We start from the raw sequence: 245,947 nt of genomic DNA, 5'->3' as shown, positions 1-245,947 counted from the left end.
TTAATTAATTAATATTAGCTTTTACTAGAAATAACAGGGTACTTCTTAGTTATCTATATATATTCTAGATATGGAAATTTATTATTGCGTATATTATAATGTTCCGTCATGGTGTGGGAATAGTGAAAGGGTGATATAGCCTCTTGAATGATTTTCTTATGATTTTTTCTAAAAAAATTTGTTGACTCTAATACTCCTTTCTATTACTCCTCCTACTTTTTACTGAACCAAATAACCATTTGAGAAAAAGATTAATAAAACAGAGTGGGCAAGTTCTACAAAATATGAGTTTTAATTACAAAGAGTTAAGTGCCTTCCTGAATATTTTCTAGTACTCATAATCGATTTTTTAATTACTTCTTATCGAATTAAATTATTATTTAAAGATATAAAACAATTATATTGATATTGCAAAGAAATGTGAAGCATCGGTGTTTGGATGATGAAGTGTTTTTAGCTCCATGGACTGTTTTCTTTTTACAGTTGCTTTCTTTCAAATTTGAAACGTAAATTATAATATGAAAAGAAGCATCGCACGGTAGACATCAAATTTTGCAAAGAAATGTGAAGCATTGGTGTTTGGATGATGTAGTGTTTTTAGCTCCATGGACTGTTTTCTTTTTAGTTGCTTTGTCACGCCCCGATCTTCGAGCGCGCGCATCCCTCGGTAGTCGATCAAATTGCGACATTCCCAGGACGCGTCGCTGACCCGTTCATTTATTGGACATGCGGAAGCAAATTAAACAAACTGCAGACACAAACAAGCATGGGATACAAAAGCAAGACAATCAAATTTACACAAAACACACTTTAAAAACAACTCAAGTTTATATATAGTCAGGTCAACCTACAGTTTATATACAGGAGGTCTCTACTCAAAAAGGCTACTAAGCTAACCCTACTCCGGACCCTTTGACTTGGGATCCGGGTCCACTACAACACCGTCAGGTATGTCAAGGTCTAAAGGATCAGCTACCTCCTCTACTTCGGGCTCAACAGCCTCAGGCAATTGGTTTGCCGCGATATCACTCAAAATATCGGCGTCCATGACAGGGTCAAGTACCACCTCACCCTCACCCTTAAAGGTAGGTCTATCGAAACCATCCAAGGGGCCCACCTAAACCCCGTCAGGCCCGTGACGAAACCACGCTTTGAATCGATAAGGTACCAACTGAGGTTGGCCCTCATCGACCTAGATTGTGGTCACAACGAGCTCATGGGTCCAAGGATTTCCGGGGACAGGGAAGATGGTACACTCAATATCAGCCTCTCACGGCCACCCAAAACGAACTAGGCACACGTCCATCTAGGGACCTATAAAATTTAAACTACGACTAGGTGAGACAATGTATCGGCGAGTCTACATCCTAAACCCCGATTAGGAAAATAATACACCTAGAGGCGGCCTAAACACACATCATATAAGATTTACCTCACCACAGCACCTCCCTACAGATTAGTATAGTTCATATAACATAGGTCTACAGTAAACATATTTAATAACTAGAACGTTGTACATCAATCATCAAATATCCACAAGGGTCCCGATTATAAGGCTAAATCGTTATGACATGTCACATTCCATGCCACACAATTTCGTCCCACAATCAAGCGCGGTTATCTCACTCATTCAAGCGTCTCAATTAATTACGACCCAACGGCCATGGCCAACTCAACAGCCGGTGATCATCCGGCATAATCGGACGTCATCTCGCTTCATTGAGCACAACAATGTCTACCTCTTGACGGCATTCCCGAAAGAGCATTGGCCTAGCCTCCATTACGACCGGCATTCGTTGACAGGGGGCATTCCCAAAGGAGCATTGTCCGGTGTAAATGCTCATGATGGGTTCTCATAACGATCACACGCACATCTAATCTCAACCAAGGACATTGTGCTTTGCACTTAAATGCCTCAATTTAAATAATGTACTTAACCTATTTTCTTCATATTAAAAACACCCGGTAAAATATTTGTGCATGGGCACATGATCAGATTGAACCATAAAATGCAATATTCTCTCTTTTAAAAATTCCACGATTTTATATAGTACTTAAAATATTTTTGACATCAAAACCCGACACCCGATATTTTTCTAATTAAATACCAAAAATTCATATTTTTGAAATAATAAATCAAAAATCATCAATCATCATTCAATTGCATAAATTAGCACTCAATTGCACAAACCGATACAACCATGGCGATCAACACGAAATTCTGACAACCAGCTATCCTAGTATAATTTACACTAATTAATAAATAATTAAATAAATTACATTTAATTAAATATATTGTAAAATAATTAAATTAAACTACTAATTAAGCTACATGCACTAATCTAACCACCTAATTGAGCTTAATTAAACCAATCCACCTAGGCTAGCTACACATAACCTACTAAACTAACTAATTAAATTAACTAGCCGCCTAATTGACCTAACTAATTAATCTAATTAACTGAATAAGCTAACTAAATTACACTCATCTCACTTAGCCTAATCTAACCCAACTAAGCATAATTAACCCCTTAATTAAGGTTTAGGAGGTTAACTCACCGGTTTAGCGCAAAAACCGGTTCACGGTGACGGCAGCGTGACGACGACCACAACTCAGGTCTATGGAAACTCCAAGGGAGGCTAGGAAGGGCCTAAAAATGGCCCACAAAGCTTACAGCTCAAGCGGTGAGTTTGGCTCTGTTTTGAGCTGGTCCAAAGGCTATGGTGGCTGGAACGAGCTGAGCTTGGGCTAACTAGTCTGGCGGAGGGAGCTGGAGACGGCGGATAGGCGGCCTAGTCGGGATGGCAGTCGAGTAGGGGCCGACAATGGGCGGTCAAGCCCCCGTGACTAGGGACACGATCGGCTCAAGCAAACGACAAGGCTAAAGCTGTGTCGAGGACAGCCTCGCGGGATCGAGCAACGCAAGGAGCAGGGACAGGTGTGAGGTGGACGGCGACGAGAGGGCTAGCGGCTTCAAAGAGGGGTTGTGCTAGTTGCTTGCTCTGGAAATGGAGGTTTCAATTAGTGAACAAGAATAAGAAGTTGCTGTTGGGAAGGAGGGGACAAGAAACCTTCGAAGTCAAGCTTAAATATCCCAATTACTCAAGTGCAAGGCCCCACAAGCTTCAGCCATATCCACTAGCCATTTTCCCCTCCCAATCTTCCCAAACAAGCCAAGAATGAAGGCCAAATGTTGCAACCCCCACAGCCATACGAATTTCACCCATCACCCTTCAATTTCTTCACAATTCTTCACCAATTCAATCAAATTTAGTGGTCAAAGTGCCATTGTAGCAGCCCACACAATTTTCTTGCATTCCCTTCACCAATTAGCTCACTTAGGAGGCCAAAAATCCACTCAATTTTGCCCCTCCAAATTTCTTGAATTTAAATTGCCCAATTTTGAATTTTCGCCAAAAATCGAGCTCCCCAAAAATTTTCAAAGGATGAGTCAACGTCCTAAAAATAAATTGTGACATGCTAGAACTTTCGTTTCCTGAAACCGAGTTCAATTTCGTGGTTAATTTCGATCGAACGTGATTTAAGCGTAACCTAACCTATCAGGTAGCTTTTAGGAATTTTATCGCATTTGACCCATGGTTGATAAATTTCAATCCACGTTTGTGCATCTCTAACTCATAGATGACTCTTGGTTGTCGTAAAAATCTCAAGATTTCAATTACGGGTATAGAGTACAAAATTGACAGAAAAAATCGATTTAGTGCCGTTCGACGCGAATTTTTGCAATTTGGTGGAATCACCCACACTTTAATTACGTGCCTTTGTCGAATCAACCTATTTCCAACCTCTAATCAATTTTAACGGTGCCATATTGACCCTTGCAGATTAGCACGATCGAGCAGTCGATTTTTTATCGAATTCTCAAGTCTATCGTGTTTATATTCCTTAACGGCTTTATCAGATAGATTAGTTATCTTATGAGTGACCAACTCAGAGAAAAATGACCATAGGTGCGTTGATGAAAAGCCCATTTCATAAAATCGAGTCAGGGTCGAAAATTAGGATGTCACATGCTTTCTTTCAAATTTGAAATGTAAATTATAATATGAAAAGAAGCATCACATAGTAGACATCAAATTTTAAATTTTCTAAAAGACATAACAATGAGGATGATAGATAAATAGATAGATAGATAGATGGACAAATAATCCATGAAGGTAGTGTTGGAAAAATATGGTTTCGAATCAATAGAACAATTAAGTCAGATTTTGAGGTGTGATATCACTTTCTTTAAAGATTTATTTGTCCCACAAAGTTGCTAATAGTCATGAGCAAATATCCTCCAAGATACAACAAAGTCTCAAAATGAAAATACTAGATAGCAATTCTAGAATTTCTCAAAAGTCTCTCTAGGAAACTATTGAAAAGATGGTTGTAGTTTTGGAAAGAAGACTCGAAAAAAATGATCTCATTTCATTTATCTAGAAACTAACATATATATATATAATATATATATATATATATGAATCGGTCTTAAAAAACATAGGTAACTCTTTGTGAAAGATTGTAAGATGAATAAATGTATCCTTTCAAAAAAAGTTGCCCATATGAACAAAGGTGTCCATTCAGAAGAAGTTGAAAAATGAATAAAAGCAACCCTTCAAGAAAGGTTACAAACTGAACGAGTATCATTTCCAAAAGTTGTCTTGAAAAGACACAAATAAAAAATTCGGAATAATAATAAAAATATTATTTTTTAATAAATAAAATTTCGAATTTTCATAATTTCCTAAAATTCTCAATAAACAAAAACAACCTTTGAACTAATTAAAGTTAATAAGATAACCATACGGAATAAAGTAAAAAAAAAAAAAAAAAAACAAAGGGGTTAGTGCTAATTAAACCGCAAGCGCGCTAAGTGCTCCTAATAATTACGCACCGTACACAATTATGGTGAGGTTTTGCCCATACCCAATCTTTTTGAAAGATTGCAAAGTGAACGAATGTATCCTTTTGAAGGAAGTTGCCCAAATGAACAAAGATATCCATTCATAAGAAGTTGAAAAATGAAAAAAAGCAACCCTCCGAGAAATGTTGCAAACCGAACGAGTATCATTTTCAAAAATTGTCTTGAAAAGACACAAATAAAATATTATTTTTTTTAATAAATAAAATTTAGAATTTTAATAATTTCTGAAAATTCTCAATAAATAAAACAAACATTTGAACTAATTAAAGTTAATAAGATAACCGTACAGATTAAAGTAAAAATAAAATAAAGAAATTAGTGCTAATTAAATTGCAAGCGCGCTAACTGTGCCTAATAATGACGCACCTGCATGCAAGTATAGTGAGATCTAGCTCACACCTAACTTTTTCTTTAAATATACTATAGAAGCCCTATACTTATTAATAGGCCCACTTCCTCTAACTTTTTCTATGTGGAACAATGAAACATACACTTAATTTATTTTATAAACAAACTTCCAACAGGTAGAGTTATGATGACAATTGAAAGTGAAAATCTAGGCGATTTGTCATCTTTTACTCAATATTTAATATACTTGTCACGATTTCCCTTTTGCAAATTATTATACTACTTTTATGTATCCGAATCGAGCATATTATCCTAGTAGAAGTGATAACGAGTCGGGTAGTTCACCGAGCCCAAGTTCGCTTATGTAAGGTCAACTAGAAGGGCGCAATGGGTTAGTTTGGACAAGTAATTCTCTATACACATCTTATTCTAACATGCTTAGTTCACACTAAACTGAAATTGCATCCTTTTGTTCTCTATATACAACAATTAATAAGACAATGAACCTCGTTTCGATTATGGTGTAGAGCACTCAGTCATAAAATGGCAAAAGAACGCTTCAAGTACCATAACTTTGGCCCAATGGACACTTAAGTGCCATAACTTATGAAAGGTACACTTAAGTGCCACTTTCAAGAAAAACGGATCACTTGAGTGCCAATCCGGCGAGAATCCGGCCAAAATGTCGACGTGGCACTTTTCCGGCGAACTGAGCTCAAAACGACGCCGTTTTGCACGCTGACGTGACCAAAACGACATTGTTTTGGCTGATGTGGCAAAAAATAAAAAAAAATTAATTAAATTAAATTTATTTAAAATATTTAAAAATAAAATTTTAAAATTAAATTTAGTTAAAATATTTTAAATTAATAATTTTGAAATTAAATTTAGTTGAAATATTAAAAAAAAAAAAAAAAAGAGGAAAGGAGGGAGGCGGCTAAGTCATTAGCCCTCGGCCCGCCGCCGCCCCGCCCCGCCGCCGCCGGGAAGGGCCGGCGACGGCGGGGGGGGTCGGTCGAGGTGCGGGCCTGGCCAAGGGCGCTACCCCGGCCGACCGGCGGCGAGGGCTCACGAGCCCTCGCCCCAAATCGGGCGAGGGCAACCCTCGCATCTGCGAGGGTCGACGGCCCTCGCCCGGCCGAGCCAAGGGCCGCGAGCCCTCGCCACAGATCTAGGGAGGGTCGCGGCCCTCGCCCGGATCCCGACGAGGGCTCGCGAGCCCTCGCCGACCCTCCCCGCCGTCGCCGCCCTTCCCGGCGGCGGCGGGGTAGCGGCGGCGAGGGCTAATCCCTCGGCCCGCCTCCCCCTTTCCTTTTTTTTTTAATTTTTTTAAATTTTTAAATTTTTAATTATTAATTTAAAATATTTTTACTAAATTTAATTTTAAAATTATTATTTTTAAATATTTTTAATAAATTTAATTTAATTAATTATTTTATTTTATTTTATTTTTTTGCCACATCAGCTAAAACAACGCCGTTTTTGCCACATCAACGTGCAAAACGGCGTCGTTTTGAGCTCAGTTCGCCGGAAAAGTGCCACATCAACATTTTGGCCGGATTTTCGCCGGATTGGCACTCAAGTGATCCGTTTTTCTTGAAAGTGGCACTTAAGTGTACCTTTCATAAGTTATGGCACTTAAGTGTCCTTTGGCCAAAGTTATGGCACTCCAAGTCCGCGCGTCGTCATAAAATCTAAAACACAACTAGGCATGACAAATATAAGACCAACGGCCTTTCTCTTTTTATACTCATAATGTTTCAAGGATATATTGTAATATGTCGCGTTGAGAAAGAAAAAAGAGAAAGTGAAAAGGAGTAATTAGCCAAAATTGAATATATAAAGCATGGTTTCATCTACGTGGTTGGACACGTGCTCACTGGCTATGTTGTCATGTAGGAACACCTCTTTCTCTCTCTCCATAGAAAGTTCCTTTTCGATATTTTGCCTAAAAAACTCCAACCGTTGGAAATCTACAGCAAAAATGTGTTCCAAAAGCTTTATTTCCTTATAATTTATCATTTTGGAGATCACAACACCCTTGGTCAAGTGAAATCAAAGAACGAATATTTGTCAAATAAAATTCCCTTTACTTCAAAGAAAATTCATTTTCAAACTTCAAAGAAAATTCATTTTCGATATTTTGCCTAAAAAACTCCGACTGTTGGAAATCTGTCTTGAAAAATGGGTTCCAAAAGCTTTTTAAAATTTTTTATTCAATTTAGCCAAAAAAGAGTATCTTACAATTATAATAATAGTTCAATTCCATATTATAATTTTGATTAGCTCAAATTATGGACTTTTAAATTTAATGGGTCGAACTCGTGGGGTAAAAAAATCTAGTGGGTTTGAGAACTAAAAGTCAATGAAGTAAAAACTATGTGTTGACACCTAAATGTTGGCAATCCGTTTAGTCATTTACTGCATTGAAAATTAGGGATTAATTTTTAACCCCTAAAATAAAAAATATATATATATATATATATATAATTAAGTTGCATAGCATATAGTTTTAGGAGCATTTTTATTATTATTATTATTATTTGCATTGGACCGGCGACAGATGGGTTCGACATTGATGGTTCGGAGCTTTAATTTCACGAGTTGGAATAAGCCCACGAAGAGAGGAAATTGACCCAAGCCCGGTATTCTCGATCACCAAAAATTTGCTCAAAAGAAATCACGATTTGATATTTTAAAAATATTCATATATTTGGTAAATCTTCTAAATCTTTTATATATATATATATATATATATATATATATATATATTGATATAGTTCGCGGGGGATCGAAAGATTTAGGGTGAAATATCAAGAAGAAGACAGCTCGTTGAATAAGGGATATAGATTGAGTGAATATATGAAAAATCTTATCCAAGTAACAGAATATATAAACGATATCGAAGGAATATCGTTTACTTCATCCTGTCACATGCCTATATAAAAGGGGTCTTTCTTTTTCTTTCAGGGGGCCACACAATTGAAACACATGGCCACAATTCGTGAAAAAAGAGAGGAGCATGAGAGAAATCATGAAAAAATAAAGGGTGGTTCTATTTTCATTCTTTAGGGGTTTTCCTTGGCTTTTGAGTCAAAATCAACACAAAAGGGAGATTTTGAAGTTCTAAAAGTGTGCAAAGTAGGGGTGAGTGGTTCCCGGTTCTGGTTCAGTTCCATTTGGAACTTGGAACTTACCCTCAGGTATAAGTTCCTCAATTTTTGGAATTTGGAACCTATCCATCAGAATTAAGAACCTAGAACTGTCACAGGTTTCGAGGTCAGTTCCAGGTTCCAATAGATTTTTTCTTTTTTTTAGTTTCATTTTCAGATTTGAACTATAATGAAGAAGAAAAGAGATAAACCAAAGCTTCTATATCAGCTCAAGCTAAGATCAGAAAAAGGATGGCAACTTAGGGTGCGTTTGTTTGCGTTTCTGTTTAAAAATTGTTCCAAGGAACAGAAATAGAAAAAATGTTTATGTTCCAGGAACAATTTTTGAACAAAAAAACGCGTTTGGTAAACTTGTTCCGGGAATAAAAATAAACAGAAACACGTTTGGTAAATTTGTATAATTTTTTTATTTCTTTTATTTTTTCTATTTTTTTCTATTTTTTTCCTTTTTTTTTTTTTTTCTTTTCCTTTTTCTTTTTCTTCTTTTGGCTGGTCGCGGCCTCGGCCATGGCCGGCGACCGGCCGGCGAGGGCCAACGGCCTCGCCCAACCACGGCGAGGCTCGCCGGCCCCGGCAAGGATCGGCCTCTCCTTGATCCGACAAGGCTGAGCTCGCCCAGATCCGGCGAGGCCGACGCCGCCGGCCGCCGGGCGAGCTCGGCCTCGCCAGATCCGGGCGAGATCGAGCTCGCCGGGCCGGCGCGAGGTCGGCCTCGCTGGATCTCGGGCGAGCTCGAGCTCGCCTAGCCAAGGCGAGGCCGCCGCCCTCATCGGCCGGTCGCCGGCCATGGCCGAGGCCGGCGACCGGCCAAAAGAAAAAGAAGAAGAAAATAAGAGAAAAAAAAAGAAAAAAAAAAAAGGAAAGTGTTTCTCAAATGTGTTTCAGAAATAAGAAACACAAATTTTGTGTTTCTTATTTTGTTTCTTTTTGTTTCACAGGGAACAAAAGAACAAAAAGGAACAAACGCGTCCAAACGCATTTCTGTTCCTTTTTGTTCCCAGAACAAAAAAAAAAAAAAGTGTTTAGAAAAAAAAAAGAAACACAAACAAACGGGGCCTTAGCAACTTTAGTTGTGACAAACACAAGAAAATCACTAATGCAAGCAACAAACTTCGACCAAGCATGAGTGGTTTATATTTTAATTTGTTCTAGTTGTGAGCTCTCATACTAGTGTACCTTATGTTGCCGATACTTTATACGTATAGCACTTAGTGGGCATTCTTTTGCATTCGATTGTAGGTCTTGCAATGCAGATACCGTAGTCTTCAGGTTAGATGCCTTATAAGATGTGTAGAATTCCAAAATTGGATTCTGCAAAAAGTAAAAGGTAAGTTAATACCCAGATAATCAAATTGTAAGCTTGTGGCGATGAAAGAAATGCAAGATAGAGAATAGACCCAAGGTGGTGTGAGTCATCCAGCGTCCATCTAGCAAGAAATATGGCTAATGCAACAACTAGAGAAGGAAGAAAACTTAAGAACTCATACTCGACCAACGTCAACTTCGCAAGGTAATCCGCCAAGTACTCCAATTCAAGACTAGGGCTCTAGAGATTTTACAAGCAATTGATGGACAAATGGTTAAATTTCTTAAGATCAACAAACGTGGTATTTTCCTAAGCTCAAGCTAGCATGGAGTAGATCAATGGCCCTTACTACATACATTGCCTGTGCTGCTCAAATAAATCTCCCGAGAAACGAAATATTCGATTCATTTAGAATGCAAATAACTCCAATGAAAGTAAAGCAAATGGGAGTTTAGTAAGTCGCAAAACCTAAGGAAAGTTTTCGTAGTGGGCACGAATATCCGGAAGCCGAAATAATTCAATAGTTGGCCTCCATTTTCAGTACCTACCAATACACAGCAATGTGAATCTTTTTACATCCGAATGGACAACTAAATTCATAGTTTTCTAGAGAAAACATTGTCTAATGTATAATTTGGTGATTCCTTATGATTAATGTGTTTCATAATAATAACTATGGTTGCATAATAATAAAGGTTGAGCAATTGTCAATGTTGCTCATCTTAGTTAGGCAAAGAAGCAATCTGTCACTTGAGCAAAAATGAGGAAAAGCTATTATGGAAACTGAAAAGAGCAAAAATGCGGAGGAAAACCTACCGTCTTGTCGCCGATCAGCCAGTAGGCCCCCGAGGGAGTCTCTAAGGGCATCCCGTGTCACCCCCCAATCAGATAGGCCGAAGGAGAGAGAGAGAGTGGGGGTGCAAAGTGGAGGCGGAGGCGAAAGGGTGTGGAGTTAAGGCTGATTGGGTGGCTGGGCGAGCGAGCAACCTCCACCAAGTGGACAAGTGGCGTCGACGGCATGCAGTTGAGCAGCAAGGCGAGCGAGGGGTGACAACATCCAACGGCGATGTCGAGGGAGGTCCGGTGACGGCGAGCACACGGCAATGAAGACACGAGTCTCACGACACCAACGGCAGCACGGACAGCGAGGCGAAGACGATGGTAATCGCAACTCAACCCATGGCCAAGGGGGTAAGAGCTCGATTATGGCGGAGGTGGTGGCGGTTTGGAGCAACAACGGCCCGGACGGCCGAGCAAGCGGCGGAAAGAGGTGGTGACGGTGGCTTAGGACGGCGGCGATGGCTCACGATGGCGAGGGCATGGGGTGGGCGGTGGCGGTTCAGTGGCCAAGACATGATGGTGAGTAGGGCATGGGGCGGCGGTGTGGTGGTGGGTGAAGCAAAGAACAAGAAGGAAGGAAGGAAGGAAGGAAGGAAGGAAGAAGAAGAAGAAGAAGGGGGTTTCGGCCGAGAGAGGGGGAAGGGGAAATCACATGGGAGGAAGTGACATGCTAGGTTTTTTTTTTTTTTGAACTCTGACAGGTTCCCATTCAAGTTACAGGAACGCCGATTCCCAGAAAAAGGGAACTGGGAACCGTGCTCGCCCCTAGTGCAAAGGGTGGGTAAAACAACGAGAAGTGACGTGAGAAAGAAAAAAAAGAGAGAGAAAGGAGTTCTTCTTCACCTTCACTGCTTTTGCCCAACCTCTCCTGATGTAAGCGAGCTCCTCAGCCACTTCTACATAACGCCACCACACCAACCATCGTGCCCGCACAACCACCATGCCCACCTCTCCACCCGAGCTGCGAAGCCGTTGCAACCCGTGCCGCCGCATGCTGACCTGCAAGTTGCCTGCGACCCAACGCCCAACGCCGCCCCTGCCTTCACCGGTGGTCCACCTCTGCTCAGCCCAGCGCCTAACGCTTTCGCCGCTCGTCGCTCCGCCAGCCACCGCCGCGCCACCTCTACTCCACTCACGGTGACCCAATGCCTCCGCCCGATAGCTCATCTTCATCGCCATCACCCTTGTCATAGCGCTTATGCACGTCACTGCACCAATCGCTAGTAGCCGAAGCCCACCACACCTGCACCAGCCATTGCGCCCGACGCCTTTGGCCGCTCATCCCCCATGAAGCCACTGCTCCCTCGCTGGTCACCATCAATCCGTCCTCGATGACCCGAAGCCTCCTCCCATTGCTCGTCCCCCCTACGACGCCACTGCTGCCCCTTGCTCTATCCACGATCCGCCCAACGCAGCGCTCGACGTCTACACTGCGCCTCCGCCTATAGTCTCTCGTGCCGACTAACGCTATTCCTGCTCCACCGCACCCCGCCTTGCCAGCCACTAGCAACGACTACAACTCTAAATCACTATTCCCCCCTCCAAATGACAGCACCACAGTAGCTCACTAAACGTTGTCCCTTGCTGCCGTGTCCTCCTCCGCCCGCCGCCAGTCCCCTCGCCGGAGCTCCGAACGACGGTGCCACAGTAGCTCACTGAACGCCGTCCTTTGCTGCCATGTCCTCCTCCGCCTACTACCGGTCCCCTCGCCAGAGCTCCAAACGATGGCACCACAGTAGCTCACTGAACGCCGTCCCTTGCCACCGTGTCCTCCTTCGCCAGCCGCCAGTCCCCTCACCGAAGCTCCGAACGATGACCCACTACCCTTGGCTGCCCGCCGCCACAACAACCCGTCCTCGAGCCACGCCGAGCCTCGCGGCGATTCATGAGTCGTCCTTGGCTAAGCTTGATTAGGAAGCCAAAATTCAAATTAGGTAGATTTTTTTATTTTATTTTATTTCTTTATTTGAAATATTTCTCAATGCACGATTGAAATTCCCGATGTACCACCTAATTCGCAACCACACACGAATTTTTTATTCCATCTATAAGACTTTAGATGGAATAATTAATTACACAGGAATAAAATTGATATCTTGATCTTTAAGACTTAAGATCAATTTGTCAATTTTATTAGCGAAATAATCAAGTTTGATTAGATATCGCTTCCAAATTCGAATGATGGATAATATATTTGATGACCGTGAATGATTTGGTGCTTATCTTTTAATTGCTTTATTTATCCCAAAAATATAAAAAATTGCATTTGCATTTCAGGTAGATTAGAATTGATTTTCCTAGATAAAATTGCATGATAGAATAGTTAGATTTTTTAAAGTGCGTGTTTAGATGGTATCTAGGTTAGATAATATCTTTTGAATTAAATTGCATGACGAGATAATTTTCTAAGTTAAGATAGGATTCAAATTAGTCTATTCCTAACTTAAAATAAATAATATCTCACTCTAGTTAGATTATTCATATTTTAGCAATTTTAATTATGAATTTTTATAATAAAAAAATACAAAAAAAAATCATGCACATGTCATATAGAACTAGGTTCATGAAATGCATATCATTTAGTGATTGTTGCTAGGTCCATTTAATTAGAAATTTTCCATCATTAGAATTAGGTCATTTGGTTAAATTGTATTGCACATAGATTAGATTTCTTTAAACAAGAAAAAAAATCCAAAAGAAGATTGAGTGATTGCGAATCGCATCTAGGGCTTTTGAGGTGAATTTTGAGCTAACATTGCAGATGCTTTCGTTGCTATGAGATAAGTCTTACAATTTATTTATTGCTTTATTTGAGTGTTAAATTGGTGGTTTGTGCACTTGCATGATCACCTCACATGTTAGTGAAGTGAGTTAAAATTATTTCGGTTGCAAAACATTTTTTCGAAATAAAAAAAAAAAAAAAAAGATATTGAAAGGGCATTAAAAAAGTATAACGTAACCAAGTCTCTATACCCAAAGTTTATAGTTCGTAAAAGTAAAATAGTTGTCCCATTATTTTACATAAATGTTTAATCGATCTACCGTAAACTGATTAGTGGCGACTCCCAACTAATAATCTTTTACATGCTAAATATTTGAACCTAAGTCGCGAATTGATATGAGATTGGAAGAGCCCGATCTAAGTTTAGACTTAGTAGTCCATTAACTTAATCATAGGTGGTGCACCTGAAATTTAAGTCACGACACTATGTTTAGTACGTCTATATAAAATGATATTTTGAATTTCAATTTAAGACCACTTCTACAAGAAAAGTATGTGTTCGATTTTGTCAAATAGAAGCGTCTGTTCTCCACCGCATATATTCTATTCTTTTGTGAGGAGAATACCTGGCTTCTGTGTCGGATCAAGCGAATTGCAAGTGCAATTTCTTCGCTGTTTCTCCGAAGCAACCGTTGTTTAATTGTCGCCAGTTGTCTTTGATTTATATTCCTTGCGTCATCCGTCGACGAACATTAATGTAATCAATCAATGTCAATCCTCTTTGGCTAAGACGTATAAATCCCCCTTCGCCATTTTCAGATATCCCCATTCCGTGATTCACGTTTTCAGCTGACCTCTCTCTCTCTCTCTCTCTCTCTCTCCTCTCTCTCTCTCTCTCTCTCGCCCACATACATGATCATCTGTCTCTCTTCGAGGTTGAGATCCAGGTTTCCGATCCTCATAAGATCGACGACGCCCAGTTCCCTTCCATTTTTGATACATAAAATAATGTGATGTAGCCGAATTATTCGCTTTGCTATTATTCCACGAAGGTTATGAAGGTTTGTCGCTCCAGTTTCATGTCTGTCAATGCGGAAATCTGTCTCAAGCGACTATACTGTGGCAGTTATAATGCCGATTTCTTAAAAATCGAGATGAAATTGACGCTCGAAGACACAGAAATTAAGAGAAATATCTATGCTTGTATCTTTGCACTTCTTCAACTGAATATGATGTTGTGTATATCTGGTAATAGGATCAAACTCACATGATAAGAGCCATGGCGCATCGGGTACAGGAGCTACTAGTCCAAGTGGTCTTGGCCATCTTTCATAAAGCAACATTCGGCAAGCCGAGCTGCCAATTCCAATTGAGGGCGAGCAACGTGCCAGCAGAGGCAGAAGGTGGCAATGGTTTCTGGTTGAGCTGGAGGCTTGCAGTGGAGGCGAACAACATGAGCGCATGGCGCACAGTCCCACCCCAGTGCCAGCGGCATGTCGAGTCCTACATGACCGGGGGCAGTATGAGCAGGACCTCAAACTGATCGTCGACCAGGTCACAGCTTATGCCAATGGAATTACTGTGTCCAACGACGGCATGGACGCTTGGATCTTGGACATTGATGACACAATCATTTCCAATATGCTTTACTACAAGGGAAAGAGATATGGGTATGCATATATACGGTCATTTGTCTTGAAGCCTGTTTTAGGGTTAATGCGATATACCCTTTTTATTCTAGATGTGACCCGTTCGATGCGGCGGGGTTTAAGGCGTGGGCGGCACGAGGAGAGTGCCCAGCGATACCGGCGGTGCTGGGGCTGTTCAAGAAGCTGGTAGATGATGGATTCAAGGTCATCTTGCTCACGGGCAGAGACCCAGAGACGCTTGGACCTGCCACTTTTAACAATTTGCGTAATCAGGGATTTCATGGCTATGAACGGCTGATTATGAAGTAATTGACCCATCTCTCTCTCTCTCTCTCTCTCTCTCTCTCTCTCTCTCTCTCTCTCTCTCTGCGCACCTCTTTGCTAGGAAGCTGCAACGACATTGAATAGCAATGAATATAGTCGTCTTTGTAGAATACATACATAATTAAGGTAGCATGCGCTTAATGGTCTTTCGAGTCAGCCCGTCGTCGGGCAATTGGGATTTAGTTAGATAATAGAGAACAATCGCCATAGCAATTTAATAATTAGTAGCTATTACATCATATGATATAATTTTTCTTTTATGTTATCTTATGGCATGGTTTCATACTTGATAGAATTGGAAGAAAGGTGTTTCTTTGCTTCTGGTTTTGGAGCACAAAGCTATTTCGGTTAATAGCCTTATCGGGTCTTCTTTGTTCTTTGCAACTTAAGGTGCTCTGCTCTTGTTTTCATTATTTATCTTTTAAATTGCATTTTTTTTTTTTTGGTGAGATAGGAAAAAGAATTTGCAAAATCACATTTCTTAGGTTTCTTAATAGGAAGAATCTTGCTTGACAAAGCAATGACAAGTGGTGGGCCACATATTTGATATGTTCATCTATTTTCTATAGTTTCAATCCATGATTCTGATTTTAATAATTAGATTTTTTTAATCGAAAAGATAATGACTGACGTGCTAACGCGATACCCTTTTTAAATAAGACATTTGTGTGCATGTTTATCCTCAAAATATATAATTTAATAACAGCAATTGATCAGTTAGTGGCACGTTATGGATACCTCTTGTGGCTTAAATAATAGATATGCAGGCTCTCTTTTTGTCAATTTCAAAGCAATTTGATATCCTGAAATTTGGAGGCTTTAAATAATTAGAACTCGTTAGAATTTTTTGTGATCTCTTTAGAGTGTCACGTTGCCCCTCCACCCAATCAATCACATAGTATGAAATATTATCAAGATTAGTTTCTTCAAAGAATTAAAATAGTGAAATTTAGTGCTTCGTTTTTTGCCGATTGGATAAACTACACGGTACTTTGAAAGCACCTATAAATCTCTTTGAAATCAACTTATATTATAATTAAGGACAATGTCTGTACGATATTCAATCGATAACACGCCATAATCTAGGAAAAAACCTAGTTTGATTTGCATTTTATCAAGCCACTCCAAAATCAAGAACGACGTCATCCTTCAAAATCATATTACGTCCTGAAATTGAAGAAATATGGGGCGTGCATCCACAATAAGTCGATCAATTATTGTACCAATTATATCATAAATTCGTATAGTCAATAAACGGTGACCATAATGAGTCTCCTCCCATCTTTCTCACATGAATTGGCTATTATGTTATATTTGATTTCCAACCCAGGTCCATGAGGAACATCTCCAAGTGGGAGACGTGTTAATCCACGTTGTCCGATATGAAATTATTATATGGATAGTTGAGTGTATTATATGTGGAAATGCTCTATATAACTAGTGCACGCTTCACTTACGGACACTAAATGTGGTGGACAATATTATTTTTGTGACGTGGACTACCCGTAGATTCTTACATTATAAATAAGGGATTCACGTTACACTTATGTGGCAAATGCATGACATCTTTAGATTTATAAACTAGTATCATATTGGCTATATCCTGCATGACTTAGGTCCAGTGCAAATTTTATTTATTTATTTATTTATTCAAATATTTATTTATTTATTTATTTACTGTGAGCTAACTTATTGCTTATTCCACATCATGCCTCCCTCTATTAAAATCAAAATATAATGATCCTGATAATTTTTATGATGGATCTTTTTTTCTTTTCTTTTTTAATACAGGACACAGGCTTATAAAGGGCAAAGGGCGATAACATATAAATCAGACATAAGGAGGCAATTGGTGGAAGAAGGGTACAGAATCTGGGGGAACGTTGGGGATCAATGGAGTGATCTTCAGGGTCAATTCGTGGGCAAGCGAACTTTTAAGATTCCTAATCCCATGTACTTCGTTCGTTGAGAACATTTTTATTTTTTGGTCGGAACCTGAGAACATTACAAACCGATTATTCCCATAATTTTCTGTACTTTAATAATGAAAAAAAAATAGTAAATCGACCAATTGTGTTTTTGAATGACAATGAGAAAAAAAAATGGGAGAGGGAAATAAGATTATGGAAAGTGGTGTATCCTGTTGTGCCTAGTTCATCATCATCATCATCATCATCATCATCATCATCATCATCATCATCATTTTATGACTTAAGTGGTTTATTTTGCTACTCGGATCTCCTCCTTGTTAAAATAACCTCAATTCTTAGCTGAAAGGTTTTAAAAATAAAGAGAAAATATTTAAGAAGGATGAATTTTTAGTAAATATTTTTATTAAATAGAAATTTGAACTCTTCGTATTCTCGTCATTCCTCGACTCGGCGTGATAATTGTCCAAAGAATCATAAACTTATTATATGACAGTCCATTCAATTTTAAATTTTTCAATTTGATCAATTTAATCCTAAACCTTATAGCAGTTTACCATTATAGTTTATTTGGCCAAAAATCACTAACGTGGCCGTCAACCATTCTATATGGTACGATTGGCACTAATGTCAAGAAATTTTACAATCTTTTTAAAATATTTTAATTTTTTCCTTGTCTTTCCATTTTGTTTGTTTTCCTTATTTCACTCCGCTACCCATAGGTGAGGGTTGCCCCGTTAGCCTTTGGCAAGGGGTCGCAACCTCACTTGTGGCTCACGACAACAGAAGGAGGGAGATAGAGGAAAAAGAAAAAAAAAATCAAAAAATCAAAAGAAAAAGGAAAAAAATTAAAAAAGTGCAAAAATCATTCATGTTAGTATCAACTAATGCCGAATGTGCCATGTAGAATGATTGACATTGACTGGATTGCTATATTAGCAATTTTCGGCAAAATTGATCAAAATGACTTAATTGACAAATTGTTTAAAGATTTAGGATTAATCTGGCCAATTTTTTTTTAAATAAAGAAATTTTCAAATAAGGTCTCAAAGTATCATCATTGTCTCAAACTAGAGCCTAGAGTGAATCTTGTTTCAAATAAAAGCTTAAAGTGCTATCATATTCTCAAATAAAAACCTAAAGTTGATATGATATTAAATAAGGATTTGAAATGACTATGTTGGTCTCAAAGAAAGGCCTAATCTTGCTAGTCATCAAGGGCATTTTCTTCTTTTAAATTTTTAGATTTTTTTCCTTTTCTCTTTCCTTTTTTCTTTTTTCTTTTTTTTTAATCTTTCCAAAAAAAATCAAAAAAGAAAGAAAAAGGATAAAACTTAATAAATAAATAAATAAATAAGAACTGCACAAGCCCTCCACTTGTGGCTGATGACCCTCTCCCAAATATGGGTGAGGGTCATTGGCCCTTGCCCAGGTTTGGGGGAGGGTTGTCAAACCGAGGTGAGCGCCGACAAACTTCTTTGAGACTCGAGCGACCTCGCTAGCCATTATCACCACCCCACCGGTGGTAGCCATAGGTGGGAGGGACCAGCCCTCCCTCTATTTTTTCTTTCCTTTAAAAAAAAAAAAAAGCTTTTATCTTTTCTAATTTTTAATTTAATTTAACCAAAATTTAGGTTAAAATTGTTTTTGGACATAAATGCTCTTGATCGGCCAGAATATTTAGCCAATGAGGTGCCCTTATTTGAGATAGCCATAGCCACTTCAGGTCCTTACTTGAAATTGATATAGTCACTTCATGCATTTATTTGAAATATGGTCCATTTTAAGTATTCATTTGAGAAAATAATGGCATTTTAGGTCCTTATTTAGAATTTTCCTATAAAAAAATTATAAATGAATTGGTTGTTGTATAATAGATTTATGACTATTAGAACAATTTTTCTTTCAACTATTTCTTAGAATATTGGTAGTTGGGATATAAATAGATTATCTAGATTAAGCAATTATTGGTTGCATAATTTTAGGGCTTGTTAATATTTCTGACGTGGCTTATTTATGGGGTCTATATACTCTTTATGTGTGTGTGTGTTTATATATATATATATATATATATATATGATTTTCCTTTACTTATCAACTTAAGCTTTTAGGTTAGATTTTCTAACATGCTATAAGAGTTTGGTTCTCTCCCAGTGTAGTTTGCATGTGCGACTACATGTAATAGGGGTTTTGAAGTATCCCTCATTGCTTGTCTATGTAATTTATGTACTCTTTATATACATATGGTCTTATTCTACTTATTGATTTAAATACAACATTATATTTTTTTAAAAGAAAATAATAATGCTCATCAATACTCATGTTCTCTTAGATTATTAGATTTTTCTACTCAATCTATATTCTCCTAATAACAAATTTTTTTTGTATATCAATATGGTGTCTTTAGCTCTTTGAGCACCTAACTAATTCCTCCTGTGTGTGAATCTTTCCATCCCATACTACAATGCATTGATATCCATTATTGTCAAAATCTACTTATGAAAAAGCTTTTTTACTTTCGCCAATAATAGAGATGACAACTCCTCAATTGTTAGATAACAGTAGAGCAAGTGAGAGAAGAACATAAAAGGAGACTAAAATGCATGGCAAATGGGTAATTCAAATAACGCAACATGAATGAAGTAAACTTGACTTGAACTCGATGTAAAAGTGTCTTAGTCTTGTCCATCTTAGCTAGGTATGGCTATCCACTTTCAAAAGCATATCAATTGTTAGTGATTAGTGATGCACCTAAATTTAAAATTATATACTATGCCCATTTTTTCCCTAATATTTTGCATTTGTTGGAATATTGAAGTACATCCACTGAGATGGTTGTTTTGTGTTAGGGGCACAAAACACAAATCACTGTTCTCTTGTGCTACTTCTGCTACTTTTGCTGTTATTGCCCTCCTTTCTTCTTTCTGGTTTTCAATGGATTCAAAGTTGAAGAACGTGAATGGTTTATGCAAAGCCACATGATGGTGAGGTGTTGAAGTTGGTGGAGATGATGCCCTCCTTTCAACCAACAAGGAGGCATTATGATTCTCTGTTGTTTGCCTCTTCAGCCTCTTCCATTTGTCCTTTGATGGAAGGTCCATGCTTGCAATGGGGCAACACTTTTATAAATAATTTTTTTAGGTTTATCTCAAAGGGGTAAAAAGCCGGTTAAAGCCATTAATATAGTGAATTCATTTGATCAAGTATAGACCTGATCAAGGAGCAGTTGGTAGGAGAAGTAAAGTGGTCATTTGACCAAAAAAATTGAGTAATAATAGAGTCTAAAAGGTTCTAATAATTTAGAAAAACATTATTCGAGCGTTGGATATAGTATTGATGACTTTTGGTGTATTATAAAAAAATAAAAATAAAAAGGAATAACTCAAGAATGGTGTATTATAAGAAAAAGAATAACTCAAGAATAAGGACTTGTTTGATAAAAAATTTATAAAAAAAAAAAAAAAAAAAAAAAAAGTGCTTACAATATAAGCAATCTTTACTATTAAAAAAACTTGCTCGATAATCATTAGAAAAATTATGATATATAATCCTATCGAGTATTATGATTATTATTGGTGAGTCTTAACAATACATTTGGTAAGATTTTGATTGCCATTAATTTTTTTTTTTTTGTACTTAACGAATTAAGTAAGCTGTTACTAGCTTACACAAATTAAGTGAATTTTCTACTTAATTGAGTTTTTCACATCAATACTAATTACTAATTTCATTAGGTGCTAAATATTTATTTTTCAGGCACCAATCCAAAAACTTCTAGATATCTTAAAAGAAAATTTTGATTAGTTAAGTGTATCTAATTCTTTTAAGTGTGGAACGACACGAGTTAGGCGTATTCATGGGATCCAAACGAAACCACTTTTTTATTGCTTTCTTTTTGCCTATTCCTTTTTAATTGCTTTAGAATCATATACTATTGAATTAATTAATTAATATTAGCTTTTACAAGAAATAACAGGGTACTTCTTAGTTATCTATTTTTATATATATTCCAGATATGGAAATTTATTATTGCGTATATTATAATGTTCCGTCATGGTGTGGGAATAGTGAAAGGGTGATATTGAGAAAAAGATTAATAGAACAAAGTGGGCAAGTTCTACACAAAATGAGTTTTAATTACAAAGAGTTCCGTGCCTTCCTGAATATTTTCTAGTACTCATAATTGATTTGTTAATTACTTCTTATCGAACTAAAATTATTATTTAAAGATATAAAACAATTATATTGATATTGCAAAGAAATGTGAAGCATCGGTGTTTGGATGATGAAGTGCTTTTAGCTCCATGGACTGTTTTCTTTTACAGTTGCTTTTTTCAAATTTGAAACGTAAATTATAATATGAAAAGAAAAGACATCAAAGCAAAGAAATCACGGTGTTTGGATGATGTAGTATTTTTAGCATCAAATTTTAAATTTTCTTTCAAATTTGAAAGTAAATTATAATATGAAAAGAAGCATCAAATAACAAATTTTAAATAAAAGAGGATGATAGATAAATAGATAGGTGGATGGATGGACGGATAATCTATGAAGGTAGTGTAGGAAAACTATGGTTTCGAATCAATAGAGCAATAAAGTCGGACTTTGAGGCGTAATATTACTTTTTTTTTAAGGATTTATTTGCCCCACAAAGTTGTTGATAGTCAAGCAAATATCATCCAGGATACAATAAAATCTCAAAATAAGAATACTATATAGCAATTCTAATATTTTTCTAGAATCTCTTTAGGAAATTATTGAAAAAATTACTGTAGTTTTGGAAAGAAGACTCGAAAAAAATGATCTCATTTCGTTTCTATGGAAAATTGACATATATAAATAAATCGATCCTAAAAAACATAAGCAACTCTTTGTGAAAGATTGCAAAATGAACGAATGTATCCTTTCGAAAGAAATTGAAATTGTCCATTTGGAAAAAGTTGAAAAATGAACAAAAGCAACATTTCGGGAAAGGTTGCAAACTGAACGAGCATCATTTCCAAAAGTTGTTTTGAAAAGACATAAATAAAAAATTTAGAATAATAAAAAAATATTCTTATTTTTTAATAAATAAAACTTAAATTTTCATAATTTCCGAAAATTCTCAATAAACAAAAACAACCTTTGAACTAACTAAAGTTAATAAAAATCCAGAGGTTAATCATACTCTGGCAACTTTACGTAAGGCAGAGTTTGGATAAAATAAAATAAAATAACAAATGGGTTAGTGTTAATTAAACTACGAGCGCATTAAGTGCTAAGTGCACCTAATAATTGCGCAATTATTCACGCACCCACACACGGGTATGGTGGGGTCTAGCCCACACCCAATATTTTCTTTTAATACATTATAGAAGCCCTACACTTATTAACTGGCCTACCTCCTCCTAATTTTCCTTTGTGAGACAAAAAAACATACATTTAGTTTATTTTACAAACAAACTTTCACCAGATAGAGTCATGATGACAATTGAAAGTGAAAATCTAGGTGATATGTCATCTTTTTCTCAATATTTAATATAATTGTTACGATTTCCCTTTTGTATTTGGTAATGACAATCAAATTATTATACTACTTTTATGTATTCAAATCGATGCATCGCACGCGTATTATCCCAGTAGAAGTGATAATGAGTCGGGCGGTTCACCGAGCCCAAGTTTGCTTATGTAAGGTCGACTAGAAGGGCGAAATTGGTTAGTTTGGACAAGTAATTCATTTCTTGGACGCGGGGTCGCCAAACTAGATCGGTTCAAGCCTATCCAAAGCCGGTCAATTCCGCATAGAAAATGTAATTTTATTTTCCATTATTGATGGGCTTGAACAAGAAATGTCTAACGGCATATTTGGTCCGCTCATTGATCCGGTCTAATTCGAAAGTTCATAGAGAGGGAGAAAGAGTAAGAAGCGTATCTGGATCCGTTCAACGCTCACGTACGTTGTCCAAACCGGAGCAAACATCGGAAGGAATTTCGCGGTGCAAACAGAACAACGACAACGACTGAAACTGCAAATGTCACCTTCTTCTTCATCTTCTTATTCTTTAAACTTTCGGAACTCTTCCTTCCTCATTCGACTTGCCATCGTAACATCGAACCAAACATTGTCGCAGTACGTAGCATTTCTGAAAGCAGAGTTTAGAGGGACAAAGAAACGAAGGAGAAGCAAAAATGAATGATGGAGATGTGTCGAAGCAGATTCAGCAGATGATCAGATTCATCCGCCAGGAAGCAGAGGAGAAAGCCAATGAGATCTCCATCTCCGCCGAGGAGGTTCCTTCGTCACCTGAACTATGCTACGAAAATGGTGTCTTTTTTGATAATTATGTGCATCGTGGCCATCAAAACATGCCCTTTCTCCATTTGAAACTGCATTCGATTCGCAAAGAATTTGTCATATCGATCTACAATATGGGGCGATTTGAGAGTTCAATTCAATTTTGAAGTGGATCCAAGAGGAGACAACCAATAAGTGGATGCATGATCATCCTATGAATTTTTGCTTTTGTTTTTGTTTTGTTCGACGAAAGAGTTTCATTGGAATGCTTTGATCCAGGAATTCAATATAGAGAAAATGCAGCTGGTTGAAGCCGAGAAGAAGAAGTTGCGCCAAGAGTACGAACGGAAGGCAAAGCAAGTCGACGTCAAAAAGAAAATGTGAGGTTTCAATAGTAGCAATTATTCAAGTTTTGCTGCTAAATTCTGCAATTTTGACTCACCCTACTAAAGGAGTGATCTGCAGAGAGTACTCGACGCAACTGAACGCGTCTCGCATAAAGTTCCTTCAAGCGCAGGACGACGTTGTGAACTCCATGAAAGAATCCGCCAGCAAAGAGCTCCTGCGCGTGTCGAGCAATAACAAGGCCTACAAGAAGCTTCTCAAAGACTTAATTATCCAGGTAGTCATTTGTGCTCCCACTTTCTTGAGCTTTTCAAGATGCAACTTTTTCGACCCAAAAGAAAAAAAAAAAGATGCAACTTTCTTTACCATTTAAAGACTGTCTAGGATAACAACATTTGCGGTATTGCCTATGATACTGCCATTTGCTGCGACAGTGCTTACTGCGTCTTCAAGAGCCGGCCGTGTTGCTCAGGTGCAGAGCGGTCGACCAGAAGCTGGTTCAATCGGTCTTGGACGAGGCTAAAAGAGCGTATGCCGAGAAAGCTGGAGTCACGCCTCCGGCCATCACACTTGACAACCGGGAGTTTCTCCCGCCGCCTCCCAAGGGCGCGGATTCTCACGAGCTTTCTTGGTAAACCAGGCCTCCCTTCACTCGCAAAGTTTCTTTCTTTTTCTAAATGTGGCGAGCGTTGATTGAATAGCTTAATTTGTTGGTTTAGAAGTGGGGACATCTGATCTGCTGTAATTTAGCTCACATTTGCTCATAATTCCACAAGCTTCAAGAAGACTTAATGGATTTGTTTGATGAGTTATCTTCTTCTCATCCAGGCGTTGGCATTGCTCTGATTCAAAAGAATTGCGATAAGAATTTTGATACTGTTTTTCCAACTTATACACAAGTTATTTTGAGAAAAATGTCTGACGAATCTTTTTGGCCAATGTTTGGAAGCTCGGGCGGAGTGGTTGCAGCTTCACAAGATGGCAAGATAGTCTTCGAGAACACTCTTGATGCCCGTCTGGATGTAATTTTCAGACAGAAACTCCCTGAGGTATGTATCTGAATATTGATTAGTCTTATTCTCTGGATGCCTGTGGCAACATAAAAGCATTGAGAGATCAGTAGCGATACGCCTGCTGAATGTGTTTCCTTTTTCCGGTAAATGCAGATCCGAAAGCGTCTTCTCAGGAATATGCAGACATGATTGAACAAAAACCAGAGAAGTTTAGTCAAGGCCTTCGTTCGACATTTTGGATCCCTTATGTGAATCTTTAAATCATCTGTTAAATGATTCTTACCGTATTTTTCTGTTCTTTGAACTTCAAAACATGATTGCACTGTTTTTTTTTTTTGTTTTGGTTTCGATGTATGAGCGAATAACATCCGTGTTTCAATTTTGCAATAGTTTATTTGCGAGGTTATTCCGGAAAATTTCGGTAGTTGCAAGACAAAAAGCAAGAAATGAAACCTTGAATTGACCCTATAATGTTGTCCGAAAAAGGTTGCTATTTCATGCATAACTTTATCAGCTAGAAGCAGAATATCTCCTACTTCTACCGGTTTTCCCTTCCAACCCTCTGGATTTTCTACCCGATTTCTGTTTCTTTCCTCCGGCCTGACCGTTGGACATCCCAATCCTCCCGAATCCTCTCGAGATCGATGTGAACAACGTCCTCGTGATTCCAGATTTATGCATCATCCCCTCCTTCATAAACATCTGCTCCTTCTCCAGCTCGCTGAGCCGCACTCTCATTCTTGAGATTTCAGACTTAAGCTCTCGATTCTCCCTCCTTAGAGAAGCGTAATTATCTCGCGGGGACATTGGTGCACTTGGGATGCCACTGCTTATCTTCTGTGAGAAAAAGGCATCTCCTGAACTGCCGGACACTGCATTCTTGAGACGGAGCTGCTCACAGTAGAGGACCCGGACTGTCATCTGCAAAGGAAGCCGGTCGTTCTGCGTAGCATGATTGCCGGCTTCTTGCGAGAGTTTCTGGCAGTCTATGAACTTGCATAGCTTCTTACTTTCATGTTCAGTTAGCATTGGGTGTGCCTAGCAAAATAGAAAGGAATTAAGATTTAGAGGACAGATCAGCTTTGATTGATAGAAACTGGGAATATATTGGAACAGCAGGTGTAAATGTGTCGCGATTCTTTACCTTCAAATATATGTCGATCGCCCTATATAGTCCGTCGTCAATAACACGAGAATCATCCGGCAGTATCTCAATCATAGCACTGAATTTCTGCAGACTCAAATACGGGTCGGGGGCGATTTCAGCGAGATAGGACTCGATCAGGCGTCCCACTTTCAGTAAGGAACTGTGGCATGGAGAACCGAGGACGTCGGACTCATACCCACACGCTTCATTTTCTTCTTCCTCCCGCTGAAGAAAATTCACCAGTATCCGATGAACTGTATCAACATCGAACAAAGAATCGCCTACCTGGAGAGACGGTATCAACAGGTCATCGAGTGATACCATCTCAAGCCGAAAAGATATCCACCGCTCTAGCTCTAACCGACAAGCGATTGCGGCATCTACCATCGCCGCTATCCTCAGCATCCCGAACAAGAAACTAAGCGGGATCGAAGAGCATTTCTCTGCCGGGAAAAGGCCTACGAGAGTTTCCAAAACCAACCTCTGATCGTTTTCTCGAGTCCCAGGACTCGGTTTTGTTTTTGCTGAACTCCAAAGCTGAGATTTCTCAATGCCCTTTAGTGATGATTGAGCATAATGCATTAGAGACATGGTAATACTGTGGGGCCGAACGCCCGCCCTTCCCATGGAACGGATCACTCTGTCATAAAAGTCAATTCGTAGTACCGATAAATCATCGATCCACCAGTCGAGGCAGCCGCTTTTAAGTTCGGTTGAGCGGTCTTCACACTCTAACCTCGACAAGCCAGAAACCAACTGCTCCTTAGAAGCATTCATCGCTATAGCCTCCACACATCTATCAACAAGACCGACATCCTCGGCCATTGGAATTAAGGACTCACAAGCAGTTAGTACCTCCACTGAATGTTCAAGACTTTGAAGAACCACGTCATCCAAGTACAACTCCGTCCGCGCGATCAGGTTGTCTTCTCTGTAGTCCTCAGTCATCTCGAGGAACTCTGCCATGCAGCGAAGTTGAGCGATATTGGCCGTTGTGATCTGGAAGTTCATTCCGTAGCAGAATTTCATTGCGAGCTCAAAGGTTTGGGGTCCAGCCGGAATGTTGACAAGCTCCAACTTGGATAAATCTGAATCTTTCGCTTCCGCGACCAGTTTTCGGATCTTCCCACTCCGTTGAACCAGCGGAAACTAAACAGAGGAACCAAGTGTTAGAAACAAATTATGTCTGAACTTAGTACGAAGATGAGGCTCAAGCTCTCATGTGGCGTTGCTGAGCTGCAACAAGAAATTAAAGATTGCTTTATAATGAAAATGCAGGCGCAAGACATTGGCATCAACTTTTTACTGCAGAAGTTTTTTCGATTTTTTGCTTTTTAAGGTGTTGCTGCTGACATCGTACTGCTCGCAAGAATTGCACATAATCATCATGAAGATTGTACAATCACTTGCTAATTTGACAACCTTAGGCAATGGTATATTACCTTGTGAAGCAGAAAAGGCTCTCCATCGACGACTATTGTGATATCCCCAGCGACATCCGAGAAGATACTGTATTCAAATAAAACTTTCCATGACCAACAAATTTTGCATGAGAAACTCAAACATGCTATCAATTGATCCAAACGCCATAATCAGATACGATGAAAAGTGGCTAAATGCACAAGGCAAAATGAAAAGAACTTCATCAAAAGCAGGACGCCTGAACAGAATTTTGGAAGCGCAAACTCAAAGCTCTGTCAAGATACATTACTCGAAAACGACTGAACACAAAATGAATAATTCACACTTAAGACTAGTGTTCTTCCAGTGCACTCAAGTCCTAGAAGTCATCCGAATAAGCAACCAAAACGAAATTTAATCATCTTACTACCAGTTAAAGAGTTTTTCCAGACATCCCAAAAGCAATAGCAACTGCAATTGAGCTGCAAGTGAGCTTGCTCGCTAGTCGTTCCCACATTGGCAGTAACAGAAAGTACGAAACATCGTTAGCGGGCAAACATGTTTCTTCCTATCTTAGGTGGTAGGCGGGCAGGCGGGCATATTCACTTAGGTTGCTGGGAGCCCTGATCTCCTCCGCCCGATCTTTTCGAGCCAGATTGGTTTTCTTTCGAACGCAGTCTCAGGGTTTAAAAGCGAATCACAACAGAGGGCCCGTTGCACAATTCGAAAAGAACAACAAAAGAAGCAGAGGGAACCAAACCAAAAGGCCAACCTTGTTGATGATGGCATCGAATCACAGTTTAAGTACAGTCAGGTCGAGTCCCCCACAAAGGCTACTTCCATACGGGCCATAAATTTCTACAAACTAAATCAAACCCAAAAATGAGAACAGAGCATTACAACCGAGAAACTCGGTCAAGCATTAGACCCATCAGCCTCACCCTCACATCTCTACACTAAAAATTCGTTTCTTGAAAGAACTTTAGAAACTGAATCAGCACCAGAACTCAAAGATAACACTCCAACAGAGAGAGATATAGAGAGAGAGAGAGAGAGTACCGAGTGGCGAAAGTGTGGTGGTGGTCCGAGGAGACCATGTTCATCGTCACCGGGGATCAAAGGAGGAGCAAGACGAGCATAGCAAGAGAATACACCAAAAAACTAGAGAGAGAAAAGAGATGATTGAAAAGGGTGTATTCATGCAGGGTCTAATCTGCCGTTTGGTCCAATGCGAAGAAAGGCGCTTCTCCACATCCTCATTCCTCCTCTGACTCCTCCCCTTTATCTGTTTTCCATAAAACGACGCGACAGACTAGCCAGCCAGCTTTCGCTTTTTCCCCGAATTATATAAGTCTGTCTTTGTCTCGTAGCGCTTTAACTCCCTACACTTCACATTCCACTCCATCTTTTTCTTTGTTATTTCAACGAAAGTGATTTGCAAAATGAATACATGTCTTTGTTATTTAGAGTATGCTATTCTATCTTGTAGCTGATCGACTCTATCGATTCCTCTGTAGGACCAGGCTTGTCTCGTCATGTCCATTGTGAATGCTTAGTGTATAGAGTGTCATACGATGACTGACGAAATATAAATTATGAAATGATTACATATATCGAAATGAGTAATTTGAATAAAGGTATTTTCAAGTATGAGATATTCGAGACACTTTTAACTCTCACTCGATAAGTTGATCTTGCATATCAATTTTTGATCTTTCGATAGGGCAAAGCTTAAGTAGGGATCGGAATTTGTTCGATTCAGGGCTTACTTTTTATTTACTTTTTTTGTGTTTTTACAGTTTGATTTTTATGTAATGCAAGAATCTAAAGATCTATCTAATAGAATACAATTGCAAGTATATTTTCATGGGTTTAAAAGAAACATATATACATATATATTTATATATCTGTATGTGTTTTTTGCTTTCGATTTTCTTTTTGCCGAAAAGAAAAGAAAAAGAAAGCAAGGTCGAACTTCCGGTCAACAATACCAGAGAGCACGTAGAGAAAGCAGACTGGAGAAGGCGTATCGGAGCATGGGGATGGGCTCGGAACTCAATAAAGACGCCATTATTGGAGAGATGTTGACCTCCTCCTCTTTTGCAGGGAACTGGGGGAATGTGTCCTCTTTCCTCTTTTTCTTGTGTGGTTGCAGTAAAGCGAAAAATAAATAATTTTAAAAATAATTTCCTAAAAATAATTAAGAAAAATAACTAATTTTTGTTATTGTTCACGAAAATATTTAGATGTACCAATAAAAATAACTAATTTTTTTATTGACACTATGTGAAGTATGTGGATACCAATAAAATTTCTATTAACTATTTATTTCAAGTGGTACAAGCAATTATATATAGAAAAATATTTTTTAAATTTTTCGTAAAATAAACTGAGCCTACATGTATTCATATCATGTTAAATTAATAGTTTTTTTAAGATAAAAGCTCATATGCGTTTATTTAGACTTGTAAAGGATATGAATATGTCCTAAAATTGATTCATATGAATTCTAGGATATAAAATTCTGAGATATTATTACGGGCAATGGAAGAAAAACTTTTTCTCCAATTGAGGGATGGGATGTGTGGGTAATAATGAATGCATCCAAGCTGGATGTCGGATTATCGGAATACACTGAAAGCCTTTGTTGGAAACTTTCATCCTGCTGATTATACACATACTTCACATAGTGTCAAGAACCGCCACATCTAATCAATACCCCCTAATTCTAGACATTGTGCGATATGGTGTGTACAATTGTATTTACCCTGAAATGCATCTAAACACGGGCCTAATTCCTTAAAGAGGAACAATTTAGTCAAATCTAAATTTTGAACCAAACTTTTTCTTATCTCTTAAAAGTCACCAAAATTTCACTTCATACTCAAATTTAACCTCCGTCAACTTTTTGTTAAATATTGTCATTAATAATCTATGTGAGTTCCACATTATTATTATTTTTCAAATCAGAATTATATACAACTTTTCCTCTCTTTTTTTAACCTTCGTTCTTCATTCTTTTATTCTTTCTACTTTCAACGGTTGTCTACCCTTGGCCACCTCATCCCACCCGGTCATCCTACTATCTTCGTTCTCGCAGTGCCACGGTATATTCAGTAGTTGCCATCGACCACATCGTAGGCAGCAGCCAAAAATTGGAGCCCCTTCATGTAGATCTTCTGTCGGGAATCCCGTACCTGATATGCACTCATTTCCTTATACTCTTCACCCGAATGAACTATATTTGTATTACAAGAGAAAATATATAATAGTTAGTGATTATCATGTCATCAAATCACGTGACGTACATGAATCTAGCCAACTCTACTCAAAAGATGACACATGTCATTTGACGTGGACTGGCTAAAAAAAAAAAAACTAAAACGAAATTGGAAGCTTTCATTTTTCTTTCCTTTGACTGAAAAAAAGATTAAATATAAGCAACAATTAATGCTCACATTTAAACTTCAACTTAAAACACGCACACTCTCTCTCTTCAATTTTCAAGGGCTTTTTACATTCTCTTGGAGAAAAACAACGAAGTAACATTCCCTCTTTCTTTCTCCAGCATCTCAGTCCCTCCATCTCTCTCTCAATTTTCAAGGGCTTTTTACATTCTCTTGGAGAAAAACAACGAAGTTGCATTCCCTCTTTGTTTCCACATCCCATCTCCTCCACCTCCCCAAAGCCCCTACCCATCGTGGCTGCTGTTTAAATCTGCCTCTAGCATGTCCCCTCCCCAAAAGCCCCATCGATTGCAGCTGCTAGGTCCTAAGCCCCCTCCACCCTATTGGTGACTACAATTCATAAGTTGACTCTCTCTCTCTCATGATTACGTCAACACGGTATGAATGGGGTAAAATCCCTGGTTGTTTCCGACCCGGCGCTTGTCTACACTTGTGTTGGTCTCTCGTCGGGGACCCTAAAACATCTACTATGGCCGCACCATCTCTCCTAGCCTTGGCAACTTCTATCTATCCATCTCATTGCATCTCTCCGACGAGCACGTCATCACCCCTCACTCCGTCCATGATCTCATTCACTTTAATTTTCTCGACCATCTGGCAAGGTTTTGCCCGCAAGAGGAACTATATGCATATGTTGTATTTTGTCTCTTCTGAATTGATAGCAAATGGTGTTCTCAAGGAGAGAGAAAAGAAAGCTCCCGGTTTTAATTTATTTTATTTTATTTTATTTTCCGACCAGTCCATGTCAGAGGATACATGTCGCCCTTTGAGTGAAATTAACAATTTTAGTGGAACTGACTAAGTTCAACTGAATATTTGCTATTATGTCAGAACCCATTTCCAACTTTTTCCTTCAGCCTCTTGAAGGCAAAATGACTTGTCGGGATCTTATTCAGAACAAAAAAGATGGAAACTTTCTAATGATTCACTCACTTTAAACCAAGAAACATGTACAAGACTCGTAGCGAACAGCGTTTCAGTACTAGAACGGCCATGGACGGACGGCTATCGACCTCCAAATATCTAACTATTGTCACAACCTTGCTCGGCATTGGTTAACACAAATCCGAGGTCAAGCTAATCCCCAGATCTTGAACCTAGGTTCACTTGAGTTTTGTTTTTGGTAGGACTATTGTCAACTATTCTAACAATTTAAGCCATTAGATAAATGTCTTGTTTATTATTTAATTACTCTAATACTCCCTTTCACTCGTAAGTTGGACTTTGACTTAAGCCTAAAGTGTTGAAATATATAATTGATGAGGCAAAGAGAAACTGGAAAAATTTGAATTTAGAACCTCTTACTCTAATATTATGTGAGATTTTGTGGTTTAATTTTTAATTTTCTAACAAACTTAGATCCAAAATTTGAGGCTCGAGAGCACTAACTGAGGTCGAGCTTCAGCTCGACAATAGCAGGGAAGAATCACAATTAGGCTAGTGGACATCAAAAGCTCATCGATCAAGAATAGAGGCGTTAGTGGCGATGATTTGTGGCAAGGGGTTGAGGAAAACTAAGGGAAGACGACATTAGAAGTGCCACAACTGTGTCCACTGTCCACTTTAGTGTCAAATTGAAGAAAAAATGACTTGGTACCTTCGATCACTAATTCCAGCCAAAAGTTTTACGTGATTATTTTTTATTAAATGTTTAACGTGGCTTTTTTAATTAATTATATATAGTTCCGTGGCTCTATGATGAAAAAGGAAAAGCCAACTCAGAAATTCCGGCCACTCTCTCATCTTTTTAACCAAACCACGTCCTCCCGCTGAGCGAACCTTCGGAGGTGGATGCTCTATGTGAAGGCGGGGGCAAACAGACATGTTGGCGACTCATTCAGTGAATGATAGTCTCCGCTGCTCACGGTTTGCTTCCCATCTTTTTCTCTTTCCTAATTCGGGATTTCCTCTTTTCTCTTTTCAAACTCTCAAATCATTCATTTTAAGTTAGTCTTCACATTAGGAACTGTGAAGCTCGTGGTTGCTGTTCATCTGGTACGCAGTCTGCTCTTCTATTTGGTTATTTTACGTTCAAGCTTGAAGAGTGCACTCAAATACTCGCAGCACTTGTGGGTTGGGGACCGTCACCGAGCAAGCATTGCCACCCTTGCATGCCCCGCAAGGATCGCTGGCCCTCATTGGCAAAGTGGGGACAGCGACGCCACCCTATAGTCCAAACCTCTCTCCCAATCAACTTGTACGCCCCCGTTTTTGTAGCCAAGAATCTCAGTAAGTGATTAAATCCACCTCAGAGCTCAGTTGGTGCTTGATTGTAGTAGCCAACGAACATCGAAGTTCCTATAAGCGTCTTCATCATAGTCGTGGCCTCGATTCCGGACGCCATAGCTGAAGAGCGCTCCGGAGGTTACAAAACAGTGTGCATCGAGGGAGACTAAGACGAGGAGCAAAACTCTCTCGGTTCAAAGTTTTCTTCATCGTGGGTTTTCTTCATTTTCCTCAAGTCGCTAGAAAACTGCCACCGCCACTGCTTTCCATCGCACCCATAGCCGTGCCAAGCCGACCTCTGTTTGCCGTTGTTTTGGGACGACATCACTTGAAGGGCTCATGCTGCGGCCGCCACTGCTTCACCTGTTAAATTGAATCCTCGAAGTTGTTTTCGTGACTGTCTTGTTCATGTTCTATCCTTGATTGCTCTGGGCAGTTTTTCTATACTCGGTCAATCGTATTGGGTTTCACTAAGTCTCTGTAATAGGGTTTGAAAATTTGGGTAATGTCTTAATTTGTCCAAATTTGGGGTTATATTTGGGGCAAATATGTAAAGGACATTGTTTGAAACTATTAATACTAGGGGTGTCAATTGGTCGGTTTGTGCCGGGTTTTCACAATACCTGACTTGACTCAACCCGAGACTGGAACATCATATAACCCAAGAGAACGGATCGGATTGGGTTAGGTTGGGTTGGTGTCAATTAGCTAGGCTCAAACCCAGATTTTCATCCTCATTGCACATGCAAAGAGAGAGAGAGAGTGAGAGAAAGAGAGATTCGGCCGTGATCTAGGGTGTCAAAGGGCTTGACCCGACCCAACCCGACCCTAACTCTAACAATACCAACATCTAAAAATCCTTACTTGAAAAAGACTGAGGCCTGGCCCCAAAATACTTGAATTTTAGAGTTGGGTTAGGCCGATGCAAACTTTTTTCCCACCCTAATTAATGCTAATGGGACAAGCCAAAAATAAAAAAGGGTAAGGACTCACGGTTGGGTGCTACCACCGCTACTCATTGCCGAAGGGACTAACAAAAATTGTTGAGCCTAGTTGAGGGGGTCCTTGCTGGCCTAGGCAAGGACTGTGAGGCTTTGCTCAATCTGGGTTGAAGGCGCCTAGATCTAGGTGACAACAACCCAAGGCGAGGGTACCCTCGTTAGGCCTAGGTGAGACCATGTCGGTCCTCACTTGGGGCTAGCGTGACTTGCCAGATTTCGGCAACATTGGCCCTTGCTCGTGGTCTGCCAAAGGCAAGGGCCAATGGCCACCCTCACCCAAGTTGCTAGCCCTTCAAGTGATGGTTGGTGGCGTCGGCAGCTGTGCCCACCAACAAGTCCCTGCCCTCTTTTTTTCCAATTTTGATTTCTTAAATTGTTTTAAACTTTTTTATCTAAATAAGATTTAAAAGAAAAGCAATAAAAAATTTTCATAGGAGAGAGAAATTAATTTTAAAATGCCATGTTAGCAATCTTTTTTATAGACAAATTGATAATTTTGACAGAATGACTTGATTACATCAATTTTATAAGTTTTATGACTTAATTATACTTTTGAAATATTTTATGATTCAATTGTATTTTCATGACAAGTTAGAGAACTTATAATGCACATATCCGCCAAGTTAGAATTGATACTTTACCTAAAGTTCGTACTTTTTTTTAGAGAATTAGGCCTTTAAATGTGCCATATTTAACACTAATATTATGTTAGCTCGTGTAACTAAAGTTTTGTAAGTACATCAAAGACAGGTTAAAAGAGCGACGTTGCATGGATTATTTTCTGAGCATGAACAAATTGATCAAGATGGATATTTCAAGTAGTATCGAGATGTGACCGACATTAACTCTTTAGAAACTTGTTGAGTAACAATTGAACCAATTCTGATGTGCCTTTTTCAGATGCTTTCTTATCGGGTCAAGAAAGTAATGCTCAAACATGAAGTAAAGAAAATTAAACAAGGCTAATCTAATGCATGCTTTTTGGAAAATGCTTGAAAAATGATCTTTTTTTTTTTTGGAAATTTTTGGATGAGGAAGCATGAAGAAGCCCAGTTCTCGGAATTCTCCTTGGATGATATTTTCTTTTCATTGTTGGATATCGTCAAGAGCTATACCCCATCATGTCCTCAAAACAAAACTTGTAATTCTATTGATATTCATCAATCAAATTACATTTATTGGAATGTGACGAGGAAGAAATTGAAATCAATCCCTAAAAAGCAATAAGAATTTCCATGCGGGGAAGGTGCATGCCCCTAATTAAATGAGGAAATGGAACAACTTAGGATCATGAATCATGTGTACTTGAATTCTTCACCCTTCTTGATCTTGTGAGGGCGAATGGCATCAAATTTGGCTACCTCGGGAAAATCATACGGTTCAAAAAGTCTTCTTGGCTCTCTCCTTAGAGTTGATTTCTCATCGAAGATAGATCAACACTTTGCTTGATGAGATTAGCTCTTTTGATTCGTCATTTTAGCTCTCGATCATGAACAAATGGGTGAGCGGGATCGTTCCATAATCACTAATTCAAATGAACGGGAACATGTAAGCATGAGGATAAATAAAAATCGATCCATGACAATGATCTAATCGATTTTTCCATTTTTTTTTCATTTATTCATGAAAAGTTCTTACAAGAAGGGCATTTCCCTAAAAATGGACTAGGAAAATAAAGATGACACCCTAACAAGACCAAATTTCCTAAACATGAATTGAAAACAAATTCTCCAAAACTTCTTTTTGGCAAATGATTCATTGCATAGCAATTTCCTCATTTCACAAATTTGCCAAACAAAAATTCTTTCAAAAAGAAAAAAAAAAAATGGCCTAAGTCCACTAAGAAGAGTTTTAATTCAAGTTTCTGTCGCGACCTAATTTTTTCGGGTTTGACAAACACTTGAAAGCATCCGCAATGTTAAATTAAAATCTACATCAACAACCTAGATATGGTTTCTAATTAACCGCAATTTTGTTTTTGTTTTCACTTAATTAATGAGAATCATGCTTTATGCAATGCATGCCACTAATTTAACATGAAATGATATTTTATATGACCTAAACAATATGACATAACTAAGCATGTAGTCTATCATAAAAGCATGAGATGATTTATTCTAAATAATTTTTTTGTATTTTCTATGAGATTCGAAATTAAGAAATGCAACATTTAAATATGCAATCTAAATTAATCTAATGACCTAATTCTAATGACAGGCAATTTCTAATTAAATGCATCTAACAAAATCACTAAATGAGCGTGCATTGTATGAAACTACGTGCACATGATTTTTATTTTCTCCGTATATACGACACAAATCTGTTTTTATGCTTGACAATTGTACCTCTAATGGATAATGTCAACAATTGTTAGCTCTAGCTCTGCTGTGAATACTTCAGAGAGTTTAAATTAAAATTCCTTCCTTTTCTTTCCCTCGTGATGGGTCACCACCTCTTGCTACGGAGCGTGGCATGGCCCTTGACAAGTGTGGTGGCGAGTCGACGTCGAACGTGCATTGACGTTGCCCGCCCTCCTCTCTCTATAATCGACGAGAAAAGGCGGTGAAGGGTGTAGTCCGAGCATCCGAGCATGACAAGAGTCGCCAATCCATTGGCTTAGCCCAACGAGGACTCGACGACCATTGCCGACAATTGGATAGTGCCCCACTTGGCCCCTCTCTGGCTCTTTCCCTTGCCATCTCTTTCTCATCTTTGATTTATTTTTTGGTATAAATACATTAAAAGTCCTAAAACTTATTATAAAAGTGTGATTTAGTCAAACCTTTAAAAAAATGTAAATAAGCCTATAACTTGTAATGAAAGAATAATTAAGTTCTAAAAATTTTTAAAAAATAATCAATTGCCAAAATTTATCAAATTTGTTTAATCAAATCCTTCTATTAATACTTGATTGCACTTTTGCTACAAGTCTTAAAAATTGATTGCACTTTTTAAGAATTTTAGAGTACGATTGTACTTTCATGATAAATTTTAGGACATAATTATATTTTTTGAAAATTTTAGAATTTGATTGCATTTTGAGAACTTCAAATACACTAATCACCTTCTTTCTTGGTTTCTTCCTGCTTTTTTATTTCCTCGTCTCTATTGTAAGATTTCACATTTCTTCCCATGCCCTCCTGATTCTAACAATCTCCATCTTGTGAGGCCTTCATATTCAAGCGATTCTAAATTATAATTAAGGGATATGTGTATTACAATTCCTAAAATTTGTTACGAAAGTGCAATTAAGTCATAAAATTATCAAAAAATATAATCAATTCCTAAAACTTGTCAAATTGATGTAATCGAGTTCTTTCATTGATACTGTTAATTTTTCTAACAAAAAAAATACTATTGTGGCGTTAAAATTAATTTCTCTCTCTTACGTGACATTTTTCTTAAATTTTTTATTTAAATAATATTTAAAGAGCTAAAATATTGAAAAAAAATGGAAAAAAAGGGCAGGGACTCATTGGTGGGCCCATTGTCAGAGGGGGCTGGCAACCTTCGCCGACCCTAGGCAAGGGTAGCTGGCGAGCCTTGCTAGCCCTAGATGGGGCTTGCCTAGATATAGGCGATGGCCACCCTTGCTTGGGTCTCGTGAGGGTTGTCAACTCTTGTCTGAGGCTGGCGAGGCTTGTTGGCCACAAGCGAGGGCCAACAACAACACCCACCAGATCTGGGTGACGCCTTGCTTGCCTTAAATTTGGGTGAGCCTCATTGGTTGTAGGCGAAGGTCAGTCATGCCTGAGGTTGGCGAGGCTTGATGGTTGGCGTTGCTTAGATTTGAGCACCCTCAAACCAGTTTAAGCTAGCCTCGCTTGCCCCCCTAAGGGCCACTAAGGTTGTAAGCCCCTTTGGCGATGAGTGGTAGCTGTAGCAGTAACCAATATGTCCCTGCCTTTTTTTTTTTTTCCTAGTTTCGTTTTTAAAATTATTTTAGCTTTTTTTTTAGTTTTAAATATTATTTAAATAAGATCTAAAGGAAAAATTAATTAAAAAATGCCAAGTATGATAGAGAAATCCATTTAAAGTTACCACATCAACATTTTCTGTTAGATAAATTGATAGCATTAATTGAATGATTCGATTGCACTAATTTGACAAGTTTAAGACTTAATTGCACCTTTCGAATTTTTGAAAATAAATTGCATTTTCATAATAAGTTTTAGGACTGGGAGTGCACATATCCTCATAATTAAAGTTATAATTTATACTTTCTCAAAATTAGGGTGAAATTGCCCTTCCATTTTAGGATTTTCACCCCAAGAAAAAGGCGAACTTGGGCACAAGTTGGGCTCCAACAAATAGTTATTTCCAAAACACTACTTTTTCATTATCATTTCTGCCGTAATTTTGTCTTTGAGAAACAAAGCTTTTGTCATCAGTGAGTGTTGAATTTTCTAATTTTACCAATAAAATTAGCGATCTAAATATTGTTTGAATTTGAATGGGTTATACTATACAGTTACCATGTACTCGGCAAGACGAATCTATGAGGACATCAATTGGATAGATATAAGAAACAATTATGTTAACTCAGGATTTAGAGGCCATTTGTTACATTTATATAAATAGATTTTTTTTTTCATTTTTAAAAGCAACAGAACATTTCTCATGGAATCAATAATTTTGAAGGAAAAAAAAAACAACATGATTTATTATTTTGAAGTATAAAATTACGGTTTTTAATGATAAGATTAATAATATAGAAAACCTCAAACTATGCTCACTATGACATAAATGCATTAACCTTTTTTTTTTTGGTAAAGAATGTATTAACCTTTTTTGTATCACTAAAAAATCTAAACTTGCTCATGACACAATTACCTCCAAACTTTTTTTTTTGTATCAATAGTGGGCATAGTTTGAAGCTTTTGGTAGCATTTGCCCTAATAAATAAAACTCCTAAATTTGCCCATTTCAACGCAATCTCCAAACTTTTTTTTTTTAATTGCGTTTGGTAGTGGTCATAGCTAGGGGGTCTCTTAGAGCTGGGATCCTTTCCCTGCTCTTGTATTGTTGTAAGGGTTGCCTTTATGCTATTTTTTTCCTTTTTAGCAGCCTTTTTGGGTGCTTTTGCCGCTGTTTTGGCTTTGCCTTCAGTCTTTTTATCTTGGCATCCTTCCACTCGCTATGACTTTTGTCTTCGAGAGTGTAAGTTTTTGGTGTCGAGTTCTTGTTGTGTAGCTATATATAGCTCTTTGGTTTAAAGTTAATATAATCTCTTTGGTTTAAAGTTAATATAATCTTACATTTTACCCAAAAAAAAAAAAATAGCTAGGGGGTCTCTTGTGGCATTTGCCCTAATAAATAAAAACCCTAAACTTGCCTATTATTACACAAATACTAAAATTTCTTTTGTTTCAAGGACTTTTCTTGACGCAAAAAATTTTGAAGTATTTTTGTCACAATGGACAAGTTTAGGGGTTTTAGCAACACAACAAACTTCATGGTATTTATGTTAGAGTAGGCATAATTTGGAATTTTTCTATGACATTTACCCTAATAAATAAAAAAAAAGTGATTCTATCTATAAATATTTGGTGCCAGAACACAACAAATCTCTTCTATTTAGCATGTGCATTCTATTCTTCGTGAAAATGAAATTCATGGATATTCTTTAAAGTTATATTAAAGTTCTCTTCAATTTCACTTATAAGAAAAAAGTTGTCTTGATATTGCGGTTTTATTTTTAATTTTAAGCCCATCTCGTAAGTGATGATAACATGGAATTACCAATATATGAGTTCGTTTAAGTTCTAACATGCATTGCACCAAAATTAACATGCTTATACTACGTACTTCCCTAGATTTCCTCTTTTTTATGTTGTCCTTTAAAAATGTGCATGGTGAACAATGTATTGGATAAATTGCACCTTTTTTTAATTGGAAATTCATCTTGTTTATTTCAGTTAGTTCATATTTATTTTAACTATATAGTTTTTGAGTGAAAAGTATTAAGAAGCTATAATATAAAGAAAAACATAACTGACGGTTAAATGTGAAAAATGTTGTTTGGTGACATGTTGTTAAATGGACATTAGGCATAATCACATGTTTCTTTTAATTAAGAAACATCTAATCGAACTAAAGCAAGTCAAATTATTTTATCGGTTATAAATGAAAACAAAAGAAAATGTATACAAAGGGCATCTTAGCTTCTCAAAGAAAAAAATCACTATCAATGATGATATCGTTGTCATACTTATGCGTATATACATATGTAATGAGTAAGCCCTAAGTTGAAAGTCATCCCTGTTTTCGAGGATTTTCCAGTCAATTTTATAATCATTGATAGTTTTTTTTTTTGGCCCAAATCATTGATAGTTTAGTAGTAGTGTTTTAATTCCAATTTTGCATTCGGCTCTAGTTCCAACTTCTATGTAATTTTCTCATACTTGCTGGGCATATTCTTCATTTTAAATGTCATTTTGACATAGAAGTTTATCAGATGTTTGTATCAGACATTGATATATCATACTTTTATTCAAAATTTTCAACTATTAGTATTCATTGAAAGATTTTTTTTTTTCATTTTGGATTGAGAAAATTATTTAGGATACAATATTATTGAAAGAAATTTTTTTCCCACTTTCTAAAAAATGCACAAAAAATTTAAAAGAAGCATAATAAAGTATGATTTGACTTGTTAGGAAACGAATTTTTTTTGGTCGGCAAAAAAAAATCACTTCTCTATAATTAAATCTCAAACTAATGTTATTGTAATTCTACATGGGATCATAACAACAAATACATACTACAATGAGATTATTTAAATGTCGTATTTATTAATTAAAATTTATTACTAATTCACACTATTTAATGAAAAATCACAAGAATAGTACACATCTACTGATATGAATGTGAAATAGAAATTGTATATTTTGGCCCTATAAATAATTATTGACGTGTTATATTATTAATCGATAAAAAGAAGATATAAAATAAATTTAAAATAGGAAAGTGAAATACATGTAAAATAGGAAAGTAAGATAAATATAATATAGGAAAGTACTTTTACTCGAGTATTATAAATAATAATAATACGGTATCTAATTTATACGAGTATAATTAAGGTTTTTCTTGCCTTACCCCTAAAACCCCTCTAAAACCCCCATCGACCGACGACGCCCCATTCCGCCGCCCCATTCCGCCGACGCCGCCGCCACCGCCGCTCAGCCGCGCCTTCACCACACCCCAGCGGCGCCGCCACAGCTCCCCGACCTCATCGCACGCCCTCTCGCACCTGCTGGGGTGGTCGCCGCCGTCTCGTTCCGGTGAGCCGGCGATTTTCGTAGCTTATGGAAGACCTCCGCAACAGAAGGTACTTTTTATCGATTCCGAATCGAAATTCTTGATCACGAGCGTCATCGGTAGAGATGGTTAATGCCTCGGCGATTTGAAGTTTTGAAAATGGTCTTTGTTTCTTCTTGGTGATGCCAGTCACGCGGATGTCGACTATCGAAAGTTAGCCGCCCCGATAAAATCAGCTGTCGACAAATTCCAGCTCGTGCCCGAGTTCTTGAAGGTAATCGTCATTTGTGTCGATGTTCTTATGTCTAGGAACTATTTAGGAAACGGGAGGTGCAGTTTTGCCGATGGTCATTGATCTCTTGTGATTTCAGGTGCGAGGGCTAGTCAAGCAACACTTGGATTCTTTTAATTATTTCGCAAACACGGAAATAAAGAAGATCGTCCGTGCTAATGATAAGATCGTGTCGAGCGTTGATCCCAACCTTTATGTCAGGTACATACTCCTTCGTTTTTCCATGTTGGCTCTCTCTTTGTTACGTCAAGATAATTTTCTAACACTCAATTTTCTACATACCCCCATCAATCCGTTTCTCCCTCAGCCATCAAAAGGGCATTCGATGCTCTTGTCCGTAATATTGCAGGATGTTCTTGCTTTTGTCTGCTCGCTATTGACCATTACCACTCTGTAGCAATTTTAATTCAAATTCCGTGTTAGTTGGTAACAAAAGTGCATTCTGTTCTCCATGACAGATCTTCTAATGTATGTCTTTCCAAGTTCATTGTCTCTTTATTTTAGAGGGAATCTGATGTGGTGTTTCTTGCCATCCGTAGGTTCAAAGATGTCAGAATTGGCAACCCAACTGAAGCTCTGGAAGGCATTGTTGAGGATCTCTCTCCTCAAAAGTGCCGTTTGACTGATAAGACGTATGTAGTGCATCTTTGAGTTTTAATGGTGCATCTTGTTCAGCTATATACTGTGTTTGCACGCGATAAATGCCGAATATGCTTCTTGGTCATTGGTCTTAAGTGTATAGCTTTTTCTTATCGGAAGAATGTGGAGAAATTTAGAATTGGATGCTATAGATTGCTCAATGGTACTTTTCATATTAGCGTTGAATATTTGGCGTCATACTCGGACATGGTGGCTATTGAGGATGAGAATGGAAGATAGGTTCTGATTTGGTCGTGGACTTGCAAGAGTGGGTGTTGAATTATTATCTGATGGTAGAAGAGCAATAAGAAGAGAATTGCTTTGGCATTCAGATGGTGTTAATGGCAGAGGTGAAGATGAGTTGGGACTAGTTGAGTTACTCTTGGTTTAATAGTTGAATTATATTTGGATGTATTTGACATCGTTGTGTCATCAGACATTTGTGAGCTGTACTAAGACTATGAAAGATCAGCCCATTTTAGTTGACTCTATATGATGTTCTTTTGGATAATTATTAATATTTGTTTTTTGTTTTTTTTTTTTTGGTTGCTATTGGTATAGTTACAGCAAACTGTTATCTTGTTCTAAATGTTGTTGACAATTTGAGTTTCTTCTTGGCCCTGACATCACCTTACAACTAGCATCTGGATGCCCTAAGCATGATTGTTTGAATTTCTTCAGCAACTTTGAATTGTTGTGTTGACTAAGAAGTCAGATTTCTCCTGCGCTGCCCTGCCACATCAAAAATAAGAATTATAATTGTATACAATTAGGTATGCTGCTCCAGTTTTGGTTGATGTGGAGTACACCAAAGGAAGTCACGGAGGATATAGCTTGTTAGAAAAGGTAATTGTGGTCTCTTTGATTGTTTTATTTGACTTTTTGATTATTCTCATGGGCATTCTGTAATCTCGATACCAATGAGGAATTATTTTGTAGAATGATGTTACAATTGCAAGAATGCCTATCATGCTTCGCAGTTGTTGCTGTATTCTATTCAGGAAAGATGAAGATGAACTTGCAAGACTCGGTTTGTGTGCTAAATTCAAAATCTTCTTCTCTTAGCTTCTTTTAACTCTTCACCGATGAGTTTCTGTTATCAGGTGAGTGCCCCCTTGATCCTGGAGGGTATTTTGTAATAAAAGGGACAGAAAAGGTATGGTACCAGATTGTAGTGTCGTCTATCTTTGATGCGCATGCTTCAAAGGATATAATTTAATAGGAAGCTATATGCATTTTAGCAAAACGTGCTGCGATCGGTTCAGCTTTCTGGGTAGCACCTCAATATAACATTATTTGTGATGGTCCTTTTGTCTAAATGGCCTTAATTAAGTTGAAGGGTCCTTGGCTCTATTCAATCAACAAATGACCTTTAGGAGGCACCAATGGTGACAAACCCTTTTAAGAAACGATTATTTCCTGACTAATTGCTGCAAGAATAGAAACTATGAAACAAAAGCACTCTGTTGTAGAGTACAGACAGAAGCACTCTGCAATCCACTGTTCTAGCCCTGTTGATTGTTCTTTGCGTTCTCATTTCTAAACCATGTTTGTTTCACCCTTATTCTGTAAAGTACTCCACAGGTTTGGTTTTCAGATGTCTTTTGATTATGTTATGCCACGCCTTCACTTGCTGATGTCAGGAAGTCTAATTATGTATGTAGTAGTAGAATGTATGAATTAACTGAGTTCACATGCACGTTGATACTTTTAAAATGCCTTCCTTCTAAAGGGAGTTTGTTTCTGCGCAAGAAGTGCAGTTAATATAGCTATTAGTGAACAAACTGGGATCGATACCTACACTACATCTTCTGTAATTCTTGTTGATCCAGAGATTCACCTCCTGAGCTAACAAGTTTCTGTAATGTGCATTCACTCTTTCAAGTTTGTGTATATCCATTGTGATGAGATGGCTGTTAATTGTGTATTTAATATTAATCAAATATGGTATTTGCATTATTGATGCCTAGTATCGGATATATTAGGTGAGTCGTATGAAGTACTTTGAGAGACTGAGATCTGCATATATCTTTTTGTGTGTCTCATTGTTTTTTCAGCAAAACTCTCTCTTCTCCCTTGCCATTTTAGCTGAATCGTCTGTTTTTGCATATTTGCTGTGGCATATATCTTATGGAATTATTATGGTAACTGTATTGTTTGCAGGTGATACTAATACAAGAACAACTATCAAAGAACAGGATAATTATTGATACTGACAAGAAGGGGAAGTGAGTTTTCTTTACTGTCAGAATTTTTCTGTTATTTTTACTTAATATAAAACCTCGTGGATTGTTCATCATTGCCCCCCCAAAAAAAAAAAAAAAAAAAAAAAAAAAAAAACCAAGTTTGTACTACTATGCGATTAAATTGCTTATTCTTATCTCATTTGAAGTAGCATTTTATTATAGGAAACATTGGTACTCTTTTGCAAATGTCTAGTTCCACGTATATCTGATTCTGCACAACTCCAAGCCATGTTAGAACTGTTGTGATATTCTGTCTGGACTGTAATGTTCTTTATGGCCATGTTTGACTTGTTGCAGCATTAATGCATCTGTAACTAGTAGCACAGAGGCAACAAAGAGCAAAACAGTTGTGGTGATGGAGAAAGGGAAGATGTACTTACAACTCAATCAATTTGCAAAGGTGGTTTTGTATGTTTTAGTTTCTTTCACATGCTTAAAAGGAACGTCCCTGATTTTTTGTGTTGAGATTTCTGCAGAATATTCCAATTATGATAGTCATGAAGGCAATGGGAATGGAAAGTGATCAAGAGGTTGTCCAGATGATTGGCAGAGACCCTAGATATAGTGCCCTACTTCTTCAATCGATTGAGGTATGTGTTTGGTCAAGGAAATTTTTTATGCTTGTTAGGATCAATCATTTTTCATCTGACAATTCTGTATGCACTAGAGTGAATCTTTTAGCAACTGATTTTCTCTAATGCTTGTGATTATGCGCATGTAATATCTTATCTTGTTTTATGATCTTCCGAAGAATTAATTTTCTCATGCTATCATGGCGTGTTTAATTGCCAATGATAATCATCTTCCTGGAAAATGGAATTATGAAAACCTTTATAGTCCTGGGTAAATTTAGTGAAGTCATCATGGAAGCGGATAAGCTTAATCCAGTTTACTTATTAATATCATGTAGGAAGGATATGAAATTGTATCTGGTTACATGTTTCTGATTTTGTGTATCTTCTCTAGGTTATGGCTTTTCTGTCTCACAAGTTGCTTTAATCTCAGGAATGTGCAAGCCTCAGTATATTTACACAACAACAAGCTCTTGAGTTCCTCGAGGGAAAGGTTTGAAAAGCTTTGCAACTTCAAGCTCTTGAGTTTCCTATTGCATTTCTGTTCTGCAAGAGTTCAACAAGTTCCTTCAGCTTGTAATATAGTCCCCATTGGCTCTGCGCTTTAAACAGAAAAGAAGGACCACTCCATTATCAAATACACCATGCCAATTGTTTGTTTATGCACTCTGGGACCTATGATTTTTGTCCAAGAGTTCAACAACTCAGGTTGCCTTGCATTTGAGCCATTGCCAGAATTTTAGCCACCGGGTACAAGGTTCTATGTGGACTCTTTAAAAGATATCTGAAATCAACGTGATCAAGGCGACTTTTATTTAGGACCCATAACCCACTATGCCCTGTGGGCAGCTGTTAATAATCTTCTCAACTCTTTCTTGTGCTCAGCCTCATTGGTATTCTAATAGAATTAAAGTTATCTGGAATATCTCCCAATCCTTTTTGCATGATAGTGTTAGTAATTGCAAATTGTTGGTAACTAATCTACTGTATTTCAGTCCAGTAAGTTACAGTAATTATGTTAGATGACATTGAAAAAGTTAGATACAGCTAATTTCTATTGTCTCTTGTATGTTAGGTAGATGGGAGATTTAGTTGCTTTTTTGACTGTGTGTATAGTTGGCTTGCTTCCTGGTGATGGCATAGTGTTTCTCATCTTCTCACGCATTGATTTCTGCTGCAGCTGAAGAAGTTGCCATATGCAAATATGTCAACTGGAAAGGTTGTCCCATGCTCAAGGACGTGCTACAGCCAATTATTGAGTTTGTCCTACTACTGAGTAGTTATTAGCACTTGCTGAGTGGCACTTACCTTTTTTGTATGACTTGTTCAGGAAGGCAGAGCTATGTCTATTCTTCGAGATGTATTTCTTGCTAACGTGCGGGTAATTTTTGCTTCATTGTCTTTCTCTTATACATCATTAACATAAGCCGACTCTTATTTATTTATTTTGTATATTTTTTCATTTATTCATCTATTTGCGATTGTCATGCATAAGGTGATCAAGAATAACTTCCGCCCAAAGTGCATATATGTTGCTGTGATGTTACGGCGCATGATGGAAGCAATTTTGAATAAGGATGCGATGGATGATAAGGTGAATGAGCTGAACCCTATCATGAAGAACTTCTTTCTTTTGTGGCAATAACTAGGTGTTTGAACAGGAGCAAATTACATTGAAAAGAAGTGTTACTTGATTCATCCTGTATAACAATGCTTTAGTAGTATGGCCAAGGACAAATTTTAAGAGGATAGGAAAACTATTCTGCTGCTTGATTGCCGGTGTTAAATAACTTCTGTCGAAGTAATAATTCGTACCATTAACATCTAGCCAGTAGGTATTATTAAATTAGACAATTAGGATTTTGCAGTGTCTCTCAATGCTCTATAAATAGAGCTTTCATCTAGTGTTTCTGTAAGTCTGTTGAGTAAAGATGTAGCCCTTTGAGTAATCTCTCTCCATCTTTCTTGGTATTCTAAAATAGTTACAACTTCCCTATGGGTATGATATACTCTATATAGGTGGAAAATGAGAATTATATTGGAATTCATGATTTTTGCAATGTCTCACAAATGTTTTTCTTGCATATGGTAAATCTTATATTCATAAATGACATCTCCATAGAGCAATAACAGGCATTTAACAAGCGAGACTCGGCAATCCCATTGGGTGATCTGCAATATGGTTCAAAAGTCTTAACCTGCTTCAGCCAATATGGTGTCTATGTTTGACAGTTGAAGGATGCTAAAGTATTGTTTTATCAGTTTGATGCACATCCTCTTAGCAAATGACTTTATGATTGTGTGGAATTACAAAATGATGGCCTTACAGGTCCTGAGACTTCCTTGTGTCTGTAGATTATTCATCCTTCCCATATTGTGCACCCAATAAGGTTCTGAGACTGGACCAAGAGGAATATTTATATGGGGTTTTATTGAAACCACTGAATCCTGAGTTACTCCATTTCATATACTCTTCTACTTTCAAGCAATGCTGGCCATGGTAGTGATTTCACCCTTTTTAACCATATCGTGCTAAGTATCAAAGCTTGCGAATATACATTTAAAAATTCAGTGGCTTGTTTGCCCCCCCCAAAAAAAAAAAAAAAAGGATGATGAAATAAAATGCGTAAACACTGCTTCTCTTTATTAGGACTACGTGGGGAACAAGCGGTTGGAGCTATCTGGCCAGTTAATTTCTCTGCTTTTTGAGGTATGTGCTCAAGTATTTCTTTTCATGATTACACAATAGAAAAAGTATTATTGCTTTAAGGATGTGTATACCTCTTCATTTACCTTCTTATTTGGCAACTTGCTGCAGGACTTGTTTAAGACTATGATTAGCGAGGTCCAAAAGCAGGCGGATAATGTTTTATCAAAGCGCAGCAGATCAAGCCAGCTTGACTTATCTATGGTAAGCACTTCTTTTCCTACAGAAACCACTTAATATTTTCCTCGCAACATCATAGTTCGAGATGCACGTGCTTGGGATACCTCACACTTTCCATCTGACCAACATCTTGACTTGTTTAGGAAATGTGTTGGAAGAATCTGCTACTCTTGATGTTAGTTTCTATCGTCATTTCAATATCATGAATTATTCACTTGGTTCATACATGTCGTGAATATTGGCATGCTAACTTTTTACGATGGCCTAAAATGTCTACTTCAATAGATGGAGGTAGTCAAAATCGCTTTCTAATGTAAGATCACATGGTGCTTGTAGAACCAGATTGTTAAAATTTGATGATTTTATAAACTATGTGAAATAAATTCAAACTATTGTATGCTCATAACGCTCATAAAAATGTGCTAAGCTGTATGATGCTTAATCAACCAATAAAGAGAGTCTGTTTACTCCCATAAATACAATTTACTAAATATTGGATGAAAGAAATTTCTAATGATCCCATTAACTGGTAAAAGAAACATATTAAAGATATATAAAAGCAAGAAAATACATAGTTATTTAAGCAACATGTTTGAAAGTTAATCATAAAAATGCTAGCTCGAAAAGAAGAAAGGCTATTTACCTTGATTCCTGACTTCCCCACGGGGAGGTTGAAGAAGAGGTTGTCCTCTCAAAGCTGCGTACATTACTGCACTTCCACTTGGCACCAAACAATTCTACTTGGATTTACCTTTTCTGCTTCCTAAAGTCGATCTGTGGCAAGGGGACTCACTGGAATAGTCCTGGAAAATTCTGGGCTAGACATTGCTCTCCATCCTCATCAAAATGTGCTAAAACCCGTGTTATGTTTACTTAAGCAATAAAGAGAGGTTACTTGACCAAATATTGGATAGAAGAAATTTCTAACATTCCCATTTACTTGTAAAAGAAATGCATTAAAGATATATAAAAGCAAGAAAATACAGAGTTATTTGAGCAACATGTTTGAAAGTTAATCATAACAATAAAGATTAAATATCCAGATTCTTTATATTTGGCTCCAAAAAGGTAATAACAAGTTTCTTCAGTTGAAGATGCCTGACTATTTAGTCCCATTGAGAGAGAGAGAGAGAGAGCCCACTTTTTTTTTTTTTTTTTTTTTCTTCTTTTTTTTTTGGGGGGGTGATGGGGAGAGTTGATGGACATGCCACTTGGCTGTCAAAATTATGGGTACGTTGAGACTCCATTCGCGACAAATGCAAGTTCATCCATTGTTGTTGGTGTTTCAGGTCACTTCTCTCAATGAGCTTCCTTTTTCTCTTTCCAAGAGTATTCATGAGAAATTTGAAAAGTACAGTCTTCTTCAATGTTCAGGATGAGATCTGTTTATTATGTGTTTCTTTATTCTTTCTTTTTTCCCCTGAAAATTGGTGGTAGCCTTACATCCCCAAGGAAACAAACCATTTCATTTGAGTCTATTGGGCCTATCTTTTTAATACTCATGACTCTTCAAATCAGCCCAAAGATATTAACAGTCGAGTTTATAAAAAAAGGCAGGAGCAGAACTTGCTAATTGACTCACAATTTCATTGTTTTCACCAAGTCAAATTGTGATCGTGCATTGTTCCCACTGGTCTGTTTTCAGTGCAAGTTAGCTTGATTTCATTGTTCAATTCAAAACACATTTGTAACTACTCTGAGATGGAGAACTAATAATTGCAATTTTAAGGATGGATTATTTCCTTCTTTTTTGCCCATGAGAAACTCGAAGGTTCTAATGTGGGCCAGAATGAATTTGTACTATCTATCCGTAGCACCTTTTTTTGGTAAAAATAAATATGAAGGTGCACTAGTTAGTTGTCAACCCCTAGGCTTACACATACTAAAGAGTGCATCAAGCAATTAAGATGATGTAGTAGATGAATAATCCACAATACTAAGATTAGCTGTTTACTGTTTCCAACAATGTGCAACATTTCTCTTAACAGTTATTAGTCAAGGATATTATAACTCAGGGCTTAGAAAGGGCCCTTTCAACGGGAAATTGGGATGTCAAACGTTTCAGGATGCACAGGAAGGGCATGACACAGGTTTGTCCCTTCTCCTTGTATACTTTTGTTTCTTTAATTCTGTTTGGTGTTAATTAGTAACTTTTATGTTTGAAGGTGCTGGCTCGGCTTTCCTTTATAGGGACATTGGGCCATGTGACCCGAATCTCACCTCAGTTTGAGAAGTCAAGGAAAGTTAGTGGACCGAGGGCTTTGCAGCCAAGCCAGGTGCTCGAAATGTTTGATTTCCTGGATAACTTCCAAATTGTGATCTTGTGTAGTTCTTAGCTATTTAGTTTGCACTGCTCATAATAGCTATTTAAATGCCTTCTAGTCAATCCTTAAATTCCTCTCTTTGGTTGTAGTGGGGAATGCTCTGCCCATGTGACACGCCAGAGGGCGAGGCTTGCGGTCTAGTAAAGAATTTGGCTTTGATGACTCATGTTACCACTGATCAAGAGGAGGGTCCACTAATAGCTTTGGTAATACCAGAGACACTATTTTTTCTCATTTAATTTTCTTGCGTATAGCGTGTTAATGCACTATGATAAATTCTACACTCTGAAATATTGTGATTTCAGTCTGTTTCTCTTTTTATGCTGACGTAGCAGTTGCTGTCTAAAACAGTGGATTTATGATTTAAAGAGATGATAAGGCTCCTGGATATTAAAGCTTTATTCTGTGGGTACATATTCTTTAATGGACGTAGATTCACTATTGACCAGTGTTTCATTCTTATGCACCCGTTTGATAAAAATAGAGGCAGTAATGATTGCATGTCTGCCACCACATCATCAAGATTGTGGTGGGTATCTCATAAGTATTTTGGATGTATGGCTGGGATAGGTCATTTGTATTGCACATATTTATGGCTTTGTTGAGTCAATAGAGGTCTCTTAACGTCGGTGTATAGCCATGGATTGTTGACCCTTTTAATCCATAAGTCACGTTTGATATGTACATGGCAAATTTGTGATGTATAGTTGTGTTAAGGAATATGCCTATCATATATGTGAGATTTGTTATCAATTCCTTTACCATTGATTATGCCCTTTTGCCTTGTTTAAACTATCACAAAAATGGTCAATTAACATGGTGACCATTCTGAGGTCAAGTGTTAAAATCTTGGCACTTGTCTTATGTGAATTTTGCTCTTGTTTTTGCTGGTATTGTGCACCTGCTCCTCAACATCGTTATTCCAGTTTCTATTTGCATAGAGGACCCTGCTTACATACTACTGTAGTATTATGACCTCCAAATATATTCTCTACTTGTTAATGGTACCTTCTCTAATTGCTTGAGCTCTCGGAAAGAAAGATCTGTGTGCAAATTGTTTGGCCTAGATTTAGTGAAGAATAGAATGTCTGGTAAGTATGTGAATCCTACTCTTTGGATTTCCATTTCCAACAAGGGCACTGCACCTATGGGATAGAGCTTGGTGTTTAAGAAAAGGCAAGATACATGCTAGATGATTTCTCTTAAACAGAAAACTTAAAAAGTGGTTCTGTTTGTAAACACTATAAGTTGATTTAACCAGCCAGATATGAACTAATGAGGTTGCCTCCATTTGGCCCCGAGATTCTCTTTTTATCTTCATTTACATAGCTAGCTTGGTGGCATTTTAGTGTTCTTTAGACAATAATATTGACATTCTTGATGTCTCTGTAGTGCTACTGTTTGGGTGTCGAAGACTTGGAACTACTATCTGGTGAAGAGCTGCATACACCCAATTCATTTTTGATTACTTTTAATGGGCTCATTCTGGGCAAGCATAGGAGACCACAGGTACCCCATGGTTTCCTCACTCTAAAAGTGTTGTAGTTTGTGAACATAAATGTATGTGACACAACCTTTTGGTTTGCGATTTTTTTTCAGAGATTTGCAAACACTATGAGAAAGTTACGAAGAATTGGCCGAATAGGCGAGTTTGTTAGTGTCTTTGTCAATGAAAAGCAGGTAAATGTTTCTTTCTCCTTTCCCCTATACTTAAGCGAGTTTTATCTAGGTAGCAATATTATCGGTCCAGATAAAAAGACTTAGCCTTTCTATTGGTTATAGGGCTAGCAATTTTTTACACGATTGGTATACACAACTGGTGGTTTAACGTGCATGAGTTGAGCTGAAACATTCTCTTATCATAACCGAGTCAACTTGTCTATTTACAAATAATATGTATTTTGTTTGTATATAGACAAGTTGACTTGGTTATTATGTTGTTTGTAGGTTGGCCTTTTCAACCCATTCATTTCATGCATGGACACATTTGATGGACAGGTTTATCTGTCACTCGGGTCAATATGACACGTTTAGATATGTATAGACACGGCGAGACATGTTTAAACACATTTTCGTGCATTTGTATGAGGGATTATATCTTTAATGTGTTAAACTTATTGTGTAACCCGTTTGGTAAATGGTCATGCTTGGGTTTTAAGAAAATGATGCGTTTAATAAACTTATTGTGTTTGGGTTAGACCTGAAATTTGACACAATACGGCTATGACACAACACAATATGACCCAAAAACACGAATTGCTAGGCCTAATGGGTTGCATCTGGACTTATACTCGATGATCATTCTTGGGCATGCTACCGTTCCCTACTTCTTAACCCCCGACAACCTCCCCTCAGCAATATAAAGTTCCTTTGTATATCCTAATGAGGATTTATTTGTCATGAAATCCTTCCCAAAAGGGATGGATGAAGAACGGTGAGAATATTTTCCCTTTGCGCAAACATGATATTCCTCCAAGGCCATTGTTGATCTATTTGGGCAGTTGCAACTGGAAAAAAAATATCTGACTTCTAAGTTTTTCCTTATTGGTGCAAATGGAACATTCATTAAACGGAGAATTGCCATGCCATTTGAATTGAATAAAACGAAAATTGATTTCCAGCAGTTCCTTAATTAATTTCACGGTACAAAGTAAGCGTACAGTCTCGAGAAGCTTCCCAGACGAATTAAGCAACCTGAGGTGGACCTTTTGCTTTCCTAGTTGCATTCTGATGAAAAGCTATTGTACTGACTACCAGAATCATTAAACTCCTCTATCATTCCGAAGAATGATCTTACAGAAGATTTTCTACATCTGAGACCACTCTTTTTGTTTAAAACCTTTAAGACACCTTCCACACCTACACATCATCAGAGTTAGGAATGATGTTAGAATCATACAACAATTTGGGAAAGTCAGCAAAATTTCCAACTTCCAGTTTGGGGCTCATCTAGAAAAACTAATCAATTAGGAGGGTTTTGCTCAGTTGGATCAACTGTTTGACCCATAAATCAGAACCCTACTGGTTCTTTGGCCTGTCTGAGTTTCGATACATCAACTAAGATTGGCTGAGATATTATTAACCTGTAAATGAAGGGAATTCTTGAGAGATGAGTTTAAAATCACGAGCATGACAAAGCGAGCTTATCTCTCTTTGTTTAGCTATAAGAATGTGTACTGTTTCTTTTTTTGTTCATTTGGCCCCTCCAAAAGAAAGTCTTGAACATGGCAGGAATGGTATTTTATGAAAGAACTAAAAGATATTGCAGAGACTGAGTGACTTCCGTGTGGTATTGCAAGGTGAATTTAATCACTGTATGCTTGTATATGCATTTAGTTTGCATCTTAGACATGAAACCATCTGGAGCAAATGATTTGCTTCATAGCCTAAATGACAATATGTTTCAAGCTTGACTGCGTAGGGACAAATAAAAGTATAGTCTATCATCACCTTATGGATGTCCAATATACTTGGTACCTTATGTGGGATCAGTGGCAGTCACCACGATGGCAGAACAATTATTGCCAATTTTGATGAGTGTTGCCAACGTTATTAATAAATAGTTCTCCAGCTATTAGCGTGGCATCTGACTGTTGAAGAAAATTTATCAGTGTTGTGTTTACATTGCTTCCGATGGTGGCCGGGTTTGTCGTCCACTTGTTATAGCTGACAAAGGCATATCAAGGATCAAAGAGCATCATATGAAGGGATTATTGGTACACACATTTTATGTCCTCTGACTGAACTATACTTTTTTTCCCCTTAATGTCCTTATAACACATGCCCTTGCCTTTTTCTGGCTTCACTTTTCAGGATGGAGCACGCACTTTTGATGATTTTCTGCGAGAAGGATTGGTTGAATATCTGGACGTCAATGAGGAGAATAATGCTTTGGTTTGGTTCTATTTGATTAGCCCATTGTATGTTTGGAGTTATTTTTACTGCTACGATAGTGATTAAGTGAGCATATATGTGTAGATAGCTTTGTATGAACAAGATGCTACTCCAGAGACAACTCATATTGAGATAGAGCCATTCACCATCTTAGGTGTTTGTGCTGGGCTGATTCCTTTTCCTCATCATAACCAGTCACCTCGAAATACATACCAGGTTTGTTGGAAGTTCTTGATGGACTCCTTTGACAGATGATAATCTTGCTGTGATTTGTGGAACATTCAAACTTCATCTCACTCTAGCACTTCTGATGTTTAATAGTGTGCAATGGGGAAGCAGGCGATGGGGAATATTTCATATAATCAGGCAACTCTCTTGCTTTACTTTAAATTTGTCGGCCTTTATTTTGCCATTTGGCCTTATGCCATTCAAATTTGATGGTATTGGTTCCTATATTGTTTTTTCTTGCTCTGAATATCTTTATCTCCTCCCAAACTTTGAATTTGAACTTTTGCATTTTATTAGATCAATTAAATGGTTGTACTTTTAATGAATTTTGGTTCATTTCCTCAAAATGAAGCCTAACAAAATATGATTAGTTTATACCTATATTTACAAATAAAGTATACATGGGAAAAGTATATTCAAAGTGCCAAAACTTAATACGCTGCTTAGTTTAATGTCCCAACTGTGGGATCTCTCCTTTAATGCTCAAGGAATTTGATCATTTGAGTTACATTGATTACTTGGCCCACTGAAAAAGCTCACTTGGCATTATTTCAACAATAAATAATACTATGTGGCTTGCTGTAGAAATCATTCTTTAATACACGAACCAATTGATGCTGTTTAACAATACAAATTGCCGCAAATTGAGGAATTAGGTTTAAATTGCTCCCCCAGCCAACCCGTAGCCCGAAATGTTCATTTCAATGGATTGTTTGGCAATGGGGTAGCCTGACACCCAGTCAACACCTGGTGGCTTGGGCATTGGCAATGCCAAATTTGAAGAGTCTTGTCTTGAGGTTAGTTGTGGAGGGACATATGGGCGGCACATGGCAATAGTGACATCGTGAAGGATGGTGAATATGAGGAGGGGAGAGAGGAAGTGGAAGAGGAAAAATAATATGTGGAGGTGGGTGATCTTGCTGTGAACGGAGTCGATTTGTGTGTCTCTGAGGGAGATCCGAGAGAGAGGATGTGTTCTTCCTTAATTTGTTGCTTGAGGAGGAGCTTGTGGGTTGGGGTCTCCGCGATTTTGTGGAGCGGTGTGGCTTAATTCCATTATTGACTTGTTTAATGCTTGATTGGCCATGGGACTGTTGGTTGAGTCAAGGGCATTGCGTCGAGGAAGGTTATGTGTGGCGAAGTGGAAGTGTCTAGAGGTGGTGGCAGCATTTTGTGACTTGGACTTTGTCATGCAATGGCAAAATTTGGGAGGATGTTTCCAGGGTTTGGTCAAATTTGCCCTCCTATTTCGCGAATGGGATCTATGATCAATTAAAAAGGCCATATAGAAACACGTCAATTATTAAAAAAAATTGCCAAGTCATTGGATTAACTTAAGTAGTTGACTCTTAGAAGTTTGGATCTAAAATGAGCATTCGAAATGTTTTGGGACATAACTAAGCACTGTACCAAAATTATGACACTTCTAGTGTACTTTTTCCTAGTATAGACTTGTATTCTCAGATGTGTATGCATCTACTGTATTCCTCTTCCTATTACTTGTATTTCTTGAGTAAATGGATTGTTGTCTTTCACAATTTTTCTTTTGATTGTATGTTGAATCATGTCATTACTGACCATCGCTTATCCTAGCACTCTCCACCTGTTTCATCAGTCAATTAGAGGATAACTTTTTATCTCTCTCCTGATGCTGTGTAGTGGTTGACACAGAGAAATCTTGATGTGTGCATGCAGAAGTGGATCCTTTATTTGGCTCTGCTTCAACTCTGCTTGTTCTTAGGAATATTATTCATTAATATTTTGGAACTAAAGTATTTAAAGATCAATAACAAGACACCTAATAAAAATACCTGCATTTTTTAAATGTTTCCTTTCCCTTTTCCTTTAGCACTGTGTGATTTTTTTTTTTTGGTATATATATATATAATATATTTTTTTTTTTTGGAGGGGGGCGTTGTTGGGGGTTGCGGAGTTATGGAAATTGATTTTCTTCTAGGTAGTAGAAGACGTAAAATTACAACCTGTCATTTTATCTGACAGTATAGGGCCTACACTCATGCACTAATGTGCACTTTGTTTTCACTAAGACCTTCTGGACCACTTCTTGATTTATTTTGTAATGCCTATTTCTCAGTCTTTCTAGTTAAAGTTGTGCGGCAAACATCTTCTTTGAAAGTTTATTTGTTAAGCAATGGTTCAGTTTTCATTTTATACGCACTTCATGCAGAGGCTAGTATGATGAAGGAGGTCTTAACCATGCGAAACTCAATTTGTGGGAGTGCAAGAATTGTTGATGCCCATTGCTTTCAATATGGGACAACTTTAACACCCGTTTCACATGCAAACTAGACTAAGACTGACGCAAGGAATTGACCAACAGGAAGCCACATACGCGGCTGAACCTGGCTCTAATGCCATATTACCCAAAAGCTTAAGCCATTAAGTGAAGGATTATTATATGTATATGAGACCAACTAAAACCCCATCATGTATAATTGGGGGAAACCCACAAATTGGTGAAAGGGGAGTACGACATATCAAATATGGATCTCCGACTCTAATACCATTTTCAAGTGGAGTGCGCAATGATCTTCCCTTACTTTATGCTATCGAAGAACAATGCAGTTGATGGTGTATATAAATGCGTCTTTTCTCCAGGGATTTTGCATAATAGCATGAGCTCTTAGCATGAGCTGTTGTTTTCCTTGAGATGGTTCTGTTTTAATCTAAAGGTTGTTGCACTGTCTTGATTCTCCAGTTACTGCGGATGGACACACTACTGTATCTGTTGGTCTACCCTCAACGTCCTTTGTTGACAACAAGAACAATTGAACTGGTGAGTAAGGTCAGAGTTATGTTAGTAAAAAGTAAACAAGGAATTGTGCGATTTGATCTCTGGTTTTAGACTGGATACGACAAGCTTGGAGCTGGGCAGAATGCGACTGTTGCAGTGATGAGTTACAGTGGCTATGATATAGAGGATGCAATTGTCATGAATAAATCATCTTTGGATCGTGGATTTGGTCGTTGTATAGTGATGAAAAAGTATGCAACTCCTCCCTCGGCAAGGATGCTGTTCAATTCTTCTGGTCTCTCATTTCGCTTCTTGAATTTCTTGATGTGGTTGGTGTGGTAATTGCCAGGTATAGTGCCGTCAATCAGAAGTATGAAAATGGGACATCAGACAGAATACTCAGGCCACCTAGGAAAGATGACAGAAACAAGAAAGGTGAAAATCCAGACTGGGAAAGGATGCAGGCAAGCTGTACTTATTTTGTCTTATACTTTTAACTTTTCATGTAAAAATCTCATCATTCCAGATTCTCTCAGGACCTTTGGCATTTCAAGAATTATAGAATGGTGATGCATTATTATTTGTTATTCTGCTCTTTATCATGAATCAGATCTCCCCAAAATCTTAGTATCCAGTAATTTGTTGAGGAAATAAAGCTTTCTATATAATCCTTCTAGATTATAATTGACTTAGTTTGTTTAACTTTGTTGTATCAATGAGATTTTGTGTTCTATAGATTTTAAAGTTCTAACCTTTGGACGTGTTTGAATGTACAAGAAGTTAGAACTGTGAGGTTATGTTCATTTTCCGAACCTTTCTGTTTGTTGCAGTTTCTTTATGATTCTGTAAAAAGTTCTAATCAAATGTATCTTCTTGATGCAGCATGCCCACAAATTATGACTTATCATATGATTATCTTATGGAAGAACCTTAGTCATTATGAGTGAAGTGGCATGATATCTGCTGATCTTTTTTGTTGCTTCATTTATCTGGCTTGTTTAGATATTGGACAACGATGGCATCGCTGCACCTGGGGAAATTATTAGGCCAAATGATGTTTACATTAACAAGGAATCTCCTATCATAACAAAGGGAAATCCAAAATTGGGTGGGCTGAAAGATAGGTGAGTTTTAGTATATGGGGAAAGTATGAAGTAGTTGTGTCTTCCATTTACTTATGACTCCTCTTTTTCATGTATTGTCCAGCGACTATAAGCCTAGCCGACAAACATTTAAAGGAGCTGAAGGGGAGTCCTGCGTGGTGGATAGAGTGACTCTTAGTTCAGATAAGAACTACAATTTATCAATTAAATTCATGATTCGGCACACTCGTCGACCTGAGGTGGGCATAATAAATGCTGTTTGACTGTAAAAATTCTTGATTTGCAATTTACTTCTCTGAATGGATGCTTAGGTTGGAGACAAATTTAGCAGCAGACATGGGCAGAAAGGAGTTTGTGGTACCATTGTTCAGCAAGAAGACTTTCCGTTTTCTGAACGTGGGATTTGCCCTGATTTGATTATGAATCCTCATGGTTTTCCAAGGTAAACTCCTTGGTTCCACCTTGCATCGCTAGCATTGCATGGCATGATATCAGCCTGATGAAATTCTTAACTTAGTAGGGAAGTTACAGCTTTATGAATGAAAGCTTGTTATAAAGCGTTTTAAGTTGAATTGCTTTTTTTTTTTTTTTCAAGTGAGTCGCTTATGTTGATAAATGGCATGAACATGCAGAAAAAAGGTGTGAACGTGCCTTTTGAGAATGGCTTTCAGTGACAATAATGGGAATTCTTCTCATCTTTCCTTATAGGAGCCTTTTCATGCCTGCAGGGCCACCTCCTTCCTTGCATGGTGGATTATGAGCTTACATGACAGTTCTTTGCTGCATTACTGCAGTACTTGTTTCATCATATGCATATATCCTAGCTTTTCCATGCTTGGTCACGCTAACCCATCAACTGCACACAATTCTTGATATTCTCAACATATTGGTACAAATTTAATCTTTTTTTCTGATTTAATCTTGCTTGCTGTTGTTTAAATGAGGCAGTTATAGTGCTTTAGCAGTATGGCCTATTATCCATGGTACTTAGTTTGTACCATGTTAACCATGCTCCAAATAATGGACTTAAATGGATTGTGAATTGTCATTGAAAGTTATAGACAAATTTAAAAACCTCTTGTTCTATGGTACAGTTATAAGTGATAAATGGGAGTTTCCCTTTGGGTAGAACAGCGGAAAGGGAAGTAGACATGAACTAGCATAATTTTCATTTTTGAGACTGAAATGAGAATGATCTTTCCGCCCCACCTCACTCCAAAGGATTTTTTTATTTTTTTTTGGTGGGAAAGGAGCATGTTGTTTTGATGTTTCTTGAGACGGATAATGTTCTTTTTTTAGTGAAACTAAATTGTCTGATCGTAGTCTATCTTCATCATCCTGATCTTTTTTCTTTTTTTTCTTTTTAGGTTTGCATTGTCACTCTTTCAGTCTTTTGTTAAAACTCATTGACTTTATGCTTCTTTTTGATAGTCGTATGACGGTAGGTAAAATGATTGAGCTTCTTGGTGGTAAAGCTGGAGTTTCATGTGGAAGGTTTCATTATGGTAGTGCTTTTGGTGAACCCAGTGGTCATGCAGACAGGGTTGAGGCTATAAGGTTTTCTCTCTCTACTAGAGCATTTCTCCTTTCTAGCAAACTTAAATAGGATTACATACTTACTTATGCTTTAAATAGTGAAACCCTGGTCAAGCATGGCTTCAGCTACAATGGAAAGGATTTTCTCTATTCAGGTAATTCGTCAATTGCTGTTAAGCTTTTCTCACTGAACTTCGATGCATCAATGTCTCTATATTTTTGCTCGGTTCTTTCTCTTTGTCCTAGTACAAGTTTTTTGTGCTTCTCTCTGATGTTACGAAACTATTATATTCTTTTTATTAGAATGAAACTATTATGTTAGTTAAGCAGTTATGCTTGAATAATTAGAACAAAGCATTTCATATACGTATTAGATAGTTGAATAGAATTTACCATATTATGTGCAAGGATCAATTTGCAAATTGATTGATTGTCAAAAGATCCCAGTCGGCATCTGCACAGAAGATTTTTTTGGACACCAAGGGGAAATCTGTTGAAAGCAGAAGTGATCGGTAGGAATTATAAAAAAATTAGTGCAAGATAAATGATCTACAATATCCAGGACAGCAGTAAGCATTTTAAAGGCTGTCCTCTATATATGGAGGTGAAATGCAGGACTGAACTGTCCACGCATACAAAAAGATCTCTTGGGAAGAAGAGTTTGGTATTCAGCTGTAAAGAGAAAATTGGATTGTATTATTCAATAAGTCTATATATACATTAAGTAACCACGAATAAAATAAGTCCTAAAGCCCTAAAGATCACTTTGCCCTTTTATACCTCTATCCTTTTATACCTCTAACACTCTCCCTCAAGCTGGAGCTTAGATATTAATCGTGCCCAGCTTGTTACAAATATATTTAATCCACCCATTACCCAGAGGTTTAGTAAAGATGTGCAAGTTGTTCACCGATCCTAATATGATTGGGAAGAATCACTCCACTATGCATCTTCTCTCAAATAAAATGACAGTCAACCTTGATGTGATTTGTTCTCTCATGAAACATAGGGCTGGAAGCTATATATATTGCTGCCTTATTATCACACCTTAGAGACATAGGAATTGAAGCTTTAAAGCCTAACTCTGTCGATAGCTATTGAATCCATACTAATTCACATGTCACTTGTGCTATGGTTCTGTATTCTGACCTAGCACTTGAATGGGCAACAACACTGTTTCTCACTTTTCCATGACACTAGATTTCATCCAACCAAGGTATAGTAGCCAGTAATTAATCTCCTATCATTTGGAGATCCTGCCCAATCAGCATAAGATTATCCTTCAACTCCGCTGTGACCGTGGTTCCGGAAAATGAATTCATTTTCCTCAGTCTTCTTCAAGTACTTCAAAATTCGAATAACTACATCTTGGTGAGATGCGAGGGGAAGATAGATTTGAGCTTACCACACTAGCTAGAAAGGCAATTTCAGGCCGAGTAACCATGAGATAATTCATTTTACCTACCGGCCTTCTAAATCTCAAGAATCTCTCCTCCCTTAGCAACCAATCTCAACTCTTGTTCTATAGGTGAAAGGCTTTGATTTCAACATGCCTGGCTCAGTGAGCAAAATCAGGACATATTTTTGCTGCGATAGAATAATGCCTTAATGTGAGTGTGCTACGTCAATTCCTAGGAAATACTTCCCAAGTCCGTCAATTCCTAGAAATACTTCCCAAGTCCTTTGTCCGAAACTCTTGAACATTTCCACATTTAGATGAAGAGAGCACGGCCTCAGAAAATCTTCCAAACCATGCATAGACTTTTTCAACTTGCAAACCAATCCCCAAGACTCCCCTCAAGTAACAAACCCTCGAGGTTGCTCCACATACACCTCCTCATGAAAAGTATCATGCAAGAAAGCATTCTTGACATTAAGTTTAAATAAGGGCTAGTTATATGTGACAGTAAGAGAGATCAAAATACGAATAGATGTAAGCTTGGCAATAGGAGCAATAGTGTCTAGATAATCAACACCATATACCTGAACTTACCCTTTTGCAACAAGTCTTGCTTCTAAGTGAGCAAGAAAACCATCGAGATTGACTTTCAAAGCATACACCAATTGACAACTAGTAGCAGGTTTGCTTGAAGGAAGAGGTACCAAGTCCCAAGTTTGATTAGCCTATAAGGCCTTTAATTTTTCTTCCATAGTTCTCCTCTAGCCACAGCTTTGTAATGCCTCAGCTATTGACTTGGGTAGAGGATATTGGTCCATAGTGGATAAAAAGGACCGAAATATAGGAGATACATAAGACTATGAAAAAAAGTTTGCAATAGAATGCTGGGTATGGGCATGTGTGCCTTTGTGAAAAGCAATAGGAAAATCAAGATCAGACACAAGAAAAGGGTCAACTAATGGTGGATCTAAAGCTGAAGATGACATAGTAGTGACGGGAGAAAGAAGGGAGCAGTAGCTACTTGAGGACGCTGAGCATAGACCTTGAGAGGAGGTAGTTCCTGTGCAGATAGCTGGAGTAGTTGATTGAATAGTGGTCACATGTAAGTCTTCATCCACCTCAGATCAGTGATCGGAACATCATGATAAGGGATAGATTCAAATAATGAAACATTAGCAGTTATAATGTACTTCTTCAATGATGGAGAATAACAACGGTATCCCTTTTGAGCATGGGAATAAGCTAGAAACACGCACTTGATGGCTCTAGGATCAAATTTTGATACTCTAGGTCAATGATCACAAACAAAACAAATGCAACAAAAAATATGGGGTGGCAAGACAAAAGATGACTGATTGGGAAACAAAGTAGAAAATGGAATACCACCTCACAAAACAAAAGAAGGCATGCGATTGATGAGACATCATGTAGTCAAGACAATGAGACAAAAGGTTCTAGGGACCATCATCTCAAACAACATGGACCTGGTGACTTCCAATAAATGCCTATTATTCATTTTGATTATGCCATTTTGTTGTGGTGTATTAGAACATGAAGATTCATAGATTATGCCATGTTGAGTCATAAAGTTAGAAAAATATGCAGAAAAAAAACTCCTTAGCATTACCAGAATGCACAACTTCCACATACACACCAAATAGAATGCAAAACTTCAATATGCACACCGAACTAAGTATGAATTTCAGAAATAAAGGCACAAAATATAGGAAACAATTTTGATCGATTTTTCATTAGGTAAAGCTAGGTGACTCTGGAATAGTCATCAATAAAAGTAACAATATATCTAAAACCCCAATTGGAAACAATATGATGAGGATCCCAAATATCATAATGAAGTAATGAAAAAGGAGACACCACTCATTTAATGACTCGAGGTGGGTAACTAACACGATGTAATTTGCTAGTTGACATGACTTACACTCACACTCCAAACTAGAAAGAGATTGAAAATTAGAATCTAACTTGTGAAGACCGTGGCGAAGGATGACCAAGTCTACAAAGGATCTATGTCTGGTGTCACAAAGTTGATTAGAGAAGCCCGTAGCAAATAGTAAGAGAGAAAGAAAAAGAGAAGGAATATAGAAGAGGCGGAGAAGGAGAATGTAAAAGATAAAAACAAAGAGGGGCTGTAGACTTCTGTAGTTATAGGAACCCTACATCCATTGTGTTTATATTAAATATAAATTGTATATGACCATAATACCCTTATGTAAGTAAAAAAGAAATAAAAGTCTGAAAATAAAAGAATAACTTAATTAAAATAACTTAACACTCCCTCTCAGGCTGGAGCATATAGGTCACCCATGCCCAGCTTGGAACTACCAGCAACCAAAGTAGGATGAAATAATGCTTTGGTAAACATATCAGCAAACTGATCTCTAGAGACAACGTAAGGAGTAGCAACCAATTTCTATTTCACAACATCACGAACAAAGTGACAGTCAATTTCTATATGCTTAGTTCGCTCTTGAAAAATAGGATCCCTAGTAATATAAATAGTTGCTTGATTATCACACATCATATCAATAGGTTGATTAACAGAAAATCTAAGCTCCTGGAGAAGAGATTTCAACCACAATAATTCGGCCACAGTATGTGCCATAGCGCGATATTCAGCCTCTGCACTAGACTTGGCAATGGTAGTCTATTTCTTGCTTCTCCAAGTAGCTAAATTACCACCAATAAAGGTACAATACCCAGTAGACCGTCGATCATATGTTGACCTAGCCCAATCAACATTAGAATAGCCAACCAGAGTGGAAGAACCATTAGATTTATAAATTAGTCCCTTAGTATGAGAGCTTTTAAGATATCGAAAAATACGACATACAACATCCCAATGAGCCTTCTTAGGTGACTATATAAACTGACTCACCACACCAACATCAAAAGAAATATCGGGATGTGTAATAGTAAAATAAATTAGTTTCCCAACTCGACATCGATATTGATACTTGTCTTCAATTTCATTTCCATCATCAACTCCAAACTTTTGATTTGGATCCATAGGAGTATCAATTGGCTTGGAAGCTAGTGTAATGCTTTTTACTAAGTAGAACTTCATATCACAAGTCCGGAGACAATTATATCATCCACATATACCACAAGAATTACCATCCCCCCAAGAATGACCATGGCGATTCTTTCTTGCGAACAAAAATAAAATGATTAGATAACATTGGTGGAAACTACATCGGAAATCACTGAATTGAATTTTTCAAACCATGCTCTTGGAGACTGTTTCAACCCATAAATGGCTTTATGTAGCCGACATACTCTTTACCCTCAGTAGAATAGTATGGTGTGTTTTCGAAAAAAGTAACAGTAGCACTAATATATTGGGTATAAGTTGTAGGATCATAACACCGATATCTCTTCTGTATACGTGAATAATCGAGAAAAATACATTTAGTAGCACGAGGAAATAGTTTATCAGAACCTGAACGTATGTTATGAACAAAACAGACACCCAAAGATGCGCAGGGTAAAGAGAGAATAATGGTCCGTTAGGAAATACAACACTGATTGGTGACTGATGATTGAGAACGGTAGAAGGCATACGATTTATGAGGTAACATGCGGTAAGGACAGCATCACTCCAAAATGATTTTGACACATTCATATGAAATAAGAGTGAACGAGCAACTTCTAGAAGGTGATGGTACTTTCTCTCAGCCACACTATTCTGCTGAGGGGTATAAGTACAATTTGTTTGATGTATAATGCCAAGATTAGAACAAAACAAAGAAATTGATTTCTGTATATATTCTAGAGCATTATTTGTTTGCAAAATTTTAAGGGATGTATTAAATTGATTAGTAACCTCACGATGAAATAATTGAAAAAACATGTAAAAATTCAGAGCGGTCATGAAGCATATAGAGCCATGTTAAATGAAAATAATCATCCACAAAAGTAACAAAGTACTTAAAACCATTTCTACTAGCAATACGGGAAGGTCCCCAGATGTCCGAATGAACAAGTTCAAGTAAATTATAGATGCACGAGAATCATTACGACTAGAAAAAGATCTACGATGATGTTTCCTAAGTTCACAAGCCTCACACTCAAGAGTAGAAATTGATTTACACTTGGGAATTATTTGTTGCAACTTAAATAAAGATAAATGCCCTAAACGAGAATGCCATAATAGGGGGTAATAGAACTAGCAGCTAGACCATTGGCGTCAGCAGTAAAGACACCATTTAGATATTAAAGTCCATCACGTTTATGCCCTCCACCAATCATCTTCTTTATCTGAAGGTTCTGAAAAACGCAATGAGATGGGTAAAATGTAACCGAACAACTAAGAGCTGTAGTTAATTGACTAACAGATAACAAATTTAGAAGAAGTTGAGGAACATGTAAAACAGAGGGCAAAGATAAGGAAGTTGTAAGTGAAATAGTCCTTGATCCAACCACTTGAGTCGATGAACCAATAGCTAAAATAACTTCGGACGAAGGACTAGAGTTAGTGTGGGAAGAAAATAGTTCTTGTTTACCCGTCATATGACTAGAAGCTCCCGAGTCAATGACCCAAGAGGTGTTAGGAGACAAAGTAGAGAAAGAGGCCATGTTACCTATACGTGCAAGAGTGGCAGCGGATGAGAAATTGGAAGCCTCTAGTTGTTGGACACGCTTGATGAGTTGTGCAACCATATCATCTCGAGCCATAAACTTAGAAGAACTACCCTAGATGGGATAGATGGGTTCATGTTGTTGTGAGACATTCCAAGCGCTCCCTTCAGACATAGCAGTATTTGCAATAATTAATCGTTGAGCCCACTTAGGCTTGCCATGCTTGACCCAAAAAGTGTCAACAATATTACCGGATTTGCCGCAGTATATACAGTGACGGCTATCTCAATCAGAACTTTGTCCACTACGTCCACCACCACGACTACAACCTCTCTCGAAACCACGACCTTTATTGGAAAATCCACCATGACCATGACCACCACTACCAGCCACAAATGTTGAATTGTCTTTAGATGATGTAGAAGACGGAGGGACAATGCGCTAAATTCGACGAAGTGCTTCATTCATAGAAGGAACTCTCTCTAGCAAGAAGCTGATTCTTCACAGGTTGTAAGTCAGCATTCAAGCCAAATAAAAACTTGGTCACTTGAAATTCAGCTCGTTGTGTCTTAAGTCTCTCAAGATCAGTAGTGATGGACTGATAAAGATTGAGTTCTTCCCACATACCTTTCAAAGCACTATAATACTTTCCAAGAGACTTGTCTCCCTGTTTAAAATTAAAGATCTTCTCATATGGTTCATATTCTCATATAGTTCATAAACTCTGGACATATAACTCTTCATAAGATCATCCCATAATCTCTTAGCAGTTGTGTGGAACATAACATTAGCAGTGATGGATGGTTTCATGCTATTCCATAACCATACCAGAAGTGTACCATTCTCTCTCATCCAATCATTATAGTCTCTAGAATTTTCAGCAAGAGTGTCTGTGATAAGATAATGAAGTTTCCCTTTGGCATTAATATAGACCTTCACAGTTTGGGCCCATAATAAGTAATTGAAGGATCCACTTAATTTAATAGTGGTAATTTGAACATTGACACTATTGGTAGGAGCCTTAGTATCACTCATGATGATAATCTCAATATAAATATATCTACCGCTAATCAAGAAGGCTGAAACTTTAGTGCAAGAAACAGAACAACAATACTAATATATAATCAGATGTAATTGGCTTCATCAATTAACCAAAGGGATGTTGAAAACTCATAAATAGAGACTACTATATAGAAGAAAATATCTGATCAGAAATCTCGATTCAAATAATTATATGTTTGACGGAAAACCAGCAAGGCCAGTCAACCATAATCAATAGAGTACTCCGATTCTTGAATCCGCTGATCAATAAGTATTATAATCTATGTTCACAAACCGAACTTGATGAATATGATATCTTTTGATCTCACATGTATCAAGACTTGAAGAGAAAACAGAAAAAAAATACAGCTTTAGGTGGCTATGCACTAGAGAAGTAGGGTTACTGAGGGACTCTTAAACTAGCAATAGGATCAAGTAATTAGGTAGTTAGATCTGCTCTGATACCATGTCACAAAGCTGATTAGAGAACTTGTAGCAAATAGTAAGAGAGAAAGAAGAAGAGAGAAGGGATAGAGAAGAGGAGAAGAAGGAGAATGTAAAAGAAAGAAACAAAGAGGGGCTGTAGATTTCTATAGTCACTAGAAATCCTGCACCCATTATGTTTATATTAAATATAAATTGTATATGACCATAATGCCCTTATGTAAGTAAAAAATAAATAAAACTCTGAAAATAAAAGAATAACTTAATTAAAATAACTTAACATCTGGAAATAGTACTAGCATGCAATGGATGGAAAATCTTCAAGCATATATAGCTTCCCTATCTCACGTCCCCTACCAATCATCCTTTTTGTAGCTGGATCTTGGAAAATACAAGAATTGGGGTAGAATGTCGTCAAAGACCGAAAGTTTTTGGTTAATTTACTAACAAACATGAGGTTAAACGGAAATTGTGGGAGATAAAACATTGAGGACAATGCCAATGAAAGAGTTGGATGAACTGTACTAACCCCCTTAACCTCTGTAGATGAACCATTAGCTTAGGTAACAGTGGGTGATGATGGAGTAAGAGAGGAAAATAAACTTGAAAGACCTGACATGTGATCGGAGGCTCCTGAATCAATGATCCAAGGGCAAGAAGCAGCTAAAAGGCATATAGCAACATTACTAGTCTGTACCAAAGTAACGGTGGAAGAAGCAGGCTGTGGAATTTAAAACTGGTTGTACTAGGCAAATTTCTCATCAAACAAAACCAGTACCTTGCCCTTTAGAAGACTATGGCAGAGAAGAAGAATCGGTACCAAATGTAGCATTTGCTAACTGTTGTTGCTACCCTGATTTCCTATGTAACTTGTAGCAAAATTTCTGACTAGGTTTGCCACAATAATGACAAGTCCGAATAATCCCTGAGCTATCAATAGAAATGTGGGCCTGTCCATAATGCTGTTCCTATGCCTCAGTCTCTCCCTATTCTTGTGCCTTGGCCATCACTGTGGCCATCACAGCCATTATGTCATTCATGGTTTCCTCCATCACTCCTACCACCATCACCAGTTCTACCACCATCACCAGTTCAAGACTGGGACACAAAAGCTAAACTATCTATCACAAACGTGTTGTCTTGAGAAGATTCACAAGATTTCCGAAGAATTTGAGCAACTGTATCCATGAGTGATGCAATAGGCTCTCACCTAAGAATCTAAGACCTAACGGTTTCATAGTTTGAAATTGATACCTCCGAAGAATTGTTTTCTTTGATGCTGCATTTGCTGGAAATTGGCTAAAATAAAGAGGAGCATTCAACTCCTCATACATCCTCTTAAAATATTTAAAGTACTCTGTAATGGAACAGCCATTCCTCTCAGATCGGTAAATCTTATGTGATAGCTCTTAAATCGTGAAAAGTTAATTTGGCCAGAAGATAATACACTCAAACACTCCCCCAGTCCTTTGACTGTGTCAATGTGAGTTACTAGATCAATTATATTGATAGGCAGAAAATCTTATGTGATAGCTCTTATATGCTGATTTCTGCCTATCAAAGTCGCCTTCACAATTTTCTTCCATTGTTGAAAGTTAGCACTAAAAAGAGGAAAGCACCTTAGTCATTGCAGTATTACTCTTTTAGGATCAACCATTCTCCAATAATAATAAGAAAACTACCACAATATTTTCCTTCAAGCAACTCAATAGTTCTATAGTCCACCACAATAAAAAAATACTACATCAATAAACTGCTTCATACTCATAGCCAAACAAGGTTGTCACAATACTAGCAACCAATCGAACCAACAATCCAGGCATAGGAACAGAGCATTGGACAACATCCTTTGCTATCCCAAAATTTTCCTAGGGGACTGAGGAGCTCAATCGGTGTCAGATCTTGGCTGGGTGACACTGGACAACACCGGATCTTGGCGGATGATGCTCGTTGGCATTGGATTCAGAATCGCAATGATAGATCAAGCATGAGATTCTGACAAGATCTGTCAACTTTGGCTGTGTAAGTTGACTGCTTTGGCGACCAGTTGACAGCAGCGAGTGGCTTTGGCCACTAGGGTTTTTCTTGGCTTTGATACCATGTAGAAGGAAAATTGTATTGTATTATTCAATAAAGGTCTATATATATATTAAGTAATCACCAATAAGATAAGCCCTAAAGCCCTAAAGGCCGCTTTGCCCTTTTATACTTTTGACATACCACTTTACCCTTTTATACCTTAAAAGCAGCATTCAAGTTACCAATTTGTGGTAAAAATAAGAAAAGGTGGATTTTATCACTGAAGATTTTTCTTTAATCTAAATGACTAATTGAAGTCTAAAATGTAACAGTATCTAATTGGTCTTTGTAGTTCTCATGTATGTGGAAAGTATCCCTTTGCCGATCCTTGTAGTCTAGACAGTTCGCATTTATTTAATGTATGGTTTGTTCTGTTTCGTACTTTCTCACTGTAAAGTTTGTATTAGAAATGATATTTGTGGGATGGATGTAAATCTAAACAAATTGCTTCTCCTCCAAGAACAGAGAACTATGTCAGTTTTAAGAGATGTGAATCTGCCTGTACAACGGATTTTTTAAGCATTGGAGTTTAATTATGGCATGAAACCACTCGAAGCATTGTGAAGTTACAGGAGATATGATAGACATGATTATGCATGGCCCAATCATATTGTGTGCAGCAGTTTCGACCTGTGTATATGTTCAAGAGACAGCATAAAAGCCTGCTTGTATTATCGTGTTCATATATATGCTTATTTGTGTCAACTAGTATGTTAATTGTTGCTGTGGTTTTATAGGTATAACTGGTTGCCCACTGCAGGCATATATTTTCATGGGGCCAATTTATTACCAGAAGTTGAAACACATGGTGAGTTTTTAGTCCATTGGTATATGCTGCCACCTCTGTCCATTTCTTTGATGAATTGATCTAGTGGGTTCTGGGAACATATAACCTATCAAATGGTAATTTTTCTCAGAGGATTAATTAGTTATTGTTACTCAGACACGATAAGGAGAAAAGGCTGCAATTTGCTGGCAACAAAGAAGCTATGATCACTTATTATTTGGGAAGTCTTACTGTCGTCTATTATTACTACTGGAAAGACGTCACTCAGATGCATTTGGACAAAATAATGATTATCTGGTTCAATTAAACATATGTTGCAACCTTTCTTATTTCAAAAAGAACTGTTAGTAGCACATCCTCTCTTGTGAAACACTTGACATAGCAAATTTTCCAGATTTCACTTGATGATTTAGCCTCCATTTCTTTTGTCTTTTCAAATAGGATGATCTTTTATATCTTTCTTGAAATGAATTCAAAGTTGATGCCAATTTTTGGTAGGAAATTAGATGTTCAATCTTTTTTCTCATTGTTTAGTTTTTGGTACCTGTCATTCATTTATGTACTTTAATTTCCATAGCTGTGAAGTATCTAATGTCTTCTCTCTGACTCCGAAAATATTTTGTAGGCATAGTTGCTTTATTACCTTAAGAATACTTGGATATTGGTCATCTTTCAGCCTCAATTTTTCGTTCAGCATTTTACCTGGTCATAGACATTGCTAAAATCCTAAGGTAACTAAATTTAAACCATATACTGGCAGCCAGATAACTGGCAAATTGATAATCTTCCCTGCCTTCTTGTACAACTTACTTTTGTGCAGGACAGTGAAATTGGAAACATTGAAATAATAAACCATTAACAAAATTATCCCTTCCACTTTTACTAATTTTAGAAGAAATTCACAATGGACCATCCATTAAAAAGGGAGTATTTTTCCTCCAAATCCTCAATCCACACTTCCACATGCACCAACAAGTGAGGAGTAGTAAGAGAGAGCAACTCTCGAGATTTATTTTTCTGAGACTATCTCCTTTGCCTTCCAAGCCCAGTAATCACTTTACTTTTAGAGAAAAAAGTGCTAGATGTTTAGGGAACATTTATACGTGAAATCTTCCTTTCTACCATGTATTGTTAGCAGTCTATCATCCTTTGTGAGGAGCAACTTTTGTACTGCAAGGTCTGTGAAAACGCATAACTATGAGCATTAGTCTGGTCAGATTATATGGACTCTGCTGATTGTCAATGAAGATTGCCCATCTATATTGATCTTAGCAACTAGTGATTCTGAACTTGAATTGTCTAGGTCTTGGATAAAATGCATGCCCGGGGCAGTGGTCCACGTGTGATGCTAACCAGACAACCAACTGAAGGAAGAGCGAGGAATGGAGGTCTCTACATTATCTGTTTATTTGATTATGTGCATGAACAAATATCCTTAATTTATAATAATTTTGAACTTCATCCAGGGTTAAGAGTTGGAGAGATGGAACGTGATTGTTTAATAGCTTATGGTGCAAGTATGCTTATCTATGAGCGCCTGATGTTATCCAGTGATCCATTCGAGGTTCAGGTATCAATTAAATCACATTTCTGTTCCCCAGTGAAGATTAGTTTCAGTGTGGCAAGAATTAGCCCGAGGAATCGTATAACATTATTAGTTTCAGTGTGGCAAGAATTAGCCCGAGGAAAAGATGCTACAAAAGTCATTCTAAATTACTATCCAGTGGAAACTAGACCTCCAATCCTCTCAAAATTAGCCTTACTTTCAAACTCGCTGCATTGGTTTGGTGAATTATGCACCTAGGATTTTTCCTCTATTTGGTTGAAAGGATGTTGCAACATGTTCCCATTCAAATTATTGAAAACATTTATCATCTTTTATTGACACGCAGATTAATGAATTATTGCTGAAAGCGATCATCGACATTTCGAGTTTTCGTTCCTTGGCAGGTCTGCAGAGCTTGTGGTTTGTTAGGATATTACAATTATAAGCTTAAAACAGGAATATGTTCTTCATGTAAGAATGGGGACAACATTTCAACTATGAAATTGCCATATGCTTGCAAGCTTTTAATCCAGGTATGAATTCTTCCCACCCAAAACTACTGCACTTGCAGCTGAAATTTCATCGTTCCTTCCTTGGGCTTTGGTTCCATTCTGTACATGGTTGAAGTGAATTTATATTTGACAGTGTTTTCGCAATTTTTATATCTTCCTGCTTGTCGGTGACGTGCAATTTATTGTCAGGAGTTGCAATCGATGAATATCGTTCCGCGGTTGAGACTAGCAGACTCATGATGGGACTTTCTTATGGTCTAGACCTTGAAAACTGGACTGGATTTACTGCGTGGTTTTTTCGAAGCTCTTTGATTAAATGCCGGGGCACATCATTACCGTGGAGCACCAATCGCATTTTCTGTGGTACATCTGGGTCCATTTATTCCAGCAATATTTTATATATCGGGTCCCATTCTTCTTTTATGCAACGACGACAAGTATGGCCAGTTGCTGCGGAACAACCACCGAGGTTTTGTCATTGATGAGTCCTCAAGCAATTCCTAATCCCGAGGAATGGACTACAGAGGGTGGCTAAACTTTAACGGGTCTGTCAATGAGGAGTTTGTGGTTTGTTTCTACATGTAATTCGTGTATTCTCAGGGTCGCCTACGCGATTCGTGTTCGGTCCACGATGATATCGAAGTGGTTTTAACCTATGGGAGCATGTTTCTCCTTTGGCCACCATCCTCTGGGCCGTGGCAACTTGCTTTCGTCTTGAAAAAAGTTAGTATCACAGGAAGTTCTCTAATGGGCAAAGTGTAAGGTATGTTCGATAAAAAAGAAGAAGTGCAGTACAAAACTTGAATCCGCTCGTCCTTTTATTTTTATTTTCTTTTGGAGAGATTTGAATGAGCCAGTATTTTGTGCATGATTGATTATTTCCGTCTCTTTTTGGGCACCAAAGGGCATGAATTCGATCCAATTTCCAACATTAGCAATTTAAAGGAATCTTGTCGGTCAGGAGAGAGTGCTGGGTATGGTCGAGGACATTGTATGACAAATCCTATTCCAGAGTATGCCAAACCCGAACTGCACTCAAATGGTGCGCTTGTGATTTCAGGCAAGGCGAGCACAGGCCCACTTCGAGTTGGGAAAAGAATAATGCCATACAAGTAACACATCTATTCTTGGGTTAATATTATGAAAAATCCTATATTGGTATATGCGATAAATTTATCTCAAATTATTTTTTTGACTATAAAAAATTGCAAATTGGTATGCTTTTGATAAATTTATCCAAACTTTCCACAAAAACCTCAAAGCGATATATTCATGATCAATTTATCACAAATTAATTTGTTTGATTGTCAAAAATTTCAAACTAGTACATTTGTGATAAATATAATTTCTGTTAAATTGAATTAATACTATAAAACTATTACACTGTAACAAATAGAGAATAAAATGTTAAACTACTATACCAATAAATTGTGAGTATTTTAGACAAAAATATTGTTACATATCATCAAACTCATCAATTTAATAGTAAAATTAAACTGAAACTAAGAAATGATAATTTTATCATAAGTGTATTAATTTACGATAAATTGTAAAAAAAAAAAAATTGGTGAGTTTCGTCAAGCTATGCCGTGTCCACTCCAAGTAGTTACTTCAAAGAAGATGCGTGCGTTGAAGTGGCTGGTAGTTGAGGCACTTTGAATTAATAGACAGGAATATTTGTGGCAAGCTGGTGACTCAGATTATTATATTACATATCTGGGTTATTTGCTCTTCTTCCTACATGGCATATAAGAGTGAAATTATTTGCAATGCTTCTTGCTAACTAAGCAACATGGCAGCAAGTGTATGAAAACTACTTGCAGTATCTTTTCCTTAGCACTGTGAGGGATTTTCAGAAAAGCCTCTGCTGATGGGTGAACAGAAATGCCGTTGGCAGACATTCCCAAATGCCAAACCACGTAGATGTCCTGAGCGACACCAACCAACTTTGTCACAGTCAGGCCCAAATGATGTAACTTTCTATTGTCATTTCTACTGCATCAGTTGGTTTACTTTCCAGATCAATAGGGTTGCCTCTCAACGGAGGCACATTTCTTGCCCTTTTATCTGTTCAATTATTGATTCGGGAACGCATTTTTCTGTTGTTTTTGCGCATTTAACTTAAGGCAGCAGGATTGCCTGGAGAGCCTGCCTCTTGTCACGCTTTCTACTCTTTGTTTTCTCACATAATCATAGTAGCGTGGAAGCGTTTTGGAGACTGTTCTTTAAGCTAAGCTCACGTGTGGATATTATGGCTGATATGATCGATTGAACTCGGAAAAAGGAACCTGTGCAGCAAAAGGATTGACTCAAAGTTCTGCATATGTAACAAGAGGATTAACTCAGCTGTCTCTATTGTCCATTTCCTTGTCTGCAAAAGCAGGTCCACGGGCTTAGCCACTGTAGCAAAGCCACTTTAACGATGATGGTTCTCATTTCAATTTTTGACACTGTTACTAAAACCGCGTGCAAGTGCAGAAGGCTTCACTTTCAAAAGAAGCTTTATGATTTTTTCGCTGGAAATCCAGTAAGTTTTTGTCGTGAGCATGGTGTATCCAGCTACTAGATCGAGATGAGTATGAGCATTCTTTGCCCTGAGTTGTAAATTACATTGACTCTTCTCATATCAATCCTTGTCCTATTTATATATCAATATCAAGTAAAAGGCCTTGATATCTTCAACCTTTGCAAGAATTCATAGTGCAATCTTTAAGAGCACATCATTTACAAAATAGCTTTAGGCTCTAGGCCATCAACAAAGGAATAAAACAAACATGAGAACATTATTGTGAGGGCACAGCCAAACGGCTCACGCTACGGAGTTACAAACACAATGAATTGCTCAATGCAAGCAAGAAATGCATACGAGTGTTCTCTTCCCAAGTGAAAGTGCCTTGCATGAGAGGATAGCAGTTATCACTGTGGCTGTGGCTGCAAGACGCAACGACCGTTGGCAAAGTCGGCGTTGGCCTTCACTAGGTCATGATGCCACAGGTCAATCCGGTTTAGGTTCGAGTCCTCTCCGGACTCGAGGAGGTTAGTCTCGACGTGGTGCGGGATTAGTCAAAGCCATGGTTGATTTGGTGAGCTGTGTGTGCCCATGTGAGATTCAAGTCGCATTAGACGTGTACCCGTTTGTGCTAGATTAACTTTGCATGGTTTTGACTGGTGTTTTGTTTGTCAGAAATTCTTGGATGATTCAATGAAACTCAGGATAGTGCGGATTTGGACAGGTTTGGTGGTTGTAGGCTTAGGCTCATTGAGAGGAGGACAAGGAGAGAACTTTTTTTCCTAAAGGAGTTGATGGTCGGTCTAGATATGCTTAGATGATTTCAAATGGAATTATTAAATTGTTGCACCATGGATGCCGTCGATCCTCATGACGACAATGCCCTAGGTGTCGGGATGCCTGAGGTGGTGTAACGCGATATCCTCTGAATGCCTTGGGGATGTAATAAGGTCCCTTGGAGGTCCTCACGATACCAGGTTGGGTGCGAGATGCCTGGAAGGGTGTAACACGGTACCCTCCGGATGTCCAAGGGATGTAACAAGGGCCCCAGAGGTCCTTGCGATGTCAGTTGGCATGCGAGATGCTTGGAAGGGTGTAACACGGTTCCCTTCGAAAGATGGTGGTAGCTGAACCTAGATAAAATATAGTTATTGAAGTTCTCAAATTTTCATTTACTTCCCGGTATACCGTTTCTGTGAATTTCTTTTAGAACCGCTAATACATTAAGTTGAGAAAAGTTCACAGGCAAGTTGAATTATTTTGATATCGTATATTTTATATCTAGGATTCCATTGAATGGGTAATGGTAGATTCACGTGGTATAGTCTAGCAGGCTTTTGCTTGTTGAGTGTTGTACTCGCCCTTGGTGGATTATCATTTTTTTAGACTAATGCTACCTATGTCCTCCATGATCCTCTAGGGTGTCCCGATAGATCTCACGTGGAATCAGACAGAGCATAACAACCCTGACTTTCCCGAGGTCACTTTCATTTGGATCATCGCCATCCTGATAGTCAATGTTGGTCCCCCATCGGACCCAGTCTTGATAGGGTTTGTTGCCATCTATGCTAGGATCAGTGGGAGTGCGGTGGGGCCACTCACAACCCTGGACGGCGATGATGATGGAGACATTGGGGTCGAGTAGGATGAGGGCCCGGAGGATGACGGTGGCATTTTAGGCGAGACCAGCACTTGTTATGTTGGCAGCCGTGTAGAGAGACAGTAGGGTGGTTGGAGTAGTATTTTGGATGGAATTTTGGATATAGCTTGGAGAAGGAACGTTTTGATCCCCAGTGTATTGACCTAGGTCGCCTATAATATATAAATAAAGAAATGAAAGTGCTTGGAAAAAAAGTTCTCTCCTTGTCTTGCCCTCAATGAGCCTAAGCCTACAACTACCAAACCTGTCCAAATCCACACTATCCTGAATCGACTTGGTTTCACTGAATCATCCAAGGAATGCTGATGCATAAAACACTAGTCAAAACATGCAAAGTTAATCTAGCACAAACGGTACACATCTAATGCGACTTGAAACTCACATGGCCACACACAGCTCATCAAATCGACCATGGCTTTGACTAATCCCGTATCACGTCAAGATTGACCTCCTCGAGTCCGGAGAGGACTCGCACCTAAACCGGATTGACTTGTGACATCATGACCTAGTGAAGGCCGACGCCGACTTTGCTGATGGTCGTTTCGGCTCGCAGCCTCACAAATCAAAACCAATGCCTATTGTGCCAATGGTCGTCAAGGTACATGACTATACTAGCCAAGATCGAACTTAACTTAAGCGACATGAACTAAGCCATGACAACAACAACAACTCCACGGATGCAACCCCAATTTTGATGATTCGTATAACGAAAATCCAAGGAATGGCAACCCCACGTAATATAGAAGAATAGGTCGTCAAGGTACATGACTATACTAGCCAAGATCAAACTTAACTTAAGCGACATGAACTAAGCCATGACAACAACAACAACTCCACGGATGCAACCCCAATTTTGATGATTCGTATAACGAAAATCCAAGGAATGGCAGCCCCACGTAATATAGAAGAATAGGACTTCTACTTGCCTCAATGCTCGTCGACAGCTGCTAAGATGGTGGGACGGCGAATGACACGAGCTGTATGATGTCAAGCTGGCAGAATGAGGGCTGTTCGTGGTCGTGGCGCAACGAAATGAGAGGCTATGATGCTCTGGTTGGGGAACGAAGAAGAAGAAAATTGGTGAGGGTTTTGCTCCAGCTCCAACAAAATGGGTGAAGGGCTGGTTTTATACCCACTTTCTGCCGCCTTTGGAAGTCTCCCTTGGTCAACATTCCTTACCGTGATTGCCTAAGGAGGAGGCACGTGGACTTAGGTGGAAATCCGCATGCATCTTGACAGCTTGCCAAAATTGCAAGTACATGGCTTGCTTTGGCTTAACCTTCTTTGGTTAATTGCAAGTACGCCTTCTGGCTTGCTTTGTCCTTGTTTTGACTAGCGGACGGACCGAGTCTTAATCAAAAGCATTTTAGCTAGTGCTGCTGCCTTCCTCCCCTGCCTTGGAGAGATGATGATGACCATCATCATCGTTCGTAAAGCAACCTGCATCCGTGATGGAGAAATCTCTTGATTCAATCATCGCGGTTTGGTTCGCCGGATAAGGATTGAAGTGGTGGAGTGATGATTCCAGTAAGGAAAATTGTCCAAAGAGCGTTGAATACGATTGCCAATTCAATTCTCGACATTTTGATTTTACTAATAGAGTATGGACCTTTTCACGTTTTGCCAATTGAGTCAATTTAATCAATTTTGGTAAAAAATTACTAAAATGGACTCTAATCGTATTACATAGCATGCCCGGCATAGACGTGGACAATTATTTTATAATATTTAAACATATTTCGATTTTTATTTTCTCTTTTTATTCTTTTTATTCTTTTCATTTTTTTTTTTGGTAAGGATCTTCTTTTCATTTTCTTCTTTCTTTTTCCCCTCTTCCCTCCACTAACCAACACTGAGCCTTAAGTGAGAGCCACTCAAGCCAAGGTTGGGAGGGTCACCCTTGCTTGGGCGAACGTGGACTGCCCTCATGCCCAAGCCTAGGCTGGTGAGGGTCGTCCCTTCTTGGGCAGGCATAAGCCACCCTTGCCTGATTCGGCAAGAGTGGCTTGAGCGTCCCTCGTGCGAGGATGGCGGGCAACCCTTGCTTGAGACTAGCAACCTCCATCGGCCATTGACGAGGCCTTGTGGAGGGAAAAAGGAAAAAAAAAGAAGGAAAAGAGGAGAAAAATTAAAAAAATTAAAAATTAATTTTAAAAATTGTCAACGTCGAATGACCAATGTTCATTTTAGCCAGCAACCTCCATCGGCCATTGACGAGGCATCCCTTATTTCACGTTTGGCGTGATCACATCATCAACGAATACAGGCGTCCCGATGAGAGAAGCCATTCTTGGAACAAAAAGAAAATAAATAATGAGAGCAACCATGATCGGCAATCCTTGCCCTGGGGGAAGGAGTGGACATTACTTTCCTTCCAAAAGACCCCATGTTTGATTTCCTTTTTTCTTTTTGTCGGAAACTTCCTTTCAAGCGTTCTTTCTTTTTTTTTGGTTTTGTCTCTCGTACTTCTTTTCGGGGGTACATTTGGCAGTTGACTTCAACCCGTTTTGAATTCCCACATTGTTTATTTTTCTTATCAGAATAGAACATAAGATTAAAAATATCAATTTCATTAACTATAATGGCTTGCTCAAATGATTTAGGACACAAGATTAGAATTCAAATCATCCCACTTGCACATTTTTTTGAATTTACTTCTGAGACTATAGACTTGTGTGTCGTGGTAAATACCCGGTGCGTGTGGAACAATGAATTGTCATATCCCGTAGGGATAAGTTAGGTACTCAATAATATCAAACGTTCTATTGACATTCATTCCGTTTTCATTTCCTTTGTGTTCTTTCCCAAATGTGTCATACTAAGGATGGGGAGGGGGGCACACTCCCCATCGATCGGTCTAAGCTTATCGATAAGATCTGTTTAGATCCCCTTTAAGTGTCAATGGATCTATGCAAGTCCTTAAAATGCTTCATCCTAGTTCAATTTGGACCTTGAGACTTAAAAAATGTAAATCACCTAGAAGGTAATCCCTTCTTTTGAAGAAGACAAACGTGCAGAAGGGAACTTGGCGAGAGTTGGACAAGTAGGCACCAGCACGTTAAAATAAGGAATACAATTTTATCAACCCATTTGGATTACCAGGCAAGCAGGGTGGCCTCAACCAGGAGCTTTTAGGCTCTTGCTGCTCGGTGAGATTATCGTGTAACCTGACACAAAGGACACAAGTAATACCCTTGGTTTTGGAACATTTCATTGACATCCAAGGAAGAGAAATACCAATTATTTTTCTTTCTATTTTCAATTCATTTGTGTTTTTTCCCAAATATGTTGTACTAAGGATGGGGGAGGGGTGTGGCCATCCAACCAACAGGGCACATTCCCAATCAATCGGTCCAAGGGTATCGATGAATCTGTTTAGATCCTCTTCAAGGGTCATTATAATTGCCAATAAGAAAAAAAAAATCCGCAAAAAGGGCCCAAAATTTAAGATAGGCTATGAAGGTGCAGCCTCGTGTAAAAAGCCCATAGCCAGCAACGCCCGTGTTGGATGTCTTCTTTGTGGTGCAGAAAACAAAGCCGAGGATAGCGAGACCCGCTTCTATAGGACAGCTCACGGAGAAGGTTGATAGTCGCAGGTTGTGGTTGAGAGCCGTGGACTGGATCGGCAGCGATAGAGAACCGTGATGGATGGCAAGGCCATTTGGGGAGGATGCGAAGGGGAGAGCATGGGGCGGCGAGGCTGCTCTCAAGGTAATGGTAGAAGGAGCCGACGGCGGGCCGTTGCAAAGGGATGAGATGGCAAATATGGCATAGGAGAGAAGACACCCATTAGGAACAAAGGTGGAGATTTGACGGTACATGCATCACGTGCCAGAGAAGAGATGATCAAGGAAAACATTTGCTTGGCCCTTTTCAATATTGACTTGAATTCACGAAGTTTATCGGGAGCTATATAAGGAATTTCAGTTCATATCTGATGCAAATTAAAAGTTAGTGCATATCTTTCATAGATTTTGGATCAATCAAGTGAGAATGATCAACCGAGATTTTGTAGGATGATTTATAAAGGACATTAAAATTACTCAGTTGCTCTAGGGAGAGAATGAACACAATAGCATGTGATTCATACCGCATGTGCCATTTTGACTTAAAGACTAGTGTGAATTATATATGTTAAATTCAAACATAATGTGATCCTTTGTCGAAGACCTTTGGGAGATATTAATGCCTCATATAATATCCTTAGGACTTTCTACTACATTTCAAAATCTTGATCCAGTTATCTATACATTTTATATGATAAATTTAAGATTTTCTACTACATTTCAAAATTCCGATCCAATGACCAAAACATCTGAAAATCTCATATGATATCTGCATAGGCTTATTTAATATATAAGACTTATTTATACTTTCTAATTTAATGGGTTAATCATGGATCGAAAATAAAATCTGCTATTTGATCAATCTTAGGGTCCATTTGTTTTGCGGCAAAATCACGTTTTGGAAATTATTTTCTTGAATATGATCACTTGTATTGCATAAAAAAATATAGGAATGAAAAATATTTTTATTGTTCACAATGAAGTTTAAGCATAAATTATTATAGATAATCAAATCATTATTTGTTGTCTAATTATTTCAAGTGATATAACCAATCATTTTTAGGAAAATGTTTTCCAAATTGTTTATTTTCAACAAACAAATCCTTGGTTTTAAAGAAATTGACTTTATGTCTTTCTCAAAAAAAAAAGTATATTCAAGATAATAGTGATGTTTTGATGATCATAATTGTTATGTGTTAAAAAGTCAATGAAAAATGTGAGAAGCGATTTCTCTCTTTTTCCTCTCTTTTTCCTTTCTGCTATAGGTGCCAGCTACTTTATTTGATTACTTTACCGTACATGTTAAAAAATGGCAAATGGAAAGCATAGGTATTGGCTAATAGGATTATTCTTGGATTGTGACAATGACACTATTAGCCCCTAAATTTTTGTTCAATATACAATGTCGATGTCTTTCCAGAATTTTTAATTAGTGCAATTAGGTTTTCCAACTTTGTCTATCGTGGGAAGTTATCCGTCAACTTTAAGTCGATTCAAATAATTATTTAAAGTATCTTTTTAATGTCAATGTGATCCTTGTTATGAAGAAAAGCTTCCGAATTTAGTAAAGAACCACTCATTCAATACGTCATCTTCTCTCTTACACTTTCAATAAGATCACGTTGAGAATGAAAGGTCAAATTAAAGCATCCATGGTTTCTATTAATGGTTTTCATTAGCCTTCTTGTCTTTTGCAAGACGACTTAAATCACTATCGAAAATATTTGAGTGAATGAGAATGTCTTTTTAAAGTGATTGTGCAAATAAAAAGTTGCGTGTTCTTAATAAATTGTGTAAAGGAAGGCAAATTGATATTTTCAATTTCAAATGTGAATTTCAAGTATGCAATGCCAACGTGTTTATACTTCCATCCCGACATTTGAAAGGTCTAGAATAACTACTATGAATTTCTCCTGTGGTTTTCATTTTGAAGCTTCACTTTTTTCTCCAAGGGAAAGCCCTTCTCAAAGCATCTTAGGGCTGGGTTCGGGAAATGAGGAGGCACAGGTAGCCCCCACGTGAGTGGGCTACTGCAGGGTGGCCGGCCGGATGGCGGCCCGGCCCGGCCGGCCAAGTAGACTTCAATTGTCAAAAGAACATTTCTTCTCTTTGCAATTGTAATTTAGGTGTGGAAAGTTTTTTCTCTTTTGCTAACGATTTTTTGGGGGTTCGCCGGTTAAAAGGTCTTACGGTTGTTGATTGTGATTGTTGTTACCCTTCTAGCTTATACATTGTGTAGGGCACCATTGACTGTGACTCACAGTCTGTCCAACATGGCTTTGGATACCCATTAATCGGCCGTAGCTGGGAAATTGCTCTTTCATCCTTCCTCTCTCGGATGATCCTAAGAGTGCTAAAAAACTCGCATCGATTCAGTATAGTTCTTTTTCTTCTTGCTGCGGATACTAAAGCCTTCCTTGCAAGCAAACCGACTTTATGTGGTTAGGGTCCCTCTTTAGAGATGCTTTGAGAAATACTATAGTTATTGATGGACAATTGTATGCATGCTCATACGTACTTATAGAGCAGGTTGAGAATTCTGCAATATCCCAAATTTTGGAGGGATGTCATGATTTTTCCACCTTCCATCACTCACTCGATGCCAACCGCCCCTTCTCTCTCTCGCTCCCCAATTCTACAAGCAGGTGAATAATATATATCTATCTTCATGGCAATACTTCTGGACCTTTAAAACGTCAGAACATGAGTATAATCCAATAGTGATTTTGGTGTCCACGTCAGCAAATCTAATTAACGCTTATTAATGCAAGAATACTGTTAAATGTTTTAATATAATACAAGCACTTAACTAATCCAATGAAAAGTGCAAACATGACATTGCATTTAATGTAAAGGGTTAATATTAGGGGTGAGTATAGTTCTAGGGTAGAACCTGAAATTAAAAAATTAGACCTTTGGGAACATTATGTTCTAGTTCCAAGGTATGCGGAATAAGTTCTAAAGTATACAGAGTAGGTTCCAAATTTCGAAAATTGAGAAATCTATTTCGATATATAGATTCCAAGTTCCAGATGGTTGGTACATAGAACTTGGAATTTGGAACTTGGAAACAAGTTTTTGTGTTTTTCTTGATCTCTGTCTGTCTTCATGTAATTCTACGGTATTCCATGGTGTCCATGATTGTATAATTTGAAACCACTAATTTGATCTTCCATTTTATAACCGAGACTTTTACTTCGTTAATATCTCATATTCTTCGTATGCTTAAATATAAGTCGTAGTTAGTGAATTATAACAACAAGTAATGATTTTTAAATATAATTATTCATTGCAAATGTTCAATCAATAGTACAAGTGGAACTTGGGTTGAATTTAGAACTGACCGTGAAATCCGTGTTAGGATAGGTTTCGGGTTTCAAGATATGCAGAATAGGTTCCATTAGGAAGGAATTTGCAATGGAGGTAAATTATGGAGGAACTGCTCATTCTTAGTCAATATCACAAAAAATCACAAATTGTTATACTTATGATAAATTTATTTTAAATTAATTTTTTTATCACAAAAAACTTCATATTTGTACATTTATGATAAATAAACCTCTCGTTAGTTTTCGTTAAATATGATTAATATCAAGAAAAATCACTTATGATGTCAAGTCCTTATTTAAAACTATCATAATTATTTCAGATTCATCATAAGTCGCTGTGGTGCTTTCATTTTCCTTCTTCTTCGTGCTCCACCTGGGATCCCGTCGAGAGGTTTTGCTCGATCCAGCGAGTCGTCTTCTTCGTGCTTCAGCTGACGATGAAGCCGACGAGTCTCCTTCGCCCTGCTTCTTCCATCTTCCTCCTTCTTCATGCGCCCACTGCTTCTTCCATCTCCGGCCAGCCACCATCCCCTTCCATCCTCCCTCTCTCCTCTCGCCTTCGCCTTCGTCGTCGTCGTCGTTGGTTTTCCTCGACCCCTCCTAACCTTAATTTAGATGACCCATGCGAGGTCTTGAGTCACGTCAGGAAAATTTGCAGGAATGGTGGTGTGTTTTCGAGCGTCGGCGATGCCCAGCGTTGCTTCGGCGCGATGATGAAGACGGACCCTTTGCCTTCCCCCAGGGATTTCAGTCTTCTGTTGGGTGCTGTAGCGAGGATGAAGCACTACTCGATTGCCATCCGCTTGATTGAGCAGCTGCATTCGTTAGGAGTTGAAGATAATCATTTTTGGCTGAATATTTCGTTGAATTGCTTCTGTCGGTTAAAGCGGATCGATTTGGGTTTGTCTATCCTGGGCAGAATCTTGAAGCTTGGCTTTCCCATCGATGTGGTGGCATCGAGTACCTTAATCGATGGTCTCTTTGTTCAGGGCAAAACTGATCAAGCGTTGAGGTTCCTCGATGATATGGGACGAAATGGCCCCGAACCTAATGAGACTACGTATGCCATAATCGCAAAGGGGTTATGCAGGGCTGGTAACACCAGATTGGCGATTGAATTGCTGAGGGACTGGGAAGAGAGAGGCTGCAGCATCAATTCCTTCACATACAACATAGTGATTGATGGTCTTTGCAAAGAGGGATTGATCACCGAGGCCTTGAGACTCCATGAAAGTTTGAGTAGGAACGGCGTCAAACCAGATGTTGTTACTTATACCTCCTTGATCCACAGTATGTGCGATGTAGGCCAGATGGAAGATGCTCTTGTATTGTTGAAAGAGATGATAAGGGGAGGCATCCAACCCAACATATTCACTTATAGCTCCTTGGTTCATTGCTTATGCAACCGAGGCCAATGGAAAGATGCTATGGTCTTGTTGGAGAAGATGATGAAGGCAGGAATCGAACCGAACGTCGTTACTTATAACTCTGTCATTCAAGGAGTTTGCAATTCCGGCCATTTGGAAGAGGCTCGAAGACTGCTGAGTCATATGGTGCAAATCAGAGTCATGCCTAACGTTGTAACCTTCAGTATCCTGGTGGATACACATTGTAAAGAGGGGTTGCTTGTAGAGGCAGAGGCCATAGTTGACCAGATGATTCAATTAGGTAAAATGCCTAATAGTGTCACTTATAATGCATTGTTGAATGGTTATTGTTTGCAAAATAGGATGAAAGATGCAATGGAAGTGCTTAATTTGATGGTTGAAAGAGGCTGCTCACCTACAGTTGTTACTTATAGCACATTGATTAACGGATACTGCAAAGCGAAAAGAATGGACAAGTCAAAGATGCTTTTCCAAGAAATGCTTCAAAGGGGCCTCATTCCTGATGTCATCACATACAGCACTCTCGTGGACGGATTTTGCAAGGTTGGGAACCTTGAAGCTGCAGAGGAGTTAATTAAAGAGATGCAGTCTCGCGATCTCTCTCTAGATCATTATATCTTGAGTTCTTTCCTGGATGGCTTATGTAAAATGCAGCAGATTGACAAGGCCATGATATTACTTCGAAAGATGGAAGATTCCAAATTTGTCCTAGACATTGTGACTTACAATATCCTAATAAATGGCATGTGTGATGCCGGAAAGCTCGATGATGCAATAGGGCTGTTTGATTGTTTGCATGCTCGAGGGTTGCAACCTAACGTGTGGACGTATAGTATTGTCATGAGTGGATTGTGCAAAGGAGGACGCACGGAGGAAGCATATCGGCTGCTAAAGGAGATGCAAGGAAATGGATGCCTTCCAAATGGTGTCACTTATAACACAATCATCCAAGGACTACTAAGAGATAACGAAAATAGGAGAGCAGCGCAACTTGTTGGTGAAATGGTCGAAATGGGTTTTTCTGCAAATGTAGGGACGATGGAGTTGTGGGTTAAATATCTCGTGACAACTAGAACTTCTTCCTCTTCTGGTCGATCTCTCAATTGTGTTTGAGATCTGTCCACTTTTTCATCTGAAATGTGATAAATAGTAAACCAGATAAATGGCAAGTTTTCTTTGTCACATCATCCCATGGAGTCGCATGTGCCATTTATCAAGTTGTTTTTAAGTCCGGGGGATTATTTCTCTTGCTTCATTATAAGGCTTCTGGAGGGGTGTAAGGTAGACTCTGTTTGTCGTATAGCTGGGTAATGTGGGGAATTGCTGTATTTAAGTGGCACACGTACTCGTCAGTTAGTGCTCTGTTGCCTAATTTTTATCAAACAGCTGAAATTCATGCCAATGATCAAGCGGTGCGAGGATGCTTTTGCATTAAATAGATGTTAATAGCAGTAACTTTTCAATGTACTTAAGTGGTGCAGTTCAGATGTTAATAGCAACCACTTTACCGTGTGCTAAAGTTATGCAATTTGGACATTATGCACAAATATCATGGACCTCTTCCTCACAATGGAACTAAAGAACAAATTTTATATTTTCCTGGTTGTTATGTGTGTGCGTTCTGAGAGGTACTGGTTTTCTGTTACTCTTTCGTGGAAGTGGATGGTATTTGATCATGGTGCTTCTGTTACTCTTTTGTGGAAGTGGATGGTATTTGATCATGGTGATGGGCACTTTGAATCACTAGAGGAGAATATTTGTGGCCTGCGGAGCATGCAGGTTGGCATCTCTGGTCAATTACAGATTACATATCTGGGTTATCTGCTCTGCTTCATAATAGCCAAGTTTGAGGGACTGCTTGCTGGGTAAGGGACATGGCTGCAACCTGCGAGTGTATGAAAAATACTTGCAGTGTCTTTTTTGTTTGCAGTGCAATGAATTTTCTGAAAAGCATTTGATTTATGGGTGAACATCATATCAAATGGTATGACGTTACAATTTGCATCTTGATTGCCGGTACTGCGTTTTGCTCAGTTCATCAACTAGCTCTTAATACAATATTCAGAAAGAAAGATGATCTGAGAATGTTAGTCAGGCCTCTCTTTTTGCTATTCCTTCAAATGCTACATCATTATTAATGGTGTACTTTAGCAAATACACTTGGCTTAACCTCATTTCCTCATATTCATTACCAACAAATTTTGCAAAATATAGTGCATAAGATATTGTGAATTGCAATGCAAACAGATTTTCGAGCTTTGTATAAACTCCTTTTGAGGCTGGGTTAAATAGTAAAGATTTTCTCAATTCTTTCCAAGTCAAGTTCGTTAGCTCGTGCTCGAAATCTTCAACTTAATTAGCCCACACAATACATTCAGTAGTGTTGGAAACGTGCATATAGCATCATCATTCAAATTTTGACTTTCAAATTTAACTCCCAATCAGACTAAAATTTCCTTTTGATATTTCAGTCAAGTCAGGTCAGCTAATGATCAAGCTCAAGAGACCACTTATCAAATCGAACTTGAGATGAGTATAATGGACCTCTTCCTAAAAATGGAACTAAAGAAAAAAAAAATTCTCTTTTCCAGGGTGTTATGTATGTGCTTTGAGAGAGAGGGATACTGTTTTTATTTTATTTTCTTTTCCTAACATGATCTGATCCCTTCAATATCTTATTTACCATAATTCTTCAAAGAAGATGTACAGGTTGAAGTGGATGGTATATGATCATGGTGATGGGCACTTTGAATCCATAGTGGTGAATATGTGTACTCAGATTACCATGGCAGATCAATTACATATCTGGGTTATTTTCTCTGCTTCTTACAGCAAAGTTTGAGGGACAGCTTGCTGACTAAGGAACATGGCTGCCCAGTGTATGAAACAAATTGCAGTATCTTTTCCTTCGCACTGCGACGGATTTTCCAAAAAGCATCTGTTGACGCGTGAACATGAATGCCGCTGACACATTGGCAATGCCAAACCACATTGACGTCTTGAGTGGCACCAATCAACTTCATTAGAAACAGGCCAATAGGATGTAACTTTCCTTCGTTCTCTGTAGAGGTACATTCTTTGCCAACTTTCTGTTTTAATAACTGCAGAACACATGTTTCGGTTTGTTTTTGCATGTTGTAAATCCTGATTAGCTTGTTGCGTATATGCTTGGAGAGAGATACTAGTTTTCTTTGATACTCTTTTGCTAACACAATCTGATCCCTTCAGTCTGTGATAGTTAGTCTCCAACTTCTAAACTTCTAAACTTTTTCCTATCCCACGGCCAAGGACGCTCGAGCGTCTTTTGAGTCTCAGCCAATGCCGTTCCAACTTTTAGGCTTTTTCAAGCTCGGGAACATGGTCATATGAGCTTTGCCGAGCTCGACCGTGACGCAAGCTTCTTCAAACCCGCAGCCACTTTGAGATTTTGTCGAGCTTGGCCATGACCGCTGCAGCTTCAAGGCTTCTTTTAACTCACAGCCATGGGCGCTTGAGCTTCGTCAAACCTGGCCATGGTCGCTTGTGAGTTACTTTGTGATTGCGGCCATCGTCGCTCTAGCTTCCAAAGCTTGTTCAAGTTTGCAGCGATGGCCAATCGTGTTTTGTGGAATTTGGCCATGGTTGCTCTCGCTTCTTCGAATGTGCGGCCCGGCCGGTTGAGCTCTTTTTGCTGGGATTTGAACTTGTTTCCAGAATCAGAGACCAAAAAAGAAAATGGAAGAAGAGAAACATTCTTGAAGCTGCTTCTTGCTGTTCTCATTCTGCATTGGGCTCCAACAGAGTCAAACCCCAAGATAGAAAAAGGAAAACTCGGTACTTACTTTTTGCTGTTTTCATCAAATTTTCCTTTTATCCTTTTTTAGTTTTAAAACTTCAAGTATTTTTATGTGATGCTTGAAGAGCGCCACATCGATGCCCTGTGTTCTAAGAAAATACTAAAAATATATCACATCAATATTTAATAAAATACTTATAAAATATCACATCAATATTTTTATGAACCTAACACAAGAGAATTTACTTTGTTTTAAAGTAAAAAACACCAATTTTACTTAAATTTAATTACACTTTTTTTTTCCAAGTTTTGATCTTTGATAATAAGTTTTACGAATTCTAATGCAATTATCCCCAAGATTAAAATATAAGGACAAAGGATATTGCCATTTACTCAGCCCAGCTCGACGAGGACCTGATGATGACCAAAATTTACCTTTACATTATATACCAGATCAGCATTTTGGCAAGTATATGTGAATAAAGAGTACACAAGAAGTAGAAAGAAGCAATGTCCCCAGCAACATCTGCCTTTATATGTATCGGCAACCAGTTCTTTATCTTAAAAAGCACCAAAAGAGGCTAACTCTGCATACCAGTGCAAACTAGGAACTGAAGAACTAGATTAAGGTAAAACATGAAAACTGGCAACAGGAAAAGAGGACAATCAAAACTGTGGTAACTGATGAGAATACATTATGACTTAAAAAGGAACGTTCACCCCTACAATTGGCGGCGTCACTTCATTCCCATCACTAAAAGCCAAACTTCTCAGTATCTTTTGCCCAATGCCTAGAGCGAGACAATTCTCATTAGGTACAAAAGGAACGAGTATTAAATAAACAAGTAGGGATCACCAATAATCTCCACAAGAGCATTTGCCATCCTTAAAGTGATGGAATCTCTTGTTGTCTCTAACAATCAGTTCCTACCCACAATCTTGGACATGATCTTTATCGCATTATGACAGTCACCACAGATCCGGAGGTTCTTAATGATTCTGAGAGGCGTCCTTGCAGGAGTGCTGATAAGTCCGTAAGCTATTGCGAGTCGCTCGCTGTGATAGAGCAAGGCTTGCTCCTTCGCCTCTTGATCAATGTCATGAAGCACATATCTAGTGTCCGGTACATAACCCCCTTCCTTCCCACTCTTATATTTCTCGTCGTCCTTGTAAAGAGTGGGATTTTGAACTCGCTAATTCTGTTTTCCCCTCGAGCATGTTGATCACAGAGCGCCTCTTGGGTGATGGTGTAGGAATTTTATTAGCAGTAGCGATTGAAGGATCAATAGCCATCATCAACTCCTCAACATGGTCTTCAAGATCAAGATCACCATGGATCCGTGCATAACTCTTCAGTGCCTCCCAAACCTCCAATGTGGGCTCAAATGGTAGCTTTTCAACATACTCCACGGCTTCTGCAAGATGCCCAGGTTGACAGAGAACATCAATAACCCCTAAATAATGCTCAACCCCAGCCTTAATCCCATAATCATTCTGCATCGACTCAAAATGTATAAAACCTTCTTCTATGGCTCCTATGCTGGCACATGCTGACAAAACTGCAAGGAAAGTCTGTTCATTTGGCTTCAAACCCAAGTTCCTGATGTGCTCGTATAACTCCAACCCATCATCCCCTAACCCATTGTACGCATACCCATTTATCATCAAATGCCATGAGTCAATACTCTTATCAAGCATGTGATCGAAAACTCTCCGAGCATCGATCATACTGCCACACTTCCCATACGTTTCAAGCACCTTGTTCTTCATCTGAAGATCACCTCTACACGTCGACTGCAAAAAGTAATCATGCACCTTCTTCGCATTCTCAAGAGACTTGGACTTCCCACACGAATCGAACAACCAACTGAAGCAGTCGGCATCGGCTTTAACCCCCTCATTCATCAACTCTATAGCTTCTTTAACTTTCCCTCCCTGGCACAACTGTCTCAGATCAGCAATCGAAGGCCCCGGAGCAGGAGCTTCCGCCGCCCGATTCTCCGTCCCTCGCACTACAGTTGCTTGCTGATGGTTCCACTGATTAGCACTCGGGTTCTGCGGGGCCCACTGGTTGCGATTATCTGGTTGCGGATACCCTTGATTTTGGTTGTTCCACTGATTAGGGCTTCTAGGCTGTTGCTGATAGTTCTGGTTCGGGGTGTTCACCCCAGCTAGGCTCTGATACTGACTCTAGCTCTGGTTATGGGTATTCCAGTGACCAGGATTCTGCTGCCGAGGATAACCCTGCCCCGGAACTTGGTTATTCCACTGTTCAGGGCTTTACTGCTGCGAATAAACGGGGGCAGGATCAGAGTATCCGCGGCCCGGATAATTCTGACCCTGCATTGGGATAACTCTGGCCCTGGCCCTGGTTCTGGTAACCAAACCCATTGTTCCCTTGTGGCGGTGGCAGAAACAGCGGCGACGGTGAGCTCCACTGACCAGCATTGATGTCTCTGTTCTCAGGGCAAAAGTATTGATTTTGTTGCCCTGAGCGTTTCCTACATGTAATTCGTGTATTCTTAGGATCGCCTACGTGATTCGTGTTCGGTCCATGATGATATCGAAGTGGTTTTAACTTATGGGAGCATGTTTCTCCTTTAGCCACTATCCTCTGGGCCGTGGCAACTTGCTGTTGTCTTGAAAAAAGTTAGTATCGCAGGAAGTTCTCTAGAGGGCAAAGTAAGGTATGTTCAATAAAAAGAAGAAGTGTGGTACAAAACTTGAATTCGCTCGTCCTTTTATTTTTATCTTCTTTTCGAGAGATTTGAATGAGCCAGTATTTTGTGCATGATTGATTATTTCCGTCTCTTTTTGGGCGCCAAAGGGTATGAATTCGATCCAATTTCCAACATCAGCAATTTGAATGAATCTTTTCGGTCAGGAGAGAGTGCTGCGTATGGTCGAGGCCCATGTATGACAAAACCTGTTCCAGAGTATGCCAAACCCGAACTGCACTCAAATGGTGCACATGTGATTTCAGGCAAGGCGAGCATATGCCCACTTCGAGTGGGGGAAAGAATAATGCCATACAAGTAACACGTGTATTCTTTGGTTAATATTACGAAAAACCTAAATCGGTATGTATGAGATAAATATATTTCAAATTAATTTTTTGACCACCAAAAATTGCAACTTGGTATGCTTTTGATAAATTTATCCAAAATTACCTCAAAAAACCTCAAAGCAATATATTCATGATAGATTTATCACAAATTAATTTATTTAACAGTCAAAAATTCCAAACTAGTACATTTGTGATAAATATAATTTCTGTTAAATTGAATTAATACTATAAAACCGATACACTATATCAAATAGAGAGTAAAATGTTAAACTACTATACCAATAAATTGTCGAGTATTTTAGACAAAAAAAAATTGTTGCATATCATTAAACTCATCAATTTAATAGTAAAATTAAACTGAAACTAACAGATGATAATTTTATCATAAGTGTATTAATTTAAGATAAATTGTAAAAAAAAAACTTGGCGAGTTTCGTCAAGCTGTGCCGTGTAACTCCAAGTAGTTACTTCAAAGAAGATGCATGCGTGGAAGTGGCTGGTACTTGAGGCACTTTGAATTAATAGCCAGGAATATTGGTGGCTATCATCGCAGGTATATTACATATCTGGGTTATTTGCTCTTCTTCCTACATGGCATATAATAGTGAAATTATTTGCATTGCTTCTTGCTAACTAAGCAACATGGCAGAAAGTGCATGAAAACTACTTGCAGTAACTTTTCCTTAGCACTGTGAGGGATTTTCAGAAAAGCCTCTGCTGATGGGTGCACAGGAATGCCGTTGACAGACATTCCCAATGCCAAACCACGTACATGTCTTGAGCGACACCAACCAACTTCGTCACAGTCGGGCCCAAATGATGTAACTTTCTGTTGTCATTTCTACTGCATCAGTTGGTTTACTTTCCAGACCAATAGGGTTGCCTCTCAACGGAGGCACATTTCTTGCCCTTTTTATCTGTTCAATTACTGATTTGGGAACGCATTTTTCTGTTGTTTTTGCGTGTTTAACTTAAGGCAGCAGGATTGCCTGGAGAGCCTGCCTCTTGTCACGCTCTCTACTTTTTGTTTTCTCACATAATCGTAGTAGCGTGGAAGCGTTTTGGAGACTGTTCTCTGAGCTAAGCTCACGTGTGGATATCATGGCTGATATGATCGATTGAACTCGGATAAAGGAACCTGTACAGCAAAAGGATTGACTCGAAGTTCAGCTCTCTATTGTCCATTTCCTTGTCTGCAAAAGCAGGTCCACGGGCTTAGCCATTGTAGCAAAGCCACTTTAACGATGATGGTTTTCATTTCAATTTTTGACACTCCTCTGTGACTAAAACCACGTGCAAGTGCAAAAGCCTTCACTTTCAAAAGAAGCTTTATGATTTTTTCGCTAGAAATCCAGTAAGTTTTTGTCGTGAGCATGGTGTATCCAGCTACTAGATCGAGATGAGTATGAGCATTCTTTGACCTGAGTTGTAAATTACATTGACTCTTCTCATATCAATCCTTGTCCTAGTTAGATATCAATATCAAGTAAAAGGCCTTGATACCTTCAACCTTTGCAAGAATTCATAGTGCAATCTTTAAGAGCACATCATTTACAAAATAGCTTTAGGCTCTAGGCCATCAACAAAGGAATAAAACAAACATGAAGACATTATTGTGAGGGCATAGCCAAACAGCTCACGTTACGGAGTTACAAACTCAATGAATTGCTCAATGCAAGCAAACAATGCATACGAGTGTTCTCTTCCCAAGTGAAAGTGCCTTGCATGAGAGGATAGTAGTTATCGTAGAGCAACATGCATGTGCGAGGAATGTTTTACCATATAATTGCATTAACCGAATTTCACAATTTGAGGCAATCGATACTAATGTGACATCCGGATCCTCATTTAGTAAAACCAAGCACTCTTACGATACTAGGCCATCGTCGCCGTATCACGACACCGTTGTACCAATCCACCACATCACCTAGCCGCCACCGTCGTGACACCACTACAGCGCACGCCGAATACCTTCGAACCTTAGCCGCTTTTTCTTGAAATTTGCCAAAGTGGATCTAGTTGAGCCCAAGAGGGAATTATGCCCATGAAGAGGTAAAAGGCCAAATTGACCAGGCCAAAACCAGCTGCTCAATTGTTGAGCTGTTGACTTGGTGAATTGAAATTCACCACCATCAACCACGTTAAACCTCGAAGTCGCTAGCCGCCTCTCATACAAAACTTCGCAATTAACCAAAGAAGGTTAAGCCAAAGCAAGCCACGTACTTGCAATTTTGGCAAGCTGTCAAGAAGATGCATGAGGATTTCCACCTAAAGTCCACGTTCAACCCCACGTGCCACCTCCCTAGGCAGTCAGGGTAAGGAATGTTGACCAAGGGAGACTTCCAAAGGCAGTAGAAAGTGGGTATAAAACCAGCCTTTCACCCATTTCGTTGGAGTTAGAGCAAAACCCTCACCAATTTTCTTCTTCTTCGTTCCCCTACTAGAGCATCATAGGCCCTCATTTCGTTGCGCCACGACCACGAACAGCCCTCATTCTGCTAGCTTGACATCATACAGCTCGTGTCATTCGCCAGCTTGAAGATGGTGGTAGCTGAACCTAGATAAAATATAGTTATTGAAGTTCTCAAATTTCCATTTACTTCTCGGTATACCGTTTCCGTGAATTTCTTGTAGAACCAATAATACATTAAGTTGAGAAAAGTTCCCAGGCAAGTTGAATTATTTTGATATTGTATATTTTATATCTAGGATTCTGTCAAATGGGTAATGGTAGATTCGCATGGTATAGTCTAGCAAGCTTTGGCTTGTTGAGTGTTGTGCTCACCTTTAGTGGATTATCATTTTTTTAGATCAGTAGATATGCCTCTGCTACCTATGTCCTCCATGATCCTCTAGGGTGTCCCGATAGATCTCACGTGGAATTAGACAGAGCATAACGACCCCGACTTCCTCGAGGTTGCTTTCATTTAGATCATCGCAATCCTGACAGTCAATGCTAGTCCCCCATCGGACCCAATGTTGATAGGGTTTGTTGCCATCTACGCCAGGATCAGTGGGAATGCGGTGGGGCCACTCACAATCCCGGATGGCGATGACGATGGAGACAACGAGGTCGAGTAGGATGAGGGCCCGGAGGATGAGGGTGGCATTTTTGGCAAGACCAGCACTTGTTATGTTGGCGGCCGTGTAGAGAGACAATAGGGTGGTCTGAGTAGTATTTTGGACGAAATTTTGGATATAACCTTGAGAAGGAAAGTTTTGATCCCTAGTGTACCGACCTAGGTTGCCTACAATATATAAATAAAGAATTGAAGGTGTCTGGTTCTATATTTCCATGTGCGTTGGTTGAAATTATGGTATATTGATTTGTCGTTACACATTTTTGTATGCTTACAAATGAAAAGAATTGGATAGTCACACTAGTCATGACGTGTTGAAGTACGAGGGTAGCATTTTTGGTGAGACCTAGACTTGTTATGTTGGTAGCCGTGTCGAGAGATAGTAGGGTGATTGGAGTAGTATTTTGGATGGAATTTTGGATATAGCCTGGAGAAGGAATGTTTTGATCCCTAGTGTATCGACCTAGGTCACCTATAATATATAAATAAAGAAATGAAAGTGCTTGGAAAAAAAGTTCTCTCCTTGTCCTACCCTCAATGAGCCTAAGCCTACAACTACCAAACCCATCCAAATCCACAATATCCTGAATCGACTTGGTTTCATGGAATCATCCAAGGAATGCTGATGCACAAAACACTAGTCAAAACATGCAAAGTTAATCTAGCACAAATGGTACACATCTAATGCGACTTGAAACTCACATGGCCACACACAGCTCATCAAATTGACCATGACTTTGACTAATCCTGTATCACGTCGAGATTGACCTCCTTGAGTACGGAGAGGACTCGCACCTAAACCAGACTGACTTGTGACATCATGACCTAGCGAAGGCCGATGGTTGTTGCGGCTCGCAGCCTCACAAACCAAAACCAATGCCTATTGTGCCAATGGTCGTCGTGGTACATGACTATACTAGCCAAGATCGAACTTAACTTAAGCGACATGAACTAAACCTTGACAACAACAGCAACTCCACAGATGCAAGCCCAATTTTGTTGATTTGTATAACGAAAATCCAAGGAATGGCAGTCCCACGTAATATAGAAGAATAGGACTTCTACTTCCTCAATGCTCGTCGACAGCAGCTAAGATGGCGGGACGGCGAATGACACGAGCTGTATGATGTCAAGCTGGCAGAATGAGGGCTGTTCGTGGTCGTGGCGCAATGAAATGAGAGGCTATGATGCTCTAGTTGGGGAACGAAGAAGAAGAAAATTGGTGAGGTTTTGCTCCAGCTCCAACAAAATGGGTGAAGGGCTGGTTTTATACCCACTTTCTGCCGCCTTTGGAAGTCTCCCTTGGTCAACATTCCTTACCGTGACTGCCTAAGGAGGAGGCTCGTGGACTTTAGGTGGAAATCCGCATGCATCTTGACAGCTTTGCCAAAATTGCAAGTACATGGCTTGCTTTGGCTTAACCTTCTTTGGTTAATTGCAAGTACGCCTGCTGGCTTGCTTTGTCCTTGTTTTGACTAGCGGACGGACCGAGTCTTAATCAAAAGCATTTTAGCTGGTGCTGCTGCCTTCCTCCCCTGCCTTGGAGAGATGATGATGACCATCATCATCGTTCGTAAAGCAACCGGCATCCGTGATGGAGAAATCTCTTGATTCAATCATAGCGGTTTGGTTTGCCGGATAAGGATTGAAGTGGTGGAGTGATGATTCCGGTAAGGAAAATAGTCCAAAGAGTGTTGAATACGCTCTACTTTTTGCCAATTCAATTCTCAACATTTTGATTTTACTAATAGAGTCGTAGACCTTTTCATGTTTTGCCAATTGAGTCAATTTAATCAATTTTGGCTGAAAATTACTAAAATGGACTCCGATCATAGTACACAGCATGTCTAGCATAGACGTGGACAATTATTTTATAATATGTAAATATATTTCGATTTTTATTTTCTCTTTTTATTCTTCTTCTTCTTTTCATTTTCTTCTTTCTTTTCCCCTTTTCCCTTTGCTAACCAACATCGAGCCTTAAGCGAGCTGCTCGTGCCAAGGCTAGGAGGGTCACCTTTGCTTGGGCGAACATGGACTGCCCTCATGCCCAAGCCTGGGCTGGTGAGCGTCGTCCTTTCTTGGGTGGGCATGGGCCACCCCTGCCTGATTCGGCAAGGGTGGCTTGAGCGTCAATCGTGCAAGGATGGCGAGGGCAACCCTTGCTTGGGACTAGCAACCTCTATCGGCCATTGACGAGGCCTTGTAGAGGAAAAAGGAAAAGAAAATAAGGAAAAAAGAGGAAAAAAGTAAAGAAAAATTAAAAATTATTATTAAAAATTGTTAACGTCGAATGACCAATGTTCATCTTAGTGATTTCCAACTAAAATTGACTAGATGGAGTCATTTAGCAAATATAAAAAAATATTTATGACTCAATTGATAAAATTAAAAAGTTTAGAATTGAATTGATAAAAATGAAATATATTCAAGATTTTTTGTCAGCATCCCTTATTTCACGTTCGGCGCGATCACATCATCAGAGAATACAGGCGTCCCGATGAGAGAAGCCATTCTTGGAACAAAAAGAAAATAAATAACGACAGCAACCATGATTGGCAATCCTTGCCGTGGGGAAGGAGTGGACATTACTTTCCTTCCAAAAGACCCCATGTTTGATTTCTTTTTTTCTTTTTGTCGGAAATTTCCTTTCAAGTGTTCTTTCTTTTTTTGGTTTTGTCTCTCATACTTCTTTTCGGGGGCACATTTGGCGGTTGACTTCAATCCGTTTTGAACTCCCACATTGTTTTTTTTTTTTTCTTAAGATTAAAAATATCAATTCCATTAACTATAATGGCTTGCTCAAATGATTCAGGACACAAGATTAGGATTCAAATCATCCCACTTGCACATTTTTTTTGGATTTACTTCTGAGACTATAGACTTGTGTGTGGTGGTAAATACCCGGTGTGTGTGGAACAAGGAATTGTCATATCCCGTAGGGATAAGTCAGGTACTCAATAATATCAAACATTCTATTGACATCCATTCCGTTTTCATTTCCTTTGTGTTCTTTCCCAAATGTGTCATACTAAGGATGGGGAGGGGGGCACACTCCCCATCGATCGGTCCGAGCTTATCGATAAGATCTGTTTAGATCCCCTTTAAGGGTCATTGGATTTATGCAAGTCCTTAAAATGCTTCATCCTAGTTCACTTGAGACTTAAAAAATGTAAAGCACCTAGAAGGTAATCCCTTCTTCTGAAGAAGACAAACGTGCAAAGGGGAACTTGGCGAGAGTTGGACAAGTAGGCACCATCACATTAAAATAAGGAATACAATCTTATCAACCCATCTGAATTACTAGGCAAGTAGGGTGGCCCCAACTAGGAGCTTTTAGGCTCCTGCAGCTCGGTGAGATTATCGTGTAACCTGACACAAAGGACACAAAGGATACAAGTAATACCCTTGGTTTTGGAACATTTCATTGACATCCAGAAAGAGAAATACCATTTATTTTTCATTCTATTTTCATTTTCCTTTGTGTTCTTTCCGAAATATGTTGTACTAAGGATGGGGGAGGGGTGTGGCCATCCAACCAACAGGGCACATTCCCAATCAATCGGTCCAAGGGTATCGATGAAATCTGTTTAGATCCTCTTCAAGGGTCATTATAATTGCCAATAAGATTAAAAAAAAAATCCGCAAAAAGGGCCCAAAATTTAAGATAGGCTATGAAGGTGGAGCCTCGTGTAAAAATCCCATAGCCAGCAACGCCCGTGTTGGATGTCTTCTTTGTGGTGCAGAAAACAAAGCCGAGGATAGCGAGACCCGCTTCTATAGGACAGCTCACGGAGAAGGCTGATGGTCGCAGGTTGTGGTTGAGAGCCGTGGACTGGATCGGCAGCGATAGAGAACCGTGATGGATGGCAAGACCATTTGGGGAGGATGCGAAGGGGAGAGCATGGGGCGGCGAGGCTGCTCTCAAGGTAATGGTAGAAGGAGCCGACGGCGGGCCGTTGCAAAGGGATGAGATGGCAAATATGGCATAGGAGAGAAGACACCCATTAGGAACAAAGGTGGAGATTCGACGGTACAAGCATCACGTGCCAGAGAAGAGATGATGAAGGAAAACATTTGCTTGGCCCTTTTCAATATTGACCTGAATTCAGGAAGTTTATCGGGAGCTATATAAGGAATTTCAGTTCATATCTAATGCAAATTAAAAGTTAGTGCATATCTTTCATAGATTCCGGATCAATCAAGTAAGAATGATCAACCAAGATTTTGTAGGATGATTTATAGAGGACATGAAAATTGCTCAGTCGCTCTAGGGAGAGAATGAACACAATAGCATGTGATTCATACCGCATGTGCCGTTTTGACTTAAAGACTAGTGTGAATTATATATGTTAAATTCAAACATAATGTGATCCTTTGTTGAAGACCTTTGGGAGATATTAATGCCTCATATAATATCCTTAGGACTTTCTACTACATTTCAAAATCTTGATCCAGTGATCTATACATTTTATATGATAAATTTATAACTTTCTACTACATTTCAAAATTTCGATCCAATGACCAAAACATTTGAAAATCTCATATGATATCTACATAGGCTTATTTAATATATAAGACTTATTTGTACGTTCCAATTTAATGGGTTAATCATGGATCGAAAATAAAATCTGCTATTTGATCAATCTTAGGGTCCATCTGTTTTGCGGCAAAATCACGTTTTGGAAAGTATTTTCTTGAATATGATCACTTGTATTGCATAAAAAATATAGGAATGAAAAATATTTTTATTGTTCACAATGAAGTTTAAGCATAAATTATTATAGATAATCAAATCATTATTTGTTGTCTAATTATTTCAAGTGATATAACCAATCATTTTTTAGGAAAATGTTTTCCAAATTGTTTATTTTCAACAAACAAATCCTTGGTTTTAAAGAAATTGACTTTATGTCTTTCTCAAAAAAAGTATATTCAAGATAATAGTGATGTTTTGATGATCAAAATTGTTTTGTGCTAAAAAGTCAATGAAAAAGGTGAGAAGCGATTTCTCTCTTTTTTATTTCTGCTATAGGTGCCAGCTACTTTATTTGATTACTTTACCGTACATGTTAAAAAATGGCAAATGGAAAGCATATTTATTGGCTAGGGGTATGCATGGTCCGGATGGGCGGTTCCTGACCTACCCGCTAAGAACCGGTTTCGAAAAATTGAAACCGAGAACCACCTGCTAGTTGCATGGATCCACCCGGGAACCGGACCGCCAGTCCGGTCCTGTTCTCGGGTGGATCCATAGAACCGGTCCAACCTCCGCATTTTCCCCTTTTCGTCCTCCCCACATCTACTTATTCTGGCTCTCCCGACCGTAGTAGCTTTATTCTCCTCAAGTACTAGCGCCATGACGGCGGTGGTCGCAACCCTCACTCCGCTTTCGTCCCAACCACCACCACCATCTTCGCCACCGCCTCCGCCGTCTCCCGCTCCTCCCTCAACACTAACAATGAGGAGGACAATGGGGACGATGAGCCATTCTTAGAATTGGAGTTCACCCTTGTCCCCAAAAATGAGGACAATGGGGGGAGGCTTGAGAAGGGAGAGGAGGAAGAGGGGAGGTAGAAGTGGGATGAGCCCAACAACGAAGAGGATGATAGTGACGGTGAATGCGGAGGTGGTGACAAGGATGGCGACGACGTGGAGAGAGTTCAAGTTCGAGGAAGAAAAAGAGAATCAACTCACTGTTTTGCCGAGTTCGGACTAGGACTCGAAAGGAGATGAGTAGATCCGGAGGTGAATTGGAGAGGAAGAAGGAGCTCAGGGAGATTTTGAACTAAGAGAGACAAGATGGAGTAGGAGAGTAGTAAATTGAGACAAGATGGTGATTGGAGTCCTAAATTTTAGAGTTGCTAATTTTATTTTTTTAATATTAAAAATAATATATTATTATAATATAACCGGTCCGGTCCAGGTGGGCGGATCCGCCCATGAAACCGGGAACTGGACCAGTACCTACCGGTTCCCTTAAGAATCACCAGTTCCGGGCGGTCCAGGCGGGTCCCCGTTCTTTTGCACACCCCTAGTATTGGCTAATAGGATTATTCTTAGATTGTGACAATGACACTATTAGCCCCTAAATTTTTGTTCAATATACAATGTCGATGTCTTTCCAGAATTTTTAATTAGCGTAATTAGGTTTTCCAACTTTGTCCGTGTAGGAAGTTATCCATCAACTTTAAGTCGATTCAAATAATTATTTAAAGTATTTTTTTTTAATGTCAATGTGATCCTTGTTACGAAGAAAAGCTTCCGAATTTAGTAAAGAACCACTCATTCAATACGTCATCTTCTCTCTTACACTTTCAATAAGATCACATTAAGTTGAGAATGAAAGGTCAAATTAAAGCATCCATGCTTTCTATTAATGGTTTTCATTAGTCCTCTTGTCTTTTGCGAGACGACTTAAATTGCTATAACAAAGATTTGAGTGAATGAGAATGTCTTTTTAAAGTGATTGTGCAAAGAAAAAGTTGTGTGTTCTTAATAAATTGTGTAAAGGAACGCAAATTGATATTTTCAATTTCAAATGTGAATTTCAAGTATGCAATGCCAACGTGTTTGTACTTATTTCCCGACATTTGAAAGGTCTAGAACAACTACTATGAATTTCTCGTGTGGTTTTCATTTTGAAGCTTCACTTTTTTCTCCAAGGAAAAGTAGATTTCAATTGCCAAAAAGAACATTTCTTCTCTTTGCAATTGTAATTTAGGTGTGGAAAGCTTTTTCTCTTTCACTAACGATTTTTTGGGGGTTCGCCGGTTAAAAGGTCTTACGTTTGCTGATTGTGATTTTTGTTACCCTTCCAGCTTATACTTTGTGTAGGGCACCATTGACCATGACTCACAGTCTGTCCAACATGGCTTTGGATACCCATTAATCGGCTGTAGCCGGGAAATTGCTCTTTCATCCTTCCTCTCTCGGATGATCCTAAGAGTGCTAAAAAACTCTCATCGGTTCAGTATAGTTCTTTTTCTTCTTGCTGCGGATACTAAAGCCTTCCTCGCAAGCAAACCGACTTTATGTAGTCGGGTCACTCTTTAGAGATGCTTTGATAAAATTTTTGGTTGGGCTACAATTTGAGAAATACTATAGTTATTGATGGACAATTGTATGCATGCTCATACGTACTTATAGAGCAGGTAGAGAATTCTACAATATTCCAAATTTGGGTGGGATGTCACGATTTTTCCACCTTCCATCGCTCACCCAATGCCAACTGGCCCTTCTCTCTCTCGCTCCCCAATTCTACAAGCAGGTGGATACATATGTATCTATCTTCTCGGCAGTTGTTCTGGACCTTTAAAACATCATAACACAAGTATAATCCAATAGTGATTTTGGTGTCCACATCAACAAATCTAATTAATGCTTATTAATGCGAGAATACTGTTGAATGATTTAATATAATTCAAGCACTTAACTAATCCAATGAAAAGTGCAAACATGACACTGTTGAATGTTTTAATATAATTCAAGAACTTAACTAATCCAATGAAAAGTGCAAACATGACATTGCATATAATGTAAAGGGTTAATATTAGGGGTGAGTATAGTTCCGGGGTAGAACCTGAAATTGAAAAATTAGACCTCTAGGAACATCATGTTCTAGTTCCAAAGTATGCAGAGTAAGTTCTAAAGTATATAGAGTAGGTTCCAAATTTCGAAAATTGAGGAATCTATATCGATATATAGATTCCAAGTTCCAGATGGTTGGTACATAGAACTTGGAATTTGGAATTCGGAACTCGGAAACAAGTTTTTGTGTTTTTCTTGATCTCTGTCTTCGTGTAATTCTGCGGTATTTCGTGGTGTCCATGATTGTATAATTTGGAACTACTAATTTGATCTTCCATTTTATAACCGAGACTTTTACTTCGTTAACGTCTCATATTCTTCGTATGCTTAAATATAAGTCTTAGTTAGTGAATTATAGCAACAAGTAATGATTTTTAAATATAATTATTCATTGCAATTGTTCAATCAATAATACAGGTGGAACTTGGGTTGAATTTAGAATCGACCGTGAAATCCGTGTTAGGATAGGTTTCGGGTTTCAAGATATGCAGGATAAGTTCCGTATTCTAAAAAATAAAGAATATGTTCCAATAGGAAGGAATTTGCAATGGAGGTAAATTATGGAAGAACTGCTCAATATCACAAAAAATCACAAATCGATATACTGTGATAAATTTACTTAAAATTAATTTTTTTATCACAAAAAAACTTCAAATTTGTAAATTATGATAAATAAACCTCTCGTTAGTTTCCGTTAAATATGATTAATATCAAGAAAAACCATTAACTGGTATACTTGTCAACTGTTACAAGTTATCCAACTCAGTAATGTGACGATAAAATTTAACAGAAACTAATGGAAAGTAACTTTATCACAGGTATACTAGATTGTGATTTTTTATGATTAAATAATTAATTTGTAGAAAATTTGTCATATATGTAGTAATTCGAGGGCTTTTCATGGTATTTACCTAACGTTTCAATATAGTCAAGCACTTAAATGAACCAATAAAAAGTGACTTAATTACTGTCACCTTGGAAGAGAGGAAAATTCCAAATAAGGGTATAAAGTGCCATTATTTTTTCAAATAAAGGTATAAAGTGAACTTTATAAGTCAAAAGCGACCATGTTAGTCTCAAAGAATGACTTAACTTACTGATAGATAAGAGCACTTTCATTCTTTATTTTTTTGAGTTTTTATTTTTTATTTTTTGTTAGATAAAAAATAATTTTGAAAAAATGCGAAGGGAAGGGAAAACAACTAGGGCTTTGTAGTTCGTTGTTGGTGTCACCCCACCATAGCCAAGAACGGCCGACAATGATAGGGGATGGCTAGGGCCAAGGGTCGGCGAGGGTTGCCAAGGCTCGTAGGCCATCACCCAAATCTAATTGAGGGTTGTCACTAATACGAACCCTGCTGGTGACGACTCTTGGCTAGATCTGAGAGAGGATTGGTGACTCTCTCTATCTAGGCGAGGGTTGTCAAGTCCTTATTCAAAACTGTCATAATTATTTCGGATTTTTATTTAAAATTTTTATGGCCATTTTTATCTTCATTTAAAATAAAATTGACTTCAGATTCTTATTTAAAAAAATAAAAGCACTTTGTGCCCATGATTAAAAATTTTCACTGGGCAGAGAGTAGCGTGCCGAGAGTGAGCCCTAAGCAAAAAGCTCTCCAGTTTTGAGATTCATGATCAGCTGATGAGGGGAACGGGTCTCTGTGGTGCTTTCATTTTCCTTCTTCTTCGTGCTCCACCTGGGATCGCCCTCATCCTTAACCCTCGTTTAGACGATGAAGCCGACGAGTCTCCTTCGCCCTGCTTCTTCCATCTTCCTCCTTCTTCATGCGCCGACGACTGCGATCTCCAGCCATCCATCATCCCATTCCATCCTCCCTCTCTCGTCTCGTCCTCGTCGTCGTCGGTTTTCCTCGACCCCTAATCTTAATTTAGATGACCCCAGCGAGGTCTTGAGTCACGTGAGGAAAATTTGCAGGAATGGTGGCGTGTTTTCGAGCGTCGGCGATGCCCAGCGTTGCTTCGGTGCAATGATGAAGACGGACCCTTTGCCTTCCCCCCGGGATTTCAGTCTTCTGTTGGGTGCTGTAGCGAGGATGAAGCACTACTCCACCGCCATCCGCTTGATTGAGCAGCTGCATTCGTTAGGAGTTGAAGATAATCATTTTTGGCTGAATATTTCGTTGAATTGCTTCTGTCGGTTAAAGCGGGTCGATTTGGGTTTGTCTATCCTGGGCAGAATCTTGAAGCTTGGCTTTCCCATCGATGTGGTGGCTTCGAGTACCTTAATTGACGGTCTCTTTATTCAGGGCAAAACTGATCAAGCGTTGAGGTTCCTCGATGATATGGGACGAAATGGCCCCGAGCCTAATGAGACCACGTATGCGATAGTCGCCAAGGGGTTATGCAGGGCTGGTAACACCAGATTGGCAATTGAATTGCTGAGGGACTGGGAAGAGAGAGGCTGCAGCATCAATTCCTTCACATACAACATAGTGATTGATGGTCTTTGCAAGGAGGGATTGATCACCGAGGCCTTGAGACTCCACGAAAATTTGAGTAGAAAAGGCGTCGAACCAGATGTTGTTACTTATACCTCCTTGATCCACAGTATATGCGATGTAGGCCAGATGGAAGATGCTTTCGTATTGTTGAAACAGATGACGAGCAGAGGCATCCAACCTGACAGATTCACTTATAGCTCCTTGGTTCATTGCTTATGCAACCGAGGCCAATGGAAAGATGCTATGGTCTTGTCGGAGAAGATGATGAAGGCAGGAATCAAACCGGACGTCGTTACTTATACCTCTGTCATTCAAGGAGTTTGCAATTCTGGCCATCTGGAAGAGGCTCGAAGACTGCTGAGTCATATGGTGCAAAGCAGAGTCATGCCTAACGTTCTAACCTTCAGCATCCTGGTGGATGCACATTGTAAAGAGGGATTGCTTGTAGAGGCAGAAGCCATAGTTGACCAGATGATTCAATTAGGTAAAATGCCTGATAGTGTCACTTATAATGCATTGTTGAATGGTTATTGCTTGCAAAATAGGATGAAAGATGCAATGGAAGTGCTTAATTTGATGGTTGAAAAAGGCTGCTCACCTGATGTTGTTACTTATAACACATTGATTAATGGATACTGCAAAGCGAAAAGAATGGCCAAGTCAAAGATGCTTTTCCAAGAAATGCTTCAAAGGGGCCTGATTCCTGATGTCATAACATACAGCACTCTTGTGGACGGATTTTGCAAGGTTGGGAACCTTGAAGCCGCAGAGGAGTTAATTAACGAGATGCAGTCTCACGATCTATCTCCAAATCATTATACCTTGAGTGCTTTACTTGATGGCTTGTGTAAAATGCAGCAGATTGACAAGGCCATGATATTACTTCGAAAGATGGAAGATTCCAAATTCGTCCGTAACATCGTGACTTACAGTATCCTAATAAATGGCATGTGTAATGCTGGAAAGCTCAATGATGCAATAGGGCTGTTTGATTGTTTGCATGCTCGAGGGTTGCAACCTAACGTGTGGACGTATAGTATTGTCATGCGTGGATTGTGCAAAGGAGGACGCACGGAGGAAGCATATCAGCTGCTAAAGGAGATGGAAGGAAATGGATGCTTTCCAAATGGTGTCACTTATAACACAATAATCCAAGGGCTTCTAAGAAGTAAAGAAAACACAAGAGCGGCGCAACTTGTCGGTGAAATGGTCGAAAGGGGTTTTTCTGCAAATGTAGGGACGATGGAGTTGTGGGTTAAATATCTCGTGACAACTAGAACTTCTTCCTCTTCTGGTTGATCTCTCAATTGTGTTTGAGATCTGTCCACTTTTTCATCTGAAATGTGATAGATTGTAAAACAGATAAACGGCAAGTTTTCTTTGTCACATCATTCCATGGAGTCGCATGTGCCATTTATCAAGTTGTTTTTAAGTCCGGGGGATTATTTCTCTTGCTTCATTATAAGGCTTTTGGAGGGGTGTAAGGTAGATGTTGTTTGTCATATAGCTGGGTAGTGTGGGGAATTGCTGTATTTAAGTGGCACACGTACTTGTCAGTTAGTGCTCTGTTGCCTAATATTTATCAAACAGCTGAAATTCTTGCCAATGATCAAGCGGTGCGAGGATGCTTTTGCATTAAATAGATGTTAATAGCAGTAACTTTTCAATGTACTAAAGTGGTGCAGTTCAGATGTTAATAGCAACCACTTTACCATGTACTAAATTTATGCAATTTGGACATTATGCACAAATATCATGGACCTCTTCCTCACAATGGAACTAAAGAACAAATTTTATATTTTCCTGGTTGTTATGTGTGTGCGCTCTCAGAGATACTGGTTTTCTGTTACTTTTTCATGGAAGTGGATGGTATTTGATCATGGTGCTTCTGTTACTCTTTTGTGGAAGTGGATGGTATTTGATCATGGTGATGGGCACTTTCAATCGCTACCAGAGAATATTTGTGGCCTGCGGAGCACGCAGATTGGCATCTCTGGTCAATTACAGATTACATATCTGGGTTATCTGCTCTGCTTCATAATAGCCAAGTTTGAGGGACTGCTTGCTGGGTAAGGGACATGGCTGCAACCTGCGAGTGTATGAAAATACTTGCAGTGTCTTTTTGTTTGCAGTGCAATGAATTTTCTGAAAAGCATTTGATTTATGGGTGAACATCATATCAAATGGTATGACGTTACAATTTGCATCTTGATTGCCGGTACTGCATTTTGCTCAGTTCATCAACTAGCTCTTAATACAATATTCAGAAAGAAAGATGATCTGAGAATGTTAGTCAGGCCTCTCTTTTGCTATTCCTTCAAATGCTACATCATTATTAATAGTGTACTTTAGCAAATACACTTGGCTTAACCTCATTTCCTCATATTCATTACCAACAAATTTTGCAAAATATAGTGCATAAGATATCGTGAACTGCAATGCAAACAGATTTTCGAGCTTTGTATAAACTCCTTTTGAGGCTGGCTTAAATAGTTAAGATTTTCTCAATTCTTTCCAAGTCAAGTTCGTTAGCTCGTGCTCGAAATCTTCAACTTAATTAGCTCACACAATACATTCAGTAGTGTTGGAAACGTGCATATAGCATCATCATTCAAATTTTGACTTTCAAATTTAACTCCCAATCAGACTAAAATTTCTTTTTGATATTTGAGTCAAGTCAATTCAGCTAAAGATCAAGCTCAAGAGACCACTTATCAAATCGAACTTGAGATGAGTATAATGGACCTCTTCCTAAAAATGGAACTAAAGAAAAAAAAAATTCTCTTTTCCAGGGTGTTATGTATGTGCTTTGAGAGAGAGGGATACTGTTTTTATTTTATTTTCTTTTCCTAACATGATCTGATCCCTTCAATATCTTATTTACCATAATTCTTCAAAGAAGATGTACAGGTTGAAGTGGATGGTATATGATCATGGTGATGGGCACTTTGAATCCATAGTGGTGAATATGTGTACTCAGATTACCATGGCAGATCAATTACATATCTGGGTTATTTTCTCTGCTTCTTACAGCAAAGTTTGAGGGACAGCTTGCTGACTAAGGAACATGGCTGCCCAGTGTATGAAACAAATTGCAGTATCTCTTCCTTCGCACTGCGACGGATTTTCCAAAAGCATCTGTTGACGCGTGAACATGAATGCCGCTGACACATTGGCAATGCCAAACCACATTGACGTCTTGAGTGGCACCAATCAACTTCATTAGAAACAGGCCAATAGGATGTAACTTTCCTTCGTTCTCTGTAGAGGTACATTCTTTGCCAACTTTCTGTTTTAATAACTGCGGAACACATGTTTCGGTTTGTTTTTGCATGTTTCACTCACGACTGCAGAATTTGCCAGGACAATCTTGTTACGCCCTCTACTCTTTGTTTTTTGACACAAATATAATCATAGTAGCATGCAAGCAAACGATTGTTTAGTGCGGTGTCTGGATGTTTGAGTTAAGTGGATGTTAATGGTAATAAATTTATTTTTGTACCACAGATCTGCAATGCAGACCAATATCACGGACCTAAAGAAAACAAAAGGACTTTATATTTTTGTTGGGTGGAAGAAGGGGGGGGTTCAAAAAATTATGTTATAAATCCTGATTAGTTTGTTGCGTATATGCTTGAGAGAGATACTAGTTTTCTTTGATACTTTTAGGTTTGATCCCTTCAGTTTAGTCTCCAACTTCTAAACTTCTAAACTTTTTCCTATCCCACGGCCAAGGACGCTCGAGCTTCTTTTGAGTCTCAGCCAATGCCGTTCCAACTTTTAGGCTTTTTCAAGCTCGGGAACATGGTCATATGAGCTTTGCCGAGCTTGACCGTGACCGCAAGCTTCTTCAAACCCGCAGCCACTTTGAGTTTTGTCGAGCTTGGCCATGACCGCTGCAGCTTCAAGGCTTCTTTTAACTCACAGCCATGGCCACTTGAGCTTCGTCAAACCTGGCCATGGTCGCTTGTGAGTTACTTTGTGATTGCGGCCATCGTCGCTCTAGCTTCCAAAGCTTGTTCAAGTTTGCGGTGATGGCCAATCGTGTTTTGTGGAATTTGGCCATGGTTGCTCTTGCTTCTTCAAATGTGCGGCCCGGCCGGTTGAGCTCTTTTTGCTGGGATTTGAACTTGTTTCCAGAATCAGAGACGTTAGATATGAAAAAGAAAATGGAAGACAGAGAAACATTCTTGAAGCTGCTTCTTGCTGTTCTTATTCTGCATTGGGCTCCAACATAGTCAAACCCCAAGATAGAAAAAGGAAAACGCGGTACTTACTTTTTGCTGTTTTCATCAAATTTTCCTTTTATCCTTTTTTAGTTTTAAAATTTCAAGTATTTTTATGTGATGCTTGACGAGCGCCACATCGATGCCCTGTGTTCTAAGAAAATACTAAAAATATATCACATCAATATTTAATAAAATACTTATAAAATATCACATCAATATTTTTATGAACCTAACACAAGAGAATTTACTTTTTTTTTTTTTTTAAAGTAAAAAACACCAATTTTACTTAAATTTAATTACACTTTTTTTTTCCAAGTTTTGATCTTTGATAATAAGTTCTAGGAATTCTAATGCAATTATCCCCAAGATTAAAATATAAGGACAAAGGATATTGCCATTTACTCAGCCCAGCTCGACGAGGACCTGATGATGACCAAAATTACCTTTACATTATATACCAGATCAGCATTTTGGCAAGTATATGTGAATAAAGAGTACAATCCAAGCACACAAGACGTAGAAAGAAGCAAAGTCCCCGGCAACATCTGCCTTTATATGTATCGGCAACCAGTTCTTTATCTTAAAAAGCGCCAAAAGAGGCTAACTATGCATACCAGTGCAAACTAGGAACTGAAGAACTAGATTAAGGTAAAACATGAAAACTGGCAACAGGAAAAGAGGACAATCAAAACTGTGGTGACTGATGAGAATACATTATGACTTAAAAGGAACGTTCACCCCTACAATTGGCGGCGTCACTTCATTCCCATCACTAAAAGCCAAACTTCTCAGTATCTTTTGCCCAATGCCTAGAGCGAGACAATTCTCATTAGGTACAAAAGGAACGAGTATTAAATAAACAAGTAGGGATCACCAATAATCTCCACAAGAGCATTTGCCATCCTTAAAGTGATGGAATCTCTTGTTGTCTCTAACAATCAGTTCCCTACCCACAATCTTGGACATGATCTTTATCGCGTTATGACAGTCACCACAGATCCGGAGGTTCTTAATGATTCTGAGAGGCGTCCTTGCAGGAGTGCTGATAAGTCCGTAAGCTATTGCGAGTCGCTCGCTGTGATAGAGCAAGGCTTGCTCCTTCGCCTCTTGATCAATGTCATGAAGCACATATCTAGTGTCCGGTACATAACCCCCTTCCTTCCCACTCTTATATTTCTCGTCGTCCTTGTAAAGAGTGGGATTTTTGAACTCGCTGATTCTGTTTTTCCCCTCGAGCATGTTGATCACAGAGCGCCTCTTGGGTGATGGTGTAGGAATTTTATTAGCAGTAGCGATTGAAGGATCAATAGCCATCATCAACTCCTCAACATGGTCTTCAAGATCAAGATCACCATGGATCCGTGCATAACTCTTCAGTGCCTCCCAAACCTCCAATGTGGGCTCAAATGGTAGCTTTTCAATATACTCCACGGCTTCTGCAAGATGCCCAGGTTGACAGAGAACATCAATAACCCCTAAATAATGCTCAACCCCAGGCTTAATCCCATAATCATTCTGCATCGACTCAAAATGTATAAAACCTTCTTCTATGGCTCCTATACTGGCACATGCTGACAGAACTGCAAGGAAAGTCTGTTCATTTGGCTTCAAACCCAAGTTCCTGATGTGCTCGTATAACTCCAACCCATCATCCCCTAACCCATTGTACGCATACCCATTTATCATCAAATGCCACGAGTCAATATTCTTATCAAGCATGTGATCGAAAACTCTCCGAGCATCGATCATACTGTCACACTTCCCATACATTTCAAGCACCTTATTCTTCATCTGAAGATCACCTCTACATGTCGACTGCAAAAAGTAATCATGCACCTTCTTCGCATTCTCAAGAGACTTAGACTTCCCACATGAATCGAACAACCAACTGAAGCAGTCGGCATCGGCTTTAACCCCCTCATTCATCAACTCTATAGCTTCTTTAACTTTCCCTCCCTGGCACAACTGTCTCAGATCAGCAATCGAAGGCCCCGGAGCAGGAGCTTCCACCACCCGATTCTCCGTCGCATGCACTACAGCTGCTTGCTGATGGTTCCACTGATTAGCACTCGGGTTCTGTGGGACCCACTGGTTGCGATTATCTGGTTGCGGATACCCTTGATTTTGGTTGTTCCATTGATTAGGGCTTCTAGGCTGTTGCTGATAGTTCTGGTTCGGGTTGTTCACCCCAGCTGGGCTCTGATACTGACCATAGCTCTGGTTCTGGGTATTCCACTGACCAGGATTCTGCTGCCGAGGATAACCCTGCCCCGGAACTTGCTTATTCCACTGTTCAGGGCTCTGCTGCTGCGAATAAACGGGAGCAGGATCAGAGTATCCGCGGCCCGGATAACTCTGACCCTGACTAGGGTATCCTGCATTGGGATAACTCTGGCTCTGGCCCTGGTTCTGGTAACCAAACCCAGGGTTCCCTTGCGGCGGCGGCGGCGGTGACGGCGAGCTCCATTGACCAGCGTTGGTGTCTCTGTTCTGAGGGCGAAAGTACTGATTTTGCTGCACCCCTTCATCTGGGTTCCGGTCGAAACCCCTGAAATCAGACGGCGGCGGAGGCGATTGCTGCGGAGCAGGAGGAGGAGGAGGAGGATACTCATTCCACACCGCGTGCGCGCTCAGGGCTCTCGACAGGCTTAGGGTTTGGCGGCGGCCGGCGGCCAACAAATGGGCGGCGGTGGCGGCGGAACCGTTCCGAGACAGCAGCGGCCTCAAGGAGACGAGAGAGGAGACCCCCGGGCGCCGCCTCACGAGGGAAGACGCCATGCTCGCCGTCTGTCAAAGCGAAAGCAACGAGAGGACGACGGGTCTCGTCAGAATGCCCCCCGCAGAAGAAAGCTGACGCCGACCCAGTAATCTCTGACGAAACAGACGCAAGATAGAGAGAAAGAAGAGATAGAGAGAGAGAGAGAGAGAGGGGAACCTTCGATCCTGGAAGAGGCCAAGCGAGATGGTGGCTAGAAGGCTTGGAAGCGTCTCGAGTTTTGAAGACGATGGAGCAGAGTTGCAGGAGGAGTCGACGAGGACGAGGACGAGGAGAAGAAACGCGAGACTGAGGGTTTCTCAAGCTCTATTTTCTGGCCTATCATCTGTTTGCTCGACAAAAAATTATTATATATATTTTTTAACATTTCCCCCCTTTCAATGAATATTTCCATTTGTCATTTAGGTTATAAATTTTGCGTTCTTTCATTTGTAAGATTGGACTTTCATTAATTTGGCTTCCTCTAATTTTTAATTATTGTTTGTGGATTTGCATTTTTATTTTGGGGGTGGCACTGTATCTACTCCGGCTCGATTAAATCCATCCATTTTTCACCAAAGAGACACTATCATCTTAACTAATTAGTTGCTATCTAAAGTTGTGGCCGTTTTCTATTCTAATTGCTGTAACCGACAATTTCACATTTGTGTATTTATGGATTGTGGGCACTATGTTTGCTTTTTTAATGTTGGATTTAATTACTTTTGTTGAAAAGAATAAAACATAATTCTATTCTACATTGGCGAACAAATTTATGGATCGATTGTCAAGTTAAATGTAGAAAAATTTTGACACAAACGATTTTTTAATACAATTACTTGTTTATAAACTTACACTTTCTTTGTGCTTATTAGGGGTGGTTCCACTTAGAACCTGAAAACTACCTGCTAGAGCATGTTCCTTATTTTTTGGAACCTGAAACTTATCTAGCATGCCTCGAAACCTAAAACCTACTCTATCACAAGTTTTGGGAGATGTTCTAGTTTTACCCAAATTCTCATATATAATTAAATGAATAATTATAATGAATCATCACTTTTAATGACCATCACTTGTTACTATAATTCATTGATCACAACATAATTGTTAGCAAAGTAAAAGTCTCAATCATTTGAAAGTTCAAACTAATGGTTCCAAATTATATACTAATCATTTGAAGAATACCGCAGGATTACACAAAAACATAAATCAATAGTGGTTTGTTTTGTTGGGCGAGTGTTTGCTATTCATATAAGTCCCAAGAGAGTGGCATTGATGATTGCAGAATGTAAGGAAGTGAAAGAATAGCTAGCCTCCAGTGAGGACGTTGTGGAAATTGGGTGAGGGAGAATGTCACCATCCAATTTTCTCATATACTAATGTGGGCTGAAATGTGGGGCTTTGTGAGTAGCTCGGGACATTTGTGCTATGAATTTAGGAATGGAATGATCATCATCTTATAGGATATTTAAAGGCAAATTTAGCCCCTCCTGAACAAATGGTTCCAGAGTTGATATCACTCTCCTAATGATGGCCATCGCAAATCAAAACCAGTCATTGCATTGAAAGTGATAGGTATGTCTCATTCAAGGAATTAGATGCTTGAGTTAAATTGCGGTGTAATACAATCGATGATTATGAAGACGCCCTTTGATATATCATCTTTGGGAACATTCTACTGAGAAAAGGTTGGCTGAGTGTTCCTACTCACTAGGCCCCACACAGACTTGTCTTCGGCCGAAAAGCTTTAGGCCCATGACACTAGACGTGTGGTAGAGATCTAGTTCCATTTCATTTAACTTTCTTTTCATTTCTTTTTATTTTTCCACTAGTACTTACATGTATCCAATTGCGATCGGTCCACTTTTGAATATCAAAATTATTATCTTCTCACTCCATAAATAGATTGAAAAAAAGCCTTTGCTACCATAACAATATTTAGGTTACTATGAGAATATTGGTTTGTTATAAGTCATAAATTCTTAAAAGAGTGGATCTCATAATAATTTATAATTATTTATTATTTAGTTTTTGATCTAGAATAAATTGTTATTTTCACAGAAAATTAAAAATTGCCACCTATCATTTCTCATTGAAAAAAATCTAAAATATGACTAATTACAGAGTTAGCAACTTTGCCATTATCAAAGACTAAAGAGAGGGATGTCATATTTGGGTGGATAGTGGTACATTGTATGGACATGGTTTAGTATGGATTTAAATATGGAAAAAGAAAAATCTGTAGTTAGATTCTTTTTATCAAAACTATGAAAAATACCATGAGGCGAAATTAAACAAATTTGCAAAATATAAATGCCATTTGGACTCCACCTTCATTGAAAGAAAAAGAATAGGAGATTGCTTTCCTTTTTGCACGATGAAATTATCATTATATTCCTTGAAGCTTGCAGTTAATCAAATATTCAGATCTCCTTCATATTTTTTGCTTTCTTCAAGCAAATCAACTTTACCTTTAAGGAAATTTTTTTATGCTAAATTTTCGGCTTTGAAAAAAAAATTGACATAATATTGAGGGAAATTTCAAACGAGGGCTCAAAGTACTCTTAATTTCTCATAAGAGCCTAAAGTAAACCTTATCTCAAATAGGAGTCTCAAATTCCTTCATTTTTTCAAAAGAGGATTCAAAGCGAACATTGTTTTAAATAAGAGCCTAAAGTAGTTATGTTAATTTCAAATCAAGACCTAACCTCATTGGCTGGTCAATGGCATTAACATCCTTTTGTAGTTTCTTGTTTTCTTCCCCTTTTTTCTTTCTTTTTTGCTCTTTTTTAATTAAAAAACCAAACTAAAAAAAAAGACAAAAAATATTAAAATTTAAAAAAAATAAAAGAAAACACAAATTAAAAAAAAAAAAAAAAAAACTCAGGTGGAGGGCTAGGGCAAGCCCTCTGGCTTGTATTACTCTTTTTCTTTTTCTAGTTTTTATCATTTTTTTTTCTTGTTTAAGTTTTTTTAAAAGAAAAAAAAATAGAGAAAGGATAAATGAAAGAAAATAAGCAAAAATAAAAGATGAAGATACCCTTGACTAGCCAGTGAGGTTAGGTCATTTTTAAGGCTGACATGGCCACTTTAAACCCTTATTAAAAATAAAGTCTACTTCAAGCCCTAATTTGAGAAATGAATGCACTTTAGGTTCTTATTTGAGATAATATTCACTTTAAATCTTTATTTGATAAATTAAGAGCACTTTGTGCCCTTATTTGGAATTTTCTATAATGACGAGTATCCAAACTTTTAAATTTTGAGACGTGAGTAATTAATAACTCAATTAAATAGCGCTAAGGAGTGCAACATGCACCAACAAATAATAGGATAATTTGTACTTTTTCTCCTACACTTTCACTATTTTTCTAAAGCGGCCAATATATCTTAATTTGTTTAATCAAAATCTTCTACTTTTACAATTCAATCTCCCAATATAGAATTTGGCCACGGGATCGCCAAATGACACCAAAGTATTATACAAATAAACTATGCGAATGTGCACGAGGGTGCAAAAATTTAGCCAATATAGACAGCACCTAAGTATGACATGAATAAAATTTTGCCAAGATGGATGCCAACTCAGATGTTGTCATGAGAAATTTTTTTATCAATGTCAAACTACAATGCAGGGGTAAGCAAAAAGACAGAGCCTAAAAGACTGGATTGGTCTGCCCTTTTGGGCCCAAATAGGCTTGGGCTGAGATTTTGGGCTGCCTTTTTTTTTTATTCGAGCTGGTCAGAGACATAGGCCTGAATTGCGTGTATCGGTTTAGACTAATCTTTAGAAATCAAATACATATTATATATATATATATATATATATATATAAAAAGTGAAATTATAAATAATAGAATATGCTGTTCATGCTCGAGACACTTTAATAAAGTTATAAATGAATTAAAAAATACAAACACATAAAAAAATTGAATTATAAGGCCAAAGTTATAACAACTAATCTATTTTTTATTTCAAAAAAGATATCCGGGCTAGGCCTGAACGGCCCAATTTAGTTCGCTCTAGGCTTTTTATCGTCATTTGTGCCGGGCCTAGAAAAAAAATAGGCCTGGTCTCTTCAGGCAGGGCAAAAGGAAAAAAAAGAAGAAAAAGAAGCCTTGACTGTGATGTGAGTTGGATTTAGTCAGATTTTGTGTCGGAAGGTATTGATTAGAAAATTTAGAAAAAAAAATAACTTAATTTGACAAATCAAAGATAGATGGCCTTGATTAGCGAAAGCATGAAAATATAGGGTCGAAATGTACGATCTTGCCTAAATGATATGATTACTTTTTAAATTAAAGGTATTTAGAATGACAAGCAGAAATCTTGTAGTCAATTGAGTTTGAATTGATGCTAAAATCCGCAAGTTGGCTGCGTACTGACGATGTCCCAAGATGGTGATAAAAGTCACATATAATCAAATATGATAAAATGCATTATTATATGTATTATGTTGTTGAGCATGCCTAATGCCGATTCCATGCATTGTCGAAGAAGTCAGTGATCTGAAAATCTTTTATCAATTACTTAACAAGTGTCCCGAAGACACTTGTCAATAAAATTTTTCCAATATATATGAAGTTGTGAACGCATGCAAGCATCCACATATTTCCGACTTGGAGTTCGGTCAATCCATACGAATAGAGTCTAAACTTATTCCTTTTTTATTGGCCCTGAGTCTAAACCTTTGTTTATGAAGACGTTCTTATACTTTATTTTGTACCCGGAAAGGGCTGCTGTCCGATGAGTACACGAAAGCGACTGAATTAGTTAGACAAGCACTTGATATAGCAAGAGGTAAGAGATCAATTCATGCTCGTTGGTTGAATAGATGAAATATAGTTACAATCCCTTTTTTAAATGTCTAATTGACTCCGGGATAATAGAGTTTAAGAATGTTATGGATTAGCATTTGACTTGGCTGGTTAGTGCCTTATATACTTTGAATCTCAAAGTGCAAAGAATGAGTCCAACGATTGGGATTAAAGATGTTGAAATTTAAGAGTTGAGGCTTCTCTATAGTTTATGCCCACAATTATTTTTTTAATTTCATTTTGTAAGATCAATTAGTATTCTAAGTCGATGTCTCTATCTAAAGTGCCACAAGTTGAGGAAATTAAGGGAGGTACCTGAATTGGTCAATTATAAATTAAAGTGTTTCCATCTTGACTTCTTCTACAATTTTCACCGGAATATTTCTTTAAGTGTAGCTCAGGGAATAAAATACCGAACTAGGAAAAGCGTGCTTGGTTGAAATTATTACTAGGGATGAGCATGGTTCTAGGGTGAACCTGAAACTTGAGAATTGGACCGATGTGAACTTGTAGATCTTAGGTTCCAAGATATGCAAAATAGGTTACAGGTTTCAAAAATTAAGAAACTTGTTTTGACGAATAGGTTCCGGGTTCTTAGTTAGAAGAACTGGAAACATGGAACTTATAACTTGTAATCTAAACTTGGAACAAGTTTTAATATTTTTCTTGGTTCATGTCTTTACGTGATCTTGCAATATTTCATGCCATTCAATGATGAATGTATAATCTCAAAGTACTAATCTGAGTTTCCATTTTATGATTAAGATTTTTATTTTATTAATGTTCATATTTTTCATATGTTTTTATGGTTAGTGAATTGTAACGACAAGTGGTAATCATTAAAAGTTTTCATTTACTGTAATTATTTAATTAATAATATAGGTAGAACTTGAATAGACCCGGAACCAATCCTAAAAACTGTAACAAGGTAGGTTCCAAGTTCTATGGTATATAGGGTAGGTTATAGGTTTCAAAAAAATGAGAAACTTATTCCGATGGATAGGTTTCAGGCTCCAAATGGAATTTATACGAAATCTAGAACCACTCACTCTTAATTATTACTATCGCTTGAAAATACTTGTTCTCTCTTTCATTGGCATGTCATTCTTTTGTTTAAATGGGGACAATAACCAAAAAAAAATTCCAAGTCCATTACATTTGTGTCGATTTAATTCTAAAACTTTTAATTATGCCAATTTAGTCTAAAATACTTTTACATTTTGCCAATTTGGTCAATCGGGTCAATTTTGGACGGAAATTGTTAACATAAATGTTAAATGTCCTATGTGACATAATTGGGGAAATTTTTTCAATAATATTTTGATTTTTTAATATTTTTTGTTCTATTTTCTTTTCTTCTCTTTATTATTATTTTTTTTGGCTAAGGGCCGGCAAGGGTTGATTGGGATGCACGGCCTCTAACCTAGGTTTGGTGAGGGTTGTCAAGTGAGGGCACTATGACCCTCATCGAGTCTAGGTGATGGTGGTGATGCCCTTACTTGTGGTTGGCGAGAGTTAGCTGGTGATCTTTGTTGGCCCTCAACCTAAAAAAGAGTAAAGAGAAAAAAAGAAAAAAAAAAAAAAAAGGAAAAAAAAAAAAAAAAAAAAAATTATTAAAATGTTATTATAAAATGTCTTTGTTAGCACTAGCCATGCTACGTCGAATTAGCATTCACGTCAATGATTTCCTACCAAAATTAGCCGGATTGAGTTAATTGACAAAATATAAAAATGTTTAAAACTAAATTGATACAAACGCAATAAATTTAAGATTTTTTTGATAATTTCCTTATTTAAATATAAAGTGTTAGTCTGATTGGCACAAAAGCTGAGTAAGACCCTTGTGGATATAAAGTGCCATAAGTTGAGGAAATTAAGGGAGGTACCTGAATTGGTGAATTATCAATTAAAGTGTTTCCATCTTGACTTCTTCAACAATTTTCACAGGAATATTTTTTAATGTAACTTGGGGAATAATTTTTTTATTATTAAAATATCGAATTAGGAAAAGCGTGCTTGGTGGAACTTATTACCATCCCTGAAAATTCTTTTCGTCCCTTTCATCCGCATGTCATTCTTTTGTTTAAATGGGGACAATAACAAAAAAAACTTTAAGTCTATTGTAGTTGTGTCGATTTAGTTTTGAAACTTTTAATTGTGTCAATTTAATCTTATATATTTTCACATTTTATCAATTGAGTCTATCTTGCTAATTTTAGCTAGAAATCGCTAACATAAATGTTAATTGTCCTACATGATACGATCGGCGTTGACATGAAATTTTTTAAATAATATTTTTATTTTTATATATTTTTTTTTATTTTTTCTTTTCTTCTTTCTTTTTTTTTTTTTGGTGAGAAATGGCCAACCTCAAGCAAGGGCGTGTGACCTCTAACCCAAGTCTAGCGAGGGTGGCTAGGCAAGGACATTGTGCCTTTTTAGGTCTTGGCGACAGTGGCGATGCCCTTGCTTGTGGTTGTCGAGGGCCTCAACTTAAAAAAAAAAAGGGTAAAGAGAAGAAAAGAAAAAAAGAACAAAAAGTATGAAAAATTATTAAAATGTTATTAAAACATGTACATGTTAGGATTGACCACGTCATATAGGATGCTTGGTGTTCTTGTTAGTGATTTCCTATAAAAAATGACTAGATTGAGTCAATTGACAAAATATGTAAATTTTTAAGACTAAATTGCCATAATTAAAATGTTTATGATTATATTGATACAAATGCAATAGGTTTAATATTTTTTTGACAATTTTCCTATTTAAATGTAAAGTGTTAGTTTGATTGGCACAAAAGCCAAGTAAGACCCTTGTTAATATTTAAGCGTATGGATAGATGTTTACTGTTTACTCTCATACACTTTGAACTTATTCTTAACTCGGAACTTTTACAATATGCAATATATATATATAAATTAGATGTCAGTTTTAAATTTATAATAAGTCAAAGAAGAGAAAGAAAAAAGAGAAAAAAGGATTTTTTTTTCTTAACAATAATCTTTTCGATCAAGCCTGAAAGTTTAGAAATTAAATAATAATAACAAAGTTCATATACGGCATGGGACATAGCCCGGGATCACCGTTGTCATGGTCGTTTTTTTTATTTAATTTACATACTCAGATTTCATGATGACGGCTGAGGGGAGTCCTCCAATTTGAAAGCAGACCGAGCCTTTCGCGCCACACAAGGTTTCACACGCACCCTCCAGAGGAAGATGAAGAGCAAGTCCCCAAGTTTCTCTGCATAAAATAACCAGGAACTCGATCACAAGTCACAATCCGAGACAATGCACTTCCACCGAACCCATCCTCTGACCAGGCCCGACCGTCCTCACGTCATCGCCGCCATGGCGTCTACAAAGACGGCATTTCCCACCCCTCCCCGCTCGCTTGACCTCACCCACCTCCAGCTCCCTTCCGGTCTCGGCGTCAGGTCAGAGCTTCGTTACCCGCTTCGACTCGAGCGATTTGTTTCTGGAGGGGTGGATGATGAGCAAAGAGTCTGAATGATGTGAACTCTGAGAAGTGAGTGGGGTTCTACTCTGTTTTGAACGTGCTTTGCTTTTGTGCTGCAGAGATGGCGAGGGAACGGCGTCTGTTGCTTGGAGTGGCTGTTGCTTTATCGGCATGTTGGTTCGGTTTGCTCGCTTCGGCACAGCTCATTCACCCGGCTGAATGTCAGTTTATTTGCTTTTTCTGTTTGTCGTATGGGTCTTAGGATATATATGATCGGTCTATGAGGCTATGATCTTCCTTGAGAACTACATGGCGAGAAAAAGATGATCTTCAAACAAGATGATGTTTTCAATAGACGGTTCTTCTTATTCTTGCTATGACTAGGTGGATTTTAATGCCTTGTAGTAAATGCGCTGAAAGCAATCCGGAAGTCTCTTGGCGATCCATTCAAAAATCTCCGCGACTGGAATAAGAACGATCCCTGCACTTCCAACTGGACTGGGGTCATCTGCTCGCAGCAAAATGATGGCTACCAGCACGTTCAAGAACTGTAAGTTCACTTTTTTTGTTTACCTAAGTTCAAGAACTGTATTTTCATTTCTTTATATCTGTTTAGAGAAATAAACATTTCTCTCTCTCATTTTGAAGTTCCGATTGACCTGTTCTACCTCACAAATATATGATAAATCTTACTTCAGATACCATATTGCTTATCTAGTGAGAAACAGATTTCTAATTAGTTTTATGTTTTTGTGGGTGTTTCATCTGATATTTTATTTTAGCGTTTTTATAGCTACAAATCTTTTAATATCTCTGCTAGCATGGATTCTGGTTCAATGATACTCTTCTTTGTTGTTAGATGGAAGAACTTTTGAATATGTGGAGTCAAACTGTCCATTCATGTACAGGAATCAATCTTGAAATCCCGAAGCAAATCTTGATTTAAAACATGTAAATGCTATCAATAGATATGTGGTGATAGTCTGTTCTCATGTGCTTCCTCTCATGTGCAGGCGGCTGCTAAATAAGAATCTGACAGGGACATTAGCTCCGGAGCTTGGTGTACTCACCTATGTGATTTACTTGTATGCCGCTGGTCTAACCATGTCATACTTTCCTTTTTGTGAAGTATCATGCTTGTGCCTGTGTAAACTCGCACTTCTTTCATTTTGAAATTGAAGTTGCCATTGCTCTCTCTCTCTCTCTCTCTCTCTCTCTCTCTCTCTCAAAAACATTTCTTGGCAGGGATTTTATGTGGAACAACATAAGTGGCAGCATACCAAAGGAGATCGGCAACATGACTTCTTTGCACCTCCTGTATGTGAGAACTTAATTTGTACTAGGTCCAGTGCATATGCTATGATGCTATAAAATTTTACACAGATGAGCGTATTTGCAGCATTTTGTTTTTCATTGATAGTTATGGGCACTTCATTTCAGTTTGATAAATTTCTCCTTTGTCTGTTACAGAGTACTGAATTATGCATTATGATGGATGAATCCATAAAAGCAAGGGTGATTAACTAGGTAGCTGGGAGTGCTGTCTATTGTAGACAAACTGCTTTCATCATATCCATTTATATAGTCAGACAAACTGACGTCCAATTGTCGAGTTTCATGGTTCATGTTTTGGGCTTGATGTTGATTAGGTTTATCACTGCATAGACTCAACGTCTCTCTTTTTTTAGAGATACATCATATCTATGCGAGATAATTTCTTGTTATATCATGCCAGTTAACACTCTTAATGGAACAGTGGACCGAGATCTTCAGTATTAAGTTTTTGCTTTGACTTGACATGATGGTAATGTTCAAAAATTTCTTGGAGAAGAATGCTGTGCACTTGCTCATAGAAGCTTTAATAGTATATTTTTTGTGGGCAACTAACAATTAGGAAATACTTTCTGTATCAGATGAAACTTGATAATAATATGCAAAAGCAACTTACGGAGGCAATATTTAATGCAGGCTTCTAAGTGGAAACAATATATCAGGTCCTCTACCAGATGAGCTTGGATTCCTCCCCAATATAACAAAATTTCAGCTGGACCGTAACCAAGTATCAGGACCACTGCCCAGATCATTTGCAAATTTGCTAAAAGTTCAGCACTTGTAAGCTTTACAGAAAATAAGTTCTAATATTTGGTTCTCAGTGGCAAGGTAACCAGATTAGTTACTTTTGAGTCATCGGATGCTGTGTCTTGCAGTCACATGAACAACAATTCTATCAGTGGTCAGATTCCTCCTGAGCTCTCTAAACTACCGATGCTTAAACACTTGTGAGTATGTCATTACCATTATCTCGATCTTTTCCTTCTTTATTTTAACAGTCTAATGGAATGCTTGCAGCCTTTTGGATAACAACAACTTGTCCGGTTATCTCCCACAAGAGCTCGCTATGATGCCAAATCTGACGATTCTGTATGTTTCTTTTGATGAAGCCTTATTTTGATACACACGCTTTTTTCTCCATGCTATCCAAGCAAATGATTTTTGAGGCTGAAATTCCAGCAAATGAATTTTGAGGCTGAAATGACCACATAGTCATTGTTGCTTATAACTGAAATGACTCAGATAAGCATTACTTGTTTAATCAGTGCAGAAGCAAAAATGATAAACAAGTATGACTACTTTGGTCTTGAAAAAAGTAAAACAGCTTCTGGGAATTCCTATGTTGTGGAACCTTAATATGTATAGGTTCATTTAAGGGAACTTTAAATTGGTAAATCTAGTTAAAATTTGAGCAGGAGCTCAGTTTTGCTTGAGGTCGTTTGTCTTGTTCTTTGCATCTAATCCTTGTATACAAAGCTTCATACATACAACTAAAGTTTGAAATTTTGATCACCTATTACTAGAAACTAGCAACAATTTTAACTATGTTATTTCATTGCAGCCAACTGGACAACAACAACTTTGAGGGGAATGGTATCCCAAGTAATTATTCAAACATGCCTAAACTCGTGAAATTGTAAGGTTCATCTATCTCTCTATAACCTGAATGCATATACACGACACATGCGTGCATACAGCATACAACCAACGCCAGTATTGGGCTACCTTCTTTGGTTTCTTTTGTTTGAAGAGAAAACAGACAACCATGCATGCTGATTGATGTCGCATTGCTTATAATTCATGTTATCAATAATGCATTTACATGAAAATGATTTCCAGAGAACTTAGCGCCACATGGAGGCTAATTTCAATCATATTTCGGTATTTGGAAGTTTTACCCCTTGCAATCTTTGCTTTTCATCATTATGGATCTTCGACTCTTCTGCCAGGGCTAGCCACAAGCTGCATATTTCTTCTTCATATCTTCTCACAAAAAGGACAGTTGTCTACTTTCTAAACTTGATTCTTTTAATATTCACAGGAGTTTGAGAAACTGCAATTTGACAGGCGTTATCCCTGATTTCAGCACCATCCCAAGTCTTCTTTACTTGTAAGTTTCAATCTTTAATTCTTTAATTGATGATCGTCAGTTAGCATTGATTGTGTTACCAATTGTGCGCTGTTTCTTGGCTTTAGCTGTGTAAATGGAATGAGGAGAATTATGAGAAGTATCAAGTTAAGAAAAAGACTCAAATAATCTGGGCATGCTGTCTGACCAAAACTGTTGTTCAATTTGCAGGGATCTTAGCTCAAATAACCTAACTGGAAGCATACCCACGAATAAGCTTTCTCCAAATATCACTACTATGTAGGTGCTCCATGAGATTTTAATTATGAATGTTGCTCTCTCTCTCTCTCTCTCACACACACACACACACACACACACACACACACACACACACACACACACACACACATTCACATGCTGTAACAAAGAAATAATAAGCAAGAAAGGCACTTAAATACAAATATTATGACACCTGGAACTGAATACTGGTCAGAGGTACGTCTGTAATGGTAATCCTTTATCCATATTTAATTGATTTGCTTCACATCTTGCAGTGATCTCTCCAATAATCAGCTTAATGGGACTATTCCCTCAAACTTTTCTAGTTTTGTCAAGCTTCAAAAACTGTAAGAATCATCTGGACTTTGACTACATATTCTTGTTTTCTGTCAAAATCATGGTGATATCCTAGTTTGAAGCTTGAAGCAGCTATTCACTTCATGTCATCAAATGATGGTGCTGTATCATTTTTCTACAGACGGAAATAATTACATAATGGACTTACATAGGAATGATAACTGGTTTTGTATTTGCAGATCTCTTCACAACAATTACTTGTCCGGTGATGTTCCAACCAATATATGGCAGAATATCAATTTCAATGCAACATCAACACTTAAATTGTGAGCCAATTGCAGAAAGACAAAATCATGGGTTCATTCTTAGCCGTTTCTTAGTAATACTATGAGCATTTTATTGTGTGGTTCAATGACTTATGGTATGACTGCCTTAAAATTGCGATGTATGTGCATGTTGTCTCATTCCAGGAATTTGTATGGTTCATATTTATATGAACTGACAAATATTGAACGTGCGCTCACACACACATGCACTCTCTCTCTCTACCGAACCCCAATTACAGCCTTTTCATTTGAACCAGATAAGATCAAACTTTACATTAAGCACAACTGTTGGCTTACCAGAAATCTTTACAGGGTTACCTCCGACTTGTTTGAAGAACTTTCATATGTACCTGATTCCTTTGTCCTCTTATCCTTGTATATGAATCTTTACTTGCAGGGAGTTCCAAAACAATGCACTTAGTAATGTTGTGGGCAGTCTCAATCCTCCTCCAAATGTCACAATTTGGTATGCTCTCTGCTAATCAAGATCTAGGCATGTTATACATAGTTTCCATCACTCCCTTTGTTTCAATTTATTCACTGTGGTCTGGATCAGTTGATAGCTGTTTTCCTCTCTCTCTCTCTCTCTCTCTTTTATGGGTTTAGTTATCATTTTGAACTTTTGATTCTAGAGCCGCCTAATATTACTAATTTTACATAAACTTGATTAAGCACCTATCATCTTTCGCTTGTATCTAGTAGCTCGATCACGGTTGGGATCATTTTGACGACTTACTAATTTATCTGTGCATAGGCTTCAAGGGAATCCAGTTTGCAGAAGACAAAACGAACTTAATATTGTCAACTACTGTGCATCTGAAGGCAGCAGCGCTGATGCTCCTGCCAATTCTACGTACTCGAACAGCAGCAGCTGCCCATATCAACATTGCCCTGAGTTGTACGAACATCTGCCTGACTCCCCAGATCCATGCTACTGTGCTGCACCGCTTGGTGTTGGAGTGCGTTTACGCAGTCCTAGTATATTTGATTTCCGCCCGTATGCTGACCAGTTCATATCTTACGTGACCTCCGGTCTTGACTTGCAACCGTATCAGCTCGTTGTTGACTCCTTCATATGGCGGAAAGGTCCCAGGCTCGAAATGTTTCTAAAGTTTTATCCTGTGATTGGCAACTATTCTGGTATATTCAATGCAAGCGAGGTCCTACGGCTTATGGACGATATCGCAAGATTTACAATTCCTGGGAATGATGTTTTCGGGCCCTATGATCTGCTAAATTTTACTCTTGGACTTTATCAGTCTGGTAAGTTCCGAGTGGGGGTTGAGATCACGCGAGGTCGAGCCATGAGGCGCACTCCCGTGAGATCTTTGCTCGGCAATTCAATTTTCATGGTCGCTTTAGAAATATGAGAAATTCTTAAGTGAGAATCTTGAATTTTACAAAAAAAAATTATACAATGCAAGATGAATATTTGCGCATATTTCAGAAATATAAGTTTAAAAATATCTCTCTGTAGCTGTTGATTCAAGGACTACGATAAGTTTCCAGGTGAGAATTCCTAATCATCACAAAAAGTTAATAAAAACAAGGTTTAGAATTTTTAATTAATTGCACATAACTGATTGTAAATTCATTGAATAATTGTTAGATCCATGCATAGTGTATAAAGATACTTACGTCTTCATCATTGGATGAGTGATATGTGTGTTTGGTATTAGTCCTGTGACTAAATTGTTCTATATATTTCGATAATCCAATAGTGAATGTCTAAATATTTTAAAACTTATAGTGGACCCGATAAAAGTCCAAATATATATTACTTTGTGAGGGTACAGTCATAAAGATATTAGGAAAATTCATCACATTTATAGCATCAACAATGCAATATAGATACTTAACAAAAGATCAAATATAAGATTTCATTTGTAGGTTTAATATACATAATGGCAGGTATAACCATATGCTAATTGAATAAATCTCATCAGTTTGGCATTGATAAGAGCAAATATATTCAGATTAACTTATACTTTCCCTAAAATCTCGAATTTTTATGGATTAATTGAACTTTTGAAGGATGAATATTCCTATTGATTTTTGAAAAGACCAAAAAACATACTAATAGATCTCTGGTGATAAAATATACTCCTCCTCCTCTACTGCTGATCACATGTCATTCTATAGTCTTTTTTTTTTTTTTTTTTTATCTTATCAGAAGTTATTGATTACATAAATGAATTGGTACCATTTGTACATATATAGATTTGACTAGACATTATAGGGTATCCAGACAAACCATCGTTAGATTTAATAGATGTCGATAGCTTTTCTAATATCATGCAATGCATCTCGAGCATGTCTGAACTAGCGAGCCATCTATTTTGGAGTATCATTTCTTCTCTTGTTCTCAAAACTCTTCCAAATGGTCATTTGAAAGGGAAGCTCTGCAATTGTTTGAATCAAAGGCTTCTTCTGAAACAGATAAAGCTGTCCTTCACAGTTAAACTGGTGCTTAGAGAACAGTAATCTTCTCATGTGCAGATGTTAGTCTGCCGACAAGCTCGGGCATGAGCAAGGGTGTTCTCGCTGCAATTGTGCTTGGATCCATCTCTGCTGCAGGTGTCATATGCCTGGCCATTGCGTTTCTGTTCTACATAAGGCACCCTAGGAACCGGGATCAAGGTTCAAGGACAAAGTCAGGTGTGTGATTTCCGCCACATTATTTTCACCTTAAAAAGCCTCATCCTCTAGAGTGAACTCTTTTATTTATTTATTTTTCCTCTTCGCGTAGCTTCGAAAGTTCCCATGAAAGTTGAAGGACTCAAAGCAATTTCCTTTGCTGATCTTGAGAAGGCAACTGGTAACTTCGATATGACTGCTCAGATAGGACGAGGAGGCTACGGAAAAGTTTATAAAGGTGTCCTAGGGGATAGCACAGTGGTGGCAATCAAACGTGCAGAGCAAAGATCGCTGCAGGGCCAACAAGAGTTCTTTACTGAAATAGAATTCTTGTCACGGCTACACCATCGCAACCTTGTTTCCTTAGTTGGGTACTGCGATGAAGAAAATGAGCAGGTAGAATCTTCTTGATTCTGGCAGCGCTGATGTGCTCATTAAAGCAACGTTTTAAAGAAGTGTCATATTGCCTTTCCTGTTCGCTAATAGTATGAAGCTCCTTATAAAGATGTTTTCTCACATAATAAAACCCTTTAAAATGTAAGTGATGCTATACTCCGGCTACGTGGTCTCCAAAAGTGTGTAGATAGCCTCCGTCATTATAGTTGAAGTTAGATATTATGGTTTGAATTATGACATGTAGAATTCCACTTTAGAAGAAAATCCTGGTAGGGTTACAAAATTAAGGTAATCAATAGGTGCCCCCTGAGGATTCAGCTATGATGTTTATACAGAACAAACTTACAGTGCAGCCAAGATGGAGTGCATGCTGATAAATCTCGTAATTATGTGACCTCAAATGCAAGAAAATAAACTCTATAACAAGTCCTCAATTTTCTAACCGTTAAGGTTGGAACCTATGAAATGACGAAGGTGCTCTTGACCTATTTATGATTCATGCCACATCATCTAGAATGGTGAGAACCACGATGTGGACATTGAATAGATCATCTAGTACAGCAAGGCCTCTGATATAGAGTATACTTTCAATGCAATACCATCTTTACCACTATAAGTCTTGAATATTGTTGGGAGGACTTTAATGCACGCATCTGCATGCAAGCACAGAGGACCACAATGAACTGGTGGATAACCTACTATCAAGAGTCTGACCGCCGAGATTTGGATTTTCTTGTACGAGCTTGCAGAAAAGTTTTCATTTGTTCAGAATATGGAAAGAAATGCATTCATATATGGACATTGCCTGTTATTATTATATGCTACGATAGAAGTGCAGTATTAGTTCTGCAACTGATGTTTCCATTTGAGAATATGCAAGCACATCACATTCGATTTGGTCTTTCCATCGTGATCTTTTGAAATCTGTCTTACATGGACTTTGGGTACTTTTATACTTGGTAAATAATTTGTCTCCAAGAGTTGAATTGGTTACATTATAAAGAAGTCCTTAGTAATCGAGAATCTAAGTCACACCTTTATTAGATATCCTGATGGGACAGATTTCATGTTGTAATGAGTCCTTGTAAGTCTATCTGACAAATTGGAAAATTATTAGGTCCTAAACTCTTAGGTCATTGGTAAAGATTTTGTCAATAACAAGGGACTATACATTGTTCTTGTGCCTATACTGTTCTTGTCCAGCTGTGGTAATACTCCCGTTTCACTATTTTTAGTAGGATCAAACTGTTTTGCTGCAATTCAATAATGACAATGACTCTAAATAATAAGTTTTATATGCTTTTTTTGTCCTAGCAGATGTTGGTATATGAATTCATGCCAAATGGTTCCCTTCACAGTGCCTTATCAGGTAAGAAATCATGCTGTTTCATAAGCTATATCCGTGATTGTTCATCATGCTCTGTAAGGCTCATCCGTCTAATATGTTCATCTCTCGGAACCGTTTGGTCTCTTGACTATCCACATGCACCACCTGTCGTTTTCATTTTATAATTGAGTGAAATATATTGTCGTATGGTTATATAGGAACAATTTTTTCCATTATGCCCCCTCTTTTTCAAGTGCAAACTTTTGTGCACGTGTCGTATAATCTGTTCCTTGCTCTCGGCAGAAGGCAGGATGATTCAAAATCTATGACATTCTCAAGCTGGTCCCCAGCTGACTTGGCTTAAAATTTCCTCACAATCTTTGATTGCTTACTTTCTCATGTTGACAGTATGAAAAGCAGGATTTCTGAATCCCATGTTGCAGTGTCTCTGGCCATTTTTTACCTTAAAATGAAAGGAGACATGGCAAAGATATTACAATGCCAAAATTGCCCTTCATATATAGAAATATCCACAAAAGTGGTCTTGTTCTGATAGCCGTGAGCTTAAATATAGCTTCTCTATCTTGATATTTATTAATTGGCAGGTCCATATAGAAGCCCGTTGAGTTTTGCAGTCAGATTGAGCATTGCCTTGGGTTCAGCTAAGGGCATTCTCTACCTTCATACAGAAGCTGACCCTCCCATCATACACCGCGATATCAAAGCCAATAATATATTATTAGACAGCAGACTCAATGCAAAAGTCGCAGACTTTGGAATCTCGAGACTTGCACCATCACCAAATACTGATGGTTTTGTAACCGCTCACATATCCACAAACGTAAAGGGAACACCTGTAAGTAACTTTGCTTGTCATAGGTGGAGATTTTATCATAAGTAACTTTGCTTGTCATAGTTGGAGATTTTATCATACTAAATGAAGAACGAAGAGTGTCTGACTGATGTAGAGCAAAAGAAGAATTTTGTGGACTGTTTCTGTGGGAGAATGACCATCTGTCACCAGCCATAGATCTTGATGACTATTCCCTGTCTGGCCAGCCTTCCTATTTAGTCGTAGACGTGCAGATCTGCTTTTCTCATTCATCTGATTCTCAATGGCTAGTCTCAAACAAACTAGAGAATGACAAACCAGTTGGGATTCTCTCGAGTTTTCTGTTATTTCACCAGTGGATTAATATGGTATCAGACGAGAAAATTTTGGCATTATTGGTGTTTTCGGATCTGACATTGTTTCATATACAAGTGGCATTAAATGAGTAGAGATCCAGCTTTAAGGTCATCTCGTGTACTTTGTGCTGCTTCACTATTTTAAGGGTTGACCTTAATAATTCTCAATATCCTTTTTCCCTTTGCAGGGCTACCTTGACCCAGAGTACTTCTTGACACACAAGTTAACCGAAAAGAGTGATGTTTACAGCCTTGGGATTGTATTTTTGGAGCTGTTGACAAGGATGCCGCCCATATCTCATGGCAGAAACATTGTCAGGGAGGTACTTGTTCTTTCGCTTTCCCTCATATCCTAGTGGAATGGTCATATAAACCCCGCCGGATAATACTTCCTATATTCTCCTGACTTATGTATACAGCAATCCAGGGCAGTGTCAGCATGATTATCTTTCCAACCCACCGAAGTGCTGAATTCTATGCCAACAGAACATAGAATGCTATCACTAGTTTTCCATCACTCAGAGAGTGGCCTCAAATTCGATTCCATTGCATTTCTTGGCATAATATCAGAATTTTCAGATGAAGCGTAACTTTTGCATCATGATGTTGTCCCACCGTTGGCATTCTCTCACTGTGAATTTTTATGTTGTTGATTGCATTGGCAGGTGCTACAAGCTTGTCAATCTGGATCGATGTTCTCTATCATAGATCGAAGCATGGGCCCGTATCCTTCTGAATGTATCAAGAAGTTTATGGCATTGGCCCTCAAGTGTTGCGATGATCAGACCAAGGCGCGACCAACAATGTTGGAGGTGGTACGAGAATTGGAGAATATATCTTTCATGCTACCGGAAACTGACGCTATCACCACGGAATCAGAACCTTCCAGTTCAGGAATCGAGGATTCTGCTCCTCAGCCTCTTTACCCCAGGAGAAGTCCATATACATCCCTCGACTTGGTGGGAAGTGACCTTGTAAGTGGGGTGATACCCACAATCACGCCACGTTAATGCACCGCTTCGCTTCAATTAGGATCAGTCGCATCATGTAATGTCTTTCGGGGCTCCCAAGAGAGTTTTTCGATGCATGAAGAAACTCAGTGAATCGACCGTGTAACGTGTGGCGTCTTTCCTTTCGGGTTCTGTGGTTAGGCCTCAAGTTGGATCCAAGAACTTCGACATGTCAGACATTTCTCAAAATTTCTAACAACTCATGGATGGTACAAATCCAAGAGCCAGACTCTACGATATCTTTTCGCTTGCGAATGCTCTGAGATCGTACCCAGAAGATGGTTCAGGCATAAGCATATATGCAAGGAGCTGTCGCATACATCATGAACTTTTCATAGATTGGCTATGTTCGTGAGAAATTTGCTCAGCTTAATCTTGAATGCTTGTTGGTTGTCACTAGAGGTGTCAAAACTTTTTTTTTGTCAAAGAGGTGTCAAAACTTTGAATCCATTTACAATGGGATAACCCATGTATGGATTAATTAAGTTTTAATAAATAGGTTGTTAGGGAAATCCCTTATAATGTTTTGAAGATGACAAAATAAATCAAAGGCTATTAACGTGTTTAATGGTTAAGTAATAGACCATGCAGATGATAGAACATATAAATGATATTGCCAAAGTCTGAAAACGGCCAGAAGACTGAACGTAACACATGTCTAAAGTATATTCTGAAGATTTCCAGACTTCTGTATCAAAGTCTGAAGACTGCCAGACTTTAATGTCAAAGTCTATTCTACATCAGAAGTCTGCTCACTTTGACAAATTTTAGACTGAACGTGAATGAAGAACTAGAAGACAGACTCTATGCTGAAATTGAACCAGAAGACAGGCTATATGCTGAAGCTAAACTTATTAGACTGTGTTCAGACCTTAAAGCTAAATTTGTTCAGAAGCAGAATATGTTCAAACCTAGATTGTAAAGTCTATTGCACTCAGACTCAGATTGTAAAGTCTATTGCACTCCGACATTACATCCAGATTCGACAGAACGTAATACAAGCCCAAACATATAACGGCTAGTGATCTGGTTTGGATTCTACATTAAAATTGATTTGATTGACGATTAGATCTTGAAGATAAGAACTTTCTATACGAAGAAGCTCTACTTATGAAAACCAATATTTTGTTTGTATGGCGATCGGAATCAATTTGAGATTCTACCTTTGTCACTCAATGGCTACTAAATCTTATAGATATAGATCTATCCAATGGGTGGATTGGAAGACAATCATCGAGATACTGTTCAACGGCTAGTTTGGAAGTGGAGAAGTATTTAAGGAGATCAAGGATTGATGAGCAAGTAAGAGACGGAGTGTAGAATTTATAATTTCAAAGTCTAAGCGACCTTCGATCATACACTTGTCTCTTGTGAGCTTAAATGTTTGTGATCATGAGAGAAATACCAAAAGAGTGACTTAATGATATAGTGTGATCTACTACTAAGTGTTTGCACTCAAAGTTGTAATTTCTTGTTGATTGCATAATGGAATCCAGCTAAGAAGGTTGTTAGCGTGGGAGAGTGGACGTAGGCTTAGATTAAGCCGAACCACTATAAACTTGTGTTCTTATTTTCTTCCCTGAATCTCTTTATTTTGTTGTAATTCTATTTAACTACTAAAGTCTGATTTCGCTTAAAATTTGCTGCTCTTCAAACTTAGTTTCAAAAGTATGTTGTTATTCAGACTTAAGTTAAAAGTAAATGTTTTTACTGTATTTTGCAGAATCTGTTTTTACACCTATTCACCCTCCTCTAGGTGTTTATACTAGTACTTTCAATACATGAGTTTCAATTGTATGGAAATCTAATGATACATATGTTGTAAATCGACTTGAAAGAGTCAACTCATTAATGAGATATCATTCTCTTGAACAGTTTTTATAATTTTTTTAAATTTTCCATTTTTAAATTATTTTTAAATTATTATTTTTTATTTTTTTCTTTCACTTTTTTTCCCTTACAAATTTCAGCGGCCAACCCTCATTAGCCATTGGGCGAGGGCTGCGAGGCCCTCATCGGTAATGGGCGAGGGTTGCGAAGCTCTCGCCCAATCGCCAATTGCACTGGTGAGCCTTGAGCTCACCGATTGGGCTCACCAAATTTGGTGAGGCCTAGCTTGCTGGCCTCAGTGTTGGCAAGTCTCCAACCTCCCGATTTGGCGAGCTTGAGGTCGTGATTGGGCATGGTCGAGGCTCGAGCCTCACCTATCTAGCGAGACTCAAGCTCTTCGGATTTAGCAAGGTGGAGCCTCACCTAAGGTTGGTGAGGCTTGGCTTGCCGGAACCGGGCGAGCTCGAGCCTCACCGGCCCATGGTAAGGCTTGAGCTTGCTTGTTGCTAGCCACAACCGCCATGGCTAGCGATTGGGAGAAGGAGGAAAAAGAAAAAAGAAAAAAGAAATAAAAACAATTAAAATTCTATTTAATCAATAAAAATACTTAAAAGGAGTGCACAGAAAATCAAATTAGATTTTTCGTACTAAGTGGAAAATATTTTCTAATTCATTTTCAAGTTTCATTAGAACACTGGAAAATATAATAATTTTCAAAAATACCATATTTTGTTAGGAAATCCCTTATGATGTTTTGAAGATGACAAAATAAATTAAAGGCTACTAACGTGTTTATTGGTTAAATAATAGACCATGCATATGATAGAATATTTAAAGGATATTGTCAAAGTCTGAAGACGGCTAGAAGATTGAACATAACGTATGTCCAAAGTATATTTTGAAGATTTCCAAACTTCTGTGTCAAAGTTTGTTCTACATCAGAAATCTGCCTACTCTAACAAATTCCAGATTGAACATGAATGAAGAACCAGAAGATAGACTCTATGCTGAAACTGAACTTATTCAGACTGTGTTCAAACCTTAAAGCTAAATTTGTTCAGAAGCAGAATGTGTTCAGACTCAGATTGTAAAGTCTATTGCACTCAAACTTTATATCCAGATTCGACATAATGTAATACAAGCCCAATCATGTAACGGCTAGTGATCTGGTTTGGATTCTACATCAAGATTGATTTGATTGACTCAATCTAATTGATTGACAATTGGATCTTGAAGACAAGAACTTTCTATACAGAGAAGCTTTACTTATGGAAACCAAGATTCTGTTTGTATGGGCGATCGGAATCAATTTTGGATTCTACTTTTGTCACTCAACGGTTACCAAATCTTCTTGATACAGATATGTCCAATGGGTAGATTGGAAGACAATCCTTGAGATACTGTCCAATGGCTAGTTTAGAAGTTGTTGAGTATTTAAGGAGATCAAGGACCGATGAGCAAGGAAGAGACGGAGCGTAGAATTTATAATTTCAAAGTCTGAGCGACCTTCAATCATACACTTGTTTCTTGTGAGTTTAAACGATTGTGATCGTGAGAGAAATACCAAAATAGTGACTTAGTGAGATAGTGTGATATACTACTAAGTGTTTGTACTCAAAGTTATAATCTCTTGTTGATTGCATAGTGGAATCCAGCTAGAAGGCTGTTAGCGTGGAAGAGTAGACGTAGGCTTGGTCTAAACCGAACCACTATAAATTATGTGTTCTTATTATCTTCCTTGAACTCATTTATTTTGTTCGTAGTTCTATTTAACTGCTAAAGTCTTATCTCGCTCAAAGTCTACTACTCTTCAAACTCAATGTCAAAAGTCTGTTGTTATTCAGACTCAAGTTAAAAGTAAATGTTTTACTGCATTTTGCAGAATTTGTTTTTACACATATTCACCCCTCTCTAGGTGTTCATACTAGCACTTTCATAATTTTTGCGAAATAAATGTGGCCTCAATTTAAAAAAATTATAAAATATATCCATTAAATTTGTAGTTGTATGGAAGTGTTTTAACGACATAATTAAAAAAAATCATACTAAACAAGTTTTTTTTAGATTTGATTAAATATGGAAGTGTTTTACAACATCGGTTGGGTTGTGTATGGATTGAGTATGAGTTGGATTGGGTATGGGTTAATAAATTTACATTACCAATAAATGGGTCATAACTAGGTTAATGGATCAATTTGGATTGGGTCATTAAATAATCTAACCCACCCGTTTGATAGATCTAGTTGTCACATGAAGATAATGTACAATGGTTTGATAGAGCAACTCCTGAACAACTAGAGTACTATTAGAAAATAGTCATAATTGGGGGGGAGAGGGGGAATATCACATCGAAACCGGACTGAAAACTCGAGCCGATTTTTGTTCATTCCTGTTAAACTTCAATTCGGGCTCGTGGTGCTCGTGTGGATATTGGGTTGATCGAGGATAAGTTTGATTGAAAAGTGAAATGCTTTGTGTAGGGTCACAATGAACTACTCTCATGTTTTAGGTTCCGTTTATTTTTCAAAAACTGAATGATTTGAATATGATTGCTTTTACTGCTTAAAATAATTAGTCAATAAAAAATATTTTCATCATCGATCAAAATTTATGTCGAAATAGTTTTATGGATGATGAAATATTTTTTTTTTGTTTTTATTTTCATAAGTGACCATTTTTAAGGAAATGTTTTACAAATCATTTAATTTCCTCGAAATAAATGGACCATTATTTTAGATATGATCCTTGGAGTTGGACAAGATTAGGTTCTTATTTTTTTATCAGTCTTTTTATGGCAATGTACAAAATTCATTTCATAAAAATATACAGGACTGAAAAATTTCGAACTAGCTTCAGTTCTAGTTTGTTGCATTTGGGTCCAGGGAATTTACCTTTCTCAAGCTTTTCTTACCATAACTTGGAACTGATACCAATAATTTGACGTTTGGACTTTGCATAATAGGTTAGAGAAATTAGTAAGAAAAAATTGCAATTATATATATAAAAACCTTGATCGCACGAATATTTATTAGTTTTAGGATGAAAAATTTAAGACTGAGTTGCACTTCATAGATATTTATGACGTCAGCATATTTGTTCCTTTTCATATAAACCAAAGTCATGTCCAACTCTTCTCTTCTTTTTATCTTTTTGTGCCCGCTGGAGAAATTGAATTTCAAAACCAGAGGTATTATGCATTTGTTTAATGAAAGATCAATTATTTGCTAACTTTTTCCCATTGGATAAATTTATGGTGCTGTTAAAAGGGTAAATAAAATTAGGCGAGCTAATTCATGTGATACACAAGAATTTGGAGGAGGGTGCGAGAGGGAGCCGGTGAGGGAGGGAAACAAGTGAGGAAGAGGAATGACAAAGGAGAAGTGTTATATGTGTTTGAGAGAGCCAAGAGGAAAAACGTTGTGTGATTGCAGGAGCAAGAATAGAAATTGAGGGGAAAAAAAGGGTTTTGGACCTCTACTTACAAAACCGGTTCGGGAACCGGTTCCAAAATCGATCCAGGAACCGATTTTCCAAAACTGGTCCAGGAACTGGTTTCTGGGTGGATGATCACTCGGAACTTGTTCCTGGACCGGTTTAAACCGGTTCTGAATTTTGGGAACTAGTTCCCGAACTTGTTTCAACGAGAATCAATTCTAGACCCTGTTTTCCGGGTACTGGGAATCGGGTATGCCCGATCCGATTGCACACCCTACTATTGTCGATACCATTGATTTCGTGATTGGAATTACCCACTTTCTTTTATTAACAACCAAATCAATGGTGCAAAAAGCCATAGCCAACTCAACTAGATCTCTAATTTGAAATAGCATCTCATGAAAAATTTGAGGCTTTACAACCCAACGAGAGAACCCCCTCCAAAACGATTCCTTTATGCAATCAACAGAAGTTGGATGATAGAGAAATTGTAGTGAGCAAGTGCAATGAGGGCAGGGATTGGTCGCCGGAGCGAGAGGGCCCGGATAAGGGGTGGCTCCTGATAGGTTTGTATGATGACAAAAGGTCAGGAATCAATTGAACTGTTTACTGAGTAGGAGGAGAATTGATATGAGATATATATATGTAAAAATTAGAATTAACCCATAGTGTTAAGCATGCTCAAGTGGGAGCATTCCAAGGATGGGTGACTTTTTGGGAAGGTGCTTATTTGTACGTCAAAGGACAGAACCGTAAGGTTCGGTATAATCTGAAAAAACCGTGATGTTCAGGCAAAAATGAACAATACCTCAAGCGAGTTAAATCCAAGGCGTCACAAAAACAAACCTCGATGTTGATTAGACATTTTGAGTTTTTATGTAGCCCGACAATTTATACTAGATCTGTAGACAAACGTTAGATCCTCAGCATTGACATGTACCTAGAAGCCTTGACTTCATCTGATTATGCTGTAAGATATTAATGATCTGATGATACCATGTTGGGCATGTCGACGCCACATTAAGCCGTGGATGCAGTCTTTTCTGTCGGCCGCTTGACTTATTTGATCCCAAAGATGTCATGGAGTGATCCAAGTCTTTCAATTTAGCTGGCTTGAAAGCCAATACGTACAAGGCACTTCATAATATCTAAAGCATTTTCCGTTTACGGCGCCATCAGCGGATCATAGACTTTAATTATAAAAGAAGAGAGCCTATGATATATTCCGCAGTTAGGAGGGCCATTGCTTATTCGTTATCATACAGTCATCCGCTTGACTCGATCAACTTTTTTGGAGATGCACGCGAGCCGCCTCGGTCACATCCATAATATAAAAATTCACGGTGACGAACGTGATTCTCTAAGATTATTCTGAAGATGCTGAAATTTATAAGATCATAAATTATTTATTTATGCTGAAATTCGATCCGCAAACTTGGGCCATCACCAGTCTAAGGCTGTGACGTCAGACCAATGCTCGCGACCTCAGGCAACCTTAAATTTAAGATCACTTTAACTAGTGCGGTGGTTGCGACCTTTGTATGTTGCAAAGCGAGGAAGAGATTTGAGTTGTCGACGGTGATGGAGTGGCGTTGGGCGAAGTCGGGTGTTCGGGCGCAATGATATGAGAATCAAGGTTTTAGTTGTATAAAATTTCGTTCTTCGGAAGAAAATATTACCCTAACACGTCAAGGCATTAGAAAGTGAAACTCATCTGATAACGAGGAGATAAGGTTTTAAAATATATGACATCATTATCCATAGAATTTATATTAACTTATCTACAAGCTGTGTTTCTATTATTAGTGCTTAAATTTTTAGAATTGGGAAACTCTCAAAATCCTCTTAGAAAGTCTCTATGGATGACCAATGCCATAAGTATTGCGTAAGTTCCAAAACTTAGTACTGAATGACACTTTAGTGCTAGAAAATATAAAGGTTACATTTAAGTGCCATTTTTTTAAATGGGACATTTAAGTGCTAATTCCAATGAAGGATGCCGAAAATCCAATGTGGCTTATTTTTATTAATATAACTCGTTTACATGACTCGCTGGAAAATTGAGTTAGCAAATAAGAGCCAAAACAACTTCGTTTTGCCTCTTATTTGAATTTAAATTAAATTTAAAAGTAAATTTTAAAAAAGAGAGGAGGAGATTGCGAAATGGCGAGGGCTTGCACAGCGCTTGTCTTCCTGGCTAGGGCCCGGTGACCTCCGTCGCTAGCCCTTCCCATCGATGGTGGAGAGGTAGTGGCAAGGGCTTGCACAGCTCTCACTATTTTGCAATCTCCTTCTTCTTTTTTTCTTTTTGTTTTTTGTTTTTAAATTATAATTAATAATTTATTTTTAAATTTAATTTAATTAATATTTATATTAAATTCAAATCATAGGCAAAATAATGTTGTTTTTGGCTTATTCGCTACATCAGCGCACAAAACGATATCATTTTCGGCTTATCTAGCGACTTCAGCATGTAAAACGATGTTGTTTTGTACTTGTCTCATTAAAAAAAAATGCCACGTTAGCATTTTAAGTGGAATCTCTCGCCATTGACACTTAATCAATTTATTTTGTTCCGATTTTGACACTTAAGTATATCTTTCCAAATTTTCGGCATTTAAGTACCCTCCTCTTCTAAGTTTTCACACTCCAAATGTCTACACCTTGATGACCAATCAAGAGTAAGTCATGCCAGTCCCAAATCACTGAAGTCACTTTCTCTGAATATTCAACTTCTCGTATAGGATAAAACCATCTGCCTCTTGGGAAATGAATGGGAGAAATTTAGAGAATAAAATCTAATTACATTTTACCTAACTTGAGGCCCTGATATTGTCCATTAATTGAGTAGGAAACCATTTTGGGGTCTCTATGTTAGAGAGATACTTAATTGAACTGATTCCAGTATTCGCTAATAACCATATGGATTGTCTTATTGGAAGTTTAAAAAAGATGAATTTAATCTTAAATTGTCCATGACCATTAATTCAATCTTAAATTTTTCAATTTGGTTAATATTGTTCTAAACCTTTTGACAAATTTTCAATATAATCCATCCGGTTCATTTTAGTTGAAAATCATTGATGTAATAATCCAGTTAGCACCATCTAAATAGGTCTTAAGGTGTTGAACTGGAGTTAGATGATCAAGTTACTAGCTTTTCTCTTCACATTTCACATTTGATAGCGAAACACAATAATCTCATTCCGAATTGTTTGGAACTTACTACCTGCATTACTTGACCAACTGGTTAGGTTATCAAGAGCAACTCGAGAGGGAGATCTTATCCTAAGTACCCCAATTAGCGTACGTTAATCTTCGGCCAAATCTGCCCCTCGCCGGCCCCTCATACAGATTCGCTTGCTCGATTAACTTCCGGAGATGCACAGAAGTTGCCTCGATCGCATGCATAAAGTAAGATTTCACGATGATAGACGTGATTCTCAAGATTATTGGACAATATAAATTGAACACGCGCGGGAACATCCCAATTTACACTACCACTACAAGTACTCTCCACTAACAAGGAAACACAAACATGATCAGCACAGAGTAAACATTCATAAACACTTGTTTTCATTTTATTTCCATTCATTTTACTTACATGGGGAATTTACATCTTCATATTTATATTCACATCATCATATACCATAAGAGTATGCACAAAATATCTAGAAGGGGCCAAAAGGTGCTTATCTCCTCTACCCGGCGAGTCCCCATCTATACCAAAAATTTCCCACCATGATGCTCCACCTACTTAGGTAACAATAGCTCCGGTGTCCGATCCGCTGTCCCAAAAATGAAGCGGCCCGAAGACCTCACCATCAAGATCGAGAAACCAAGATATAAAATGCATGGGAATCCATGTTGGGCGTCCATTGTCTATCCACAGTACAGCCTCCTCTTGGTTAAATGTCAAGCCCATATCCGGATCTAGAACATCCTGGAACACAGCCTCTATTTAGGCGGGTGCTCCATAACGCGCAACGGGTGGTATATCCATGCTATCAATATGAAAAATATAAAGGGGTGAGCAATACCTAGTAAAATTGGCATAAATACACTAGAAGTGTCCAAAGTTGTGTATGGCACTCATTTTAGTACCAAAAGTTCTTTTCGGAATCACTTAAGTGCCATTTTTTTTTTTTTAGGAAAATGATCATTTAAGTGTCAACTCTAATCTAGGTTGTTGAAAATTTGACATGGCTATATTTTATTAATTTCTCAATCCTATGTGACTCGTCGGCGTGTCTAGTCAACATGTAACCCCTTAATGACGTCGTCTAAAAGTTGTAAATAATGATCATTTAAGTGCCGAATTTTGTTTAAAGTAATCACTTTAGTGCCAATTATTGTTAAAAAATGATTACTTTAGTACTAAACATGCCACGTGGAAGTGCCACATAGACTAGAGTTTTTAAAAAATTTGCTAAGTCGTATTATAGTTTTAATTATAAATGCCACGTAATCAGTTTGGTTGGAATTTTTTGGCATTGACACTTAAGTAACTGGCAAAAGCTTTCGACACTAAAGTGAGTGCCGTACATTTTTTTTTATATACTTCTAGTGTACTTCTCCCCATTTTGGCATCATTTTAAAAATGAATCAACAAAATTATTTTTCATGCAAAACAAAAATCCGTATTTAATTTCGACATAGGATCTATGCTTTTAAAAGATTGGTGTTCATTTCCAAGAATCTAACTTGACCTCCACCGTTGCTAGGATCATCCCTTTTGTAAAATGTCAAGACCTTGGGGCCAGATCAGACACTCCAGCTCGCAAAATTTGGACACGAGGGGCCTCACCTGAGGTCTCAGTGCAATAGCCGGTGGCCCAGACTCTTAAACTTGGACCCAAGCACCTAGACCTTCAACACTGGGGGCGAGAGTTGAGCATCTAGGGCCACAAGTTCTTGAAGGATCTTGAGTCCGAGGCTCGGGCTCCTGATTTGGCGCCTGGATACTAGGTACAAGGCTCGAGTTCCGCAGTCTTGTCGCCAAGGTCTCGACAATTGGGCTCCAGACCTAGGTTTATTTGTCTTGAACACCTTCTAAAGTTTGTCATAGTTTGATTTTCTTGTGTTTGGTAGGATTTTTTAAATGAGATGAAAATCATTATGAAAAGTTTGAAAAATAATTTTCTTATGAAATATTATTTACCGATCATGTTAATTTTTCAAGGAAACAAAATGGACCTAAAGTCTCCCCACAATTTCATCAAGACCCAAGGTTGAGTAGCCTATCATTTGCCTAAATAAAGAGCTAAAACTACAGGATAGAATCAAAATCATGTGTGATCTTAAAGATAGACGGTGAAACTTTAAACATGGTTACGTACTCATTAGGCCAACCAAATAAAAGAGAAAAAGAACCTCAAACTGAGGTTGCAAGCAAATAATCAAATTCCCATTCTCTTTTCGTACTTATTAATCCCATGCCTTTCTTTCTCTTACTTAATAATTGAAGAAACAGAAGTTCATTGCTGTAAAGTCTTCAGGCACAAGTTATCTGCCAGCCAAGAAAGTAAAGCTAATATTCCTAGTACTCGTTCCTTAGCAATGATTCTTAGGACAAATCTCTCAGTTGCTTTTCTGTACTTCAGTTTCCCCAGTTTTTCCAGTGTCGCTGTCGGCATCTTCTGGATAAAACTTCTGGGATTCATCGGCCCTCAAGTTCAGGTGTGGTGGTGCTAGTCTTGCATTGCATTGCAGCTCTTTCTTTCCTGTTACTTTAGTTAGTGTCGTACTTCAGTTTCCCCAATTTTTCCAGTGTGTCGGCATCTTCTGGATAAAACTTCTGGGATTCATCGGCCCTCAAGTTCAGGTGTGGTGGTGCTAGTCTTGCATTGCATTGCAGCTCTTTCTTTCCTGTTACTTTAGTTAGCTTGCATTTGCTTATTGTGCTTACTAACCTCTATTATCTCTCAGTTGCTTTTCTGTACTTCAGTTTCCCCAATTTTTCCAGTGTCGCTGTCGGCATCTTCTGGATAAAACTTCTGGGATTCATCGGCCCTCAAGTTCAGGTGTGGTGGTGCTAGTCTTGCATTGCATTGCAGCTCTTTCTTTCCTGTTACTTTAGTTAGCTTGCATTTGCTTATTGTGCTTACTAACCCCTATTATCTTTAGGGTAAAAGGTTTGTACACTCTCCGTGCTTTGGATGTTTCGGCAAGTGATTATCCTACTTTAATTTGCTGGTCAGTACACTTAACCATATTCTATACAAGTTACAGCACATGTTTTGTTGTCTAGGATGTTCATTTTCCAACTGGTGAAAGAACCACCGAGTGAAATTAAGACCCTTCCTCCGTCCTCCTTCCTTCACAACCGGTGAAATTTGACATTTAAAGATTGCTATGTCTGAAAAGGTATAGCAAACATGTTATTCAATGCATTCTTTCCTAGGTAAATGGGATTTAAGAAATCTGTAGGAAGTGCAATGTGATAGGATTATAGAATTATTTTGGGAGTCGTGAAACCTCTTCTACTTAAAACTTAGAAAATCCAACCTGAGAGCAATTGCACCTAAAGTCATATGTTATCCACGTATGTTAATATTAGATACGAACATGAATTTAACTTGTAATCCATTTATATGTTATGTTTGAATGTCCAATTTGTAAATAAAGATATAAATGACTTTTTTTTTAATGAAATCATATTTATATTTTTTTAATGAAACCATATGAAAAAGTACAGGATATCATAAGGTACCCAAGAACCCTGGGCGCTGACAAATTCTAGAGTTTAAGGTGTTTCAAGAACTTACAAGGCAGTTGAAACTACTACCGAAGGTTCTATTGTAGGGAAAATACCTTACTCATCCCAAAACCTTCTCACCTTTACTAAATACGCCTGTAACACCTCTCCTCCACCTTTTTTTCTATTTTTTTATTCTTAAATCTGTTTTGAAGATACTTTGAACAGCTAATATATGAAAAATAGAGGTAGAAAAACTTAAGAGCCGCATTAAAGGAATTCATTGTGAATCACCTTTAAGGAATTTGAAGAAATGACATCACAAGTGTCATAATTTTCGTACAATGCTTACTTTAGTGACTGGAATTTTCAGTTTATCATTTCAATGCTATAACTTTTGGAAAACATTCACCTTTGAACTACAATTTGTTTTCCTAAATAGCCTAATTGGAGCAAGTACATGTAGCTTATTACTCTGAACAATTAACGAAGACTCATAAGAAGGTGGACCGCTAACGGCACAAATTTGTACCGACCATCTCAAGAGTGCCGCTTTCCTAAATATTTAAGATTTAACTGACAAAAAGAAAAAGGTGTAACAGGAAAAAGAAGAAGAAGAAAAATAGAAGGATCGCAAAAGGATATACAGTCAACAACTCTAGGAAAGGAAAGAGAGATGAACAGTCTGTTAGGCGAAGAACTAAAATCGCATTGTAAATCTTCCGATTAACTTTTATAAATGTGCATATTCGATTAACGAAATTTTAAAAGTAGAGAAATAATCTATGCAACCATGCAGTTTTATGCAAGTCTTAGAAATTATTCTTCAGAAGCAAGGTAAATATTTTCCTTACTCTGCATTTACATGGATGTCTAGTGAGCACATCTGAAGGAAGCCACCATGAGTTTGATCAGTCGGATTTCGTCAATAATCAACACAGTGTTGCCACTGCTAAAAGATCTGTGGATGGACTGGGGGATTCATTTCTTGGTCACTGCAAGCGTTGCCTGCGAGATTTTTCTCATAATATTAGGCAGTCGTCGGAAATATATGAGGTCGAATTTTGTTAGATTCATCGTCTGGGCTTCCTATTTGCTCCTTTCTTTCATTGCGAAAATTGCGCTGGGCAAGCTTTCTGTGGTCCGCATCGATGATCCTGAACATCCGAGTTACGACGTGGTGTTGGAAGGGCTGCTTGCCCCATTGCTTCTGATGCAACTTGGGTACACAGACCGCATAACGGCCTATTCGGTGGAAGATAACCAGCTGGGAATGAGACAGATTCTGAACATCGGGGCTACAGTTGTCTTCGTGGTTCGTATTCTCATTCGCTGTTGGGACGGCTCGTCCCCAGTCTCATGGCTGTACATCCTCTTGTTCGTTGCCGTATTCATAAAGGCGGCATTGTGGATCTGGGCTCTCAAATCCGTGTACGACGAGAACTCAATTGTGAACGCCGAGTACTATCCCAAAGTAACCAAGGAAGCCAGGGAAAGCAGTCCTCAGCTCGAACTGTTCCCCGAGGACAAGAAGTTTGACTCCGCAAAGGACATCTTGAAGGCCTACTTTCGGTTCGATTGTCTGAAGCCCCACCTCGTGAACTGGCCGTACCACCACGTGTTCGTATCCCGAGATTGGATGTCCATCGACAGGTACCCTGCCAACCGCGCTTTCACCGTGAACGAGATTGAGCTGAACTTCATGTTCGACACGCTCTACACTAAAGCGCCCATTCTGTACACGAAATGCGGCATCATAGGCTGCTCTATCGGTTTCTTCTGCTTGGTGTCTGCCTTGTGTAGATTCGCCGTGATCTTCAAGAGCGCCTTCTTGATCGATATGTACATCGCCTACACCTATGCGTTACTGATGGCAGTCACATGTCTCGAACTTTATCAGATCACAACGTTGGCATTTTCGGATTGGGCAGTGGTGGAGATGGGTAAGAACCTTGGGATGCCGCTCTTCTCAAGGCTCTTCTTAAGGCTCATCCCGTTTCTGGCTAATCAGTGCATGAGGAAGAAAAGATGGTCGAGGTCGATAGGGCAGATCGATTTGTTAAAACACTGCCTCTCATACCAAGAAAGGCGAAATCCAGTCCGCGTGGTACTTAATTGGTTTGGTAAGTGGATGGCCGTCCGCGCAGTACTTGATTGGTTTGGCAAGCGGGAGATCTTCAGTTGGTATTGGTTACAGTCCCGCCAGCCCATGCCCTTGCACCTCAGGGCGTTGGTACTACGAAAGATGGAGGAGCTAGAGCAGAAAAGAAACTTCCGGCGCTTCAAGCAAAGAGGCAAGTGGACGCTCGAGATTCACGGCATCCAAGAGAAACAAGGACTGAGGAGTAGCATCGAGGCAATATTTGCTAAGAGCATCATAATCTGGCACATTGCAACAAAAATCCTGCGGTCATTGGAAATCGAAAAATCCAATGCTTGTGAAGGAAGTAAATTCCTATCAGAGTACATGATGTACCTCCTCGCTGTGCATCCTCACATGCTGTCCCTCCCCACCGCCGACATGACTCTGGAGGACGCTTGTTGCATGCTGAAGCCTTTCTTGAGGTACCGAGACTATAAAGAAGCAATTAGCGCACTGTCGTCGCCGGATGGTGATGTCCCAGTCCCTGTCATACCAAGTAAGGAAACGTGGGACGTGTTGTCGGAGGTGCAGAAGCTTGTGGCCGACCTGAGGACGATGGACAACAAGTGGGAGCTCATCAGCAGCATTTGGGTGGAGATGTTGTGTCATGCAGCAAACAATTGTCATGTGTATCGCCATGCCAAGCAACTGAGAAGAGGAGGTGCGGTCATCACTCATGTGTGGCTCCTCTTGGCCCACCAGACCGACAAGTTCCCTTTTGAAAATCCTGACCGCTGCCTCGATATCCCTGAAATATCCCTCCTAGGAAAAAGGTTCTTCTAGTTACTTCCAGAGGATTTTGAGGAAGAGAGATGCCAAAACTTTATATGACAGAACTAAATGATTTGGCACCCTCGTTGGAAGAGAGATGCTAAAACTTTAAGCCACAGTCGGCGGGATCATATAGTATTCGAGTAGGTCTTGAGCTCAAATATTTATAGAACCCTTCTTTTGCATCTTAATTATATATTTTTCATGCTCTAGTATTTGAGAAAAGTCTAATCTACAAATGGGGTAAAACATTAGAATACTTAAATATTAAACCATGTTTTTATTTACTAGTTTAAACTTTTAGAACATGTGAAATTAACCCAACAAAATTATACAATTCTGACACTCAAGGTGACATTGTCTAGTAATCCGCAAGGTAGTGTTTTGGTACCCATTTAGCATTTCTCTTTTGAATGGTATGCTCGCATCTGTCTTTGTAATCAGTTTATGTTGAAACCATATGTTGTCGATCCTGCAATCAATTTATGTTGTTTGTAAAAGACTTGATTTTGAAATTATTTCATGATATATTTTCCTCTTATATCTTACTTATATAAGCAGCTTATGCATGTACATTTTTAATGTGTGATAATCTATTTATTTTCCTGTAGTATTGCTCACAAAATCGTTGAAGTTGATGAAATCGCCCGAACGTACTTGATCACCTAATCCAGTGAATGAAACACTAAGAAAAGAATAAACTTCTCCTCTTTATACTTTCACAGCTTTTCCGATTAAGTCCTTTTACCATTTAATTTGTCTAATCAAATTGACCAAATATCACAAATTTTCTAGTTTATCGAAACATTCCGCTCCAAAACCGTCAAAAGCCAAAATAGATGTGTTCTTGGTTTTATCGAAAAGTCAACCTTTGACTAATGCGTGAAATTTCTCCTTAATCTATATGCAATGATGGAATGGTGACAACGCCCATATGCATTGTTATGATATTTTCGTTTTCAATAAAGGGTCGACTTTCTTAAATTGACCTAAAAGTCAATCGAAAATTCAAATTTTGACTTATTCATGAAGTGGCACCTAAAATGCTAATGAAATGGAGTGAACCTAACTTATTTATCTAAATAGGACAAATGAATGTGGCATTTGGCTATTTTTGGTTTAACATCAAGCCCTATTGCTATCAAAGATCTCAAATCACAAAATAATTTTTTTTTTTATCAATAGGTGATATTTAGATGTCAATGTCTTTTAGATGGCAGGACACATGATTGTTTGTAATATTCCTACTTTTAATTTTTTCGTCAGTTGCTTTTTTTGTCCAAGAACCAATAAAGGGCCATTTATGTCCTTTGTCTATATTCACATTGATCAAAAGCATTTTCATCGACACTTTTCGGTGAAAACAAGCCTCCTTGTAATTTTACCATGTTTCTACATATACAATTCTGAGATCCTGGGCAAGCTGCAGCTAGGCGAAACTGATATGCAAAACCATATGAGGACTATGTTATGTACAATGTAGCTTCTGTTGTCCTCATTCCATAATCCAATGATAAGATGTCGGGTCTTAAGTAGATACATCAGCAAGTAGTCTTCTCATCATTTCCTTTTATCATATTTTCCTTTTTCCCAAACTGTTGATGTAACAACTGACATCAAATCTCATGTTAATGGTGTGCCATAGTGTATATCAAATGCATTTGAACTTAACCAATGGCGCTTGAATTGGCATTTCTGATGTATATCTTATTCTCGATTGCATAAAACAATCAGAAGATAAATACGCAATAAAATGATGCAAGGGAATTGTAGGGCATAAGAATACCCCAAGTTCCAACTTGACACGATGGGACACATAAATGTCAAAATTTTCAAAAGGTACACTTAAGTACCAAAATTAGAGAAAAAAAGAACATTTATGACAAGAATGATAATCATTATGGTCAGAAATTAATTTCTTGAACAAAAATAGATTTTTCTGTTTTTGTTCATAGATGAATTTCTAAATAAAAATACGCATACAAAATTTCTCCCTCCCGGGCGATGGCGATAGTGAGAGGCAATCGACGGCGAGCGGCAGCAGATTGCAAGTGGTGGGTAGCGACAACAAACAACAATAGTAGTCAACGGTGGGTGAGCAATTGGCTAGTAGAGAGGATGAGCGATGATAATAGTTTTTATTTCTCATTTCTGTTCGAAAAATAGAGAAGTAGAAAAAAAGTTACTTCTTATTTTTGTTGCAAACCTATTTCTGGACTAAAAATTTGTTCTAGAAATAGAAAAATTAAATTACATTACTAAACGGATTTATGTTTCAAACTTATTTGTAGAACAAAAAAATTGATTCTAGAACAAAATTATAATGGTTATCATGTGTGCCCTTAAATGGCAACGGCAAGCCACATCGGATTTTCAGCGAGTCACATAGACTAGTTTTATTAACAAAATAATGTCACATCAAGTTTCCAACAAGTATTGCCAATTGGCACTTAGGTGTCCAATTATTTGAAAAAAGTGGTACTTAAGTGTATTTTTTGGAAGTTTTGGTACTTATGTATCCCCGTGCCAAGTTGTGACACTTGGGGTGTTCTTTGCCTGTCCTAAATTACATAATCCACTCACCATTCAGGAAGTAAGCCAAGTTCAAACAATAGGTCAATCGTATGACAAGTAGATTGGGAACCATAACATATGCATGAAATCAAGCAATAGAAAGCACATTAGATGTGTAGGCAAGGCACACTTCATGGAATCATAACACCATGCACACGATCTCAAGCGCACAGATCAAACCAAAATTTGTACACTTGCACATGAATTCACGCACCTTATAAGTTATTTATTTGCATGAACTTATCTCCACCCTTGAGAATGGATTTAAATTGGGACGCTGGTCGGTCCATCTTGAGTGACTTTCAGGATGCTGGCCGAACTTCCATGAGACATTGGCCGTAGGCTTCTCACGCTGAGGCATCTCGGCTCATTATCCGAGGCATCCAAGGTAAGGGTGAGCCATTTTAGGTTCCGCACAAGCTCCACCTAGAACATGAAACTTACCCATTAGAATAGATTCCTCATTTTTTGGAATTTAGAACCTACCTTGCATATTCTAAAACTTGGAACATACCCTGTCACAGGCTTTAAGGTCAGTTCAAGGGTCTACCCAAGTTCCACTTATATTATCAATTAAATGATTACAGTGAATTAAAATTTTTAATAACCATCACTTACTGCCACAATTTACTGACCATAACTTATATTTAGATATACAAAAAAATATGGACATTAATAAAGTAAAAGTCTTAGTCATAAAAAAGAAGCTTATACTAGTGCTTCTAGATTATACGTTCATCATCGAATGATATGGAATATGATAGGATCGTGTGAAGACATGGACTAAGAAAAAATCAAAACTTGTTCTAGGTTCTTGATTCGAGGTTCCAAGTTCCAAATTCTTCTAATAAAAAACCTATAACTTACCCATCAAAACAAGTTCTTTATTTTTTGGAACTTAGAACCTACCCTAGTTATCTTGGAACTCGAAACCTTTCCTACCGGTCTGGTTCTCAGGTTCCAAGTTCTACCTTGGAACCATGCTTAACCCTAATTTAAGGGACGCTAACCTTGGGCATCCTAACTCTGCCAAGCATCTCGTTTCATTTTCTAAGGCATCCAAGGGATGTTGGCCTTGGGCATCCTGACTCCCTCAGGGCATCATCGGGTCGCTGGCCAGTGGACATCTTTTATGTTCATTTCATTTCACACAATTCACACTTCCACACCTTAAATTAATCACAACACACCAACATATCCAGCGCTCATGGAATTCATAATCACAAATGGAGCCAATTCTCACAGCAATCACAAACATAACAAGTCACCAGTTAACTTTCACGCCACATAAGGCTTGAATTCTAGAATATGTGTTCACATTATACCTCATATTTTCACAAGCAATTGGAATCGTAGTAATCTTTAACATGCATCATAAGATAGCACAATGAATGCAGTTCACATCCTTCGGCCACGAATCATAATTTCATCATCTTCCCCTTGAATTCTGTAAAATTCCGAATAAGGGCATGTAAAGTCAGAATCTCACAGTTTCGAAAATTTAATTGGAAAATATATTAAATGAGCTCTAAAAATTCAAATTTTTTTAATATGTTGTAAATAAGACCATAACAAACATCTTTCGTGGAGGAAGTTAAGCCTGATTCTATCTGTATAAAGAGCGGCAACTCACGCGAAATAGTACAGAATCAGACCCAAAAAGCAGAATCACTGACTGTAAGAGAAAATCTATTTCGATGCCCAAAAATCACCAATCAACCTGAAATTTTAGTATGTTCTACATATGAATGTGCAAAACAACTTTCATGAAGAAAGTATGTCATGATTCTAGCTAAAAATTTTATATAAAATCGAGAAGCTACCGAGGTCGCGGGAATTGCTGTTCTAGGCAGAACAACTACAGTAGAGAATCAGGCCTATGTGTCAACCATGCCAGCCAAAAAAAAAGAATTAAATATATGTTATAGACTAAGATATTTGGAGCAACTTTCATGGGGAGACCCATACAGAATCGCAACACAAGCCACACTATAAAATCAACAATCCAGGAGGTCTAGTATAGTCAGTTTCTGGAAAACAGTTATAGCCTCACGAATTCATGCACCATACCCGTCCTTGAGTCAAGAACACACAAGATCTTCACATGCATGGACCATCACAGACCCCAGCACACTTGCGTGAAAGATTTCTATCCAAACAACCACCTATGGTTAGAAATTTCACTGCGCCGAACCAGCCGTCTCACCGAGTAACTAGAGGATGACATAAATTACCAATTAGTTACTTCCCTTACCTGCTTTTGTGTTTAAGAAGTTCTCCTTTCCTCTTGGTGGTCGGTCCTGCCGATGAGAGCTTCTAAGGGTGTGCTCTTTGAGAGAGATGGGTGGGGAAGGTGCACGGTCGAGAGAAAATGGGAGCGACAAGAGAGAGAGCTGCCAAGGCTTCTTATGGAGGGAGAGAGAAAGAGAAGTAGCTAAATGATTAGTTTAGGAGATTGTCTTTGCAAGTTTCCTCCTCTTGCATGAATTTCTATTGGAAGATGGGGACCGCAAACAATGATTAGTCCCAGGAATTGAGGAGGGGCGGAAACTGAAGAGGGTCTTCCCTCATTTGCATGCCACTAATAAAGTTTAAGGCCTATACTAGCCAATTGTCTTGAATGGAAGATCCATTTGAGTTAATACCAAGGTTTTATTAGCATCTTCTTCCATGCATCATCATGAGTCTCATGCAAAATTGCCTTATTTCCATTCTATCCCTATATTTTCGGCCACATACGGGCTATAGAGTGCCCAATTAGTTAGATTTGGTCTAGTAGTCATTAGAATTAGCTAGGTAACCTTAATATAGCTACCTTATAAGAACTTGCACTTATAATGTTCTCTCTAATTTTCCACGGTCATATGGTCACTAAAAATAATACTACACGTCACATCATATGTGACCAATGCTAAACAAAAGATTGAAGAACTTATTTCGATCCTAATACATAACCATAACCTCATATCTATTACTAATGTCATGTCCTATCAGTCGTGATTGTTTCGACCTAGGTCACAAACTTACTTCGCAATTGTCTGTGCCACACAAATAGAGGGTTCTATTTAAATCCTTCACTTGACAATGGAAATAGGGATTTCCATAATCTATCACCATTCTAGAATCATGAAAACTCAAAGTGTCACACGTTGCCAATGGTCAACGGAAAGAAAGAAAGAATATATATATAAGTTGTTTACGTTAGCAACAGCCGTGTAACGTAAGATGACCAATGTCCATACCTACAATTTTCAGCCTAAATTAGCTAGATGGACTGAATTAGTACACAAATGAAAAATTTTAAGACGATATTTATCAAATTGAAATATTTAGGATAAAATTGATGCTTTTTTTTATGCATTTCCTCTCTATAATGTGGAATTGCCTGTTTCATAAGTTGAGTGTCCTAAAGAGCAATAATGTAGCTACAATCAAGTTAGCCAATCTCAAAAGAGAGCAAAAGTACTGAAAAGGTTTTAAACTTATGGCATTAATACCAATTCAAGTTTAAACCTTTTAATTAAACTTATTTAGTCCTAAATTATTTCAAATTATACCAATTCAGTTCATCTAGCCAATTTACAATGGAAATCACTAGTGTGGATGTTGTTCATCCTATGTGGCATGACTGGCATTGACGTTGACAAATATTTTATATTTTCAAAAAAAAATTTTTTTATTTTATTTTTTTTAAAGAAAAAAATTAATTTTTTTTTAATTTTTATAAAATTTATAATTTATAATTTTTTTCCTTTTTCCAGATCCAATCACCGGTCATGTCCATGTTTTGGCCATAGGCCAAAGGAAAGAGAAGGAAAAAAAAAGGGAGAGAAAAAAAGAGAGGAGAAAATAGAAAATTTTAAAAATAATAAAAAATTCATACAAATATTTATAATTTTAAAAAATTGTCCACATCAATGTAGGTCAAAAATGTGTTGCACAGACAACTAACATCTGATTAACACCATCAACGATGTTGATGTACACACATTTATCTACTCCAATAGAAGAAAATCTATTTTTAACTAGAATTTGATCAAGTTTCTATGTCATTATTTGGTGCTACTTCAAATCATATCATAATTTAAAGAGTTATTCTTTTTTTGGTCTTACCATATAGAAAGTTTTCAAACTTTGTTTTGCATCTTTTTACGGACAATAAACATCAAATATTTCGTCAAAAAAGTCATAAACCTATTATAATTGTGCCAATTCAGTCATAAACTTTTTTTCTTTTTGGCTAATTTAGTTCTAAACCTTTTATAATTGTGTCAATTCAGTTCATTTGGTCAAAATTGGCCATTTGGCGCTGACTTGGACATCGGCGAGGGACAGCCGGCCAACGAATATTAATGTGGTAATTTTTTAATAATTTTTTTCGAATTTTTTAATTTTTTTAAAATTAATTCTTTTTTTTTTTTTTTCTTGCCTTCTCCTTCCTCTAGCTAGCCGACGCAAGCCAAAGGCAAGGGCCGGTGAGGTCAGCCTCGCTAGCCATTGGCAATGCTCACCCCTGTCGGCTATTGGCGAGGGCTAGCGAGGGTTAGGCCCCGCCAAATCTGGCGAGCTCAGCCCATCCCCAGATCTAGCAGGACCTCGCCTAGCCAAGGCGAGGGTCGACCTCGCTAGTGGTCGGCAAGACTGCCATCGCCAAGGGTTGCGGCGGAGGCAGGGAGGGAGAGGATGAGGAGGAGGAGGAGGAGGAGGCGGCGAAGTGGCTACAGAGATGTGAAGAGGGGTGTTGTGGCTACGGTGGCGGTGGCAGGGAGAGCGAGGTGGGGGCGTTGCTCCAACGGTACTTGGAAGACCAGCTAAGGCTAGTGGGATCTATGTATGAGTGCGGGGACGATGACGACGACGACAATGACAGGGATGTCGGGTTTCTCTGGCGAGGAGCCTCGTCGGCCACTAGCAAGGTCAACCCTCGTCTTGGCTAGGCGAGGCCTTGCTGGATCGGGTGAGGCTCAACCTCACCCAGCCTTAGCAAGGGCCAAGCTCGCCTAATCTAGCGGGGCCTCGCCCTCGCGAGGCTCGCCTTGGCTAGCTAGAGGAAGGAGAAAGTGAGAAAATAAAAAGAATTAAAAATTAAAATATATATTAAAAATTTTGAAAAATAAAAAATAAGAAAATATTAAAAAAATTGCCACATCAGCGTTTGCCGGTTGGCTATCCCCCACTGGCATCTACATCAGTGCCGGCTGGGCAATTTTGGCCAGATGGACTGAATTAACATAATTATAAAAGGTTTAGGGCTAAATTAACTAAAAAAAAAGTTTAGGACTAAATTGACACAATTGCAATGAGTTTAGAAATTTTTTGGTAATTCTCCCATTTTTTGGTTGTTGATGCTCATTTCAATTCCGTTACCGGCCACGGCCCATGCTCGAACGGTTGAGAGAAAAGAGAGATGAAGGTGATGAAATGGTGTTCTCCATCTCAACCAAGGTCAGTCGACAATTAATGAGTGCAATGTTTCGGGAATACAATTGTTTCATGCTGTCGGACATAGTAAAAGCTTTTGCTCATAAACTCTCGCAGAAAATTTTAGGAGGTCTCGAGTTCAGCTTACGAGTGAGAAAGAGTGTTGAAATATCCAACTACTTCTATTTAATAACTTAAATTTTAAGAATAATTGGCAATAATCCCTTAAAAATTTCATGGTCAGACAGATAAAATCGCTCAGAGCACTCGATTTCTTCCGCGCTCATGTTTACGTAAATGGAACGAAAGAAGTCAACTTCAGTTATTTTGTCGTTTTTCAATTGAACTCACCTCAAATGTCTGACAAGAAGGGGATGAGTTAGGTTACATTGCATGCACTTCCAGACCACTGTGTAAGATTCTTTTTATTTCAAGATAGGATAGGTAGGGGCAATCACATTAATATTATTCACACAATTGGACAAGGAACTGCGTACGACCTCTCATGCATTAGATTCAGCAGGATCTTGCTTCCTAGAACAACTGGTCTTAATTATTATAACCTTTATCCTCTGGTTGTACAGGAAACACTTTACTCTATGTTCCCCACTTATAACCGTGGAGGTGCTTGGCAGCAGTACTGAGCAGAAGAATTAAGGAAAAAAAAGTAAAAATAGCACAGGTACAAGTGTTGAGCTCCGCGTTTTGAAGATTTGATCGTTTAACTCATTTGGCCACTGATTTGAAAGTCTTTTTAGACTAATTTTGCATTGTCATTGGGTATTTGTTCGCATATGGACATGTGGACTCCTGGAATGCTATAACTTGACAAAAATGGATACTTAAGTGCCATAACTTACGAAAGGTACACTTAAGTGTCAAAATCGGAGTAAAATAGATCACTTGAGTGCTAATCCGGCCAAAGTCCAGCCAAGAGGCTAGCGTGGTATTTTTCCGGCAAAGCGAGCCCAAAACGACACTGTTTTGCATGCTAACGTGGCCAAATCATGCATAAACAGCGTCATTTTGGACTGACAATATAAAAATAATTAAATTTAAAAAAGAAAAAGAAAAGGGGTGGACGCCTCCCTGCCATCGCCAGGAAGAGGGAGGGTCGGCCAGAGTCGCCGGCCCCTGGGCTCGAGAGCCCTCGCCCAAATCGGGCAAGGGTTGCAGCCCTTGCCCAGATCTAGCGAGAGTCGGCGGCCCTCACCCAGCCGGGCCAAAACGACGCCATTTTTGCATTATTTGGCCATGTCAGCGTGCAAAACAGCGTCGTTTTGGGCTTGCTTCGCCGGAAAAATGCCACGTCAGCCTTTTGGCCGGAGTGGCACTTAAGTGATTTGTTTTTCTTTGAATATGGCAATTAAGTGTCCTTTTGTGCCAAGTTATGGCACTTGAAGCGTTCTTTCGCCTTTTGAGTTGACCACTTTGTAACAGAAGCTGTTAGGGAACCAGAGAAAACATCTTATGGGTGACACATTGCCATCCTATTTGAATTTTTGTGGTGATAAGATTATGGTTACTGTTTCCTTCTTATAGTCGCGTTCTCTATACTTTTGATTCAAATATTGCTTATTTTTGTGATGCTTTCCTGCATGATATTCGTGAAGTTTCTATCAAGTTTGGAAGAATGATTTGTTGTTTGTGTGGGATTATTGGTCTCAAACTACATGCTTGATCCCTACAACTAGAAGAGGCTGTGTCGTCAATCCTGAACTTGAGATGGGAACCAAAAGAAAAAAAAAATCAGAAACTAATATAAACCTCTATGATATCACCACCACAGAATCCTCTAATGTCCTCGCACCTGAAATATCACTAGAGATTATGCTTTTAAAACTCAAATGCTCAGGATGCTAGCGCCATAAAGCCGTCAAACAATTGACTAGAATCAACCAACGTATACGGGGACCCATCATAGTATTGCCATGACTTTAATACCGATTTTGTTTGCTCAGAATCCTATAAATATCACAATCTGAAACTGCAACCAAGTCAGCCTCAAAGCTGTGAAACGAATCATCAACTCAGTAAGTTTTCATTTATGGCAACATTCAATTATGAACTGAATCAGATATGAGGTTTTAACATTTCCAAATATGCAAAATAAACAAACGAGTATGGACAAGCAGCATCAAAATCATTTGCTAAACTTTTGGCAAATAGTGAACAAATTAATATTAATCTTTAGTCGATATGGAATACTGATGGTAAATTTCAAGAAAATCATAACTGGCAATTGCATTGCTACATAGATCCAAACAAAATACCGACACCTAACCTGATTGGTTGTGTTTTCAGATCGAAGTACTCCTGATAGCCCATTGTAGAACTTGTCAAGCCAAATATGCTGTAAGATGAGCAGTTGCACATACAAACAGATGCCAGTAATTCATATTGGATGCCCTGCCTTGGATTGGGGTACAAACTACAAAGGATCCCAGTCTGAGAAAACTATCTAAAAATTTGTCAACATAAAATACTCAGCTCTGAGGCTGACTCGGTGGTAACATTCAGATTTGCATTCCAGAATGGGACACTGGGTGGCATAGTGCTAGCGTGGGTAATTCTCGATGATTAGAAAGTAATTCATATTGGATTGTCTGATAAGCATACTCATGTTGTTTGACTCTATTTAAGGTAATTCATATTGGATTCTCTCTCCTCTCTCTCTCTCTCTCTCTCTCTCTCTCTCTCTCTCTCTCTCTCCTGCACTGTCCATATCCTCTCCTGCACTGTCCATATCCTCTCCTCTTTATCTCTCTCGCTTGCACTGTCGCCTCACGAAAATGGCAGCTTAAGCAGATTCCGGTTCAGGCATTCGAGCCAAAAGAGTAGAAGTCCGGGTGAGGGGCCAAGTATGACTTCTTCTATACTCTCTTCTATTCTAGTGTCTTTTTCTTTCTGATTCGTGTATCTTTAATATATGCACAGGGATGTGATGGTGCGATGATGTTGCTTTAATTTCTTCATTGGGTTAGCTCAATTTCATCAAAGGTTTCACTTTCTGGGCACTTGTGTGTTTTGTTCACATCTGGATCTGTTTGTTGTTTTGCTTCTTCACGTTAACTTAGCTAAAGATCCCATTTTTATTGCAAATGATGGTGGCGTTTTAGTTCTTGCTATGACTAGCCAGGACACATGGGTAGGTCATACAATTGTTTTGTTCAGTTAGAGCTATTTAAACACAAAATTTAGGAGTGATAGAGGAGGGCATAGACTTTGCAAGGTTTCCATCAATGTGGCATCCTTTTGCGAAAACTCAGAATGCCTTAAAATGGAAAAGAAAGAGTTCAAAGTGGAGACTTTGTGTTTTAAAACACTTGGTGAGACATCATATTGGCTATTTGTCCTGCTGTGTTGATGCTTTATTGGCCATTTGCAGGACAATAGCGTGCTTTACTTCAGCATCAACAAGAATGCAAGGCTATCTAAGATGTTCGACAACTATTGCGAAGGGCGGCAACTGGATTTGCAAACCCTGTAATTCCTCTACGAAGGCAATCACATTACTGGCAATCAAACCCCTCTTTTAGTAAGTACCAACCACTTGGGATCAACTTCTAAAGAATGGAATAGCAACTTAGAAGTCATCACTACTTGATCAGTAACTTCTCAAGACATAACTTAATAGTAGCAGCACTTCAAATTCATTATATATTTCATTGTAACCTACAATTGGGATTATAGGACAGTGCAAAAATTTGCGCCTTTGTCCATTAGTTTGGAGGCAAAAGACAGCAGCACGATCACCCCATTTCTTGTTGAAAGACTTCTTTCTGCAACAAAACAACTAGTGTTGTGTGTACCATGAAACTTAGTACATGTTCGTATGTTAACTTAATCTGTAAGAGACGGCAGCAAAAAATGGGGTGACCGTGTTGCCCCAAGTCAAACTTGGTACATGTTCTTACAGATTAAGTTAACATATGAACATGTACCAAGTTTCGTGATACACACAACACTAGTTGTTTTGTTGCAAAAAAAAGTCTTTTAGCAAGAAATGGGGTGACCGTGCTGCTGTCTTCCGCCTCTAAACTGGTGGACAAAGGCGTAGATTTCGACAACGTCCTCTAATCCCAACTGTAGGTTACAATGAAATATATAATGAATTTGAAGTGTTGCTACTACTAAGTTATGTCTTGAGAAGTTATTGATCAAGTAGCGATAACTTCTTAGTTGCTATTCCATTCTCAAGAAGTTGATCCCAGGTGGTCGGTACTTACTAAAAGATGCTATTCCATTCTCAAGAAGTTGATCCGGTGGTCGGTACTTACTAAAAGAGGGGTTTGATTGCTAGTAATGTGATTGCCTTCGTAGAGGAATTGTAGGGTTTGCAAATCTAGTTGCCGTCTTTCATAGTAGCTGTCAAACATCTTAGATAGCCTTGCATTCTTGTTGATGCTGAAGTAAAGCACGTAATTGTCCCGCAAATGGCCAATATGACCAATAAAGCATCAACGCAGCGGGACAAATAGCCAATATGGCATCTCACCAAGTGTTTTAAAACACAAAGTCTCCATTTTGAACTCTTTCTTTTCCATTTTAAGGCATTCTGAGTTTTTTTGCAAAAGGATGCCACATTGATGGAAACCTTGCAAAGTCTATGCCCTCATCCTCTATCACTCTTAAATTTTGTGTATGTCATCCTCTATCACTCTTAAATTTTGTGTCTAAACAACTCTAACTGAACAAAACAATTGTGTGATCTGCCCATGTGTCCTGGCTAATCAGAGCAAGAACTGAAACTCCACCATCATTTGCAATAAAAATGGGATCTTTAGCTAAGCTAACTTGAAGAAGCAAAACAACAAACAAATCCAGACATAAACAAGACACAAAAGTGCCCAGAAAGTGAAACCTTTGATGAAATCGAGTTAACCCACTGAAGAAATTAAAGCAACATCATCACACCATCACAGTCCTGTGCATATATTAAAGATACACGAACTAGAAAGAAAAAGACACTAGAACATAAGAGAGTATAGAAGAAGTCATACCTGGCCCCTCACCCGGACTTCTACTCTTTCAGCTCGAATGCCGGTACCGGAAGCTGCATAAGCTGCCATTTTCGTGAGGTAACAGTGCAGGCGAGAGAGATAAAGAGAGGAGAATATGGACAGTGCAGGCGAGAGAGAGAGAGAGGAGAACCTGGACAGAGACTTTGAATGAGAAGAATAAGGACAGAAAGAGACTTTGAATGAGGAGATCGAAAATGGGTAGCAGGGCAAAAAGGCGAGACTTTGAATGAGGAGTAGCAGGCTAGTAGCTTGCAGGGGCAATAAAGGCCGGGGCAGTAAAGGTGAGAGGAGAACATGGACAGAGAGACTCTAAGGAGATCAAAAATGGGCAGCAGGCTAGCAGCTTCCAGGGGCAATAAAGGCGGAGTTCAACGAGAGAGATGCGGAAGTAAATATCATTAATTAAGCAGAAATTATCACGGTTCACTGAATGGATGTGCACAGGAGGCGAAAGCACTGAGGAGTTTGCCAAGACGTGATAACTGGACTTTGACCACGACTCTCAGTCCTTTTCGCATGGGATGGACACCAGACTGTCTTTACATGCACTTTTGTTATTACTGTAGGGATTGCAAAATGGGACAAAGATCCATATTTTAACAAACATCTAATGAACTAGGTAAGAAAAGACCCCAGTGAGAAAAAAAAAAAGGTAAAATAAACTAAATAATGATGATGATGATGATGATAAAGAAAATGTAAACATGCACTTTTTTAATTACCGTGGGGATTGCAAAATGGGTCAATGATCCATATTTTAACAAACATTTAATGGACCGGGAAGAAAAGACTCCAGTGTGAAAAAAAGGCAAAATAAACTAATAATAATAATAATATAAAAGGAAATGTAAACATGGTTGAAGCAAGAGATGGTGAATGAAAATAATAATAAAAGAAAATGTAAACACGACCGAAGCAAGAGATGGTGAATGAAAATCATAAAGTAAGAGATGGGGAGCTGGGATTCTTACTAGTCTTTTTTTAGGCGTGTGACTAGGGGATAGAATGTCACCGTAGGGGCACTCATCATTCCATATTTATTTGATAGTTAGAGTATTTAACGCTATCGTAAAATGATTTTATTAAGAATAATTGATATTGTATCAAATCATGATAATTTTTTTACTTCAACTTTATCATGCCACATTCTGTCGAACTTAAATTTTTCCCAATAAAATCATGTTATAGTTGAATTTTGTGCTCTTGTACAAGTTAGAAATCTTTAGTTGTCATTTTCTATCTCTATTTATAGCTTTCTTAAGGGTTTTTCTCCAGTTTTTCTAGGGTTTAATTGCAATTTCAATTATTTTTCCCTTTCATTTGCAATATCATTCACCTCAAAGAATGCCCAGTGTCTATTACTACGGTGACATTCCCAGAAAAAAAAAGTGAGAGAAAGCAAGTTTTGCTTAAATTAAGAAAAGAAAAATAAAAAAAGTATACTAATGTAGTAAAATGATGCACTTTTGAAGTGAAGATGGTCTTGGATAAGTTTTTGAAGCATTTTGTAGTTCTCCGGAAAGGACGAAAGAATCACGACCAGCACACTCTCTCTTTCCCCCTCCAGTTCTTCCGTATCATCTGCCGAGAAAAGAGAGAGAGAGAGAGATGGAAAAGCTTGGTATTAGTACTTTTTTCGATATTTAGGAACTGCAGTCCTGATCCCGAGGACAAAGATAGCTTTGGACACACAATTCAATTGTAGTTTATCCAGTGAATTTTGCAGAAAAAGATGAGAGACGCGACCTGATTTGCAGCAAGAAGACCCCAACCTACAAGAGGAGAACACTACACATTCCACGCATTTCCTTTAATCCTTGGAAATAAAGATAGAACCAGATTTATCTGGGTTCTCAAGCAGCTATAGACAATCCATATTAGAAGGATCCAATTTCAGCTGATGGCTCCTATCCACAAAGAAGATGATTAGGCTACCCATCTATACGCTATTGTGTCCTGTTTTCACTCACTTGACAAGCTTGAATTCTTTGATCGCTAATCCTATACCATCTTCACGTGACACACTTAGCTGAAGAGAATTCTCCAAACTGGAGCAAGCACCTGTCAAAGGCTGAATAAACGAAGGCCAAGTTAAGCCACCATATTATAAGAAAGAGCAAAATCCCTGGCATTCTATTATCAACAATGCTTGAAATTTGTCAGCAATGATTAAGAAACGAAGGAGCTGTGACACACATATCAACGCACCTGGCTAGAGATTGGAAATCAGCAAGAAAAACCCAGAGATAAAGGACGTGTGAAAGTCCCAGTTTCTTCGAATAAACAGAGTCAGAATCAGCAACAAAACCCTCATCTCCCACTTTGTCGTCCAAAGAAAGAGATGATCATCCAGAGAGAAAGTCTAGTTTTGACTTCAAATTAGAATGAGGGATTCTGAAAGAAGTCAAATACAGACATCAAACTTCTTCAGATAGCTCCATCATCATAATCATTACAGATGTTTCAAAATCTAAAGTAAATCTCAAGAGGGTAGAGTAGCAAATGGCCGCAAAAACAGTACACAGTCAGTTGAGATTACATGCTTAGCCAACCTGTCAAGAAAAACCATAGGCAGACAAATTCCCAACAACAGATTCAGGTCCCTTAAAGGCTAAGAAGATACACCAGGACCTCTTCATTGGTACAAAGATCTATAAGTTGACTGGCATCCCAATTAGTTCTCAATTTTTGTTGCCTCTTTTGATTAATGACAGTGCAAACCATGTAGCCTTGCAAGGTAAGCATCAACAAGAAGGAAAATGAGTAAAACGAAAAAATACTTAAAAATCAGAATTAGAGATAGCTTTCGTACATATGACTCGAGGTAGGTAGGTAGAAAATTTAATCGAGAACATTCATTTTTTTAAACAAGAACTAGGTTACTATAGCACAAACACAGAAGTGCTCAGCATCACTTGTCAAGTTGTCAATATATACCAGAAACTGCTGTCAACTAATTAAAAGCATAACATCAAAAATACTTCCAAGTCATGAATCTAAACATGATTCTACCAAATCACAACCCGGAAATATTCTGCATAGACAAGGGAGGAGTGACCATTTTGGGTGCTTAAGACCTTAACAACCCAGGGAATCACTAGTAGGAGTGTAATGCATCCAGCTGCCAGTTCAATGTTCCATATCTAATGGCAAATTTATCCAATAAAGTGCTGATAATCATGCTGTCAACTAATTAAAAGCATAACATCAAAAATACTTCCAAGTCAAGCGAATCTAAACATGATTCTACCAAATCACAACCCGGAAATAATTCTGCATAGACAAGGGAGTGACCATTTTGCGTTCTTAAGACCTTAACAACCCAGGGAATCACTTCTAGTAGGAGTGTAATGCATCCAGCTGCCAGTTCAATGTTCTTGGTGAAGAATCTCTAACAATTAAAAAGATCAGAAAAGTGCAAATTGGATTTATAAGAAGAGAATATTAAACACTAAACATGAAAAATAAGTTAGTTCATTTTTCTGCAAATTTATCCAATAAAGTAGCCATCCATTGACCGAGTAGATCCACATAGACTTTCAAATTAAGACGGCAGTTCTGATAAGACCAGGACTATTGCTTCAAGTATGTGCCACCAATGGAGCACATTTATTGAACGGCTCATTCTAAGGAAACAAGATTGCAACAATGAATAATATATAAATATAGGACAACTAGTGGATAACGTAAAAGATTAAATATCCTGATTTAAACACAGACGGAGCAAGCATAGACAGCATTCGATCAAGTAAAGTCCAACAAATATTACAATCTTTGGCTTCCTGCAACAAATTTGGATACTACGTCACATTAGCATCAGTTTTACTGATGTCAGGACAATACAACTATAGCATTGCAAGTATCTACCAAGAAAAAAAATATAATTTATACAGGCAATATTCTCTTGGTAAAAAAATTCAAAGATGCTGCCCAATGAGAGATTGGCAAAAATTTGAACCAATTCCACTGGAGCACAAGCTTCTTTATGAAGTGTGTGTCCAAAGGAAGACCCAAAAAGATGAGGAAAGAGACGATGAAAAATAATTTGAAGAATTTGAACCTAGAGAGCTTAATATAAAATGATAGTCATGTTATTAGATGGATTCATAGAGCATACATAACTAAGTTGAAGCTCTGGATAAGGCTTCAATTGCTATGGTTGTCGCTGCATTCCAAATTTATGCTGACACCTCCAATATAAGTCATCCTGCAACAATATCCCACCCTGTGAACTAACAATAACACAGTACAGTATTAATTCTGCAGCATGTCTCACGTAAAGTATTTGTTCCACAGAAATGTAAAAAACTGAGGGAAGAAACAAGCCACCATAAAATTCTATTTAAACGATATTCAAACATCATCCAATTGATACAGCAAAGTGTACAATTCATGCATGTTTATAGCAAGTGCAATCCCAGCATTTGATGGCTGCAAATTATCATCACCTTGTAGTTGATCAACATGACAAAGGGACTTTGCCAAACAGCTGAGGTCACCCCTGATATTTTCAGTATAGGTGACACAAATTTCCCAATTGGAAATTGGTAAAGAACAACACAAGGACAAAACACAGAAGCAAGGAGGGCAAAATATGTCCAATCGCAAGATCAATGTTCCTAGCGAAGAATCACAGTGCTATCCTTAATTGAAAATAAACAAATACCAAAAAGTAAACTGGAAAAACAATACACAATTCACTTCTCTAAATTCATCCGGTAAAGTAATCATCCATTGATTAAATAGAGATCCACATTGACTTTCAAAGGTAAAGGCCATCCAGATGAGACATGACTGTTGATTCATTTATGCTACTGACATAGCGCATTTACTGATTACACCATTGAGATCACACCATTAAGGCAGCAATAATTATCAAAATAGACAAACTAGGGGATGTGGTGAAAAACATTTACTTAGCCAAGATGGAGCAAGTGAAAGCAGGATTGGTTTGATCAAGAAAAGTCCACCATATCACAGTCATTGGCATTGTTATTTGGACAGCAGGCGGATACCAAGAGACATACATTCTGATTAAAACCTTCCTCAAAGACACTAGTATCCTATTCTGGGAAAAGATTATGCAGTTGACATCTGTATTCAACAGTCATGAGAAATGGGGCACTGCACCTTAGGTGACCGTACTTCCATAGATACTGCTCTTTACCTAGTCAAAAGGCATGCTCATCAAGAAAATCCGTATGGACAAGAACCTTAAGGAACAAGGAATATGACTGCTTGATAATGAAAATGTATGAAGAAAGCAATATTAAAAGTTCTAACAAAAAGCAGTAGAAAGGATTGGAATGTAAGGCATAAAAGTGAAGTTGCCTAAACAAAAGGGCTTGTAATAATATTAATATGATGGTCTACCACACTATCGCAAAATATTTAACTCACAAAACAAAAGAAATATGTAAATTGGATAAAAAGAGATGTAAAAAGAATATCTGACCAAAGTGTTGAGGTGCGGATGCTTATAACATCATCCAGCCAACACCTAGCAAATGTAGAATCAGACAATACTCTTATGGAAAAGGTGAATAGGAAATAGATCTATACAATAAACGCTTCCTCCTCATTTATTTTAAATATATCCAAGCTGCACAAAGCTAAACGAAGTCAAGAGATCCTTCCCTCTTCCCATAGTTGAAGCACAAAGATCCTCTTTCCTGACCTCTAAGGAAAAAAGTAGAACATAGAGTTAGAGAGACTTAACAAACACATAGATTTGTATACTAGTGGAAGTTGATATACAGTGTTTAAAACAGATAATAACAGGAAGAATGGATATAGCACTTACATACACAAATGTACAAGATTTCATTAAGATGTTTTCGAGGTTTCTGGGTAAGGTTTTTTGGAAGGAAAAAAAGCACAATATCCGTTGGTTGTAGCGTAGTCAAAATGCCAAGCGGAGACTAACAACTATACCTAATTTCTAATCTATAAACCAAAGTACATGAACTAGTGATTTGATTCCTTTTCTCAATAAAAGAATGAGAGAGCATCCATAAAATCTTGTTATGTGCACAACAATAGGATTTTCAACTAGAGAACTAGGTAACTGGTGAATATATTGGATTATTTAGATGCAGTACCATAACTTTAGAATATGGCTGACAGAAGACCAAAGTATACCTTGCAGAGACTCTGCACCATTCAATAACGGGAAATAGACCAACAAAAATATGTAAGTTGGGAAGACCAAAGTAATGCAAGCCATTTAACAGGAGGAAGATTGTTGGGGGAATGAGAAATAGAATCATATCCTTCAACAACCGATAGGGAAGCAGCCACAGGGCTGACAAGAGAGAATGCTATGACATTCAGCTCAATAATAAAATGGGGAAAAAAGCAACCAAGGTCCTCATACCAAAACAGAAAAAGGAAATCAAGTGTGGAGTGAAAAGAAAGTTTAATTGCATCATTGGATACCAGTTGTGATGATCAGCTCGCGCAACTACAGTCACAGCCTCCTGACAGAAATTTTGGCTCAGCATATATCTGGAATCCGAATCCAAAAGGGTGGAGAAGGCAACAAAACTAAACAGACTTCATTCAATAATTCTCATTTGTATTACTCCAACAAACTAAAATTTATATGAAAAATGAGTGATACAAGTACCGACTTTCTTCTTCTCCCACACTAAGTTGGTGAATCACTTTTTCCTTTCTTAGAACTTTTTCCCAAAAATGATAGCACAAGCAAAAAAAAAATTTTTTTTTTTTTTTTAGCAAAGTAAAAGTCAATTCCCTTGGAGGGAAGAGGAGTAAACAGACCAGCCATAGAAGTCATCAAAGTCTGCCTATGTCAAAATTCCACCAAGAACGTATAGATATATGAGCTATAGGATCATCGAGTCAACTGAAATCTTTTTAATAATAAAACTACTGGCCACACTTTAACCCAACTAAGAACCATCCCCCTGTTATACTTTGTCCTAAGACACAAAATCATGTAAAGAGACAGGACCTCAAATCTGCTAGGAACCATGCTTAGATGGATTTGCTGTCAACCCGCTGTTATAGTTTGTCCAAAGATCTGCCCAGTTATGCTTGATCTATATGCTGCCAATCACAATTGACGTAGTTGTCCTAATATATAAAGTCACAAAAATTTGCTCAACAAAGGAAAAAACTGATAGACAACAAACCGGAACAGCTCCACACATCCTGTGCAGGAAGCATGAATTCCTATGCGAGGTCTTGAGAACTGTTTATCCTCAAATTCAACATCAACTAACTTATGCATAGCTCCAACATCATACAACCTGCCAAAAGAAACGACAGCATACCATCTCAATCAAAGAGTAGGCATAAAAAAGTTGACAAAACCATCCTAACCATCATCCACATCCAAATTCCCACATTCATGATTCCTGCGGATATAGTTTGAAGGTTTATCAATGCCAGCTTCCTGAGGACTTGGCAAGTTTTGTAGAGTAATTAGAGAAACCATGTGCAGGGATTGAGGAAACTTGTGGCCAAGTAATTCACAATGTCAATAACAAGACATAAAAAACCATTTGTGAGGCAAATATAGATCAGGAGAAGATAAAATTAAGAGCATCCAGAAGAGAGCTCCAGAGTGAACCAAAAAAATTGAATGTAGACATGGATAATCTGATTTGCCATGATATTAGTGAATAACTGATATCAATATCCCATATCACAAGTGTAAGGTAGAACCATCTAATGGAGATAAGTAACATAGTCAGAGCCGGTCTCTAGTCCATAAAGTCAAGCTCCCAATAATGTGTGCCACCTAATGACCAAGAAAGCAACAACTACAGTTGGAAGCACAATTTAAAAGCACCCATAACTTTGGGCTCACAATTCAATTGTAGTTTATCCAATGAATTTTGCAGAAAAAGATGAGAAACGCAACCTGGTTTGCAGCAAGAAGACTCCAACCTACAAGAGGAGAACGACACATCCGTGCATCTCCTTTAATCCTTGAAAATACAGATAGAACCAGATCTATCCGGGTTCTCAAGCAGCTATAGACAATCCAATTTGAAGAATTTAGTTTCAGCTGATGGCTCATATCCACAAAGAAGATGATTCGGCAACTCAAATGAACAAGATTGCCTCCTGTTTGCACTTACTTGACTAACATGAATTCTTTGATCACTGAATCCTATACCATCTTTGCACAACACACTTAGCTGAAGAGATCGCTCCAGTCAAGGGCTGAATAAGTCCATACATTTCACGCAAACAATTTTATTAATTAAAAAAATCAGGGGGAAACTTGAACCGGATAATGTTGATGAACCTCAAGACATTCATACAGATTCAATCAGGACCTACACCAATTCTGTTCTCCCAATAGGCCGCCCAGATACTACAATATCCGTGCCTTCAAAGGCAATATAGCAAATCAAACGAAACTGTTTGACAATTCCAATTAGAAGTAAAATGAACACAAACCACCCATGTATAGCTGACGAGAAAAAGATGCATTTTAGAACCATAAGTTAAATTATCTGGTGGACAAATCATCTAAAACAAAAGGATCATGTTGCAAATGGTGATCTTATTTATAAATAGATTCAACAGCTATGCTTGATCGGTGTAATAGGTTATATGTACGAATTAATAGCACGATCCAATTAATGAAATATCATAAGAAATCAAAAAGGAAAAGTTAGAAACATCCTGCTTGACTTTTCCACTTGAGCAAGTATGATGTTCGTTGTCGATAAAATAAAATAGAAATAACGTAGACATTGGTCATCTGATCACAATATGATAAGAATCAAAAGGGTAAATGGGAAGTTTTTTTTTTTTCCCAATTGCAGCAAATAGAAACTTACAAAAAAGAAGAAAACCGAACCCCATGCTCACCAAATGTGTGAAATCCTCAAACCAAGTGTTATCCCCTGCAGGAATATGGTCTGCTAATTCAATTTGGCTCCACTAGATAATATATAAAAAATGACAAACAGAAAGAAAAGAAGAAGGATCAAGAAAGAGTGCAATTCAGGAACGATGTCTTCTCTGAAGAGTACTCAGCAGAGACTGTCAAGCAAAGAGCAAACAACAGAGGAATTGCACGCGCAATCAAAGGTGTGGCGCAAGACTGAAGGATGACAGCACAAAAGAGGGACTATTTCTAGGAGAGACCACCATCTTTAAATTTTCAACAGCAATGATCTGAAGTGAGCATACACGTTGCATAAATAATAACCAGGACAGTTTCATACGTCGACCAAACTCTGACCTCCAAAGTAATGAGAACTGGTTTAAACATCAATTGAATATAAGAAGACTGGACAAAAAACTCCATTCCAACCAATAACTGCCTCAAAAAACGGTAGCTTATCTGATCATCAGAGATCATAAACTCGACTTCACAGAGATAAAGCAACAGATCACCACTTCTTGAGCCCGGCAAAATCACATCCAGTAAAAGAATTGGAACCAGACCATGATCATCTCCAAAAGATTAAAATAAGAAAACTGAAGAACAAATTTCAATCAAAACTGATAATTGCCCAAAAAAAAAAAAAAAATGTGATCAGAGACTACTAACAGTTCATCACCTCAACCAAAAGGAAAAAAATAATGGCGAAGCAGATCCTCAGTCCTCCAAAGAGCAAAAATGCCTTGTTTTATGAAAAAAAAACTGACCAGTGTCGCCATTTATCGTCCTTAAACAACATCCTCAGACAAACAGTTCGCTCCAAGGGAAAAGAATCCACTGCGAATTCACCAAATAACAATCAATCGTTTCATAAATCCGTACACAATCAAAGGAGGAGCTAAACCAAACAATTCCCATAAGGAAATCCTCAAACGAACACGTATGTGAATCAAGAGGAAAAAGGACACTGCCAATCCACCGAGTAACAAAAATTTCAGAATGAGCCGTGGAAAAGAATAACCCAAAAGATTGACCGGTCGAGGAATCGATAGATGATCAAAGGACGAGCTTAAACCAAATAATTCCGATGACCATCGGCATCGTCCCAAAGAAGCCAAGCGCAAATCAGACCAAGAAACCAGTCGGACCCATCAACCAATCGATCAGAAACAGAGAAGAAAGAAGGGACCCATCTTCTCCGAAGAGGATTTTGCAGAGGCTCGTCACGCGAGAGACTGAACGTACGAGAGAGAGACTGACCAGCTCGGTGGAATTGCAGTTCGTATGAGGAGCAGAGGAAGGACGACGAATGCGTTATAATAGGAAGGAGACGCTTGTAACGGTCGCCTTTTTGTTCTTTTTTGGTCGAAGTAACGGTCTATCTTTTTTATAAAGGGGTATTTTGAATTTTTGAGCTCGAAATACAAACCAAAATATTGTTTCTGTCAGCTATATATACGATGTGTTGTTATATTATACTCATTTCTCTCACTTTATTGTATTAGGGAAATTAATATTAGATTATATTTCTAATCAACGTTACTTTTTCATGTGAAATTAGTTGCCTCATTCTGAATAGACTTTTGGATAATTTTTTTTTCTTATATAGTATAAAATTAAATCATTAGTAATAATTTTGATTTTATGTTATTATAGTAGAAATTTATTGGTTCTCGATATTATAATAAGCTTCGAATTAAGATAAGTAACAATTATGTCATTATAACAAAAATTTATTGGTTTTGGATATTATAATGTCCTTTATAGAGTTGAGCCATGTTATTATAATAATTGTACTTGTGGATTGATGTTACGAAATTTAGCATTTCTCTTTTAAAATTTGAGTTTGAGATAGAGCTCGACTCAAGTTTTAAAACCAATAAAATCTTGTTGACTCAAATTGGATAACAACGTAATCTAGTTAAGCCCCTGCTATCTTGGTGTTGTGGTAAAAATAATAATAGTAATTATATTTATAATGGCTGATCTTGATGCTGTGGTAAAAATACTTATATTTATCACATTAATTATTTTTATAATGGCTGATCTTGGTGCTGTGGTATAAATACTTATATTTATCACATTAATTATTTTTATAATGGCTCATCTTGGTACTGTGGTGAAAATAATAATCGTAGTTTTTGTAAAGAATTATTGCTAAAGAACAATTAATGTTTTCATACGAAACTTTTAACTTATTAATCATACGAGCCAAAACTTACTTGCGTGGCCCGTAAAGCCACCATAGATCTGGCCAACCTTCCCATTTAGTCCTAGACATGCAGAGCTGCTTTAATCATTCATCTGATGCTCAATGGATAGTCTCAAACAAACGAGAGGACGTCAAACTAGCGGTGATTCTCTCGAGTCATTAGTTATTTCACCAGTGCATCGGTATGATATCAGACGAGAAAATTTTGGCATTATGTTACTTTCAGATTTGACATTGTGTCATTTGCAAGTTGAACAGTGAGTGAGTAGAGATCCAGCTCTAAAGTTACGTTTGGCAGTCAGAATAAATTCAAGATAAAATAAAATTTATCGTATCCTATTATTGGTGCATACTCAAGATAAGATAAAGTTAAATATAAATGGAATATAGACTAGATAAAATTATCCCATGAGGGGTAGGATAAAACATATAGGATTTCTAATATTCATAATAAAAAGTTTTTTCTCAAATAAATTTCTTAAATTAACAAATTAAAATTATATTTCAATATAAATAATATTAAAATTCTAATATAAGAAAATCAAAATAATAATAAATAAAATTATTGTTTTAATTTAATCTTATTTTTATTTATATATTCAAATTTAATTATATCTTATAATATAAATTCAATATTATATATTTTAGGTGTTATATTATTTTAGGTATATTAGTACAATTTTCTATTCAATAAAATTTTATTAGAGAATGATGGAATGGGAAGAAAGAACTAAAAAAAGAAATTAAAAAAAAAAAAAAGAGGGAAAAAAAGTAGACAAGAGTGTTGTGAGAGATTTTTATCATCTCCATTTATAAAAAAAAAAATTATTCATATAGGTGCTTATACCAAATAATATATATAATATGTATGAATAATCTGACTTTATTATTGCAATCACCAAACAATATATATGATATAACAAAATTCTCTGATTAAAAATCTACTTGATCCAACCAAACGTAAAGTCATATCTTGTGTGCTTTCTGCTGCTTCACTATTTTGAGGGTTGACCTGAATAATTCTCAGTATCCTATTTTCCTTTGTAGGGCCACCTTGATCCAGAGTACTTCTTGACACACAAATTAACCGAAAAGAGATGTTTACAGCCTTAGGATTGTATTTTTGGAGCTGTTGACAGGGATGCCGCCCATATCTCATGGCAGAAACATTGTCAGGGAGGTACTCGTTCTTTCGCTTTCCCTCATATCCTAGTGGAATGGTCATATAAACCCCACCGGATAATACTTCCTATATTCCCTGACTCATGTATACAGCAATCCAGGGCAGTGTCAGTATGACTATCTTTCCAACTCACCGACGTGCTGAATTCTATGTCAAGAGAACATAGAATGCTATCACTTGTTTTCCATCACTCAGAGAGTGGCCTCAAATTCGATTCCGTTGCATTTCTTGGCATAATATCAGAATTTTTAGATGAAGCGTAACTTTTGCATCACGACGTTGTTCCAGTGTTGGCAATCTCTCACTGTGATTTTTTTTTTTTTATTGTTGATCGCATTGGCAGGTGCTACAAGCTTGTCAATCTGGATCGATGTTCTCCATCATAGATCGAAGCATGGGCCCATATCCTTCTGAATGTATCAAGAAATTTATGACATGGGCCCTCAAGTGTTGCGATGATCAGACCAAGGCGCGACCAACAATGTTGGAGGTGGTACGAGAATTGGAGAACATATCTTCCATGCTACCGGAAACCGACACTATCACCACGGAATCAGAACCTTCCAGCTCAGGAATCGAGGATTCTGCCTTACAGCCTCTTTACCCAAGGAGAAGTCCACACACATCCACCGATTTGGTCGGAAGTGACCTTGTAAGTGGAGTGATAACCACAATCACGGCCCGTTAATGCACCGCTTCGCTTTAACTAGGATCGGTCGCATCAAATAATATATCTTTGGGGACCCCCGAGAGCATATTTCAATGCAGGAAGAAACTTGGTAAATCGACTTTGTACGGTGTGGTGTCTTTCCTTTTCGGTTCTGTGGTTAGACCTCGAGTTGGATTGAAGAACTTCGACATGTTGGGCATTTCTGAAAGTATCTAATAATTCGTGGGTGGTCTAAGTCCGAGAGATGGACTCTACAAAATCTTTTTCTCTTGCGAATGCTTTAAGATCGTACCCAGAATATGGTTCAGGTATGAGCATATATGCAAGGAATTGTCATGTAAATCATGAGCTTTCATAGATCGGTTACGTTCACGAGATATTCGCTCAGCTTAATCTTTTGTCAGAAATACTTGGTTTTCGCCTCAAGATAATGCACAATGGCCTAATAAAGCAACTCGTGAACAACCAGAGTACTGTTAGAAATAGTAAAAAAATCACACCGAAACCGGACTGCAAACCCGAGCCGGTTTTTGTTCTTTCCAATTAAACTTCAATTTGGGCTCGTGGTGCGCATCGGGATCTTGGGTTGGTCGAGGATGAGTTCGACAAAAAAAGCGAAATGCTTAGTGTAGAATCAAAGAAAATTAGTCTCATGTTTTAGGCTCTTTTTATTTTATAAAAAAATAAATGATTTGAAAAATATTTTCTAAATATCATCTCTTGTATCACTTAAAATAATTAGTCAATGAAAATTATTTTCATTATCAGTAACAATTTATGTCTAAACATTTTTATGGATGATGAAATATTTTTTTTTTTTAATTTTATAGACAATCATTTTTAAGAGGAAAATGTTTTTCAAATAATTTATTTTCTTTGAAATAAATGAACAAGATTAGCTTCTTCTTCTTCTTCTTCTTCTTCTTCTTCTTCTTCTTCTTCTCCATCTTCTTTTTTAAATCACTCTTTTATGTCAATGTACAAAGTTCATTTCATAAGGATATGCATGAGTAAGAAATCTCGAACTAGCTTCCATTCTAGTCTATTGCATTTGGGTCCAAGGAATTTACCTTTATTAAGCTTTTCTTACCGTGACTTGGAAGTGATATCAAGAATTTGATGTTTGGACTTAGCATAATAGTCTATAGAAATTCATAAGAAAATATCACGATTATATAAAGAAAACTTAATTGCACAAATTTACATTAGTTTTAGAATGAAAATTTTAGGACTAAGTTTTTTTTTTTTGTAAGAGTAAGCAATATATTAAGAGGGGTCAAACTGTACAACCAACACGGCGCCAAAAACTTAGACTCAAAATGAACACGCTTATTAAGAGTGGAAGGAAGCCGTGGAAAGCAACAACACAACCAACGCAAAGCCAAAGGCAAACAAGCATGGCAAAACACCCAAGCAACCACCGAAAAAACCTTAGTCAGACTATGATAAGAGGAAGCAAAGATAATGGGGTCCACATCCCATGAGCGTTGCATCCGCCTATTCCTTGTAGAGTCCTCAACATTCTTAAAGGTAAGGGCCTTATCCTTGACGACCTTGAAGAGATGCTCCTTCATGGCTGAAATAGATAACGGCTCCTCCCTGAAAAGAATATTGTTTCTGTTCCTCCAGATGATGTGACACAGTGCCCCAAAGGAGAACCGGGCAACGCACTTATAAAAATCCTTGCCGGTGAGCAAGGTAGTGTCCCAACTGAGAGACTCCTCCCAAGGCCTATTGGTCCAGGGGAGATTGCATCTAGTAGCCTAGAAGAAGGCAATACTCGAGGTAATGCGATAGCCAAAAAAGAGATGATTGATAGAATCAGGCACCTCGTTGCAAAAAGGGCAGGAAGCAGCATCAATCCTACCATAAGACATGAGAAGAGACTAAGTAGGCAACCTCCTCTTGGTGATAAGCCACAAGTTCAGTTGGTATCGAGGTAGGATGGTATTACTCCAAATGAAACAATGCCAATTGACTCTAGCCTTCTTCCGCCTTATGGCCTCCCAAGCCGAGGCCACCGAGAACAGACCTGTCGAGTCCTCCCTCCAACAGAATCGATCTTGGGTTCCAGACAATGAATGAAGCAGCGAACCCCAAGACTCAATCTTAGACCTAATAGCTCGTCCATCCTCAGAGAAGAGGTCGGCAACCAAAGCCTGCCTAGAGAGACCGGAGTTATAGATTTAGGGATCCGTGAAATATAAATTCAAAGGACCCTTGGGATGCCAATTATCGAACCAGAACGACGTTGATAAGCCATCACCCAATCTCCAGTGGAAGCGAAGCCGGCAATCTGTCCTAAGTTGTAGAATTTTTTTCCACGCCCAAGAACAGCAAGTTGGCTTCTTAACTACCCAGAAGTTCTTGGTTTTTAAGAAGGTCGAGTGGACCCACTTACACCATAATGACTCCTTATCTGAAAATAAATTCCATATATGTTTGAGCATAGCCACCTTATTACACTCACGCAATCTCCGGATACCAAGACCTCCCTCCACTTTAGGAAGGCAAACATCTTCCCATGAGACTTTAGCACCCCCTGCCCAACTCAGGTCCCTTCTAAAGGAATTGTTTGAGAACACGCTCTATCTAGTCCAACACAGTTGTTGTCTGAGAATACGCTCTATCTGGTCCAGCACAGTTGCAGGAAGAATAAAGACACTTGCCCAGAAAGCCTGAATGGCATGGAGGACTAATTTGATTAGCTGAAGTCGGCCAGCAAAAGAAAGAAACCGATGAGTCCAAGACTGTACCCTAGAGGTGATGCGCCTTACAAGCTCAACGCAATCTGCCTTCCGAAGCCTCGATGTGATGATTGGGACCCCAAGATATCGGACTGGAAGGTTACCCTCAACAAAGCCAAGCTCCAGGAGGATTTGATTTCTTAAGGCTGGCATGCCTCCCGAGAGGAACACCTGCTTTTCCTTGGGTTTGGGAGAAGTCCGCTCCAAGAAGAAAACATATGGAGACCATCCCTGAAAAGCTTCACAGATGGCAAGTGGCCCTCACAAAATAGGAAGACATCATCCGCGAAGAACAAGTGCGATAGGCAAGTAGACCTACATCTCCAGTAGAATATGAAATCCGGCTCTAGCAACACCTCCCAAGAATCCCAGAGAGCACCTCCATAACCAACGTGAAAAAGTAGGGAGAGATGGGGTCTCCCTGACGTAGGCCACGCCCACTAGGGAAGAAACCATGTAGCTCCCCATTCAAAGCGATGAAAAACCGAGGAGTCCTCACACAAGTCATGATGAGGTGAACCAATCGATGAGGAAATCGAAAGGTAAGTAATACACTCTCGAGAAACTGCCAGTCCACGTTATCATACGCCTTTCTGAAGTCGACTTTAATAGCACACTTGGGAGAATAGGGTTCGACATGGAACCTAGAGAAAAGTTCCTACGCCAAGAGAATATTATCCCCGATCTGTCCCCGATTCGTTGTCCCTTCACGAAGAATTTTAAGACTTAGTTGTACTTCATAAATTTTGTTTATGACGCCAATGTATTTGTTCTTTTTCACAAAAACCAAACTCATCGTCCAACTCTTCTTTCTTTTAATCTTTTGATGCCTCATGGAGAAATTGAATTTCAAAACCATAGGTATTATGCGTTTGTTTAATGAAAATCAATTATTTGAAAATAATTTTTTTCTAATTGATAAATTTAAGGTATTATTAAAAGGGCAAATAAAAGTTGTTGAAAGTCAAGAAAGGTGTTTCTTCGTCGAAGATACAAGAAGTTGGTCAATTTCAAAGGACTTTTATTGCACACACGGCCAGTGTATTAAATAAGTTCCACGAGCGGCTTAATCCGCCATTGATCTCATTGATTGTAATAACCCACTTTCTTTCATCAACAACCAAATCAATGGTGCAAAAAGGCCCCAGGGATGGGATCAAGAAAGTCATCGTTTGGATTTGTGCATTCAGAGTCATCCTTCTCGAGTCCCGTCACGAGACATAGCCAACTTGACTAGGTCTCTAGTTTGAATTAGCATCTTATGCAAGTCTTGAGTCCCCTTATGAAATAAACAGAAGTTGGAAAACGGAGAAATGTAACGAGCAAGTCCAATCAGAGCAAGGAGTGGTGATCAAGGCAAGATTTGGATAAGGAGCGGCTCCTAGCAAGTTTCTAGAATGACAAATGGGGCATAAATGAACATAACTATTCACCAAACAAAAGAAAAGTGATACTGAGATATATATGTGAAAATTAGAATTAACTTATAGAGACGTCTTTTAAAGTAATAGCAATACTTAGAATTAACTTATAGAGACGTCTTTTAAAGTAATAGCAATACTTGGCTTTAGAAATCTAAAGTTAGGTGTGCTCAGGTAGGAGCACTTGTATGTCAAATGACAAAACTGTAAGGCTTGGGTAAGAATTATTGTGACCCACATGACATTATTAGTTAATGGTTTAATAATTATTTAAATATTATAAAAGAAATATTGCCTATGAGAAGTTGTAATTCTTATGAAATGAAAATGTGTAATTCTTATAAGCAAGCAATGGTTCTTATGAAAAAGTATGAAAATAAAATGAGCTTTGATGGAAGACACTTATTGATAACCAATATAAATAAAATATAATCCTCTCCCTACCTAAAACAACGAATGTTATATTCCATCCTCCATCAGATAAAATATGCAAAAGAAAAGTGGGTCAAGGGAGAGAAATTGGATTTCTCCATCTCTTTTATTTTCTATAACAATCATTTTTTATGGTAATGTTATGGATAAAAGTATGTCTTCATCCTATTATTGTAAAAAATCATAAAGATCAAAGATTCCCTATTTTTGAATTTCCGCATAATTATCATCCTGTTATTGTGTAACATGAAAATCAAAGACTAATTTTTTGAATTTCGATATATGATGGGTTAAAGTAAACAATATCTCAAGTAAGTTAAATCAAGTAAGTTAAATCAAGGCGTCATGGAAACAAACCTTCATGTTCATTAGACATTTTGAGTTCTCATGCAACCGACAATTTATACCAGGTTCGTGGACAAACATTAGATCCTCAAGAGCCAGAACAATATTTTTTTCAAGGGGGAGCCGCTTTCTCTTACAGCCATGAAGAGGCATCTCCTCAAGGTCGTTAAAGATAAGGCTACTACCTTCAAAGACGTTGAGGACTCCTATAGAAACAAGAGGATTCAGCGCTTGTGGGAGTTGGATCCCTGTATCTTCTCTTCCGTTGATTGTGGGTCGACTGTCTAGGCATCTTGTTTTAAGTCGTTCTGGGTGTCGATCTGCTTTTCGCTTTTTGGCCGTTCCTGGTTGCCTCTTGGTTTTTTCCTCGCTTTCTTCCACTCATAATGGGCATATCCATCTTGAGTGTAAGTTTTTGAAGCCATTGGTTATACAGTTTGACATTTTCCCAATATATCACTTACTTTCACCAAAAAAAAAAAAAAAAAATCAGATCCTCAACGACGATATGTATCTAGAAGCCTTGACTTCATCCGATTATACTGCAAGATATTAATGATCTGATGATACCATCTTGGGCATGCCGACGCCGCATGAAGCCATGGATGCAGTCTTTTGATGGCCGCTTGACTTATTTGATCCCAAAGATGTCATGGAATGATCCAAGCCTTTCAATTTAGCTGGCTCGAAAGCCAATAGGTACAAGGCACTTCATAATATCTAAAAGCATTTTGCCGTTTACGGCGTTATCAGCGGACCATAAACTTTTAATAATAAAAGAAGAGAGCCAATGATATATTCCGCAACTAGGAGGGCCATTACTTATTCGTTATCATACGATCATCCGCTTGACTCGATTAACTTTTTCTGGAGATAGCACTTGGGCTGTCTCGGTCGTGCACATAAAATAAGATTTCACGATGACGGACGCGATTCGCCATGCTTATCTGAAGATGTTTTGTGTGTGTGTGTGTGTGTGTGTGTGTGTTTGTGTAAGGGTAAGATAGATTATTTGAAGACGTTGAAATTCACTGAATCCTAAATTATTTATCTATGCTGAATTTCGGTGACGGATGTTGCCACCGTGACCTTCAGCCCAACGCCAGTCTAAGGCTGTGATGTCAAATCAACGATTGTGACCTCAGGCGACCTTTATTTTAAGGTTGGTTTCACTTGTGCTGGGGTCACAACCTCCATATTTTGTTAAGTGTGGAAGAGATTCGAGTCATCGACGGTGACAAATTCATGTTGAGTGAGGACATGATGACATGGGAATCAAGATTTTAATTGTGGTGTAATGTAGGAAGACATTACCCTAATGCATTAAGGCAGTAGAATATGAAAATCCACGGAATACCTATTAAAACTTATCTTTTATAACTTTTAGTGTTTTAAATTTTTAGAGTTGGATATTCTCGCAATCACCTCGGAAAAGTCTTTGCACATGCCAATGAAGAGTAACGTCATGGCAGTATCAAATCATTGAAGTCACTTTCTCTCAACATTCAACTTCTCGTATAGGTTTTAAACGAAAAAACAAAACTTCTCGTATAGGATAAAACCATCTGCCTCTTGGGGAATAAATTTGGAGAAAATTAAAGAATAAAATCCAAATAGATTTCATCTAACTTAAGGCCGTGATATAATCGTTTATTAATAAAGTAGGAAACCATTTTGGAGCCTCTATATGCCAGGAGACTTTTTTTTTAAACTAATTTCAATATTTGCTAATAACCATATCGGTGTCTTATACGGAATTTAAAAAAAAAAAAGAATTTATATATTAAGCGTACGACATAGATTTAATTCTCAATAAAATTGTTCATGGACACTAATTTAATATTAAACTTTTCAATTTGATTAGAGTGATTATAAACTTTTTGACGATTTTTCAATATAGTCTATGTACTCAAATTTGATCGAAAAACATTGGCATGGTAATCTAATTAGCACAGTCTAAATAGGTCATAAGTTGTTAAATTGGAGTTAGATGATTATGTTACTATCTTTTTCTCTTCACATTTCACACTTGATAGCGAAACATGATAACCTCAGTCCGAATTGTTTGTAACCCACTATAGTATTGCTCGACCAATTAGTTGGGTTCTCAAAAGCAACTTGAGAGAGATCTTATCCTAATTACCTTCAAGACGTCATACCAATGGCCGCAACCTCCGTATGTTGCAAAGCAAGGAAGAGATTGAAGTCATCAACGATGGCGGATCGGTGATGAGCCCCCATCGAGTGCTCAAGTGCGATGTCCGTTTATTTTATGTAAAATGAATAATTTAAAAATATTTTTTAAAATGATCACTTATATTATTTAAAATAATTAGCTTATAAAAATATTTTTATCATCCACGAAAATATAATTGATGATGAAAATATTTTTTGTTTATTTATTTTTATAATCAATATAAGTGATCTTGTCTAAGAAAAACATTACTCAAATTATTCATTTTTTGCAAAATAAAGAAAGAAAAATTTGTTTAATTAGAGTTGTGGGAAAAATTACTCAACACGTTAAGGCAATAGGAAATGAAACTCATTTGATAACGAGAAGACAAGGTTGTTATAATATTTCACATCATTATCCATGTAATTTGTATTAACTTATCTACATGCTGTGTTTCTATATTTAGTGGCTCAAATTTTTGGGGCAGAGTATTCTTGCAAGCACCTCAGAAAGTCTTCATGTCTGAGCAATCAAGAGTAACGTCAAGCCTATCCCAAATCATTAATGTCACTTTGTCTGAATATTCGACTTCTCGTCTTCTCGTATAGGATATAAAACAATCTGCTTCTTAGGGAATGAATTGGAGAAAATTGAAGAATTAAAATACAATTATCTAACTTGAGGCCGTGATATAATTGTCTAATAATTGAATAGGAAACCATTTTGGGATCTCTAGTTGCTAGGGAGATATATATTTTGACTGATTCCAATATTTACAAATAACAATATGGGTTATCTTGTACAAAGTTTAAAGAAAAAAAGGAAAAACAAATTCATACATTAAGCTCACAACACAAATTCAATTCTCAAAAAAATTATTCAAAGAGTTCTAAACATATTTTGCATCCACCAATCCAATTCTAAACTCTATAATTTGACCAATGTAATCCTAAATGTTTTAATGATTTTCCAATTTAGTTTATCAAACCAATTTTGGTAAAAAATCACTGTCATGGAGGTCCAATTAGCACCAGCCACCTTCATCTAGCCTAGATCTAGCTAGGGCGCCACAATCATCACTAGTGACTTAGCAATCAACAGAGGTAAATAGGAAAACAATAAAGAGAAAAAGAAAAGAAAAAAAGATGGGAAAAGTGTCATAAAGTTCCTAAACTTGCTTTAATTTTATCAATTCAGTTCTAAACATTTTAATTGCATCAATTGAATTAAAAACATTTTCACATTTTGCCAATTAAGTCCATTTAATCAATTTTAGTCAGAAATTACTAACATAGATACCAGTCGGCATTGACATGGATAATTTTAAAATATTTTAATTTTTTTCAAATTATTTATTTATTATTTTTTCCTTTTTTTTTTCTTGTTTTTCTTTTTTTTTTTTTGGGCCATTTAGACCTCCATGGGCCAATGATCGCCTAAGACCAACATCCCAACAGAGGGAAAAAGGGCAAAAGAAAATGAGAAAAAATAGAAAAGAAAAAGGAAAAAAAAAAAAAAATAATAACTTTGAAAAATATTAAAGTGTTATTAAAATTATCCATGTTGGCACTAACCATGCCACATAGGACTATTGGTATCCAAATTAGAGATTTTCGATTAAAATTGACCTAAGTGACTCAACTAGCAAAACGTGAAAATATTTAAATTTTCATTGGTATAATTAAAACGTTTAGAGTTAAATTAACAAAAATGCAATAGGCTTAAGAATTTTTGGACAAATTTCTCAATGAAGCCTAGATCTACCGAGGGTTTTGCAGTCATCATGGGTGACCTAGCAACCCGGCGACCGGTGAAGGGAAATAGGAAGACAATAAAAGAAAAAGAGAAAAAAAAAAAAAGAAAAAAATCATAATTTTTTTTTACAAATCACAAAATTCATGCATGTTAGTGCTAACATACACATAAAACGGTTGGCAAATCATTATGTTAAAATTTGTGGTAATTTAAAGAGATTTTAGAGTTTTCATCCAAATGACATATATTTTGCAAATCATTTACATGAAAAGTCACTAGTCAGGTTTGTGTCTAGAATCGTGACACGATGTATCCAATATGATCTTTGCCGATTTAGTTTAAGGACATACAAATCAGTCATAAGTTGTTATCTGAAGCTGATCAAGTGACTATCTTTTCTCTTCACACATCTCATTTGATATCAAAACACGATATCCCAAGTCCGAATTTTTTATAACGCGTTACCTCTATAACTTTTGACCAAATAATTGGGTTATCATAATCAAATTGAGAGAGATAAGAGAGAGATTTTAGTGCAGTTTATGATTTATCCAGTTGAAACTGTTAGTAAGAGTATTGAAGTGTACTTGGACCAACTGCTAATTTAATTTTGAGATTTACTAAATTAAGTTAATCATTACTTTAGATATATTATTCCAAAACTTTCACTTTCTCTTAGTAGGAATGTTTACTTGGACATAATGAGAGTCCAATTAAATGGGATGTAAGTGCTTCAGCACTTTCTACTTAGATCATAGGTTTCGATTTGTACATATGTATGATCCCTTCCCATCTCTGATTGATTCTAACCAGTGACGAAATGACGCCCTTGAAGTACAGTTTCAAATTATTACCACCAAAATCCAGCACAATCTCATCTCTATTATTATGTTCTCATATTTCCATGAAGAAGAAACTTTAAGACAAGGGAATGAGTGCTGATTTTGTCGTGACATGTATAATAAATATCTGAAATTTCCTCGTTTAAGTATTCTTGAACGGTGTTTTGATTAGAATGATGTTTTGTTAAGTAATTCCTCCGGTATTTAATCACAATCAAACAAGAGATTTGTACAAATATACCATCCGAATCCAGGGAGCTTATATACATGGCATCCGAGTAAAGAATCCCTACCATAACACTATCTCAACTACATGCATAGTGTCATAATTTTCTTGATTAATAAACAAAAAAACCCAAACTAATACAAATATGTCAAATTTACCCTAATTTAAATCATAAATTGGTATACTTGTAACAAATTTATCCTATGTTAATTTCCAATAAATTTTACCGTCAAATTGTTGAGTTAAATGACACTTGGCATAATTAATAAGTTTACTAATTTATGGTTTTACCCTCCCTTTATCACAAGTGTACCAATTTATTATTTCTACGTTATATTAATCAAATTTAACGAAAGCTAACAAAGAGTAAATTTATCACAAATATTCTAAGTTTGTTATAAGAATATATTAATCCTAATTTTTGGGGAATATGGTAACACTCAATGAAAAGAATTAGTAGAAAATAGTTTCAAAAAAAAAAAAAGGTTCTAATTCATTCAAATTTATCAATATTGTCTTAAGTATGTTAAATTGCTTTTGACGTAAAATTCGGGGTAAATTCCCCAAGGAAGGGAAAGAAAGAAAAATTCTTCATAATTAGAGTTGAGTTTTGTGAGTACCAATATGTTAAAATAAAAATTGCAATCATGTCAGCCCGTTATTAACATCCATTAATATTGACCACGACTGAGGATCCACGAATCAGTACTCCAAAGACAAAAATTGTTATAGCCCTTCCATGGAAATCTCCGGAAGCACAAAAGCAAGCTTCTATGGCAATGGACATCCATCAAGAGATCTCAATGGCGACCCTCCAATGGATTAGACAAATTTACTCTCTATTAATTTTATTAAATTTTATCATTAAATTATTAAATTGGATGATACTTAATAATTGACAAATATAATAGTTTAGAGTTTTACCATTCGTTTGTCATAATTATACAATTTGTGATTTTTTATGATATTAATCTATTTTAACGGAAATTAATGAAAATCAAATTTGTTGCAAATATACAAATTTAGGATTTTTGCTAATTAAATTTATCACAATTGTATTATTTTGGAATTTTTTATGATATTAATCTTAATTCTCTATAACACATAAACGAAAAGAATTAGTGAAAACTAGTACTCCAAAAAGGAAAAAAAGAAATGTTCTAACCCATTCAAGGAGCTTGGTGTATAAACTACTTTCTCAATATTTTTCTGAACTTATGTCCTAACTATAACCTTAAACTGTTACGTTTGAATTTCGACATGTAAAATTCAGTAATATATTCCCTAGAGGGAGAACAAAAAAACTTCTTTCTAATTGGGAGTCGAGTGCAAACACAAACATAGTCCTCCGCGTCCACCGGGATTATTTGGTGGAGCACTGAGTCACTTGATCCATGATCAAATACAATCTTGACCACTGTCGAGGATCCACAAACTACCCCCTGTTAGATAGTACTCCAAAAAAAAAAAAAACTGTTCTAACCCACTCAAGGAGCTGGGCTTGGGAATTTCTTCCTCAGCATCTTTTCTGTACTTCTGTCCCTGTCCGGGAAGCACAAAAAGCGAGCTTCTATGGCGTGGGGAATGTCCTGTCTTTACCATTTGTCGCACGTTCGCATCCACGGACAAAAGCTTCGACCGCCATTAATATTAAATCAAGAAATCGTCAATGGCGACGCGGCATCGGATTAGGCACGTCAAGAAGTGAAGAGGATCTGCTGGTTTCTTACTTTTCCGGATTCTTGTCACTTGCCTGCTCCATTTTATTTTATGTGGGTTCAACCACCATGACGCAAGTGCCATCGCATGCATCGCAGCCACAGCTCGTGTTCAGACCGTAGAAAAGTCACCCTCCCGCTCCCGTTGTCGCCTTCATGATACTGACGCCGATCGTGGTGTGCCCACATCGCAAAGCTTTCGGCTTTCTCCTTTTTACTCCCGTATATCCACCGCCCGAGTTGTTTGACTTCTGGTTCTGAATCCGAAAGGGTTTCTACGAGCTCTTGCTTAGGCCTGTGGGTGGACTTGAGGTGAGGGAGATGCTCGAATCGAGTCTAATTCTGGTATTTATTGATGGGTCTTCGTTTCATTTGTTGTTGGATGCTTGGAGAGGTTTTTTCTTGATCTGGGGCTGTTTAATTTCAAGATTTCAGATGTTTTCCCTGCTCAAGTCGCGTTTTTTAAGAACTTGAGACTTCTCTTTTGATTCGTTAGGACATGTTAGTTTCTTCGGCGATACGATGAACAGGGTTTGTGTATGCGTATGTCTGTTTTATTTTCTCATGTAGAAATGCGAATCTATCACACGATGCCAATGCTTTGGGAGGTTGAAGAAATGTGCGCGATGTTTTAGTCTTTAAATTTTGTTTCAGGGGAAGAGGATGCTGAAGCTGAGAGTTCCCATATCTGCTCTCGTCCTTTCATGTTGCTATTTTGCATACCTAGTTGAAGCGCGGGTCACCGCTCCGTCGGAAGGTGATCTTTCTTTCTTTCGTTGCATCGCCCAAGTGTGCATGAGAAGCAGAGTGTATGTATTTATCTTTTATAATTTCTGGTAGATTGTTGTAAAAATTGTAAGCTGTCAAATATATTGGTGTATTTGGTTGCTAGTTGAGGATCTGAGCTGTTTTTTTTTCTTTGGCATTATTCTCAACCATTCCATTCTTATTGTTAGACCATAATATCTAGTTTCCCAATCCTCACGTGGTTGAAGTTAAAGTATAAGATTAGGAGTTTTCTCTGTCTACCAGGCTTGCTCCTTGAACTCTGTTTCAGTACCTTGGTGAAAGTTATCGTCACATCACGAATATTACTATTGCAAAGTAGTAGTTGACATGGGGCATCAGTAGATTTCCAGCTAAGGAACTAGAGGTCACCCTTTCAAATTATACTAACTATATGCAGACTACTCTGAGTCAAAGCCACTCGCACAGGCCAAAAGCTAGGACTTCATGGTTTATGGGGCTTACACGTTGTTTCATGGGTGTATAGGTAGCCAAGTCTCCATGCCTGTGCCCCTGGATTATTCAAAAAAAAAAAAAACATAAAAACATAGTAGTTGACATGAATTGGTCGGCTCTTTCTTTACTCTTCCCTTTTTTGGGACACATGGAGAGTGAAACTAATGCTATTACTATTTGAGGATGCGTGCGACTTTATAGCATCATTTCAAGGCTGATTGTTTCTGGAAATTTCATTTGTAAAATGCTTAAGTGCTTGTGCTATTTGCAGTCAATGCATTAATTGCCATGAAGAGCAGTCTGGTTGACCCTATGAAACACCTTGCGAATTGGGAGAAGGGGGATCCATGCACATCTAACTGGACAGGAGTTCTATGCTTTGGAACAGTTGGCACTGATGGTTATTTGCATGTGTACGAGATGTACGGTCTACTCTAACTGCTATAAATAGTTCTAGAGATTCTTTAGTAGAGAGCTAAATAATCACAATTTATTATAGTCTTAATATTGAAAATATCAACTTGTCAGCCCACTTTTAGTCAAGTTATTCTTTAGCATATAGTTACAATGTATCCGGGTGTTCTTATATTTCCTTTCCTGATGCAGCCAGCTGCTGAATATGAATCTTTCTGGAAGTATAGCTCCTGCTGTCGCGCAGTTGTCTCAACTTCAAATTTTGTGAGTTAGTGATTGTGTCATCTTACAATTTTAGCATATATTGTAGGGCAAATATTTGCTGAGCTAGTAAGTAAGATGGAAGTATTGATGCTGATCCTTTCTCTTTTTCTTTCCTGTTCATTTTTATTTGGTGGAAGAGACTTCATGTGGAATGAGTTAACTGGCAGCATACCAAAGGAGATAGGAAGTATTGCGTCCTTGAGACTCTTGTAAGTGAGTTTGCAGTTTGATTTTGCAACCTCCAGCTAGCTATTTAATTCACTGTTTCAACTCTTGATGCACATATAATCGTTGATGCAGAGCAAGAATCAGGTTCTGTTAACTGTACTTTCTTAACCAGGTCTTCCACTTAGGGAAGTGACATTGACTAATGAAATGGATGATAATATGCCATTGGGTGGTTTAAACTATTTTATTTATGGATAAGATATGCACACATTTCTTCTCTATGTAATTGATGACTTTTCTAAATTGGGTTGATGTCATACTCTGTAAGTTTTTATTTAATTTTTCATGTTTCTGAAATTGATACATCCCTGCAGCTTGCAAAAGGTCTCACCAGATGGTGCTCATTCTCAATTGTTCTCCAAACGGTTTTCTATAGATCCTTATAAAAGTAGCTGATTTTCATTTATTAATTGATTTTGAGAAATAACTTGCCAAAAGAAGACTACTAGTTTTTAGAAAAGAAAACTACTAGTTTTAGCTAAATCCCATAGTTCGAAATTGCTTGTTTGTCTGAATGTCCGAAAAGTAGCAACTGAGAGAAGTTAGAGAATAGCTCTCCAAGGTTCTCTGTTTTCATTTTTATGATTGTAATTTGCTCCAACAACAATGGTTTTCTGAGAGTGATTTGACTAATTTTTGTCAGCGCAGGCTTTTGAATGGAAACAAGTTATCTGGCTCTTTACCTGATGAGCTTGGCTATCTCTCAAACTTGAATAGACTTCAAGTGGACGAGAATCAAATATCAGGTCCAATACCAAAATCATTTGCCAGCTTGAGTAGTGTGAAACACCTGTAAGTGGATTTTCAACCTTTATTGGCTGCTTGGTGTTGGCTGGTGGCCTAGCCTTCTTCTGCATATCATGTTCTTACAGATTAAATGATGCAGCCATTTGAATAATAACACAATAAGTGGTCATATTCCAGCTGAGCTTTCCAACATATCCACGCTTCTTCACTTGTGAGTTTACAGCTCATCTCTTTTCTGCTTTTCTCAACTTTCTGTTACACTGATGTGAAAGACTGATACAGAAGAAAACTTTTTAATTTCATATAGTTAATTTTGCAGGCTTTTGGACAATAACAACTTATCTGGAAATCTTCCACAAGCGTTCTCACACTTGCCAGACTTGCGCATACTGTATGACATCTTATGTAATCCTGGATTGTATTTTGGATTTAGTTGTTTCAATTGTGGTTCTGATCTCATCCCACATGTTTAGTAAATCAGTTGACTCTAAAGGTGCATATGGATATGTATCTCAAAGTCCAGTGAGCACGCATGCATTAATTGGACATGTAACTATGCTAGCCTGTCTAGGTCACTAGTGCCTCCATTGTATGAAGGCCCTTGTAGTTGAATTCTACTAGGTGTGCAGTCATCTGCTTACTCTCCTTTTCCTGGCTCTCTTCATTTCCTTGTCTATTTCTAAATTTTGTAAAGTCCTTATGTTGAAAGAAACTTTTGGTCAGAAACAAGTGGACTCATTACTAAACCGCTCTGTAATAACAAGGTGTAGCACTGCAATGTCTCGAGCTGAAGATGATAACAATATGGATATAATTAGCAATTAGTAGGATCAACTCTGTAATTGAGTAGGTTGACTGAACCATAAACAGCAGGTGATCGTGAAGAATTAATCATCATGCAACATTGAAAAAAAGGATATGCATACTTGTAACAAGTTTGTAAATCTAATGCTGAATTGCCATTGCCCTTCTCATAGCCTCCTTCACGATTGAAGTTCTCTCCTCAATGTAGCTGTTCTATAATCAGTAGTAGCTATATTTTGGTATGCCTAGGACACGAGGTCAACTGGTATTCTAAAGGTAGCATGAGGAATAGCAGATCTGATATTTTCAAATTGCACTTCTTTTGCATTCAAATTGCCCCTTCTTTTGCATTTGATGACTTACTCTGTTTCTGCTGGAGACATGCATTAGAGGCATGCATATTACACTGTTAAAGTATGTTGATCTGATCTTTCCATAAAAGCTCTCCTTAATTTTGCAGTCAACTTGACAATAACAACTTCGAGGGCACTGAAATACCAGCTTCTTATGGGGAATTCCCCAATTTAGCAAAATTGTGAGTTGACATTTGGTCTTTAACTGCATTTAGTAGTAAATTATGCACTGCTGAGGCGTGAAATCACATGATTCTAGCATGCTTTTTAACTATAGTAGAAAGATTGAAAATACTCAGGAAATGCATTATCAGAAAAGTCTGTAGCTGGAATGATGAAGCTTCTTGGGCTATGAACTGCTTGAGAGAAAAAAAAATTCAGATCTTGTAAAAATGGCTTGTTGTACATTCAGTTATTACCTGTGGAGAGCTATAGATTCTGCAATGCCTCAATGAAAGAACTTAGATGCAGACCAAGACACCTTAAAGTGTTATTTCAATCATTAAAAACAGTCTTAAGTGCGAGAAATTCATGGATAGGAAATTGAGGAATGACTTCCATAGAACATTGTAAAACTTGGGGAATTGCTTCCCAAAGTTAATGGTCTAATTGAGATGTATTAGGAAATTGTGGCAGGGAACCAGCTTTCCTGTTTAAGAAGGAAGTACCAGACTTCATCTATGATTTATAAAAAAGACAATGAAAAGCATTTGTGGACCATATATTGCACTAATTATTCCATAAGGTTTCTAATGCTTTTCCAAACTTGCCTGGCAGGAGTCTTCGAAATTGCAGTTTGAAGGGATCAATTCCTGATCTTAGCCAGATACTAAATCTTAGATTTTTGTGAGTTTGAGAATTGTCCAATTGTTTGTTCTTGGTTCCTTATAATCTGCCAAGTCTGACATATATGTTTCCATCAAGTGCGTTTTAGAAAATACTCATGCTAATACATCTAAAACTTGTTTTGACTTTTTATTTTTGCCATATTGCAGAGATCTCAGCCATAATCGGCTTAGTGGGCCTATACCATCAAACAAGCTCTCTGATAATATAACAACCATGTATGTACACAATCGATTATATGATACAACTCCCTATCCATGAAAATGATATCAGCGTGACTGCCATATTTGGGATACACTTTGTTGATTGCAGCGATCTATCAAATAACCTTCTCAATGGATCTATTCCAGCAAATTTTTCAAATCTTCCCTCTCTACAAAGACTGTGAGACTCTTATCTTTTCTTTCGTGATTTTAAAAATTCTTGTTTTTGTATGTTATTAGCAGGTGTAGAAGTTGCAGTGCTTCTGAGATTATTTTCTCGTGCTTGATCTTGATAGAGTATAAGGTACTCATTCTCTTAATACTATGTTTTTCATAATTCTGAATCTGGACATTCTTATAATGCAGGTCACTGGAGAATAACAGCTTGACAGGTTCTGTCCCTGCAAACATTTGGCAGAATATGAACTTCACTTCAAGCGAGAGGCTTATCATGTAAGCACTCAGTTTTCCTCCTCCTTAATTATCTGATCTGGAAGTAAAGCAGTGTCTCACAGCATGCTCATTCCTGAAATGCACTGTAATGTTATCAACAAGCTTATCAAAACATTATGCACATTCGTCATCTACTTTATTCTTTTTGAGATTGTTGATGTTTATTTATTATTTTTTATATTTTTATCACAGTGATCTTCAAAAGAATTCATTCTCAGATGTTGTAGGAGATCTTAATCTTCCAGAGAATGTCACTCTAAGGTTCATTTCCTGTTCCTTTCTGCCCCCTAATTACATTAACGAAAAACATAGGTGTAGATTATGTTGTTTATATGCTGATTTTTTGAATGTATGCCTGAAAATGATTATAGTGACTCGTCAAGATCTTGGCTATACTTCAAGTCCCCACTTTTGGTTTCCTCAAATAGGGGAGCTCTTGGCAAATGGTAGGTCCTGCACCTGACCCAGGACTGCCAGTTGCTTTGGCAGCGCCTCTGAAGCCATCCCAAAAGGCCAAAATAAACATTGAGGCTTATGGATAATTTATTCATCGGCATCAAATATGTTTACAACCTTGCATTAAAAAGCCAAAGAAAGAAGCTCTTGGCAGAGTCTTTTGGCTTTGCTGTGCCAAAAAAGTTGGAAAATGTCAAATGTTTTCATATTTTTTGAAAGGAGCGTGCTTTAGAGGATTATTTGCTTTTGGTAAAGTCCTCTTGTCTGAAATTTAATGAAGGAGTTTTCCTTTAGGCTTGGGGGCAATCCTGTCTGCAGTAAAGGGAATACAATGAATATTAGCCGATTTTGTGGGAATGAGAGTGGAGACGATGGGACACCTGGCAACTCAGCGAATTCCACAAGTTGTCCTCCCCAATCATGCCCTACAGATAATTTTTTCGAATATGTTCCATCATCGCCTGTGCAATGCGTCTGCGCATCACCCCTGAGAATTGGATACCGACTGAAGAGTCCCAGCTTCTCTTATTTCCCTCCTTATGAGTATCCATTTGAAGTGTACTTAACCAGATCTCTTAACTTGGAACTATATCAATTGCATATTGATTCGTATGCCTGGGAAGGACCACGGATGAGGATGTATTTGAAGCTTTTCCCAGAAGTTAATGGTCCAACAACATTTAATGTGAGTGAGGTTCAGCGAATAAAAGGCATCTTCACATCATGGCATTTTCCTAGAGATGACTTATATGGACCATATGAACTTCTCAATTTTACTCTTCTGGGACCTTATAAAACTAGTAAGTACTTACCTCCACACAACATTTGTCTTTAAGTCACCTGTAGCGATGGTTTCTAATGATGATGATGCTGCAAAGTAGCCCTTAAACATATGCCCTCACTTGATATGAGTAATCAGGAAAGGTATCACACACTAGTACCTTATTTAGCTTATTTCAAATAAGTTGAGTTGCCTCAAAACAACTTGTTCTGCAGTTTTATTGCTTCTTAGTGAGTGCATGTATAGGACATTTATATGCAAAGTTGGTACAAAATTCAGCAATTTGTTGAGAGAACTGATACTCTAGGTTGAAAATACAGTTGACTCTCTAAAGTGTTGACTTCGTATCACTTTGCAAACAAATAGAAACGTAGTCATAGCTTGATATTTTTTTCTTGATTATTGTTATCTTCCATATGAAGACAATAACCTCTACATCTTTGAAGATTTTAATCAGGCATCTCTCATGTACCTTTTTCCTCTTTTCTCTGGCACTTTCACTATAGGAAACTTTATAAAGTTGACCATGTGAGAGAAAACCATGATCGTCATAATAAATTTACCCTGGTTAAGAAGTGTACCTCGGTGATGTAAATTTAGTTAGATATTCGAGAAAGATGCTTTATTACTCTTTTCAAGAATGGTAATACAAGCTGATATGTCAAAATGTATTGTCATTAGTAAATCCGATTTTATCAAGAATGAAGCAATAATCAAATTTGATCTACTCTCGTGTATTTGACTCATATGGTTTCATAATTCAACAGTGATTTTTCCAAGTCAGAAGGTGAATATTAGTAAAGGGATATTGGTGGCCATAGTATTATCATCTATTGCCTGTGTCACTGCAATCTCTGCCATGATTACTTTTCTCGTTACAAGAAGGAAAACCAGATATCAGCCTTCGCTGTCAAGGAAGAATCTATGTAAGTTCTTCAAGACTTTTCTTAGCTAATACAAATTAAATTTGCCTGTGATCTAATTTTGTATTGCTCCTCATAGCCTCAAAGGTATCTATGAAGCTTGAAGGCGTGAAAGCCTTCACATTTAAAGAAATGGCAGTCGCAACTGACAACTTCAATAGATCGACTCAAGTTGGGCAAGGAGGTTATGGGAAAGTTTATAAAGGAAATTTATACGACAACACAGTCGTAGCCGTAAAACGTGCAGAAGAAGGATCATTACAGGGACAAAAAGAATTTTTGACGGAGATAAAAATGTTATCAAGGTTACATCATCGGAACCTTGTGTCATTGGTAGGATATTGCGATGAAGAAGGTGAACAGGTATTGGTTGTGCCTGCTAAAACATCTCTAATGAATGATAAAATAACACGGTAGCTGATATTCTATGTTTTTCTAATTTGTATATGCATTACTATCTGTTTGTGTCTCTAGACGTATGCTTCATCATGAGCAGCAGTAGCAATGGAATTCTTTGATGCATGCAAAAGGAGAATTGCTAAGTAACTCATGAATCTAATTTAGCACTCAATCCATCTGCTGATTTATGGGTTCTTGCAGCTAAAAAGTTGTTGAAGGAACAAATATCAATTGTCTCTTTTGTTCATACTGATTATGTTTAGGAAAATGGAAAGTGCTTCACAGTTGCTGGAGAGTAGTGTTTGTACATTGTACTTGTGTGTGTGATGGCAGAGCACTTCTTTCACTGTCAATTCTACAATTTATGGTGGAGGATTGACGGTTGTCTTCCTCCAATCAAAATTACCATGTTCATGGCTGTCGTGTTTTAAACAGAAGAACTTACAGTATGCTCTTGGTGTATTTACAGATGTTAGTATATGAGTTTATGCCCAATGGAACTCTGCGGGATTGGCTTTCTGGTACGTGCTTTATATTCTCAATAATTTTAACAACAAATCAGTTGTCCAAACTTTTGACTAGTAAAATAGGCTACCACAAGAGTAGGAGACATAGCATATTGAAGGAATTGGATTTGCATCAGTTTAATTCCTCTTCTTAAGAGAATCATATTATGTTTTCTCTTTCAAACTACTATTCTCAGCTTCAGGAGTAATCTAGGTTGACTACTTTGTCTGGAGTTGAGGATTGGATCACCATATCCAAATGTCGTTTCAAGAACTTCCTCTAATATAATTTCTCTAGTACTCAGAAGCATTCATTTGGAGTGTGGTCCCATGACAAATTATCTTCACGGAACCATCAGGAATGTTCTTTATGAGCTTTTCAAATACGCTTTAATGCATCAATGCTATCATGATGCTTTGTGTACTTCAATCTTTTCTTGCTTCACAGATATTCATTTTACTTGCACGCAGGTAAAACTAAAGAGTACCTTAACTTCAGTATGAGGCTGCGTATTGCGTTGGGGTCTGCTAAGGGCATTCTTTACCTCCATACAGAAGCCAACCCTCCGGTATTCCACCGAGACATTAAGGCCAGTAACATTCTCTTGGATGCCAAGCTTACTGCCAAAGTTGCTGACTTTGGGCTATCACGGCTCGCCCCTGTCCTGGATGATGAAGGGACCGTGCCCAATCATGTGTCTACAATCGTCAAAGGGACACCGGTAAGTGGTCTATTAGAAACTTTAAGTACCTTCAACTATGTACTTTTGCTGTTCCCCTGACCTCCCCTTTTCACTGTGGTTTTTCTCTTCAGGGATACCTTGACCCAGAATATTTTCTGACACACAAGTTGACTGATAAAAGTGATGTCTATAGTCTTGGAGTTGTCTTTCTGGAGCTATTGACTGGAATGCAGCCAATTTCGCATGGAAAGAATATTGTCAGAGAGGTACTTTCCTGATATGATAGGCTCTCATGGTTCTTGTCAGTCATTATCATTGTTTGATCGCTTCTCACCTTATTATGTCTTCAGAATTTGGCTGGCTTTAATCGTAAGTTAGCAATATGATCTGTTCTCACTTGAGACCTTTAGTTGTCAGTTAGTGAAATTTTCTGCTCTTAGAAACTGGTGAAACCGTGTTTAGTTCCAATCACTATGCACTGTGGTCCGACAAAAACTGACATGCTAAGACGTTCTTGCAAAGAAAGAAAAATCCATATGCAGGTGTTGGATGGTTTCAATGTCTTTATAGTGCCATATCCAAATATAGTGAATTTGTGGTAGATTGTAATTTTAGGTGGGGAGCAACAATTAAATTCAGCAACAAGGATTAGAAAGGCGTGATTTGAAATCTCCACCATTGTGTGATACCTGCAGAACTTAGTTGCAAATATCAGATGCACTGAAGGAGAATCTAGAGATCCTTTATTTCTTTTTCGGTGATGAACTTTTCAAGTGCCATGGCAGGTGAACATGGCGCATCAGGCAGGCATGATATTCTCTATTATAGACAGCAGGATGGGCTCTTATCCTTCGGAATGTGTCGAGAGGTTTGTTGCTCTGGCCCTCTTGTGTTGCTGCGACAACCCGGAGAAGCGGCCGTCAATGTTGGACGTGGTGAGGGAGCTCGAGAGCATACTCAAACTGATGCCTGATGGCGATGCCATACTTTCTGAGACGGCTTCTGATTATTCAGGCAAGTCACTTCCATCATCTTCATCTTATGTGAGCATGGACCCGTATATTTCATCAAGCGTCTCGGGAAGTGATCTGATAAGCGGGGTTGTACCTACTGTTACGCCTCGATAGTGAAACGAATTTTGAGTAATATGTATATTCCTTAAGTGAATCGAAAACCCTTTTCTTTTCTTTTTTATGTCGTGACTTAAAGATGTAAATATGAGGCATGTGTATATGCCACTGGCTTTTCCTTGTCTAATCTACAGCTATCATCGAGAACATTGATAGAATTGGACGGATTTGCGAAACAATATTGCAAGTTTGAGTCAACATTTGTGGCGTTCTGAGGATACGATTTGAATTTCGATATAGTGAAATGAGGATGATGAAAGGTAGGCAAATTGCATTGAGTTGATGTGGAATGAATTTCGACACAATTGACCTAAGTTGCTTTCCTACTTTAAGTTAATTGTACATTGAACTTCGGTGTATCTCATGAGAAAATGAATTCTTTTGATTGGACTCAACACGCCGAATCTTCTTGTAATAAAATAGAGGAAGTAGCCAATTATCGGGGTCAGGCGGACCTATAGACTTTTAACATGTGTTGATAGGATTATACATTTGATCATGTTAAAGAATTCAATCTAAGAATTTGAATTATTAGATAGGATGGAAGTAACATGTATAACATGTATGAGGCTTAATTCAAATCTTGTGAACAAGTGTCATAGAATACTTTCATGCTCCTTGTCGAACAAAAATTTGTATAATGAGTAGGGGAAGATTTTCCAAAAAGCTATAAACTTATTTTACTTTTATTGATTTAATTTTAAACTCTTTAATTTTGTGAATTCAATCCTAAATTTTTTGACAATTTACCAATTAAGTCCATCCGCCAATTTTAACTAAAAATCACTAGTATGAACATTGGCAATGCCACATAAGACGATCGTGTTGACGTGAACAATATCTTATTTTTTATTTTCTTTATTTTCTTTTTATTTTTCTACCAAGTCCGATGAGGGTTGCTAGCCAACCTTTATTGACCACAAGCCAAGGCCAACAACCATCGTCAGCCACTAGGTGAGGGTTGCAACCCTTGCTTGTGGCCAACTTGTAAGAAAATGAAAAGAAAGAAAAGAACAAAAAATCAGAATTTTTTCTAAAAAATGTACAAAATTTGTTTATATTAGTACCGACCATAACACGTAAGATGGTTAATGTCAACATTATTGATTTCTAGCTAAAATGAAGCGGATTGACTCAATTGACAAATTGTCAAAAGATTTAAGATCAATCGTCAAAATTAAAAAGTTTAGATTGAATTGGTAAAAATGAAAAAGTTTAGATTGAATTGGTAAAAGTGAAATGAGTTTAGGACTTTTTGAATAATTATCCCTCATAAATAGAATGGATGTGGAATTTAAGAATGAGGAGCCACTCGGTCGTGCCAATAGAATGTGGCTTGATCTCATGTTGGAAAGTCTTAACAAAAACTTAGAAGCAAGTTTGTTTGTGATTAATGAGTTGCCAAAAAACTAAGAACTACTTAAGTCCCAAAGAATTATGAAAAAATTTATCGTGAAAATTTCAAGAATTTCTTATTTTATTAAAAAAAAAAGTCAGAGAATGAGTCACAAGATTTTGATTAAGTAAAAAGCAGAAAATAAAAGTCGATCAAGCAGATTCATTCAAAACCTGTAAATAAATTATGTTTGGGTACTTTAATGAAGCTAATAGTTATAAACCTCTATGATATCACCACCACAGAATCCTCTAATGTCCTCGCACCTGATATATCACTAGAGATTATGCTTTTAAAACTCAAATGCTCAGGATGCTAGCGCCATAAAGCCATCAAACAATTGACTAGAATCAACCAACGTATACTGGGACCCATCATAGTATTGCCATGACTTTAATACCGATTTTGTTTGCTCAGAATCCTATAAATATCATAATCTGAAACTGCAAGCAAGTCAGCCTCAAAGCTATGAAACGAATCATCAACTCAGTAAGTTTTCATTTATGGCAACATTCAATTATGACCTGAATCAGATATGAAGTTTTAACATTTCCAAATATGCAAAATAAACAAACGAGTATGGACAAGCAGCATCAAAATCATTTGCCAAACTTTTGGCAAATAGTGAACAAATTAATATTAATCTTTAGTCTACATGGAATACTGATGGCAAATTTCAAGAAAATCATAACTGGCAATTGCATTGCTACATAGATCCAAAAAAAATGCCGACACCTAACCTGATTGGTTGTGTTTTCAGATCGAAGTATTCCTGGTAGCCCATTGTAGAACTTGTCAAGCCAAATATGCTATAAGATGAGCAGTTGCACATACAAACAGATGCCCTACCTTGGATTGGGGTACAAACTACAAAGTATCCCAGTCTGAGAAAACTATCTAAAAATTTGTCAACATAAAATACTCAGCTCTGAGGCTGACTCGGTGGTAACGTTCAGATTTGCATTCCAGAATGGGACACTGGGTGGCATAATGCTAGCGTGGGTAATTCTCGATGATTAGAAGGTAATTCATATTGGATTGTCTGAGAAGCATACTCATGTTGTTTGACTTTGTTTAAGGTAATTCATATTGGATTCTCCTCTCTCTCTCGCCTGCACTGTCCATATCCTCCTCTCTTTATCTCTCTCGTTTGCACTGTCGCCTCATGAAAATGGCAGCTTATGCAGCTTCCGGTACCGGCATTCGAGCCAAAAGAGTAGAAGTCCGGGTGAGGGGCCAGGTATGACTTCTTCTATACTCTCTTCTGTTCTAGTGTCTTTTTCTTTCTGGTTTGTGTATCTTTAATATATGCACAAGGCTATGATGGTGCGATGAGGTTGCTTTAATTTCTTCAGTGGGTTAGCTCAATTTCATCAAAGGTTTCACTTTTTGGGCACTTGTGTGTCTTGTTTACGCCTGGATCTGTTTGTTGTTCTGCTTCTTCACGTTAGCTCAGCTAAAGATCCCATTTTTATTGCAAATGATGGTGGAGTTTCAATTCTTGCTCTAACTAGCCAGGACACATGGGCAGGTCATACAATTGTTTTGTTCAGTTAGAGCCATTTAAACACAAAATTTAGGAGTGAAAGAGGAGGAGGGCATAGACTTTGAAAGGTTTCCATCAATGTGGCATCCTTTTGCAAAAACTCAGAATGCCTTAAAATGGAAAAGAAAGAGTTCAAAGTGGAGACTTTGTGTTTTAAAACACTTGGTGAGATACCATATTGGCTATTTGTCCTGCTGTGTTGATGCTTTATTGGCCAAATTGGCCATTTGCGGGACAATCGCGTGCTTTACTTCAGCATCAACAAGAATGCGAGGCTATCTAAGATGTTCGACACCTATTGCAAAAGGCGGCAACTGGATTTGCAAACCTTGTAATTTATCTACGGAGGCAATCACATTAGTGGCAATCAAACCCCTCTTTTAGTAAGTACCGACCACCTGGGATCAACTTCTAGAGAATGGAATAGCAACTTAGAAGTCATCGCTACTTGATCGGTAACTTCTCAAGACATAACTTAGTAGTAACAGCACTTCAAATTCATTATATATTTCGTTGTAACCTGCAATTGGGATTAGAGGACGGTGCAGAAATCTACGCCTTTGTCCACTAGTTTGGAGGCGGAAGACAACAACACGGTCACCCCATTTCTTGCTGAAAGACTTCTTTCTGCAACAAAACAACTAGTGTTGTGTGTACCATGAAACTTGATACATGTTCGTATGTTAACTTAATCTTTAAGAGACAGCAACACGGTCACCCCATTTTTTGCAGCTGTCTCTTACAGATTAAGTTAACATACGAACATGAACACTAGTTGTTTTGTTGCAGAAATAAGTCTTTTAGCAAGAAATAGGGTGACTGTGCTGCTGTCTTTCGCCTCCAACTTAGTGGACAAAGGCGCAGATTTCGACAACGTCCTCTAATCCCAACTGCAGGTTACAACGAAATATATAATGAATTTGAAGTACTGCTACAACTAAGTTATGTCCTGAAAAGTTACTGATCAAGTAGCGATGACTTCTAAGTTGCTATTCCATTCTCTAGAAGTTGATCCCAGGTGGTCGGTACTTTCTGAAAGAGAGGTTTGATTGCTAGTAATGCGATTGCCTTCGTAGAGGAATTGCAAGGTTCGCAAATCCAATTGCTGTCTTTCGTAGTAGGTGTCGAACATCTTAGATAGCCTCACATTCTTGTTGATGCTGAAGTAAAGCACACAATTGTCCCACAAATGGCCAATATGACCAATAAAGCATCAACGCAGTGGGACAAATAGCCAATATGGCATCTCACCAAGTGTTTTAAAACACAAAGTCTCCACTTTGAACTATTTCTTTTCCATTTTAAGGCATTCTGAGTTTTTTGCAAAAGGATGCCACATTGATGAAAACCTTTCAAAGTCTATGCCCTCATCCTCTATCACTCATAAATTTTGTGTCTAAACACCTCTAACTGAACAAAACAATTGTATGATCTGCCTATGTGTCTTGGCTAGTAGAGCAAGAACTGAAACTCTACCATCATTTGCAATAAAAATGGGATCTTTAGCTGAGCTAACGTGAAGAAGCAAAACAACAAATAGATCCAAACGTAAACAAGACTCACAAGTGCCCAGAAAGTGAAACTTTGATGAAATCGAGCTAACCCATTGAAGAAATTAAAGCAACATCATCGCACCATCACAGCCTTGTGCATATATTAAAGATACACCAAACCATCGAAAGAAAAAGACACTAGAACAGAAGAGAGTATAGAAGAAGTCAGACCTGGCCCCTCACCCGGACTTCTACTCTTTCGGCTCGAATGCCGGTGCCGGAAGCTGCATAAGCTGCCATTTTCGTGAGGCAACGATGCAGGCGAGAGAGATAAGGAGAGGAGAATATGGACAGTGCAGGCGAGAGAGAGAGAGAGAGAGAGAGAGAGAGAGAGAGAGAGAGTGCAGGCGAGAGAGAGAGAGAGAGAGAGAGAGAGAGGAGAATATGGACAGAGAGACTTTGAATGAGGAGATCGAAAATGGGTAGCAGGGGGCAAAAAGTGGAGACTTTGAATGAGGAGCAGCAGGCTAGTAGTTTGCAGGGGCAATAAAGGCCGGGGCAGTAAAGGTGAGAGGAGAATATGGACAGAGAGAGTCTGAGGAGATCAAAAATGAGCAGCAGGCTAGCAGCTTCCAGGGGCAATAAAGGCGGAGTTCGACGAGAGAGATGCGGAAGTAAATACCATTAATTAAGCAGAGATTAGGAGTTTGCCAAGACGTGATAACTGGACTTTGACCACGACTCTCAGTCCTTTTCGCATGGGATGGACACCAGACTGCCTTTACATGCACTTTTGTTATTACTATAAGGATTGCAAAATGGGACAAAGATCCATATTTTAACAAACATCTAATGAACTGGGTAGAAAAGACCCCAGTGAGAAAAAAAAAAGGCAAAATAAACTACTACTACTACTAATAATAATAATAATAATAATAATAATAATAAAAAAGAAAATGTAAACATGCACTTTTTTAATTACCGTGGGGATTGCAAAATGGGTCAATGATCCATATTTTAACAAACATTTAATGGACTGGGTAGAAAAGACTCCAGTGTGAAAAAAAGGCAAAATAAACTAATAATAATAATAATAATATAAAAGAAAATGTAAACATGGTTGAAGCAAGAGATGGTGAATGAAAATAATAATAAAAGAAAATGTAAACACGGCGAAGCAAGAGATGGTGAATGAAAATCCTGAAGTACAGAGATAGGGAGCTGGGATTCTTCCTAGTCTTTTTTGAGGCGTGTGACTAGGGATAGAATGTCACCGTAGGGGCACTCATCATTCCATATTATTTTGTATGATAGTTAGAGTATTTAACGCTATTGTAAAATGATTTTATTAAGAATAATTGATATTGTATCAAATCACGATAATTTTTTGACTTCAACTTTATCATGCCACATTCTGTCGAACTTAAAATTTTCCCAATAAAATCATGTTATAGTTGAATTTTGTGCTCTTGTACAAGTTAGAAATCTTTAGTTGTCATTTTCTATCTCTATTTATAGCTTTCTTGAGGGTTTTTCTCCGGTTTTTTCTAGGGTTTAATTGCAATTTCAATTATTTTTCCCTTTCATTTGCAATATCATTCACCTCAAAGAATGCCCTAGTGTCTATTACTACGGTGACATTCCCAGAAAAAAGTTAGAGAAAGCAAGTTTTGCTTGAATTAAGAATCGAAAAGAAAAATAAAAAAGTATGCTAATGTAGTAAAATGATGCACTTTTGAAATGGAGATGGTCTTGGATAAGTTTTTGAAGCATTTTGTAGTTCTCCGGAAAGGAAGAAAGAATCACCACCAGCACACTCTCTCTTTACCCCTCCAGTTCTTCAGTATCATCTGCCGAGAAAATAAAAAAATTTATTAAAAAAAAAAGGAGATGGAAAAGCTTGGTAATATATTAGTACTTTTTTCGATACTTAGGAACTGCGGTCCTGATCCCGAGGACAAAGATAGAGACTTCTTCACGCCCGAAAGCAGTAAAAGGAGCTCAGCATTATATTGGCCGATGCCCTTGACCATTTGCTTTTCCTCATTCCTTTAAAAAAAATGACATTAAGTTATTGACGCTTATTTGCATAGAATCCTCTTAAATGAGGACTCTGAAACTTTCATAATGATGAAAACAATCGAACCTGCTATTGTTAACGCTTGCCAACTATCTATATACTTGAGGAAAAATAAAATAGAATTGCACATATGTTATTTTTGGGTCATAAATATAATGATATGCAAAATTTACTTTATGGGATTGAATGGGAAATTGGACAAGTGCGGCGAATCCACTCTAATATTTTGGCACCCCTCTTCGAGATTTTAGGCAAAATGAATTGTTTTCTATCTAATATGGCTTCGAAAACAAATCAAAGATTTTCAGCAAGGGGGTCGAGAAAAAAAGGAGTTTGGCCACAAAAAGGAAAAAGGGGTTTGTCTCTCTTGCTCCACACACCTTGAGTGCATTTGATAACCATTCTATTCCCTGAAATAATTTTTTATCATAAATGATTTTTTTATTTTGTTTTCGGAAACAATTTCTGGGTAAAAAAAATCGTTTGATAAATGCACAAAATTTTCTTTTTGGGATAAAAATACGTTTGGTAGGATTCTTAATTTTTTTTACTTTCTTCAATTTTTTAATACTTTTATTATATTTTTCTTATTTTTTCCCTTTTTCTTCTTCTTCCTCTTTCTTTGTGACCGGGGCCAGCAACCAACTAGGCAAGGTTTGGCAAGCCTCGGTCTTGCTGGATCTGGGCAAGACTTGGCGGCACAAGATCGACCTTGCCAAATCTGGCAAGAAGAGCCTCGCCTAGCCATTGGCAAGGCCCGATCTCGCCAGGCCAAGGCGAGACTAGCCTCACGCTGCCTAGGCGAGGCTAAGCCTCGCCGTGGCTAGGCAAGCCTTCAACGAGCTCTGAGATTGGGAGGAAGAAGAAGAAGGAGAAAAGAAAGAAGGAGAAAAGAAAGAAAGAAAACCAAACCTCACTAGAAACAAAAATTTTACCAAATGGATTTATGTTCTTTTTTATGTTCTAGAAAATAAAAGAATAAAATTAGTTGGGATGATTACCAAACGGAGCTTTTATATACCGAATAAAGAATTTCAATTTCAAGAGAAAGTGATATGAAAAAGACAAAAGCGAAAACTCTTTTCAACTCTTTCTCTCTTTTCAATATCATCCATTTTTTCAGATAAAAAGCAAATGGAAGAAATGACAATTTTTCGAGGAAGCGAAATGAAAGCAAAACAAGGAAAAAAAAAGCCTCCATTCATAGGGTCTCGCGACACCATATACCACCCCGTCTCCCTTCCATAGTTGCTGGACTTGTTCTCCCTCCATTCGCATTAGAAAAAGAGCATGATATTCTCTTTGCAGGTGGTCCTATCTCCCACTTTGAACCCCAATTCCTAAAAAAATTTGAAAGTGAAGGAAAAATAAAATAGATAATATTTAAAAGAGGCATCTTGCAGAAGTGGGATGACTTCAGCGGGAAGCTCTGCTTTGCTTTTATTCTTCTGACCTCAAAGCTTTAGTGTGTCCTCAAGATTCAAATAGTGAAAGGAACCCCAGAAAGAAAAGTAACTCCACATTAGGGATTAATGGCTTTCGGTACACCTCCTCTTAGCCATTGCATATCTGACATTTCTAATGCATTCTTGCACATTTTCATTTTCATTTGATCTATGCAAATTGCATGGCATATCTTTCAAAAGAGAAGAGAAATTCTAGCTGAGGGAATTGCAGTTGATTCTTAAATTCTCTCCTTTGGAAAAATCTCCAGCACAGCAGGAGTGACCACAAGCACCACGCCCTCCACCACTTTCCCCACGACGCCAACCACCCTCGTGCCAAACACCCTGACGATAGGCTTTATTAGCATGTACCCATTGTTCTTACAGATTATTATCAGTTGGTTTATAAGTGTGAAAGCTACTCCATGCACATCTAGGATAAAGAACTTTCTTATCAATTTTTGAAGTTGCCATTACAAAGTTCAATCTTTGATATGTGGCAGTGGTGGTAATGGGCGAAGATAGAGGCATCAATGGTGGTGGTGGCGGCAACTATGGCAATGGGGTGATAGTGGCGACAATTTCATCTTGAGAATTCAAAAGTATTATACTTAAGATTGTTGTAAAAAATAGTTGGAGAAGGTAAAAATAAGATTAACTGAGATGAGGAAACATTGTCCTTAAAGATAATCAAACCTTCATCTTTATTATATATTGAAAAATAGAGGGAACGCAAACAACAAATTTGTATGTAAAACCGAACAAAGAAATGAAACAAAAATTGGAAGGAGAGTAAACACTTTTTTTTCTTTTTTTTCTTTTTTTGTATCTTCTATGAATTATGTTTGAAATAACAATTTATAGGTAAATAACAGAGAGTCGTATTTCTATCATCAATTCTCGCAATAAATTGAAAACTGTTAGAAATCCATTATAAATATATGGGACCATTAACTATTTAAAGTCCAAAAAATGGGAGCTTATCCAATTTCAAAGAAAGCCTGGTCTCTCTCCATCAACTCAGCCTTGCAGAAAAGGCAATGGATAGATCATCACTTCTCAAATTCAGCAAACCCTCCAGCCTAAAGCAATAAGACCTAAAAGATTATCATCTATACTCTTGCTACTACCTAAAGATAATTAGGCTTTATTTGTTTCAGAAAAAAATGACATTTCTGGAAAATATTTTTCAAGAAGTCCTTTTTTGAGAAAATAACTAAATTTTCCGATATTTCGTTGAAAGCTGAAAATGAAGAGGAAAATATTTTTCATCATTTACTCTTCCTAAATAGACGTGCACATTTTTTTGATGTTTGGCCTCGAGCCTTGGCAGCCTCTGCGGACCCAAGTCTACAGACCAAGCCTGGGTTCATCGAGGCTGAACATCTTGTGCCCCCGCCCGGTTCTACTAAGCCAGAGCAGAGAAAACCGTCGAGCTTTGCATTGTGACGACATTATAGAATTTATTCAGAGAAAATCATTCATCTATTCAAACCCCATTCAAGTGCAAGAAAGTTGATCCTCCAATAAATTGATCTGCAAAATGACGCTAAAATTCATTCCTTCACCTAAATTTCTCATAGAAAAATATAGACAAGTTGACTAGCGTATGAGAGTTTCTTTCAACCGCCATAGGAGAAAAGTTGGCATGACAAACATGAAACAAGTAAAAGGAAGAGTCAGAAATGACAGAAGAGAACACAACACATTCTCATTAGAAAATTCTTATGTTCACCGTCCTTCATTCGTCCAAAACACTTTACTTCAAACTTCATTCACCATCGACCCCATCAATGAAATTAAAGAGCAAGTTTTCATTCAGAGAAGAGTTTTGCCATCCAACCTAATCAAAATCCCAAACACACACATTGATGTGTCACTGGTCGATTGTTCAAAATCAAGATTGTGCGACAACTTAGACTTCCCTAGATCGGTGGAGCGCCTAAGCTAAGCCTTTCCTAAGGATCGATCAATCGCTTAGTGGCTCACCTAGATTGTATAGAGAGAAAGTTAAAAAAGAGAAGCTCTAGAAGAGACTAATTTGTATTGTTGAAATGTTTAAATGGATACGAATGAGCGGGAGAGCTCCCCAATTTATACAAGTTGTCTCCCATTACAACCGTTGATTGATGTTTGATTTTCGGACGGATCACATCTTCTCATCTACCAATTACTAGCAATCATCTGAGAATGTTCTAGAACACGGCACATTTACCTTATCGCCCGTCCTTGGGAATGTTTCGAAAACCCTAGGCAATTTTTGACAGTCTTCTCCGATTGAGCATGGTCCTTTTGGTCACGAGACGTTCTCCCCCAACCATTCAAGCGACACCCTTGGCGCTCTCGGCTCGAGGTGTTTAGCTTGGATTATCGATTGTTTTGAGCATTGTCACTTCTCTCGGCTTGGTTTCTCGGTTGGTCGGCCACTTGGCTCTATCTTTGGTTCGGCCATCACCATGTTGCCCAGCAAGTTCACCACTTCCGGAAAGAGAACATGGATTGGCATCTTGTGGTTAATGGGATGTTGAGACTCTACCTTCGGCTTTTCCGAAGGTTGTGGCTTAGGGCATGACTCGGTTGCATGCTCCTCAACTCTTGGCCCTTCGTCCACGAATCAGATCATGGACATGCTCTTGGTTTCCATCAACCTATTGATATTAGGCACGAACCCGTGGTCGGTGATCATGATGCACTTAAACCTCGGTGATCATGATGCACTTAGACTTCATGTCGACCATGACCTTCGCACTAGGAACCTTAAACCCAATATTAGATCGTAGTTATCAAGTAAAATCACTTCAAAAGAGTGTTTTGCCATTCCATGCACCGATTTGGAATTCCACATCTTGCGCTACACCTATGGCCTTTAAGTCATCTGCGTTGACGGCCATGCGGAGTCCCAAACTCTTTCACCACTTTGCTTGACAAGAACATTACCGACAAACCCATATTAACCAAGGCATATGGAGTCTGCCACATACCTTGACTTCCACGGAGTTGAGAACCTTCACGGATCTGAGTCGCATTTCTCTTCTCTCTTACTTCGGCTCCTCCACCTCATCTACGGTGAGAAGGGCGTTGATCTTGCTCTTCTTGGGGCAATTTTGGGTCTAATAAGAACCTTGGCAAAAAAGCATGGGGACGGCAGTTCTCAAACTAGTCCTTGTTGAAGTCTCCTTGGGCTCGTTTCCATTGGAAGGATGGCTTGGAGGGTCTCATTGGCGACGGGAAGTGTCTCCTTCCTCGTCCTCATGGTGGCGATCCATTCTCCACCATTTGCTTTGGACTCGGAGGATTCGACTTTGGTCAAGTTGGCCAGAGACTCGGCCATGGTGAGCACCCTTGAGATACTTCGGACATCCCTTCGCTTGGACCCACGGCTTCAATCATCAATGCCTCGAGATTCTCCTCCCCAAGGTTGAGAACTCGGTGAATTCCTTCAATGAAGCTTGCTACGGGCCTCTTGTTGAGCAAACTTGAGAAGAAGTAATCCTGAAATTCCTCGATGATGATATCCCACATGTTGATGGGATTGGCGTCTCGGTCTCGTCACACATATGGCGCCAGCAAAGCATTGCATTATCGGTTAGGAATGCCTCGACAGTTATTACCTTGCCACTCTTCTTAGATGCTAATGATGCCAAAGTACTCCATGCTATATAGGAAGTTGTCCACTTCTTTGGCGGATTGGTTGCCCTTGAGTTCGTTGGACTTGGACACATCTACCTTATGCGCCAATTAATCAGGAACGACTCCATTTGGGATGCTAAGTTTACACAAAGCAAGCTCGGTCTTGAGCTCGGCTTTGTAGGGTTGTCTTCTTTGAGCTTGAGGACCTCCATCTTCAAAGCATCAATTGATGCTTCGAGGGCTTCATCCTTCTTCTTGTGCAAAGGGGCCGTGGTTTCATTCAAGACGTTCATGAACTCAAGATGGAGCGTGTCTTGACTATGCGCTCCTTGAATGAGTCCCTCCATGAATTCCGCCATGCCGGCCCTCATCCTTGCGAGCTTTTCATTGAGGGCGGACATGACTTCCAATGAGACTTCCCTCTTCTTGGCTCTCTCGTGGGTCTCCTTCACTTGGGCAACCTTCTCTTGGGCAGCTTCACAGCTTATTGGCTCGACATTCTCCCGACCATTGGTGTGCTCCTTGATTTACTTGAACAGCTCTCGTCAACTTGCTCTGATAGCATGGGCCAATTGTTTTGGATCAACACCGTGCGGCAACTTAGGCTTCCTTGGCTCGGTGGAGCACCTAAGCTAAGCCTCCCACGGATGGATCGCTCGTGCCTCTTCTCGGCCTAGCGAGCCCTCTTGATGGCGGAGTCTGCCCTCTTCGTCGGAGCAGCCTCACACATGACGGAGAAATGGGGCTGGACTGACAAACGACCTGAGACAGAACTCGAAACTTGAACCTGAGAAGAGCGAAGAGGAATCGGAAGGTTGCCGTCAAGGTTTCCTCCGGAGAAAACGTCGTGCAAGAGGCTAGTGAACAATCCGAGGGAATTCAAAGCAATGCGACTGTGAGAAGAAGGAGAAGAAGAGGCGCTGAGGGGGAGGGGGTATTGAATTTGCAGGGAAGAGATGAGCTCAACATCTCTCTCCATCACCAGATGGAGGAGACAGAGGATGCACGAAGAAGCCCAAGAAATCATTTTCCCAGTTTTAGAAGGGTATTTTCCTGTCAACACGGAAACTCGTGGAAATAGCTTTCTTTAAAACCATTTTCCAAGAAACAAACGTGACGCCTCAATCTAAGCACAATGTCCATGCAGGAGGTTATCGACATTTCAGTTTCATCACCCAGTGCTCCTAATTGACCGACATAACCAAACACGCTGCAAAGGACTCGTCAGTCCCGAACGAAGCTCAAAGGCCTTACACAAACAACACCCTCGGACATCGAGATGGGGTCCAACAGAAAAGAAGCTACTTCCCGTCCATTGAATAAGAAATCCAGTATCTGCTCGTAAAACGACTAGACAGAATGATAAAAGGAGTGTAGACCGTAACGATGACCACGACTGTGGCAGTCCCAAAGAGGCAATGCTAAACGAAAGAAATTAAGCTTTTGCAATAGGCTAGATGCTTCTAAAATTAGACCAAGTAAGCATCAAGCTCGAGAGATAGAAACAAAATAAGAAGATTTTAGAATGCAAATCGTGATAAACATCTGAAGTTCGACATTTCAAATAAGATGTTACCAGCATGCACTGAAGTAATTCAATTTTATCAGCAACAAGTCTTCACAGTTTCAATAACCAAAGAAACCGAACATATATAGCCATTGACAGTGTCCAACCAACTTGAAGACCTAATTGTGCCGAAAGAGCATGAAATCACCTCATGCTCTATACCAAAGGAAAACACTGAAGTCGTGTAAAACAAAAGCAGAGCAGCAAACTATGTACTGGCTGGAGCCAATTCTAGGCTAGGGAAAAAGCCATGACGCATGCAATCCTGCATATGCTATCTCTATGATTCACTAGAATCCAATTTGTGATTGCAGCGGGTAGGTGAGAATGAAGAGCAACAGGCCAGACCTTGTGTGGACCTTTGCAGACACGAAAGGACTCTGCAAGAAGAGCTTGTTCTTTGAATTGATGCTTATGCTGCAACTTCAAATGAGGTACAGTGTTGCCTCAACTAAACTCTGACTTGCGAAAGAAAGAGAACTAGGAACTGATTGTTTTACCTTAACTCGAAAAGACAAGATGTGGAGGACAAATTTCATTTGAACCAATAATTGGCTAAAATTCAATAAGCAGGACCTAACTTAATTGCAAAAAATCATCAACTCAGGCCCTTTAAAAGACGTGTGATCATCAGCTGTCAAAAGATTAGAACTGGACAATAATCATCTAGACACTCCACAAAGATAATAAACTGGAGAATGAATGTCAATCATCCCTCGTCCTGATGATGATCAAAAGACTTCTACTTCATCAACTCTACCAAACAAGACCGCAAAATAGATCATCAGTCCTCCAAAAAGGCCGCAAATTATTCTAAGCAATAACATTCCTTGGACAACATCCTCACTCCAAGATAATAGTAAACAGCTCGTGAAACAAGTAAACAGGGGCAGCGTGAACACAAATGATGTGCATGACCATGACAGAGTTCCAAAGAGGCAATGCGAAAATGAAGAAATTAAGTTCCTACAAAAAGCCAGATACTTCTAAAATTTGATCCAGATCATTCCTCGACAACAACCTATAGTACACAAATCATCTGATTAATAAAATCATTTCACCAAAGCCAACTGAACTCAGATGAAAGTGCAAAAGAATCAAGATCTTGTCCAAGCAAATCGTTCCTCTACTATCCAGCCAGAAAAAACCATTGCAGATTGAAGGACACTCCACATCGAAGTAAATTTTGATGAAAATTGAAGGGACTAGAATCAATAATATTGGAACCATTCACTGTCCGAACTCAACCTTTCAGAAAAGGCAATAGATCATCACTTAATTTGGTTCAGACTACTACATAAAAAAGGTCTTGTTCATTTTTCTGCTTTGTCATTTCATCTAACCTAAACCATCCACACGTATAGAAACAAAGCACGAAAATTTATGTGGTTCGGCCAGTAAAAAGAGCAGCAACAAAAGGATCTGGTTCTGCTCTTCTCTGGCCACCCCACAATGAAAGCCCGATAACTCTTATCTTCTAGATGTTATGGTCACTTAACTACGGCAAAAGAAAACAGAAGTGTTCAAAAAGAGCGGACGAATTTAAACAACAGATAGGATGTGCTCCGCAACAGATATTGTTCTTTGAATAAGACAACTTGGATTCTCTCTAGCCAACCTATCAGCATTAGCACTCTAATAAATTCAATGGCTGCCCCATTGTTGAGAATAGCCTTCCTTGCTGCAATTTTCCACCTATTCTAAGGTTGGCACTATAGTTGCATAATCTGCAAAAAGTTTCTTGTGCTGGAGAAACTCCTTTCAAATATGAAAACAAAAGTGACACTGGAAGTATGATCCAAAACAGGAATCATAGCACATAAGCTAGTACAGAGGACATGTGTCTTTCTAAATCTCACCTCTGCCAAGTCAAGTGAACTTGAGATTGAAACATGACCTCACTAACCTGTCCAAATCTTAGCAACATGGATATGCAGAAAGTTTGTGAACAGTTCAGCAACGTTAGATTGGCAATACCTTGTTGCAGTTAAGCCCAGTTACACCACCATAAGTAAGAAAGAGCAAAATCCCTCGCATTTCATTATCAACAATGCTCGAATTTTGTCAGCGATGATGAAGAAACAAAGGAGCTGAGAGCACACAAATTAATGCACCCGGCTAGAGATTTGAAATCACCAAGACAACCCAGAGATAAGGGACGTGCAAGTAGAAAGTCATAGTTTCTTCAATAAACAGAATCATAATCGGCAAGGCAACCTCTTCTCCCACTTTGTCATCCAAAGAAAGAGATAATCATCCAGGGAGAAAGTTAGAACTATGTTCAGACTTCAAATTAAAGAGAGCGATTCTGAAAGAAGTCAAATACAGACATCAAACTTCTACAAGTAGTTCCATTACCATAATCATATGTCCTAAAGATGTTTCAAAATCTGAAGGTTCAAGTCAATCTCAATACTTTAGAGTGACATATGGCCACAAAAACAGTTCACAGTCAGTCGAGATTATATCGTGCTTAGCCAACCTGTCAAGAAAAACCATAGGCAGACAAATTCCCAATAACAAATTCAGCTCCCTTATAGGTGAAGGAGATATACCAGGACCTCTTCATTGGTACAAAGATCTATAAGTTGACTGGCATCTCAGTTAGTTCTAAATTTTCATTACCTGTTTTGATTAATGACGGTGCAAATGATATAGCCTTGCAAGGTAAGCATCAATGAGAAGGAAATGACTAATACGAACAAATACTTATAAATCAGAATTAGAGAGCTTTCATATGGCTACATGACTTAAGGTAGGTAGGTAGCAAACTTAATCCAGAACATTCATTTTCAAACAAGAACTCACAGAAGTGCTCAGCATTACTACAGGTTGTCAACAGTACCAGAAACAGAATGACAGTGCTCACTTCCACAACATTCCATTTTAAACAAGAACTAGGTTACTATAGTGAAAACTGGGAAGTGCTCAGCATTACTACAGGTCATCAATAGTACCAGAAACTGCACGTAAGTACTTACCTCCAGATCTAATGGCATTTCCAATAACCATGTTGTCAACTAATTAAAAGCATAATATCAAAAATACTTCCAAGTCCAGCCAATCTAAACATGATTCTACCAAAGAATCACATCCCTGAAAAAATTCTGCATATTTGACACCAACTCCCAGAGTAGAAATTGGAAAAAATTTACCAAAAAAAACCAAAAACTTGAAGCACGGAGAAGGGTGACCATTGTGGGTGCTTAAGACCTGAACGACTCAGGGAATCCCTTCTAGTAGGAGTGTAATATGTCCAGCTGCCAGTTCAATGTCTTAGTGAAGAATCTCTAGTAATAGAAAGATCGCCAAAGTACAAATTGGATTTATAAGAAGAGAATATTAAACACTAAACATGACAAATGATTTAGTTCACGTTTCTGCAGATTCATCCAGCAAGGAAGCCATCCATTGACCGAGTAGATCCACATCAACTTTCAAAGAAAGACAACAGTCCTGATAAGACCAGGACTATTGCTTCAAGTATGTGCCATCAATGGAGAACATTTATTGAGCGTACATTCCAGGAAACAAGATTGCACCAATGAATAATGTATAAATATAGGACTAACTAGCAGGTACATTAGGATATCATAAAAAAATATTTGAAGAATTTGATCCTAGAGAGCTTAATATAGAATAATAGTCATGTCATATAGATGGATTCATACAGCAAACGCTACTTAGTTGAAGCTCTGAATAAGGCTTCAATTGCTATAGTTGTTACTGTATGCCAATTTTATGCTGAAACCTCCAACATAAGTCATCCTGCAACAATATCCCACCCTGCAAACTGAAAATAACACGTCATGTGCACATCTTACATGAAGCATTTGTTCCACAAAAATGTAAAAGACCAAGGGAAGAAACAAGCCACCATAAAATTTATTTGAATGATATTCGAAAATCATCCAACTGATGCTGCAAAGTGTACAATCCATGCATGTTTACAGCAAGTACAATCCCAGCATTTGACAGCTGCAAACTATCATCACCTTGTACATGATCAACGTGACAAAGGGACTTTGCCAAACAGCTGAGGTCACCCCTGATATGTTCAGTATAGGCGACAAAATCGCAAAAATTTGCTCAACAAACTAAGAAACTGACAGACAATAAGCAGGAACAGCTCCACACATCCTGTGCAGGAAGTGTGAATTCCTATGCGAGGTCTTGAGAACTGCTTATCCTTAAATTCTACACCAGCTAACTTATGCATAGCTCCAACATCATATGACCTGCCAAAAGAGACAACAGCATACCATCTCAATCAAAGAGTAGATGTAAAAAAGATGACAAGAACATCCAAACCATCCAAATTCCCACATTCATTATTCTTGCAGATATAGTTCGAAGGTTTATCATTGCTAGCTTCCTGATGAGAAATCGGTACTGCTTGATGAGTTTTGGAGAGTAATTGGAGAATCCATGTGCAGGGATTGAGGAAACTTGTGGCCAAGTGATTCACAATGTCAATACACAAGAAATAGAAAATCATTCGCAAGGCAAATTTAGATAAGGAGAAGATTAAAATAAGAGCATCCAGAAGAAAGAGCTCCCTGATATAGTGATTACAGGGTGAACCAAACAAATTGAATGTAGACATGGATAACCTGATCTGCCATAGTACTAGTGAATAACTGCAATCAACATCCCACATCGCAAGTGTAAGGTTGGAAGCACAATTCAAAAGCACCCATAGCTTTGGACACACAATTCAATTGTACTTTACCCAGTGAATTTTGCAGACAAAGATGAGAAACGCAACATGATTTGCAGCAAGAAGACTCCAGCCTAAAAGAGGAGAACACTATACATTCCACGCATCTCCTTTAATCCTTGAAATTAAAGGTGGAAAGAGATCTATGCAGGGTTTCTCATCGCAAGTGTAGGCATGAATAATCTGATCTGCCATGGTATTAGTGAATAACTGCAATCAATATCCCATATCACAAGTGTATGGTAGAACCATCTGATAGAGATAAGAAAAATAGTCAGAACAGGTCTCTAGTCCACAAAGTCAAACTCCCAACAGTGTACGCAACCTAATGACCAAGAAAGCAACAACTACAGTTGGAAGCACCATTCAAAAGCATCCATAGCTTTACACCCACAATTCAATTGTAGTTTATCCAGTGAATTTTGCAGACAAAGATGAGAAATGTAACAAGAAGACTCCAACCACACATTCCACACATTTCCTTTAATCCTTGAAAATAAATATAGAACCAGATCTATCTAGGGTTGCTCATCGCAAATGTAGACATGGATAATCTGATCTGCCATAATATTAGTGAATAACTGCAATCAATATCCCATATCGCAAGTGTAAGGCAGAAACATCTGATAGAGATAATGAACGTAGTCAGACCTGGTCTCTAGTCCATAAACAACCAACAATGTGGCCCACCTAATGACCAAGAAAGCAACGACTGCAGTTGGAAGCACAATTCAAAAGCACAACACACAATTCAATTGTAGTTTATCCAGTGAATTTTGCAGACAAAGATGAGAAACGCAACATAATTTGCAGCAAGAAGACTCCAACCTACAAGAGGAGAACACTACACATTCCGCGTATCTCCTTTATCCTTGGAAATAAATAGAACCAGATCTATCCAGGGTTTCTCATCGCAAGCGCAGACATGGATTCTGATCTGTCATAATATTAGTGAATAACTGCAACCAATATCCCATATCGCAAGTGAAAGGTAGAACCGTCTGATAGAGATAAGGAACACAATCAGACCTGGTCTGTAGTCCATAAAGTCAAACTCCCAACATTGTGTGCTACCTAATGACCAAGAAAGCAACAACTAAAATTGGAAGCACAACTCAAAAGCCCCCATAGCTTTGGACACACAATTCAATTGTAGTTTATCCAGTGAATTTTGCAGAAAAAGATGAGAGACGCGACCTGATTTGCAGCAAGAAGACCCCAACCTACAAGAGGAGAACACTACTCATTCCACGCATTTCCTTTAATCCTTGAAATAAAGATAGAACCAGATTTATCTGGGTTCTCAAGCAGCTATAGACAATCCATATTAGAAGGATCCAATTTCAGCTGATGGCTCCTATCCACAAAGAAGATGATTAGGCTACTCATCTATACGCTATTGTGTCCTGCTTTCACCCACTTGACAAGCTTGAATTCTTTGATCACTGAATCCTATACCATCTTCACGTGACACACTTAGCTGAAGAGAATTCTCCAAACTGGAGCAAGCACCTGTCAATGGCTGAATATACGAAGGCCAAGTTAAGCCACCATATATAAGAAAGAGCAAAATCCCTGGCATTCTATTATCAACAATGCTTGAAATTTGTCAGCAATGATTAAGAAATGAAGGAGCTGTGACACACATATCAATGCACCTGGCTAGAGATTGGAAATCAGCAAGACAACCCAGAGATAAAGGACGTGCAAATAGAAAGTCCCAGTTTCTTCAAATAAACAGAGTCAGAATCAGCAACAAAACCCTCATCTCCCACTTTGTCGTCCAAAGAAAGAGATGATCATCCAGAGAGAAAGTCTAGTTTTGACTTCAAATTAGAATGAGGGATTCTGAAAGAAGTCAAATACAGACATCAAACTTCTTCAGATAGCTCCATCATCATAATCATTACAGATGTTTCAAAATCTAAAGTAAATCTCAAGAGTAGAGTAGCAAATGGCCGCAAAAACAGTACACAGTCAGTTGAGATTACATGCTTAGCCAACCTGTCAAGAAAAACCATAGGCAGACAAATTCTCAACAACAGATTCAGGTCACTTAAAGGCTAAGAAGATACACCAGGACCTCTTCATTGGTACAAAGATCTATAAGTTGACTGGCATCCCAATTAGTTCTCAATTTTTGTTGCCTCTTTTGATTAATGACAGTGCAAACCATGTAGCCTTGCAAGGTAAGCATCAACAAGAAGGAAAATGAGTAAAACGAAAAAATACTTAAAAATCAGAATTAGAGATAGCTTTCATACATATGACTCGAGGTAGGTAGGTAGCAAATTTAATCGAGAACATTCATTTTTTTAAACAAGAACTAGGTTACTATAGCGCAAACACAGAAGTGCTCAGCATCACTACAAGTTGTCAATAGTACCAGAAACTGGACATAAGTGCTTACTTCCATATCTAATGGCATTTCTGATAATCATGCCGTCAACTAATTAAAAGCATAACATCAAAAATACTTCCAAGTCAAGCGAATCTAAACATGATTCTACCGAATCACAACCCAGAAATAATTCTGCATAGACAAGGGAGTGACCATTTTGAGTGCTTAAGACCTTAACAACCCAGGGAATCACTTCTAGTAGGAGTGTAATGCATCCAGCTGCCAGTTCAATGTTCTTGGTGAAGAATCTCTAACAATTAAAAAGATCAGAAAAGTGCAAATTGGATTTATAAGAAGAGAATATTAAATACTAAACATGAAAAATAAGTTAGTTCATTTTTCTGCAAATTTATCCAATAAAGTAGCCATCCATTGACCGAGTAGATCCACATAGACTTTCAAATTAAGACAGCAGTTCTGATAAGACCAGGACTGTTGCTTCAAGTATGTGCCACCAATGGAGCACATTTATTGAACAGCTCATTCTAAGGAAACAAGATTGCAACAATGAATAATATATAAATATAGGACAACTAGTGGATAACATAAAAGATTAAATATCCTGATTTAAACACAGACGGAGCAAGCATAGAAATATCTTGATTTAAACACAGGAGCAAGCATAGACAGCATTCGATCAAGTAAAGTCCAACAAATATTACAATCATTGGCTTCCTGCAACAAATTTGGATACTACATCACGTTAGCATCAGTTTTACTGATGTCAGGACAATACAACTATAGCATTGCAAGTATCTAGCAAGAAAAAAAATATAATTTATACAGGTACTATTCTCTTGGTAAAAAAATTCAAAGATGCTGCCCAATGAGAGATTGGCAAAAATTTGAACCAATTCCACTGGAGCACAAGCTTCTTTATGAAGTGTGTGTCCAAAGGAAGACCCAAAAAGATGAGGAAAGAGACGATGAAAAAATAATTTGAAGAATTTGATCCTAGAGAGCTTAATATAAAATGATAGTCATGTTATTAGATGGATTCATAGAGCATACATAACTAAGTTGAAGCTCTGAATAAGGCTTCAATTGCTATGGTTGTCGCTGCATTCCAAATTTATGCTGAAACCTCCAATATAAGTCATCCTGCAACAATATCCCACCCTGTGAACTAACAATAACACAATACAGTATTAATTCTGCAGCATGTCTCGCGTAAAGTATTTGTTCCACAGACTGTAAAAAACTGAGGGAAGTAACAAACCACCATAAAATTCTATTTAAACGATATTCAAACATCATCCAATTGATACAGCAAAGTGTACAATTCATGCATGTTTATAGCAAGTGCAATCCCAGCATTTGATAGCTGCAAACTATCATCACCTTGTAGTTGATCAACATGACAAAGGGACTTTGCCAAACAGCTGAGGTCACCCCTGATATTTTCAGTATAGGTGACACAAATTTCCCAATTGGAAAATGGTAAAGAACAACACGAGGACAAAACACAGAAGCAAGGAGAGGCAAAATATGTCCAATTGCCAGATCAATGTTCCTAGCGAAGAATCACAGTGCTATCCATAATTGAAAATAAGCAAATACCAAAAAGTAAACTGGAAAAAAGTACACAATTCACTTCTCTAAATTCATCCAGTAAAGTAATCATCCATTGATTAAATAGAGATCCACATTGACTTTCAAAGGTAAAGGCCATCCAGATGAGACATGACTGTTGATTCATTTATGCTACAGACATAGCGCATTTATTGATTACACCATTGAGATCACACCATTGAGGCAGCAATAATTATCAAAATAGACAAACTAGAGGATGTGGTGAAAAACATTTACTTAGCCAAGATGGAGCAAGCGAAAGCAGGATTGGTTTGATCAAGAAAAGTCCACCATATCACAGTCATTGGCATTGTTATTTGGACAGCAGGCGGATACCAAGAGACATACATTCTGATTAAAACGTTTCTCAAAGACACTAGTATCCTATTCTGGGAAAAGATTATGCAGTTGACATCTGTATTCAACAGTCATGAGAAATGGGGCACTGCACCTTAGGTGACCGTACTTCCATAGATACTGCTCTTTGCCTAGTCAAAAGGCATGCTCTTCATGAAAATCCATATGGACAAGAACCTCAAGGAACAAGGTGTTAAGTTACTTTATTAAGTTTCCTTTATTATCAGAGTTTTATTTCCTTTTTTACTTACATAAGGATATTATTGTTATATACAATTTATATTCAATATAAATACAATGGGTGTAGGGTTTCTGTGATTACAGAAAACTATAGCCCTCTCTTTCTTTCTTTTACATTCTCTTTCTCCTCCTCTCTTTTTCTTCTCTCTTCCTTCTTTCTCTCTTTCTACTTTCTGCGGGTTCTCTAATCAGTTTTGTGACACAAGGAATATGACTGCTTGATAATGAAAATGTATGAAGAAAGCAATATTAAAAGTTCTAACAAAAAGCAGTAGAAAGAATTGGAATGTAAGGCATAAAAGTGAAGTTGCCTAAACAAAGGGCTTGTAGTAATATTAATATGATGGTCTACCACACTATCGCAAAAGATTTAACTCACAAAACAAAAGAAATATGTAAATTGGATAAAAAGAGATGTAAAAAGAATATCTGACCAAAGTGTTGAGGTGCGGATGCTTATAACATCATCCAGCCAACACCTAGCACAAGTAGAATCAGACAATACTCTTATGGAAAAGGTGAATAGGAAATAGATCTATGCAATAAACGCTTCCTCCTCATTTATTTTAAATATATCCAAGCTGCACAAAACTAAACGAAGTCAAGAGATCCTTCCCTCTTCCCATAGTTGAAGCACAAAGATCCTCTTTCCTGACCTCTAAGGAAAAAGGTAGAACATAGAGTTAGAGAGACATAACAAACGCATAAATTTGTACACTAGTGGAAGTTGATATACAGTGTTTAAAACAGATAATAACAAGAAGAATGGATATAGCACTTACATACACAAATGTACAAGATTTCATTAAGATGTTTTCAAGGTTTCTGGGTAAGGTTTTTTGGAAGGAAAAAAAGCACAATATCCATTGGTTGTAGCATAGTCAAAATGCCAAGTGGAGACTAACAACTATACCTAATTTCTAATCTATAAACCAAAGTACATGAACTAGTGATTTGATTCCTTTTCTCAATAAAAGAATGAGAGAGCATCCATAAAATCTTGTTATGTGCACAACAATAGGATTTTCAATAAGAGAACTAGGTAACTAGTGAATATATTGGATTATTTAGATGCAGTACCATAACTTTAGAATATGGCTGACAGAAGACCAAAGTATACCTTGCAGAGACTCTACACCATTCAATAACGGGAAACAGACCAACAAAAATATGTAAGTTGGGAAGACCCAAGTAATGCAAGCCATTTAACAGGAGGAAGATTGTTGGGGGAATGAGAAATAGAATCTTATCCTTCAACAACCGATGGGGAAGCAGCCACAGGGCTGACAAGAGAGAATGCTATGACATTCAGCTCAATAATAAATGGGGAAAAAAGCAACCAAGGTCCTCATACCAAAACAGAAAAAAGAAATCAAGTGTGGAGTGAAAAGAAAGTTTAATTGCATCATTGGATACCAGTTGTGATGATCAGCTCGCGCAACTATAGTCACAGCCTCCTGACAGAAATTTTGGCTCAGCATATATCTGGAATCTGAATCCAAAAGGGTGGAGAAGGCAACAAAACTAAACAGACTTCTTTCAATAATCTCATTTGTATTACTCCAACAAACTAAAATTTATATGAAAAATGAGTGATACAAGTACCAACTTTCTTCTTATCCCACACTAAGTTCGTGAATCACTTTTTCCTTTCTTAGAACTTTTTCCCAAAAATGATAGCATAAGCAAAATTTCTTTTTTTTTTTTTTTTTTTAAGCAAAGTAAAAGTCAATTCCCTTGGAGGGAAGAGGAGTAAACAGACCAGCCATAGAAGTCATCAAAGTCTGCCTATGTCAAAATTCCACCAAGAACGTATAGATATATGAGCTATAGGACATCGAGTCAACTGAAATTTTTTTTTAATAATAAGACTACTGACCACACTTTGACGCAACTAAGAACCATCCCCCTTTATACTTTGTCCTAAGACACAAGATCATGTAAAGAGACAGGACCTCAAATCTGCTAGGAACCATGCTTAGATGGATTTGCTGTCAACCCGCTGTTATAGTTTGTCCAAAGATCTGCCCAGTTATGCTTGATCTATATGCTGCCAATCACAATTGACGTAGTTATCCTAATATATAAAGTCACAAAAGTTTGCTCGACAAAGGAAAAAACTGATAGACAACAAACCGGAACAGCTCCACACATCCTGTGCAGGAAGCATGAATTCCCATGTGAGGTCTTGAGAACTGTTTATCCTCAAATTCAGCATCAACTAACTTATGCATAGCTCCAACATCATACAACCTGCCCAAAGAAACAACAGCATACCATCTCAATCAAAGAGTAGGCATAAAAAAAGTTGACAAAACCATCCTAACCATCATCCACATCATCCAAATTCCCACATTCATGATTCCTGCGGATATAGTTTGAAGGTTTATCAATGCCAGCTTCCTGAGGAGAAATCGGTATTGCTTGGCAAGTTTTGTAGAGTAATTAGAGAAACCATGTGCAGGGATTGAGGAAACTTGTGGCCAAGTAATTCACGATGACAATAACAAGACATAGAAAACCATTTGTGAGGCAAATATAGATCAGGAGAAGATAAAATTAAGAGCATCCAGAAGAGAGCTCCAGAGTGAACCAAAAAAAATTGAATGTAGACATGGATAATCTGATTTGCCATGATATTAGTGAATAACTGATATCAATATCCCATATCACAAGTGTAAGGTAGAACCATCTAATGGAGATAAGGAACATAGTCAGAGCCGGTCTCTAGTCCAAAAAGTCAAGCTCCCAATAATGTGTGCCACCTAATGACCAAGAAAGCAACAACTACAGTTGGAAGCACAATTTAAAACCACCCATAACTTTGGGCTCACAATCCAATTGTAGTTTATCCAGTGAATTTTGCAGAAAAAGATGAGAAATGCAACCTGGTTTGCAGCAAGAAGACTCCAACCTACAAGAGGAGAACAACACATTCCGTTCATCTCCTTTAATCCTTGAAAATACAGATAGAACCAGATCTATCCGGGTTCTCAAGCAGCTATAGACAATCCAATTTGAAGAATTTAGTTTCAGCTGATGGCTCATATCCACAAAGAAGATGACTCGGCAACTCAAATGAACAAGATTGCCTTCTGTTTGCCCTTACTTGACTAACTTGAATTCTTTGATCACTGAATCCTACACCATCTTCGCACAACACACTTAGCTGAAGAGATCGCTCCAGTCAAGGGCTGAATAAGTCCTTACATTTCACACAAGCAATTTTATTAATTAAAAAAATCAGGGGGAAAATTGAACCAGATAATGTTGATGAACCTCAAGACATTCATACAGATTCAATCAGGACCTACACCAATTCTGTTCTCCCAATAGGCCGCCCAGATACTACAATATCCGTGCCTTCAAAGGCAATATAGCAAATCAAACGAAACTGTTTGACAATTCCAATTAGAAGAAAAATGAACACAAACCACCCATGTATAGCTGATGAGAAAAAGACGCATTTTAGAACCATAAGTTAAATTATCTGGCAGACAAATCATCTAAAACAAAAGGATCATGTTGCAAATGGTGATATTATTTATAAATAGATTCAACAGCTATGCTTGATCGGTGTAATAGGTTATATGTACGAATTAATAGCATGATCCAATTAATGAAATATCATAAGAAATCAAAAGGAAAAGTTAGAAACATCCTGCTCGACTTTTCCACTTGAGCAAGTATGATGTTCATCATCAATAAAATAAAATAGAAATAACATAGACATTGGTTACCTGATCACAATATGATAAGAATCAAAAGGGTAAATGGGAATTTTTTTTTCCAGTTGCAGCAAATAGAAACTAACAAAAAAGAAGAAAACCAAACCCCATGCTCACCAAATGTGTGAAATCCTCAAACTAAGTTTTATCCCCTGCAGGAATATAGTCTGCTAATTCAATTTGGCTCCACTAGATAATATACAAAATATGATAAACGGAAAGAAAAGAAGAGGGATCAACCAAGAGTGCGATTCAGGAATGATGTCTTCTCTGAAGAGTACTCAGCAGAGGCTGTCAAGCAAAGAGCAAACAACAGAGGAATCGCGCGCACAATCAAAGGCATGGCGCAAGACTGAAGGATGACGGCACAAAGGAGGGACTATTTCTAGGAGGGACCACCGTCTTTAAATTTTCAACAGCAATGATCCGAAGTGAGCATACACGTTGCATAAATAATAACCATGACAGTTTCATACGTCGACCAAACTGTGACCTCCGCAGTAATGAGAACTGGTTTAAACATCAATTGAATATAACAAGACTGGAAAAAAAAATCTCCATTCCAACCAATAACTGCCTCAAAAAGCGGTAGCTTATCCGATCATCAGAGATCATCAACTCGACATCACAGAGATAAAGCAACAGATCACCACTTCTTGAGCCCGGCAAAATCACAACCAGTAAAAGAATTGGAACCAGACCATGATCATCTCCAAAAGATTAAAAAAAGAAAAACTGAAGAACAAATTTCAATCAAAACTGATGATTGCCCAAAAAAAAAAAAAAATGTGATCAGAGACTACTAACAGTTCATCATCTCAACCAAAAGAAAAAAAAAATGGCGAAGCAGATCCTCAGTCCTCCAAAAAGCAAAAACGCATTGTTTTATGAAAAAAACTGACCAGTGTCACCACTTATCGTCCTTAGACAACATCCTCAGACAAACAGTTCGCTCCAAGGGAAAAGAATCCACAGCGAATTCACCAAATAACAATCAATCGTTTCATAAATCCCTACACAATCAAAGGAGGAGCTAAACCAAACATTCCCATAAGGAAATCCTCAAACGAACACGTATGTGAATCAAGAGGAAAAAGGACACTGCCAATCCACCGAGTAACAAAAATTTCAGAATGAGCCGTGGAAAAGAATAACCCAAAAGATTGACCGGTCGAGGAATCGATAGATGATCAAAGGACGAGCTTAAACCAAATAATTCCGATGACCATCGGCATCATCCCAAAGAAGCCAAGCGCAAATCAGACCAAGAAACCAGTTGGACCCATCAACCAATCGATCAGAAACAGAGAAGAGGCTCGTCACGCGAGAGACTGAACGTACGAGAGAGAGACTGACCAGCTCGGTGGAATTGCAGTTCATATGAGGAGCAGAGGAAGGACGACGAATGCGTTATAATAGGAAGGAGACGCTTGTAACGGTCGCCTTTTTGTTCTTTTTTGGTCGAAGTAACGGTCTATTTTTTTTACAAAGGGGTATTTTGAATTTTTGAGCTCGAAATACAAATTATATATCTCCAAAATATTGTTTCTGTCAGCTATATATACGATATGTTGTCATATTATACTCATTTCTCTCACTTTATTGTATTAGGAAAATTAATATTAGATTATATTTCTAATCGATGTTACTTTTTCATGTGAAATTAGTTGCCTCATTCTGAATAGACTTTTGGATAATTTTTTTTCTTATATAGTATGAAATTAAATCATTAGTAATAATTTTGATTCTATGTTATTATAGTAGAAATTTATTGGTTCTTGATATAATAATAAGCTTCGAATTAAGATAAGTACCAATTATGTCATTATAACAAAAATTTATTGATTTTCGATATTATAATATCTTTTACGGAGTTGAGCCATGTTATTATAACAATTTTACTTGTGAATTGATGTTACGAAATTTAGCATTAAATACTAATAGTAATTATATTTATAATGGCTGATCTTGATGCTGTGGTAAAAATACTTACATTTATCACATTAATTATTTTTATAATGGCTGATATTGGTGCTGTGGTGAAAATAATAATAGTAGTTTTTGTAAAGAATTATTGCTAAAGATAATTATATAATTTAAAAGAACAATTAATGTTTTCATACGAAACTTTTAACTTATTAATCATACCAGCCAAAACTTACTTGCGTGGCCCGTGAAGCCACCATAGATCTTGATGATTATTCCTTGTCTGGCCAACCTTCCCATTTAGTCCTAGACATGCAGAGCTGCTTTAATCATTCATCTGATGCTCAATGGATAGTCTCAAACAAACTAGAGGACGACAAACTTGTAGTGATTCTCTCGAGTCATTAGTTATTTCACCAGTGCATTAGCATGGTATCAGACGAGAAAATTTTGGCATTATTGTTACTTTCGGATCTGACATTGTTTCATTTGCAAGTAGAATAGTAAGTGAGTAGAGATCCAACTCTAAGGCTGCGTTTTGCAATTAGGATGAAATTCAAAATACGATAAAATTTATCATATCATGTGTTTAGTGTCTACTCAAGATAAGATAAAGTTATATATAAATAGAATATAGACCGGATAAAATTATCCTATGGATGAGGTGGGATAAAGGTAAATAAGATTTCTAATATTTATAATAAAAAAATTCTCAAATAAATTTATTAAATTAACAAATTAAAATTATATTTCAATATAAATAATATTTAAATTATAATAAAAGAAAATCAAAATAATAAAAAATAATTTTATAGTTTTTAATTTAATCTTATTTTTATTTATTTATTCAAATTTAATTCTATCTTATAATATAAATTCAATATAAATATATATTTATTACATATTTAAGGTGTTATATTATTTTAGGTATATTAGTACAATTTTCTATTCAATAACAATTTATTAGAGAATATGATGGAATGGGAAGAAAGAACTAAAAAAAGAAATTAATGAAAAAGAGGAAAAAAAATTTAAAAAAAAAAAATTAGACAAGAGTGTCGTGAGAGATTTTTACCATCTCCATTCATGAAATTTTTTATTCATATAAGTGCTTATACCAAACAATATATAATATGATATGGATAATCTGTCTTTATTATTGCAATCACCAAATAGTCATATCCTGATTAAAAATCCGTACATCCAAATGTAAAGTCATCTCTTGTGTACTTTATGCTTCCTTTGCAAGGCTACCTTGACATAGAGTACTTCTTGACATACAAGTTAACCGAAAAGAGTGATGTTTACAGCCTTAGGATTGTATTTTTGGAGCTGTTGATAGGGATGCCGCCCATATCTAATGGCAGAAACATTGTCAGGGAGGTACTTGTTCTTTCGCTTTCCCTTGAATCCTAGTGGAATGGTCATATAAACCCCACCGGAGAATAATTCATATATTCTCCTGACTCATGCATGCAACAATCTAGGGCAGTGTCAGTATGATTATCTTTCCAACTCACCGAAGTGCTGAATTCTATGTCAATAGAACATAAAATGCTATCACTTGTTTTCCATTACTCAGAGAGTGGCCTCAAATTTGATTCCATTGCATTTCTTGTCATAGTATCAGAATTTGTAGATGAAGCGTAACTTTTGCATCATGATGTTGTCCCACTGTTGGCACTCTCTCACTGTGAACTTTTATATTGTTTGTCGCATTGGCAGGTGCTACAAGCTTGTCAATCTGGATCGATGTTCTCCATCATAGATCGAAGCATGGGCCCATATGCTACTGAATGTATCAAGAAGTTTAAGGCGTCGGCCCTCAAGTGTTGCGAAGATCAGACCAAGGCGCGACCAACAATGATGGAGGTGGTACGAGAATTGGAGAACATATCTTCCATGCTACGGAAACCGACACTATCACCACGGAATCAGAACATTCCAGCTCAGGAATCGAGGATTCTGCCCTGCAGCCTCTTTACCCAAGGAGAAGTCCACAGACATCCACCGGTTTGGTCGGAAATGACCTTGTGAGTGGAGTGATAACCACAATCACGGCCCGTTAATGCACCGCTTCGCTTTAACTAGGATCGGTCGCATCAAATAATATATCTTTGGGGGCCCCCAAGAGCATTTTTCAATGCATGAAGAAACTTGGTGAATCGACCTTGTACTGTGTGGTGTCTTTCCTTTTCGGTTCTGTGGTTAAGACCTCGAGTTGGATTGAAGAACTTCGACATGTTGGACATTTCTGAAAGTATCTAATAATTCGTGGGTTGTGTAAGTCCGAGAGTTGGACTCTACAAGATGGTTCCTTTAATACTTGTTGGTTGTCACCTCAAGATAATGTACAATGGCCTGATGGAGCAACTCGTGAACAACCAGAGTACTGTTAGAAATAGTAAAAAAATCACACCAAAAGCGGACTGCAAACCCGAGCCGATTTTTGTTCTTTTCGATTAAACTTCAATTTGGGCTCGTGGTGCGCATCTGGATCTTGGGTTGGTCGAGGATGAGTTCGACAAAAAAGCGAAATGCTTCGTGTAGAATCAAAGAAAACTAGTCTCATGTTTTAGGCTCTTTTTATTTATAAAAAATAAATGATTTAAAAATATTTTTTAAATATAATCTCCTATTGCTTAAAATAATTAGTTAATGAAAATTTTTTCATTATCAACAACAATTTATGTCTAAACATTTTTATGGATGATGAAATACTTTTTTTTAATTTTTATAGACAATTATTTTTAAGAAAATGTTTTTCAAATTATTTATTTTCTTTGAAATAAATGAACAAGATTAGCTTCTTCTTCTTCTTCTTCTTTTTAATCACTCTTTTATGTCAATGTACAAAGTTCATTTCATAAGGATATACATGAGTGAGAAATCTCGAACTAGCTTCGATTCTAGTCTATTGCATTTGGGTCTAGGGAATTTACCTTTATTAAGCTTTTCTTACCGTGACTTGGAAGTGATATCGAGAATTTGATGTTTGGACTTAGCATAATAGGTTAGAGAAATTCGTAAGAAAAGATCACGATTATATAAAGAAAAACTTAGTTGCATGAATTTACATTAGTTTAAGAATGAAAATTTTAAGACTGAGTTGTACTTCATAGATTTTGTTTATGAAGCCAACGTGTTTGTTCTTTTTCATATAAACCAAACTCATCGTCCAACTCTTCTTTCTTTTTTATCTTTTGATGCCTAATGGAGAAATTGAATTTCAAAACCATAGGTATTATGCGTTTGTTTAACGAAGAATCAATTATTTGAAAATATTTTTTTCTAATTGATAAATTTAAGGTATTATTAAAATGGTAAATAAAAGTTGTTAGAAGTTAAGAAAGGTGTTTCTTCGTCAAGAATACAAGAAGTTGGTAAATTTCAAAGGACTTTTATTGCACACACGGCCAGTGTACTAAATAAGTTCCACGAGCGGCTTAATCGGCCATTGATCTCATTGATTGTAACTACCCACTTTCTTTCATCAACAACCAAATCAATGGTGCAAAAAGCCCCCGGGGATGGGGATCAAGAAAGTTGTTGTTTTGTTTGGATTTGTGCATTCAGAGTCATCCTTCTCGAGTCCTGTCGCGAGACGTAGCCAACTTGAATAGGTCTCTAGTTTGAAATAGCGTCTCATGCAAGTCTTGGGTCCCCTTATGAAATCGACAGCAGTTGGAAAATAGAGAAATGTAACGATCAAGTCCAACGAGAGTAAGGAGTGGTCATCAAGGCAAGATTTGGAGTGGCTCCTGGCAAACTTCTAGAATGGCGAATGGGGCATAAATGAACAGAACTATTCACCGAATAGAAAAAAAAGTGATACTGAGATATATATGTGAAAATTAGAATTAACTTATAGAGATGTTTTTTAAAGTAATAGCAATACTTAGCTTTAGAAATCCAAAGTTAGGCGTGCTTAGGTAGGAGCGCTTGTATGTCAAATGACAAAACTGTAAGGCTTGGGTAAGAATTATTGTGACCCACATGACATTATTAGTTAATGGTTTAATTATTTAAATATTATAAAAGAAATATTGCCTATGAGAAGTTGTAATTCTCATGAAATGAAAATGTGCAATTCTTATAAGCAAGCAAGGGTTCTTATGAAAAGGTATGAAAATAAAGCGTGCTTTGATGGCATACACTTATTGATAACCAGTATAAATAAAATATAATCCTCTCTCTACCCAAAACAACAAATGTTATATTCCATCCTCCATCAGATAAAATATGCTAAAGAAAAGTGGGTCAAGGGAGAGAAATTGGATTTCTCCATCTCTTTTATTTTCTAGGGAAAATTTCAAATAGGGACTCAAAGTGACCCCATTTTCTCAAAAGAGGACCCAAAGTGAAATTTGTCTCAAATAAGGCCCCAAAGTAGTCATTTAGTATCAAAAAGGACTGACTTGCCGGCCGGTGAACCGATGCATTTTCAATGCGTATTCCGGCGACTCAGTGCAGGGGGTATTTTTGTCCAAAAATATTATCTTTTGTTTTCCTTCTTTTGTTCATCTTCTTCCCGATCTACCCATGGTGTTGTCCCCTGTTCATCGTCTTCTTCGTCGGAGATAGGCATTGCCCAAATCAAGGACATCGGAAGTGGGGAAGGGGGCGAAGGTCGTGGGACCGGCGTGGGTCGGCCTCACCTGAGGCCAGCGAGGGCTCAACACCCATCGCCGGCAGCAGGCGTTGGCAGCGAGCGAGGGCTTGCAGGCCCTCGCCTGGCCTTACCAGTGGTCAGCGAGCCCTTGCTGGCCTCGCCGAACTTGCGAGGACGAAACCGCCCGCAATGGAGTCTTCTTCTTCTTCCTCCTCTTCATCTCCGCTTCCCCGCACGGAGCGACCGGACGTGCTCTCGAACCGCCATGGTCGGGCCTCCCTCCGCCGCCATCGGCGACCGGGGTCGACTCCTCCTCCTCCTTCTCGCCGCCGCCCTTTCCGCATTGCTCCTTCACCAAAGTCACGTGCGACGCCGGCTCGTGGGTTGTCTCTCTCAACATCACATCCGTCGGCCTCTCGGGCTACATCCCACCTGAAATCGGCCTTCTCCGCGACCTCGTCAACCTCACGCTCACCACCGACAACCTCACCGGGACCCTCCCGCCGGAGCTCGGCAGCCCCACCTCCCTCCGATTCCTCAACCTCTCCGGGATCTTCCCCAGCAAAGTCCTGCGGGCGATAACCCAGCTCAAAGAACTCCACTTGGGCAATGACACAAGTTAACGGGGCCGCTGCCCCTGGAGATGGCGGGGCTCAAGAAGCTGAAGTGGCTCGATCCGCCGGCAATTACTTCACCGGCGAGATACTGGAGGTTTGCTCGCAAATGGAGAAGATGAACTGGGGAAAAGGAAAATGAAAAGAAAATATTTTTTGACGAAAATACTGATTAGGTCGCCGGAATACGCACGAAATGCATCGTTCACCGGCCGGCGAGTCGGGTCCTCTTTGAGACTAAATGACTACTTCGGATCCTTATTTGAGGCAAGCTCCACTTCAGGTCCTTTTTTGAGAAAATGAAGTCATTTCGGGTCCTTATTTGAGATTTAACAATCATTTTTTAGGTAATGCTATGGATAAAAGTATATCTTCATCCTATTACTGTAAAAAATCGTGAAGATCAAAGATTTCCCTATTTTTTTTACTGATTTCAATATTTGCTAATAACCATATCGATTTCTTATATGGAATTTAAAAAAAAAAAAAACGAATTTATATATTAAGAGTATGACATAGATTTAATTCTCAATAAAACTGTTCACAGACACTAATTTAATATTAAACTTTTCAATTTGGTTAGAGCGATTATAAACTTTTTGACGATTTTACTCAAATTTGATCGAAAAACATTGGCATGGTAATCTAATTAGCACAGTCTAAATAGGTCATAAGTTGTTAAATTGGAGTTAGATGATCAAGTTACTATCTTTTTCTCTTCACATTTCACACTTGATAGCGAAACATGATAACCTCAGTCCGAATTGTTTGTAACCCACTATAGTATTGCTCGACCAATTAGTTGGGTTCTCAAAAGCAACTTGAGAGAGATCTTATCCTAATTACCCCCAAGACGTCATACCAATGGCCGCAACCTCCGTATGTTGCAAAGCAAGGAAGAGATTGAAGTCATCAACGATGGCGGATCGGTGATGAGCCCCGTCGAGTGCTCAAGTGCGATGTCCGTTTATTTTATGTAAAATGAATAATTTAAAAAATATTTTCTTAAAAATGATTGCTTATATTATTTGAAATAATTAGCTTATAAAAATATTTTTATCATCCACAAAAATATGATTGATAATGAGAATTTTTTTTTGTTTATTTATTTTTATAATCGATATAAGTGATCGTGTTTAAGAAAAACATCATTCAAATTATTCATTTTTTACAAAATAAAGAAAGAAAATTTTGTTTAATTAGAGTCGTGGGAAAAATTACTCAACACGTTAAGGCAATAGGAAATGAAACTCATTTGATAACGAGAAGACAAGGTTGTTATCATATTTCACATCATTATCCATGTAATTTGTTTTAACTTATCTACATGCTGTGTTTCTATAATTAGTGGCTTAAATTTTGGGGTTGGACTATTCTCGCAAGCACCTCAGAAAGTCTTTATGTCTGAGCAATCAAGAGTAACGTCAAGCCTGTCCCAAATCATCAATGTCACTTTGTCTGAATATTCGACTTCTCGTGTAGGATATAAAACAATCTGCTTCTTGGGGAATGAATTGGAGAAAATTGACGAATCAAATTACAATTACATTTTATCTAACTTGAGGCCGTGATATAATTGTCTATTAATTGAATAGGAAACCATTTTGGGGTCTCTAGTTGCTAGGGAGATATATATTTTGACGGATTCCGATATTTGCAAATTAACCATATGGGTTATCTTGTACAGGAGTTGTGCAAATTAACCGGGGATGGGGATCAAGAAAGTTGTTGTTTTGTTTGGATTTGTGCATTCAGAGTCATCCTTCTTGAGTCCCGTCGCGAGACGTAGCCAATTTGAATAGGTCTCTAGTTTGAAATAGCACCTCATGCAAGTCTTGAGTCCACTTATGAAATCGACAGAAGTTGGAAAATGGAGAAATTTAACAACCAAGTCCAACCAGAGCAAGGAGTGGTCATCAAGGCAAGATTTGGATAAGGAGCGGCTCTTGACAAGTTTCTAGAATGGCGAATGGGGCTTAAATGAACATAACTATTCACTGAACAAAAGAAAAGTGATACTGAGATATATAAGTGATAACTAGAATTAACTTATAAAAAATGTCTTTTAACATAATAGCAATACTTAGCTTTAGAAATCCAAAGTTAGGCATTTTTAGGTAGAAGCACAGGTGCTCACTTGTATGTCAAATGACAAAACTGTAAGGCTTGGGCAAGAATTATTGTGGCCCACATGACATTATTAGTTAATGGTTTAATAATTATTTATATATTATAAAATAAATATTGCCTATGAGAAGTTGTAATTCTCATGAAATGAAAAGGTGCAATTCTTATAAGCAAGCAATGGTTCTTATGAAAAGATATGAAACTAAAATGTGCTTTAATGGAAGGCACTTATTGATAACCTGTATAAATAAAATCCGATCCTCTCTCTACCCAAAACAACGAATGTTATATTCCATCCTCCATCAGATAAAATATGCTAAAGAAAAGTAGGTCAAGGGAAAGAAATTGGATTTCTTTATCTCTTTTATTTTTTATAACAATCATTTTTTACGATAATGCTACGGACAAAAAGTATGTCTTCATTTTTACCAAAAAAAAAAAAGTATGTCTTCATCCTGTTATTGTGCAAAATCATGAAGATCAAAGATTTCCTATTTTTTGAATCTCCTTATAAAGAATTACGTTATCGCTTACAGCTCGGTATAGGATGGGTTAAAGCAAACAATATCTTAAGTAAGTTGTCCTCGAGTAAGTTAAATCCAATGCGTCACGGAGACAAACCTCCATGTTCATTAGACATTTTGAGTTCTTATGCAAGCCGACAATTTATACCAGATTCGTGGACAAACATCAGATCCTCAGCAACGATATGTATCTAGAAGCCTTGACTTCATCTGATTATACTGCAAGATATTAATGATCCGATGATACCATGTTTGGCTTGCCGACACTGCATGAAGCCATGGATGCAGTCTTTTCTTTCGGCCGCTTGACTTATTTGATCCCAAATATGTCATGGAATGATCCAAGCCTTTCAATTTAGCTGGCTCGAAAGCCAATAGGTACAAGGCACTTCATAATATCTAAAAGCGTTTTGCCGTTTACGGCGTTATCAGCGGACCATAGGTTTTAATAATAAAAGAAGAGAGCCAATGATATATTCCGCAATTAGGAGGGCCATTACTTATTCGTTATCATACGGTCATCCGCTTAACTCGATTAACTCTTTTTTTGGAGATAGCACGCGGGTTATCTCGGTCGTGCGCATAAAATAAGATTTCACAAGGACGGTCGCGATTCCCCGAGATAATTTGAAGATGTTGAAATTCACTGGATCCTAAATTATTTATCTATGCTGAATTTTGGTGACGGATGTTGCCACCGTGACCTCAACCCATCGCCAGTCTAAGGCTGTGATGTCAAATCAACGATTGTGACCTCAGGCGACCTTTAATTTAACGTTGGTTTCACTAGTGCTATGGTCACAACCTCCATATGTTGTTAAGTGAGGAAGAGATTTGAGTCGTCGACGGTGACAGATTCATGTTGAGTGAGAGGGGGGGTGTGGTAACGATATGGGAATCAAGATTTTACTTGTGGGAAATTTTGTTATGTAGAAAGACATTACCCTAATGCACTAAGGCGATAGAATATGGAACTCATTTGATAATGAGAATATGAGGATGTTATAACTTCTCACATCATTATCCATGGAATATCTATTAAAACTTCTCTTTTATAATTTTTAGTGTTCTAAATTTTTAGAGTTGGATATTCTCGCAATCACCTCTGAAAAGTCTTTGCGCATGCCAATCAAGAGTAACATGGTGCCAGTCTCAAATCACTGAAGTCACATCATTATTCATTTAATATTTTTTTCTTTCTTGTTTTTCTCTTTTTTTCCTTTTGCCCTTTTTCCCTCCATGGGCCATTGCTAGACCTCGTCAATGGTCGGTAGAGGTTGCCAATCGCCTAAGACCCACATCCCAACAAGATTTTACTTGTGGGAAATTTTGTTATGTAGGAAGACATTACCCTAATGCACTAAGGCGATAGAATATGGAACTCATTTGATAATGAGAATATGAGGATGTTATAACTTCTCACATCATTATCCATGGAATATCTATTAAAATTTCTCTTTTATAATTTTTAGTGTTCTAAATTTTTAGAGTTGGATATTCTCGCAATCACCTCTGAAAAGTCTTTGCGCATGCCAATCAAGAGTAACATGGTGCCAGTCCCAAATCACTGAAGTCACATCATTATTCATTTAATATTTTTTTCTTTCTTGTTTTTCTCTTTTTTTCCTTTTGCCCTTTTTCCCTCCACGGGCCATTGCTAGACCTCGTCAATGGTCGGTAGAGGTTGCCAATCGCCTAAGACCCACATCCCAACAAAAGGAAAAAGGGCAAAAGAAAAATGAGAAAGGAAATACAAAAGAAGAAAAAAGTAATAACTTTGAAAAAAGTATTAAATTGTTATTAAAAATTATCCATGTTGGCACTGACCATGCCACATATTAGTATCCAAATTAGAGATTTCCAATCAAAATTGACTTAAGTGACTCAATTGGCAAAATGTGAAAATGTTCAGAACTTTCATTGGCATAATTAAAACGTTTAGAGTTAAATTAACAAAAATGCAATGGGCTTAAGACTTTTTGGACAAAATTCCTGATGAAGCCTAGATCTAGTGAGGGTTTTGTAGTCATCACGGTGACCTGATGATTGGCGAAGGGAAATAGGAAGACAATAAAGAAAAAAGAGAAAAAAATCATAAAATCATAATTTTTTTTTTTACAAATTACAAAACTCATGTTAGTGCCAAGCATACCCCGTAAAACGGTTGGCAGATCATTATGTTAAAATTTGTGATAATTTAAAGAGATTTTAGAGCTTTCATCCATATGACATATATTTTGCAAATCATTCACATGACACTTAGTCACTAGGCAAGTTTGTGTCTAGAATCATGACACAATGTATCCGTTATGATATTTGCCGATTTAGTTTAAGGACATACAAATCAATCATAAGTTGTTATCTAAAGCTGATCAAGCAAGTATCTTTTCTCTTCACACATCTCATTTGATATCAAAACACGATATCCCAAGTCCGAATTTTTTATAACGCATTACCTCTATAACTTGACCAAATAATTGTGTTATCATAAGCAAATCTAGAGAGATTAGAGAGAGATTTTAATGCAGTTTATGATTTATCCAGTTGAAACTGTCAATAAGAGTATTGAAGTATACTTGGACCAATTGCTAATTTAAATTTGAGATTTACTAAATTAAGTTAATCATTACTTTAAATATATTATTCCAACACTTTCACTTTCTCTTAGTAGGAATGTTTACTTGGACTTAATGAAAGTCCAATTAAATGGGATGTAAGTGCTTCAGCACTTTCTACTTAGATCATAGGTTTCGATTTGTACATATGTATGATCCCTTCCCCTCTCTGATTGATTCTACCAGTGACGAAATGACGCATTTGAAGTAGAGTTTCAAATTATTATCACCAAAATCCAGCACAATCTCGTCTCTATTATTATGTTCTCATATTTCCATGAAGAACCAACTTCAAGACAAGGGAATGTGTGCTGATTTTGTCATGACGTGTAATAAATATCTGATATTTCCTCGTTTAAGTATTCTTAAACGGTGTTTTGATTAGAATGATGCTTTGTTAAGTGACTCCTCCGGTATTTAATCACAATCAAACAAGAGATTTGTACAAATATACCATCCGAATCCAGGGAGCTTATATACATGGCATCCGAGTAAAGAATCCCTACCATAACACTATCTCAACCACATGAATAGTGTCATAATTTTCTAGATTAATACAATGAAAAATCCCAAACTGATATAAATATGTCAAATTTACCCTAAACTAAACCATAAATCGGTATACTTGTGATGAATTTAACATACGTTAATTTCCGGTAAATTTTTCTATCAAATTGTTAAGTTGGATGGCACTTGATAATTAACGAGTTTACTAATTTAGGGTTTTACCCCCCTTGTCACAAGTATACCAGTTTATGATTTCTGTGATATTAATCCAATTTAACAAAGACTAATGGAGAGTAAATTTATTACAAATATTCTAATTTGGGGCGAAGAGTAAATTTATCATAAATATTTCAATTCGGAACTTTTGGTAGTCAAAAAATTAATTTGGAATAATTTTATCATGGTTATATCATTTTGGAGTATATTAATCCTAATTTTTTATAGGGAGTATGGTAACACTTCAATGAAAAGAATTAGTAGAAAATAGTACTTCAAAAAGAAAAAAAAAATTGTTCTAATCCATTCGAGGAGCTTGGTGTATAAATTACTTTCTCAATATTTTTATGTACTAAGGTCCTAAGTATGACTTTAATTGCTTCGTATGAACTTTATGACGTAAAATTCGGGGTATATTCCCCCAAGGAAGGGGAAGAAAGAAAAATTCTTCATAATTAGAGTTGAGATTTGCAAGTACGTGTATGTTAAAATAAAAAATGCAATCATGTCAGCCCATTATTAGCAAGTGGGGTGGCACTCAATAGACCTGAGTTGTGGGACCTTGACCGCGACTGAGGATCCACGAACTGTCCCGATTGGATAGTACTCCAAAGACTAAAAAATTGTTAAAGCCCTTCCAAGGAGCTTGGCGTAGGAATTACTTCCTCAGCATCTTTTCAGTATTACCTGTCCTGTCTTTACCGTTTGTCGCACGTTCATGTCCACGGACAAAAGCTTCGACATCCATCAAGAAATCTCAATGGCGACCTACAGTGGATTAGACAAATTTGCCCTCTATTAATTTTTATTAAATTTTATCATCAACTTATTAAATTAGATGATACTTAATAATTGATAGATATAATAGTTTAGAGTTTTACCCTTCGTTTGTTATAGTTATACCAGTTTATGATTTTTTATGATATTAATCCATTTTAACGGAAATTAACGAAAATCAAATTTGTTGCAAATATACAAATTTAGGATTTTTGCTAATTAAATTTATCACAATTGTATTATTTTGGAATTTTTTATGATATTATCTTAATTCTTTATAACACATAAAATGAAAAGAATTAGCGGAAACTAGTACTCCAAAAAAGTCAAAAAAGAGATGTCCTAACCCATCCAAGGAGCTTGGTGTATAAACTACTTTCTCAATATTTTTCTGAACTTATGTCCTAACTATAAAAAACTGTTCTAACCCACTCAAGGAGCTGGGCGTGGGAATTTCTTCCTCGGCATCTTTTCTGTACTTCTGTCCCTGTCCGGGAAGCACAAAAAGCGAGCTTCTATGGCGGGGGGAATGTCCTGTCTTTTAACTTTTGTCGCACGTTCGCATCCACGGACAAAAGCTTCGACCGCCGTTAATATTAAATCAAGAAATCGTCGATGGCGACGCGGCAACGGATTAGGCACGTCAAGAAGTGAAGAGGATCTGCTGGTTTCTTACTTTTCCGGATTCTTGTCACTTGCTTGCTCCATTTTATTTTATGTGGGTTCAACCACCATGACGCAAGTGCCATCGCATGCATCGCAGCCACAGCTCGTGTTCAGCCCGTAGAAAAGTCACCCTCCCACTCCCGCTGTCGCCTTCATGATACTGACGCCGATCGGGGTGTGCCGACATCGCAAAGCTTTCGGCTTTCTCCTTTTTAATCTCGTATATCCACCGCCCGAGTTGTTTGACTTCTGGTTCTGACTTAGGCCTGTGGGTGGACTTGAGGTGAGGGAGATGCTCGAATCGAATCTAATTCTGGTATTTGTTGATGGGTCTTCGTTTCATTTGTTGTTGGATGCTTGGAGAGGTTTTTTCTTGATCTGGGGCTGTTTAATTTCAAGATTTCAGATGTTTTCCCTGCTCAAGTCACGTTTTTTAAGAACTTGAGACTTCTCTTTTGATCCGTTAGGACATGTTAGTTTCTTCGGCGATACGATGAACAGGGTTTGTGCATGCGTATGTCTGTTTTATTTTCTCGTGTAGAAATGCGAATCTATCACACGATGCCAATGCTTTGGGAGGTTGAAGAAATGTGCGCGATGTTTTAGTCTTTAAATTTTGTTTCAGGGGAAGAGGATGCTGAAGCTGAGAGTTCCCATATCTGCTCTCGTCCTTTCATGTTGCTATTTCGCATACCTTGTTGAAGCGCGGGTCACCGCTCCGTCGGAAGGTGATCTTTCTGACTCTCTGTTGCATCGCCCAAGTGTGCATGAGAAGCAGAGTGTATGTATTTATCTTTTATAATTTCTGGTAGATCGTTGTAAAATTGTAAGCTGTCAAATATATTGGTGTTTTTGGTTGCTAGATGAGGATCTGAGCTCTTTTTTTTTTTCTTTGGCATTATTCTCAGCCATTCCATTCTTATGGTTAGACCATAATATCTAGTTTCCCAATCCTCACATGTGGTTGAAGTTAATGTATAAGATTAGAAGTTTTCTCTGTCTACCAGGCTTGCTTCTTGAACTCTGTTTCAGTACCTTGGTGAAAGTTATCGTCACATCACGAATATTACTATTGCAAAGTAGTAGTTGACATGGGGCATCAGTGGATTTCCAGCTAAGGAACTAGAGGTCACCCTTTCAAATTCTACTAACTATATGCAGACTACTCTGAGTCAAAGCCACTCGCACAGGCCGAAAGCTAGGACTTCATGGTTTATGGGGCTTACATGTTGTTTCATGGGTGTATAGGTAGCCAAGTCTCCATGCCTGTGCCCCTGGATTATTCATAAAAAATAACATAAAAACGTAGCAGTTGACATGAATTGGTCGGCTCTTTCTTTACTCTTCCCTTTTTTTTGGGACACATGGAGAGTGAAACTAATGCTATTACTATTTGAGGATGCGTGCGACTTTATAGCATCATTTCAAGGCTGAATGTTTCTGGAAATTTCATTTGTAAAATGCTTAAGTGCTTGTGCTATTTGCAGTCAATGCATTAATTGCCGTGAAGAGCAAGCTGGTTGACCCTATGAAACACCTTGCGAATTGGGAGAAGGGGGATCCATGCACATCTAACTGGACAGGAGTTCTATGCAATGGAACAGTTGGCACTGATGGTTATTTGCATGTGTACGAGATGTACGGTCTACTCTAACTGCTATAAATAGTTCTAGAGATTCTTTAGTAGAGAGCTAAATAATCACAATTTATTATAGTCTTAATATTGAAAATATCAACTTGTCAGCCCACTTTTAGTCAAGTTATTCTTTAGCATATAGTTACAATGTATCCGGGTGTTCTTATATTTCCTTTCCTGATGCAGCCAGCTGCTGAATATGAATCTTTCTGGAAGTATAGCTCCTGCTGTCGCGCAGTTGTCTCGACTTCAAATTTTGTGAGTTAGTGATTGTGTCATCTTACAATTTTAGCATATATTGTAGGGCAAATATTTGCTGAGCTAGAAAGTAAGATGGAAGTATTGATGCTGATCCTTTCTCTTTTTCTTTCCTGTTCATTTTTATTTGGTGGAAGAGACTTCATGTGGAATGAGTTAACTGGCAGCATACCAAAGGAGATAGGAAGTATTGCGTCCTTGAGACTCTTGTAAGTGAGTTTGCAGTTTGATTTTGCAACCTCCAGCTAGCTATTTAATTCACTGTTTCAACTCTTGATGCACATATAATCGTCAATGCAGAGCAAGAATCAGGTTCTGTTAACTGTACTTTCTTAACCAGGTCTTCCACTTAGGGAAGTGACACTGACTAATGAAATGGATGATAATATGCCATTGGGTGGTTTAAACTATTTTATTTATGGATAAGATATGCACAACATTTCTTCTCTACGTAATTGATGACTTTTCCAAATTGGGTTGATGTCATACTCTGTAAGTTTTTATTTAATTTTTCATGTTTCTGAAATTGATACATCCCTGCAGCTTGCAAAAGGTCTCACCAGATGGTGCTCATTCTCAATTGTTCTCCAAACGGTTTTCTATAGATCCTTATAAAAGTAGCCGATTTTCATGTATTAATTGATTTTGAGAAATAACTTGCCAAAAGAAGACTACTAGTTTTTAGAAAAGAAAATTACTAGTTTTAGCTAAATCCCATAGTTCGAAATTGCTTGTTTGTCTGAATGTCCGAAAAGTAGCAACTGGAGAGAAGTTAGAGAATAGCTCTCCAAGGTTCTCTGTTTTCATTTTTATGATTGTAATTTGCTCCAACAACAATGGTTTTCTGAGAGTGATTTGACTAATTTTTGTCAGCGCAGGCTTTTGAATGGAAACAAGTTATCTGGCTCTTTACCTGATGAGCTTGGCTATCTCTCGAAATTGAATAGACTTCAAGTGGACGAGAATCAAATATCAGGTCCAATACCAAAATCATTTGCCAGCTTGAGTAGTGCGAAACACCTGTAAGTAGATTTTCAACCTTTATTGGCTGTTTGGTGTTGGCTGGTGGCCTAGCCTTCTTCTGCATATCATGTTCTTACAGATTAAATGATGCAGCCATTTGAATAATAACACAATAAGTGGCCAAATTCCAGCTGAGCTTTCCAACATATCCACGCTTCTTCACTTGTGAGTTTACAGCTCATCCCTTTTCTGATTTTCTCAACTTTCTGTTACACTGCTGTTAATGACTAATACAGAAAAAAAAATTATTTAATATAATTAATTTTGCAGGCTTTTGGACAATAACAACTTAGCTGGATATCTTCCACAAGAGTTCTCACTCTTGCCAGTCTTGCGCATACTGTATGACATCTTACGTGATGTATTTTGGATTTAGTTGTTTCAATTGTGGTTCTGATCTCATCCCACAGGCTTAGTAAATCAGTTGACTCTCAAGGTGCATATGGATATGTATCATAAAGTCCAGAACACACATGCATTAATCGGACATGTAACTATGCTAGCCTGTCTAGGTAACTAGTGCCTCCATTGTATGAAGGCCCTTGTAGTTGAATTCTACTAGGTGTGCAGTCATCTGCTTACTCTCCTTTTCCTGGCTCTCTTCATTTCCTTGTCTATTTCTAAATTTTATAAAGTCCTTATGTTGAAAGAAATTTTTGGTCAGAAACAAGTGGACTCATTACCAAACTGCTCTGTAATAACAAGGTGTAGCACTGCAATGTCTCGAGCTGAAGATGATAACAGTATGGATATAATTAGCAATTAGTAGGATCAACTCTGTAATTGAGTAGGTTGACTGAACCATAAACAGCAGGTGATCGTGAAGAATTAATCGTCATGCAACATTGAAAAGGAGGATATGCATACTGGTAACACGTTTGTAAATCTAATGCTGAATTGCCGTTGCCCTTCTCATAGCCTCCTTCACAATTGAAGTTCTCTCCTCAATGTAGCTGCTCTATAATCTGTAGTAGCTATATTTCAGTATGCCTAGGACACTAGGTCAACTGGTATTCTAAAGGTAGCATGAGGTATAGCAGATCTGATGTTTTCAAATGCACTTGTTTTGCATTCAAATTGCCCCTTCTTTTGCATTTGATGACTTACTCTGTTTCTGCTGGAGACATGCATTAGAGGCATGCATATTACACTGTTAAAGTATGTTGATCTGATCTTTCCATAAAAACTCTCCTTAATTTTGCAGTCAACTTGACAATAACAACTTCAACGGTGAAATACCAGCTTCCTATGGGGAATTCCCCAATTTAGCAAAATTGTGAGTTAACATTTGGTCTTTAACTGCATTTAGTAGTAAATTATGCACTGCTGAGGCATGAAATCACATGATCCTAGTGTGCTCTTTAACTATAGTAGTAAGATTGAAAATACTGAAGAAATGCATTATCAGAAAAGTTGGTAGCTGGAATGATGAAGCTGCTTGGGCTATAAACTGCTTGAGAGAAAAAAAAAAATTCAGATCTTGTAAAAGTGGCTTGTTGTACATTCAGTTATTACCTGTGGAGAACTATAGATTCTGCAGTGCCTCAATGAAAGAAATTTGATGATGAGTAGACACCTTAAAGTGATCTTTCAATCATTAAAAACAGTCTTTAATGCGAGAATTTCATGGATAGGAAATTGAGGAATGACTTAAGCAAAACATTGTAAAACTTGGGGAATTGCTTCCTGAAGCTAGTGGTCTAATTGAGATGTATTAGGAAATTGTGGCAGGGAACCAGCTTTCCTGTTTAAGAAGGAAGTACCGGACTTCATCTATGATTTATCAAAAAGACAACGAAAACCATTTGCGGACCATACATTGCACAAATTATTCCATTAGGTTTCTAATGCTTTTCCAAACTTGCCTGGCAGGAGTCTTCAAAATTGCAGTTTGGAGGGATCAATTCCTGATCTTAGCCAGATACCAAATCTTAGATTTTTGTAAGTTTGAGAATAATCCAATTTTTTGTTCTTGGTTCCTTATAATCTGCCAAGTCTGACGTAAATGTTTCCATCACGTGCGCTTACTCATGCTAATACATCTAAAATTTGTTTTGACTTTTTACTTTTTGCCATATTGCAGAGATCTAAGCCATAATCAGCTTAGTGGGCCTATACCATCAAATAAGCTCTCTGATAACATGACAACCATGTATGTACACGATCAATTATATGATTCAACTTCTCTATCCGTGAAAATGATATTGGCGTGACTGCTATATTTGGGATACATTTTTGTTGATTGCAGCGATCTATCAAATAACCTTCTCGATGGATCTATTCCAGCAAATTTTTCTTATCTTCCCTCTCTACAAAGACTGTAAGACTATCTTTTCTTTCATGATTGTAAAAATTCTTGTTTTTGTATGTTATTAGCAGGTGTAGAAGTAGCTTTATTTCTGAGATTATTCTCTCGTACCTGATCTTCATAGAGTACACGATACTCATTATCTTAATACTAAGTTTTTCATAGTTCTGAATCTGGACATTACTTATAATGCAGGTCACTGGAGAATAACAGCTTGACAGGTTCTGTCCCTGTGAACATTTGGCAGAATATGACCTCCACTTCAAGGAAGATGCTTATGTAAGCACTCAGTTTTCCTCCTTTTTAATAATCTGATCTGGAAGTAAAGCAGTGTCTCACAGCATGCTCATTCCTGAAATGCACTATTATGTTATGAACAAGTTTATCAAAACATTATGCACATCTGTCATCTACTTTATTCTTTTTGAGATTGTTGACGTTTAATTATTCTTTTTATATTTTTATCACAGTGATCTTCAAAAGAATTCATTCTCAGATGCGGTAGGAGATCTTAATCCTCCAGAAAATGTCACTCTAAGGTTCGTTTCCTGTTCCTTCCTGCCCCCCAATTACATTAAATAACAATATAGGTGTGGATTATGTTGTTTATATGCTGATTTTTTGAATGTATGCCTGAAAATGATTATAGCGACTTGTCAAGATCTTGGCTATACTTCAAGTCCCCACTTTTGGTTTTCTCAAGTAGGGGAGCTCTTGGCAAATGGTAGGTCCTGCACCTGACCCAGGACTGCCAGTTGCTTTGGCAGCGCCTCTGAAGCCATCCCAAAAGGCCAAAATAAACATTGAGGCTTATGGATAATTTATTCATCGGCATCAAATGTGTTTACAACCTTGCATTAAAAAGCCAAAGAAAGAAGCTCTTGGCAGAGTCTTTTGGCTTTGCTGTGCCAAAAAAGTTGGAAAATGTCAAATGTTTTCATTTTTTTGAAAGGACTGTGCTTTAGAGGATTATTTGCGTTTGGTAAAGTCCTCTTGTCTGAAATTTAATGAAGGAGTTTTCCTTTAGGCTTGGGGGCAATCCTGTCTGCAGTAAAGGGAATACAACGAATATTAGCCGATTTTGTGGGAATGAGAGTGGAGACGATGGGACACCTGGCAACTCAGCGAATTCCACAAGTTGTCCTCCCCAATCATGCCCTACAGATAATTTTTTCGAATATGTTCCATCATCGCCTGTGAAATGTCTCTGCGCATCACCCCTGAGAATTGGATACCGACTGAAGAGTCCCAGCTTCTCTTATTTCCCTCCTTATGAGTATCCATTTGAAGTGTACTTAACCAGATCTCTTAACTTGGAACTATATCAATTGCATATTGATTCGTATACCTGGGAAGGACCACGGATGAGGATGTATTTGAAGCTTTTCCCAGAAGTTAATGGTCCAAGAACATTTAATGAGATTGAGGTTCAGCGAATAAAAGGCATCTTCACATCATGGGACTTTCCTGGAGATGACTTATATGGACCATATGAACTTCTCAATTTTACTCTTCTGGGACCTTATAAAACTAGTAAGTACTTAATTCCACACAACATTTGTCTTAAAGTCACCTGTGGCGGTGGTTTCTAATGATGATGATGCTGCAAAGTAGCCCTTAAAGATATGCCATCACTTGATATGGGTAATCAGGAAAGGTATCACACACTAGTACCTTATTTAGCTTATTTCAAATAAGTTGAGTTGCCTCAAAACAACTTGTTCTGCAGTTATATTGCTTCTTAGTGAGTGCATGTATGGGACATTTATATGCAAAGTTGGTACGGAATTCAGCAATTTGTTGAGAGAATTGATACTCTAGGTTGAAAATACAGTTGGCTCTCTAAAGTGTCGACTTCGTATGACTTTGCAAACAAATAGAAACGTAGTCATAGCTTGATATTTTTTTCTTGATTATTGTTATCTTCCATATGAAGACAATAACCTCTATATCTTTGAAGATTTTAATCAGGCATCTCTCATGTACCTTTTTCCTCTTTTCTCTGGCACTTCTACTATAGGAAACTTTATAAAGTTGACCATGTGAGAGAAAACCATGATTGTCATAATAAATTTACCCTGGTTAAGAAGTGTACCTCAGTGATGTAAATTTAGTTAGATATTTGAGAAAGATGCTTTATTACTCTTTTCAAGAATGGTAATACAAGCTGATATGTCAAAATGTATTGTCATTAGTTAAATCCAATTTTATCAAGAATGAAGCAATAATCAAATTTGATCTACTCTCATGTATTTGACTCATATGGTTTCATAATTCAACAGTGATTTTTCCAAATCAGAAGGTGAATATTAGTAAAGGCATATTGGTGGCCATAGTATTATCATCTATTGCCTGTGTCACTGCAATCTCTGCCATGATTACTTTTCTCGTTACAAGAAGGAAAACCAGATATCAGCCTTCGCTGTCAAGGAAGAATCTATGTAAGTTCTTCAAGACTTTTCTTAGCTAATACGAATTAAATTTGCCTGTGATCTAATTTTGTATTGCTCCTCATAGCCTCAAAGGTATCTATGAAGCTTGAAGGCGTGAAAGCCTTCACATTTAGAGAAATGGCAGTCGCAACTGACAACTTCAATAGATTGACTCAAGTTGGGCAAGGAGGTTATGGGAAAGTTTATAAAGGAAATTTATACGACAACACAGTCGTAGCCGTAAAACGTGCAGAAGAAGGATCATTACAGGGACAAAAAGAATTTTTGACGGAGATAAAAATGTTATCAAGGTTACATCATCGGAACCTTGTGTCATTGGTAGGATATTGCAATGAAGAAGGTGAACAGGTATTGGTTGTGCCTGCTAAAACATCTCTAATGAATGATAAAATAACACGGTAGCTGATATTCTATGTTTTTCTAATTTGTATTTGCATTACTATCTGTTTGTGTCTCTAGACGTATGCTTCATCATGAGCAGAAGTAGCAATGGAATTCTTTGATGCATGCAAAAGGAGAATTGCTAAGTAACTCATGAATCTAATTTAGCACTCAATCCATCTGCTGATTTATGGGTTCTCGCGGCTAAAAAGTTGTTGAAGGAACAAATTTCAATTCTCTTTTGTTCATACTGATTATGTTTAGGAAAATGGAAAGTGCTTCACAGTTGCTGGAGAGTAGTGTTTGTACATTGTACTTGTGTGCATGATGGCAGAACACTTCTTTCACCGTCAGTTCTACAATTTATGGTGGAGGATTGACGGTTGTCTTCCTCCAATCAAAATTACCGTGTTCACAGCTGTCGTGTTTTAAACAGAAGAACTTACAGTATGCTCTTGGTGTATTTACAGATGTTAGTATATGAGTTTATGCCCAATGGAACTCTACGGGATTGGCTTTCTGGTACGTGCTTTATATTCTCAATAATTTTAACAACAAATCAGTTGTCCAAACTTTTGACTAGTAAAATAGGCTACCACAAGAGTAGGAGACATAGCATATTGAAGGAATTGGATTTGCATCAGTTTAATTCCTCTCCTTAAGAGAATCATATTATATTTTCTCTTTCAAACTACTATTCTCAGCTTCAGGAGTAATCTAGGTTGACTACTTTGTCTGGAGTTGAGGATTGAATTGCCATATCCAAATGTTGTTTCAAGAACTTCCTCTAATATTATTTCTCTAGTACTCAGGAGCATTCATTTGGAGTGTGGTCCCATGACAAATTTATCTTCACGGAACCATCGGGAATGTTCTATTATGAGCTTTTCAAATACGCTTCAATGCATCAATGCTATCATGATGCTTCATGTACTTCATACTTTTCTTGCTTCACATATATTCATCTTACTCACATGCAGGTAAAACTAAGGAGTACCTTAACTTCAGTATGAGGCTGCGTATTGCGTTGGGGTCTGCTAAGGGCATTCTTTACCTCCATACTGAAGCCCACCCTCCAGTATTCCACCGAGACATTAAGGCCAGTAACATTCTTTTGGACTCCAAGCTTACTGCCAAAGTTGCTGACTTTGGGCTATCACGGCTTGCCCCTGTCCTGGATGATGAAGGGACCGTGCCCCATCATGTGTCCACAATCGTTAAAGGGACGCCGGTAAGTGGTCTATTAAAAAATTTAAGTACCTACAACTACGCACTTATGCTGTTCCCCCGACCTCCCCTTTTCACTGTGGTTTTTCTCTTCAGGGATACCTTGACCCAGAATATTTCCTGACACACAAGCTGACCGATAAAAGTGATGTCTATAGTCTTGGAGTTGTATTTCTGGAGCTATTGACTGGAATGCAGCCAATATCGCATGGAAAGAATATTGTCAGAGAGGTACTTTCCTGATATGATAGGCTCTCATGGTTCTTGTCAGTCATTATCATTGTTTGATCGCTTCTCACCTTATTATGTCTTTGGAATTTGGGCTTACTTTAATCGTAAGTTAGCAATATGATCTGTTCTCACTTGAGACCTTTAGTTGTAAGTTAGTGAAATTTTCTGCTTTTAGAAACTGGTGAAACCGTGTTTAGTTCCAATCACTATGCACTGAGGTCCGACAGAAACTGACATGCTAAGACGTTCTTGCAAAGAAAGAGAAATCCATATGCAGGTGTTGGATGGTTTCAGTATCTTTATAGTGCCGTCTCCAAATATAGTGAATTTGTGGTAGATTGTAATTTTAGGTGGGGAGCAACAATTAAATGCAGCAACGAGGATTAAAAAGGCATGATCTGAAATCCCCGCCATTGTGTAATACCTGCAGAACTTAGTTGCAAATATCAGATGCACTGAAGGAGAATCTAGAGATGCTTTATTTCTTTTTCGGTGCTGAACTTTTCAAGTGCCTTGGCAGGTGAACATGGCGCACCGGGCAGGCATGATGTTCTCTATTATAGACAGCAGGATGGGCTCTTACCCTTCGGAATGTGTCGAGAGGTTTGTTGCTCTGGCCCTCTTGTGTTGCTACGACAACCCGGAGAAGCGGCCGTCAATGTTGGACGTGGTGAGGGAGCTCGAGAGCATACTCAAAATGATGCCTGATGCCGACGCCATGCTTTCTGAGACGGCTTCCGTTTATTCAGGCAAGTCACTTCCATCATCTTCATCTTATGCGAGCATGGACCCGTATATTTCATCAAGCGTCTCGGGAAGTGATCTGATAAGCGGGGTTGTACCTACTGTTACGCCTCGATAGTGAAACGAATTTTGAGTAATATGTATATTCCTTAAGTGAATCGAAAACCCTCTTTTCTTTTTTTTTGTCGTGACTTAAAGATGTAAATATAAGGCATGTGTATATGCCACTGGCTTTTCCTTGTCTAATCCACAGCTATCATCGAGAACATTGATAGAATTGGACGGATTTGCGAAACAATATTGCAAATTTGAGTCAACATTTGTGGCGTTCTGAGGATACGATTTGAATTTCGATATAGTGAAATGAGGATGATGAAAGGTAGGCAAATTGCATTGAGTTGATGTGGAATGATTTCGACACAATTGACCTAAGTTGCTTTCCTACTTTAATTTAATTGTACATTGAACTTCGGTGTATCTCATAAGAAAATGAATTCTTTTGATTGGACTCAACACGCCGAATCTTCTTGTCATTGAAAATAGAGGAAGTAGCCAATTATCGGGGTCAGGCGAACCTATAGACTTTTAACATGTGTTGATAGGATTATACATTTGATCATATTAAAAGAATTCAATCTAAAAATTTAAATTATTAGATAGGATGGAAGTAACATGTATGAGGCTTAATTCAAATCTTGTGAACAAGTGTCATAGAATACTTTCATGCTCCTTGTCGAACAAAAATTTGTAACATGAGTAGGGGAAGATTTTCCAAAAAGCTATAAACTTATTTTACTTTTATTAATTCAATTTTAAATTCTTTAATTTTGTCAATTCAATCCTAAATTTTTTGACAATTTACCAATTAAGTCCATCCACCAATTTTAACTAAAAATCGCTAGCATGAACATTGGCAATGCCACGTAAGACGATCGTGTTGACGTGGACAATATCTTCTTGACCACAAGCTTGTAAGAAAAATGAAAAGAAAGAAAAGAACAAAAAATCAGAATTTTTCTAAAAAATTTATAAAATGTTTATATTAGTACCGACTATACCAGGCCACTAGGTCGGCCACTTGTAAGAAAAATGAAAAGAAAGAAAAGAACAAAAAATCAGAATTTTTCTAAAAAATTTATAAAATGTTTATATTAGTACCGACTATAAGGCCACTAGGTTGCTTGTGGCCGACTTGTAAGAAAATGAAAAGAAAG

The 245,947-nt window shown here is 37.9% G+C and overlaps 13 protein-coding genes and 2 long non-coding RNA genes across 31 annotated transcripts; 10 read left to right on the top strand and 5 right to left on the bottom strand.

The window, feature by feature from the left end:
- Nucleotides 1-14,192: 14,192 nt before the first annotated feature.
- On the top strand, nt 14,193-17,417 carry LOC104432800 (acid phosphatase 1). Its single transcript, XM_010045341.3, is given in 5 exon segments — nt 14,193-14,381; nt 14,576-14,837; nt 14,840-14,990; nt 15,062-15,274; nt 17,085-17,417. Coding segments are annotated over 5 exon segments (810 nt in total). The 5' UTR covers nt 14,193-14,375; the 3' UTR covers nt 17,263-17,417.
- A 5,972-nt stretch (nt 17,418-23,389) lies between these two features.
- Nucleotides 23,390-25,100, top strand: LOC104432835 (V-type proton ATPase subunit E2). Its single transcript, XM_010045390.3, has 6 exons — nt 23,390-23,491; nt 23,775-23,875; nt 23,961-24,117; nt 24,275-24,471; nt 24,790-24,889; nt 25,007-25,100. The coding sequence occupies exons 1-6, from the start codon at nt 23,390-23,392 to the stop codon at nt 25,040-25,042; spliced, it is 693 nt and encodes a 230-aa protein (XP_010043692.2). The 3' UTR covers nt 25,043-25,100.
- Nucleotides 25,101-25,291: 191 nt separating this feature from the next.
- Nucleotides 25,292-28,700, bottom strand: LOC104432843 (BTB/POZ domain-containing protein At3g08570). The gene is made up of 4 exons (XM_010045402.3): nt 28,461-28,700; nt 27,443-27,509; nt 25,998-27,149; nt 25,292-25,891 (listed from the first exon to the last, which is right to left on the bottom strand). Exons 1-4 carry the CDS (start codon nt 28,502-28,504, stop codon nt 25,364-25,366), a joined length of 1,791 nt encoding a protein of 596 aa, XP_010043704.2. The 5' UTR covers nt 28,505-28,700; the 3' UTR covers nt 25,292-25,363.
- Nucleotides 28,701-41,257: 12,557 nt separating this feature from the next.
- On the top strand, nt 41,258-73,106 carry LOC104432857 (DNA-directed RNA polymerase III subunit 2). The gene is made up of 38 exons (XM_010045423.3): nt 41,258-41,425; nt 41,545-41,629; nt 41,727-41,848; nt 42,187-42,279; nt 43,060-43,132; nt 43,226-43,316; nt 43,390-43,442; nt 44,450-44,514; nt 44,830-44,932; nt 45,009-45,122; nt 45,538-45,597; nt 46,285-46,323; nt 46,435-46,485; nt 46,600-46,698; nt 47,755-47,814; nt 47,923-48,015; nt 49,980-50,081; nt 50,157-50,267; nt 50,405-50,521; nt 51,708-51,824; nt 51,915-51,995; nt 53,927-54,031; nt 54,129-54,209; nt 54,294-54,425; nt 54,531-54,575; nt 57,157-57,234; nt 57,304-57,443; nt 57,542-57,656; nt 58,195-58,316; nt 58,399-58,534; nt 58,607-58,737; nt 59,727-59,852; nt 59,931-59,986; nt 70,131-70,201; nt 71,484-71,568; nt 71,647-71,750; nt 72,131-72,259; nt 72,428-73,106. Exons 1-38 carry the CDS (start codon nt 41,403-41,405, stop codon nt 72,476-72,478), a joined length of 3,459 nt encoding a protein of 1,152 aa, XP_010043725.2. The 5' UTR covers nt 41,258-41,402; the 3' UTR covers nt 72,479-73,106.
- Nucleotides 73,107-80,055: 6,949 nt separating this feature from the next.
- Nucleotides 80,056-86,559, top strand: LOC104432873 (pentatricopeptide repeat-containing protein At1g63330). The gene is made up of 3 exons (XM_039316813.1): nt 80,056-80,118; nt 83,623-85,740; nt 86,350-86,559. The coding sequence occupies exons 1-3, from the start codon at nt 80,056-80,058 to the stop codon at nt 86,557-86,559; spliced, it is 2,391 nt and encodes a 796-aa protein (XP_039172747.1).
- Nucleotides 86,560-88,977: 2,418 nt separating this feature from the next.
- LOC104454067 (pentatricopeptide repeat-containing protein At2g15690, mitochondrial) lies at nt 88,978-92,283 on the bottom strand. Its single transcript, XM_018875790.2, is given in 5 exon segments — nt 88,978-89,394; nt 89,397-89,659; nt 89,661-90,655; nt 90,709-90,921; nt 92,200-92,283. Coding segments are annotated over 5 exon segments (1,632 nt in total). The 3' UTR covers nt 88,978-89,317.
- An 11,514-nt stretch (nt 92,284-103,797) lies between these two features.
- Nucleotides 103,798-108,109, top strand: LOC120290286 (pentatricopeptide repeat-containing protein At1g63330-like). 2 transcript variants are annotated; one of them, XM_039306165.1, is made up of 2 exons: nt 103,798-106,764; nt 107,701-108,109. In XM_039306165.1, exon 1 carries the CDS (start codon nt 103,939-103,941, stop codon nt 105,964-105,966), a length of 2,028 nt encoding a protein of 675 aa, XP_039162099.1. In that variant the 5' UTR covers nt 103,798-103,938; the 3' UTR covers nt 105,967-106,764; nt 107,701-108,109. The 2 variants fall into 2 exon arrangements, with proteins under 2 accessions (XP_039162099.1, XP_039162096.1); XM_039306162.1 differs by having other exon boundaries at nt 107,570-108,109.
- A 1,310-nt stretch (nt 108,110-109,419) lies between these two features.
- Nucleotides 109,420-111,995, bottom strand: LOC104432896 (pentatricopeptide repeat-containing protein At2g15690, mitochondrial). Its single transcript, XM_010045485.3, has 2 exons — nt 111,832-111,995; nt 109,420-111,683 (listed from the first exon to the last, which is right to left on the bottom strand). Exon 2 carries the CDS (start codon nt 111,672-111,674, stop codon nt 109,767-109,769), a length of 1,908 nt encoding a protein of 635 aa, XP_010043787.2. The 5' UTR covers nt 111,675-111,683; nt 111,832-111,995; the 3' UTR covers nt 109,420-109,766.
- A 7,666-nt stretch (nt 111,996-119,661) lies between these two features.
- On the top strand, nt 119,662-131,183 carry LOC104432910 (probable LRR receptor-like serine/threonine-protein kinase At1g06840). Of its 2 annotated transcripts, XM_010045502.3 has the most exons (21): nt 119,662-119,904; nt 120,047-120,148; nt 120,333-120,477; nt 120,941-121,012; nt 121,173-121,244; nt 121,896-122,039; nt 122,135-122,206; nt 122,277-122,348; nt 122,821-122,895; nt 123,301-123,369; nt 123,559-123,627; nt 123,882-123,953; nt 124,143-124,229; nt 124,627-124,695; nt 124,984-125,492; nt 126,729-126,887; nt 126,979-127,262; nt 128,580-128,631; nt 129,195-129,445; nt 129,966-130,100; nt 130,443-131,183. In XM_010045502.3, the coding sequence occupies exons 2-21, from the start codon at nt 120,049-120,051 to the stop codon at nt 130,785-130,787; spliced, it is 2,853 nt and encodes a 950-aa protein (XP_010043804.3). In that variant the 5' UTR covers nt 119,662-119,904; nt 120,047-120,048; the 3' UTR covers nt 130,788-131,183. The 2 variants fall into 2 exon arrangements, with proteins under 2 accessions (XP_010043804.3, XP_039156657.1); XM_039300723.1 differs by lacking the exon at nt 122,277-122,348.
- A 12,617-nt stretch (nt 131,184-143,800) lies between these two features.
- LOC104432919 lies at nt 143,801-145,675 on the top strand. The gene has a single exon (XM_039316800.1). It carries the CDS (start codon nt 143,801-143,803, stop codon nt 145,673-145,675), a length of 1,875 nt encoding a protein of 624 aa, XP_039172734.1.
- Nucleotides 145,676-160,141: 14,466 nt separating this feature from the next.
- LOC108958997 lies at nt 160,142-168,832 on the bottom strand. Of its 5 annotated transcripts, none has more exons than XR_005549028.1 (5): nt 163,813-168,832; nt 162,800-162,889; nt 160,891-161,076; nt 160,429-160,753; nt 160,142-160,263 (listed from the first exon to the last, which is right to left on the bottom strand). It is a non-coding gene; the product is annotated as an uncharacterized LOC108958997 (long non-coding RNA). The 5 variants fall into 5 exon arrangements; XR_005549034.1 differs by having other exon boundaries at nt 164,138-168,832; XR_005549032.1 differs by having other exon boundaries at nt 162,800-165,753; nt 165,840-168,832.
- A 2,030-nt stretch (nt 168,833-170,862) lies between these two features.
- LOC108958994 (probable LRR receptor-like serine/threonine-protein kinase At5g37450) lies at nt 170,863-171,697 on the top strand. Its single transcript, XM_018872060.2, has 2 exons — nt 170,863-170,946; nt 171,293-171,697. Exons 1-2 carry the CDS (start codon nt 170,908-170,910, stop codon nt 171,635-171,637), a joined length of 384 nt encoding a protein of 127 aa, XP_018727605.2. The 5' UTR covers nt 170,863-170,907; the 3' UTR covers nt 171,638-171,697.
- An 11,399-nt stretch (nt 171,698-183,096) lies between these two features.
- LOC104432946 (probable LRR receptor-like serine/threonine-protein kinase At1g06840) lies at nt 183,097-193,991 on the top strand. 3 transcript variants are annotated; one of them, XM_039315168.1, is made up of 22 exons: nt 183,097-183,284; nt 183,381-183,593; nt 183,936-184,038; nt 184,795-184,945; nt 185,130-185,201; nt 185,339-185,410; nt 186,078-186,221; nt 186,316-186,387; nt 186,496-186,567; nt 187,441-187,515; nt 188,111-188,179; nt 188,329-188,397; nt 188,492-188,563; nt 188,749-188,835; nt 189,028-189,096; nt 189,586-190,091; nt 190,840-190,998; nt 191,075-191,358; nt 191,864-191,915; nt 192,372-192,622; nt 192,715-192,849; nt 193,369-193,991. In XM_039315168.1, the coding sequence occupies exons 3-22, from the start codon at nt 183,945-183,947 to the stop codon at nt 193,708-193,710; spliced, it is 2,847 nt and encodes a 948-aa protein (XP_039171102.1). In that variant the 5' UTR covers nt 183,097-183,284; nt 183,381-183,593; nt 183,936-183,944; the 3' UTR covers nt 193,711-193,991. The 3 variants fall into 3 exon arrangements, with proteins under 3 accessions (XP_039171102.1, XP_010043866.2, XP_039171103.1); XM_010045564.3 differs by lacking the exon at nt 183,097-183,284 and having other exon boundaries at nt 183,300-183,593; XM_039315169.1 differs by lacking the exons at nt 183,097-183,284; nt 189,028-189,096 and having other exon boundaries at nt 183,300-183,593.
- A 16,013-nt stretch (nt 193,992-210,004) lies between these two features.
- Nucleotides 210,005-218,204, bottom strand: LOC108958995. 5 transcript variants are annotated; one of them, XR_005548482.1, is made up of 3 exons: nt 212,788-218,204; nt 211,603-212,664; nt 210,005-211,108 (listed from the first exon to the last, which is right to left on the bottom strand). It is a non-coding gene; the product is annotated as an uncharacterized LOC108958995 (long non-coding RNA). The 5 variants fall into 5 exon arrangements; XR_005548479.1 differs by having other exon boundaries at nt 210,008-212,664; nt 212,788-213,112; nt 213,249-218,204; XR_005548483.1 differs by having other exon boundaries at nt 210,008-212,664; nt 212,788-213,438; nt 214,145-218,204.
- A 16,359-nt stretch (nt 218,205-234,563) lies between these two features.
- Nucleotides 234,564-245,115, top strand: LOC104432933 (probable LRR receptor-like serine/threonine-protein kinase At1g06840). Of its 5 annotated transcripts, none has more exons than XM_018872049.2 (21): nt 234,564-234,755; nt 235,098-235,200; nt 235,960-236,110; nt 236,295-236,366; nt 236,504-236,575; nt 237,245-237,388; nt 237,483-237,554; nt 237,660-237,731; nt 238,594-238,665; nt 239,262-239,330; nt 239,473-239,541; nt 239,638-239,709; nt 239,893-239,976; nt 240,168-240,236; nt 240,725-241,230; nt 241,980-242,138; nt 242,215-242,498; nt 243,002-243,053; nt 243,512-243,762; nt 243,855-243,989; nt 244,510-245,115. In XM_018872049.2, exons 2-21 carry the CDS (start codon nt 235,107-235,109, stop codon nt 244,849-244,851), a joined length of 2,841 nt encoding a protein of 946 aa, XP_018727594.2. In that variant the 5' UTR covers nt 234,564-234,755; nt 235,098-235,106; the 3' UTR covers nt 244,852-245,115. The 5 variants fall into 5 exon arrangements, with proteins under 5 accessions (XP_018727594.2, XP_039156791.1, XP_018727584.2 ...); XM_039300857.1 differs by having other exon boundaries at nt 234,746-234,788; XM_018872039.2 differs by lacking the exon at nt 234,564-234,755 and adding an exon at nt 234,784-234,837.
- The last annotated feature ends 832 nt before the right edge of the window (nt 245,116-245,947 follow it).

The sequence above is a fragment of the Eucalyptus grandis genome, chromosome 1 (genome assembly GCF_016545825.1).
Source record: "Eucalyptus grandis isolate ANBG69807.140 chromosome 1, ASM1654582v1, whole genome shotgun sequence".
Lineage (NCBI taxonomy): Eukaryota > Viridiplantae > Streptophyta > Magnoliopsida > Myrtales > Myrtaceae > Eucalyptus > Eucalyptus grandis.
The sequence above is the reverse complement of the archived record's forward strand: the minus strand, read 5'-3'. Positions and strand labels throughout refer to the sequence as shown.

What these genes read in the sequence shown, in the direction of transcription:
- LOC104432835 (XM_010045390.3), top strand. Translation starts at nt 23,390, where the DNA reads ATGAATGATGGAGATGTGTCGAAGCAGATTCAGCAGATGATCAGATTC. An exon ending in TCTCCATCTCCGCCGAGGAG is followed by an intron (nt 23,492 to 23,774) that starts GTTCCTTCGTCA and finishes GCTTTGATCCAG; the next exon opens with GAATTCAATATAGAGAAAAT. An exon ending in TCAAAGACTTAATTATCCAG is followed by an intron (nt 24,118 to 24,274) that starts GTAGTCATTTGT and finishes TTGCTGCGACAG; the next exon opens with TGCTTACTGCGTCTTCAAGA.
- LOC104432843 (XM_010045402.3), bottom strand. Translation starts at nt 28,504, where the DNA reads ATGAACATGGTCTCCTCGGACCACCACCACACTTTCGCCACTCG. An exon ending in AGCCTTTTCTGCTTCACAAG is followed by an intron (nt 27,150 to 27,442) that starts GTAATATACCAT and finishes TCCTCTGTTTAG; the next exon opens with TTTCCGCTGGTTCAACGGAG. An exon ending in CGATCGACATATATTTGAAG is followed by an intron (nt 25,892 to 25,997) that starts GTAAAGAATCGC and finishes CTATTTTGCTAG; the next exon opens with GCACACCCAATGCTAACTGA.
- LOC104432857 (XM_010045423.3), top strand. Translation starts at nt 41,403, where the DNA reads ATGGAAGACCTCCGCAACAGAAG. An exon ending in GCAAGCATAGGAGACCACAG is followed by an intron (nt 51,825 to 51,914) that starts GTACCCCATGGT and finishes ATTTTTTTTCAG; the next exon opens with AGATTTGCAAACACTATGAG. An exon ending in CAACAAGAACAATTGAACTG is followed by an intron (nt 57,235 to 57,303) that starts GTGAGTAAGGTC and finishes CTCTGGTTTTAG; the next exon opens with ACTGGATACGACAAGCTTGG.
- LOC104432873 (XM_039316813.1), top strand. Translation starts at nt 80,056, where the DNA reads ATGGCAAGGCCATTTGGGGAGGATGCGAAGGGGAGAGCATGGGGCGGC. An exon ending in GCGGCGAGGCTGCTCTCAAG is followed by an intron (nt 80,119 to 83,622) that starts GTAATGGTAGAA and finishes TAATTATTTCAG; the next exon opens with ATTCATCATAAGTCGCTGTG. An exon ending in TAGGGACGATGGAGTTGTGG is followed by an intron (nt 85,741 to 86,349) that starts GTTAAATATCTC and finishes CTTTCGTGGAAG; the next exon opens with TGGATGGTATTTGATCATGG.
- LOC120290286 (XM_039306165.1), top strand. Translation starts at nt 103,939, where the DNA reads ATGAAGCCGACGAGTCTCCTTCGCCCTGCTTCTTCCATCTTCCTCCTT.
- LOC104432896 (XM_010045485.3), bottom strand. Translation starts at nt 111,674, where the DNA reads ATGGCGTCTTCCCTCGTGAGGCGGCGCCCGGGGGTCTCCTCTCTCGTC.
- LOC104432910 (XM_010045502.3), top strand. Translation starts at nt 120,049, where the DNA reads ATGGCGAGGGAACGGCGTCTGTTGCTTGGAGTGGCTGTTGCTTTATCG. An exon ending in ATGACTTCTTTGCACCTCCT is followed by an intron (nt 121,245 to 121,895) that starts GTATGTGAGAAC and finishes TATTTAATGCAG; the next exon opens with GCTTCTAAGTGGAAACAATA. An exon ending in GCAGAAACATTGTCAGGGAG is followed by an intron (nt 130,101 to 130,442) that starts GTACTTGTTCTT and finishes TTGCATTGGCAG; the next exon opens with GTGCTACAAGCTTGTCAATC.
- LOC104432919 (XM_039316800.1), top strand. Translation starts at nt 143,801, where the DNA reads ATGAGGTCGAATTTTGTTAGATTCATCGTCTGGGCTTCCTATTTGCTC.
- LOC108958994 (XM_018872060.2), top strand. Translation starts at nt 170,908, where the DNA reads ATGCCGCCCATATCTCATGGCAGAAACATTGTCAGGGAG. An exon ending in GCAGAAACATTGTCAGGGAG is followed by an intron (nt 170,947 to 171,292) that starts GTACTCGTTCTT and finishes TCGCATTGGCAG; the next exon opens with GTGCTACAAGCTTGTCAATC.
- LOC104432946 (XM_039315168.1), top strand. Translation starts at nt 183,945, where the DNA reads ATGCTGAAGCTGAGAGTTCCCATATCTGCTCTCGTCCTTTCATGTTGC. An exon ending in GGTCACCGCTCCGTCGGAAG is followed by an intron (nt 184,039 to 184,794) that starts GTGATCTTTCTT and finishes TGCTATTTGCAG; the next exon opens with TCAATGCATTAATTGCCATG. An exon ending in CTTCCCTCTCTACAAAGACT is followed by an intron (nt 188,564 to 188,748) that starts GTGAGACTCTTA and finishes CTTATAATGCAG; the next exon opens with GTCACTGGAGAATAACAGCT.
- LOC104432933 (XM_018872039.2), top strand. Translation starts at nt 234,799, where the DNA reads ATGGGTCTTCGTTTCATTTGTTGTTGGATGCTTGGAGAG. An exon ending in ATACCAAATCTTAGATTTTT is followed by an intron (nt 239,331 to 239,472) that starts GTAAGTTTGAGA and finishes GCCATATTGCAG; the next exon opens with AGATCTAAGCCATAATCAGC. An exon ending in TCTGGGACCTTATAAAACTA is followed by an intron (nt 241,231 to 241,979) that starts GTAAGTACTTAA and finishes ATAATTCAACAG; the next exon opens with TGATTTTTCCAAATCAGAAG.